Source organism: Tachyglossus aculeatus, chromosome 11 (assembly GCF_015852505.1).
Source record: "Tachyglossus aculeatus isolate mTacAcu1 chromosome 11, mTacAcu1.pri, whole genome shotgun sequence".
NCBI lineage: Eukaryota > Metazoa > Chordata > Mammalia > Monotremata > Tachyglossidae > Tachyglossus > Tachyglossus aculeatus.
In genome coordinates this window covers 19,174,222-19,383,188 of record NC_052076.1, presented here as the reverse complement: position 1 = coordinate 19,383,188, position 208,967 = coordinate 19,174,222, and the positions used below count along the sequence as shown (strand labels likewise).

Here is a 208,967-nt window from a genome sequence, read left to right as displayed (position 1 = left end):
TCAGAGAAGAGGCTGATTCAATAGTCTACTATTATCAAATACTGTTGACTCATTTCCAATTCCCGTGGTTTCTATCCATCTCGATGCTGGTCTGCCTCTTTCCACGTTTTCCCTGGACTTTTCCAAGCATAAGTGTCTTCTCCAGAGAAGTAGTCCTCCTGAGGTGTCCAAAATATGCTAACTGAAGTCGAGTCATTTGGCCTTCCAAAGACCACACTGATTTAATTCGTTCCAAAACCCATTTTTGTTTTTCAGGCAGTCCATGGTAGTCACAAAAACACTCTCCAACACTACATTTCGGAAGAACCTATGCTATTTCTATCCTGTTTTTTCACTGCCCAGCTTTCGAATCCATACACTGCCACTGGAAACACCATAGAATTGATAATAATAATGGTATTTCCTAAGCCCTTACTATGTGCCGAGCACTTTTCTAAGTGCTGTGGCAGATACAAGGTAATCAGGTCGCCCCAGGCCACACTTTTAATCCCCATTTTACAGGTGAGGTAACTGAGGCCCAGAGAAGTTAAGTGACTTGCCCAAAGTCACACAGCTGGTAAGTGGCGGAGCCGGGATTAGAATCCATGATCTCTGACTCCCAAACCCAGGCTCTTTCTACTAAGTCACGCTGCTTCTCCTAATTTGTATTTTTGTGACAATTGTTACATCAGTTCATTTCATGACTTTTTTCTAGGCTCTTCATAGCAAATCTCCCTAATATTAATCTTTGGCGTATTTCTTGACTACTAGTTCCTTTATTATTGATTATTGATCCCAGGAGAAAAAAATTGTTAACTATTTCAATCTTCTCTCCATCCCCTATAAATGTGTTAAAACTCCAGTTGTCATGATTTTTGTTGTCTTGACATTCAAACGCAGGGCCATGTTTTTGCCCTGTTCCTTAACTTTTAATAATAAGCCCTTCAAATCTACTTCACTTTCTGCCAGTAGAGTAGTATCATCAGCCTAACGAAGGTTTTTATATTTAATTGTATTTACTGAGCACTTACTGTAGGCAGAGCACTGTACTAAGGACTTGCGAGAGTACAGTATAACAGACACATTCCTGCCCACAATGAGACAAAAATTAATATAAATTAATAAATAAGTTACAGATATATTCAGAAAGCTCTCCATCACCTTGCCCCCACTTACCTCACCTTCCTTCTCTCCTTCTACAGCCCAGCCCACACACTCCACTCCTCTGCTGAGAACCTCCTCATTCTGCCTCGTTCTCACTCAACCCGCCATCGACCCCTACCTCAGGCCTGGAATGCCCTCCCTCCTTACATCTGCCAAACTAATCTCTTCCCCCCTTCAAAGCCCTACTGAGAGCTCACCTCCTCCAGGAGTCCTTCCCAGATTGAGTCCCCCTTTTCATCTGCTCCTCCTCCCCTCCCCATCACCCATATTCCCTCCCTCTGCTCTACCCCCTTCCCTGCCCCAGGCACTGGTGTATATTTGTACATACTTATTATTCTATTTATTTTATTAATGATGTATATGTAGCTACAATTCTATTTATCTTGGTGCTATTGATGTCTATCTACTTGCTTTGTTTTGTTGTCTGTCTCCTCCTTCTAGACTGTGAGCCCATTGTTGGGTAGGGATTGTCTCTATCTGTTGCTGAATTGTACTTTCCAAGTGCTTAGTACAGTGCTCTGCACACAGTAAATGCTCAATAAATACAATTGAATGAATGGATGCATGAGCAAGTAAGAGAAGTGCAGAAGGGAGTGGGAGAAGAGGAAAGGAGGGCTTAGTCATGGAAGACTTCTTGGAGGAGATGTCCCTTCCACAAGGTTTTGAAGTGGGGGAGAGCAATAAATACGATTGAATGAAAAATGAATGAATATGAGGGGGGAGGGCTTTCCAGGCCAGAGGTAGGATGTGGGCAAGAGGTCAGCAGCGAGATACACAATATCGAGGTACAGTGAGAAGGTTAGCATTAGAGGAACAAAGTGTGCAGTCTGGGTTGTAGTAGGAGAGTAGCGTGGTGAGGTAGGAGGTACAAGATGGTTAAATGCTTTAAAGGCAGTGGTGAGGAGTTTTTGTTTGATGCGGAGGTGGGTGGGCAACCACTGGATCTTCTTGAGAAGTGGAGAAACATGGTCTGAATGTTTTTGAAGGAAAATGATTCAGGCAGCAGAATGGAGTATGGACTGGAGTGGGGAGAGACAGGCAGGGAGGTCAGCAAGGAGGCTGATACAATAATCAAAGAGGAATAGGATTAGTGCTTGCATTAATGTGGTAGCAGTTTGGATGGAGAGGAAGGGGTGGATTTTGGCAGTGTTATGAAGGTAGAACTGACAGGTTTTAGTGTTGGCTTGAATATGTGGGTGGAATGAGAGAGAGGAGTCAAGGATACTGCCAAGGTTATGGGCTTGTGAGACAAGAAGGATGATGGTGCCGTCAACAGTGATGGAAAAGTGACCTGGAGGATGGGGCTTGGGTGGGAAGATCAGAAGTTCAGTTTTAGCCATATTCCTTATATTCCTTCCTCCAATCTTTACTCCCCATTCATCTTCATCCTGTCCAGCTTCTTTTATTGTATATTCAGCATGAAGGATGAACAGCTGAGGTGATAATATACATCCTTTTCTTACACCCTTACTAATGGGAAACCAATCAGTTTCTCCATATTCTATTCTTATTGTAACCTCCTGTCCAGCATACAGGTTCCATATTAATGCAGCAAATGGTCCAACATGCCCATTTTTCTTAATGTGCCCCTGAGCTTCTCATGATCCCCACAAAGGCTTTGCAATAATCAAGAAAGCACATGCTGACATCCTTTTGATATTCTCTTGTTCTTTCAAGTATCCAATGGACATCAGCAATATCTCACATCCCTCATCCTTTCCACAATCCTGTTTGAACATCAGGCAATTCATATAATTCTCCAATATTAGCAATAGCTTGCTGGTGTGTGAGAACAAGGAAATTGTATGATAATTGTCTCATTTAGTTCTGTCTCCTTTCTTCGATATTGGAACAAAAACCGATCTCTTCCAATCAGTGGTTAGCCATACCTGTTGACATAATTTGGTAAGAACTTTAACTGCTTGCTCTCCAGCTGCCTGAAAAGCCTTAATAGGAAGCCTATTAAAGCCAGGTGCTTTATTTTTGGCAAGACAGTACAAGCTGATCTAACTTCGCTTTCCATGATGAGTGGCTCTAATTCATAAGGAACTTCTTCAAATACTACTTGAATATTAGTATCCTTCTGGTATACTTTCTGCGTGTATTCCTTCCATCTCTGTTTCTGGCATCATTTATCGTCAGTCCATCTTTGCTTTTAACAAAGCCAATCCAAGGACTAAATGTTCTCTTAATTTCCTCAGTCTTCTGAAAGAGTGATCTTGTCCATCCACATTTGTTATTCACTTCCATTTCTGTACATATGCTGTTAAAATATTCCCATTTGTCCTTCCTGGCAGAGAGCTGGAATTCTCGGCCCAGTTCTTGAACCAGGTTTCCTTTGTCCTCTGATTTTCACTCCCTTCCTTTTCCTGGCTACTTTCAGAGTGATGTTCTGCATCCATTTTGGCTTCTTTTGCTTCCTGCCTTTTCCAATACTGTGTCAGTTTCTTCCTTGATGACATTTTTAATCTCCATCCACATTTTCTCTCGTCTCTTTTCTGTGAGATTAAATTCATTCACTTTATTGAGCACTTACTGTGTGCAGAGCACTGTTCTAAACACTTGGGAAGTACACGTCAGCAACATAAATGCCTCAATTGACTAATTGAATTAATTTAATTGAGGCAATTAAATGCCTCAATTGATTTTTTTTACATGCTCTTTAAATGGAGGGGGAATATTTGTCAGGTCATAATTGGGCGACTGTAAGACATGATTGATCTTTCTAAGTTTTAGCCTCAGTTTACACATTAATAGCTCATGATTTGTTCCACAGTCAGCTCCAGGCCATTTTTTGCTGCCAAAATATAACTTTTCCATCTCTTTCTACAAATAAAATAATTTATTTGATTTCCATATAGTCCGTCTGGTGAAGTCCATGTGTACAGTCATCATTTAGGTTGGTAAAAGAAGGTGTTGGCAATAAAAAAAAATCATTTGAGTTACTGAAATCAACAAGTCGATCTCTGGCTTGCTTCTGATTTCCAAGGCCATATTTTCCAACAGCTTCCATTCCCATCCATTACCAACTTTTGCATTCCAGTGATAACCCAATTTGCAGCTTTTATCAATCTCTCTCTGCACTTCATCATAAAACCTGCATCTGCATCTGTTGTTGGGGCATACACCTGAAGTATTGTCATATTGAATGGTTTTCCTCTGAATCTAATGGATATCAGTCGGTCATTGACAGCATTATCCTGGAACTCCCTCCCCCTTCATATCTGATGGATCACCACTCTCCCCACCTTCAAAGCCATCCTAAGGTCATATCTCTTCCAAGAGGGTTTCCCCAACTAATCTCCCCTATTCACTCTTCCTCCTGTCATTTTTTCACTTGGATCTGTACCCTTTAAGCACTTGATATTCACCCCCACCTCAGGCCCCCAGAGTTTTTGTACATATCCTTATTCTCTGTCATTTTCTCTTGCTGTAATTTATTTCAAAGCCTGTCTCCCCCTCCAGACTATAAGCCTTTTGTGTATGAGGGTCATGTCTACCAACTCCATTGTATTGTACTCTCCCAAGCACTTACCATGATGCTCTGAAGGAACTGGGTAAGTACATAGTGATTATCAAGAGAAATAGTGTTTCCAGTGGATAGAGCACAGGTCTGGGAATCAGAAAAACCTACATTCTAATCCTGGCTCCACCACTTGTCAGCTGTATGACCTTAGACAGGTCACTTAATTTCTCTGTGCCTCAGTTATCTCTTCTGTAAAGTCGGGAGTAATACTGTGAGGCCCATGTGGAACATGGACTATGTTCAACCTGTTTAGCTCGTATCTACCCCAGCACTTAGCACAGTGCATAGAACAGAGTAAGTACTTAACAAATACCATAAAAGAATGAGCTAGTTCTCTACTTTCTGTGTGTTCATTTCTTCTGCATAAGGCATTATTATTATAGTATTTGTTAAGAATTTAATATGCATCAAGCCCAATTATCACCACTAATAAGGTTGGACACAGTCCCTGTCCCATGATGGCTCATACTCTAAAAGGGAAATATTATAATTGTGTCAGGCAGGGAACTCTCTTAGCTGAGTATTCTGACTCTCATGATGGCAAAAGGATGCTTGAGAGAACAGTGTGATGATTGCCTACTTCAACATCCACCTGAATGGGTAAGGCCGGGTCATCTAATGTCCCTAACTTTCGTTCTAGGAATCCAGTTTAGACCTCTAGTTCATGAATTTAGCCAAAATCCCAGAACCTCCCTGGTGTTTTGGGCATGCAGTACCTCTTGTTACAACAAATATCCTATGATTACTTCCTAAGTGAATGAGTTTCCTTTTGTTTGTCTGAACCTAAAGAGAAATGTACCAAATTGAGCAGGGATACTCTGGCTTATGGTTGTGATTGGGTGCTTTTTACTCAGCTTCCTTCAGGCTAGCTGTGGTTGGAGAAGTATGTCGCATTTAGTCGGTAACCTCTTTCAGGAGCTGAATGAAGATGGTGGCTACTGCTCCACTGATGGCTGTGCATTGATCGAATGGAGCCGTGGACCTTTCTCCGAAGAGGAGACAAGGCATCATGAAAACCAAGATCCAGGCATTGAACAGTGCTCCCTTTGGCCAGGATTTAAAGCACCCTGAGCAATAGGAGGCTTTTATTGCTGTATCTTTGGTTCCTCTCTCCTTTAAAATAAATTTGCAGAGGAGAAAAAGGGGAAAAAGACCAACACACATCAACAGTCTAATGATCCCTAATGACAGATTTGCACATGAATTCATTATAGAAAGGGAGGAAGCGTCTTTCAGAAGGTGCAGCATTGTAAAAATAGAATTACTTTTCATCAAGATCAAAACCTTGTTATAAATATAGCAAATTACTATGACTTCAAGGAGGGAATGTAATAGGAGATTATGTTGTTGGCTTAAATTAGTGGATCCATTAGTGAACAGCCGTTCAAACCATCTTCCTCTATTGCTTAGTCACGGGTGTCTTGAGTATGAGTTCGCAGTGTGTTACACAGTACCCTTATTTCTCCCCATACTACTAGTTAATGTGGAGAACCAAGACTCAGATCTATGTTGTTTGAACATATAGGCAATGTCAGTTGAGGAGAAAACAAACATGATTTTTTGCACATTTACTTCAAAGACGGAGGTGAGATAATAACCATCTTCAAGTCTATGAAAGGCTATTTTAAAGAGGACAGACCAATTTCTCTGAGGAGGAACCAAGCAATAATGTGCAGAAGGAGTTATTATCATGTAATAATAATGATAATTGTAATTGTGGAATTTGTTTATCGCTTACCATGTGCCAAGTCCTGTACTGAGTGCTGGGATAAATTCAAATGATCAGGTCGTACACAGTCCGTATCCTGCGTGATGCTCAGGGTCTGAGAGGGAGGGAGAAAAGGTACTCAATCCCCATCTTTCAGATGAGGTAACTGAAGCACAGGGAAGTTAAATGGCTTGCCCAAAGTCACATAGTAAGCAAGTTGCATAGCCAGGATTAGAACTCAAGTCCTCTGGCTCCCAGGCCCCTGCCCTTTCCAATCAATCAATCATATTATTGAGTGCTTACTGTGTGCAGTGCATACTAAGCAGTTGGGAGAGTACGGTATAAGAGATAATAGACATGTTCCCTGCCCACAAGGAGCTTCGTATAGACAGGGAGAAAGACTTTAATATAAATAAATTATTAATATGTACATAAGTGCTGTGGGGCTAAGGGTGGGTTAAGAAGGGAATGGGAGTACAGCAGTGTGAACTAGTGGGAAGAGCATGAACCTGGATGTCAGAGGACCTGGGTTTTAATCCCAACTCTGCTGCTTGCTGTGTGACCTTGAGCAAGTCATTCAGCTTCTCTGTCCCTTAGATTGTAAGCCCCATGTGGGACAGGGACTCTGTCTAACTTGATTAACCAGAACTTAGAACACTGCTTGGCACATAGTAAGCACTTAAGTGCCATTATTATTATATTAATAATAATGAGAGGAAATGAGGGCTTAGTTAGGGAAGGCCTCTTGGATGCATGGAGTAATAGCAATAATGATAGCATTTATTAAGCGCTTACTTTGTGCAAAGCACCGTTCTAAGCTCTGGGGAGGTTACAAGGTGATCCATGGGGCTCACAGTCTTCATCCCCATTTTACAGATGAGGGAACTGAGGCCCAGAGAAGTGAAGTGACTTGCCCAAAGTCACACAGCTGGCAACTGGCAGAGCCAGGATTTGAACCTCTGACCTTGGACTCCAAAGCCCGTGCTCTTTCCACTCTATCCAGCATGGATAGAGCACAGGCCTAGGAGTCAGAAGGTCATAAATTCTAATGGATAACAGCTCTGCCACTTGTCTGCTGTGTGATCGTAGGCATGTCACTTCATTTCTGTGCCTCAGTTCCCTGATATGTAGACTGGGGAATAAGACAGGGAGTCCTATGCAGGACAGGGACTGTGTCGAACCCAATTTGCTTGTATCCACTCCAGCACCCAGTACAGTGCCTGGCACATAGTAAGCCCATAACAAATACCCCAATTATTATTATTATATGATTTTGATAAGGCTTTGAAGGTGAGAAGAATGGTGGTCTGTCAGCTTGTGATCAATCACACCCAGGCCAGGTTAATGAGCTTAGCTCACTAGCCCCAGAGGGGCTGGCAGGGAGCAATGGGAAGCATTAACATTTCCCATACCTCCTAATGCTACCAACCCTGGAGGAGCTGAGTGAGCAATAAGGTTGAACAGTTAGACCCGGAATAAGAAAATTGCAATGGGTCTTATCCTTTTTCACCCCAGATATTCACTCATTCATTCAATCATATTTATTGAGCACTTACTGTGTGCAGAGCACTGTACTAAGCGCTTGGGAAGTACAAGTCGGCAACATATAGAGAAGGTCCCTACCCTACAATGGGCTCATGGCCAATAGCATTAGAGGAGCAAAGTGTGAGGGCTGTCTTGTATTGGAGAGTAGCAAGATGATGTAGGAGGGGGCAAGGTGATTGAGTGCTTTGAAGTCAATGGTGAGGAGTTGTTGTGTGAAACAGAGGTGGATGGGCAACCACTGTCCCCTCTAATCACTTGATACTCACCCCACCACACACTCGCCCCACAGCCCTTATATACATATCTGTAATTTGCTTTTATGTGTGTCTTACTTTTGGACTGTAAGCTCCTTGTGGGCAGGGATCGTGTCTACCAACTCTGTTGAATTTTACTCTCCCAAGTGCTTAGTTTAGTGTTCCATGCTTACAGTAAATACACAATAAATACCATAGATTGATTGATTGATTAGTCTAAATAATACAGCACTCATATGTAAAGACGTGTGCATACCCAGAGATCTGGGGAGATTCATACTGATAAATTGTTGACCTTGGGTTTCTAACTATAAAGGAATCAGATGGGAAGCAGTGATGTATTCATGGCTGTAGTGGGTCTTACTACATAACATCAGGGCGTTCGCCAACCTCCAAGGCAGAAGCCAGCCCTGTTGCTGGCATTTGTGATCCTTTTCTGTTTCTCATTTCTGAGATTACCTGAAAAGACTGTGCCTTGAAATGGAGGCATATGAAACCTGCCCTTAGAAACCAGAACAGCTAGATTTTTACCTACTAAATGTAGACTTACATACTGACATAGTAACACTGTTCTTTCATCTTAGATTCAGTTTACTTAGAAACAAACATTCAAAGTTACCACACAAAAATAAAACATATAAATTACTCCAACTTGAGTTTTGGAACCACAGAGAAGAAAAGGTCCAGGGAAGAAACAAAAGGAAACAAAATAAAACTCAGAAAATGCACAGTCTAGTCATTCCAATCTCCTGAGCCCCTTCCAATGACTTACATTTCCCTCTGCACCAAGGAAAATCTCCCCTCGATTGACTTCAATCACCCCCACCAACTCTCCCATTTTACAGATTGGCCTTCTTCACCCACTAAACTCCAGCTGTCTCTGTTCATTCCTTTCTTGCTACTCTCCCACCTCCATCCCCTCACCTATACTATTCCACCAGCCAGAAACTCCCTCCCCAACCTAATCCTCCAGGCTACAGCTCTCCCCAACTTCATAGCCTCTCTTAAAATCCTACCTCCTCCTACAGTCCTCCCTCAATAAATGCCCAATATCCCAAGTAGCAGCAACCTATCATTGTTAATAATAATAATAATAATAGTAATAATAACAGTAATGGTGGTACTAAGCACTGGGTAGATGCAGTATCTCTAACATGTGCACATTTGCCTATATCCCCCCTTACCCATATCTATGTGTGTAATTAATTTTACAGTCATTTTTTTTATTCTGATCATCCTCTCTGTAAAGACTCTTATCTGTCTACCACATTAAAATGTAAACTCGTCTGAGGCAGATATGCGTCTCATTCTTCTTTCGTCCTTTCCCAACTACTTAGCACCATGTGTTGCACTGGAGGAATTCACCAAACAAGGGGATCTCTGTCAGTTTGGCTTCATGATACCATTGCAACCAAGGGCATTCAAAAATACTTGGACTACATTAAATAAGGAAGGACAACAGCAGTCAAGAACAGAATATGAAATAAAATGGAAGGACTTGGTTTGGATAAAACCCAGTTTTTACATGGGTGAAAACTGTTCTCAGTGCCAAATGGGACCTTCTTTCCCATGCCTTGGGATGGGGAGGTGGCATCCACAGAGACTGTTGATCAGAATTGGCAACACATTTCTGCCTGAGATTTCATCATATTAATACAAACCTAGTTTACCCCACTGATTATAGTCTTTGAATCAAAGTGACCATTCTTGAGTATCAGGGCCTTCATAGAATAGGCTAATGAGGGAAGTTGAGAAGCTTTCATCCCTGGAGATATTTTACAAAGATTAGATCTTTATCTCTTCAGATCGGTGCAGGCATCCATCTGCCTGGAGGTCCAAATAGACGTTCTCTTTCAGTTCCTTCCAGCTTTGTGATTCTAGGATTTTATGGCCTGAAAATTCCTCATGAGAGCAGAGTCTGCTCTTTTGAATCAGAGAATGGATGAGCTGAGGAGGAAGCCATCTTGAATTGTTGTGGATTTGGGCTGGCAGTGGGGTTCAGATGTTAGTGTATCAGTCGTTTTTCACAAACCACAGCGTGCCCATACTGAGGTTAGAAATGAGCCATTTGGTTCTTTGTCTGAAATACTATTGCTGATTTCTTTTTTGAAGCCACACTTGATTCCCTCAGCTGCCACAAACATGCTATAAACTTGCCATTAACACTTTGCCCCAAACGCTATACAGTTGTTTCTGGTAAGTGATCCAGTCCCTTTTCAGCTGATGAATCCTGGCAATGGTAATGATGAATAGCTTGGGTAGTTTCTGTTGGCTTCTTGCTTTCTGTTTCAGTATTGATGGCTGTAATATAGTTCGTGCCACCCTTCTGACTGGAAACTGAAAGAAAAGCTAGAATTAGTGAGAACTCACTTGAGCTACAATCCAAAATGTAACTCTTCTAACTTTCGTCCAGAGCATGGCTGTAAAATGCGACAAATGGAGTCATCATATAGCTAAAACAGTTCTGTCTGCAGTAGCACCTTCTTCACAGATTACACAGTGTAAGTTGGGCCACTGGTGATAACAAGTTTACTTGCAGATTTAAATAAATCTTTAAATATTTAAATAAGAACTCACACTCCCAGATTCCCTTCCTCACTTTCATTTGTGGGAACTTGACTGCTACAAGCTTGCAGTACCCCTTCTTTGAATATGAGCCTTTTGAAATGGTCCCCAGAATATCCAAAGTGGACTGAATGTGGGGTTCTCCCTCTTTGGCTTCAGTTTAAAAAGTAGCCTTCAAATGCCAGTTACCCTCAAAACAGACAACTCTGCTTACTTTGGCCATACTTCTCCTGGTGTGGGGTATCTTCATTATTTGACCTTGACTTGTAACTTTCCAGGGTCTGTTCGGAAATTTCATTTTCTGCAGAAAAAAAGAAGTGTCAGCCTGAACCCCTAGGGTCCCAGTCGGATCCCTTCCCAGAGTGATGTTTCATGCTTTAGGTTGGAATTGGCTTCTCTGTGTACTGCTCAGTGACCTGATTCCTCCCCGACGAGCTCCCAGGCTCAGGGCTGAGCTGTCATGCCAGCCACCAGCCCAGCTCCAGGACTGCCTTCTCCATGGTTAGAATAGTGGGAAGGTTGTGGAGTTCGGACTAATTAAGGGTGAAGCCCTGCTCCCCATCCCCCACCCCTAGAGAGACAGGAGCTCAAGGACTTATCCTTGCTGGTGATGTGCTCTGCTATTCTTATTCTAATTGACTTTTACCTTGTAAAAACATCTCAACTAATCAAACATATTTAATGAGAGCTTACTTTGTGCAGAGCACTGTAATAATAATGATAATAATGGTATTTGTTAAGCGCTTACTATGTGCAAAGCACTGTTCTAAGCGCTGGGGGGATACAAGGTAATCAGGTTGTCCCACTTGGGGTTCACCATCTTAATCCCCATTTTACAGATGAGGTAACTGAGGCACAGAGAAGTTAAGTGACTTGCCCAAAGTCACACAGCTGACAAGTGGCAGAGGCAGGATTAGAACCCATGACCTCTGACTCCCAAGCCCGTGCTCTTTCCACTGAGCCACGCTGCTTCTCACTGTACTAAACTTTTGGGAGAGTACAATATAACAGAGTTGATAAGATATGTTCTATCGCTTCTCTTCACTTCCCCTCTCTCCATCCTCCCCCACCACCCATTGTGAGCCCCCTGGATTCAGGGCCCGAGTCTGAGTCAGTTGTCCTTGAACTTCTTCCTAGTGATGAGTACCGTGCCCAACAACATTGTGAGCCCTTAAGAAATGTCATTGCTCTTCCAGCCCCCAGCTCTTGGTTTCAGGGAGGGATGGCTGGGGTTGAGGGGACCCTGCTGTGCAGATGCACAGTTGTCCCCAGGAGCTGCTGGGGCTGTGAGAAGGCAAAACTGGAGAAGCAGCATTGGCATAGTGGATGGAGCACAGACCTGGGAATCAGTTCTCTACCACTTTCCTGCTGTGGGACCTAGGGCAATTCACTTCACTAAGCCTCAATTTCCCTAGCTGTAAAATGGGGATGCAATGCCTGTTCTCCTGCCTACTTAGACTGTGAGCCTTGTATGTTGGACAGGGATTGTGTCTGACCTAATTATCTTGTATCTACCCCAAAGCTCAATATAGCACTTGACATGGAGTAAGCACTTAATGCACACCAGTGTAATAATAATAATAATTTGGGATACAAGTGCTAGTTAAAGATGGACGAATCCAATTAATCATTAACATGGCTATTATTTCTTTTAAGGCACGAAGAGCATCAGGTGACTGAACCCCTCTCTGCCTCCTGGATCAAATTTGAATAATCATTTAGGGGTGGGTGATTGGTCTCTCAGTCCTGTCTCTAGTTAGCAATCTATTGCAAGGTCCCTATGGTTGACTATATCTGAGACACCACTTTTCTCATTACCCATTCCCTAAGCTATTCTTGACTCTGCATTTGCAGTATTTTAACCCCAAAACACAGAGACTTGGACCATGTAATTACTTACCTTTCTTCCAAATCACATGTGCTTTCCTTAGCTTCATGATAAAGAGCTGGACAATGATTAAAAGGATCAGAATGAGGAAAGACACAAGGGTGAGAAGTAGAATGCCACTACTCTTTTTCATCATCTCTTCAGGCATGGGATTGGTTTCTGGAGGAGAGAGGATAAAGATTGTAATAATAATAATGATGGAATTTGTTAAGCGCTTAACTATGTGCAAAGCACTGTTCTAGGAGGGCAAGTTTCCCTACAGGGAGGGAGGTTAGGTACTGGAATCAGTGACTGAGAGGGCTTGCGGAAGCTCCTTTAGAGGAGAGATCCTCATTTGTCTGAGTTTCAGAGATAAAGCAGCATGAGAAGCAGTATGGCCTGGGAGACTGAGGTCCTGGGTTCTAATCTCAGCTTGCCTGCTGGGTGATCTTGGGCAACTCACTTAACATTTTTTTTTCAGTAGCATTTGTTAAGCACTTACTATGTGACCGTTAGTTGGAATCAGTCTATGTCCCACCTGGGACTCAGTCTTAATCCCCATTTTACATATGAGGTAGATGAGACACAGAGAAGTTAAGTGATTTGTCTAAGATCACACAGCAGTCAAGTGGTGGAGCTGTGATTAGAACCCAGGTGTTCTGATTCCCAGGCTCATGCTTTTTCCACTAGGCCATGCTCCTCTGTGCCTGTTTCTTTTTGTGTAAAATTGGGATCCAGTGCCTATTCTCCCTTCTACTTAGACTATGAGCCCCATGTGGGACAGGGATTGTGTCCAACCTGATTAACGTATAACTATGCCAGTGCTTACAAAAGTGTTTGGCATGTAGCAAGCACTTACATAAAATAATAATAATAATTAGAATAGTGTGCTATTGTGGAGTCTCTCTCCAGCAGACCTCTTCTGTAATGCTAGCCAATGAAAGACCAGGGGCAGATTTGTCAGCCCTGAGCATTCGGGACTTGTAGTCCCAGAAAAATAGTCCCAGGAATGCTGGGAAACTTTCAGTCCCAGAATGGTTCAAAGAGCCATTGGTGGCAGAGCTGTATAGTACCTCTGCTCCGTAGGTGCTCCCTCCCTTTCTCCTTCCTTGCACTCCACTGAGATGATACCAGGGTGGCCCCCCCTGCTTCTTGGGCTAGATCAATCAATCAATCAATCGTATTTATTGAGTGCTTACTGTGTGCAGAGCACTGTACTAAGCGCTTGGGAAGTACAAGCTGGCAACATATAGAGACAGTCCCTACTGTGGGCTCACAGTCTAGAAGGGGGAGACAGAGAACAAAACCAAACGTACTAACAAAATAAAATAAATAGAATAGATAGGTACAAGTAAAATAAATAGAGTAATAAATATGTACAAACATATATACAGGTGTGGGAAAGGGAAGGAGGTAAGATGCGGGGGATGGAGAGGGGGACGAGGGGCATAGGAAGGAAGGGGCTCAGTCTGGGAAGGCCTCCTGGAGGAGATGAGCCTCCTGGAGGAGATGGGCCTTGAAGGGAGGAAGAGAGCTAGCTTGGCGGATGGGCAGAGGGAGGGCATTCCAGGCCCGGGGGAGGATGTGGGCCGGCGGTCCTCTTGTACCTTCCAGTCTCAGGAATTTATGAGTCAACAAACTTCCCTGCAGTTCTTCCATGATTTCTAAAAAAGGTCCTTGACATTTTGCTTCAAGTGAATGAAACTTACCGTTGGTGAGGTTATATTTCTGAGTCGTTGATTCAATGTTTATTGTAACTATTGCTGGGTGATTGAATTCCTCTGTTACTGGTGAAATTAAAGGGAAAAAAAGCCAGGTTATGGTTCTTGTTTGTCAAAGCCACCCACCCTTGTTCCCTCCATCCAAATGGTCACCATGCTGCCCAGGCACTTGTCTTAGTCCAGCTTTACACAAACACTTATCATACCCAATCTTCACTACTACATCAGCTTCCTCACTGACTGCGGTCTCTCTCCTCTCCAGTCCTTGCTTCATTCTGCTTCCCAGGTTATTTTTCGAGAACAATGTTCAGTTCATGTTTCTCCACTGCTCAAGAACCTCCACCTCCCATCAAACAGGAACTTTTGGCTTTAAAGCACTCAATTGGCTCGCCCCCTCCTACCTTACCTTGCTGATCTCCTACTGCAACCTACCCTGCAAACTTCATAAATGACATACCTCTACCCACCCCACCTTCAAAGCCTTTTTGAAGGCACATCTCCTCCAAGAAGCCTTCCCTGACTAAACCCTCTTCTCCTCTTCTCCAACTCCCTTCTGAGGCACCCTGACTTGCTCCCTTCATTCATTCTCCCTCCCATCCCCACAGCACATATGTATGTATCTGTCATTTATTGATATTAATGTCTTTCTCCACCTCTAGACTGTGAGCTCATCATGGGCAGGGAATGTGTCTGTTGTTGTACTCTCCCAAGCACTTAGTAGGCAATGAATCAATACCGTCAAATGAATGAAAGAAGCCTTCCCCAATTATGTTCTCTTTTGCCCTACTTCCTCTCCCTTCTCAACACCTATGCACTTTGATCTCTACCCTTTAAACTCTTGCTATTCACTCCACCATCAGCCCCATAGCACTTAACTGTAATTTATGTCCATCTCCTTGTGGGACATGAAACCAACTCTGCCAACTACCAACAGTCTACCAATTATCTACCAACTCTGCTGTATTTTCTTTCAAGCCCTTAATATGGTGCTCTGCACACAATAAGTGCTCAATAAATATCATTGATTGATTGATTGATTCATCCATTCTGCATTACCTAAACACTTAAGTTCCCACAAACCCCAAAGCACTGGGTACATATCTTTATACTCTATTACTTCACCTATCTATAATTTGTTTGTCTCCCCAACTAGACATAAGATCCTTCATTCAAGGATAATGTCCTCTAACTCTTTTGTACTTTTCTAAATGCTTACTACAGTGCTCAGCATACAGTAGATCCCAGTAAAGGTTATTTATTAATTGATTAGAGTCAAATGGAATGATTTGGAATGATCTGGAATGAGTTGAACAGAATTATTGTCCTCCCTCTCTAGACCTTTCCACCTTTCGGAGGAGGTGAGCCTTCAATAGGGAATAATTATTACTATGGTATTTGTTAAGTGCTTTCTATGTGCCAGGCACTGTACTAAGCCCTGGGGTGGATACAAGCAAATCAGATTGGACGTAAGTTCATTGTGGGCAGGAAACGTACCTACCAATTCTGTTATACTGTGTTCTCCCAAGTGCTTAGTTCAGAAGAAGCACATGGCATAGTGAGAAGCAGCATGGTGTAGTAGATAGAGCATGGGCCTGAGAATCAGAAGGTCATGCGTTCTAATTCCGGCTCCTGCTGTATGACCTTGGGCAAGCCACTTTACTTCTCTGTGCCTCAGTTACCTCATCTGTAAAATGGGGATTGGGACTGTGAGCCCCACATGGGACAGTTACTGTGTCCAACCCGATTTGCTTGTATATACCCCAGCACTTAGTACAGTGTTTGGCACATAGTAAATGCTTAACAGATGCCATAATTATTATTTTTATTACAATGTCTGTACTCAGTAAGCCCCCAATAAATATGATTGGTTGATCTAGTATCTTACGTTAGTAGTGCAATTTTCATACATTTTGCACTTTGTCAGTTAATTTAGAATATGGAATATTTAGGGCAATGGATCCAATCCTTAATTTAGGGTTTGGGTGTGCTGGATTCTTCCCTTCTGACTTCAAGTTACTTGCTTGCTTCTCGTCCCTGTTTTGGGTCCTCTCTCCTTTCTCAAAGTACTCATTACAAATGGTGAGAAGACAAATCTCTCTTTTCAACTCAGAAAATATTTAGGTCTGTGTTAAATATAGAGAATTTTGGCTGATACCTTAGCACAGAAATAATAATAATAATAATGGCATTTATTAAGCGCTTACTATGTGCAAAGCACGGTTCTAAGCGCTGGGGAGGTTACAAGGTGATCAGGTTGTCCCACAGGGGGTTCACAGTCTTAATCCCCATTTTACAGATGAGGTAACTGAGGCACAGAGAAGTTAAGTGACTTATCCAAAGTCACAGAGCTGACAATTGGCTGAGTCGGGATTTGAACCCATGACCTCTGACTCCAAAGCCTGTGCTGTTTCCACTGAGCCACGCTTCTTCTTTTATTTTTAAATGGTATTCATTAAATGCTTTCTTAGTGCTAGGCTAAGTGCTGGGGTAGATTCATGGCATAGTGGATAGAGCACAGGCCTGGGATTCAGAAGGAGCTGGGTTCTAATCTGCCTCTGCTTCTTGTCTGCTGTGTGACCTTGGGCAAGTCACTTAACTTCTCTGTGCCTCAGTTGCCTCATCTGTAAAATGGGGATCAAAACTGTGAGCCCCACATGAGACAGGGACTGTGTCCAACCTGATTTGCTTGTATCCACCCCAGCGCTTAGTACAGTGCCTGGCACATAGAAAGCACTTAACAAATACCATAGTAATAATTATTCCTTACTGAAGGCTCACCTCCTCCAAAAGGCCTTCCCAGACTGAACCTCCCTTTTCCTCAGCTTCCCCTCCCCATCACCTGACTAGCTCCCTTTGCTCTACCCCCCCACCCAACAGCACTTATATATATATGTACATAGCTGTAATTCTATTTATTTATATTAATGCCTGTTTACTTGTTTTAATGTGTGTATATCTATAATTCTATTTATTTATATTGATGCTATTGATGCCTGTTTACTTGTTTTGATGTCTGTCTCCCCCATTCTAGACTGTAAGCCCGTTGTGGGCAGGGATTGTCTCTCTTTATCACACTTTCCAAGCACTTAGTACAGTGCTGTGCACACAGTAAGCACTCAATAAATACGAAGAGTGAATAAACGAATGAATGAATTCAAGCTAATCAGGTCGGACACAGTTCATGTCCCATGTAGGGCTCACAGCCTTAATCCCCATTTTATAGATGAGGTAACTGAGACACAAAGACATTAAGTGACGTACCCAATATCATACAGCACTCAATGCTTTTTCCATTAGGTCATGCTGCTTCTCTTTTGTTTTGTTTCCAAATCAAACAAAAACATCCAGAAACTTCAGAACAGATTGGGGAAATATGAGTGCTCAGACTTCCTGAATTGAGGGAACCAATGACAGGCGGAGGAATCTTCTGTTATGTGAACAGGGAATGTGGGATTTGAAATCTGCAAGGGCATTCTTAGAAATAAACTGCTATTAATATTTACACCTCAATTTGTTACATATTGTTAGTCTGTAAAATGGAGTTCAAATCCTTCTCCCTCCTACTTAGGCTGTGAGCCCCATATAGAACAAGGACTGTGTCCAAACTGATTATCTCATATCTAGCCCAGCACTTAGACACATAGTGCTTAACAAGTACCATCAAAAACATATTGTCCCATGGAGTTCAGGTTTTGCTGGCCCAACTGGATGGGCGAAATGGGCCCTTAATAAGGTTGGTATCTCCATTCTGAATTTACGCTTTCCCACTTGTGCTCATGTAGTGCAGAATCCAGGCTACTTTGTCCACTTCTGGATTTCTGCCTGCTGTAGAGTGTCACCTTGTGGCATCAAGGGAAAAGGCAAGAAAATATTGCCCCTTAATGTTCTACCAGAAATAATTATTGCTCCCTGCATGAAGGTGTGTGGCATGGACTTTACTCACCCATGGTGAAGAACACCTGGACTCAGAGTATTTAATTTGAGCATTTCAAGGACTTAACTCTGTGGACAAGGCTATGATGCCTATAAATGAGACTGTAACTTTCCAGAAAAGAAACAGGTTTTTGGAGAGCTATGTAGGACATCACAATAAATGCACTCCTGTTTTCCAGTTGGATAAACTGAAACCAAGGAGGGGAAGGGACATTCTGAAGGTCACAGGGAAGGAAGAACCAGGATTTGGGATTTAAAAAGAAGTCCTCAGACTTTTAGCTTAGTCAGTGGTTCTATTTTATAATCAAAAGTCTCTGAGTTGTTGATGACAAAATAGCAGGTGCCAATCTGATATCACTTTACTGATAATTTGCAAGTCATCCATTTAATAGTGAAATGACACAAAAATCCCCCAGCCCAATTGATTCCTTTCCTTCTGTGATACCCTGTCTGAGTCCCTGAGAAAGCTGTTGGTTGGGCTCTGAGTAGTTAATCAAAATGATAATTCTAACTGTGGTATTTGTTAAGCACTTTCTATGTTCCCAGCACTGTACTAAGCACTGGAGTAGACATGAGAGAATCAGGTCAGACACAGTACCCAGCCAAACAGAGCTCACAGTCTAAGCAGAAAGAAGAGGAATCAAATCCCCATTTTCAGTGAAGAAACTGAGGCACCAAGAAGTCAAGTGACTTGCCCAGGGTCACACAGCAGACAAGCGGCAGAGTCAGGATTAGAACCCAGATCTTCTTGCTCTCAGACCCGGGCTCTTTCGAGTAGGCCAGGACATTCAAACACACTTGGCACCCATTCCCTGTCTGCTTCAGTTCACAGTTATTCTGTGACAATAGAGAGTGTTCTGAACATACCTGGAGTTGTGTTATTCTGGAGGTCATTCTGCTGGGTTTTCATTTCGGGAGTTGAGCTTCTCCAGGGACCCTCGCTCTTGTAGTCTGGTGGGGTTGGCGGTGTGGAGTCTGTTGAAAAGGAAACGGAAAAAGCAAGACATGAAAACCAATCCATTGCAATCCCCCAGAACCAAGCTCTCCGGTTTCCATACCCCACTGGGAAGAAGGCATACCAGCATCGGTAGTGTTTTGCGGGTGCTGTGAGGCGTGGGTAGGAAGAGAGACAAAACAAAATTCTAAAGATACAAGGAGTGAGCTTTGCCCATATTATGACTAGAGGAAGGAAGGAATGAGAGAGGCAATCAACCTGCTGCCTGTTTCCTTATTTAGCAAAAACCTCAAAATGATATATTCTGGGAGTCCTTGGGCCAGCCAGTCTTTGACTCTTTTCAAGCTGATGGTCCATTTGTAGTGCTGCCAAGCTATAGAGATGTTGGAATGCCCTACAATGAAGCGATTGGCTGTAGACTGTAAGCTCCTTTGGGTAGGGATCCCATCTACCAACTCTGTTGTGTTGTACTTAGAGAACCAGTGTGGCTTAGTGGAAAGAGCATGGGCTTGGGAGTTAGAGGTTACGTGTTCTAATCCTGACTCCAGCACTTGTCAGCTATGTGACTTTGGGCAAGTCACTTAACTTCTCTGTGACTCAGTTACCTCATCTGTAAAATGGGGATGAAGACTGTGAGCCCCACGTGGGACAACCTGATAACCTTGTATCTATCCCAGTGCTTAGAACAGTGCTTGGCACATAGTAAGCATGTAACAAATACCATTGTCATTATTATTATTATTATTACTTTCCCATGCACTTAGTACAGTGTTCTGCAAATTGGAAGCATTCGATAAATACCATTGATTTTATCCTTTGGCTACTGCCACTGATTGACCCTTTGCCAGTAGCCAAATGTTAACACAGAATGCATGAAGAAAGGTGGAGTTGGAGAATATATTTTGGGCTTTTAGGGGAAGAAGACCTAATAAAAGCCCCATTTCCTTCATATTCCAATTTTATAAAGAGATCTTAAACAGGGGGTGTAGCTTCAGGATAAACTTTCTGCTTCCTGTACCTAAAGGAATTTTTTTCTATAATTCATCTGTAGGAAATCAAAAATTTTGGTATGTTTGCTCCAGATAATTTGTTCTTTTGTGGACCTTGATATTTCTCCTTTTAGCTTTTATATAGCTGTCCTCAAAAGTCATTGTCTTTTGCATAAGAAATAGGGACAGAGAGTAGGATTTAGTCATTTTTAACTTCATGGAGGCAGTGTGGCCTAGTGGAAAGAGCATGAGACTGGCTGCTACTCGCCTGCTGTGTGACCTTGGCCAAGTCACGTAACGTTTCTGAGTCTCAGTTTCCTCATCTACAAAATGAGGGTAAAATGCATATTCCCTCGCCCCTCTTCAATTGTGTGCCCTTTATGGGACAGGGACTGTGACCAACTTTATTACCTTTTGCCTACCCCTGTACTTAGCACAGTGTTTGAGCACTTAATAAATACCATTAACACCATCATTACTATTCATGGGACAAAGTGTGCCATTCCTTGGCTTTCAAACAATTGAAAGTTGCTGGAGGTGGGGGTGTTATTTGGTTAAATAAAAAGAATCCTGGACTAATAAAGTAAAAAACTAGTAGGGATGAGCCTAGATTAAAAAAGGGTTTTTAAAAAGTCACTGGTCAGTGTTGGGGCAGTGGATTGCTAAAAGGAAGGTAATTAAATAAAGGGACTCACTGAGGGTTGAATGTGTAGTGAAGTCTCTGTCTTGGGTATTTGCTGGTGAATTGGTTGTGGGCATTGTTGTGGTTGGAGGTGCTCCAGTGGTCCCTAGAGGAAGAACAAGGCATATTAGATGTTTAACCACTCATTCTCCGACACTCCTGTTTTGAGTCATTTCTCCTTCTGGGTGCCTCAAAGTAGATGCTCAGTTGCTCCTGTGAGATTTGAGGTGTTGGTTTGAACATCACTCCAGTGGCTGCAAAACGATGCTGCCTTTTTCTTAATCGCAAACTCTGGTCATTAACTCAAGGGTCTCCCACTGCTAAACAGCCTGACCCTCCAGACTCTCTCACAGAATGAGGTGGCAGGATTAATGAGTCCTGAATGGAGAGAGAATGTTTGTCAGGTCTCACTGAGAAATCCACTATCATCCTGGGCCCTGTAAGCCCCCTGACCTAACCATTGCTGATTAGAGGACTCCTCAAATGGAAGGCAGAATGACCAATGGAGAGTTCTTACTATCTTAAAGACTCTCCACCTCCGAGAATCTCATAAATTTCTCCTCTCTCACCTCACTGGCCCTTTGCTAATCTCTGGTTTTATTTGGAAAAAGACCCTTCAGAAATAAGAGAACTGACAGTTAGCTACTTCTGCCTTTCTTGGCCTGGTCTGCTGTCTTTGTGCTCCTACAAATTATGTAGTTGTCTTTCATATTGGAAGAAGACACTACGGATGATGAAGTTCACTTGTGTGGATGTGTGTGGCTGAAAAGGCAATGCGGGATCCATAATCCCGGTCACATTGGGCATACAAAAAGGTGGTCCCTTGTGGTGTTGTGCTTAATGTTTGTGGCACCTGATGCTATGGTCTTTATCTTGCTTTCCTTGTCTCTCTTTCCATACAAAGCTTTTGCTCAAAGAAAGCTACTTCCTTCTTGATGGCAATGCACCAAGCAGGTCTAGCCTCAGCAATTGATTCCCAGTTTTCAGCTGAATGTAACATTGTCCCCCAAAAACATTTCCGCTGCCCTCCCTTGCTAGCAATTGCAGATTGCCAGCATCCCCAGTGTAGATGACTTAAGCCCTGGGGTCTGAGGAGTTACATTGTTATCACAGTAGATTTTTCTCCACTTCATTTGGAAAAAAAATGCCAAATAGATTAAGGGCTCCACAAGGAAAAAAGTGCTCTTGAATTTTCCTTACATCATTTTGTCAAATGAGATAGTGCTCTGGGCTCTCAGGTTGAGAGGCACCAAGTTCAAAATGTTTTTAAAATGAAGAAAAAAATTATAAGCAACAACCACATCCTCAAATGAAGGGGTCAAGTTGGCTAGTTTATAATTGCCTCAGCTGATGAGATCTTCCACTTCGAGGTTTCAATCCCAAGAAGCAATGTGTTGGATCAGAGCTGTTCCCATTTGATTGAAATTCAACCGTTTAAAGTCCATTTTAACAACAGAAGATCTGAGCAGTTCTCTAGAAACCCCAGTTGGAGCCAAACTGGCCAAGTGAACAATTCACCATTCACTGGGGAATGAGGATCGACTCCCAGCAGATAACTTCTCCCTGAAGACTTTTTCCCACCCGAATCCCCTAGACTATAGATCATATCAATTCCATCCTCAACCTTGCTCATCAAAGTCATTTGGAACTAACTGTCCTTACCGAGATCTTCAAACCTGAAGGATGTGGTCAGATTTCCACCTTGCAGAGCTTTGTGTCGGACAATGCAGCTGATCACCGAACTTTTCCTGTATGTCAGGACTGTGAGCGTGCTCGTGGTATTGCATCTCTTACCATTATGTTCAAATATGTGTTTGGTTTCACCTGAAGAGTAAATCAGAAAGAAGAGTAAAGTCTCAATAGAGAAAAAAAATTAGGTCAGATAAGGTGTCTACATTTAAAATGATGGGATTCTGAGACCTGATCTATAGAAACTCTAATGGGACACACAAATCAGTCAATCAATGGTGTTTATGGAATGTCTACTGAGTGCAGAGCACTGTACTAAGTGTACTGAGAAGCACCAGGGTATAGTGAAAAGAACATGGGCCAGGGAGGGCCCAGAGGATCTGGATGTGTGACCTTGGGCAAATCACTTAACTTCTCCATGCCTCAGTTGCCTCATCTGTAAAATTGGAATTAAATTCTCTTCCCTTCAATTTATATTGTGATCTCCATGTAGGACAGGGACTGTGTCCAACCTGATTGTCTTGTATCTACCCCAGCACTTAGAACTGTACCGGACACATAGAGAGCACTTAACAAATACCATAAAATGTGCTCCCCAGCAGCAACGAGGCCTGGGAGTCAGAGGATCTGGGTTCTAAACCCATCACAGCATTTATGCTGTTTGACTTTGGGCAAGTCACCTCATTCCTCTTGGGCCTCACATTCCTTATCTGTGAAATGGAGATTTCAATACCTGTGCTTCTTCCCTCACTCTTAGACTGAGAGCCCCCTGTGTGACAGGGCCTGTGTCCTACCTGATGATCTTGTGTCTCCCTAATGGTGCTTAATATAGTGTTTGGCACATAGTTGGCACTTAACAAATGTCATTATGCTGCTGCTGATGATTACCATTATTAATACAAGCATTGTAGCTTTCTTTCTGATCACGGCAAATCAGTTGCACAATATTAATCTCTGGTTCAAAATAAAGGATAATTAAAGCAGTCACTACTGGTTGAATACCCACTAAGGGCAATGGTCTGCATCCCAGGATCATAATCGCTCTTACCACTTGCATTCAATCAGCTCTTTTTGTCTCTCAGTTTCTTCAAAATGTTAAAGCAAGATATAAAGTTTTACCTGTGAAAATCCTCTCTCAGGGGAATGGATTTCATTTTCCATCAGGGAAAGGGGGCATAAGACAACTTCAGGTTTCTAATTGGCTCTTATAAGAAACAAGTTGAACCGTTACTAGCTTTAAAAGTAAAGAGGTTGCTTTGGCAAGTGTGTTACTCTGTCCTATTCCTTCTACCACTAGAGGGCACCAGAACGTTTAAAAATTGCCCGAGGTAGAGGCTATTGAGAATTTTTGGAGGGGTAAAAAAGCTGAGCATCAGGGAACCTTGTCCAAACTTACCGAAGACTTCCAACCCGTTGTCCATCAGCCAGGTTATCTGAGGAGAGGGCTTGCTTCTCGTGGTGAAACATTTCAGTAGAACCTCTTCTCTATGGGGTGTTCTGATTGCTAACACTTCCAACGTTGGCTTGGAAGGTGGGGCTATAAGAGAATGGGTTTAAGAATCTTACTTCTGTGTTCTGGCAACACATCAAACTGTCTGAGCACTGGGCTAGGCACTTGGGAAAGAACAGTGGAGTTAGTAGACATGAGTTAGTAGATATAAGAAAAGCAGCGTGGCCCAGTGGAAAGACCATGGGCTTTGGAGTCAGAGGTCATGGGTTCAAATCCCGAGTCCGCCAATTGTCAGCTGTGTGACTTTGGGCAAGTCACTTCACTTCTCTGGGCCTCAGTCACATCATCTGTAAAATGGGGATAAAGACTATGAGCCCCCCGTGGGACAACCTGATCACGTTGTAACCTCCCCAGCGCTTAGAACACTGCTTTACACATAGTAAGCACTTAATAAATGCCATCATCATTATTATTATCCTGGCCACAAGGAGCTCACAATCTAGAGAAGGAAAGAGAAACCCTAAAATTACAGATCGGAGTAAGAAGAGTGGGTATGTTATTGGTGAGTTATTGCCTAGGTGATAGGGTAATATTATAGCATAAGTAAGATGCATGCAGAAGTGGATGAGAACACAGGTGTGTAATTGGCCCAGAAGTGGCAAAGTAATATTTGGAGATTGGGAGGGACACAATCTGGGGAGAGTAGAAATTAATCGGGGTAGACCTCCTGATTTCAGAAGTTCCTTGAAAATGGGGAGAGCTGTGTTCTGGTGGATTTGGAGGGGGAATAAAGTTCCAGGCAGCGGGAAAGATGGAAGTAAGAAGTCTGAGGAGGTGGGAGAGTTGAGAATGAGGTAAAGAATGTAGGTTATCTTGAGAGAAGTGAATAATGCAAACTAGGATGTAGTGGGGGAAAAGAGAGTGGATAAGTAGGAAGGAGAGAGCTGATGGAGTGCCTTAAAGTCAGTTGTCAGGAGTTTCTGTAGAGCAGCACTGTAAAAAGATGATCTAAGTAGCAAAGTGAAATATTGACTGGAGAGGGAAGAGACTGGAAGTGGGAGATCAGCAAGAAGGCTGATGAAGTAATCGAGCCAGGCAATGACAAGTGCCTGGACCAGGGTAGTGGCTGATTGGATGGAGGAGAGGAAGGGGCAGATCCTGGAGATGTCGTGGAAAGACTGACAGGATTTAGAGGCAGACCTTATATGAGAGAGGGTCAAATCAGGAAGCAGCTTTGATGTTGTTGAAATCCCTCCATCCTGCCATGTATGCTTTCACCCCTAAGCTTTGGCCTCTTTACTGAATGACTTGATCTGTCCCTTCTGTCCCTTGGTTCTCTGGTTTCTCACTTCACCCCAAAAGAATTGGAACCCAAGTAGGATTGTTGAAACCAGTGTAGGCCATCTCTTGGGGTTTCAGTTGCTTTGACTTGGGTATAATACAGAGAGATTGGTTAGAGAAGAGGAGATTAGCCTCTTTCCCCCACTATTTAGCCATTTGCAGAGATTTGAAATCCTGTTGCTGGGTAGAGCGTGTGTCTGCTTGTTCCCAGAGTGGTGGGTGCCATTTGGGAGAAAGGACAGGGCCGGGGGACAAACTTTTCAGAATCAAAAGAAACTTTTATTGAGCCCTGTAGGGGTCTTAGCACAAATCATTAGGAGCTGGCTCAACTTATGAAGTACTCCCAATTTGAGCGCTGATGCGCTCATCATGGAAACCTCTCTTACTTGGGAGTAAATTTTCTCTTTCCTTTTGGTGGCTGGTCAGACCTGCTATGCACATAGAGTATTCCCACGCTCTTCTTTGTTCTTGCCATTTCTTACCTGCTACCCCATTCCAGGCCATGTCAGCTCTCTCCTCACTCTCTTATTCCAGTAATAATTTTTGGTCTCAAACCTCACGATCTCAGAGGCCACATAGCAGCCTCCATTCAGGAGACTACCCATTTTTATACTCCTTTTTATTCCTCTGCTCATCATCTCTTCAGGAAGCTGTAGGTCTTCCTGAATCTGTCTTCTAGGTAATCATGAGAGGATCAGATTCCTAGAGGTTGTTTCCCCATCATAAAGAGATCCCAGGAGATTGGATGGGATCAATTCCCATCTCCCAGAAGAGATCTTACCAGTGTTAATGAGACTTACCAATCACAATGACAGTCACTTTCTTGGTCCTCACTGGTTTGGTGTAGTACAGACACCGGTATACACCTTCGTCTTGGACAGTTACGTTGGACACTGAGATGGAGAGATGGTCCTTGGAGTGGTGGGTGAGCTTGTATTTGTGATCTTTTAAAACTGTGGAAGGAAAAAGACAATTAGTTATTCAAGCAGGATTTGAGTCCCTCTGTTCAATGCAAACAGGCTCACTGGATTGTTAGGCCACGAGAATAACAATGGATCTTTCCCATTCAAAGGGATGAGTATTGTTTCTCATATTTTTTGTTGCTTTAAGATGAACTCTGATGTAATTGATTGGACTCATCTCAACAAAACAGGGTGGCTTGGACTGGCTCATTTCAAAGAGAACAAAACTTCATTGTTGAGCGTAGGCCCATGATAGGAACCCAACTGCTCAGCCAGAATGGGAGGAAGCCCACCCATGGAGCCCATGTTTATTTTTAGCCTGTGGGAGAAAGAAGGCCAAAATCTGGGTCTTTGCTATTCTTTAATTAGTTAATTTGACCCACATGATGGCAAATTGCTTTCCTAGTTTATTGGATTCAGTCTGGCTCTTCTTGGACATGTCTTTTGGACAAGGACAAACAAAGGTGGCTTTAAAATACATCGTCTAGTCCATGAACTCATTTGCAGCTGCAACCCTAAACAGTTTAAGAATTTGTGGTAATTTTCTTAATCCCTGCCAACTGCAGGGAAAGAAGCACCAAAGATGTGCAGTTTGGAGCATTTTGAGCTGAAACATGCATTCAGCTGAGCCACAACCGCAGCCAGTTTGTTGCAGAGAACTGAACTGAAATTAGGGAACTGGGCCATTGATTTGGGATACTGAAATGCTTCAGAAATGATTTAGTGGGGAGTAATAACAGTGGTTTCGGTTAAGTGATTACTATGTGCCAAGTACTGTACTAAGTGCTGGGGTAGATCCACAATAATCAGGTCTCACATGGGGCTCAAGGTCTAAGGGAGAGGGAGAACAGGAATTTAATCCCTGTTTTACAGAGGAGAAAACTGAGACCCAGAGAAGTAAAGTGACTTCCCCAAGATCACCCAGCAGACAAGTGGCAGAGCCAGATTTAGAGCTTAGGTCCTGTGCCTCCCAGTCCTGGGTGCTTTCCACTGTTCCGCTGTTTCTCGTGGTGGGAGATTTGTGTGCAAATCTCAAATCAATAGCACGAGACTAGGTGAGCGGGGAAGGTGGTGCAAATTTTAAAAGCAGCAGCGAGCCTCAACCCTCTGGGCTGGCTCGGAGGTCATTCTGCCTCTGAGCAGATGACCCCTCTCATCTATTCCCAGTCTTCTGTCCTGCCGGCAACATTTGGGCACTGCATCAGCTGTTCAGGCAACCTTTCACGGTGTAGTGGATAGAGCATGGACTTGAGAGTCAGAAGGTGATGGAGTCTAAACCCAGCTCCACCACTTGTCTTCTGTGTGACCTTGGGCAAGTCACTTAACATCTCTGTGCCTCAATTACCTCATCTATAAAATGGGGATTGAGACTGTGAACCCCATATGGGACAGGGACTGTGTCCAATCCAATTTACTTTTATCCACCCCAGCACTTAGTACAGTGCCTGACACATAGTAGGTGCTTAAAAAATACCATTATTATTATTATCATTATTATTATTATCTAACCTCATGACCATCACACTCACTCCCAGACTCTTCTTTTCCCAAGCCCGGGGTGGGGGCGGGGGGGAGGGGGGATGGTCCTGCTACTGCTGTTGTCATTACAAGGATACTGTTTCCACGAAAACTGATGGTCAAGGAGCTGGTGTGAATGTGATGAGATATTATCTTTAGCTGTTCATTCATCTTGACTTGGCAAGAAGACAAGCCAAAATCTATCTATGAGGCCTGGTTCTCTGGGTAGTGCCTCATTCCCTAAGCGAGTAGTATGGGGTGGTGGGGGGGGAAGGGGGGGAGAGTGAGAGAGAGAGAGAGAGAAAGAGAAAGAGAGACAATGTGTGTGTACAAACATGCCTTTAATAAATGGAAGCCCCAAATCCTACTGTCAGCCTGTTGAAGGCACCTGGGCCGAGGCTCTGGCAGCGTCTTCAATAGGGTGGCCAAGTACCTCCTCTGTTAGAGCACTGAATTAGGCCTGGAGTGAGTTCAACAGAGGTAAGAGATACAGTCTCTGCCCTCCAGAGCTGGTTTTTGCCAACCCCTTTTGAATGGGTGGTTCCCCCATTCCCTGCTATGCCTGTAGAGGGGCGGGGTGAGTGTTTAAGACGGGTGGAGGCAGGTGCCTCTTCTGCCCCTCAGCAGTCTTTGCCAGCATAGCTTCTCTGCTGTGAAATAAGCTGCAGTAGTTGGAAGAGATGGAAGAGGAGAGGGGTGCGTGTTCAGTTGGGAAGAAGGAGGGAGGGAGATGGAGAATTGAACATAAGCTACTTCTCCCTGAGTCCCCTCTCTCTCACTAATGCTTAGTAAGAAAGGGAAGCAGAAGAGCAGGGGGATGGGTTTGAAAAGCAGGGTTCCACCACAAGAACAGAAAAGTCCGGCCCAGCCTGGCCCAGGCCCCAGCCCCAGCCTGGGCCTGTCTTACCCTGCCTGAGCTGTTCAGGGAAACATTTCAAGCCAGTAAAGCATCAGCAGGTGAAAGTTAAGCAGTGGTAACAGAGACCTCTGTAACCCCAGGTCCTTCGATAAGCCACTCTGGTGGGATTTCCATTTCACTTACTTCCTGTAGCAGGCGGCTACTCACCAGATGCCTATGCTGGGGTGTGATTCAAATGCTTCAGGGGGTGGGCATGTCAAGCCCACCCGTTCAGTGACTCAGTGTTCCTTTCCTCCCCAACCTGGCTCAAAAGTGGAAAATACCACCTGCAATAGTGTTCCCCTTTCCTCTCACTTACCCTTTTGCTGGTTGAAGAAAATGGTGAACCCTGTTGGGGCCATCCACTGCAGGGATGATTTGTCAGCCCGAGGGATGGCACACTTCAGAGTGAGTGTCCGCCCCTCCACTATGGTGAACGTCTCAGTGCGGTAGGTGAGAAATGCCTCTGTTGAAGGCAAACAACAGTTAGTGACAGGTCAGTGGGCTTAGCTCACCTTTTCTTCAAAGGTGACTCAGGGATCTGATGGCTTTTCCTGGATAATTTTATTGGTTGAGGTCAAACCAATAAGGAGGGATTTTCTGGCATTAGAGAGTTGTTCATGCTGGGGATGGGTGGTCAAAAGAGAGGGGACCACTTTTTCCTTGGAAGGTTTTAAAAGAAGGAGGGATTCTTAATAGGCTGGGTGGGTCAGTTGGAGTTCTTCCGGGTGGTAGGATTATGGACCTGTATAACTGCTTTGAATTCTCATGCATGGAGTAAAGCCAAATTTAAGTCAGAACCCCGGAGACCAGAGTTTTAGTGTTGATTGGTAAACGCAGTTCCTGTCCTTAAATAATTCCTGAATAGGATGATAGGCACTTTGGGAGAAGCAAAGGGGTCCATCGAGTGCATTGGAGGAGTGTAGGTCAAGTACCCAAGTGATCTGGCTAGGGTGAATGTTCTTCCCAAAGCAATTAATTTACTACCAGGGAGCATCTTTAGGCCTGGGAAGGATTGGGATGAATAGCTTTTGTTCATCACTGGTGTGGGTTGGATTTGAGTGAGAACCTAGTTTTAAATAAGCTTTGTGTCCATTGAGTACTATGGGATCATGGATAAGTTACTTAACTTCTCTGGGTCTCTTTCTCCAGATGTAAAGTGGTAACAATAGTCAACCCTTCCCCTTCTTTTCTGTGGCCTAACAGAGGGATATCAATAATAATAATGGCGGTATTCACTAAATGCTTACTACATGCCATACACTGTACTAAGCACTGGAGTAGACACAAGATTATCTTGTTGGACTCAGGCCCTGTCCCTCATAAGGCCCAGTCTAAATACAAGGGCAAACAGGTATTGAATCCCATTTTACAGATGAGGAACTGAAGCACAGTGGAGTTAAGTGACTTGCCAGATACCACCCAGCAGACAAGTAGTGGAGCCAGGTGCTCTGACTCCCAAGCCCATTATCTTTCCACTAGGCTACATTGCTCCCTCGACCAGGTAAATAGATGTTAGTTCGTTGCTCCTCTGAAGAAGAATCGGTGCCATTGCTCTCATTTTTATGTTTGTCACTTTACAGATGAGAATACCTTTCTGAGATATGAATAAATCCTGGATTCATATCTCTTGCCACACTCCTCTATATCAATTGAGATGGATTTGAGCTTAAGCTGAGACCCAAATCTCTCATCCCACAGAGGTTAATAAACAACAGAAAGCATGTTGCCTGTCTCCCCATTCTAGACTGTCAGCCTGTTGTTGTGTAGGGACCATTTCTATATTTTGCCAACTTGTACTTCCCAAGCGCTTAGTACAGTGCTGTGCCACAGTAAGCACTCAATAAATACGATTGAATGAATGAATGAAATCCAATTTTAGAGGTATCAATCAATCAATGGTATTTGAGCATTTACTGCGTGCAGAGTAATGTACTAAGCAGATGGGAGAGTTGGTAAACACAATCCCTGTCCTAAAATTATTCTTGAATAGAAAAAGAGTCACTTTGGGAGGAGCCAAGGAGTCCATTGAGCGCATTGGAGCAGTGTAGGTCATGTACCTAAGTGGTCTGGCTAGGGTGAATTTTCCTCCCAAAGTGATTAATTTACTACTAGGGAGCATCTTTAGGCCCGGGAAGGATTGGGATGAATAACTTTTGTTCATCACTGGTGTGGGTTGGATTTGAGTGAGAACCTAGATGTAAATATCTTTGTTTCTTATTAGATCCTGAGAATCTCTTTTTTCGCTTGAAATAAATCATATGCTTCCCACCCCCATTTTATAAAAATTGATGGTGAAATTGTAACATTCAATACACTTCCTTGTCAAAATGTCTGAGTCTATGGTACATAGAATGTGGAATGAAGATGTTTTATGAATCTGTTAAGTGGCATTATCTGGTCCCCAACTAAACCTTCCCTTGAGGTCTTCTGGGAAGCAGTAAATGTGCCAGAACTAAGTAAATCAGAAGTTAAGGAAATGTATTTTTCAATGAGTTCTACTTTTGGAAAGTTCATAGCAGCCTCCAGGAGAAATTGTGTATCTCATTCCCTGAGCAGGGATTTTAGAGAATCACATTTTTAGAGGGAACACTGGGCTCATAGTCCTTTAAGGTAAAGCCCAGTCAACTCCATTCTGCTGATGTATAGGCTTCTTGAAGATCTGGCAAGGGATGAGTGACCCTCAAGAACTGGAAGTTTACTAATAAATGGAAGTTTATGGGGTATCATATCCATCTCCTGGAGAAGCAGCGTGGCTCAGTGAAAAGAGCCCAGGCTTGGGAGTCAGAGGTCATGGGTTCTAATCCTGGCTCCACCACTTGTCAGCTGTGTGACTTTGGGCAAGTCACATAAGTTCTCTGGGCCTCATTTACCTATCTGTAAAATGGGGATTAAGACTGTGAGCCCCATGTGGGACAACCCACCTTGTATCTACCCCAGCACTTAGAACAGTGCTTTGCACATAGTAAGCGCTTAGCAAATACCATTATTATTATTATTTTTTATCAACACAGAGCCTAGAGAAGCATCATCTTGGTAGAACAAAAGATCATGTGAAATTACTACTAGACCAGGCTCCCAACCAACATACTGATTGCCCACTTTACACCAGACCTCATGGTGAGGGTGAATGGTTTCAGAACCCTTAATTTTCCTTTTCCATTCTGAAAATATCCCTGTTTACGAGGGAGATGGCAGGGACTTCCATTTTCTAGATGAGCAACTAGGGGCCTGGAAAGGGAAAGTGGCTTGTCCAAGGTCAGCCAGGAAGTCAAAATCACAAAGGGGACTGCAACCATTGAGTCAAGAGCCCACAAGATCAGATCCCATCCTGTAGTTGTTGCCAAGGATTATGCAGAATTTGTTCATAATGGGAAATGCTTAGGGCAGGACACCTGCCCTTTGAGCTACATTTCTCATAGCCTGCCAGAGCTCAGATTTAGATGCTGCCCCATAACCAGGATTAGAGAAGGGGGGCAAAAGAAGTAACAACTCTATTCCAACTGAGGGAACTGAGGCAGCTATTGGGTCTTCCCCAGCCTCACAGAAGTACTTAGTTCCTAGCTTTAGCACACAGACACCCAATCAATCCATCAGTATCAATCAATCAATCATATTTATTGAGCACCTACTGTGTGCAGAGCACTGTACTAAGCACTTGGGAAGTACAAGTTGGCAACATATAGAGACAGTCTCTACCCAACAGTGGGCTCACAGTCTAGAAGGGGGAGACAGAGAACAAAACCAAACATATTAATAAAATAAAACAAATAGAATAGATATGTACAAGTAAAATAAATGAATAGAGTAATAAATATGTACAAACATATATACATATATACAGGTGCTGTGGGGAAGGGAAGGAGGTAAGACGGGGGGATGGAGGGGGGAGGGGGAGAGGAAGGAGGGGGCTTAGTCTGGGAAGGCCTCCTGGAGGAGGTGAGCTCTCAGTAGGGCCTTGAAGGGAGGAAGAGAGCTAGCTTGGCGGATGGGCAGAGGGAGGGCATTCCAGGCCAGGGGGATGACGTGGGCGGGGGGTCGACGGCGGGACAGGTGAGAACGAGGCACGGTGAGGAGATTAGTGGCAGAGGAGTAGTAGTAGTAGTATTTGTTCAATGTGTAAGATGTGCAGAGCACATAGTAACAGGTGGATTAAGTGTGCATGGCATTACAATGATCTGATTTCATGACATCAGAATGTCATAGCTCACGCCAGTGTCCAACTGGCTCTGACTTGCTTTATTTTCATTTATTAATGAGATCTAAACAGATGGGTTCATTTCCACAGGCAACATGGCCCAGAGGAAAGACCATGGGATTAGGAATCAGGAGACCTGGGTTCCAGTCTCAACACTGCTATGAGATCTCGGCAGGTCGTTTAAACTCTGTGCCTCAGTTTTCTCATGTGTAAAATGGGGTTAAGATACTTGCTCTCCCTACATTTCAGATAAGGAAGCAGCATGGCTCAGTGGAAAGAGCACGGGCTTGGGAGTCAGAGGTCATGGATTTGAATCCCGGCTCAGCCACTTACCAGCTGTGTGACCTTGGACAAGCCACTTAACTTCTCTGTGCCTCAGTTACCTCATCTGCAAAATGGGGATTAAGACTGTGAGCTCCACGTGGGACAAACTGATCACCTTGTATCCCTCCAGCGCTTAAAACAGTGCTTTGCACATAGTAAGTGCTTAACAAATGCCATCATCATCATCATCATCATTATTATTATTATTATTGTGAGTCCTTTACGGAACAGTGAGTCCTATATGAAAAATGGCATTGCCTAGTGGATAGGGCATGGGCCTGGAAATCAGAAGGACCTGGGTTCTAATCCCAGCTCCTCCACTTGTCTGCTGTATGAATTTGGGGAAGTCATTTCACTTCTCTGTGTCTCAGTTCCCTAATCTGTAAAATGGGGATTAAGACTATGAGGTCTATGTGGGACATGGACTGTGTCCAACCTGATTAGTTTGTGTCTACCCTGCTGCTTAGTACAGTGCTTGGCACATAGTAAGTGTTTAACATATACCATTAAAAAAAATCTGACCTAATTATCATCATAATAAGTATCCATCCAGTGCTTATCACTATGCTTAGAATAGAGAAGCAGTGTAGCCTAGTGGAAAGATCACAGTCCTGGAAGTCAAGAGAACTGGGTTCTACTTGCCTGCTGTATGACCTTGGACTAGTCATTTAACTTCTCTGGGCTTCAGTTATTTCCTCTGTTAAATAAGTATTCGAAAACCTTTTCCCCCTCCGGAGATTGTGAGCCCTCTGTGGGACAGGGACTATGTCCAACCTGATTATCTCACACATACTCCAGATCTTGGTTCAGTGCCTGGCACATAGTAAGCGCATAACATACCACAATTATTACTGAGGCTTAATAAATATCATAACTGCTATATTCATTAAGTCTTTATGAACCAGTAAAAATAAAGGACATTCTTTGTCCAACCCAGCACTCATTTTGAGGAGGTCTTTCCTCTGCTGATTCTGACAAAGACAGACTTAAACCCACCGCCCAGTCAGATCACAACATTTCATGAGGAAATGTTTATCTGGGGATGTGATGATCTTTTTCCTCTCACTGGGTTCCAAACCTTTGCTCTCACGTTCACACTCATATATTTTTGGCCTGTAGACCCCAGGCTTGGGTGCGCAACAGGAAATGACTGTGGAAAGGTAGAATGGCCCCCTGAAAAACCACAGACCTCCTGCAAGGGTCTGGGCTTCAGCTGCTGAGCTGTTTGAAATTTGCTAGTTGAGCCTGGGCTAGGGGTGGGGAATTAATTTGTCCAATGTTTGAAATTCTTCCTGATTCTGATACTTCCATTCTCAAAAAGCACCCCTCTGATCTGAGATTTATCCCTATCCCCAACTCCAGTGGAGCTTTCTCTCCCCCGAATCCCACCCCATTCCCTTCATGATCGTTATCAATGGCATTAATTGACTCCTTTCCATGTGCAGATCACTGTAATAAGTGCTTGGGAGGGTACAGTACACCACAGAGTTGGTAGATACTTTTCCTACCCACAATGGGCTTACAGTCTAAAGTCTAGCTACCACTGCAGCTCACCTTTCACCTCCTCAGTTCTCCCCACTTTCCTTTTAGGTACTGAAACTTTCATATTTTCCATGATCCTTTAGTCAATCCTTGCTGTTAATCACCCCCACCCTTCTTACTGTCTCCCCCAGGAGAGTGTAAGCTCCCTATGGGTAGGAAACACATCACTTCTTGCTATTGGGCTTTTCCAAGTACTTGGTGCCTCTCATTGCTCCCAGGGGGTGCTCTCTAAACACCAACTAAACAGACCTACCTACCCTAGCTTACTTTTGAGCCTTAAGCAAATCCCGTTCCTGGAACTGTGTCCCACAGACCTTTAGCAAGAGGCAAGTCTCCACTGTATTCATCAATCAGATGGCCCAGAGTGGCATAAAACAAATCTCTCTCTTTCTCCATTGATTCCTAAGGTCTCCATCAACTGTGTTCTTCATGTGTATGTGCTCTCTTCTTCCACTACATTCTGGCTGGGGCTTTCTGGCCCTCCCAAACAAGCCTTACTAGTGGTTTCTTGCTCTTGATTCTCTTGTTTCTGACCTGGTGCTCACATACGTTCCCTTGCCTGGAACCCTCTCCTAATCTTAACCAGCTAATCCACACTGCCCTACTGTTGGTCAGGTGGAAGAGTGAGGGCTTGGGTTATGGTCCTGGCTGGGCAAACAGGGGAAAGCCTGCTGGGGTTAAACTGTTAGTGGTCAAGGTTTTTTACCAAAAGAGCCACCTAGGAGTTTTCACCAGGTGGACAGGCCCAGTAGGAATCCTGGAAAATTGTTGTCTTATAGGAGCAATGAAGACCAAAGTGGCTGCTAAAGCAACCACTTGCTGGGTTGTGGTACTCCAGTTCAGCACAGACCCTAGCTGTGGGCACTTTTGCCATGACTGGACCCTGAATGTGCTCTTCTGGTTGTGCTATTCTACTGCTTGTCTCCTTGCCCTGTGCACGCCATATCCCGGCAGCAACACAACAAGTAGGGAAGAGAGAGTGTCAGTGTCGCCACACAAACCACCATTGTGATAATGTCCTCTGGATAATGTCCTCTGTCCTCGGTCCTCATTGTTCTCCATGGGAGACTCCACTCAAACTTGCCAAACCACATCCCTTCTTCAGAGACCAAGAGAGTTTCCATTATTGATTAATCCCTCAGCCTCTTCCACACTTGAACTTCCTCAGTTCATCTCTCTCATTCAGGCCAAATATTCAGTCTGTCACCAAATCCTTCACAATAGCTCTATAATCTGCCCTTTCCTCCCTGTCCAAACTGATATTATCCATGCACTTATCATAAACTGCCTTGACTACTGTAACAGCCTCCTTGCTGACTTCCCTGCCTCGTCTCTCCCCTCTCCAGTTCATATTTCACTCTGCTGCCCAAATTATTTTTCTAAAGAACTTTTCAGTCCACATCTCCCCACTCCTCAAAAACCTCCAATGGCTGCCCATCTAACTTCATATTAAATGGAAACACCTAACCATTGGCTTTAAGGCACTCAATCAGCTCTCCCCCTTCTTCTCTACCTTGCTGATCTCTCAACCCAACCAGCACTCTTCACTTGTGTAATGTCAAAATGTTCACTGAATTTCGAGCTCCCCTGTTTCACTGAAAACCTCTTGCCTATGTCCCTCTGTAGACAGCCCTGTAGTCCCACTGCAGACAGCACCACCATCCTTCCTGTCACCTTGGTGTTATCCTCAACTCATCTCTCTCATTCAACCCACACATTCAATCTATCACTAAATCCTGTTTGTTCAGCCTTCAATAAATCACTACAATCCTCCCTTTCCTCTCCATCCAAATTGGTACCATGTATATCCAAGCACTTATCCAATCTGCCTTGATTACTGTCAGCCTCCTTGTTCAACTTCCAGGCATGTCCTCTCTTCATATCCCAAAGTCCACTGCTTTCTCCACCTTCAAAGCCCTCCTAAAATCATATTTCCTCCAAAAGATCTTTCCTGACTAAGCCTTCAGTTCCTTTATTTGCCCTCCTTGTGCATCACCTATGTCCTTGGATCTGTATTCACCCAATGCGCTCATTACCAGTCCCACAGCATACTCTCCCATTTCCCTTGTTTGTAATTTAATTTATTTAAATGTCTGTCTCCCCTTCTAGTCTGTAAGCCCCTTGCGGGCAGGGGTCATGTCAACCAATTCTGTTTTATTGGTCTCCCTCAAGCACTTAGTAGAGTGCTCTGCACATAGTAAGAGTTCAATGAATATAATTGATTGATTCAGTTATTTGTTTATTTGTGTCCAGTTGACTGGTTCTTCCAATCATTCTAAAGCAACTCTCTCTTTTTGCCTACTGCAAATGAGTCCACTTATATCTGCCCCTCTCCTCCACTAGACTGTGCTCCCAAGGGCAAGAACAGCGGCCCTTACTTCCTCTGTATCTTCCCCAAGTGCCTAGCACATGGTTTCTGCACACCCCAGGGGTTCAGGTGCTGCAGCTGCTGGAATTGACTTGGGACACGGACAGAGGATGGATGAATATGGCTTCATTCTTTTTCAAAAACCATCCTAACCATCTTGTCCTTAGTTCAGGCATATTTCCCTCTGGGGGCAGCCCTGGCCTGGGAGAGGTTTTTCCTGAGTATTGTAAAAGGCCTGAGGCCTGCATTCTCTCCTCTGCCAGGGCTTGGTCCCCACTAAAGCCAAATGGTTTATTGAGGCCAGGCTTTTTCTCAAGTACATCTGCCCTGCACTGCTGGTAACTTAAAGCTTTAAAACCTCCTCCTCCGTTGTAAAGAAAGAACCATTTTTGGCTAAGCTAATACTTTTCTTGGCCAGGGTAGGAGTCAGCTCAAGACCTGTAGTCATCTTTTGGATCTAATTGGGCAGAACTTGATGCACTTGGTAAGCACTGACCCTTAATAATTTTAATAGTGGTATTTGTTAAGCACTCACTATGTGCCCATCACTAGAGTGGATACAGATAAAGATGTTGGACTCAGTTCCTGTCCCACAAGGGGCTCCCAGTCTATGGGAGAGAGAACAGATGAATTAACTCAGACATAAAGAAGTGAAGGAAGCAAGGATCAGATCCCAGGTTTCTTGATTCTGTCTTGTGCTCTTTCCTCAAGGGCATGCTGCTTCCCCCAATTTTCAATTTGGAGTTGTTGAATTACTGCCCAGGTTTTGGAAAGGGAGAAGTTATTTAAAGTAAAAAGGTAGTTCATGTTTCAGATTTCAGTTTTACTTCCCATCATTATTAACAAAATAAACTGATTTGGATTCCAGAGAGTAAATTTGAGATTTCATTTTTTTTTAACAGCAAAACAAAAACACTGTGTCTATCAGTTTTAAGGGGATAGAAATCCAAACCTGAGTTGCAAATCTCTTGAGGAATAACAAATGTCTGATTTGGGTGGCATGGCAAACCTCCCAACACAGATGGCCTTTCTGATCCGGAACTGCTAACTCCTACATAATGCACACTTAACAGAATGAGTCCCTAGTTAAATAGCCTCAGATACTGGTAGCCAAAATTGAACCATCATATAAATTTCTAAAGCAAGAAACAGAAACCGCAGTTAAAAGAGGATCTTAAAAATGAGGACAGCTAATGGAAAAGAAACAGGTGCCATTCATGAAGCTGAGTTCCAAATTCAGTGACAGACTGGGAAAAAAACATCACTTTTGTCACCTGACCCTGATGAGTTTTGAAATAATAAGATTGCAGGCTGGAAGGGAATGGAAGAGGTCACCAAGTTAATTGTAATATTTGTTAAATGCTATGTGCCAAGAACTGTACTAAGCATCAGGGTAGCTATAAGATAAACAGATCAGACACAGTTCCTTTCCAAAATGGGGCTCAGAGTCTAGAAGGGAGAGCAGGCATTGAATCCCCACTTTACAGATGACAAAACTGAGGCAGAGATGTTAAATGACTGTCTTAAAGCTACATAGCAGGCACGTGGCAGAGCTGGGATTAAAACCAACATCCTCTGACTCCCAGGACCAGACTCTTTCTACTAGGACCCTCTGATTCAAAAAGTTCATTCTCCTGCCTCTGTTTAGGCCTCCATCCAAACCATACCAGAAAGATAGCAGGTTCCCCTTTTCTTTAGGATCTCACTTCTCCACCTCCAGCTCACTATTTAGAAAACTGAATTCATTTTCCCTCCTAAAGTCTCTCTTCCATCTTACTTTTCCATCGCAGTTAGCAACACCTCATCCTCCCTATTTTCAAAGCCCGCAGCCTTGATTTCTCATTCTCTTTCAAATTTCCCATCCAGTCTTTTGCTCAAACCCAGACACAACATTTCCCAAATCCACCCCTTCCTTTCCATCCAAGTCACCACTACTCTGGTCCAAGAGCTTATCATATTCTGGTTTGACTGCTTTATCAGCCTCCTTGTTGACCCCTCTGCTTCCAGTCTCTTCCCTTTCCAGCCCATGCTTCACTTTGATGCTCAGTTGATTTTTTTGAAATATTGATCTGCACATCTCTCCATTCATTTTATTTTAAACAGAAACTTCTGGCTTTAATTCACTTCCTCAACTCTTGTCCCTCTTATCTCTCTACTCTCATCAGTCAATTGTATGTATTGAGCACTTACTCTGGGTTGAACGCTGTACTAAGAGCTTAGGAGAGGATAATGTAACAGACACATTCCCTGCCCACAACAAGCATACAGTCCGGAGGATAAGCTTACAGTTCCACTAATAATAATAATGATGATGATGGCATTTATTAAGCACTTACTATGTGCAAAGCACTGTTCTAAGTGCTGGGGAGGTTACAAGGCAATCAGGTTGTCCCACAGGGAGCTCACAGTCTTCATCCCCATTTTTCAGATGAGGTAACTGAGACCCAGAGAAGTTAAGTGACTTGCCCAAAGTCACACAGCTGACAATCGGTGGAGCCGGGATTTGAACCCATGACCTCTGACTCCAAAACCCATGCTCTTTCCACTGAGCCATGCTGCTACACCTCAGCTCACACTCTCACCTTCTCACTGTGCCTTGTTCTGAATTCTACTATCTCCAAACCCTGGCTCAAACTCTTCCTCCTTCCCAGCACTTCCTTCCCCTTCAAATTCTCCAGACCACAGCTCTTCTCAACCTTAAAACCCTTTTGAAATTCCACTTGCCTCTATGAGGTCTGTCCTGGTTATTTTTTCTTCTTCTTAAGTTCCATCCTTCCTATTATCATTTCAGCACTTTTGCACCAATTTAGCATCTTTGCTCTCAATATCTCTCCATTTGCATTTTTGTCTGTACCATTTTACATACTCTTCTCTTTGAGCATCTCTCCTTTCTATTTGCAAATTATTTTATATCTTTCATCCCTGCTAGATTGTAATTTCTCCGTGGGCAGGTATCATGTCTAGTAATTCTGTTGTACTCTCTCCAGTGTTTAGTGCAGGGCTGTATACACAGTAGGAGCTCAATAAATTCCATTGCTTGAGTGATTGACCTAAAACTGTAAATGCGCAAATGCAGGAATTTGGAATAAGTGAAACAGGAGAGTTTGCTTAGATTTCTAACTGTCATATATCAGTTTATCCATGGACTAAGTCTCGATAACAGAATCATCAGAGTCAATTATTCTTTATCAAGTCTTTAGAAAAGCAGCATGTCCTAGTGAAAAAAGCATGGGTCTGGGGGTCAGAGGACCTGGGGTCTAATCCTGGATCCACCGCTTGCCTGCCGCGTGACCTTGGGTGAGTCACTTAATTTCTCTGTGCCTCAGACCTCTCATCTATAAAATGGGGATTAAGACCATGATCCCTTTGAGGGACAGAGACTGTATCCAACATGAGTAACTTGTATCTACCCCGGTATAGTGCCTGGCACATAGTAACTGCTTAACAAACACCATTAAAAAAATGCCATTTGGACTTGATCGCTTTAATCCTAAAAATTCAAACAGGACAAAAATTAATCTCACTCTATACAGATGAATCAAACAAGACAGAGAGCTTGCAGATCCAATACTCTTTACTGGTGGTCTATATGCATTTTTTCTAACCCTTTCTGGCCTTTATTTTTTGTGTGTGTCTGGTCTATATGCATTTTTTCTAGCTCTTTCTGCCTTTTTTTTGTATTAAATCTCCCAACAATTCTCACTAAGACTTCATGAATGATGGATAGAGGGGTCAGCCGAGAAAGAGCTCGTCTAAAGGGGAAGCAATTCCAATCCACACCTGTTGAGACTTGGAATGACCCAACATAACCCTGTCATAATTCAGTCGCAGGTAGTAAACGTTCTCTCCATCACACTTCTTACCTTGCTGTAGCGGGAACCAGGCCAGCAAGCAGAAAACTGTCAACAGGGTCATACTGTGAAGTGCTGCTCGTGACTGACACCACTTTCTCAACTTCCTCTTAGTTCTGCAGACACTGAGCAGGGGGTGGTTTCTTTTTAAGGTCGGGAGGCAGAGTCACTGTGACTTCATCTTGTCAGTCCCCTACCCCTTCTCCCTTAACCTGCTGCCCTCCCTCCCTCGGAAAGTTCCTTGAACACTCTTGAGTTCTTACCCTTCCTTGGGGAGAAATAAGACTCATAAATACAGCCTTTTTTGTGTTAAAGCTGTTGCCCTGTGATGTCACAAATATTGATCTGAACCATTAGCTTTTGAAGCCACTATGGAAAATCCATAATGATTAATAATGTCTCACCCCTTAAAACACTTTGTTGGCCTCAGAAACACTTTGAAAGGTACTCTATCTAAACTCTTCCTCTTGTCCCTTCTTAAAATTAGCAGCTTGACTCCACAGCTCTCCCCTATTCAAATGTAAGCTCCCTATGAATGGGGACTAGGGTATTTGTTAAGTGCTTGCTTGGTGCCAAGCACTGTGCTAAGCTCCGGGGTAGATGCAGAATATTCAGCTCAGACACAGTCCCCACCCCACAAGGTGCTTACAAAGAGAGAGAGAGAGAGAGAGAGAGAGAGAGAGAGAGAGCAGGTAGTGAATCCCTGTTTACAGAGAAATGAAGTAACTTGCCCAAGATCACAAAGTAGTCAAGTGGTGGAGCCAGGATTAGAACCCAGGTCTCCTGACCCTGACCTAGGCCACGCTATTCCCCACTTGATTATAAGCTCCTCCAGATCTGGGCCTGTGTCTTTCCCTTCCCTTGTCCATTCCTGGCAACTAGTCCAGTCCTAATGATGAAGACCCCTGATCTGCAGCTCTCCTGGCCATTTGAAACTATGTTGCTTCCATTTTACAGATGAGGAAACAAATCCAGAGAAGTTGAAGAATTTGCTCAAGGTCACATGCTCTGAGGCAGGATTAGAACTCGATGCTCAACAACAACATAATAATAATAATAATGGTTTTTATGAAGTGCTTACTATGTGCCAAGCACTGTACTAAGTGTTGAGGAAGGTACAAGGTAATCATGTCCCACATGGGGCTCACAGTCTAAGGCACAGGTAGGAGAGGGTCGAATTTGAAAACAAGAGGGAGGTCTTCTCTTCAGAGGTGTCTAAGAAGAACAAGAGAGAGTGAATGAGAAGGTGACAGGGAGTTAGGGACGTAAGTGGCATACTTTGAAGAGCTCACACCTGATGGTTTCAGTTTTGTCAAAAAAGTAGTTGGCCAGGTCATCGGGGCAAGGGTCGGTGGGCTGATGGGGAAGTAGAGACATTTCCAGGAGGAGTTAAAGGTCTGGAGTGGCTGGACCTGGGAGTCAATGAAGAAGGAGAAGCGGTGTTGCTGGGCCGATGTTGTAGGAAGTGAAGGTGATTTTGAAGTGGCCAAAGTTGGCCTGCGGCCTGAATTCCCACCTACAGTGCTCTGTGGCATAAGCACATGAGCATAGGAAGTGGAATGTGAACATGACAGGGCTGAGGGTTGGTGGTGAGAGATCCTTCAAGGGGTTGAGTTCAAGAAGTTGGCCCAGATGAGAGTCTAGATTTGTTCACTGAGAGAGGGAAAGTCTGGAAGGGAATCCTGGTGAGGCATGATCGTCTGGGGTAAGTAGTTTAAAGGTTGGAGGCCACCAAGTGGGAAAAGCAATTTTGGGGGAGGGTGTTTAGGCCTGAGATGATAGGAAAGGAGGCTGTGGACAGAGAGTGGATTTTCAGGTGAGAAATGATACAACTAGTGGTATTGAGATAGCTGATTTTCTACTACAACTCAGCCTGCACACTTCACTACTCTAACGTCAACCTATTCACTTGACCTCGATCTCCTCTATCTCACTGCCAACCCCTTGACAACATCCTCTTTTTCCTGAACTCCCTCGTCATTCATATCCAACAGATATCACTCTCTCCACCTTCAAAGCCTTATGAAAACCACATCTTCCCTCTGATTAAGCCTTCATTTTTCTCCCTCCCTTCTGTGTCATCCTCATATGTGAATCGGTACCTTTTAAGCACTTGCTATCACCCCACCCTCAGCCCCACAGCACTTTTGTACATATATACATTGTATACATATATATATTTGTGTGTATATACATATGTGTATATTTTAATGATATTTGTCAATCACTTACTATGTGCCAGATGCTGTTCTAAGCACTGAGGAAGATACAAAGTAATCAGGTAGGCAGTAACCATGTCCCACATGGGGCTCTCAATATTAATCCCGAGTTTACAGATGAGGTAACTGAGGCACAGAGAAGTTAACTGACTTTCCCAAGGTCACACAGATTACAAGTGGCTTAGGATTAGAACCCAAGTCCTTCTGACTCCTAGATCCATGTTCTACCCAATAGGCCATGCTGCTTCTCTGCATCTCCATAATTTATTTTAATGTCTGTCTCCTTCTGCAAGAACATGTCTACCAATTCTGTTGTACTCTCCCAAGTGCTTAGTATAGTGCTCTGCACACAGTAGGACCTTAGTAAATGCCATTAATTGATGGATTGATTGAATCAGAGCATATCCAAGTTGGTGTGAGGATGGGGTGGAGTGTGGGAGACAGCATAGCCTTGTGAAAGGAGCATGGGACTGAGAGTCAAGAGACCTAGGTTCTAGCACTGCTATGTGATCTTGGGCACATCGCCTAACCTCTCTGGGTCTCAGTTTCCTCATCTGTACAATAGGATAAAGGTAGACTGTGAGCCCTATGTAGGTCAGGAAATAAGTTTTAACCTGCTAACTTTATAGCTACTCCAGCACTTGGTATATAGCAAGTCTTTCAGGAATGGCAGACTGTAAGCACACTGTGGTCATGGAAAAGCATGTTCATTCATTCATTCAATCGTATTTATTGAGCGCTTACTGTGTGCAGAGCACTGTACTGGGCAAGGAACGAATCTGCTTACTCTGTTATATTGTACCCTCCCAAGTGCTTAGTACAGTGCTCTTTAAAAAAAAGTAAGTGCTCAATAAGTACCATTGATTGATGGATAATTACAGCAATAGATAATATAATGAAGTCTGAAGAGAGGAAGTAAGCAGCTGGAGGACATCGGACCCCCCACCTGGATGTTCAGCCCCAATCCAGTAGGAGAGGAGGAGACAAGGAAAGAAGAATTAGAGAACAGAGGAGGGGCCGGGCAGGGGGAGGGAGGAGGTGAAAGCTGACTACCACAAGTAGTTGTATTGGGTGGTAAGGCAGATGGTGTGGGTTTTGATCCATCGATCAATCAGTTGTATTTATGGAGGCCCTCCTCTGAGCAGAGCACTATATTAAGTCCTTGGGAGAGTACAATTGATGTGGTAGACACAATTCTAGTTGAGGAGGCAGAAACTAAAATGAATTATACTTGTTTGCTGGGTGACTTTGTGCAAGACACTTAACTTCCCTGTGCCTCAGTTTCCTCATCTGTAAAATGGGGATTAAGTACCTTTTCTCTCTCCTATTTAGATCTTTGTGGGATCCATATGGGACAGGGACTATGTCCAACTTGATTATCTTGTATCTACTCTAATGCTTAGTATAGTGCTTGGCACAGAGTAAGCACTTAACAAGTACTGTTATTATGACTATGACTATGCTGATGAATGTGTAAGGGGAAACAATAGTTTTGAGATATATATATTGGTGCTGTAACTGTGGTAATGTCAAGCATTTTCTATGTACCAAGGACTGTGTTAAGCACTAGGGTAAATTTGAGATAATCAGATTGGACACAGTTCCTGTTCCATATGAGGGAGGCTCACATTTGAAGGAGGGAGAACAGGTATTGAATCCCCATTTTATAGATGAGGAAACTGAGGCACAGAGAAGTTAAGTGACTTGTCCAAGGTCACACAGCAGGCAACTATCAGAGCTAGGATTAGAACCCAGGTCCTCTGATTCCTAGGTGTGAGGTCTTGCCACTAAGCACTGCTTTTCATGCCAGGGAAAGAGGGACTAATATTAATTTTTCACACCGCTGAGAAAGAAATAGGTATTTCTTCTCACCCAAGAGGGAAAGGACTTGCCCCAGATCACAAAGCAAATCAGTAATGAAGGCTAAAAAGGGAATCTCAACAGTCCAGATTTTCATTCACTGGTCCAAGTTGACCAGGCCACTGGAGGAGCAGAAGGGCAGAGTGGGGAGGGTGTGAGAAGAAAATTACCCATGGCCACTCTTCCAGCCAAAGCCTTGGGGTTCCTGCCAGAAAGCAGCATGGCCTAGTGGAAGGAGCACAGGCCTAGGAGTCAAGAGGATTTAGGTTCTAATTCCGGCTTTACCGCTTACCTGCTGGATCACCTTGGGTAAATCACTTAACTTCTCTGTGCCTTGTTTCCTCATCTGTAAAATAGGGATTAAATCCTACTCCCTCCTACTTGGGCTGCTAGCCCCATTTGGAACAGAGACTGTGTACAACCTGATTAAATTGTATCTACCCTAGCACTTAGAAGAGTGCTCAACATATAGTCAATATAATGATAATAGTGATAATGATAAAATCAGTGTTGCCTGAAGGCTAGGAGAGGCAGGCTGAAGCAGTAGCAACCCACTGGGGGAACCTTCACACTCTGGTGGTGGGGAGGTGCACTAGTGGGTGGAGCAAATGGGCATGCTGCATGGAGAAGGATCAACACACTCCAGACCCTACCCAATATTCACTTATTCATTCAATTGTATTTGTTGAGCGCTTACTGTGTGCAGAGCACTGTACTAAGTGCTTGGGAAGTACAAGTTGGCAACATATAGAGACGGTCCCTACCCAACAGCGGGCTCACAGTCTAAAAGGGAGAGGCAGACAACAAAACAAAACCTATTAACAAAATAAAATAAATAGAATAAATATGTATAATATCACAATGCCCGGACTTCACTTCTCCCCAAGCTCTGCCTCCATATCTACTTGGCTCTGCTAGAAGCAGCACACAGGGAGTGGCTGAGATCCAGGTGAACTTGGCTCAGGGAGGGGTGAGGAGAACAGAAGGGAGCGACTGAGGCCCGGGTGAACCTGGTTTAGGGAGGGAGTGAGGGAAGCCAAGAGGAGTGACTGAGGCCCCGATGAACCCGGCTCAGGGAGGAGGTGAGAGGAGCAGAGGGGAGTGGCTGAAGTCTGGGTGAATCCAGCTCAGGGAAGAGAGAGGGGAACGAATGAGGCCCCGGGGAACCAGGCTTAGGGAGGGGGTGAGGGGAGCCGAGGGGAATGGCTGAGTTCAAGGTAAACCTGGCTCAGGGAGGGAGTGATGGGAGCGGAGAGGAGTGACTGAGATCCGGGTGAACCCGGCATCGGGAGGAGATGAGGAATTCTGTCTCCCAGTGCTAAATTATGAGCTCTTTGAGGGCAGTGATCATGTCTACCTAGTCTATTGTACTGAACTCTCCAAAGCCTTTAGTACAGTGTGTGCTCTGCTTAGAGTAAGTACTTAACAAATACAATTGTGTGATTGATTGATTGGAAATCACTGATTTGCTGTGAACTTGAGTTCAATTTAATGACATCACATAGTAACACATATGGTCACGTCCTGCTGTGTTCTGTGTAGGTCATAGCATGAATCATCATGTGTCCCATGAGGGGTAGCCATTTGAACTCTGACCAAGGGTACATGATCAGCCTAAACTGGTCCAGGGAGGGGCTAATGGTGGTTAGGTTCCTGCTTGCTGGGTGACTGCCATTTCTACATGATATGCAAGTTGTGCCTGCTGGCTGGGGTCCGTCCCTCTGAGGGGCTGCTGATGGGGGAGGGGGCCAGCCCCAGCCTCCTGACGCTCCGAATGTATGCACAGGTCGAACTGAGAGCAGCAAGGCCAAGGGGTCGTACCCAGCACAACAGCGGGCAGGTTGGAAACAGGGCTGAAGTCTTGGGATTCCCAGTCCAGTGCCCTTTCCAAAAGACAACCCTGCCTAAGGGGATCTGTTGTTCTCATTAGATCTTTGGCGTTCTTTCTGTTCCTCTCTGCGGAGCCCCTTGGGTGCATACCCTGCCACCCCCACCCTGAGCCACAGTCTTCTCTTACAGTCTCACCAAACACTTTCCTTCACTGCTGTGTATGAGAGTGTGTGTATCTGTGTGTGTATGTATACATGTGGGTGTGATTGTATGTGAGTGTGCATGTTTATGTGACCATGTTTGTGTGTGTGAGAAAATGGGTCAGTGTGAGAGTGTGTGTGTGTGAGTGTGTGTGTTCTCCGTCCCTGTCTGGCTCCCAGCAGGAGTGGCAATGTCCAGCAGTTGAGCTAGCCCCTGTTTTCCCTCTCCCTTTCCCTCACCAACTCCTCTCCAAGGCATCAGCCTCCTCTCTGATCTCCCATCCTCCTGTCTCTCCCCACTTCAATCCATACTTCACGCCGCTGCCCAGATTGTCTTTGTGCAGAAACGCTCTGGGCATGTTACTCCCCTCCTCAAAAAATCTCCAGTGGCTACCAATCAACCTACGCATCAGGCAAAAACTCCTCACCCTCGGCTTCAAGGCTCTCCATCACCTCGCTCCCTCCTACCTCACCTCCCTTCAATCCTTCTACAGCCCATCCCGTACCCTCCGCTCCTCTGCCACTAATCTCCTCACTGTGCCTCATTCTCGCCTGTCCCGCCGTCGACCTCCGGCCCACGTCATCCCCCTGGCCTGGAATGCCCTCCCTCCGCACATCGGCCAAGCTAGCTCTCTTCCTCCCTTCAAAACCTACTGAGAGCTCACCTCTTCCAGGAGGCCTTCCCAGACTGAGCCCCCTCCTTCCTCTCCCCCTCCTCCCCCTCCCCATCCCCCCGCCTTACCTCCTTCCCCTCCCCACAGCACCTGTATATATGTATATATGTTTGTACATATTTATTACTCTATTTATTTATTTATTTTATTTGTACATATTTATTTTATTTATTTTATCTTGTTAACATGTTTTGTTTTGTTGTCTCTCTCCCCCTTCTAGACTGTGAGCCCACTGTTGGGTAGGGACTGTCTCTATATGTTGCCAACTTGTACTTCCCAAACGCTTAGTACAGTGCTCTGCACACAGTAAGTGCTCAATAAATATGATTGAATGAATGAATTAATTAATTGGTTCCCAGCAGAGCTCTTTTGGGGGAGGTAGAGAGGGAGCGTCTCCCAGGCTATCCTGGGAGTGACATGGGGTGGCTCAGCCAGTCTCAGGAAGTTGGCCCCCCCCAGGCCGATGCTGTGGCCCCAGTGAGCCAGGGGAAGTGGCAGATAGCACTTCCAAAAAGTGAAAGCAAAAGCAGGCAGGCAGGCGGACAGCTTGCTTGTCTGGGCTCTGGGTCCCAGAATGTGTCCCTCGGTGGTGGCTGGCCCCGCAGGGAACACTTCTTCCTGCCACCAGCTCCTGGGGGATGAACACCCCAGTGCCCTCTGTCCCTACCCCAACTTTTCCCCAAGATGTGTGTCCCCATGCCATTCCACTCCACCAGACTAGGGGGACAGGGAAGGTCCTTAGGGAGGAAAGTTGAACGCCCCTGCACATCCAGGCTTCTGTTTCCTTGGTGGGAATGTTCCCGTACCAGGACAGAAAGCGGGAACTTTCCCCAGGCAACAAAGCAGCTGAGCCAGCCACACCCTGTGGACTGAGCCAGATTTGCCCTCTCAGGAGATTCAGAGGAGCCGAGCCACCCCTGGGCCAGGACCTTTCTTTTGGTTGCTTGGGTTTTTTTTCCTAGTGAGCAATAGGTTCCTGTCCCCTCTGTCCCACCTCGGCCTGCACGGGGGGCTGGGGGTTAGGTTGGGGGGTGAGCCAGTCTGTCGGGGCCATAGATGTGGCCTCGGATCCATGACGGTCACTGGGCCCTCCTGCTATCTGACCTTCCGTCTCAGTGGTGAAGGTGCCGACGACGGTGGAAACATCACCCTGGGCTCTTGCACGGTTCAAGCCCACAGGTTTGCGTAGAAATCCCTCCCCCTCTTCTCCCCACCAAATCGGTTCTCTCACCCACCCCCACTTGTGATTTCAGTGATGCATAGGTTAGGTGAGGGGGAGGGGGAAGGGGGCATTGGTTGCTAAGGAGAGATGGGGGAGGCTTTCTGGGCCTTTTTCCCCTGCTTTCCAAGCTACTTGGAGGACTTCCCAGGGTCAGTGGGGGTGAAGAAGGGCTTTATCACCTGCTTGCCATTAGGCTACTAGCCCACTGTGCTTCTAGCCCCAGAAGGAGGCAGTCTGGGAAGTGGCAGCCAGGGGTTCCAGGCCCAGCCCTGCCCAGCTTCATTCAAACCAGAGGTTCTGCTTTACAGTTGGTCTGTCCTTTACCCCGGGTGGATTCGGTACCGGACACCATAATAGCCTGGATTTTAATCTTAAACATGAGCTCCCTCTGTCTTGGCTCCTGCCTCTGAGTTCCGAGGAGCTGAAGTGGTGCCCCTCTTTACAGGTGTCTGGGATGGGCGGACAACAATTCTGGAGTGAGGGCAGGGACCACTGGAATCCACAGCGGCAGTCTGAGGCTCATCCTAGCCACAGTAGGAGGAAGAGGAGGGGGATGGTATTTATTAAGAGCCTAATATGTGTCAAGAACTGTGGTAAATACATGAAAATTAGATTGGACACAGTCCCTTGTTCCACATAGGGCTCAGAGTATAAGAGGGAGAGAGAACAGGAATTTCATCCCCATTTTATAGGGGCAGATACTGAGGCACAGAAACCATAAGTGACTTCCCCAAGGTCATAAAGCAGGCAAGCTCAGAGCTAGGCCTAGACCTCGGATGTTCTGACTTCCAGGCCCGTGTGCTTTCCATTAGGCCACGCTGCCTCCCCTCCACCACTGTTCCAGGTGACCTTCAGCTAAAAACTGATCCTGTGGTTGGGCCTCACTTTCCTTACAGAGACAGCATTGGCCTCTCCCTGCCACTGGGATGTGGTGAGGCTAAGATGGGATAACTGATGGTGATTGGCCAAAGGCGGAGCAGAGACTCAAGGAGACACGGTGGCTTACGGTGGTCCATCATCACCACACGCACCAGGGTTTGTTGAGAAGGGGGAAAAGCCTGCCCACCTATCTGGGAAATTAACTGACCTTTCAGGGTCAGAAAAGAGGGATTTCCCCATGCACAAGTCAGTGGGGTTTTCTCTGGGGCATTTGAAATAAAGACTAAACTTTCTCAGTGGTTTTGAGACCCATTTAAAGAGCAAGTGTCTTTCATGGGAATTGGACAAGAAGTGAATTGATTATTCCCCAGCTGGCAGACATAATAATTATAGTATTTGTTAAGCACTTACTATGTGCAGGCATTGTACTTAGCGCCAGGGTGGATACAAGATAATCGTGTTGCACTCAGTCCCTGCACCCTGAACTGCACCATCCAGCTATTGCCCCATCTCCCTTCTCCCTGCTGTTTGCCCTTGGGCAAGTCACTTAACTTCTCTGTGCCTCAGTTTCCACACCTTTAAAATGGGGATTTACTATGTTTTCCCTTCTACTTTGATTTGTGAGCCTCATGTGGGGCAGGGCCTGCTTCTGATCTGAGTATCCAGTATCTACTCCATTGAAAGCAATGGAGTACAGTGTTTGGCATTATTATTCCTACCCCCGAGGGATATTACCATGTCTAATTCCCAACTATGTATTCTCTTCTGGCGCTTAGTATAGTACTCTGCACACAGTAAGCACTTAATAGATACTCTTTACTACTACTCCAGCTATAATTCTCATTCCTATCTAAACTCCTCCAGTGGGTTATACCACCCACTGCCACCACTTCCTCTTCTGTAACTCCTTTCCTGACCTTCTGCAATTTGGTTTCTGCCCTCTTCAGTCCACTGGGCCCGCTGTCTCCAAGGCCACAAATGACCTCCTTTCTGAAAATTCAGCAGACTCTTCTCCATCCTGACCCTCTTCAGCCTCTCAGCTGCCTTTGACACAGTGGACCAGCCCCTGCTCCTGGAAATGATATCCAAACTTGGCTTCACTGACACTGTCCTCTCCTGGTTCTCCTCCTTTCTCTCTGGTCTTCTCATTCTCAGTCTCTTTCATAGGCTCCTCCTCTCCCTCCCACCCTCTAACTGTGGGGGTCCCCTCAAAGCTCTGATTGGAAGCCTCTTTTTTTATGGTATTTGTTAAGTACTTACTATGTGCCAGGCACTGTACTGAGGGCTGGGGTGCATAAGAGTTAATCAGGATGGACACAGTCTTTGTCGCACATAGGACTCACAGTCTTATTCTCCATTTTACAGATGAGGGAACTGAGGCACAGAGAAATAAAATGACTTGCCCAAGGTCACAAGGCAGACAAGTTGCGGAGCTGGGATTGGAATTCAGGTCCTTCTGACTCCCAGGCCCGAGCTCTATCCACTAGGCAAACTGCCTCACTTCTTTCTCCATCTACACCATTCCCTTGGGAAATTCATCAGCTCCCACAGCTTCACTCATCAGCGCTCAGAGCTTCAACTATAATCTCTACCCAGATGATTCCCAAATCTAAAACTGTCCTTCTTGGCGATCTTGATCTTTTATCTCCTCCTGCCTCTGGAGATCTCTATATGAATGTCCCACCAGTACCTAAGCTTATCACTTCCAAGCCTGAATTCGTTATTTTACCTCTCTTATCCTCTCCTCCACTTGACTTTCCCATCACAATTGACAATACCACCATCTTCCCTTTCTTTCAAGCTCATTATGTTGGCATTATCCCTGACTCCTCCCTGTCTTTCAGGCCATAGATACAGTCTGTTGTGAAATCCTGTATTTTTCTCATAACATTTCCAGAATCCCCTTCCCCTCTATCCAAATGGTCACCATGCTGATGCAGGAACTTGTCATATCCTGACTTGACTACCATACCAGTCTCCTCATTGACCTCTCTGCCTCATGTCTGTCTCTTCCCCTCCCCCAGTCCATACTTCACTCTGCTGTCCAGATTATTTTTCTAAAACTTTCTTCTGCATACATCCCCCCATTCCTCAAAAACTTGCATAGGCTGCCCATTCTTCTCTCCGCATTAAGCAGCAATTCCTGACCATTGACTCAGTTCTCTTCTTCCTGCTTATTCACTCTTTTGTCCCACCACAGTCCAGGTCACACCCTCATTCTCATCTCTCTCTTCTCACTGATCTGTTATTCATGCCCTTCTTCCTGCCTGGAACTCCCTCCCCCTTAGGTGGAGGAGAAGATTTTGGAGGGAAGATGAAGAGTTCATTTTTGGAAATATTGAGCTTGATTTGTTGCCACAACATCCATATAGAGATGCCCTGAAGAATGGAGGAAATGTGAGACTGCAGAAAGAGTGATACAGAGTTGATGAGGTGGGTTTGGATGTGATCCTCAGAGAGAAGGTAATTGAAGCCGTGGAAGCCGATGAGCTTCCCAAAGGAGTGAATGTAAAGTGAGAAGAAACTCTAAAGCGGAATCTTGAAGGACCCCTTCAGTTGGGTGGGAGGCAGAGAAAAACTTGTGAAAGAGACTGAGAAGGAGCAGCCAGAGAGGTAAGAAGAGAGCCAGAAGAAATCTGTGCTAGTGAAACCAAGGTTAGCTAGTGTTTCCAGTGAAGGGAATGGTCTATGGTGTTTAAGGCAGCACAAGGTTAAGGAGAATTAAAAGAGAGTAGACCCAACTAGATTTGGCAAGTGTGACCTTGGGCAAGGCACTTAACTTCTCGGAGCCTCAGTTACCTCATCTGTAAAATGGGGATTAAGACTGTGAGCCCCACGTGGGACAACCTGATCACCTCATAGTCCCTCCAGCACTTAGAACAGTGCTTTGCACATAGTAAGCGCTTAACAAATGCCATCGTTATTATTATTATTATATTGGTGATGATGGAGAGAGTGGTTTCAATCAATCAATTGCATTTATTGAGCACGTACTTTGTGCTGGGCACTGTACTAAGTGATTGGGAGAGTGCAGTATAACAGATTTGGTAAGCATGCTCCCTGCCCACAAGGAGCTAAACAATCTAGAGGAGAAGTGGAGCGAAGGTGGTAAAAGACAAGATGCAGAGGGCCAAAGAGGTAGTTGGCAGAGAGGAGGTGCATCAGCATTGTAAACAACCCGTTTAAGGAATTTGGACAGGAATGAGAGGAGATGGGGTGAGAGTTGGAGGGTAGAGCAGGATCCAGAGAAGGCTTCGGAGGCTCGAGGAGATGTGGGCATGTTTGAAGGCAGAGGGGAAGAAACTATTGAAGAGTGAGCGGCTGAAGCTGGTGAGGGAAGAGGAGTGGATGCAAAGTGTTTTTAGAAAGTGAAAAGGGATAGAGTTAGAGACTAAGGTGGTGGGGATAGATTACAAAAACAAGTGGGGAAGTCCCTTGATTGATGGCTGAGAAGGATGAGAGAGTGGTGATGGTTTGGGAAGGCGAGGGGGAAACTTTGAGACAATTGCACTTGACGGTCTCAATTTTGACAATGAAGTAGTTGGCATCAGAGGCAAAAGTACTTGGCAGTGGGGGTGCTGGGAGTTTCAGGATGGGGTTTAAAGTTGGGAATAGTAGGTGGGGGCAATGGGTACAGTAGTGAATGAGGGGGGAGAAGCTGTGTCACTGAGAAGGGGAGAGGACAGTGTGGAGGGCATGTGAGGAAGAGTTTGAAGTAGCCAAAGTTGGGCTGGTACTGGATTTCCACCAACATTGCTCTGTGGCACAAGCACAGTAGTGGAGGAAGTGTACAGAGGAGATGATCAGGGCTGGGGGTTGATGGGAGTTGAGTTTGGCAGAGAGCATGGGGTTGAGGAAAAGATTTGTGTATTTAGATGTGCGGTTGCGTAGGGCATCCAAATGCAGCATGATGGAGTAGGATGAGTGGAGATGGTTGCATGGTATAGTTCTTTGCACACAGTAAGCACTCGATAAATATGATTGAATGAATGAGAAGGCCAAGAGATCAGATAAGGTCTCTGTGGGAGAAGAGGACAGTTTCATTCATTCAATCGTATTTATCGAGCGCTTACTGTGTGCAGAGCACTGTACTAAGTGCTTGGGAAGTACAAGTTGGCAACATATAGAGGTGGTCCTTACCCAACAGTGGGCTCACAGTCTAGAAGGGGGAGATAGAGAACAAAACAAAACATATTAACAAAATAAAATAAATGGAATAAATACGTACAAATAAAATAAATAGAGTAATAAATATGTACAAACATATATACATATGTACAGGTGCTGTGGGGAGGCAAAGGAGGTATGGTGGGGGAGATGGGGAGCGGGAGGAGGGAGAGAGGAAGGAGGGAGCTCAATCTGGGAAGGCCTCCTGGAGGGGGTGAGCTCTCAGTAAGGCTTTGAAGGGAGTTTAGCGGGAAGGAGGTGTTCAGAAGAGAAGGCAGGTGAGGAGGCTGTGGTCAGAGTGGAATTTTAGAGTTGGTGAGACTGGAGATTGTACAGTGACTAGAGATGATGAGATTGAGCATGTGTCCAAGTTGTTGACAGGGTGAAATGGGATGGAGTGGAAGATAAGTGGAATTGAGGAGTGAGAGGAAGTGGGCAACTGATGGGTCATCAGGAAAGTCCACATGGATGTTTAAGTCTCCAGCATAGGTGAAAGTAGGAAGGTGAAAAAGCTCTCAAAATCACTCAGGAAAGTGGAGATGGGGCCAGAGTGGGAGTAGATGATGAAATTGTAGTTGGTGGTAGGGGTGGATGATGAGAACTTCAGATGAAGAGGAGGTTGAGGATGCGAGGGACAGGGGAAATGGAATGAAAGTAGCATTGTGGGTTGAGGGGAAGGCAATTCTTCCTCTTTTCCCAGTGAATGTTGTGGGAATAGGGAAAATATGAGATCACCTCAGGAGAGAGCGTTTTCTTGGGAGAACCAGGTTTCAATGATGGCAAGAAGTAGTGGCAGGGTCAGGAACAAGTTGAGGTTGGAGGGTAGTTTGCCCATGATAAAATGGGGCTTCCACTAGGCTATGTTTAGATGGGGCTTGGAAAGGTAGATAGTGATGTGGTGAATGGAGGGTGGGGTGCGGAAGGTTATGGTGAAGCTCCATTAAGGCACTCAATCAACTCTCCCCCTGCTATCTATGAACTGGGGCTCCTCTCCTACAAGGCAGCCTGCACACTTCTCTCCTCAACACCAACCTGCTCTCTATTGCTCGCTCTTGTCTCTCTTACCATCAACTTCTCATTCTCTTCCTCCTTCTTGCCTGGAAGTCCATCTCCATTCATATCTGATAGACCACCACTCTCCCAATCTTCAAAGCTGAGCAAAAATCATGTCTCTTCCAGGGAGCCTTCCCTGACTAACCCCTCATTTCCCCACCCTATTCTCCCTCACTTGTGTGTCAGCTCTGCACTTGAGTCCTTACCTCATAAGCACTGAAATATTTACCACCCCCGGGCACTTATGTCCATCTCCTTATAGTGGGTTGCCTCCCCTACCTGTCATTTATTTTAATGTCTGTCTCACCTGTTAGACTGTAAGCTTGTTGAGGGCATGGATCATGTCTCCTACCATTGTACTCTCTCAAGAATTAGTACAGTGCTCTGCACCCAGTAGCCACTCAATAAATACCATTGATTGATTGCTCGATTGATTAAAGCCCTGTAGTTTCCCGTGCCCAGTGCTGGGTGACCATACAAGACTCTGGGCCCATGCTCAGTTTCTGATATCCAACTCGGTCCTTCAGTCCCAGTGGGTCATTTTAAGCCTGAATGAACTGATGTGGCTAAGTGGAGCCAATGAACCAGGAAATGAAGCTGCGGAATCAGGACAAGTTTCACATTTCTGTGCCACCCCGGTTTAGGTGTCTGGTACATCTATCCCAGTGTCCAGCTTTGGACTGCCTCTGCTCAGGGGGTAATAATCAGCAGGCCCACTGTTGCCAGCCTCCTCAGGAAAGGGGAGTTTTCTCAGTCTGCATGAAAGGGAGGCCTTCTTAGCCATTGGGCAAATGAGACAGCCACCCCAGATCCACCACTTGTTGGTGGGGGCAGGGCAGGGGGGAGTTGCTATTTGATGCTATTATGCCTGTCTACTTGTTTTGTTTTGTTGTCTGTCTCCCCCTTCTAGACTGTGAGCCCGTTGTTGGGTAGGGATTGCCTGTATCTGTTGCTGACCTGTACTTTCCAAGCACTTAGTACAGTGCTCTGCACACAGTAAGCGCTCAATAAATTCATTCATTCATTCAATCATATTTATTGAGCGTTTACTGTGTGCAGAACACTGTACTAAGCGTTTGGTAAGTACAAAATGGGAACATATAGAGACGGTCCCTACCCAACGATGGGCTCACAGTCTAGAAGGGGTGAGCAGACAACAAAACAAAACAAGTAGACAGGTGTCAATTCCATCAGAATAAATAGAATTATAGCTATATACACATCATTAATAAAATAGAGTAATAAATATGTACAAATACGATTGAATGAATGAATGAATGAATGAATTAGTTGGGGACACAGTTCTCTGGACAGGCTCAGCTCTCCCTGACTGCAGCCCCAGCTAGACTACAAAATAGCCCTGCAGTATCGGGGGGAGGGGGTGAGAGAAATGGGGGCTCTAGGGGACGCAAGAAGGAATTGAGTTTTACCCAGGATAAAGTTCAACTCTTCCAACTCTAATGTAGTGTACTCTCCTAAGCACTTATTAGAGTGCTCTGCACAGAGTATGTGCTCCAAAAATACCATTGATTGATGGAGTGATTGAGGGCACCACCACTACTTCAAAAGCCTAGCACCCCCAGAGCCAGAGCCTGGCTTTAAGGCTGAAGCGGGGAGGAAGAGAGAGCAGGGCCTTTGCAATCCTTAAAATGGTCCCAGTGAAGCCTAGGACTCTATAGGTTGTAAGCTATTGCACTATGTTATAAGCCTCTGGAGGGTAGGGATTGTGTCTTGCTGTTGTTGAACTTTTCTGAGCACTCAGTATAGTGCTTAGCTAGTGCTTAGCAGGAACTCAACAGATGTCACTGCTTCAATGACCCGTGCTGCCCCATAGGTCTCTGGGAGTCAGAAGAAAGTCTTCTGGCTGCAGAATAATGGTACATTGTCCTGCTGGGAGGAGAGAATCAGGCCCTCTTCTGGGGGCTTCAGAAGAAAGGGTCATAACCCAAGCCCCAAGGGAGCCAGGCTAGAACCGCAGCTCAACCAGGGAAAGAATCCAATATGAAAATATGCTCTGGACCAATGAGACCCTATTTCTTCATCATCTACCAACTAGTAGAACTGAGTCATTCATTTCTGTTGTGAGCTAATGACAACAGTGCCATGGCTCCTTGCCACAGAGTTCAGCATACTCAAATGGAGCAACAGAAACATGAGTAAATCAGTCAGCCGATCAACTGTATTTATTGAGTGCTTACTGTGTGCAGAGCACTGTACTAAGCCCTTGGGAGAGTACAATATAACAGTTGGTAGGCATGCTCCCTCCACACAATGGAGTTTATAATCTAGAAGGGGAGACAGACATCACTGTAAATAAATTACGGATAAGTACATAAGTGCGTAGGGCTGTGGATGGGGTAAATAAAAGTTGCAGGTACAAGTGCAAGGGTGACACAGCAGAGAGTGGGAGAAAGGAAATGAGGGCTTAGTTGGGGGAGGCCTTCTGGAGGAGATGTTAGTTTAATCAGGTTTTGAAGGTGGGGAGAGTGATCCTCTGTGGGAAATGAAGGTGGGGGGAGTTTCAGGCCAGAGGCAGGACGTGGGTGAGGTGTCAGCAGTGACATAGACAAGCTCAAGGTACAGTGCGTAGCTTGGCATTAGAAGAGCGAAGTGTGTTGGCTGGGTTGTAGTAGGAAATCAGAGAGGAAAGGTAGGTGGGAGCAAGGTGATTGAGTGGTTTAAAGCCTGTGGTAAGGTTCTTGAGGAGTGGAGAAACATGGTCTGAACAGTTTCGTAGAAAAATGATCCAGTCAGTAGTGTGAAGTATGGACTGAAGTGGGGAGAGACAGGAGACAGGGAGGTTAGCAAGGGGGCTGTTGTAGTAGTCAAGGTGGGATATAATCAGTGGTTGCATTAATATAGTAGCAGGGTAACATGGGTAATATGGTAACATGAGAAGGAATTTGGTATCACGGTTGGGTGGGGCCTTAATAGCGAAGCAGTATTGTTGAATAAATATAACCGGGCCACATCAATTAAGGTAAATGACGACATAGCAGCTCTGAACATGAGCAAAAAAAAAAACAAAACCTGATAATCGGCATGCTTTTGAAAACAGCAAGTTTAGACTGGTTGAACCATTGGCAAAAGACTACCAAGATTGCATTTCTGTCGCCTGGCATGGCATGCAAGGGCAGGAGAACACATTTTTCCCAGTACGCATACACAGCCTGCAGAATTCATGAATATCTTGAGTAGCATACAAATTCAGGTGTTTAGGTGAACTATATTAACTGGGGGGAACTATGTAAATTGTTTATTAGGATTGTCTGTTTATGAAATTTGTCTTCTCATTCCTCTTATAAATCACCTCACTGCTACCATAATTCCATATGTATTTAAAAACAAGCTATTTCCACTGCATTTACAGTCTATCTTTTTTCACTTGAAATCCCATTACAGGTAGTAATTTTCCTGGGGAAATTCAATATGTTTAAGTATTAAAGAGCTTCAAATCCATTTCCAATCCCATGTTTAAACATGAAAATCATTTGCCATCCCTAGAACACAATAGCCTTCCTCCCTTCTAAAGTGAATGTTCACTTAAACAGATGTTCAACCTACTCCCTGCCCTACGCCTCCCACCCCACTCCCACCCCAGCCTCTTAGACGCATCTCATTATTTTTCAGACCCGAATCAGGCTGCAATTTAAATGCAAATGATCCCGCTACTTATTAACTGCGAAGTTCACGGCCACTGTCGCCTCCCATACAGTTGGTGACAGTGCTGATGCTTGGGAAATTAGGCTGCCGTTCATCTGGATGAGAACACATTCATTACTTGGAGACAATTCAAAAGGGCCATTCATAGCCAGCTTTAAATTATACCCTCACGTCTCACGCGTCTGGATTCCGGATAAACTATCTCCATTTTCTGCCCAGAGAAGAGTTACCTCAATAACAGAGAGATTTGAACCCCTCCTACGGTACGTTTTCAATTACTTCCCAGTGAGGCCTGGTAATTGAAATGGGAAATTCCATTTCCATGTAAGCCCGGTGTGGCTACGGCCAACAATTTCCACCGGGCAATGCCAGGAGCTCAGGGCGACACCCCTGCCCCCTCCTAATGCCATGAGGACATTGAGCGCCTCGGCCCTCGGCTGGCAAAGGCACTAATCACCACATCGCTAGAACAGGACACTGCTCTAAATTGGTTTTCTTTGGCAAAATCACAACTCTAAAAATTATACTTATTTTTTTAATAACTCATTGTTTGAAATAGATCACAAAAACCAGACAACCCACAAAGCAGTTTTCCCAACCTAGCGCAATGAGGAACAGCTAATCTCCTCTTCTCTGCCATCAGATGGCCTGCGAAAGCCAACTGGACTTGGAGGGCTAAATGGAATAGAAAACCCTGCACTCTGAACTCAATACTGGTGAAACAATTTGCTCTTACTGTCAGTACTTGGGGCATTAAGTGTTCCGGGGGAAACCTGGCACCTAGCAGTTGCATTAAAATGTACCAATTACTCCTACCCGCAGGGGAATCAATGTGGCCAGTGAAAACCAAGTCTTATGTGCAGAAAATACTGGACCATTCTAAGTGGTCCAGTGGCCCAAACACATCTACCTGTAGACAACTCTCTGAGACCTTTAGAGCTTGCAGGGTTTTTTGGTTTGTTTTATTAAATAATGGTATTTATTAAACACTTATTATGGGCCAATCAATGTACTAAGTGATGGGGTAGATACAAGATAATCAGGTTGGACACAGTCCCTATCCCACATGGAGTTCACAGTTTAAATGAGCCCCATGCAGTTTATTCCATTTCAGCCAGCTTCTGCCACTCTTCTTTTTTAAATCATCAACATCAATCGTATTTATTGAGCGCTTACTATGTGCAGAGCACTGTACTAAGCGCTTGGGAAGTACAAATTGGCAACATATAGAGACAGTCCCTACGCAGCAGTGGGCTCACAGTCTAAAAAGTCTTAAATCTGCTAAATGCCTTTATTTGATTGCATTCTTACCCATTGGTAAATACCATCAATGGTATTTATTGAGTACTGTGTGCAGAGCACTGTACTAAGCACTTGAGAGACTATAGTACAACACAGTTGGTAGATATATACCCTACCCACAAGTAGATACAGTCTTGAGGAGACACATGATAATAATAATATTGGAATTTGTTAAGCACTAATTATGTATCAAGCACTGTTCTAAGTGCTGGGGTAGATACAAGGTAATCAGGTTGGACACAGTCCCTGTCCCACATGGGGCTCACAGTCTTAATCCCCATTTTATTCATTCATTCATTCAATCGTATTTATTGAGTGCTGTGTGCAGAGCACTGTACTAAGTGGTTGGAAAGTACAATTCAGCAATTAATAAAGACAATCCCTGCCCACAACGGGCTCACAGTCTAGAAGTGGGCAGACAGGCATCAAAACAAGTGAACAGATATAAATAGCATTAATTTACAGATGAGGTAACTGAAGCACAGAGAAGTCAAGTGACTTCCCCAAGGTCACACAGCAGACAAGTGGTGGATCTGGGATTAGAACCCAGGTTCTTCTGACTCCTAGGCCTGTGCTCTATCCACTAGCCCAAGCTGTTATATTAATACAGATTATTATTGCATTTGTGCTTACTATTTATTCTAAGCACTGGGGTATATACAAATAATGGATATTTTCATAAGTGCTGTGGGGCTGAGGGTAGGGTGAATATGAAGTGCTTAAAGAGTACAGATGCAAGTACATAGGGGATATAGAAGGGAGAGGAAGTTGGAGGAAGGAGGACTTAATCAGGAAGTCCTCTTGGAGGAGGTGTGATTTTAATAGGACTTTCAAAGTGGGGAGAGTGATAATCTGCAGAGAGAGAATAGGGAGAAGGGATCAGCAGCAAGGTAGATGAGGTTGAGTAAGTTGGCATTAGAGGAGTGAAGCTTGCGGGCTGGTTTGTAGTAGGAAATAAGCAAGGTAAGGTGGGAGGGGGCAAGCTGATTGAGGGCTTTAAAACCAATGGTAAGGAGTATCTGTTTGATGCATAGTCAACCACTGGAGGTTCTTGAGGAGTGGGGAAATGTGGATTTAATTTTTTTAGAGAAATGATCTGGGCAGCAGAGTGAAGTATGGACTGAAGTGGGGAGAGACAGGAGGTAGGGAGGTCAGCAAGGTGGGATAGGATATGGATCAAGCCTTGAGCTGGAGCATGGCCTAGTGGATAAAGCACAGGCCCGGGAGTCAAAAGGACCTGGCTACTAAATCCCTGCTCCACCATGTGTCTGCTGTGTGACTTCAGGCAAGTCACTAACGTCTCTGTGTCTGTTACCTCATCCGTAAAATGGGGATTAAGACTGAGCCTCTTGTGGGACCTGGACTGTGTCCAACACAGCGTGGCTCAGTGGAAAGAGCACGGGCTTTGGAGTCAGAGGTCGTGGGTTCAAATCCCAGCTCTGCCAATTGTCAGCAGTGTGACTTTGGGCAAGTCACTTAACTTCTCTGTGCCTCAGTTACCTCATCTGTAAAATGGGGATTAAGGCTGTGAGCCCCCTGTGGGACAACCTGATCACCCAGTAACCTCCCCAGCGCTTAGAATAGTGCTTTGCACATAGTGCTTAATAAATGCCATTATTATTATTATTATCTACCCCAGCACTAAGCACAGTGCCTGGATCATAGTAAGCACTTAACAAATACCATTAAAAAAATTAAAGCAGCTTTACCCTTGGTTCAGAATGTTAACGTGGTCTTTCCCACTCATAAATGGCCACAATTCGCTTGGCTGACAGTGCCTTCTCTACTCACAGGCTCACCATTCCCCAAAAACACTTCTCGATCCAACCTAAACGGAGGCAGCATCTACACAGGCAAAGTCGTGTGGACAATGGGCAATTATCTCAATTTCAGTTGAGTGGACAAAACCTAGACAATTCTGCCTAAATTATCCGGATAATTGCTGCACCACACACACAGTTTAGCTTGCCTCTGAGCAAACACCAGATATTTTGCAATCAAACTTGTAAACTTGTAAGAATTGTGAACTTCTTGAGGCCAGGAATCATGTCCACCTATTCTATGATACTCTAACAAGCTCTTAGCTGAGAGCTCTGCACACAGTAAGGACTCAATAAAAACCACTGACTCATCAGTTGATTGATTGATTGCATCTCTCCTTGTTTTGCACACTTGCAGTCCCAGGTATGTATTTAACTTACCAGTGTGAATGCATCTTATCACAAATGGGCAAAACAAACAAAGAAATATTAATTAGCTGTGATGGACTCTTCTCTTGAAGCTTCAAAGCAGACATTGTTTTCCACCAGGTGTGTGCTCCTGATTTTAATTTATTTGAATCAGAAAACAGCACTGATCCCTTCTCCGATATTGAGAGACTAAAATCAAATGTTCACGAAAAAATGAAAGCTCTCAGAAATGTCTTTCTGACATTTAGACCTTGAAGTTTATGTTTAAATATGTTTAAAGAGCCAATTTGGCTAGCAGACCCTTTCTCACCTTGACCGATGGAAACATCACAATTTCAACTCCTGCTCAGACACAGACCAATCATTGCACCTTTACATCCTGTACCTACCCAGATCTCACGTCCCTCTACATGAAACTACTTAATTCTAAACATTTATCAAATAAGGAATCCCATCATGCAGGTGTGTTGTCGAGTAGGGTACTAAAATACATGCTCGCAAGCTCCCAAGCTCCCAGCAGCCTCCAGAAAACTCTTCGCACAATTAAACAGTCAGAACCCAAGTTTTTGGTTGGATTGTCATTTATTTTCCTTTAAATAAACTCCCTTTGAAAGTTTGCAGTAAGCAGGCCTGAAGGTGAAATGCAGCAAAGTTATTCTCCCAAATATTTTAAATTATAAATTACAAAAAAACAAAGTGGCCTCCCATTCCTGCAGGAACACTGGTACAGTCCAACTGTCTTCGTTCACTCCCTGATGTTTCCGAATGTATCCCTGGTCAAATAATGTGTGAATGACTCTTCTATTATGTATTACATATACTGGCAAGGTGCCCCTAACCGAGCATGGTAGGGATAATCAAGATGTGGCCCGCTGCCCAAGATGAGCTCCTTGACAAACTCAGATCAAGTACCTGATGCCCATCCTTCTTTCGCAAGCTTGACATCCCAAACTGGTCAACTGATTCTCAGTTCAGCCAAAGCATCTGTTGTCCCTTTGAGGATTCTCACTGGGGCTCATCATGCTCCCACCCCGGGGAGATCTTTCCGCTGGACTGGACCTGTTCTCGGCCTTCTCCCTCCCCTTCTTGCTTGAAGGTTTGAAAGTGCTTGGAAAACAATCCTGCACCTTCCCCCGTCCCCGATGGGCGGGAGGGGAAGACCAGGCCAGGACGTGGCCTGATTGCAGGCTGATGTCTCCAGCCCTCGTATGGGACTGGGGAGTGGGGACAGCTTGGCGGACGGACCCTCTGGGGCCCGAGAGGCGAATGGCCTTTCGGAACTCAATCCTTCTCCGGGCTTGGAGGGATCGAATGAAAATGCTGATTTCGGAAGAGGTTGCCCGGCTCCATCCATCCAATGGGAGCTTTGTGCATCTTTACCCTCTCTGGATCTCCCCCAATGGAGCCCCCACCAATCTCCAACTCTCCCAGTGCAAAAGGTAGACAAAACCCTAGGCGTCCTTGGGTTTTCTTTTGGAAGAAGCAATCTCGGCATCCCAGACTGCTTGAAGAGTCAGGCAGAAAGCTGGGCAGGGGCAGGAGGAGGGGGCCGGGGGCTGTTCTCCAAAACTGAAGGGTCTCTAGTGTCCACACAGTCTCATCAGAACTTTGGGCAGGTGAAGTTGCATGAAAGGAGAGAAGCTGGACGATCGGGGCTCCCCGCTGGGAATGGGGTGTGAACGAGGGACCCCCCCCACCAGCTGGTGCTAAGAACGATGAAGACCAACTCCTCTCTTGGCTTGGACGGGTCTCTCCAGTCCCTCCTCAGCCCTTATGGGTTATTCTTGTAACAGTGTCTCCCGCCAGTTAAACCCTCCGGTCGGTCCATGAGTGAGGGGCAGGATGGGTGGGTCGGTCAGCTGCCATATGCCTGTGTCTCCCAATTCTTCACAGGAACAGAACCCCAAATAAGGAATCTGGAAGGAAGAGGCATGGGGAGAGAGGAAAAATCTGTGAAAATGCCACCACACTCCACTGGGGGGTGGGAGTGATATGAGAATGTTGCCCTAGTATGATGCCTGGAGGAATAAGTAAGGGGAATGTGGTGATCGGGAAGGGGGAAGCAGCAATATGGTGATCCTTGGAATGTCAGCCTAAAGGCAGGGAGACAGGCCAGCTGGAGAGGTGCAGGCAATCCCCTGGCTTGGGCCCAGTTTGGGGATCTCTATCCCAGGCTAAGTTAGGCCTGTCTTGGCCAGTTCCTGACCAGCTCACATCACCATGTCCATCATGAGCTCCCCAACTGCACGGCCTCCAGGGTGGGGTCTGGCTGGCCCCTGCTCCGCCTCTGCTCTGTCAGGATCAGCTCTCCTGAGGGAGCAGAGTGTGTGGACCCCAGCTGTGCCACAGGCTCCAAACCCACCACCCCCAACCCCCAGACTTCAGCTTCTGACACCATACCCTGGACCTGCCCCCTGCTGGCCCCAAACCATCCCTATTTGGCCTCTTGAGATCCCTTCTGGCACAGATGTACCCAGGCCAGAAAGCCAATCATCCTCAGACATGGTTCCTCTGTGGCCAAGGGTCTGCTTTCAGCCCCTGGAAAACTCTGAACTGGACTAGAATAGACCATACTAACAGAACTGGCTCTGGACTTGCATCTAAGAGTGCTCCTGCCCCCTGACGCCAAGCACTCAGGGATTCTGGGAAGATGGTTTTGGATGATAGAGGTAGAAATAATAATAATAATAATAATAATAATAATAATAATAATAATAATAACATTTGTGAAGGACTTGCTCTGTACTAAGCGCTGGAGTGAATATGAGAAAATCAGGTCAGACACAGTTCCGGTCCCCATGGGACTCACAGTCTAAGGGGGAGGGAGAACAGGAAGATGTTTTTTGTTGTGGTATTCGTTAAGTACTTATTAAGTGTCAAGCACTGTTCAAAGCATTGGGGTAGGTACAAGTTTACCAGGCTGGACACAGTCCTAGTCCCACTTGGAGCTCACAGTCTAAAATGGAGGGAGGAGGATTTAACCCCCATTACACAGATGAGGTCATTGAGACCCGACTTGCCCAAGGTCACACAGCAGGCAAGTGGCCAAGCCACGATTAGAACCCAGGTCTCTTGACTCCCAATCCTGACCTCTTCTCACTAGACCACACTGCCTCCCAGCCACCACTGCAGAGATCGCTAGAGGTGAGACAACCTAACAGAGCTTCTGAGGGATCCTGGAAGAAGTATTGGACAGAAGAAGCAGACAACTGGGTGGCCATGGAGGCTACTGTACTTATCAAAGTAGACATACCAGACCAGGAGAGATTCAAAAGGGAAACCATGGGGAGAGGGTTTCCCTATTTCCAGATCGGGAAAGACCCTTGAAAGGGTCTGGAGACATCTTTCCTGGAGCCTGAATGTCACAGCAACTTCTTATCGTTAACATGCCGAGTAACTCTACGCCCCCAGACTGCTGTCTAAAAGGCTCGGCTAATCACCTTGGAGATGAAGGGATATTTCTTGAGCAAAAACCATGTGTGGCTGAATAAATGGACTGGTCACTTTCCTAACCAGGAGAGCAAATTCGATCTGAGAAGACCTGCCTTGAGCCTTAGAGCTGGAAAGGACCTAAGAGGTCACTTAGTCCATCACTCTCCCCTCTGCCACCCTCAAAAACATGCAGGCACTCCTGCCCTGCCAACCAGACCCCCAACCTTTGGGACACTATCAGGACCCACGAGCTGTTGCAACTCAAGCTTTAGGATGAAGTGTTACCTTTCGGACCATCTGGACGAAGTCTTTGGAGTTCTGAGGAGAAAGCCCTTGGAGCTGACACGTACATGCTTCCAGAGAAGATGCGTGAGCCACAATCAAGATGTTGTTCCCTGGGGGAGGAAGAGCATCAGGCACGAAGATGGATTATTCCCTTAGGAAGGCACCCAGGAGGGCTTCAGTACAGCCAGAGAGGAGATGCGGGGAAGGACGAACATTTTCCAGAAACTGGCAAAGCTATGCCTATTTTAGCCAGAAATCATTTGAAGAATGCCTGTCTAATTTAACTGTCCAGAGAGATTCTCAAATGCAGGCAACTGCTGAAATCTAGAGGCTTCTTGGTCAAAAGGAAAACTCATCAGTAGGAAAAAATGGGCCCAGGAGTGTCTGTGGGTCATTAGCCATTTTAACTGACCTGCATGCAAATATTTATTTGAAGACATCTATAAATGAAACATTGCTTTTGAAAGAGAGAAGCATGGTTTCACCTAGTTCTGGGCATACCATAGAAACATTACCAAGAAGAAAGGAAAATATAAAATGCACTTCAACAAACATTAAAGGCCTTTGTTACTCATGTAATATTTTCACTATCCATCATTGAAGCAGTGATTGTAATGTGGTTTCAGTTTGTAAAAATAAACATCCAGAATTACAATGCATACATCAACAAAATAGAGTTTCTTAGTACAACTTCAGTCGCCAGGAGATGCATCAAAAAGAACACTTGGCCATCTTCAATAGATGTGAGTAACAGAGAAATCTTCATAGGTGAAAGATTTCAGGCATAAGAAAGCCTCACTTACCCTTACTTTTGCATTCACTTAATATTTCTTTTGTTACTTGGTAGCTTCTACTGATGTACGTGTCATAAGACTCAGAAACCACTAATTTGCTGACTGGGATATGAGGTCTGTAGACAGAAACGAAAGACAAAAAAGGGAGAATATTTTGGTGTCGTGAGGTGAAGGCAAATTGAATCATTAAAACTTAAATCTCTAAGACCTCAAAGCTCATCTCATCTTCTCTCCCAAATCAACTTTTCCACATAACTTTCCCACCACAGTGAGCAACACCATCACCCTTCCTTGTCCCAAAAAGTCCCCAATCTTGGAATTGTCCCTGCCTCTCTGCTCTCCTTCAACTGTCACTTTCAGACTGTTGCTATATCCTGTTTTTTCAGCACATTTCCAAGAGCCTTCCTCCCCATCCACACTGCCACTAACCTTGTCCAGGTCTTGGTCTTATCACGACTGGGCTACTGGGCTACTCCTCACTGGCCTCTCTGCCTCCAGCCTCTACCCTCACCTGAACATTCTTTTGCTGCCTGGGTCATTTTTCTAAATTGTCGTTCTGCACATCTCCCCACTGCTCAAAAACCTCCAGTAACTACCCATTTCCCTCCTTCATGAGCAGGCCTTTAGCCTTAACGCACTTCATTAGCTCTCTCCCTCTTACTACTTTTTATGGTATTTGTTAAATGCTTAATATGTACTAGGCACTGTACTAAGTGCTGGGGGCAGACAGAAGTCAATCAAGTTGGACACAGTCCATGTTCCACATAGGACTCACAGTCTTAATCCCATTTTACAGATGAAGTAACAAGAACAGAGAAGTGAAGTGAATTGCCTAATGTCACACAGCAAACAGGTGGCAGAGCTGGGATTACTTATCGACTATGTTCTCCCGCTCCACTCCAGCTCACACTCTTTGTTCCTTCCAATCTTATTTCCTCACTGTGCCTTGTCCTCTACCCTCTCATCTTGTTCCAATCCTTCCTCTGGCCTGGAACTCCTTCCGCCTTCAAATCTGCCAGACCCCAAATTCAAAGCCTTCCTGAAATTCCATTCCTTCAGAAGTCATTCCCTGATTAATTTTCTCCTTCCCAGGTCACTGCCTCTAACTGCAACCTCCACACTTACACTTTTATACATATGTATGCTACTATTTAAGGGCTTCTTTGTGCACCTTCCACCTTCCATTTTCTCTTGCCTACATTCCCTTTCCCTTCTTTTTATTGTACTTTATCAAGCATTTAGTAAAGTGTTCTGCACACATTAAGTACTCAATAAATATCATAACTGAATGCTTGATCCTGGTGATAATTAAATATGTGTCTATCTCCCCCTTTAGAAAATAGGCTCCTTGAGGTCAGGGTCCATGTTTTTTGACTTTACTCTCCCAGTGCTTATTACAGAGCTCTGCCCACAGAAAGCCAGGCATTCAATAAATACCACTGATTTGCTTCTGTTCACAGCTTCCTTCCCATACTTTTGCACAGCCCCCATGGGGTGAGGCTGCAGAGTGGCATATGCACCATCGGACACCCACTGATGCTCAAATGCCCCTGCTGAGCCCTGGGTGTCAGCAGCCCAATCCACTTGGCTACTGAAGGCCTGTGAGAAAGCCATGAGGCTGGCTGCCATGCAGGCCACCTGCTCTGGAGCCTGATTAGCACCACAAGCCCGCCCAAGCTGAGAATACTTGAGGGGGCAGGGGAAGAAGGGCAGAGTAGTGTAGGCTAGTGGGAAGAGCCCAAGTCTGGGAGTCAGAGGACTTGGGTTCTAATCCCAGCTCTGCCACCTGCCTGCTATATAACCATGGGAAAGTCACTTGACTTCTCTGGCCTCAGGTTCCTTCATCTGTAAAATGGAAATTCAATACCTGTGTGGTTCAGGGACAGTGTCCAATCTGCTTATCTTTAATCCCCCAAGCACTTAGTACAGTGCTTGGCATATAGTATATTATAAACAAACACCATTAATATTATTATATGAAAGCTTTACTCTTGAGACTACAAGGCCCAGGAATGCCTCCCCTCACTTTGACCAATGGTAGGGGGAAGGGAGAGGGCACAAACAAAAGAGGCAGATCAATAAAGTCTCACAATACCTCCCAAACCTGGTTCTCCTCCTGCTCAATCTGAACTTGTAGATAGCAATATGAAGGGTGGAGGATAGAGGAGGAGTGGAGGGGTGCGGGGATGAATTCAGTCTCTTTCTAATTCTGGCTGAGAATACTAACCCAGTGAATCCTTGAATCTCCAGTCTATACTTCACTCTGCTGCCCGAATCATTTTTCTGAAAAAACCTTCAGCCCATATCTCTCCACTCCTCAAAACCCCCAAGTCGTTGCCCATCCACTTCTATATCAAACAGGAACTTCTTACCATCGGCTTTAAGGCATGCAATCAGTTCTCTCCCTTCTATGTTGCCTTGCTGATCTTCTGCTACTCACCCAGCTTGCACACTCCAGTCCTCTAACACCAACCTACTCTGTACCACAATCTCATCTATCCTGCCACTGACCTCTTGCCCATGTCATCCCTCAGGTCTGGAATTCCCTCCCCCTTCACATCTGACAATCCACCTCTATCCCACCTTCAAAGCCCAACTAAAATCCCATCTTCCAAGAAGCTTTCCCTAAATCCTCACTTCCCACATCCGCCCACCCCTCTGCATCGGCTATGCACTTGGCTGTAAACCTTTTAAGCAATTTGATACTCACCCCAGCCCCACAGAACTTATGTACCTATCCTTATACTCTGCTATTTCCCCTACTTATTTCCCCTATTTATCTGTCTGTCTCTACCTGCAGACTGTAAGATCCTTGTGGTCAGGGATTATGTCTACCGACTCTGTTGTAGTGTACTTCCCCAATCACTTAATACATTGCTCTGCACACAATAAGTGCTCAATAAATACTTTCATTCACAGCGTGAGGAAGCTTTTCAGCCTTTTTATAAGAGGAAGAGCTAGTTCAGGTCCAAATCTACTTAAGGCGGATATCATACCACACCACAGAAGCACAAAACCCGAAGCCAACAGCTTCATGGCTCCAACCAGTGATGATGATGATGATGGCATTTGTTAAGTGCTTAATATGTGCCAAGTACTGTTCTACACTCTGGAGTCATCAGGTTGTCCCACGTGGGGCTCACAGTCTTAATCTCCATTTTACAGATGAGGTAACTGAGGCACAGAGAAGTTAAGTGACTTGCCCAAGATCACACAGCTAATAAGTGGCAGAGCTGGGATTAGAACCCATGATCTCTGACTCCCACTAGGCTCTTTCCACTAAGCCATGCTGCTTCTCAGTGGACATCCAAGCCCAAGATTCTGACAAAAATGCTGGCAGAAAATGAATGCCAGTTGCCCTTTTGGAAGCCCATCACCTTGAGTAGGAGTGGACCACCAAAAGCCCTGACTTTCCTTCTTTGCCCCAAATTACCTCTAAACCCACCATCTAATCCCAACCCAGGAATTTACCCCAGTTCTTCTTGGCCTTCCTGACATTCTCTGCATGCCCAGCTGGCTGGAAGAACAAAAGCAACTGACTTGAAGTTGTTTCAAAACTACCCCCACCAAGCCCAGTGGGTCCATCCTTGTGGGACTGAGGATGGGTAACAACAGGTTTTTTGTATGGTATTTGTTAAACACTTTCTATGTGTTAAGCACTATGCTAAGGGCTGGCAATCAGGTAATCAGACCAGATATAGTCCCTCTCCCACATGGGGCTCACAATCAACTTGGAGGGAGAATAGGTATTGAATCCTCATTTTGCAGCTGAGGAAACTGGGGCACAGAGAAGTTAAGTGACTTGCCAAAGGTCACACAGCAGGCAAGTAGCAGAGCTGGGATTAGAACCCAGGTCCTCTGGACCCCAGGCCAATGCTTTATCCACTTTATTAACATGTTTATGTCCCCCATCCTAAAAACACTTTCCCATGACACTACAGCTTCCCACAGTTATCACCCCATCTCTCTCCTAAAATTCCTCTCCAAACTCCTTGAGCGTGTTGTTACACCCTCTGTCTCCAGTTTTTCTCCTCCAATTCTCCCTTTCACCCCCTCTAATTTGGCTTTGGTCCCCTTCACTCCCACGAAACTGCCCTCTGAACAGTCATCAGTGATCTCCTCCTTGACAAATCCAACAGCCTGTACTCCATCCCAAGCCTCCTAGATCTCTCAGCTGCCTTCAACACTATCGACCACTCCCTTCTCCTGGAAACATTATTCAACCTTGGCTTCACTGACACTGTCCTCTTCTGTTTCTCCTCCAAGCTCACTGGCCGCTCATTCTCAATCTCTTCCATGGGCTCCTCCTCTGCCTTGCTCCCCCTAACTGTGGGAGTCGCTTGAGGCTCAGTTCTGGGTCCCCTGCTATTCTCCATCCATACTCACTCCCTTGGAGAACTGATTCTCACATGGCTTCAACTACCTCCTCTAGACAGATGATTCCCAAATCTACATCTCCAGCCCTGATCTCTCTCTTTCTCTGCTGTCACGTATTTCCTCCTGCTTTCAAGACATCTCTAACTTGGATGTCCCACTGACCCCTCAAATTTATCCATAACAGAACTCCTCATATTCCCACCCAAACCCTGCCTTCCACTTGACCTTCCCATTACAGTATACAACACCACCATCTTCTCTGTCTCAAAAGCCCATAATGTTGGCATTATCCTCAACTCATCTCTCTCATTCAACCCACATATTCAATCTGTCACCAAATCCTGTTGGTTCAACCTTTACAACATTGCTAAAATCCACTGTTTCTTCTCCATCCAAAGTGCTACTCTGTTAATCCAAGCACTTATTCTTTCCCACCTTGATTACTAAATCAGACTCCTTGCTGATGTTCCTGCCTCCTGTCTCTCCCCACTCCAGTCCATACTCCACTCTGCTGCCCAGATCTTTTCTACAAAATAGCCAGTCCATGTTTCCCCTCTCCTCAAGAACCTCCATCCACATCCACACCAAACTAAAACTCCATAACATGGGCTCTGAAGCACCCAATAAAATTGCCCCCTCACCCCCACCTAACCTCCCTGATTTCCTACTACATCCCAGCCCGCATGCTTCGCTCCTCTAATGCCAAACTACTTAGTGTACCTCAATCTTGCCTATCTTGTTGCCTATCCCTTGTCCGCATTCTTCCTCTCCCTGAAACTCCCTCCCTCTTCATATCTGACAGACGATCAATTTCCCCACCGTCAAAGTCTTATTAAAGGCACATCTCCTTCAAGAGGCCTTCCATGACTAACCCCTCATTTCCTCTTCTCCCACTCCCTTCTGTGTCACCCTTACACTTGGATTTTCACCTTTTATTCACCCCACCCTCTGCCCCATAGCACTTATGTACAAATTTGTAATTTTATTTATTTATATTAATGTCTGTCTCCCGCTCTAATAATAATAATGATGGTATTTGTTAAGCGCTTATTATGTGCAAAGCACTGTTCTAAGCACTGGGGGGATACAAGGTGATCAGGTTGTCCCACGTGGGGCTCACAGTCTTAATCCCCATTTTACAGATGAGGTAACTGAGGCACAGAGAAGTTAAGTGACTTGCCCAAAGTCACACAGCTGACAATTGGCGGAGCCAGGATTTGAACCCCTGACCTCTGACTCCAAAGCCCGTGCTCCTTCCACTGAGCCACAAATGCTTCTCACTTTAAGCTCACTGTGGGCAGGGAATGTATCTACCAATTCTGTTAAATTGTACTCTCCCAAGTGCTTAGTACAGTGCTCTGCATACAGTAAGTGCTCAACAAATATGATTAGTTGATTGATTAAACCTAAGCCCAGCTCCACCATTTGTCAGCTGTGTGACCTTGGGCAAATCACTTAACTTCTCTGTGCCTCAGGTTCCTAATCAGTAAAATGGGGATTCAATACCTGTCCTCCTTCCTACTTAAGACTGTGAATCCCATGTGGGACACAGGCTGGGTCCGACCTGATTAACTTGTATCTATCCCAGTGTTTAGAACAGTGCTTGACACATAGTAAGTGCTTAACAAATACCATAAGAAAAAAGCGCTTGGGAGAGTACAACAGAGTTGTTTGGCACGATCCCTGCCTTCAAGGAACTCACATTCTAGCGAGGGAAACAGATGCAAAAATCACAGATAGGAGGAAGTCATACAGTATCAAGATAAGTACATAAGTGCTTTGGGGTGTAGGAGTAACATAAGTGCTTAGGTGACAGAAATTTTGAAGTGACAGTTGGAGGGCAATATAAGGTGGAGAGATGACAGATGAATCAGAGAAGGCCTTCTGGAGGAGAGATCACTGAAGGAGGGCTCTGAAGATAAAGAGAGCAGTGGTCTGTGGGTGTCTCGGGGAGAGAGTTCTGGGGGGAGGGAGGAAGGGAGCAAGAGGTGGGTTGTGAGAGAGATAAGAACGAGGCACTGTGAGTAGGTTGACTTGAGAGGAACATTCGAGCCGGGAAAAAGAAAATGGATAGGTAGGCTGGGAGAGAGCTGATCAAATGCCTTAAGGTCAATGGCCCGGAGTTTTTGTCTGAGGCAGAGAGGAATGGGCAGACATGGAAGTGAGGAAGAGGAACAGAACAATGCTTCAGAAAAAACATCTGGGCAATATGGCCTGGATACGGGAGACACTAGAGACAGGGAGGTCAGTGAGGAAGCTTTATAAGGAAATGGAAGAGGAATCTCACTGGGCTTTGCTCCATAAGCATCATGGGTAAATTGGCCAGTGGGTTGCTTGGTATAATTGCAAAACCTGGTGATGATGAGATTTTTCTTTCGCACTTTATTAAACAGTGGAGCTGCTGGGATAGCTGGCTAAGACACTTTTGGTGTCCCCTCCAAGTGGGCTGGCAAGGGGTTGGCTACCTGTAGGTTGTGTCGACGCAAAGGTTGGCTGCTGCTAAGTCTGACGGAGGAATCCATGCTGGCAGTGTGCTGCCCGCGACCCATTTGGTCCACTCAAATAACCCTGGCTCCACCCGAACCTTCACCATGTTGTCCTGCTGTAAACCTTAGAGAAGAGAGAAGAAAAATGAAGATTAAAGAGGTCTATAGTATACTCTCCCAACTGCTTAGTACAGCGCTCTGCATACTCCAGAACAATGGGTAAAGCAAAATGTGCTACTTAATTGGAAAGATCTTGGGAAAAATATAAACATTCTATGAATTAAAGATATTATCATCATAAGCATATGGCTTTTGGACTGTCTGATACTGAGTTATGAAGGAATTCATTGTTGAAACTTCACAAAAACCCAGAATCAAAACATTCTTTGTCCTTGGTTGTGATTCTGGCAGGGACTAGAAGGCTTAAGCCTCTGATCTTGGATCCTTACCCTTCAAGATGTTGTGTGCTGTCTGGACGCAGCGCAGAGACGGGGAAGAGTAGACATGGTCAACTATGGTGTTACTTTCTAACAAGGCCTCACCTAGCCAGAAAACCAAAAGAAGAATTAATCCTCTGAGTTCAGTGATTTTGTGATCCACAGATAAAACTCCCAACACTCCATTCATTCATTCATTCATTCAGTCGAATTTATAGAGTGCTTACTGTGTGCAGAGCACTGTATGCCAGCCCTCTTCTGAACCAGCCTCTTCCCAGAACTGCAACAGTTCACAAAACTGAAACTCAAATTACCCCCTTCTTCTTCTCCTCTTTTCTCTGATGCTGGTGAGCAGCAAACTGAGCCATGGGCTACGTCTCCACCAAAAGATGCCTCGCCCCCATCTTCAAGGCCTTTCTAAAATTGTCCTTCTCCCCAGGAAGAAACGCACATGATATGACAACCCAACAGCCACTCATAGTTACCTAGGTATTTTATTCCTATCCTCAGCACTTTATATGTACACATATAAATTCAGTTGGATATTCAAATATTTATTCAACTATTTCATCTTGACAGATTTGTATTATTTCCTGTTCTATCAATCCACAAGCAGTACTTACTGTACTCTGTGCAGAGCACGGTCCTTAAGCACTTGGGAGAGGACAACAGAGTTAGCAGACACAATCCCTGTCCTCAAGGAGCTTACAGTCTAGCAGGGGAAATGGACAGTACAATAAATTACAGGTAGGGGGAAGCAACAGAGTTTACATACAAGTTCACAAGTGCTGTTGAGGGTCAGTAATACTTATGTGCTCAGGGGGTGAGGCCAGAAGTGACGTGGAAGTGCCAGAGTGGCAGGAGTGGGGAAAGTGAGCAAGGAGATGAGAAATAAAGCAGGGAAGGCCTCACAGAGGAGATGTGATTTCAAAAGGGCTCTGAAGTTGGAGAGAGTAGTAATTTGCAAGATGTGGAATTTGGAGAGAGTTTTAGACAGAAAGGGTGGCGTGAGCAAGAGGTCGATGGCAAGAGATGAGATTGAGGCACAGTGAGAACGTTGGTGTTGGAGGAGCCAAGTGTGAGGGCTGAGTTGTAGAGAGAGAAGAGTGAGATTACGTAGGATAGAGAGAGCTGATTGAGTGCCCTACAGTCAATGGCAAAGGAGTTTCTGTTTGATGGGGAGATGGATGAGCAAACATGGGAGGTTTTAGAGGAGCAGGGGAACATGCACAAAAATGTTATTTTAGAAAAATGATCCAGGCAGCAGATTGAAGTAAGGACTGGACAGTGGAGAGGCTGGAGTCAGGGAGGTCGGCAAGGAGGCTGATTTAGAAGTCGAGGAGGGATTTCTTTATTTCTCTTCCTGTGCCCCCTTTTGGTTCAGAATTGTGTACACCCATCTCCCCAAGCTGACCTTGCCACTGTGGTCAGGGACTGCGTGACTTGCTTCTGCTCTTCTCTCCCAACTGCTTTGCTCTCAGTATTCATTCATTCATTCAATTGCATTTATTGAGCACTTACTGTGTGCAGAGCACTGTACTAAGCGCTTGGGAAGTACAAATCGGCAACATACAGAGACGGTCCCTACCCAACAACGGGCTCACAGTCTCGAAGTGGGAGACAGACAACAAAACAAGTAGACAGGTGTCAATACCAACAGAATAAATAGAATTATAGCTATATACACATCATTAATAAAATAATAGGTTCTCAGTCCCTACCACGAATGGACTGACTGATCAGGAGGAAGTGGCAGGAGAACCAAAGGGCCTGGATAGTCTACAAACTGGAGAACTAAGGGCTTATTGTTACTGAGAGTTGGCTGTGTCATAAATCAAACCCAACACATGTCCAACTGGGCAAAGTTGGCCATCCTACAAAAGGCATATGGTCTCAAACCACTGGAGATTTAGACACCAGAGATGCTCCCACTCTGGATAAAATGGTGGAAGCTTCCTTTTATGGGATTCCTGATGCAGGACAGGAGAGCTACAGTTTCTCTAGGTGACAAGTGCCCAGTGGGATGATGCCCAGTGGGATGACTAACCCGCTGACCAATTTGACGTGCCAATTGGATTGCGTGGACCGACCAAGTTTCGCCCTGCTCACATTGTTTGGTGCCTTCTCTGTGCCTCCTCCTGGTTCCACTCTGTTCTCCTGCCTTAGAGATGTACATTTCCTGTTCACACCACCATCCCAATAGTCTGAGACTAGGATAAGCAGCAAACGCAGGCAGGGGATTCTGGAAAACCACCCAAAATATCCCAAGTTGCAATGACCAGTCGGAGAGTGAGGGCAACAGTGGAGAACTTTTAGACTGTGAGCCCACTGTTGGGTAGGGATTGTCTCTATATGTTGCCAATTTGTACTTCCCAAGCGCTTAGTACAGTGCTCTGCACATAGTAAGCGCTCAATAAATACGATTGATGATGATGATGAGAACAAGTTTACTGAGGAAAAGGAAAAAGATTTAGTATTTTCTAACTCAGAGAAGAGAAAGCGGAAACTTTCTCAACCATCATCCTGAATGGAAAGTTTTTGTCCAAGCAGGACCCTGACTGGTTGTTCTCCATATCACCAGGAGACCAAACAGGAGGAACAGGCTGAAGTGCAGCAAGAGAGAATTTAGTTGGACAGAAGGATTAACCTCCTGACTCAAAAAAAGGCCACTGGAGGCCATTAAAGGGGAACCATTGCCAACCCAAGGCAGCCCCTTAGCTCCCACTGGCCAAAGGAGCCCCAGGGAAACTCGAGCCACTTACCAATGAGTCGGGCCTGGGTACACCCAAACACGGTGATGGGGGCATCCTTTTCATAGTCCCGGAAGCCGCCACTCCTCTGAGGTAAACTGTGAGGCATGTTCAGATTGGTGCGCGTGTATCGCCCTGGGACAGAGAAGCTCAAGTGTGAGCCAGCCTCAATTCTCAGCTTTTACAAACTCCTGCTTATGAGCCAAGAGAGCTATTTGGGTTTAAGATGCTCAAACAGAGATAGTAACGATGCTCAAACAGAGACAGTGACGATAATAATTGTTACACACTTACTTCATGGCCAGCACTGTATTGAACGCTGGGGTAGAAACAAAATCATCCAGTCAGGCAAAGTCCTGGTCCCACATGGGGCTCAGAGTCCAGGAGGGAGAACAGGCATTTCATTTCCATTTTATAGGTAAGGAAACGGAACCCCAAAGAAGTGAAGTGACTTGCCCTAGATCACCCAGCTGGCAAGTGGCAGAAAGGGATTAGAATCCAGGTCCTCTGACCCCCCGAGCTCTTTCCACTAGACCACACTCATCTCTAACAGGAAGCATCCAGGAAACTCAGAATGGACAAACTTTACACTCGGTAGGAGTGTTGGGTTTATTTTTGACTGCTGACATATAAGATGTAAATGACGAGGAGCAGCGTGGCCTAGTGGAAAGAGCATAGACCTGGGGGTCAGGTCAACTGTGTTCTAATTCCGGCTCAGCCACTCTGCTTGAACAGGCCCCTACTTAACTTTTCTGTGCCTCAGTTTCCTCATCTGTAAAATGAGAGTAAAATATCTCCCTCCTCCTTAGACTGTGAACCTGTATTGGGCAGGGACTGCATTAGACCTGATTATCTTGTATCTGCCCCAGTACTCTGTACAATGCTGGGTACATAATAGGCACTTAAGAAATACCGCAGTTCTTACCGTGTTCCCATTCTGGGCCTGGTAACATTCAGTCAGTGGAACAGATGGGATTTCCTTATCCTCCCTTCCCCAAGCCTTACTGGCTCTGGCTAGACACTGAAATCAGAGTTGATCTCCAAGTGAGACTTGGTATGCGTTAACACTGCCAGGAACCGGTGCCCGCTCACAAGGAGGAAGGGAGAGTCTCTCCCACCCAGGCCTTGCCAACCCTGCCTGCAGGATACAGAGTAGCTACAGTTTGGGGCTGGAGGACGTAGGCCCCAGGTGCTAGCCCCACTCCATCCCCGCCTCACCTTTCTGTGCCTCCATTTCCTCATCTGTAAAATGGGGAGAGGAATGGCTGTCTTTTCCTCCTCCCTCATGGGCATCCCTAAAAGCTGGGAAGACCCTTTGAGAGGAAGGTGTTCTTTCTTCAGACACCTCAGTTAAAGGTGATTTGGTAGCACCCCCTTGAGGCCAGACCCATCGATAAATCAACTGTTTCTGTTTTACCACAGGCTTCCAAGACCCATCCCCCAGCACTGGGCTGCTCAGGGCATAGTCCCATCCCCATGTTTGGCCCAGGTGGAGGAAGATCCAGTGTGGGGAGGGCACATGGGCATGTCCCTGAACAAGGAACAATGTTGTCTGGGTTTCCCAGTATGTCCTCGGCTATTCTGACCCTCCACTATCTTTGAACCTTCTCACCTCTAACCCATTAATTCCCACTGGCCCAAAGATGACCGGCACCCTGTTTTCCCGAGATGTGAGGTTTTTCCAGAACCCATCGAGCCCTCCCCATGGCCAGGAGACATCAAACAGGGGCACTTGCCTTTGGCATCAAAGCACTGGGAGAGCCAATACTTTCCAAACACGACGTCCATCCTCTCCCCATGACGGCAGACAAAAAGACATCGCTTCTGAGAGCCGGAATGGCCGTCGATCCTCAGGGGCTGCCCACAAAGAGAGAGTAAATCAGCCATGGTTCTGGCCGCTCCTGGAGCCCCACAGGGGTCAGCTCTTCTGGAAGCGGCAAATTGAAGCCACTGACATTTTCCTCAGGAAGGGCCTCCACACTCTGCCCCAAGAAGCTGGTCACTTCCCAACAGTGATCATCATGTCTGCTATGGTATTTATCAAACTCTTACTGGGGGTTCAGACACGATAACCGGAGAAGCAGTGAAGCCTAGCGGAAAGAGCTCAGGCCTGGGAGTCAGAGGTGAGGAGGGAGGAAGAGGAAGAGGGAATAAGGAGGGGGAGGGGAGAGTAAAAGGGAAAGGGAGAGGCAAGAGAGGGGTAGAGGAGGAAGAGTAGGTGAGCGGAGATAGGTGAGAAGAAAGACTCTGGGTTCTCTCTTCCTGACTCCACCATTTGTCTGCTGTGTGACGGTGGGCAAGCCACTTCATATCTCTTTGCCTCAGTTACCTCATCTGTAAAATGGGGATTCAATTCTACTCCTTCCTAGACTGTGAGACCCAGGTGGGTCAGAAACTGAATTGAACTGGATTATCTTGAATCTACTTCAGTGCTTAATTTAAAGCTTGGTACCACAGAGGGAAAAAAAACACCAGAGACAGGTTCCTATCCTACGCAAGACTCACACTGTCACACTCTGAAGTAAGGAGAGGAAGGTATTATCTTTCCCTTTTTGCAGATGAGGAAACGGAGGCCCACGGGGGTTAAATGCCAATGGCAGAGGTGGCTAGAACCCAGACTTCCTCACTCACAGAACACCCCTAACCAGCTTGAGGAACCCTCTTGCACCCACCAAAATATGGTGGGGTACCAGTCTGTGACAGGGTTTGAAGTTCCAGGATGATCTGACTCTGCCAGGTGAGCTGGTGTCCCTCTAACCTGGGTGGGAAATGGGTCCCCAGCCCTCCAGGCTGCAGGCTTACATCTTGAACTAGTAATAATAATAGTAATTGTGGTATTTTTTAAGCACTTACTATGACCCAAACACTGTGCTAAGCACTGGGGTAGAGTCAAGATAATTAAATCTGGCACAGTCTATATGGGGCTCACAGTTTAAGGAGGAAGGAGAACAGTACTCGATCCCAATTTTACACAATGGAACTGAGGCCCAATGATTTACCCAAGGTCACCCAAGAGGCAAAGAGTGGACCTGGAATTAGAACTCAAGTTTTCTGATTCCCAGGCCTAGTTAACTGCACCTACTGATATTTTCGCCAGTCAGCCCAGTGGCAGGGAGAGGGGGAGCCTGGGCCACATGAGCCATTGTTGGCATGTGGCACCGACTCCTTCCCTCTTGAGGGGCGAAGCTGCCTGACCCCGGCCTTACCTGCATGGGCTGACAGATGATGGTGAGGGGACTGGCCTCCATAGGCCCTTGGTCTTCCTGAAGCCTCCTATCGGGCATTCCGTCCCCGAACAAGAGGGAGCCAGGTGAGGTCATGCTCAGGATCGAGTAAGATCTGCAGAGAAAACCAGAATGGACTTAGCCCCTTGTGGCTGGCAAGGGGCAGACAGACAGGCAGGCAAGGCAGGTGGAAGGGCGGGTGGGCAGGCAGGCAGATGGGTGGGCAGATCAATATTTGTTGGGTGCTTGCTATGTGTCAAGGTCCGTACTGGGCTCTGGGGTTGGTACGAGTTAATATCCAAAGCCCTACTAAAATCATCATAATAATAATTATGATATTTGTTAAGTGCTTACTATGTGCCAAGCACTATTCTAAGCACTGGGATAGATACAAGGTAATCAAGTTAGACACAGTCCCTGTCCCACATGGGGCCTCAATCCCCATTTTACAGATGAAGGAACTGAGACACAGAGAAGATCAGTGACTTGCCAAAGGTCACACAGCAGAAAAGTGGTGGATCCAGGATTGGAACCCATTACCTCTTACTCCCAAGCCTGTGCTCTTGCCACTAGGTTATGCTGCTTCTCAGGTGCATCTCAGCTGCATCTCTTCCAAAGAGTCTGCCCTGACTAACCTCTGATTTTCCCACCCTATTTTCCCTCTCTTCTGTGTCATCTATACACTTGGGTCCGCTCTGCCCAAGCACTTGGATATTCACCTCTGCTTCAGCTCCACAGTGCATATTTAGAGGTCATTATACTCTGCTGCTTCTCCTAACTATAATTTATTTTAAGGTCTGCTTCCATCCACTAGACTGAGGGCTCTGTGTGACAGGGATCATGTCTACCAACTCTTTTACACTGTATTTTCCCAAGGACTCAGTACAGTAATCGGAAGCAGCATGGCCCAGTGGATAGAGCACAGGCCTGGGGGTCAGAAGGACCTGGGCTCAAGTCCCGGTTCCACCACTAGTCTGCTGCGTGATCTTGGGCAAATCACTTCACTTCTCTGTGCCTCAGCTACCTCATCTGTAAAGTGGGATTAAGACTGTGAGCCCCATGTGGGACAACTTGATTACCCTGTATCTACCCCAGCAATTACACCAACGCTTGACACATAGTAGGCACTTAACATATACCACTATTATATTATTATTATTACTACTCGGCACAAGATAAGTGCTTAATAATTTTGATTGATTGATTTGATTCCTTTCCCAGAAGCTCAAGAGACCAAACTTCTCTCCCTGCCATCTAATTTTGCCTCTCTCCTACTACAACCCAGACAGCAAACTGCTGCTCTGGGAGAAGCACTGTGGTCTAGTGGGCCTGGGAGTTAGAAGGACCTGGGTTCTAATTCTGGCTCCACTACTTGTCTGCTGTGTGATCTTCGGCAAGTCATTTAATTTATCTGTGCCTCACTGTAAAACAGGGATTAAGACTGTGGATCCCATGTGGGACAAGGACCGTGTCCAACCTGATTAGCTTCTATAGACCCTAGCACCTAGTTCAGTGCCTAGCACATAGTAAGTGCTTAACAGATACCATAAAAAACCCGTGCCTAGGTCTCATTTTTCTCACTACTGACTCCTTGCATCCTCCCTCTTTCTTCATTCCCAACAGACCTCCGATCTCCCCATCTTCAAAGTCTGACTAAAATCACAACTCCTCCCAGAAGCCTTCCCTGACAAATCTCTCATCCCCGCAACCCTATCCTCCATCCCTAAATCTATGCACTTGGACCTGTAATAATAATAATAATAATAATAATAATAATAATAATAATAATAATAATAATGGCATTTATTAAGCACTTACTATTTGCAAAGCACTGTTCTAAGTGCTGGGGAGTTTACAAGGTGATCAGGTTGTCCCATGGGGGGCTCACAGTCTTCATCCCCATTTTACAGATGAGGTAACTGAGGCCCAGAGAAGTTAAGTGACTTGCCCAAAGTCACACAGCTGACAATTTGAGAAGCCGGGATTTGAACCCATGACCTCTGACTCCAAAGCCCATGCTCTTTCCATTGCGCCATGCTGCTTCTCCTACTCCTAAGAACTTTGATATTCATCACACCTTCAGCCCTCCAACACTTATGAACATCTCCTTATCCTCTGCCACTTCCCCTACCTCTAATTTATTTTAATGTCTGTCCTCCATCTAAAATGTAAGCTTCTTGTAGGCAAGGATTGTGTCTACCAGCTCTATTGTAGTCTATTTTCCAAAGCACCTTGAACTGTGTTCTACACCCAGGAAGTGCTCAATAAATACCATTCATTGATTGACTTTGGTCTGATTGAAGGCTTTTGGAGGGGGGCAGGGAAGGAGAAGGGAGCCACAGATGGTGGAAGGTTGGTCATCTCTCAAGGTGAAGCCCAGTTAAAAGGCCAGACTTCGTGGCCTGAGGGGTGCCAGCCCAGGGTCCTCCAGCCAACACTCCAGCACCATCTCTGTGTCATCACGGCCCCAGGCCTCATATTGGCAGCAGAGGCACAGGGAGAAATCTAGGGAGGTGGACTTGGAAACTGCCCAGAATGTGGCAGCAGCACTGGAAACTGTACAGAATGTGGTGGGTGGTAGAGGTATTGGAAACTGCCCAGAATGTGGCAGCAGCACTAGAAACTGTACAGAATGTGGCAGCGGCAGTGGACTGCCCAGAATGTGGCACTGGAAACTGTACAGAATGAGGCAGAGGTCCTGGAAACTCCCTAGAATGTGGTGGGGACATTAGAAACTCTCCAGAAGGCGGTAGCAAAAGTGGCAGCTTGTTTAATGCTGCCCCCCAGCCCCATTTTGAGGATCACAATGCAAAAAAAACCCATTTTGCAGATCATGACACAAAAATCCAGCCAGTGTCTGGCCATGGCCACTGATTCACCTGTGCCAATCCATGTACTAACTCTTATAAACAATGAGAAGCCCCTATGGGTGGGCAGGTGGCCAAGGCGGAGGAGGGCCCAGGATGGCTGGCCTGGCCAGTCCAAAGGAAGTATTGCAGATAACAAGACAGCACTTGGGCTCCTTGCCCCTTGGCTGGACTCTCACTGGAGTCACCTCCATGGCCTCCCCAAGCCAGTGCCATTAAAGGTGGCAGGGGGAGGGCCTCTCTGCTCTTGCTTGTTGTCCATGGCCCTTTTCAGCTGGGGGACGCTGTTCCATTCTGCTGCCAATGGGAGGAAGCTGATTCCACTGACCTCACTGGGTGCATGGACATGCTCTTACTCTTGGATCTGTCCCCTTTAAACACTTGATATTCACCCCACCCTCAATCCCGCAGCACTTAGGTACCTAACAGTAATTTATTTTCATCTCAGTCTCTCCCTCTTGACTGAAAGCTTCTGGTGGGGAGGGAATGAGTCTACCCACCATGTTGTACTGTACTGTCCAAATGCTTAGTACAGTGCTTGGCACACAATATGCACTCAATAAAAACCACTGATGGATTGATTTTTTTATGGTACTTGTTAAGCACTTACTATGTGGCAAACACTGTTCTAAGCGCTGGGGTTAATTAGGTCAGACATGGTCCTTGTCCTGCATCAGGCTCACAGTCTAAGTAGGAGGGAGAACAGGTATTTAATCCATAATTTACAGTTGAGGAAACTGAGGCAAAGAGAAGTTAAGTGATTTTGCTTAAGGTCACACAGAAGGCAATTGGCAAAGCCAGGATTAGAACCAAGTCCTCTGATTCCCAGGCCCATGCTCTTTCCACTAGGCAATATTGTTTCTCTTGATTGACTCATTGACTAATCAAACGATGAGGCTCCTGGTATTGAGACAATCTTTTGGTTGAAATCACAACTAGTCTGAATCCTGAATTGGCCACGACCCCTTAGGTAACCAATACACTGCTGCCAGTTCCAGCGGCCCACCAGGAGCCAAGATTTCCTTTCTAGCTTACCTTCCTAGTTTGAAACAGAAGCTCCATCTGGCCTCAGTCCCTGCTGAAACATTAACCCTGAACCTGTCATGGCTGCTGGAGAAAGCCCCGGCTGGGCATCAGGAGGCCTGGTTCCATCAATGAACAGCTGGACCACCTTAGCCATGTCACTTAATGGTTCTGGGCCTCAGCTTGGCACAGTGGATACAACATGGGCCTGGAAGCCAGAAGGACCTAGGTTCTAATCCTGGCTCTGCCACTTGTCTCCTGTGTGGCCTTGGGCAAGGCATTTAACTTCTCTGTGACTCAGTTACCCAATCTGTAAAGTGGGGACTGACTGGGAGCCCCATGTGGGACAGACTTTTCCAAGCTGATTCACTTGTGTCTACCTCAGCATTTAGTACAATGCCTGGCATAGTAAGCACTTAGCAAATACCATAAAAATCTGTAAAGTGGGGAAAATCATCTTTGCCTCTCCTACTTCACAGGGGAGATGAGAGAAAAACTGGGAGAGCAGATGGGACAGGGTTTTAGGGAGTAAGCCATTCTAAACTCAAAAACTCATTCCAGCTATCATTATCATCCATAAATCTCTTCCTGCTTTATCAAACTTCTTGTTCTTCATAAAGATCCTTTCCAAAGACCATGCTGGGAAGTGGCATGGAAAGAGCAAGAGCGTGGGAGTCAGAGGACCTGGGTTCTAATCCAAGCTCTGCCACTTGTCTGTGGTGTAACTTTGGGCAAGTCAGCAATCTCATCAACAAAATGGACATTCAATGCATGTTCTCCCTCCTACTTAGACTGAGCCCCATGAAAAACCTTATTGCCTTGTATCTATTTTAGCGTTTATTTTTATTATTGTTATATAATAATGATGGTATTTGTTAAGCGCTTACTATGTGCCAAGCACTGTTCTAAGACCTGAATCAGATCTTCAAGTTGGGGCTCTCTTTCTCTCTCTCTCAGACATTAGGTTATTGGTCAATTTTCTACATTCCAGTTTCAAGCCCTTCCACCTTAGCTGTCTGGCTGTCCAACTATGTCTCTGCCACAGAGCCCGCGGGGTGGCTGGGCTCTGCTCCTTCCTTTTTTTTTTAATGGCATTTATTAAGCGCTTACCATGTGCAAAGCACTGCTCTAAGCGCTGGAGAGGTTACAAGGTGATCAGGTTGTCCCACGGGGGGCTCACGGTCTTAATCCCCATTTTACAGATGAGGGAACTGAGGCACAGAGAAGTGCAGTGACTTGCCCAAAGTCACACAGCTGGGTGCAGGAGGGCCAGAGATGGGTGCCTGTCTCCTCAGTAAGGCCAGCTGGCCGGCACAGGAGGACTGGAGGTGAGTGCACATCTCCTCAGGAAGGCCAGTGGGCACAGGAGGGCCCAAGGTGGGTGGCAAGTCTCCTTGGAAAGGCCAGCTGGAACAAAAAGGCCTAAGGTGAGTGTGCATCTCCTCAGGAAGACCAACTGGCACAGGAGGGCCAAAGATGGGCACGCATCTCCTTGGGCAGGCTGGCACAGGGGCTGGAGGTAGCCAAGGTGGGCATGTGTCTCCTTAGAAAGGCTGAGTGGCACAGGAGGGCCAGAAGTGAGTGCACTTCTTCTCAGGAAGGCTGGTTGGCACAGGAAAGCCAGAGGTGGGCATGCGTCATGAGAAGCAGCATGGTGTAGTAGAAAGAGCACGGGCTTGAGAGTCAGAGGTCGTGGGTTCTAATCCAGGTTCCACCGCTTGTCAGCTGTGTGACTTTGGGCAAGTCACTTAACTTCTCTGTGCCTCAGTTACCTCATCTGTAGAATGCGGATTAAAACTGTGAGCCCCACATGGGACAACCTGATCACCTTGTATCCCCCCCAGAGCTTAGAACAGTGCTTTGCACATAGTAAGCACTTAACAAATACCATCATTATTATTATGATTATTGTTACCATATGGCAAAGAAGGGCTTGAGGTGGTTGGAGGTAGACACGCATCTCCTTGGACAGGCCGGCTGGCACAGGAGGGCCAGAAATGGCTCCAGCCATCTCCAGGTGGGTGCAAATTCTCCTCTGGAAGGCCAGTCCGATGCCACCCTGGTTTGGTGCATTGCCTCAGTGTGGATTATCATGAGGCTGTGGTTGTGGGCATCTCCCTCTCCAGGTAAGTAGGAGACTCCGGTGAAGGGGAAGAGGCCACGAAGCCACGAGGCAGGGTACGCCGGAGGAGAGGTGCCAGAAGAGGAGGAGGGCAGGAAGGGGTGGGGTGGTGGCTAGGGAAGAAGGGTGGGGAGGAGCAGAACAGGGAGCAGCTGGGGGAGGAGAGGGAGCAGAGAGAGGCCCCAGGTGGGATGGAGAAGCCTGAGAGTGGGAAGCAGGCCCTCCGCCATCCCCGCCACTCTTCTGTCGCCTCCGGGAGCTTGGGAACGGACAATGTCTGGGCTGGCCAAATGCATGTTTCCCTTTCTCTGAAAGAGCCTCCTGCCTCCACCTCCCTGGGAAAGTCCCAGCCCCAGCCCAAGCCCCTTCCCCCCTCGTTGAAAGGGGCATGAAGCCATCTGAGCCCTGGCCCAGATGAGAAGCAGGGTGGCTTAGTGGAAAGAGCATAGGCTTGGGAGTCAGGGGTCATGGGTTCTAATCCTGGCTTCGCCACTTGTCAGCTGTGTGACTTTGGGTAAGTAACTTAACTTCTCTGTGCCTCAGTTACCTCATCTGTAAAATGGAGACTAAGACTGTGAGCCCCACATGGGAGAACCCGATAACCTTGTACCTACACCAGCGCTTAGAACAATGCTTGGCACATAGTAAGTGCTTAACAAATACCATTATTTTTATTATCTGCCGGTCACCCCCAGACACCTGCCAGGTCCTGGACTTTGGAAGCAGATTTTCTGACTCCAGACTTGAGCCGGGTCCCCTTCAGTGATTCCAGGGGGGGCAAAGGGGTCTCCATGCGGGGCAGAGTCGGTCATGATGGACCGGCATCCTCACTCGCCCCCATTCCCCAGAGAAGCTTCAGAAACTATATCACAGAGTCCTCCAGCTGGAGAAGAACTGGAAGAGGTCATCTGGTCTCTCCCCTGCCCCCAGCCTCTCCCTCTTGGCCACCAGCATCCAGGGCAGGTGGGGGTTCATCCCCTCCAGAGGGGAGGGCTCCACAACGGATCTTGCAAGCCCACTCCCAAGCCTGATTCTCCTGACCATCAGGAAGCTCCTCCTTATGCCTAACTGAGCTCTCTCATACATCAGTTGAAGCCTCTTTCCACTTGTCCAAGTCCCTGTTAGTCTGTGCTTGGGTCAGAGCCTGGCTGGTCTTCTGGGTCTAGCCTGGCATGACCCTATTGGAGAGTGGGGTGGTAGAGGAAAACTCCAAGGGGAGTTCTGCCCTACCTCCTTCCCCTCCCCATGGCACTTGTATATACTTGTACAGATTCATTACTCTATTTATTTTACTTGTACATATTTACTACTCATTAATGATATGCATACAGCTATAATTCTATTTATTATGATGGTTTTGACACCTGTCTACATGTTTTGTTTTATTGTCTGTCTCCCTCTTCTAGACTGTGAGCCCGTTGTTGTGTAGGGACCCTCTCTATATGTTGCTGACTTGTACTTCCCAAGTGCTTACTACAGTGCTCTGCACACAGTAAGCACTCAATAAATATGATTGAATGAATGAATGAATGAAAAAGAGAAGGTTAGGAAATTGGGAAATGATTGGGAGGAAAGTAAGAATAATCATCACTGTGGGATTTGCTAAGTGTGTACTATGTGCCAAGCACTGTGCTATGTGTTGGTATAGAGACAAGGTCATCAGGTCAGAGACAGTCCCCATCCCACCTGAGGAATGAAAGCAGCATATGGTTTAGGAAGGAAACAAGGTAAAGCCTTGGGAGAGCAGACGTCCAAAGGCTTGGGTTATAAGGTGCAAAGCAGCTGTCCAGTGGCTCAACATGAGTACAGAATTGGCCCGGTCTCAACATGGGTCAGCTCCCGTCCTTTGCCTCAATTCTTTTTTTTAGGGTATTTGTTAAGTGCTTACTATGTGCCAAACATTGTTCTAAGCACTGGGGTAGGTACAAATTAATGAGGTCAGACACAGTCCCTGTGCCACGTGGAACTCTCAGTCTAAAGTGGAGGGAGAACAGGCATTTAATCTCCATTTTACAGTTGAGGAAACGGAGGCACAGTGCAGTGAAGTGACTTGCTCAAGGTCACACAGTAAGCAATCGGCAGAGCAATTGACAGAGAGGGGATTGGAACCCAGGTCCTCTGACTCTCAGGCCCGTACTCTTTCCACTAGGCCATGCTGCTTCTGCTTCCAAAAGGAAGCTGGAAGCTGTGCAGGCTGGGGTACTTGCTGGTGATTCATTCATTCATTCCATCATATTTATTGAGCGCTTACTGTGTACAGAACACTGTACTAAGCGCTTGGGAAGTACAAGTAGGCAACATATAGAGATGGTCCCTACCCAAAAACGGGCTCACGGTCTAGAAAGGGGAGACAGACAACAAAACAAAACATGTAGACAGGTGTCAAAATCGTCAGAACAAATAGAATTATAGCTATGTGCATATCACTGACAAAATAAATAGAATAGTAAATATGTACAAGTAAAATAAATAGAGTAATGCATCTGTACAAATGTATACAAGTCCTGTGGGGAGAGGAAGGAGGTAGAGTTGGAGGGATGGGGAGGAGGAGAGGAAAAAGGGGGCTCAGTCTGGGAAGGCCTCGTGAGGGAGGTGAGCTCTCAGTAGGGCTTTGAAGGGAGGAAGAAAGCTAGCTTGGAGGATGTGTGGAGGGAGGGAATTCCAGGCCGGGGAAGGACATGGGCCGGGGGGCGACAGCAGGACAGGCGAGAACGAGGCACAGTGAGGAGGTTAGCGGCAGAGGAGAGGAGGGTGCGGGCTGGGCTGTAGAAGGAGAGAAGGGAGGTGAGGTAGGAGGGGGCGAGGTTATGGAGAGCCTTGAAGCTGAGAGTGAGGAGTTTTTGCTTGATTCGTAGGTTGACAGGCAACCACTGGAGATTATTGAGGAGGGGAGTGACATGCCCAGAGCGTTTCTGTACAGAGATAATCTGGGCAGCAGAGTGAAGTATAGACTGAAGCGGGGAGAGACAGGAGGATGGGAGATCAGAAAGGAGGCTGATGCAGTAATCCAGTCAGGATAGGATGAAAGATTGAACCAGCAAGGTAGTAGTTTGGAAGGAGAGGAAAGGATGGATCTTGGCAATGTTGTGGAGGTGAGACCGGCAGGTTCTGGTGATGGATTGGATATGTGAGGTGAATGAGAGAGCGGAGTCGAGGATGACACCAAGGTTGCGGGCTTGTGAGACGGGAAGGATGATAGTGCCGTCTACAGTGATCAGAAAGTCATGGAGAGGACAGGGTTTGGGAGGGAAAATAAGGAGTTCAGTCTTGGACATATTGAGTTATAGATGGCGGGCAGACATCCAGATGGTGATGTCCTGAATGCAGGAGGAGATACGAGCCTGGAGGGAGGGAGAGAGAGCAGGGGCAGAGATGTAGATTTGGGTGTCATCAGCGTAGAGATGATAGTTGAGGCCATGGGAGTGAATAAGTTCACCAAGGGAGTGAGTGTAGATAAAGAACAGAAGGGGACCAAGAACTGACCCTTGAGGAACCCCTACAGTAAGGGGATGGGGAGGAGGAGCCCGCAAAGGAGACAGAATGAACGGCCTGAGGTGATGCTCTCCTTGTGCCGGTCTCCTGAACAGAGTAGGGCCCAACTAACTACCAGCCACTACCCTGGCTTCTCCATGGCAGGGAATGTGTATACCAATTCTGTTATACTCTCCGAACAGCATAACAATAATGATAATAATAATAATAATAATAATAATAATAATAATAATGGTATTTGTTAAGTGCTTACTATTTGCCAGGCATTGTTAATAATAATAATAATAATAATAATAATAATAATAATAATAATAATGATATTTTTAAAGTGCTTACTATATGCCAGGTGCTGTTCTAAGCATTGGGGTAGATACCAGATAATTAGGTTGGACACAGTTCCTTTCCAATGTGGGGCTCACAGTCTTAATCCTCATTTTATTGATGAAGTAGGTGAGGCACAGAGAAGTGAAGTGACTTGCCCAAGATCACACAGCAGACATATGGCAGAGCCAGGATTAGAACTCACATCCTCTGACTCCCAGGCCCTGATATTTCCAGTAAACCATGCTGCTTCCTGCTTCTTTAATGCAGTGCTCTGCACACAGTAATCCCTCAATTAATATGATTGATTGATTCTCACTGAGGGGCCCGCTAGTGGCCTGTGGCCTGGGCTCCAGGGCCAGCCAGGTGGTCACCCAGAGAGACCCGAGAGTGAGTGGGCAGAGACAGGGATCAGAAAAGCCTGAATGCTGCCTGTCACAAAAGTCACTTTAAGCACTGTGTCAACTTTGCCAAAAAGTCCCCCAAATGCTCATTATGGGGCCCTGGCACTCATTCTGCCTGCAGCACTTAGCAGAGGCCTGGCTAATGTCAGCCAACCATGTGGGCCCTCCCTCTGTCAGGCGTGTGTGCATGTGCGCACTCACACATACACACACAAACACACATATGCTCCATTAAATCCATTTCCAACTTGGATGCCAAAAATGCAAAAATGCCACCTGGGAGCTAGGCTTCATGGGACCAAAAATATTTGCATGTGCTGGTCCTAACACCTTGCGCTGGACCTCAGCCTGAGCTCTGCCCCACCCCTACCTCCCCCATCCCGCCCGCAACATGTTCTTCCTGCTCTGGCAGCTTAGCAGTGTGGAGGGGAAGGGAGAGGGGAGAAGGCGCAATTTATAGCCACTGTCGCCTGTGGGAGGCCCCCTGCCCACCCAGCTTCCCCTCCCTCCCTCTCACCCAACGATGGCCAGTGGCAGGAAGGGGAGAGGCTCAGGATGGTAGTAAAGGTCTGGATCTCCACTGCCATGGACAACCTTCCCCATCCCGCCTCTGCCCTTGGACCCCTCCCATAGATGACCAGCAGACAGAGGGGAGACCAGGCCTTTTACCCATGCAGCCAGCGCGGGCCAGGAGCCCAGGCATTGTGGGTGGGCACCCTCCCCACACCAGGCTCTGCACTCTCTGCACCAACTCCAAGTGGCCCCATTAACAGGTCACCAGCCCTGCCCCTTAGCCCCCCATGTCCGAGTTGAGACCCTCCCCCCTGCTGGCAGTGTTGGGGGGGGGGGGGGGCGACGGCGACCGGGAGATCGCTCACCCATGAAATATCCAGGTGCTGCACTCGTCGGCCTTGGTGATGTAATTCTCGGGCAGGAGGCCGGCACAGCCAGTGGCCAAGGAGGTGCCGAAGACCCAGCCCTCGCTGGTGCTGGCCTGCTCCACCGGAGACATGAAGATGAAGTCCCCGGGCACCAGCTCCAGCTCGTCGTCATTCTGCGGGGTGTAGGGGTAGGTCACCTGCAGCGTCTGCCAGAGGGGCGGGAGCGCACAGGAGAGACCTCGGTCAGCCTGAGTGGGCATCAAGCCCCCGCCAGGTGCCGGGCGCTGGACTAATAATCATTATTCTTGTTGTGGTATTTGATAAGAGCTTACAATGTGCCAAGTAGCTGGGGTAGAGACAGTAAGACCGACCAGGCATAGTTCCCATCCCACCTGGGGCTTACAGTCACAAAGAGGGTTGGAGATCGGGTATTTAATTCCTAGTGTGCGGATGACTAAACAGAGGCACAGAGCAGTTAAATGACCTGCCCAAGGTCAGTCAGTCAGTCAATCGTATTTATTGAGCGCTTACTGTGTGCAGAGCACTGTACTAAGTGCTTGGGAAGTACAAGTTGGCAACATACAGAGATGGTCCCTACCCAACAGTGGGCTCACAGTCTAGAAGGGGGAGACAGACAACAAAACAAAACATATTAAAAAGATAAAATAAATAGAATAAATATGTACAAATAACATAAATAGAGTAATAAATATATACAAACATATATACATATATATAGGTGCTATGGGGAGGGGAAGGAGGTAGGGCAGGGGGGATGGGGAGGTGGAAAGGAAAAAGGGGAGTCAGCCAAGGAACAGTGAGGAGGTTAGCGGCAGAGGAGCGGAGGATGAGGGCTGGGCTGGAGAAGGAGAGAAGGGAGGTGAGGTAGGAGGGGACGAGGTGATGGACAGCCTTGAAGCCGAGAGTGAGGAGTTTTTGCTTGATGCATAGGGTTGACAGGAAGCTACTGGATGGTTAGGAGGTTAGCTTGGGACAAATGATGTACCCTGAACAGTTTTTCACTGGAAGATCAGACTGGGGGTGGGGGAAGATGGGGGAAGGAGAGGAAGGTCACACAGAAGGCAAGAAGCAGAGCCCAGGCTAGAACTCAGCTCTTCCGACTCCTTGTCCTGGGCTCTTTCTACCAGACCTCACGAGACAATCATATCTGACATAGTCCCTGTCCCACATAGGGCTCAGAGGTAGGGAGAGTAGTATCTTATCCCCATTTTGCATATCAAGGAACTGAGGCTGGGAGAAGTAAACAAGGTTATAGGTAGGCCAGTGGAAGAACTGAGATCAGAACGCAGGTCTCCTGACTCTAAGCCCTGTGCTCCTTTGGCTAAGCCACACTGCCCCAGCCCTCCTGCCCCCATCTCCCAGGGACCCCCAACCCCTGAGGGTTTGTCAGGCAGGACCCAGTATGTTTACACTGCATCAACTAGAAAGAGTTGGGTACCCAGCAGACAGCTGGATATTTAATTTTTAAATAGGACCCAGAAGAACAGGGGCTTCAAGCGGGTTGGCCACTGGATCTGGGAAAAACCTGGATCCCCCAGGATAGTGTGGACAGGCCCGGGGGTGACCTGGAGAATCAAGTGTCTGTTCTCATAGGTCCCCATCCTCCCCTCATCAGGGGCATTTTGGGGACTGTGGCTCCAGACCCTCTGGTCTTTGCCTAAAGCCCACTCCTCCAGGTCCTCTGTCTGCCCAGCAAGGGGAGTTTAATTAAACATGGACATATTAGCTTAGTTACCTTCAATTTAGCTGACACTGACCTCACCCGTGCCTGCCCCCACCTAATCTCCCAGCCCCACCCTGACCTGTTCCTGCCTTCTCTCTCCCTGCCCTGCCCCATCCCTATCCCTTGCCTTCTTTTTCCCTGCTCCACCTACCTTCTACCTGCTCCTTCCTTGCCCAACCCCACCCCCGTCTCTGACCCCATGGCTCTTTTCCTCCTTGCCCTACTGGCCTCTCCCCACGGGCACACAGACAGGCCTCCTGTCCCCCTGGATTTTCCCAATATCCCCAGGAAACTGAGTTAATCCATCTTCAGGAACATTCCTTTCCCGGGAACAGGGCAGAGGGAGGGACCAGGCCACAGGAAACATGCCCAGATGGCTGCTGCCCTGTCACACAGCTTAGCTCAGGCCCTCTGTTCCTGCAGTGCCATCCTCCCCCACCAATGATCAGTCACTGGATTTGAGCGCTGGAAGAAACTCAAGAGATCATGTGGTCCAGCCCCTTGCCTCCAGGTAGAAAACCTGACCAGGAAACATCATGGTGCAGTGGATACAGCATGGGCCTGAGAGCCAGAAGAGCATAGTTCTAATCCCGGCTCTGCTACTTGTCTGCTGTGTGACCGTGGGCAAGTCACTTCACTTCTCTAGGCCTCAGTTACCTCCTCTTCAAAATGGGGATTGAGATTATGAGCCCCACATTGCACAGGGACTGTGTCCAACTCGATTTGCTTGTACCCATCCCGACGCTTAATACAGTGCCTGGCACATAGTAAGAACTTAACCAATAACCATCATTATTATTATCAGACCTTTTTCCACCCAGAGAGCTCTTTCTTGGATCGCACTTAACTCCCTCTTGCTGCATTTTAAGCCTTTCTCCCTTGTAGTTGGTCACTGGAGAACCCAAAAAACAAAGTATGATCTTATTCACTCACTTCTATGACAGAGATAGGGATTAGTATTTCTACTCTGCAGAAGGGGAAACTGAGGCCAAGCCAAGACAAGAACCCCCTTGGATAGTGTCTTAAGGATGCCCTGCCATCCCCCAGACTGTAAGCTCATTGTGGACAGGGAATGTCTACCAACTCTGTTACAAAGTTGTAGGGTACTCTCCCAAATGCTTATTATAGTGTTCTGCACACACACTAAGCATTTAGTAAATACGTTTGATTGATTAATGATTAGGAGATGCTGGGCCCCATTCAGAGGGAGCCTGGGGCCCCTCCTCCCCTAGAACTCTCCAGAGGTCCGGGGGAGCCTCAACTGGATGATGTGGTGGGGCTAGCTGCAATGCTTCCCCAAGATGGGGCGATGGACCAGATGACCAAAGTGTCCAAGGAGTCTAGTAAGTGACCTCCAGATTTAGAGTACCCGATAAGGAGAGGCCTCAGTTTTGACTCCCTTGACACCAACCTCTAGCTAACGCCCTCTCTTCTGTTTGGATCTTCCTCCATCTTCAGATCTGGCAGACCGCCACCCTCCCCATCTTCAAGGCAGGGTTCTTCTGAAATCGCATCTCTTCCTGGAGACCTTTCCAGATTCATCTCTTATTTCACTTGATCCCCCCTCCCACCACCATTTCAGCCCTTCCATTCCATCTAAATCCTTTGGTTCTCACATCAACCCCAACTGCACTCATGTACACCTATTTGCTCCCCCCACCTGTAATTAAAGTCCTTGAGGGCGGAGATCATGCCAATTAATTCTAGTGCACTCTCCCAATCACTTAGTTCAGTGCTCAGTAAGTGTTCAATAAATACCGCTGATGATCCATTCCCTGTGGAGTCCAGATTCATTCATTCATTCATTCATTCAATCGTACTTACTGAGCGCTTATTTAGTGCAGAGCACTGTACTAACTGCTTGGGAAAGTAAATACAACAATAAACAGTGACATTCCCTGCTCACAGTGAGCTGGAATAGGTCACCCAAACCAGGTGATCAGTAGTAGTAATAAGAATTGTGGTATTCATTAAGTACTTACTACGTGCCAAGCAAAGTGCTACTCACAGGGGGTAGATCCAAGATAATCAAGGTGGACAAAATCTCTGTGCCACATGGGCTCTCAAGGGTGGGAGCCTAAGGGGGAGGGAGACAGGAATTTAATTCCCATTTTACAGAAGAGGAAACTGGGGCACAGAGAAGTGAAGTGATTTGCCCAAGATTACACAGCAGGCAAGTGGTGGTGGTGGGATTACCACCCAGATCTTCTGACTCCCAAGCAGCTGAGAGACTGACCTGAGTCTTCCTCCCTCCAGCATGCTGAGTGACTATGGACAAGACTTGTTTTCAGGACTTCTGCCTCCCTGCCTGCCCCATGGGGAATAGAATGCAAGCCTGCCACGCATTTTCAGGGCTCTTTAAAGGCAAAGACACTTTAAATGGGATCAGGCTAGATAAAATGTTACAGAGAGGAGGAGAAGGGGTGGGGAAGGAGGGGGAGTCCAAGGGAGAAGGGGAAGTAAATGAGCTTTTACAAACAAGAGCTAAAAAGGGCCAAGTTATTTTTAAAAGATCGTTCATGTAGGTGTTTGCTGTCTCTCTCTCCTTCCCTCCCTTCCCGCCCTTCTCACTCTCTCTCTCCGCCCCCCCCCCCCCGCCAGCCAAGCAGAAATGTGGGTCAGGCCAAGAAGTGGCAGTCCAAGGCAAGATCGGAGACCTTCCTGGAAAATTCCATCAGTTGCTTCTCCTCCCACCTCTTCCAAAGACAACTGTCTATACTGCTCTGACTTTGTACTAGACAGCTGTAGCCCAGGCGGTAGCCAGGCTGACCCGCTGGAGGTGGCGGTGGACTGGGCTGGCCCAGTGAGGCCCAACCTGTCTCATGCCCTGGCCTGCCCAAATCACAGCCCCTCCTCATTCTGAGCTGGGCCTAACCAAAGCCTGGTCCAAACTGCTCCTCACTGTGGGTAGCACAGCTAATCATGAGTGGCTGTCCTGAGGGCTGATGGGAGTGGGGCCATAAGAGTACATGACAGTGGACTAGATGACCTCTGGACAGGACTGTCTTCTGGTCCTTTCCCCAAGACCAAATGACCCTGGGCTGGAGGAAAAGGTACTAATGATGGCATTTATTAAGCGCTTACTATGTGCAAAGCACTGTTCTAAGCACTGGAGAGGTTACAGGGTGATCAGGTTGTCCCACGGGGGGCTCACAGTCTTCATCCTCATTTTACAGATGGGGTAACTGAGGCCCAGAGAAGTTAAGTGACTTGCCCAAAGTCACACAGCTGACAAGTGGCTAGGTACTAGGAAGGAGAAGGGGGAGGGAAGAGGGGTGCAAAGAGAAGAGGGGGAGGAAGGGTGGGAAAAGGGAGTGGGGTGCAGATAAAGAAGAGAGGGAACAGACTTAAGACTGTGAGCCCCACGTGGGACAGGGATTACGACCAATCTGATCATCCTGTATCTCCCCGAGCGCTTAGGATATTGCTTGGCACATAGTATGTGTTTAATCAATACCACAATTATTACTGTTGCTATTATTAGGATCCACTTGAGAGCTCTGTGGCAGGAGAAAGCAAGGCAAAGAGGGAGGAAGGGAGGATGGAGCAGTGGTTACTAGACAATTTCTAGTTGTCAGTCACTCAATCGTATTAATTGAACGCTTATTGTGTGCACAGCACTGTGCTAAGTGCTTGGGAGAGTACAATACAACAATAAAACAGACACATTACCTGCCCACAACAAGCTTACAGTCGAGTTACTTCCAATATCCCTCCATGCTCTGCGCCAGGATTTACCCCCCCTGAAAAGTGCGGCCCCTCGGCATCACCTGGTTCTGACCGAGGCCACCGCTGAAGCCTGATGATGCCCAATGATCTTACATCACTGAAAAGTGTGAAAGTCAGTCCTTTTTTATGGTATTTGTTAGCACTGGGGTAGATACAAGCTAATCAGGTTGGACAAAGTCCTTTTGCTTCAGAATGTTTGTAAAACTCATTCTCAACAACTGACACATCTATGCCTCCAAGAAATTCTGGAGCACCAAGCAAGGTGGCATCGGGCTGGGGTATGGGGTGTCTCTGCCCAGCCTCATGGCCATGGGCCAGGGTTTGCTAATCCTTTCTTACCCACAGCCTCTTGGCTGCCTTTTGGACTGTGCCTGGTCAGCAGCCAGATTCAATCTACTTTCATCTGGCTCTTAGCGGGGATTCTCAATAGAACTGGTCTCTTCTTTCCCAATGCTTAGTACAGTGTTTTGCCCACAGTAAGTGCTTAGTAAGTACTATCTCTATTACTACCTCCCCACCCTCCACCCCGCCATATATGCCAGTGAAGAAAGAATGGCTCCCTTCAGCCCAACCAGGTCTCCTTGTTCCATACCCTTGTCCCACAGAGACACACTCTAGGGCTTGCATTGCTAGAATTTCAGAGCAGAAGGGACCCAGAGAGGTCTTCTAATCCAGACCCCTGATTCCAGGCAGGCAAACAGCTAAAAATTCAAAATCAGGCCTAATGGAAAGACCACAGACCTGGAAATCAGAGGACCTGGATTCTAATACCGGCTCTGTCACTTACCTGCTGAATGACCTTGGGAAAGTCATTAAACTTCTCTACCTCAATTCCCTCATCTGCAGAATGGGGATTCAATACTTGTGCTCCCTTCTACTTAGAATGAGATCCCCAAATGGGATCTGATTATCTTGTATCTACTTCAGTGCGTAGTACAGTGCTTGGCACGTAGTAAGCACTTAACAAATACCACAATTATTAGGTCAGGTGCTCGCCCACTTAACTCTTGGGAAGATTGAGGAGGCCGAGTCTGTTGGACAAGTTGCCTGTAAGCTCACTGTGGGCAGGGAATGTGTCTGCTTATTGTTATACTGTACTCTCCCAAGCACTTAGTACAGTGCTCTGCACACAGTAAGTGCTCAATAAATACAAATGAATGAATTGAATGAGTCCCATTCTCAGTTCTGGCTGTGACTCAGTGTTAGGCCTTGAATCAATCTCTTATCTTTTGGGGGCCTCAGTTTGCTTCCCCCATGAAATGGGGTGGGCAGCCCTCCTCCCACCCATTCCCTCACAACCCCAGAGGGAGAAAGACTTGGTGGCAGCCCAAGTTGTGTCTGAGCAGTTTTAGTCCCTTTGAACCCACAACTCAGGGTGGGGACAGTGGACTGTGGGGCCCCAAGGAAAAGTCACCTCATGGTTAGCAAACCGGATGTCCCGGGAGAAGATGGCAGCCACCCAGTCACAACCCAGTTTGACATCGATGTTCTGGGCTAGTTTCTCCAGGGTGGGCAGGTGGCTGGCTTGGAAGTGGTAGGCAAGGGTCACATGCAGCTGCTTCTTGTGGGGCTCCACGTGCACCTCTGTAAGGAGTAAGAGAAGGTCAGGAGTGAGCCAACCAGCAGCCAACCCATCCCAGTGGGCTCCCATGGAAGCTGGGTACAGGGGCCAGAACCAGATGGAAGTTCTGTCCTCCCAAATAACTAACCATCTTCCTAAACTTGAACCACAGAGGACACGAGAGATGGAGACCGGGGATACTGCTGGTGGGTCCTGCCTGGGAGTCAAGCTAAGACCCCAGGCAGAAAGAGGGAAAAGGAGGCTGAGAGAGGGGAAGAAACTTGCCCAAGTTCACACAGCAAGTGGTGTGGTCTGGTGTGGTAAGTGAGGAGCACGAAGAGGGGAATTAAAGCATCAGGGCTTGCATCGAATTACCAAGCCCTTGGGCCTTTCAGCCTCCCCAAGACTGATATTGCCTGAAAGTTTTAAAAACCTAACAGTCACACCATCCTCCCCCTCCCTTCTCCAACGCAGATGTTATCTCCACAGGCCACTTTTTCCATTTCTTTCTCAACCCTAAGGAAGTTGAAGGACTGACTCTGAATGCTTCCAGCTGTGCTTCCTCTAAGTCAGCTATGACAGGACTGACACGTTCTGGGAAGAGCTGGGCTGACCAAAAGCCACTGTTGTTTGCTTTTGGCATTAAGGTCGCTCTGGAGCCAGAAACCACCCGTCTGGAAACCGCTGGGGATCTTGTGTTTCCGTGTGGGAGGGCTGGACCATTTCACTGCGGTGCGGGGGTAGGGGGAAGGCGACTAGCTGTTTGAACCACCACTAAGGAGTGCTACAGGAGCAAGGAAAGCCCCAGGTTCTTGGGGGACAGTGGCCAATCCCACCCTTCACTAGGTTCTGGGGTCCACATAAGAAACTCACCCAACACAGGTCTCTAACTGGAGTGCATGCTTTGAAATGCAGTCAATCAACCCAACTCTCGTAAACGCTCTTGTGATGGGAAGGGAATTAAAGTCGGGGAAATACTGAAGGATTTTTCAGGCGTTTTTTATGGTATTTGTTAAGCATTTACTATGTGTCAAGCACTGTTCTAAACACTGGTGTAGATACAAGTTCATCAGGTTGGACATAGTCCCTGTCCCACATGGGGCACCTAGTCTAAGTAGGAGAGAGAACAGGCATTGGATCCAACTTGGTTTTATTACACTCTCCCAAGCACTTAGTACAGTGCTCTGCACAGAGTGCACAATAAATATCACTGATGGATTGAACGAATCCCCATCTAACAGAAGAGGAAACTGAAACCCTGAGAAGTTACATTCATTCATTCACTCAATTGCATCTATTGAGCGCTTACTGTGTGCAGAGCACTGTACTAAGTGCTTGGGAAGTACAAGTTGGCAACATATAGAGACGGTCCCTACCCAACAACGGGCTCACAGTCTAGAAGGGGGAGACAGACAACAAAACAAAACATGTAGACAGGTGTTGAAACTGTCAGAACAAATAGAATTATAGCTATATGCACATCATTAACAAAATAAATAGAATAGTAAATATGTTCAAGTAAAATAAATAGAGTAATAAATCTGTACAAATATATACAAATGCTGTGGGGAGGGGAAGGAGGTAGGGCGGGGGGATGGGGAGGAGGAGAGGAAAAAGGGGGCTCAGTCTGGGAAGGCCTTCTGGAGGAGGTGAGCTCTCAGTAGGGCTTTGAAGGGAGGGAGAGAGCTAGCTTGGCAGATGTGTGGAGGGAGGGCATTCCAGGGCAGGGGAAGGATGTGGGCCAGGGGTTGACGACTTGCCCAAAGACACACAGAAGGCAAGTAGTGGAGCCAGGATTAGAACCCGACTCCCTGGCCCGTGCTCTTCCCACAAAGCCCCGCTTCCTTCTGAGACCTTGGTTTAACCTCAGCAGGGAATGTGAGGCAACTCTGATAACTGACCCCATATGATGGAGAAGAGGGCCTTTTCTCAGTCTCCACCAAAGCTGGAGAGAAAGAAAAATAAAACGCTTCTCCTTCCAGCCAGGAGATTTCTCTGAGAGATTAGTGCCCCCTCCCTTCCCATCTCCACCCCCGCCAAACATCAGCCTCCGAAGTCGGCAACAATTCAGAACAGACTTTGGCCTTTGTGAAGCCAGAAGGAGCTTAACTAGGACTGTTGTTCTCCTGTGCAAGGCTGGAGGCCTCCGCTGGGGCTTGGGTTGGTTTTCTAGCTCACTTCCCAAATGGCCCAGGCCCTGACTAATAAACGGCTCCCTTCTCGAAACCTCAACAGCAGTGGGTTCAGAGAGATTTTAGTGCGGAGCTTCCGTGCAGTTAAAAGAATAGGAAAACAAGTTCTATGAGGCAAGGAGAAGGAAACTGGAAGATACAAAGCAGGGAACTGGAGAATGCTAAGGGGAATCTAAACACCCGTTTGAGTCTCTGAAGGTTGCTATACCAAGCCTGGTCCACCCAGGGTTATCCATCTCTGCTAAAGACAGAAATCAGCAGGCTCAACTGCAGCCAGTGACATTAAGTTAGATAACAGAAAAAACTTCCTAACAGGAAAATTTGTTAGCTTGGAAATGGGTGTCTGAGGGTGACCTCTCTGATGGTCTTTAAAAACAGGTGAGGTTCTTCGATTCCACTCACACCTCATTAAAGAATGCTAGGCAGAGATAACTTCAAAACTCCCTTCTGCGGTGAGTTTTATATAGTTCCCGATGGCCAAAGGGGTCAAAGTACTGGTACAGTTTTTGTTTGCTGATTGTTATCTTTTTTTATTTTTGGTGGTTTTATGGTATTCATTAAGCGCTTATTATGTGTTAAACACTGTTCTAAGCGCTGGGAGAGATTCAAATTAATTAGGTCGGACACAGTCCGTCCCATATGGGGCTCACTACTTTTTCGCAGGCAAGATAGTTTGGCCAACTCTGATTCTGAGGTGTATTTTTGCTGCCAATCAGCTACTCATTCATCCAAAGAGGCCTGGCTGTGCCTGGTGCACAAGTGCTCAGGGGAGACAGTGTACGGCACCCCTCCACCCCCACAGCAAACACCCACACCCATTAACCTTAATCCCCACCCCACCTCATGAACCTCTGGGGCCTGCCTGCCTGCCTAATAGACATTAGCAACTGAATCTGGATTTAGCAACTGACTGTAGCCTGATCCAGTAACCACTGCCGTTACTCAATACTACGTGGACTCCCTATCCTCCCTGCAGAATGCTCAGACAGTGTCCCACCTCTAGGAGGAGTGCACATGTGGATGTAGTCATGCGGAGGCGGGAGGGGAGGAGGAGCTTGAATCTGGGACTGGGCCCAAATCCACCCTGACTCCGGAACTCGGGAACTAGTGGCTCAACAGATGGGAGGAACAGCCCAGATGTGGAACATCTGCCAGGAGCGTGGTTTCGACTTAGGCCTTAAAGGGTTATAACAGTAGACCTACAATTGCTCTTCCTTCCTCTGCTTTGTCCGTGCCCCCGCCCCCTCCATGGGTGGCACCAACAACGGGATGCTAGAGCCAAAGCGGTCTTTTTAGGAGGGGGTGACAGGGTCTACCAACTCTCTCCTATTGTACTCTCCCAAGTGCTTAGCACAGTGCTCTGTACATAGCAAGCACTCAATAAATATAAATGATTTCAGAAATGATTGAGATGCTGCCCTCTGGCAGGGCAGAACAGAATGTTTGGGGCTCCTGTGAACTGCCCAGAGGGGAGGGACGCATCTGGTCCCTCCGGCCTCAGCCTGGCCCTTCCAACCTGGAGGCCTACGGTGCTGGAGAAGGGAGAGGCTTGGGCCCCACTCACCTGTTTTGGAAGCTGCCTCAGCAGCAAAGTCAGCAGCAAACTTCTTGAGGACGTCAGCACTCTCCTCCTTGACAAAGAGGCCGATGAAGTTTGAGGAGGTGTACAGCTCTAGAGGCAGTGGAGCGGAGAACTTGCATTTCCAGCGCATGACAGTGGTTTGCAGGGCCTCCCCCAGGGCATCCACTTTGCTGTCCTCACACTGTCAGGGCCAAGCAGATGGGAACCAGTCGGGGAAGGTCAGGGGAGGGAAAGGGACAGCATAGGCCGCTCAAGATAGGAGACTCCCAGAGAAGCTGGAAGGACCCTACTTCCCCCAAGAGCTGGGAACCAAGGAGAGTGTCCTTGTTGGCGTGCAAGGAGGGTTAAGGAATTGCTCCCCGTCATTCTGCAGATGGGAAGGATGAGGCTCTGGCAGGGTGGGGCAGGGTGAAGATGCCTCCAGGGCAGGTCTCAGAGTCTAATGTCCAAAGAAACCAGAGCCCCAAAAAGTTATAGGACTGGACACCCCTCCCCCAGGCTCATCCAAGGACAGCAGAAGCTAAGCCTCCTGGGACTAGGAGTCAGGAGACCAGGGTTCTAGCCCCAACTCTGTCCCTGATCTGTTGTGTGTCTCTGTGCAAGTCACATAACCTCTTTGCATCTCAATTTCCTCATCTGTAAAATAGGTTAAGATTCTTGGTCTCCCTACTTCTTAGGTTGTAGACAGGGACTGTATCTGATCTAATATTCTTGTATCTGCCTCAGCACTTAATAAATGCCACAATAATAATTATGACTATTATTATTATTACCGTTTACTATCTCTCAGCAGCCACCTCACAAAAGGGATAAAAGCAATAATAACACTGAATGTTTTTAGTACTTATATTTCCCAAAGTGTTTTCACACTCATTATCTCCCTTCCAGGTGGGGAGATGATGCTATTATTCTCCCTGTTTTTCAGAGGAGGAAACTGAGGCCCAGGGCACTTAGGTGACTTGTTCAAGGTCACGGAGCCAATCACGTGCAGAGCAGAGACCTGCGCTCTTTCCACTAGGCCAGGATGCAATAGACAGCCCCTCCCTGCTCACAGGATATCTGGGCTAAACTCTTTTTCAGGAATGATAGCCACAGGGATCTGTCATTCCCCCCACTTCCCCTCTCTTCTTACTGCTTCTTTCCCCAACCGCACCACAGACAGAATTAGAGGAGAGAGGTTTAAATTGCAGCCAGATGGATTGAAGATGATCTAAAACAGAACTTGCAAGTGATGGCTGTTATGAATCAGAAACGTTCACGGACAGCAGAAGGGGAAATCCCTCTTCCTAGAGAGACCTGGCTGTATGGGAGGGCTTGGGTGTAGTCCTGCTGGGAGGCAGGGGGATGGATGAGTTGACCACCTCTTGAGGATCAGCCCCAGGCACCTGTGCGGGACATTTGTGGGGATAGATCACAGGGGAGGGGACAGGGAGAGGGTCAGGGCTGGCTAGGGTTACCCAGAGGAAGGGCCCAACTTACCATGAAGAACTGGCATAGCGTGATGTGGGGAAAGATGTTGTGGGCTTTGTTCTTCCCGCAGATCTGCTTTGACTGCTGCCAGAAGTCAGAGAGCTTCTGTGCTAAGGGGCCGGTGGGCCGGAGGTACAGGACGTATTCGCGGGGCAGGGGGTCATCTAGGAATGGGTCGCCAATATGGGAGAACAGCCTGTGGGGGCATTGAGGGTGAGAGAAAAGGGGAGGGTGGCAGGGGGGGAGATGAGGAGTGAGAGACCACTTTCAAAACACTGAGGGAGACATAAGGAGACACACACACTCCCACCTGCTACGGCTTTCAGATCCCAGACCTGGCTCAGCAAGAGTGATCCAGAAAGATGGAGACAGGAACAGAGAGAGGGAGAAACGGGAAGAAGGGGAAGAGAAAAGAGGGAGAGGGAGGAGAAATGGTGGAGAAGCGGGGGAAATGAGATGGAGGAAAGGAGGGAAGTCACTGTTTCCTGAACTGTGGCAGTGGGGAGGACTCCACTGGCCAGACTGCGGCCTAAGCCCTAGACCTCTGGAGCCCTAAAGTCATGCAGCAGTGGAGCCCTGGAGCCTGAAGCAGTAGCGTCCCGGAGCTCTTGAGCCCTGGAGTAGAGAAGCCGTGGAGCCTGGAGCCTGCTGTCTGAGGCTTGGGCTGTCACCCATTCAACCTGACTTTCCCCTGAAACCCCCTTCCCCACTGCCCAAAGCTGAGGGCCAACATCTCCCTCCTGGAGGGACTCCTCACTATAGCTGAGGCACGCCTCACCTTTCAGCCAACCATTCTCATCATCATCACCATTAATGACATTTACTGAGCATTTACTATGTGCAAATCATTGAACTAAGCACCTGGGAGAGTACAATACAACAGAGTTGGCAGACACATTGCCTGCTCACAACAAACTTACACTCAGCAGAGAAGGGTCATAAGGCCAGGGGAGCCTTTTGACTTTCTAGGAAAGGGGACATAAGATCATGTTCACTGAGTGTCAGTCAGTACTAGGCCAACGCCTGGACTCTGGTTCTGTTCAAGTTGTCCTGGGGACTCCACTTTCCCTCACATTCAAGCAGTAAGGTGTAGTGGGAAGAGGACAGGCCTGGAAGTCAGAGGTCCTGGGTTCCAATCCTGACACCAGCACATCTCAGCTATGTGACCTCAGGCAAGTTACTTAACTTCTCTGTGCCTCAGTTCCCTCATCTGCAAAACAGGGATTTAACACCTGTTCATCCTCCCTACTAAGACTATATGACCCAGGTGGGACCTGATTATGTTGTACCTGCCCCAGCACTTAGTACAGTGCTTGGAATAGATTAAGCACTTAACAAATACCACAATTACTATTAATCTACTGCCAAAGTATGCCAGTTCTTCCTACACAACATCTCCTTGATCTGCCCCTTTCTCTCCATCTGAACAGTTACCACTCTGGTCTTTAGATTGTAAGCTCCTGTAAGCTTGTTGTGAGCAGGGTATATGTCTGCCAACTCTGTTGTACTGTACTCTCCCATGGGCAGGGATTGTGTCTACCAACTCAGTTGCATTGTACTCTCCCAAGTACAGTACAGTAATCTGCACACAGTAAGTGCTCAATAAATACCACCGGTCCAAGCTCTGATCATATTGGGCTAGACTGCTGTATCAGTCTCCTGGCTGGTCTCCCAGCCTCCAGCCTCTTCTTACTCCCAACTATCTGTACTCCACACTGCTGCTTGGATTATCTTCCTGAAATACTGTTCAGCGCACATCTCTCAATCAATCAATAAAATTTATTGAGCACTTACTGTGTGCAGGGCTCTAGACTGTGGGCAGGGATTACCTCTATCACTATACTGCACTTTCCAAGCACTTAGTACAGTGCTCTATGCACAGTAAGCGCTCAATAAGTATGATTGAATGAATGAATGCAGGGCACTGTACTAAATGCTTGGAAGAGTACAACACAACAATTTAATGTACACATTTCCTGCCTACAACAAGCTTATCATATGGAGGACACAGACATTAATATAAATTAATAAATTACAGAAATGTGCATAAGTGCTGTGAGGCTGGGGATGCCTCCTCTCCATCCAATCCACTATCTTGTTGGTTCAATCTCTCATCCTATCCCGACTGGATTACTGCATCAGCCTCCTTTCTGATCTCCCATCCTCCTGTCTCTCCCCACTTCAGTCTATACTTCACTCTGCTGCCTGATTATCTCTCTACAGAAATGCTCTGGGCATGTCACTCCCCTCCTCAAAAATCTCCAGTGGTTGCCTATCAACCTTCACATACAGCAAAAACTCCTCACTATTGGCTTCAAAGCTCTCCATCACCTCGCCCCCTCCTACCTCACCTCCCTTCTCTCCTTCTACAGCCCTCCCTTTTCTCCTTCTACATCCCAGCCAACACACTCTGCTCCTCTGCCGCTAACCTCCTCACTGTGCCTCGTTCTCACCTGTCCAGCTGTCGACCCCTGGCCCATGTCCTACCCCTGGCCTGGAATACCCTCCCTCCACATATCCACCAAACTAGCTCTCTTCCTCTCTTCAAAGCCCTACTGAGAGCTCACCTCCTCCAGGAGTCTTTACCAGACTGAGCCCCCCACTTTTTCCTCTCCTCCTCCTCCCCTCCCCATCACCCCCACTCCCTCCCTCTGCCCTACGCCCTTCCCCTCCCCACAGCACTTGTGTATATTTGTACATATTTATTACTCTATTTATTTTATTATGATGTGTATACATCTATGATTCTATTAATCTATGCTAATGGTATTGACACCTGTCTACTTGTTTTGTTTTGTTGTCTGTCTCCCCCTTCTAGACTGTGAGCCTGTTGTTGGGTAGGGACAGTCTCTATCTGTTGCCAAATTGTACTTTCCATGTGCTTGGTACAGTGCTCTGCACACAGTAAGCGCTCAGTAAGTATGAATGAATGAATGAATAAAGGGAGTAAGTCAGGGTGATACAGAAGGGAGTGGGAAAAGAGGAAATGAGGACTTGGTCAGGAAAGGCTTCTTGGAGGAGATGTGCCTTCAGTAAGGTTTTGAAAGTGGGGAGAGTAATTGCTCGTGAAATACCAAAAGGGAGGGCGTTCCAACCTAGATGCAGCATGTGGGCAAGAAGTCAGCGGTGAGATAGATGAGATCAAGATACAGTGAATAGGTTTTTGGGGTTTTTTTGGCATTTATGAAGCGCTTACTATGTGCAAAGCACTGTTCTAAGCGCTGGGGAGTTTACAAGGTGATCAGGTTGTCCCACAGGGGGCTCACAGTCTTAATCCCCATTTTACAGATGAGGGAACTGAGGTCCAGAGAAGTGAAGTGACTTGCCCAAAGTCACACAGCTGACAAGAGGCAGAGCTGGGATTTGAACCGATGACCTCTGGCTCCAAAGCCCGGGCTCTTTCCACTGAGCCACACTGCTTCCAGGTTGGCATTAGTAGTATAGTATAGTAGTGAAGTGAGGTAGGAGGGGGCAAGATGATTGAGTGCTTTAAAGCTGATGGTAAGGACCTTCTTTTTGAGGTGGATATGGATGGACAACCACTGGAGATTCTTGAGGAGTGCAGAAACATGGACTGAATGTCTTTGTAGAAAAATGATCCAGGCAGCAGAGTGAAGTTTGGACTAGAGTGGGAAGAGACAGGAGGCAGGAGGTTAGCTAGGAGGCTGATATGGTAATCAAGGCAGAATAAGATAAGTGCTTGGATTAACGTGGTAGCAGTTTGGATGGAGAGAAAAGGACAGATTTCAGCAATGTTGTGAACATTGAACAGACAGGATTTAGTGATAGACTGAATATGTCATGGTTACAGGATTGTGAGGTAGGAAGGATGGTGATGCTGTCTACAGTGATAGGAAAGTCAGGAGAAGGACAGGGATTGGGTGGGAAGATAAGGAGTTTGGTTTTGGACATGTTAAGTTTGAGGTGACGGCAAGACATCCAAATAGAGATATCTTGAAGGCAGGAGGCAATGTGAGACTGCAGAGAGGGAGTGAGATCAGGGCTGGAAATGTAGATTTGGGTACCATCTGCTTAGAGGTGGTACTTGAAGCCAATGGGGACAATGAGTTCTCCAAAGGAGTAGTTGTAGATGGAGAGTAGAAGGGGACCCAGAACTGAGTCTAGAGGGATGTCCACAATTAGGGGGTGGAAGGTAGAGGAGGAGCTCATCAGAGAGACTCTTCTATCCTCAAGCCCCTCCACTGACTCCCTGCATCTCTTCACATAACACAAATACCCCTCAAAGTCAGCTTTGAGGCTCTCCACCATGTGGCCCCACCTGTCCTACCTGTCTCACGCTAACCCCCATCCTTCTGTCTTTGCTCCTCCAAAGCCAACCTTATAGTTCAATCTCACTCGTGACTCTCCTGCCTCCGTTCCCTCACTCACGCTACCCCTCCCCCAACTTGTAAATCTCTGACTCCCCAGATCAGACAGACCACATTCAAATTCCTCCAAATATCCCATCTTCTCCAACAGGCCTTCACCGATTCACTTCCAGCATATCCAACATCATATAATCCATCAGTCATCTCTTGCACTTATGGATTCATTTCTACCTATCCTCAATCCTTCTGTATTTGTGCCTTTTCAACTGTACAGACCATTATTGATTTTGATCACTCTGTAAAATATACTTATATCTGCTCCCCAGAAGAGCAAAAGCTCCTTGCAGGCAGAGAATGTGGTACTTGCTTGTCTGCCAAGTCTCCAGCTCTCAACCCCATGCATGGTGCCTAGAGGGCCCACAACAAATACCAATGCTACCAGAGAGAGCAGGAAAGAAAACACTCAGCACAGTCCCCTGAAAGTCTCGCTCCTCAGAGGCTCGGCGACTCAGGGGCTCAGGGACTCAGAGGCTCAGCTTGTGGGAAGAACGGCTTCCCCTCCCACCCAGGGACAGGAAGAGCACCCCTCACTGGAAGCCAAAAGCCATCCATACCCCACCGATTCAGTCAGTCCATCTGCAGAAACAACAAGCAGTGTCTGGGGATCAGCAGTCAACAATCATCACCATTTGCGTTTACTGAGCATCTGTTCATTCATTCATTCAATCGTATTTATTGAGCGTTTACAGTGTGCAGAGCACTGTACTAAGCGCTTAGGAAGTACAAGTCGGCAACATATAGAGACGGTCCCTACCCAACAACGGGCTTACAGTCTAGAAGGAGGAGACAGACAACAAAACAAAACATGTAGACAGATGTCAAAATCATCAGAACAAATAGAATTATAGCTATATGCACATCATTAACAAAATAAATAGAATAGTAAATATGTACAAGTAAAATAAATAGAGTAATAAATCTGGACAAATATATACAAGTGCTGTGGGGAGGAGAAGGAGGTAGGGCGAGGGGGGGATGGAGAGGAGGAGAGGAAAAAGGGGGCTCAAAGCTGGGAAGGCCTCCTAGAGGAGGAGAGCTCTCAGTAGGGCTTTGAAGGGAGGAAGAGAGCTAGCTTGGCGGATGTGTGGAGGGAGGGCATTCCAGGCCAGGGGAAGGACGTGGGCCGGGCAAAGCACTGTACTGGGCACTTGAGAGCATCAAGAGCAGTAGAAGATCTGTTCCCTCCCTTGAGAAACTCAGGGGGAGGATTTCCGACCCAGACAAAATCAACCCATCAACAAGCCTCATTGGGGAAGGGCCAAGGATGGGGTTAGGGAGGGCTGGAGTTGGGTCAGTGTCCCTACCATGGCACTGTGCACAATCACCTTGCCGGCGTTTGACCCGTGAGTAGTGGGTCAATGCCCAGTTTCTGAGGCTGCTTTATCCACGGAGGAGCCAAACTCTGTCCTCACAGGGAGCAGCTAGAGCTGAACTCAAGTCCCTCTGTTTCCCTCCCCTGCTCGCCCTCAGTCTTAGACTAATAATCTCCCAGAGAATGGGCCTGAGGCTAGGCCTCCAGGGGGTGGGAGAACAGAGATGCAGCCCAGAACCCATCGTTCCTCAGGCCGGAGGAACCGAGTGCTGACTCACGCCCTAGGGAGGGTGGCATGCTTCCTTTCCTTTACAGGGCAGCTTGGTCTGACTGCTTCCCATGAGCTAAAACATACTGACTTGACAAAGGAGGATGTTTCTGAAAACACCCAAGTGAACATTGCCAGCCTGATACACAGTAGGTATGTTGCCCTGATTGAACCGATGGACTGAAGGACTGAAAACCCATTGAAAACCCATTGCCCACCACCTCCCAAAGACTGGAAGTCCTCTGAGGACAAGCAACACATCTACTAACTCTACTGCACTCTCTTAAGTGCTCGGTACAGTGCATTGTGCACAGCTTCCTATGTGGGTCAGAGACTGTGTCCGGCTACCACAGCCCTTGGTACAGTGCTTGGCACAAAGGGTGTTTATCAAGTGCCACAATTATTATTCAGAATAATAAATACTGTAAGCTCACTGTAGGCAGGGAATATGTCTGTTAACTCCATCATATTATACTCACCCAAGCATTTAGTACAGTGCTGTGCGCAGAGTAAGGGCTCAATAAACACCATTGATTGACTGATTGAGCAGTTCTGCAGGATTAAGTGTCCAGCCCTGTCCACTGTGGGGGTAGAACCCCCTCCACCCTCACCATCATAATGCAGTGGGGAAAGGGTTGAGAAGAGTGTATCCCTCACCCACCCGCTGAGTAATGACATGCAATTTTCTCTATTTATTTCTTCATTTTGTACCCACCAGTCACAGGCAGCTTGAACACTTCTTCCTCCCGTGGATGCCAGGGCTTTTTGTCTAGAAAGAGAAATTACATTTCCATTGTTAGTGTTTTTAGCCTGGCACAGAGTCTCCCCTGCATCAGACCCAGCCAAGTGCAACCCTCTAGGCTGTGAGCCCATCTTCTTTTCTGGACAAGGACAGGTGGTGGGAGGGGGACGGAGGGCTGGGGGACGCACGGATGATGACTCCCCGGATCTCCCCGCCGAGAGCCAGGTCCCAGTGACAAGGGCAGCCAGCAGGACCAGGGCAGCATGGACTTCACCTCTGCCCTATGATAGGCCAGGCCATTTTCTGGCACAGTTCAAATGACAGGTATATCCTCACACACTTCCAGGATATTTTTTTTTGCTTCTCCTGTCCTTCACTTTTCTATCCATCATCTGCTCTCTTTGTCCCGGAACCCTTCTCCCAGAGGTTGGTGGCAGCAAGCAAGAAGATCACAGCGCTGGGGATGGGAGCTGAGCCTTGGGAATCTTCAATGGGGCTCCAGCGGTCTGAGGGATACTGACTCAGGGAAAGCCAGAGGCCCTGCATTTCAGTGCGTCGCTACTAAATCCACCTGCTCTTTCCCCTTCTCTGCACGAGTTCCTGGGGAGGAGCAGACAGGGCAGCAATCTGCCTGGAGCGAGGGGCAATGGGTAAAGAACAGAAAAAGAGGAGAGAAGCAATGTGGCCTAGGGGAAAGAGCATAGGACTGGGTGCCAGAAGACCTGCATTCAAATCCCGGCTCTCCCGTTGCAGGCTGTTCGTACCTGGGCAAATCGCTTAACTTCTCTGTGCCTCAGTTTCCCCACCTGTATACTGGAGATTAACTACAAGTTCTACCTCACATTTAAATAGTGAACCCCACGTGGGACATGGACTGTTGTCTGATCTGATTGTCCTGTATCTATCCCTTGTTTCACAGTAAGAGTTTAGTGAATACCATTATTCATAGAGAAGCAACATGGTTCCATGGAAAGAGTACGGGCTTGGGAGTCAGTGGTCGTGGGTTCTAATCCTGGCTCCACCACTTGTCAGCTGTGCAACTTTGGGCAAGTCACTTAACTTCTCTGAGCCTCAGTTACCTCATCTGTAAAATGGGGATTAAGACTGTGAGCCCCACGTGGAAAACCTGATCAGATTGTACCACCCCCCCAGCACTTAAAACAGTGCATTGCACATAGTAAGCGCTTAACAAATGCCATTATTATTATTATTACTGTTATTATTAGGAAAGGGGTACCCAGGATTCCTGAGCCCGGGACGGAACTTTCTCAGTTCTTTTCTGATCCCACATCCTAACTCCCCTCCCCTTCAACAATCACTTTTGCTCAGATCCTTGACCCAGAGGACATTCAGTTTCCTCTGTTTCCTGCACTACACAGCCCAGCCCTAGGGGTGGGTGGGGCCACACTTTGTTTGACAGGACCTGGGATGAGGCTGAGAAAGGTACCCTTGCCCCCAGCATGGGGAACCGAGGCAGGAAGAGGAGGCCACCCAAATAGGAAAACCTCAGGCAATCCACTTGCTTTGACCAGTAATTTCCAATTCCACCATCACCAAATATTCAATCCGTACAAGTTGCCAAAGAGTATTTGGGTGGATTTAAGTTTCATCTCCCTTTTCTCTTTCCCTATTCATTCTGGTGCTACTTAAAGCAGAGAGCAGAATGGACCAGAAAGAGAAACAAAGGGCCACAAACTGGATCACTAGGCCTGGGGAACTGAGTGTTAGCCATTCCTCATCTTTCTACAACCCAGTCCGTACACTTCGCTCCTCTAATGCCAATTTACTCACTGTACCTCAATCTCATCTATCTCTCCACTGACCCCTCGCCTACAACCTCCATCTGGCCTGGAGCTCCCTCCCCTTTCATATCCTACAGATCACCACTCTCACCACTATCAAAGCCTTATTAAATACACATCTCCTCCAAGAGACCTTCCCCAGCTAAGCCCTCATTTCCTCTTTTTTCACTCTCTTCTGCATCTTCCTTGCACATAGATTTGCACCCTTTATTCACTTCTTCCTTAGTCAGGCAACACTTGCGCATATATCCGTAATTTATTTATTTATAATACTGTCTCCCCCTCTAAGCTCCTTGTGGACAGGGAACATGTCGCCAACTATGTTACACTGTGCTCACCCAAGCACTTAGTACAGTGCTCTGAACACACTAAGCAATCAATAAATACATTTGATTGATTCACCGTGAGATTCTAGTAAACATTCAACCGCCAAATGGGGTCAACAACCCTGCCATGTCAGTTGAGAACTGACATGATAAAAGAAGATGCTCATGGGAGGTGATTTTTTGAGCCTCACCCTCTGAAACATTCCAAACCAAAGGCTGTTCAAATCTCTTGGGAATTCTCCCAACTTGCCTGGTATCACTCCAAAGGACCCATCTCCTCTGAGAGGCAAGTAAGCTCCTTATGGGAAATGATCCCATATTCTACCTGTATTCTACTCCTCCAAGCACTCAGTACAGTGCTCTGCATGCAGTAGATTGTCAACAAATTCATTCATTCAATCGTATTTATTGAGCACTTACTGTGTGTAGAGCACTGTAGTAAGTGCTTAATCCTGATTGATTGCCACCTAGGTGAACCTCGTCTGACAATGGACCCAATCAAACCAGCGACAAATGGCCCCTGGGCCACCAGCTTGAGTTTTTGGCTTATTCCAGCCAAGGACAGGTTGTCTTTCCTCAGGTACCTTTCAAAAAAGTGACTGAACAATGGAATAACAGAGAAGGGTAAAATTCAGAGGTGCAAAAATGCATTTGCTTCAAGGAGAAGAAAAAACAAACTCTTTATGGATTGGGTTCATTTCCTTTATTCAGAATGTGCCCCACTGCAATTGTATTCCCCTCTCCCCTGCCCCATGAATTGGGATCTGGGCTCCACAACTACAGAGGATGGGGAGACTTGGCTCAGGGGAGAGCCTTGCCGATGATGACCCAGCTGAGAAGTTTCTGTCTTATACTGTACCCTCTCAAATGCTTAGTACAGTGCTCTGCACATAGTTAGTGCTCAATAAATACCACTGATAGATAGCCTACGAGGCCAGGACTCAAACTAAATGTTCTGGGCATATCACCACCCCACCCTCAAAAATCTCCAGTGGTTGCCTCTCAACCTCAGTATCAAACAAAAACTCCTCTCTATCAGCTTCAAAGCTCTCCACCCCTTGCCCCTTCTTACCTCACCTCCCTTCTCTCCTACACCCCAGCCCGCACATTCTGCTCCTCTGGTGCCTCATTCTTGCCGGTCCCGCCGTCGACCCCTGGCCCATGTCCTACCTCTGGCCTAGAATGCGCTCCCTCCTCAAATCCGCCAAACAATCACACTTCCCCCCTTCAAAGCCCTATTGAAGACTCACCTCCAAGAGGCCTTCCCAGACTGAGCCCCCATTTTCCTCAGCTCCCCCTTCCCTCCACGTCACCCCAACTTGCTCCCTTTGCTCTACCCCCCCGCCCCACAGCACCTGTGTATATATGTACATATCTATAATTCTATTTATTTATATTGATGCCTGCTTACTTGTTTTGATGTCATTCTCCTCCCTTCTAGACTGTAAGCCCAATGTGGGCAGGGATTTTCTCTTTATTGCTGAGTTGTGCTTTCCATGCGCTTGATACAGTGCTCTGCACACAGTAAGCACTCAATAAATACGATTGAATGAATGAATGAATGAATGAATGAGTGGGAAAAGAGACTGAGCGGGGACCTTGTAATGCTCTTCCTCCTGTACCTCCAGCTCTTCCTCCCCCTGAGCCTCCGGCTCCTGCTCCTCTTCCTGAGCCTCCAGTTCTTCTTCCTAAGCCTACAGCTCCTTCCCCTCCTCCTGCACCTCCAGAGCTTCTTCATTCTTGCACCTCCTCCTCCTCCAGTACCACCATCTCATTTTGCTCCTATGCCTCCTGTGTCTCTTCCTCTTCCTAAGCCTCCAGCTCCTCCTCCTCCTCCAGCTCTTCTTCCTCCTGCTCCTCCTCCTGTGCCTCCAGCTCTTCCTCCTCCTGCTCCTCCTGAGTCTCCAGCTCTTCCTCTTCTTCCTTCTCCTGAACCTCCTGCTCTTCTTCCTGGGCCTCCAGCTCCTCCTCCTGTGCCTCCAGATCTTTCTCCTCCTGCACCTCCTGCTCCTCCTCCTCTTTCTAAGCCTCCAGTTCCTCCTCCTTCTCCTGAACCTCCTGCTCTACTTTCTGAGCCTCCAGATCCTTCTCCTCTTCCTTCTCCTGAACCTCCTGCTCTACTTCCTAAGCCTCCAGCTCCTTCTTGTCCTCTTCTTCCACATCATCCTACTTCTCCAGATCTTCCTCTTCCTGTGCCTCCAGCTCTTTTTCCTCCTGCTCCTCTTCTTCCTGAGCCTCCATCTCCTCCTCCTCCTCCTGGACCTCAGGTCCTCCTCCTGAGCCTCCATCTCCTCCTCCTCCTCCTGTTTCTTCTGTTCCTCCTTCTCCTCCTGCTTTTCTTGCACCTCCTGCTCCTCCTGTCCTGCTGGATTGTGTCCAGCACCTTTTTGTCTGTTCCACTCTTCTGCAGCATCAGGACCCTTGATGGTCCCCGACATTAAATCCATGCCAGATCTATATTAGGGTTGGTCTCCTTCCACCACGTGACCTTCCCAGGCCCCCTTCCAGCAAGGTGCACTTAGTGGATGGACCAGCAATTGGTGGGGGTAGACTGAATGTGAAAGGCTCCGGTGATGGTTTGTGACAAAAAATCCAGAGTCCTAGAAGTCACCTCAACTAGCCACCATGCCTGATCTGGGCCAGAAGGATCAGTGGTCCAGATGGTTTGGTACTAGCCTGCCCCTCAAACCCTTTCTGCCTTGCTGTCAGGAAGTTCTTCCTACTGACTAATCTGAATCCTCCCTCCTGCCTCCCCCCACCACCCCGGCTGCAGCTTCGGAGTTTTGTCTTGGGCAGCAGAATGAGCACCCAGAGACCCCAGGGTCCAAGTGATGTCCAGACCAAGCCTTCCTGTCACTGTGGGTGAGAGGTGAGAGGACCTGGAGAGGCTACCAATCAGTGGAGAGCCCATCAGTAAAATGAAACATAACCACCTCGCTCCATTTCCTCTGAGGAATTGACTGTGATGGGGAAAGATATATAAAGGCACTTCAGTATGAGTAAGCAGCATAATAAAATAATAATAATAATAATAATAATAATAATTACAGTATTTGTTAAGTGCTTACTGTGTGCCAACCACTGTTCTAAGTGCTGGGGTAGAGACAAGGTAATCAGGTTGTCCCACGTGGGGCTCCTAGTCTTCATTCCCATTTTACAGATGAGGTAACTGAGGACCAGAGAAGTTGCTTGCCCAAGGTCACACAGCTGACAAGTGGTAGAGCCGGGATTAGAACCTATGACCTCTGACTCCTAGGCCCGGGCTTTTTCCACTAAGCCATGCTGCTTCATGAGAGGAGATGCAGTGCTTGCTGGATGACCCACAGGCCAGGAGATTGGCATCAAGGCTAGCAGTGGCACCAGAGCCTTTTGGGTCTGCTCCCAGCCACACTCAACGTTGGGATGGCTCTTAATATCTGTTTGCTGCCAAAGAGATTGTGTGGAGGACCCTAGGAAGGCCTCATAGGACCCACAGCTGCCCCACTGCTCTGAACCACCTCCCTCGATGGAAGCGGTTGAGTTTTCTGAGTCACAAAGAATCTTATTAAGCAGCTGTCCTGCAGGTGAAGAATAAGAATGATGGTTCTAGTTAAGCACTTATTATGTGCCAAGCACTTCACTAAGTGCTGGGAGAGGTACAAGATTATCAGGGAGTGTGAAGTGGCTTGGAATAGCTCCCCTGTGCCCAGGTTTTCTGTGTGCTGAGCCCAGGCCCGGCAGTTCCAATGGCAGAGGATTGTTTGGACATTGGCGTGGAGGGCCTGTGGTGCTGGAAAAGCAGCAGTTTAGCTGCCTGCACCAAAGCAGCATTTTAGAATTGAGGAAGTCTTTGCAGTTCTTGCTGTGGAAAAGGAATGACCTTGTTCGCATTCCAATCAATTCTAATGGAATCACAACTCCTTTCCCCTAAGAGTTCAAAGCACTTTCATGTCTGTTTAGTTCAGCAATCACTCTCTGACCCCTGAGAGGCAGGCAGGGCCTGGTCTTTTCACACCCACTTTACAGATACAGAAATTAGGGCTTAGAGAGATTAAGTGACCACTCCACAGTCACCCAGCATGGAGCAGGTGGGGAACTGAGACTAGGGCTTCAGTCTCCCACTGTCCAGTTTAGGGCACAATATAGTAGGAACTGAAAGCACCAAACTGGGAGTTCAGAAACTCTTGCCAGCCTTCTTCTTCTTCTTCAAATGCCATCAAGTCATTTCCGACCCATAGCGACACCACGGACATACCTCTTCAGAACATTCCATCATCTGTCATAAGGTTATTCTGGTATGTGTAACCATAGAGTGTCAGCCAAGCTGGGTTTTAACATCTGTCTCCCCACTAAACTGACTGTAAGCACCTTAAGGGCAGGGAATGTGTCTACCAACTCTGTTGTATTGTCCTCTTCCAAGTATTTAGTACAGTGCCCTGCACCCTGGAAGTGCTCAATAAATGACTGATTGATTGATTGACTGACTGATCCTGTGGCCTCACACCAAGTCCAGGAACCAAGAGAGCAGGGACACAAGGTCAGATTCTATCCAGAGAGAGGCCAGTCCAGGAGCAGAATACTACAGAAAGATCAGCTGTGGCTTGACCTGGTGCCCACCCACCCTGCTTGTTTGAAGAGCTAGTCACCAGCAATTGCTCTGGATCCTGGAGGCAAACAGGACCTCAAAAGGTCACCTAGTCTAAGCCCCAGCCTCCAGGCAGAGCAGCTCCCCGTCAGCATTCTAGAAAGATTCAATCTATAAGCAAGTGTAGTGATTTCATGATCCTCCAGGGTTTTGTCTAATAAAAGATTCACAACCTTCTCCATTAGATGCTAATCCTTGGCTCCAACCTAAAATATTGAAATCTTCAGAGAACACTTAGGCAAAAAGTACCGTGTGTGTGTGAGCATGTATGCGCATGTGCACGCGTGCGCGCGCGCACACCCACACCCACACCCCCCCCCCCCCCCCCCCCCCACACACACACACACACCTTCATGATGACCTGGAAAGTCTTAAGTCTGTTGTTGTCTCTAGCCCCTAGGTCATTGACTGCTTCCAGACATCTGCAATCTCTGGCTAGTCTGACACCCAGAGGCCTCTGAGAACACATCCCATTTGACAGAAAAGAGGCCAGAAGGCACAAAGGGAATGATCTCCCAGGCAATGGAACTCAACAGCCTTCAAATGAAAGAAGTCAAAGTCTAAGAAATGGTTTCCAGAAAGCTCCCGGGTGGGTGGGATTGAAGGAGTTGGGGAGACTGAATTAAGGAATGGGGAGGAAAGAAGGGAGGTGTGGGGAGAAGGAAGTGAGGAATGTAGCTGAGCTGAGGGAAGAAGGTGAGACTGGACACGGGGGAGAAGGGGCCTGAGGAATCTGCAGAGACAGTTGGGTTGGAAGCTCCAAGTGGAGAGGGAGAAGTCTGGCTAGGTTGTGGGCGGGAAAGGATGTGCTGATAGTGGTGGAAATGGGACCTCTTATGGGGAGAGGGCTGGGAACAGAGAGGGGTCCAGGAGGACTGCTGTAGGGAGTGGGACACCCAGCACAGTGCTGGATGGTAGGATGAGGCAGCGATGATGACTGTGGTCTAACCAGAGTTCAGGGGTCAGGAAGAAGAGCGAAATCTGGGTGATGGAAGCCAGACTGCTTACCCCAGCTTGGGTAGCTTTGGCCAGCAACTAACTCCCTCAGCTCCCTCCTGATGCCGCTGCCTCTCCCGGGCCTGGGCCTCTTCCACTCAGGAGGCCGGGGCTTTTCCTTGTGGACATGGGCAGTGGGATGGTAACCAGTCCAGCACACATCCCCTAAGAAAGCCACAGATAACAGCATGCATAGCAACCACCACCTTCTCTGCAGGAAGGCCGCAGAAGGCACCTTCTCTAAATCAATTGGTGGTATTTATTCAATGAGCATCTACTGAAGGTAGAGCACTGTATAAGCGCTTGGGGAAGTACACTGGAAACAGAAGATATGGTCCCTACCCTCTACTACTTACAATCTAATGGGGGAGACAGTCATAAATTATTTACAAGTAATGGAACTGTTCCTCCTTTCTCCCCTAATCCACCAAACCACAGGTCTCCCCATCTTCAAATCCCTATCAATCAATCAATCCTATCCCCTTCAAACCATCTCCAGGAAGTCTTCCCTGATTAAATCTCAGCATATATGTCCCATCAATACATAGCCACCCTTAGCACTTGACTATTGCACTTTCATCCTCATCAGGTATGGTTTTTGTGTATATTTTAATTAGTACATCCATTTCCCTATTCTGCTATTTCATTCTGGTAAACTTGAATGACTTCCTAATATATATTCCTACCTGCACAGTTTGTAAATAATTTTCTTCCATCTAACTCCTCCTTTAGATTGTGAGCTCAGTGAAGGCAGAGAACAGCATGACTTAGGGGAGAGAACATGGGCCAGTGGAGTCAGTGGACCAGGATTCCCATCCCAGCTCACCTCTTGACTGCTGTATGACCCTGGGCAAGTCCCTTCACTTCTCTGTGTCTGTTTCCTCATCTGTAAAATGGGGACTCAATACCTGTTCTCCCTTCCCCTTAGACTGTGAGCCCTGTGTGGGATAGGGACTGTGTATCACCTAATTATCTTTTATTTACCCCAGTGCTCAGCAGAGTGTTTGACCCATACTAAGCACTTAACAAATACCACAATTATTATTATTGTTCTAAATGCATTTTGTCAAAACCTAACTCACTTGCCCTGAAGTATAGTTAAGGTCAGTGAAATACTGTAAGTCATAAATGTATAAATTGCTTTATAGAACTGTGGCACTGGGAGTAATCTCAAGAGGTCATCAGGTCCAGCCCTCTGCCTCCAGGAAGGTGACTGTTAGAACTATTTGGAAGAGATGATAACTTCTCCAGGGAAGAAACTCATATTTAATCACCTTGACAGTCTGGAAGTCTACCTCACCTCCTTCTCACCCGAACATGGAGAACTGGTCAGTGTCCTTCTCCCACAGTCCCTTCAGAGACGTGAAAGTGTTGCCTCCCAGGAGGTTTGTAAATCCAGAAGCATTCCAACTCTGCCTCCAAAAGAGAATCCTTAGGGAATTAGCAGGGCCTAGTGGAAAGAGCCCAGGATTGGGACTCAGGGTTCTACTCCCAGCTCCACCACTTGCCTGTTGTAAGATCAATAAATCAATCAATAATACTTATTGAGTGCTTACAGTCATTTCTAGACTGTAAGTTCATTTTTACTTGTACATATTTACTATTCTATTTATTTTATTTTGTTAATATGTTTTGTTTTCTTGTCTGTCTCCCCCTTCTAGACTGTGAGCCCATTGTTGGGTAGGGACTGTCTCTATATGTTGCCAACTTGTACTTCCCAAGCGCTTAGTACAGTGATCTGCACACAGTAAGCGCTCAATAAATATGATTGAATGAATGAATGAATGAATGAATGAATTGTGGGCAGGGAACATATCTACTAATGCTGTTATATTGCTAGAGAAGCAGCATGGCTCAGCGGAAAAAGCATGGGCTTTGGAGTCAGAGGTCATGGGTTCGAATCCCGGCTCTGCCACATGTCTGCTGTGTGACCTTGGGCAAGTCACTTAATTTCTCTGAGCCTCAGTTACCTCATCTGTAAAATGGGGATTAAGACTGTGAGCTCCCCGTGGGACAACTTGATTACCTTGTACCCCCCCAGCGCTTAGAACAGTGCTTTGCACATAGTAAGCACTTGACAAATGCCATCATTGTTATTATTACTCTCCCAAGTGCTTAGGACAGTGTTCCGTACAGAGTAAGCACTCTCAATAAATACCACAAATGATGATACAAAGCATAGCAGCAAGCACTTGTGAGGGTACAATATAACAGAACTGGTCGACATGTCCCCTGCTCACAAGGAGCAGTCTAGAGAGGGAGATAGACAGTAAAACAAATTACAAATATGTACATAAGTTCCGTGGAGCTGAGGATGGGTTGAATAAGAGGTACAAATCCAAATCAAGTGCAAGGGTGATGCAGAAGGGAGAGGGAGTAAGGGACATGAGGGTTTACTCGGGGAAGGCCTCTTGTAGGGGTTTTGATTTTCATACGGCTTTGAAAGTGGGGAGAGTGAACATTTCAGATATCAAGCAGGACGGAGTTCCAGGCCAGTAGAACCTCAGCAAGTCGCTTAACTTCCCTGTAACTCAGTTTCCTCATTTATAAGGTGGGCAAGAGACCGATTCTCCCTCCCCATTAGACTGTGAGCTCCACGTGGGACAGGAACTGTCACCGATCTGAGTGCTCTGCATCCAACACAGCATCTGACACACATTAAGTGCTTCGTAAATGCCGCAATTGTTATCATTACTATTCCTAACACACTATTCTGAGTTTGCTAATGGAAAGAGACCTCAAGATCTCGAAACACATTCTTTTGCAGGCCAGTTTTATTCTGGGGAGAGAATTTTCACCTAGAAAATTCTGTGATGAGCCTGACTTTGCAAAAGGCCGGGCGTCGTCTTAACAGTGACTGCACTCTGCAGAAAGGGAGAGCTTTTTCAGAACAAGGAACCACTCACCCTGCCACCCCGCTACCATCCTATCCTAAGAGCTAATGTCAGACCCTCTGCCTGACAGAGAGCATCTTGTGCTGTTCTTCTCCCCCTGACCTCCCAACTCTGTCCCCTCGATCTCCCATCCCCCTGGGGGTCTCAGGGTCAGACTTGACAGACAGACTTGACAGACTGGGTATGGGTGCTGGATTTGAGGTCCAGGGGTCCACTGAGACCTAATTCATTCACAACACTAGGGAAGTGGGGAGGCTATTCTGAACCTCCAAGGGGCTCAAAAGAACTTCTGCATCACCTGAACCTGAAAGGGGGAAAGGCTGTACAGCCAGGGCCCAGCAGACACAAGGACTTGGGACCAGTTTCAGGGGGACGATCCCAGCGGCCAACTGGATCCTTCCCCACCCCACCCCACCCTGCCAACCTCCACTACAAGTCAGGACAAGCAAGCCCTTCTCTGGCAGCTGCCACATGTAAAGAATGCACACCCCCATCTCTCGTGGTTCAAAGAGATTTGGTAAGCAGAGTTGTTATGGGATTCAGTTAGGGCTTTTTGTGCACCAAGCCCAGTAACATGCGCTGGACAGAGAAACTATAAGATCAGTCCCAGCCCCATGAGGGTCCCACAGTCTAAGAGGCAGGGAGAGCAGCTATCTTATCCCCATTTAACAGACAAAGACACTGAGGCATGGGGGGGCCAAGCAACTGGCTCAAGTCCTTGGCAAGCCTGAGGCATTGTTCTTGGCTGCTGGTTTCCTGCTACAGTTTGCTTTCCTATAATCATTCCCAATAATCAGGTGAGGGTGGTGGTGTGGGGAGAGGGGGCAGGGGCTGAGCTACAGAATGGTGAGATGATTGGAGACAGCCTTGCTAGGGGAATTCTGGGAAGGAGAAGATATGCTACTTCCCTGTCTCGATTGAACCTACATTAATTCCAGTGTCGGGGATGGGGAAGGTCAGGGAGAGGGAAGGAATGGGGGGAAGGGAAGGAGAAACCCAGGCAGAGAGCATGAGAGAGACATAGAAACTCCCAGACCCGTGCACATTCTAGAATCAATCCACTCGGGACTGCTCCCAGATTGATTTCCTCTTGGTTAAAACATTTCTTGGCAGCTGTTTCTCCCCAACCTCCCAGTAAACCAGCTCAGGCAGCCGGATCCAAGTTTCACAATGTTTCCAAGCACAGGTGAATTTCAATTTCCTGAACTGGTGTTTGGTTTCCCCACATACACCCATCGCCCCTTCCCAAAGGCTGGGAATTCCTTGAGCTCTTTGGTCTCCACCCTGACCAGGAAGCTGGAAGCAGGACTCTGCATTACAAAGAGGAGGCCTGGAGAAGTAAAATGATAGTGAGTCAGAGGCCTGAGGAAGGACCAAAGTCAGCTGCTCAGATACCTTAAATTTGGGTCTGGTCTGATGGGGCACCAACTAGTCCACGACAATGAGGAGTGACGAAGTTGTGGGGCAGTGGGGACGGTGAGGTGGATTTCTACAGCACCCTGTCTCCCTGGTTTTGAGCCCAAACGTCAGGAAAGGGCACCCTGGTTTGAAAATTTCTACAGCACTGAGAAGTCATGTGGTCTAGTGAAAATCAACAATCGGTGGTATTTATTGAGCACTTACTGGGTGCACAGTACCGAATTACGGGTTTGGGAGAATACAATACAACAGAGTTGGTAGACCCATTCCCTACCTACCAGAAGCATATAGTCTAAAGGGGAAGCCTCGGCGGGGACAGACTTTAAAATAAATTGTGTGCACGACAGGGGCTTTGCTTAATTCCCACCTGTGCATTTTCCCCCAGTGCTTAGTCCAGCTCTGCATACAGTAAGTGCTTAATAAATACTATTACTACTGCTACCACTATATAATTGCTGTTGGACAGAGGGCAAGTTGAATATCCAGTGCTTAAAGGGAAAAGATCCAAGTGCATAGGTGATGCAGAAAGAAAGAGCACAGGATGGCACAGGACTGTGAGTCAGAAGACCTGGGTACTAATTCCAGCTCTGCCCCTTGTTTGCTGTATGAACTTGGGCAAATCACTTGATTTTTGTTCCTCAATTTCCTTCTCTATAAAACAGGGATTAAATCCCTGTTCTCTCTCCCCTTTAGCCTGTGAGCACTATATGGGACAGAGATTGCCTGACCTGATTACCTTGTATCTAGCCATAGCACTTGGCACATAGCAAATGCTTAACAAATTTAGCAATTATTTTTATGAGGGGCCAGAGCTGAAACCTGAGAACTACCAGTGTCATCCCAGTCTGCTGTAGTCTCAGATGGCCTAAGGCAGAGAGGGTGGGGGGGTGGGGGGAAAGAGAGAGAGAGAGAGAGAGAGAGAGAGAGAGAGAGAGAGAGTGTGTGTGTGTGTTTGCAAGGGGGAAGTGTCTATGGATTTCATTAGCACCCTGTCTCCCCTGCTGTGAGCCCAAATGGCACATAAGGACACTCTGGAATGAAAGTTCCAGTAGTATCTGAGATTTTTTTCCTTTCCCACCTGCATTCTGATTTCTTCTAGCTCCAACCAAACTTGGCTTCTGCCCAGACCTGGCCCAGTTTGGGATGGGGCAGGAACCAGGGCAGATGCGGCTGGGCCGGGCTGGGCTACCAGCCCAGACCGGCACTTCCTGCTGCTGTTCTAATGGAAAGGGATCTGGGACTCATGAGAACAGGGTCCCTGATCCAGCTCAGGGGGAAACCTGTTGCGGCTCAGCCAGGAGTGGGGCCAGTTTCTGACCCAAGGACCACCTAGCAGGGGTCTTGATAAGGAGCCAACTAACACAGGCAGTGGAGATTGCGGCAGTTACATGGCAACCAGCTGCCTGATGGGTCATGGCCCTAGGAACCAGTGGTGACCCAAGGCCACGATCACTTTGGCCCAGAGAGCCATGATCATAAACTTGGGCAGGGAATGAATCTATTCGTTGTCGTACTGTACTCCCCCAAGTGCTTAGTACAGTGCTTTGCACAGAGGAAGGGCTCAATTGAATGAATGAATACACTGGGCCCTGCCCTTGGTGGTGTTCTCTACTCTTGCCTGGCCACTAGTTCACAGTACCCCGAGCCCCAAACCTAATTGGTGGGGAGGAGACTGTGAGTGAGTGCACAAAATGCTATCACTAGAATCGAGTCTGTCACTCAGGTTCTTGGTCCAAAAAGCTCAAGACTGAGGCTTCTCCAGGAAAGAGCCCAGGGCTGGGAGTCAGAGGAACATGGGCTTGTTTTTTTAAAATGGTATTTGTTAAGCACTGAACTAAGCACTGGAATACGGCTAGATAAAGCTAAGCAGTTTGCACAGCCCATGTCCCACATGGGGCTCACAATCCTCATTTACAATTTACAGATGAGGTAACTGAGGCCCAGAGAAGTGAAGTGACTTGCCAAAGGCCACACAACAGACAAGTAGAGGAGCTAGAATTAGAACCCAGGTCCTTCTGACTCCCAGGCCTGAGCTCTATCCACTAGGCCAGGTTCTGATCCCGCCTCTGTTACTTGCCTGCTATGTGACCTTGGGAAAATTGCTTAGCTTCTCTGTACCTTGGTTCCCTCATCTACAAAACGGGGATTCAATACCTATTCTCCCTCCTACTTAGACAGTGAGCCCCATGGGGGACCTGATGATCTTAGACAGTTCTTGGCCTGTAGTGACCGCTTAACAAAAGCCACAATAATTCTTGTTCTTATCATTATTATACCCTTCACATCTGGTGGAACACCGCTCTATCCATCTTCAAAGTTCTAACTAGAATCACATCCCCCAGGAAACCTTCCCTGACTAACCTCTCATCTCCTTACCCTCTTTCCCCCTCACCTCTCATCTGTCACCCATGGACTTGAGTCCTCACCCCTTAAGCACTTAGGTACTCCGCTTCCTCCCCCAGGCATTAATGTCCATATCCTTCTACTCAGTTGCTTCTCCTCTTGAAATTGATTTTAATGACTGTCTCCGCTGCTAAATGGTAAGCTCCTGGATGGCAGGGATTGTTCTCTCCCAAGCACTTAGTCCAGTGCGGCCCTCAAAAGATACCACTGATTGAATGATTGACTGACTGATTGGTCAACCTTGACAGAAAATTCTACCTCCAACATTTTCAGGCCTAGAATTCATCCTGTGCCCAGGCCCAGGTCTTGATCGGACCTCAGCAGTTCTGTGCTGCTTTCTTCCTTCTGAGCTAAAGGACCCCTGTCACCAAAACAGCCCCAGCTAGAGCTCCCAGTCAGACTTAGCAACCCAGAAGCTGGTAACAGCGGTGGGAAGGCTTATTTGGGAAACAAAAGAATTTCTGTAATTTGACACAAACCTCAGGAAGCAGATGATCAAATAAACCAGTGATTAAATCAAACACAGCAACTCCAATTAATTATCTACATTTGCTGCCTGGGTGTCTGTAGCAGCAGCTAGAACGGGTTCCCCCAGATAGCCCTGAGGGTGGGAGGGGTCCAGGACATTGAAAGGCACATCCCATCTCCCTGGGTGGGCCTGCTGGGTCACTTCCCAGTCAATCAATCAATGGCATTTGCATTGTGGGACAGGGACTGTGTCCAACCCAATTTGCTTATATACACTCCAGAGCTTAGTACAGTGCCTGGCACATAGTAAGCACTTAACAAATATCGTTATTATTATTATTATTATCATTATGCTCTCCCAAGCACTAAGCACTATGCTCTACACATAGTAAGTGCTCAATAAATACCATTTATAACAATGATGGTGTTTACTGAGAGCATACTGTGTGCCGAGCACTATACCAAACATTTGGGAAAGTACAATACACAAGAGTTAGTATACATGATCCCAACCCACAAGGGTAGCAGAATGTAAGGGTAAAGATATGGAGGAAGTAGCATGGCCTAGAGGACAGAGCACAGGCCTAGGATTAGGGGACTCGGATTCTAATCCCAACTCCGCCACAGGCCTGCCATGTGACCTCGGGCAAGACTCTTAGCTTCTCAGTTTCCTCATGAATAAGATGGAGATGAAATGCCCATTGTCCCTTCCCATGAGACTGAGAGTCCCATCAGGGACAGGGACTGTCTGAGCTGATTGTACTGTATCAAGCTCCAAGCTTGGCACATAATAAGCACTTAACAAATGAAAAAATTGTTATGATTGTTACTAGGAAAGGTAAAGGAGACCGGCTGGCATTTTCTCTTCCTCTGCCTTCTCCTGTGTCTCCGGCTCTACTGCCCACCTCCCTCAAGGGGCTGTTTCTCTCTCCCACAGCACAGAGAAGAACAGACAGGAGGCGAAGCTCTGGGGTGCAGAGAGGGAACACTGTCACTGATGTCTGAGAGAAAGTCTTGGTTTGGACTACTCCAACTCAGTCGAGCAGACATCCGTCCGATTGAGCCTCTTCCGACTCTCACCTGCTCTCCAATGAACAGGCCCTGAGAGGTCCCTGGCCCCTTGGGGGCGAAGAGTGAGCCTGTCAGTGGAACCCAGAACCCCTAGCCGAGGATCTCACCCCAGTCCAAGCCCATTGTGGGCAGGGATTGTCCCTACTGCTGTACTGTATTTTCCAAATGCTTAGTACAGTGCTCTGCACACAGTGAGTGCTCAAAAAATACAATTGAGTGAATTCCTGGCCCTGGAAACTCAAGAGAGACTGCACAGGCAGTGGTCTATTCCAGCAAGTGAGAAGCTACAGCGAGCTGCTGCAGAGAGACTCTCCCAGGATGGGTATGACAGGCAGTGAAGGGGCAGGCCAGGCGCATCTGGAAGGACACTGATAACTGAGGAAGGAAGTAGCTTGGGTCATGCTGGCAGAAATAAGCCCTCTTCAGGGGAGACTGTTTTGGTGAGCAGGTGGTAGCCACATCTCTTAACACTAAGCGCTTAACACTCTGTACTAAGTGCTCAGTACAGTGCTTTGCACACAGTAAGTGCTCAATAAATATGATTATTAATAAGAATAATAATGATAATACAATTAATAATATCTCGGGCCTCTGTCAATCAGTATCCCACATGCTTAACCCCCACATGTTTCCCCTTGCCCTGACCGCTTTAACTTGTGCCCCAGGAGCTGCCAGTCCCAGGGACCAAATCATCTTGGGGACAACAGGGGGATGATGAGCCCCAGATGGGAGCCACGTGGCCTGGGCTATCAACAGGGGAGAGTCCTTTGTTGGTACTGCATGAACCTATCTCCACCTGTGCAACGGGAAAAACAGTCCCTGGCCTGGAGCCATCATGGTCCATCTGGGTGGGGCACTGTGCCAGGAGGACGAAAAGAGCCTTAGCCATCTGAAGCGCTTAAGCTCCCTGGAGGAAGGGTGTTGGATGCCTGCAAATGCTCATACAGTCAGGTCTGACATCCACCCAGAGGGGCTCATGGGGGTCTAAGATCGACCTGCTTATTTTAAGACCATAATGGAAAATCCGGGTGGGTTGGAGCAGCTTCAATCACCTGCCCCGGGAACACTACTGGCCTTTATTTCTTCTTCTCACCCTCTAACACTGTTAGCCCCATGTGGGATGAGGACTCTGTCTAACGTGTTTAACTTGTGTCTACCCCAGCCTTAAAACAATCATTGCACATACAGTGTTTTATAAAAAACATTATAATAATGAATAATAAAAAAATAATAACCCCTTCAATACATACACCAAGGGGAAGCCCAAAGAAGAATATTGTACATCTGCAGAGACAAAGAGCTCCAGACCTTTCAAACACTTGTATTTGTTCACAACCCATCTCTGTGAGGGAGGGAGAGGGATGCCGTCCTGCCCTTAATACAGATAGGCAGAGTGAGGCACAGAGGGTTTAAGCACTTGCTCAGAGTCAAAGAGCCTGTCTCAGGATGGGCTGAGAAATGAACACATTGGCCTCCTTCCACTGGATGGTCTCATGGACAACACAAGGCCACACAAAGCAAACATAGACTAGTGGAAAGAGCACGGAAGTCACATGGGTTCTACTCCCGGCTCTGCCAATTGCTTGCTGCGTGACCTTGGGCAAATCACTTAACTTCTTGGTGCCTCCATTTCCACAACTGTAAAATGGGGGTTAAGTAACTGTCCTCCCTCCTACTTAGACTGTGAGGCTCCTACAGGGCAGGGACTGTGTCCAGCCTAATTAATTTGTATCTACCCCAGCCCTTAGAACAGTGTTTGACCCATAGTAAGCATTTAACAATACCATTGAAAAAAAGAAGAAAAAAAAAGGTTAGGAGTGTTGGCTTGGGGCCCAATCCCTGGCCCCTGCTGCCAGATTTCTGCCCAACTTTCTCTGGGTGGTCCAGGGCCCAGAGGTCAGAGACTAGCCAGGGTGCCACACCACTCAAGTCTGGACTCAGTTTACCTTCACAGCAGTCCTGGGATGGACCAGGAGGAGGGCCCACATGGGCACAGGGAGAGCTAGTGAGGTGGGCAAAGGACAACACTGACAATAACTGGATGGCTCTTCTCTGCAACAGTCTATAAGCACCATGGCCTGGAAGAAAGAGCACAGGACTAAGCATCAGGAGATGTGGGTTCAAATCCCAACTCAACCTCTTGCCTGCTGGGTGTCCTTGGGCAAGTCCTGTCACTTCTTTGGGCCTCAGTTTCTTCATCTATAAAATGGTGTGTTATCTCTCACACCAATGGACTGGAAGCTTATGTGAGACAGGGACTGTGTTTCATCTGTTTGGACTTACCCCATTGTTTAGCACCCAGTAAGCACTAAACAAATATTGTTGCTGTTATTATTATTGCGCTCAGCCTACCAGTCACCAGCATACAAACATACAGTGGATTCCACTGAGAAAGTGAGAATACTGTTGGGTCAGCCATTACATCATACTGGACACAACAATGAAGTTCTGCTGCAAGTGTGAAGATAAAATCCTTAACAGCTTCAAGATTGCTAAACTTTTGTCCTCAGACACCTTGAAGGAATATATATGTCTATCTCTTCTAGGAATCTCCAACTAATGTTGGAAGTTTACAGAGTAACTTTCAGGTCTGTAGTCTCCTTCAGAAAGTATGTTCAGCTCTTTGCACAGGTTTGGATAATGCAGCCCATGGTATTTATTTGTTAAGCACTTATTATGTGCCAACCACTGTAACAGAATCCTGACTCCACCACTTGACTGCTGTGTGACCTGGGGCAGGTCACTTCACTTATCTGTGCCTCAGTTGCCTCATCTGTAAAATGGGGAATAAGACTGTGAGCCCTATGCGGGCAGGGACTGTAACTGGCCTGATTTGCTTGTATCTACCCTAGTGCGTGGTACCATGCCTGGCACATAGTAAGTGCTTTAACAAATATTATCATTATTATTATTATATTATAGTCATTCCATGCCCATAATGAGCTGGTAAGGAATTTCAGTTTGTTGTGTAGGTGGGTGGGCAACCACTGGAGATTCTTGAGGAGTGAGGAAACATGGACACAATGTTTTTTTAGAGAAATGATCTGGGCAGCAGAGTGAAAAAGCACAGTGTATTGGATAGACCACAGGCCTGGGAGTCAGAAGGTCACGGGTTCTAATTTCAGCTCTACCACTTGTCAGCTGTGTGATCTTGGCCAAGTCCTTTCACTTCTCTGTGCTTCAGTTACTTCGTCTTTAAAATGGGGATTAAGACTGGGAGGGACAGGGACTGTGTCCAGCCTGATTACATCATACCTATCCCAGTGCTTAGAACAGTCCTTGGCACATAGTAAGTGCTTAACAAATACCATTATTATCATTATTATTACATAAAAGAGACAAGAGGCAGGGAGGTCAGGGAAGAGGCTCATGTAGTGGTCAAGGCGGAATCAAGAACAAGTGCTTGGATCAGTACAGTTGCAGTTTAGATGGAAAGGAAAGGGATGATTTTAGCAATTTTGTGAAGGTAGAATTGACAGGATTACAGGGTAGTATAACTAATTAGCCTACCGAAGTCTCGTTTGTCATCCGAGTTTACCACACAAATCACTCCACCTACTAACCTGTCTACTTGTTTTGCCTTTCTATTTGTTTTGTGGCCTGTCTCATTCATTCGTTCATTCAATCGTATTTATTGAGTGCTTACTGTGTGCAGACCACTGTACTAAGCGCTTAGAAAGTAAAAGTCAGCAACATATAGATACGGTCTCTACCCAACAACGGGCTCACAGTCTAGAAGGGGGACAGACAGCAAAACAAAACATGTAGACAGGTGTCAAAACTGTCAGAATAAATAGAATTATAGCTATATGCACATCACTAATAAAATAGAGTAGTAAATATGTACAAGTAAAATAAATAGAATAATAAATATGTACAAATATAAACAAGTGCTGTAGGGAGGGGAAGGAGGTAGGGCAGGGGAGGCGATGGGGAGGGGAGGGGGGAGGAAAAAGGGGGCTTAGTCTGGGAAGGTATCCTGGAATAGGTGGGCTCTCAGTAGGGCTTTGAAGGGAGGAAGAGAGCTAGTTTGGCGGATGTGTGGAGGGAGGGCATTCCAGGCCAGGGGAGGATGTGGGCCAGGCATCTATGTTGGGACAGGCGAGGATGAGGCACAGTGAGGAGGTTAGCGGCAGAGGAGTGGAGGGTGCAGGCTGGGCTGTAGAAGGAGAGAAGGGAGGTGAGGTAGGAGGGGGCGAGGTGATGGAGAGCCTTGAAGCCAAGAGTGAGGAGTTTTTGCTTGATCTGTGGGTTGACAGGCAACCACTGGAGATTTTTGAGGAGGGGAGTGACATGCCCAGAGCATTTCTGTACAAAGAAACGAGTCTCCCCCTTCTTGACTGTGAGCTCATTGTTGGGTAGGGATTGTCTCTATCTGTTGCCGAATTATACTTTCCAAGTGCTTAGTACAGTGCTCTGCACACAGTAAGTGCTCAATAAATACGATTGAATGAATACAAGACAACAAGGTCAGACACTGTTCCCGTCCCCATGGAGCTCACAGTCTTAAGATGAGGAAGAACAGGAACTTTATCCCCACTTTACAGATGAGGAAAGAGAGGGCCCAGAGAAGTGACATAACTTGCCCAAGATCAACCAGCCGGCAAGTGACACAGTCAGGATGAGAACCCAGGTCCCCTGACTATTAGACCTGCACTGCTTCTCTGTTCCCAACACAAGCCAAGTATGGTATTTCTTGTGGGACATAAATTCGACCCCACCTACTTAAAGCAGAATATATTTTGTGTGATTATTTCTAGGGAGGTTTTCTGGGGGAGGTGAAAGCCACAAGCTTAATGAGGTTTTGATACGTCAGCAGAAGTCTCCTCTTCCTCCTGCTCTGGAGATCAAAATGCTGTCAGGCAGGTATCTTCTGTCTGGGTGGAGCTACAGAAAAGTCAGCTCCTGGGAGAGCTCAAATCTTTGGACTTTGATGCCAAGTCTTGTTGGTTTTCTGCTGACCCTGAGCCTCGTGTCTGACTCTTCAACACTTCTGAATTTGGGAGACTGACCCCTCTGTTCTGGCCATGGAATGTTTGGCTGAAAAAGATAAAGGGATCAGAGAGGAGAGCAGAATGAGCGCATGGAACGTTGGCTACCCACACTTGGCCAGGATTGAGGTTCACTAAAAAGGTTGAAGCTTTATAGGGGCAATGTCAAACTCTACCCGGAGCCGCGGACCTAGGTCTTGGCACCCCTAACTCTAGGAGGCCAGGGAGAACCTAGGTCAGGGTCAGAGGACAGCCACATGAAGGAAACAAATGTGCAAAATATCTTTGGCCGCATTTCCTTGGCCTGTCCCCTCTTCAGTCAGGAGAAGAGAAGGCCGAGAGAAGAGTTTATAACAAGTTTTTAGAGGGTTTATTATGCAATGGTTGTGGACTAGCTGTTTTCCCATGTTCCCGATGACAGAAAAAGAAGGAGTTAAAGCTGAAGTTGCAGATTTAGGTTAGATATGAGGAAGGGTTTCTGAAGGCAGGATGGGTATGAGGGGCTTGGTGGAATCTCCTTTGCTAGGGGCCTTTTAAGAACTAGAAATTCTCATCTGTGTAGGAGAGCTTAGTTGAGCTGCCTGAGGGCTGGGGGATGCAGCAAATGATCTCTAAAAGTTCCATCCACTCCAGAGATTCTACAGTTGCACCGAAGCCTAGTGGAAAGAGCACAGGTCTGGGAGTTAGAGGACCTATGTTTTAATACTGGCACCACCATTTGCCTGCTATGTGACTTTGGACAAGTCGCTGAACTTCTCTGTGCCTCAGTTTTCTCATCTGTAAAATGCTCTCCTTCCAGCTTAAACTGTGTGTTCCATGAAGGACATGGACTGTGTCCAATCTGATTATCTATCTAACCCCATGCTTTCTCACTCCAGCCCCACAGGACTTATGTAAATATTCTTATGTTCTACTATTTCCCCTATCCCTAATCTTTTGTAACATCTGTCTCCCCCCAGACTGTTAGCTCCTTGTGGGCAGGGATCACATCAATCAGCTTTTTTTAAAAAAAGGTATTTGTTAAGTGCTTACTATGAGCCGAGCACTGTATTAAGTATTGGGTAGATACAAGGAAATCAGGTTGGACACAGTTCATGGCTCACATGGGGCTCATAGTCTTAATTCCCATTTAACAGATGAGGTAACTGATGCCCAGAGAAGTTAAGTGACTTGACCAAGGTCACACAGCAGACAGATGGCAGAGCCAGTATTAGAACCCAGGTCCTCCGACGCCCAGGACTGTGCTCTTTCCATTAGGCCACGCTGCTTCAAACAACAGTATTTCCCAGGTGCTTAGTAGAGGGCTCTGCACACAATTAGTGATCAAAAAATACCACTGATTATCACATAATAAGTGCTTAACAAATACGACGATTATGATTATTCAGTGTGTTTGTCCTTTCACATTCACAGGACAGGGAAGTCCTGAATTGCAGCCACCTCTAGGGTAGAACCCTGTAGCAAAGGAGCAGTTCCTCCCAAGGCAGTGCACAGGAAGGCTGAAGAGCAGGGGAAGGCTTCCAGTGCAGATGGCTAAAGGAGGCAGCCTGCACTATTAGATCCCTATACTGTGGCAGATTCTAATCTCCCGATGCTCTCCCTGCCCCCCAAACCTGCGCCCGGCCCGTTAATCTCCAAGAGCTGGCAACCCCAAGCACAGGGCCCAGCTGCAGGCTGCTCTCACCGAGAAAGCCACATGAAACAGCTGGGCTGTGTCCCCCTGGGTGGGGGCCAACGGGGCAGGGGCCATGGGGTGGGGCAGGAGGTGATTACAAGGATACATTTCCTTCTCACCTCCGAGGCTACCCTAGTCTGTTATGTTTCAAGAAAGCAAAAGGGTGCACACATGTGCGCACGGTGTACAAACCTGGTCTTTCAAAGTGTTGGGTTTCACACATTTTCCGGCTTCTCGGGGTTTCAAAACAGGAAGCTGGGGTGTCGGGGGGGAGGCTCAGGAGGAAGGGAAGGGAGCAGAGCTTCTTTTCCACGAACCCACATACCTTCAATTCTCCCCCTTGTTCTCCCCTCCAGCCAGGACAATGCTAGGAGAATTCCAACGGCCAGATCAAAGGCTACCATAGGACCAGGAAACTGCTAGGAGCAGGTAGAAGTTCTGACCATCCAAGCCAGGAGCAACCTGGCCATGTGGAAAGAGCCTGGGCCTGCAAGTCCAGAGAACCGGGTTCTAATCATGACTCCGGCACTTGCATGTTGGATGACCTTGGGCAAGTCACCTCACTTCTCTGTGCCCCAATTTCCTCACCTGCAAGATGGGGATTCGGTATCTGTTCTCATTCATTCATTCATTCAATGGTATTTATTGAGTGCTTACTGTGTGCAGAGCACTGTACTAAGCGCTTGGGAAGTACAAGTTGGCAACATATAGAGATGGTCCCTACCCAACAGTGGGCTCACAGTCTAGAAGGGGGAGACAGAGAACAAAACAAAACATATTAACAAGCTAAAATAAATAGAATAAATATGTACAAATAAAATAGAGTAATAAATATGTACAAACATACATACATATATACAGGTGCTGTGGGGAGGGGAAGGAGGTAAGGCGGGGGGGATGGGGAGGGGAAGGAGGGGGAGAGGAAGGAAGGGGTTCAGTCTGGGAAGGCCTTCTGGAGAAGGTGAGCTCTCAATAGGGCTTTGAAGGGAGGAAGAGAGCTAGCTTGGCGGATGTGAGGAGGGAGGGCATTCCAGGCCAGGGGGATGACGTGGGCTGGGGGTTGACGGCGGGACAGGCGAGAACAAGGCCTTTATACTCCTCTCCCCTTTATACTGTGAGCTCCATGTGTGATAGGTACTGTGTCCCGTTTGACTGTATTGTAACTGCCCCAGGGTGCAGCACAATGCTTGGCATAAAATGAGCACTTATCAACTACCACAACTATTATGACTGAGTTCTCGAGGCCCAGTGAGTTTCAGCCTCTCTCCAAACTTCAACATGCGAGCGCATGTACACACACACACACAAACACAAACTTTCCAAGGGACCCAGTTCTAGGGGAGGTGATGACAAAGGAGAATATTTTGGTTGATCAACCAAGCATCCTGGCCTAAGGGGCAGAGGAAGCCCAATCAACACCCCAGGTCATCATCCCTGCAACTGAGGATTTTTGTCCAAGGGCACAGACAGGAACCTCACCATCCACCCCCTGCAGCACCCCAGGCCCGGGGCAGAAATAATAATAATAATTATTATTACGGTATTTGTTAAGTGCTTACTATGTGCCAAGCACTGTTCTAAGCTCAAGGGTAGATACAAGGTAGTCAGATTCTCCCAGGTGGGGCTCACAGTCTTAATCTCCATTTTACAGATGAGGGGATAGAGGCCTAGAGAAGTGAAGTGATTTACCCAAGGTCACAGCAGACCAGTGGCAGAGCCAGGACTAGAACCCATGACCTTCTGACTCCCAAGCCCATGCTCTGTCCACTACTCCATGGTGCTTCCCATGGCACTGGGGAATCAAACCTAAGCTGGAACAGCTCACCTCCAAGCTGAATCCTTTTCCAAGTACTCTGCCTACAGTAAGTACTCAATAAATAACATTGATTGATTGACTGATAACCTGCAGGGACAGGGAGAGTAGAGGGGAAACCCAGCAACACATCCTCAGGCCCAAATCAGAATCACTGATTAAGTCATCTTTGTGGCCTTCAAAAGGAGCAGAAACCAGACTCCACTTGATGTTGGGGGTGTCTCCTGGCAAAACTATGGCAAAGCAGACAGACCTGTTTTTCACATTAAAGGCTCTGGAAAAGATGAATTTCAAGGGGAGTATGTGCTCCCAAGAGAGGCATGCGGACAGTGAGCACAGACCTAGATTGGGACAGGGCAGTCTTCTGGAGGGAGCACCGAGTCTCCCTGGACAGAGACCACCCCTTTCCTGGAGATTCTAGTGACTAGCACAGACCAGGTCTGACTGGGATGAATTGGGTGCAGTACTACGTGAGACAGTGGGATGGATGAGAAGACTTCTGGGTTTCCTTAGAGCCCAAGGCCCAGCCTGCTTCCCCCGCAACTTGAGTCTCAGGGAAGAAGATGAGGATTCTACGCAGCCAACCTGACCCCAACTTTTGGTCCCGAAGAACGAACCCAGGAGAGGAAAAAGGAGGCAGAGAAGCCAAGGTGGAGAAAGGACAGGGCCCACTCGAGTAGGTTATAAACCCCACAGAATTGCTAAAGTATGGTTTTGTGGGTCAGCTAACTGATACAGGAAATGACACTGACAGTTCAGTGTACGGTTAGCGGAAAACGGCGTTCCCACCTCTGAGCTAAAACTCAAACCAGTCTGATCGCTCATGGTTTAGTAGGTAACCCTGGGACCAGCCAGGAGATCTATTGAGCTTCTGGGAAAGAATGCTAGTTGGGGCCTTTCTGGGCCAACCACATCTTCGCCACTCCCTCGCATGATAAGGAACCTTGAACTGGGAGGGATCTGGACCCAGCAAAGGACGAAGTTGTCTTGGACAGATGGATACCCTTTCTTTATTTAAAGATCCCCAGGGTCGGATAAGCCTGGTCCAGGATTTTGATCATCCTGATAGTCTAGAAATTCTTGCCAAATCTAACCAGACTCCCCCTGTTGCAATTTCAGACCACAACCTCTTGTAATCACTCTTGTACTGATATTTTTGAGGACTTGAGGTAACTGCTATAAAAGTCCCTCTGAAAAATTAGAGCACCGCAGGCATTCAAAATGACACTTTAATGTTTTCCTGCTGGTGAACATCTTGGGAACAAATTGAAGGCTGGTATCTCAAGCTTATTTGCAAGGGTGCATTATAAGGGATTTTACACCCAGCAACATAATGACCTCCCCAGTAAAAGCACAATCTGAAAACTAATCCCGAGGTTGGGAGAGAAGCAGGTAACACAAAGATGTTCAACCTATCAGTGTTTTTTGTTGCACACTTACTGTGCGCAGATCGTTGTATTTAGCACTTGGGAAAGGGTAGTAGAGTTCATAGACACCGTCCCTGCCCTCAAGGAGCTTGCTATGTACTGGGGAAGAGAAGCAGCAGTGTATAAGGATCTTGGACTGCTGGGGGTGGGTTGAGTATCAAAGTGCTCAAGGAGTTCAGCAAGTGTATATATATATATATATATATATATATATATATGATGCAGAAGGAAGGGGGAATTAGGTTGGGGAGAGAGGAGAGATTAGTCAGGAGGAAATGCGCACTTCGAAAGCATTCTTTGGAGAATGGTTCTGAAATGGGAAGGAGTTCCAGGAAGGAGCAAAGGAGGGAACAAAACTAGTGACCCCCAGGAGAGTTCTTCCAAGGCCCATTAGGCAATCAAGTGTTCTGGAAGAGAGGCTGAAAGAGAGCTAGCTATGAGGTATTAGGGAAATGACTTTAGATGGTTGCCAGCTATGCCTTATCAGTAGTGTAGGTAAGTGGCTTAAAAGCTTTGTAGTAAGGGGATACCCTCCAGGCGCTCCTGAAATGGCATGAAAGCCCACTGGATGACCCTTCAGAGCTAGGGAAGGAAATGACATTTAAGACAAGGGAGCAGATGCGATCCTCGAGCCTGGTGGAAAAGCTTTCTAAGGTTCTGTCCCATTATTTCTCTTTTATTTTAAGGGCCGTTTTCAGGTGAAGGGGCTTTATTTCCTGGCCCTGTCACAGGCCTGGGGGATGCCACAGAAGGGAAGTCAGCTCTGGGGTTACTGGAAACAGGAAGTAGATGAAGGCTTGGATGGTGTCTAGTCAAAATCCGCAGTGCTAAGAGCTGTTGGCAGTGGAGCTGGAAGGCCCTTGGGGCCAGGAAGGGAGGTGGGGGGACAGATTTCCCAAACCATACATGTCTGGAAGGATTTGGGGGTGGGAGGAGGGAGTGAGCAGGTAGGGGCAACAGTAGACGGAAAAGGAAAATACACTGCACTTTGGAGCCACTCTGCATCTAGAGAGGAAGATGGGATATGAGGATAATCCCTGATAGGTGGGGGGATCGGAGACCAGATCAAATCCCTGCAGGTAGCCCAGGCATCCAGTCTCTGAGCCTCCTTTCTTAACCACAGTCAGATGGAGGGCAAGCCCTTTCCCTCCGAACCCAACCACAAGAGAAAGTTTCTCAGCAACTGCCGACCGTCTTTCTGTTCACCCTCTTGGCATAATCTGAATGCATCCAGAGAAGCTTCAAAACAGGAACACTTTCCAGGGGTGAAAAGTTCACTCTCGAAGGGGTTAAGAGAAAGATAAGTGACACGATTACATAAAGCTAGTGGGAAACAAGAAGTGAAAAACCGTGATAAGAAAAAGTCTAAATGTAGAACTGCTGACCCAGAAAGAAGAAGGATCTGAAAACACAGATGCATGATCTTCTCTCCAAGGATTTCTGCGTTTTTCCTCTAGGGTGGAGGAAAGCGAAAAAAGGATCCATCAAAATCCTGCAAGGCAAGCATATCCAATGATCATTTTTTTTTAATCACTTGCACTTCGGGAATTGCTTTCAAGGCACCTTCTGAATGGAATCCGCTTCTGAAAATACTCCTCTGGTGCTGAGTTCTTTCAAAATGATATGCAAGGGCAGGAATTGAGGAATATTTGATATTTGTGGCTTGCTCCTTATCCCACTGGATTCAACCCTTTTGGTCATAAACCCACACGCCTGAAGGGGCCAGCTATGTCCCTTCCAACAGGAAGACTAATGATAGTAGGAAGAATTGGTCTGAGAATTTGTGCGGAGGGGAGGAGGGAGAGTAAGGGCTGAGTCCAGGCTGCCATGAGGATCTGCTGTGGGGGTCTCCACTGCTGGGAACTAGCAAGCCAGGGAAATGAGGAAGGGTCTGTGTATGGACACCAAAGACTGGGGCAGGCAGGAAGTTGGGGGTGGGGGAGCTCTCTGCAAAGCAGCTTCCTTCCCTGAGCTGTAAGTTCCTCAGCTGGACTCTATGGTTCTTGAAGACAGGGACTCTACTGTTGAACTCTTCTGACAGCTTAGTACAGTGCTCTGAACACCAGAGGTGCTCAATAAAAACCACTGAGTGACTGATTGAGTAAACACCCACAGGCAGTCTCCTGGAGTTGACTGGCTACCAATCAATCTGGCAATCAGGCAGAAACTCCTCACCCTGGGCTTCAAGGCTCTCCATCACCTCGCCCCCTCCTACCTCACCTCCCTTCTCTCCATCTACAGCCCACCCCGCACCCTCCGCTCCTCTGCTGCTAATCTCCTCACCGTACCTCGTTCTCACCTGTCCCGCCATCGACCCCCGACCCACGTCATCCCCCTGGCCTGGAATGCCCTCCCTCTGCCCATCCGCCAAGCTAGCTCTCTTCCTCCCTTCAAGGCCCTACTGAGAGCTCACCTCCTCCAGGAGGCCTTCCCAGACTGAGCCCCTTCCTTCCTCTCCCCCTCGTCCCCCTCTCCATCCCCCATCTTACCTCCTTCCCTTCCCCACAGCACCTGTATATATGTATATATGTTTGTACATATTTATTACTCTATTTATTTATTTGTTTATTTTACTTGTACATATCTATTCTATTTATTTTATTTTGTTAGTATGTTTGGTTTTGTTCTCTGTCTCCCCCTTTTAGACTGTGAGCCCACTGTTGGGTAGGGACTGTCTCTATATGTTTCCAACTTGTACTTCCCAAGCGCTTAGTACAGTGCTCTGCACACAGTAAGCGCTCAATAAATACGATTGATGATGATGATGATGGAGTCTGTCTAGGTCAATTGCTGAGGGTTCCCTCCCCCATGAAGGAAAAGCCCTCAAGGGAAAACCCCTGAGGGGAGATGGGTCCTGACAGAGATGACAGATAAAGACATCAAAGCTTGGAGAGGTAAAGTGGCTCCTCAAAGGTAACACAATACTGGGTGCAGGATGGGAAAGGCCCCAGCTTTATGTATCAACTCTACAGGGGCAACAGCCTGAATGCAGCTGAGGGTGAAGCCTCTGAGAGCGTTTTACATGAAGCTTCTGAGAGGTTTAATGGGCAGGGCCAGAACAGAGCTGGAGGAACCAGCTCTGTTTCCTCTCCCCTGCACTAACCCAGGGGGCAACGAAGTCTGGGTGCTACTCAGTTCGGAGGAAGCTGTGCCCTGGCTCCTCCCCTACATCTCACTAACTTCTCCAGTGACTTTTTTGCCTCCTCTCGCTTCACCCCACAAGGCTTCCCACTTAATAATAACAATGACATTTAAGTGCTTGCTATGTGCTAAGCACTGTTCTAAGCACTGGGGTCGGTACATATAAGGTCATCAGGTCAGGCACAGTCCCTGTCCCACACAGTCTAAGGCGAAAGGAGAACAGGGATTGAATCCTCAATTTACAGTTGATGAAACTGAGGCACTGAAAAATTAGTGACTCACCCAAGGTCACTCAACAGGCAAGTGACTAAGCCAGGACTAGAATTCAGGTCGCCTGATGGCTTCTCTTTCCCTTAGGCCAAGCTGTTTCATTTCTTACGTTGAAGTGTGGGCTCCTGCAGGCCTCGGCCCAGCAAGAGCTTGCTGAGACACTGCTCTTCTCTGACTCCCGAGGAAAAGGGGGGCGAGACAGTGCTCTGGAGACCACCTTGAAGCAGAGAGGCCTAGTGGATAGAGCCCAGGCCTGGGAGTCGGAAGGATCTGCGTTCTAATCCCAGCTCTGCCATTTGTCTGCTGTGTGACCTTGGGCAAGTCACTTAACTTCGTTATGCCTCAGTTCCCTCATCTGTAAAATGGGGATTAAGACTGTGAGCCCCATGTGGGACAGGGATTTTGTCTAACCTGATTAGCTTGTTTCTACCCCAGAGCTTAGTACAGTACCTGGCACAAAGTAAGCATTTAAAAAACACCAGTAAGTACAATGATATTTACTGAACACTTTTTGTGTATGAAGCATTGTACTAAGATACAGGATACGTGGGGAAGGGAGTGGAGGGAGCTTACAGCCAATGGTCATGAGTTGTGGGGAGGAATGGGCAATGGTTGGAAGGTTTTGGGGAGTGGGGAAATGTGGCCAGAATGAGGTTTTAGAAAACTGATCTGGGCAGCTGAGTGAAGTGTGGACTAAAGAGGAGAGAGGCCAGAGGCAGGGAGGTCAGCAAGGAGGAGGCTGATGCAGTAGTCAAGTCAGACTATAACAAGTATCTGAACCAAAATAGTGGCTGTTTGGAAGGACAGGATTCTGGAAATGATGTCACTCAACCGATCAATCAATATTTATTGAGTACTTACTATGTGCAGAACACTACACTAAACACTTGGAGAGTACAATACAACTTTCATTCATCCATTCAATCATATTTATTGAGCACTTACTCTGTGCAAAGCACTATACTAAGCACTTGGGAGCATACAAAAATAGGCTTATTCCCTGCCAACAACAAGCTTACAGTCTAGAGGGGTAGACAGACATTAATTTAAATTTAAAAATGACAACAGTTAGCGGGCATATTCCCTGCTCACAATGAGCTCAAAGTCTAGAGGAGGGGAACAGACATTAATATAAGTAATTTATAATATACTATTTAAAGATGTGGAGAAAGAACCAACAAGGATTTGGTGGAAGATTTTTTTCTCAGGGTTGAAACACAGAGGAGTCAAGGAGATTGCCATAGTTATGGGCTTAGGTGACAGGGAGGATAGGATCATGTGCTCCAGAAATATGTCCTGGGGGTGATAGAGTCCAATGTGCTCCAGGACAATCACTTTGCTTTGTGACCTTGGGGAAGTCACTTCCCTCTCTGAATCAAGAGCCAGAGTCATTCTTTATCAAAAAATGACTCTGGACTGCTGTAAGGACCTTCCATCTCAAAGTTATTTATGCTCTAATGTGAGCTTGTGATCTGTAATGCATGACTCTGGCTGGATGGCAGCTTTTTTATGGAGTAGAATCATACCCTCGGTATACTTAGGGGACCTTGTGAGACCATCAGAATTAATTGTGGCTCAATGGAAAGAGCACAGGCTTGGGAGTCAGAGGTCATGTGTTCAAATCCCCACTCCACCAATTGTCAGCTGTGTGACTTTGGGCAAGTCACTTCACTTCTCTGTGCCTCAGTTACCTCATCTGTAAAATGGGGATGAAGACTGTGAGCCCCACATGGGACAATCTGATCACCTTGTATCCTCCCCAGCGCTTATAACAGTGCTTTGCACATTGTAAGCACTTAACAAATGCCATCATTATTATTATTAATAGCACCTCCACTACAGAGGGTGGGTAGAGAAAGCAAAACGAAACTCCAAATCAACAGCTTCAGGAGCTGCTCTGATGAAAGATTTGGTGGCCGGCGTGGGAGGAGGGAGCAGAGCTTTGGCTAAAATGAGGTTATGGCATTTTTGGTGGATTTCCATTAGTTTCATTGCTTCTGAGTCTTATTAATGAGTATTAAGTCATTAAAAACCATCCATGGACTTGCTGTTCTCTCCCTCTCCCCAAACTTTGTATGAATGGTTGAGGGGGAAGAAGAAGAATTGGAGCATTGGAGCAGATATGAGATAATCAGGACAGACACAGTCCCTGCTCCATGCAAGGCTCACAATCTAAGGGAGAGAGAGAATGGATTTTGAATTCTCCATTCTCCAGATGAGGAGACTGAAACCCAGAGAAATTAAGTGACTTGCCCAAGATCATAGAGCAGGCATATGGCACAGCTAGGTTAAGGACCTAGGCCTCATGACTCCCAGATCAGTGCTATTTCCACTCAGCCCCACTGCTTCTCAAGGAAGTGAAGAACAGCTTCAACAATAAAGAGGCAATGTGATTGAACGGTTAAAATGCAGTGCAAGGAATTCCCATTTTCATGCAGAAATCCTTTCTCTCTTCATATTGTCATCTCCTCTTCAGAGTTCCCAGAGGGAAGGTAGACCACTTTCCTGAATGCTTTGGCAGAAGTGGTGGTACAATCTTTCCTAACAATTCACATACTTAAAACCTTGAAGTCAGGCTCTTTCCTGGCATGAAAGGCTCCCACTTGCTACAACACATTTAGGTTCTCAGCTTGGACTTCACATTCCTCCTCACCTTAACCTGTCCTATCGTACCCCCGGCTGGCCACCTCCATGCTAGTTCTGGTCCTTCACTCCCACTCCTTTGATAGCAGCACAGTGCTTGGCACATAGTCAGTGCTTTTCAAATACCACAGTTATTAACAGCCGTCCTGCTCAGAGAGCAGGGAAGTTGCCCAGGTGATCTGTGAAGTAAGGCTAGGCTCAATTCCCAGCCTCTCTGGGTTGACAAGGCGCCATGCTCTACTTTCTTCAAAGGGGTCACGGCAATGGATTAAATCACAACGGGGTCACATCTGGGTCTACCCGGCTTCTTCAATGCAGAGACTGAAGGCGTGACTTTCAGCCTCATTAAGACAAGGGCTTTTCAACTTTCCACCCTGATGGGAGGCAGCAATGATGTGCAGAATGCGAAACTGGGGGGCAGGGGTGTAAGGAGCTTCAGGACCCATGGGAGGGACAGCCCCTGAGCCATTGGGACTGGGGCAGGCAGAGTTACTGCCAAAAGTCCTGGGGCCCCAGTGGGGCACTCACATCAGCCCCTGCTCCAGCTTCGTAAGGACTCAAACTCCAGCAGCGTGGGGGCTTCTCAACATTTAGACTAGGGAGAAGGTCACCACTGTAGCTGCAGCTGTGATTCCTGGGACTGCTGGTCAGAGACGTGAGGACCCTGTAATCCTGAAGCTCCTTTCCTGCTGGTCATCACCAAGGTCTTCTACATTGTGGTTCGTCTTTCTTTCTGTGTCTGGCCCCAACTCTCCCCTCCTTGCTCTTAGATTGTGAGCCCCCTTGGGGGCCAGGGACCAAGTCTCTGCCTCAGACATGAACTTCTTTCCCAGTGCATACCTTAGTGCTTTGCACACAGTAAGTGCTTAATAAATACTATTACTGCTTCTACTGCTGGGAGCTGCTGAGAACAGAGCAAAGACAAGCTGGAGGGATGACAAGCTGGCAGTAAGTGGAAAATGGAAGAAAATTAAATCTGCACTGGAAAATCCACAGAGTAGATAATAATAATCATACTCATGAACTATTTATATTGCGTCAAACCCTGCACTAAGGGCTGGCTTAGAGAAGTGATAACCCATTCACCCACATCCCCTCACAGACAAGACTGAATTAAAATAGTTATCCTCTCTTCACCCTGAGAAGAGGGACAGGAGCAACCCAGCTAAAGGCCAACTCTGAAGCAGGCAGTCCCTGCCTCTCCCTGCCCACAGCTTGTCTCCCTCCTCTCAACTATGAGGATATGCTGCAGTGCATGCTCTCTCTTTCTCTTTTTTTTCCTCTCTCCCTCTCTCTCTGTCGAAGGTCAGAGCAAGGACTGAGTACACTCCGCCAGCCAGCACCACTGACACTTCAGGAGTCAAACCCCAGCCATTCCAGCAGAGAAATATCCTGACTTCAGGATTTTAGAGTGGTTTTGAAGGACGGGAGAGTGGTGGTCTGTTGAATTATCATCATCAGTGGTATTTATTGAGTATTTACTGTGGGCAGAGGACAGTATGAAGAGCTTAGGAGAGTACAATACAACAAAATTGGTAGACATGTTCCCTGCCCATAATGAGCTTATAGTCGAGGGGATATGAGAGGGTAGAGAGTTCCAGACCAGAGGACAAGGGTTTGGTGGTGAGAGAGATGAGATGGGGGCACAGTGAGTAGGTTGGTGCTAAAGGAGTTTAGTATGTGGGCTGAATTTTAGTGTATGGGCTGGGTTGTAGTGTGTGAACTGGACTATAGAATGTGAGTTGGGGTGCAGTGTGCAGGCTGGGTTGTAATGTGTAGCTGGGGTGCATTACGTGGGCTGGGTTGAAGTACATGAACTAGGTTATAATATGTGGGCTGGGATGTAGAATACAGGCTGAATAGTGTACAGATTGGTTGTAGTGTGAGAGTTGGGTTGCAGTGAGCAAGCTGGGTTTCAGTGTGAGAACTGGATTATTATTATAATATTATTATTATTAGTGTGAAAGCAGGGTTTATTGTGCAAGCTAGGTTGTAATATGTGGGATGCGTTGTAGTGTATGGACTGAGTAGAAGTGTGCAGGCTAGGTCGTAGTATACAGGCTGGGCTGTAGTGTGTGGACTGGGTAGTACTGTGCAGGGTGGGTTTTAGTGTGTAGCTGGGGTGCAATGTGTGGGCTGGGATGCAGTGTGCAGGTTGGATTATAGTGTGTGAGTTGGGATGTAATGTGCAGGCTGGGTTGCAGTGTATGGACTGAGTGATAGCAGGTAGCTGGGATGCAGTGTGCCGATTGGGTTGTTTAGTGTGCAACCGGAATTGTAATGTGTGCCCTGGGCTGTAGTGTACGGGCTATGAGGTAGTGTGTAGACTGGGTTGTAGTACACAGGCTGGACTGTAGTGTTGAGCTAGGGTACGGTGTGTGGGCTGGGGTGCAGCATGCATGCTGGGTTGTAGTATGTGGCTAGAATGTAGTGTGTGGGCCAGGTTGTTGTGGATAGCTTGGGTTGTAGTGTGTGGGCTGCTCCCCTCTTTCTCCTAATAATAATAATAAATAATTGTAGCATTTGTTAAGTATTTACTATGTGCAAGGCACTATACTAAGCACTGGAGTAGATACACGGTGATTGGGTTGGACACAGTCCCTGTCCCATATAGGGCTCACAGTCTTAATGCTCATTTTACAGGTGAGGTAACTGAGGCACAGAGAAGTGAAGCGAATTGCCCAAGGTTGCACAGCAGACAAGTGGCAGAATCGGGATTAGAACCCAGGTCCTTCTGACTCCCAGGCCCCTGGCTCTATCCATTAGGCTATGCTGCTTCTCGTACACAGCCTCCCTCCCCTCCAGAATGTGAGCTTCTGCCCACCCGGCCCACTCCTTCCTGCCAGCCAGCCGCCCGCCTGCCCTCCCCGAACAGCTCCGCAATGCGACTTTGCTGGAAATGCTCATCAAATGACCCAGACGAAAGGCTCCTCTTGTGCTTGGCCTGGTCCCGAGGTGACACCTTCTTGGAGGAGCCACTTTGCTTTCTGTAGAATCACAAAACAGTGGTGATGACACCATCTTGACCTCTTCAGACTTTTCATTTTTCCAGTGCACTTTCACACCAATGGTCTCATTTCGATCTCACAACAATCATCACCCCCCCTGGCCTGGAATGCCCTCCCTCCGCACATCCACCAAGGACTGAGCCCCCTCCTTCCTCTCCCCTTCCCCATCCCCCCCCCCGCCTTACCTCCTTCCCCTCCCCACAGCACCTGTATATATGTTTGTACGTATTTATTACTCTATTTTATTTGTAAATATTTATTCTATTTATTTTATTTTGTTAATATGTTTTGTTTTGTTGTCTGTCTCCCCCTTCTAGACTGTGAGACCGCTGTTGGGTAGGGACCGTCTCTATGTTGCCAACTTGTACTTCCCAAGCGCTTAGTACAGTGCTCTGCACACAGTAAGCGCTCAATACAATTGAATGAATGAATGAATAACTAGAGTATAAACTCCTCAAGGGCGGGGAATTGTATCTCCTCACTATTTACTTAGCACAAGAGGTTTGCCTAAAGTAATCTGCACCCATTAAGTGCTTAATAAATATTATTGATTGATTTTGTCCTGACAATATTCCTGTGAGGCAGGGAGAGGTCTTATTATCCTCCCTGTAATAATGAGGAAACAGGCTCAGAGAAGTTAACATGTTAAATGACAAGTACTTAAATCTCTCTGTATGGCCAGACCCAGGCCCCTACACCTGATTACTTCTAGTCCAATTGCTAGAGCAAGAAGTGATAAGAGCACGGGCCTAAGAGTCAGGAGACCTGGGTTCTTGTCCCAGCTCTGCCACTGACTTGTGTGGCCTCATCAGGAAGCTTGTCCTTGAGAAGCCATGTGACCTATTGGAAAGAGTACAGGATTGGGAGCCAGGAGATCTTAATTCTAAGATCAGCTCTGCTACTTGTCTGCTGGGTGACTTGGACAAGTCCCCGAAAGTGAAATTCCTCCTCTTTATAATGGGTATTAAATACCTGTTTTCCCTCCTTCTTGGACTGTTAGCCCCTTGATGGACAGGGAACTTGTCCAATCTGACTGTAGTGTATCTACCCCAGCACTTAGTACAGTGCTTGGCACATGGTAAGCGCTTAACAAATATTACCATTTTTATTGGGTCCACTCTTTACCATATTTGCTGCAACTTTATAACATTTCAAGCCTCCCTGAAGCCCAAAGCAGGGGCTGCTGGGTAGTTGGGAGTGAAGGGTGTGTGCCATGATTTCAGCCCATTTGCCCCCTGCTCCATCTCATGTGGGGATCCTGTCGGGTTAATGGACCCAGAGGCAGCAGGTTCCCAACTGCATGGGAAAGTGAGACTAGTGTGTCCTAGAGTGAGCAGAGTCTGGAGAAAAGATGTCTGGAGACCTGGAGTCTAGGTCCAAATCCATGCCTATACTTATTCCTATCATTATTATTAATAATAATAGTGATGACAGTAAGATTTGTTATGTGCCAAGTACTGTACAGGGTAGATATAAGATTCAGTTCATTCAATCGTATTTATTGAGTACTTACTGTGTGCAGAGCACTGTACTAAGCGCTCTGTCTCATACAAGGCTCACAGCCTTAGCAGGAGGGAATATAGTTATCGAATCTCCATTTTACAGCTGTGGAAATGGAGGCACAGAGACTTGCCCAAGGTCATACAGACGGCAAGTAGTGGCATCATAATTAAAACAAGCCCTCTGACTCCCAGGCCTGTGCTGTTCCCACTGGGCCATGCTACTTTTGTCTTCTGTACTTCACTATCTCCCAGAGGGTTAGAGAAACAAATGTGATTTGAGATATAAATTACTGCCCCATAACTAGACCATAAATTCCAGAAAAAACACCCTAGAGTCTGGGGAGGGTTTTGCCTGGGACATGGAAGGAGTTTGCTTGCCCCAGTTCCATTCTCTAGATCCTTACATCCTGCAACCTTTCTTCTCCAGAACATTCCCAGTTACGTTTCTCTGGGCCCCTCCCCGCGGCAATCCCCGCCTCAGCCAGCCAACTGACCCAGCCATCCTGGGCACCGATAGAAAGATAATCCTATCACAGGCTCTCCAGTGAAGACGGGAATCATTTCGGCAGACACCCAGACGCTGCTGACCAGAATCTATATTGATGGGGGAAAATGAAAATTTATATATCTCTTGGGTACAGGAGCTGAGTCAGAGCAAGTTCTGGTTTTTTAAGCACTCAAGTGAATACACATACGCACATGCACGCACTCAGGGGGCTGGCTCAGGGGGAGCAATTGAGAGGTGCTGGCTCAGGGGTGCCAGATCAGGGGGAATGGTTTGAGGGGTTGACTCAGGGACGCTGTTTCGGAGTGCTAACTCAGATGACTGGCTCAAAAGGCTGGCTCACAATCTGGTTTGGGGGGTTAGCTGACGGAGTGAGTCAGGGGTGCTGACCCAGGGGGCTAGTGAGAAGGGGGAAGGAGAGAGGGCGTAGAAATGTGGAGACCCAATTCCCCCTAGGCACACCTAGCCAGGGGCCCCTAGGGTGAAGAGACATATTCACCCACTGAGGCCTGGGGCTGTGGGCCGCAGACCGGGGAGACCCAAACTGTACAAGGCACCCCTGGAAACTGGTGGCTGTGTGGCAGCAAAACTAGCCCAAACCAGAGCATCTTCCACAAAGCACAGGGTCCCTGGGCTGCCAGCCTCCCGGCCCCTGTGTCTTGGTGGAGAAATACGCTGACACCAGAGCACCCTGAGAAACCACTGGGCCTTGCATCCTGCTGGCACTGCCACAAATTCAGCTTCTTTTCAGCAACAGTTAATCAGCACCAGCATTTATTGAGCACCTCCTGGGTGCAGAGCACTGGACTGGGCAAATACTGTGTGTTGATCCATGGACTGTGGGTCTACTCTGTGCCAAGCCCTGGTCTAGGAGTTGACCCATGTGCTGAGCAGTAACCTGGAAGTCTCCCTTTTTGCTAAGCACTGGACTGGAAATGTACTGTGTGCCAAGCATTGTACTGGAAATCTACTGTAAGCCAAGCACTGGCCTGGAAGACTGTTGCGAACTTAGCACTGGTCTGGGAGTCTTCTGTGAGCTGCTTCTGTCTCCATACCCATACTATTCCCCCGGCCTGGAATTCCCCCTTCTCCTAGTGCCAAATCCACCAGACAGTGGCTCTTCCCAACTTCCAAACCCTTCTAAAATCTCCCTTCCTTCCCGAAACCTCCCTGCAGTGATCACACCCCTTTAGTCATGACACCTCAACTTCAAGACCCAGGACTTCAGTATTATATTCCTATCCTCCATCATTAAATTATTTTTTTATTGGTATTTTGTAAGAGCTTACTTTGTGCCAGGCACTGTCATAAGTGCTGAGGTAGGTACAAGCTTATCAGGTTGGACACAGTCCCCGTCCCACATGGGGCTCACAGTCTTAAATAATAATAATAATGATGGCATTTATTAAGTGCTTACTATGTGCAAAGCACTTTTCTAAGTGCTAAGATTTTACAGATGAAGTAACTGAGGTATTGAGTAAAGTGCCTTGCCCAAGGTCACACAACAGTGGTGGAGTCAGGATTAAAACCCAGGTCCTTCCAAGGCCCCAGACCATGCTGCTTCTCATATGTAATCTTTAATAAGGATTTTTGTTTCTACATCCAGTTGCTTACTCTATTTCACCCCATTGAACTAATTCCAGTTATATCAAATCAAAGGTACTTCTTGAACGACTTCTGGGTGCAAAGCATGCACTAAGCACTTGAGAGAGTACAACAGAATGAAAAACTATGGCCTCTGCCTTCAAGGAGCTCACAACTTAGCCAGCAATCTCTCCTCTTAAATTTTTGGTAAATAATTTTTGCCTGCTTTTATCCTCTATTAGCATGTGAGTCCCTTGAGGGCAGGGATCAAGCCCTTGGCTTCTTTTGCACCCTCCAAAGCACATAGTACTCTAGTTCATACTCAGTAGGGGCTCAAAAAATTCTACTGACTGGATGAATCTGCATGTGCAGAGGGGTTGTGTAACATATGCAGGAAGTAAAAGGTGTGAATTCTGCTCTCAAGGAGCTATTCAGTGAATATGAAAGTCAGAAAGCAAAAATCAACAAATGCCATAGTTAGGAGGGAGAGAGTGAACTGAATATATCCCTCCATGAGTTGAGGAAGTGTGGGGAGGAGGGGAAATCAATCTGTTGATCTGGGAGTGCTTCCTGGAGAAGGTGTCTTTCTGGGAGGGGGAAATAATATGGTTCACTGGAGATGATGACCTCAGCTAATAGTTTGCCAAATGAGAGCTGGAAAATGGGAACTTCATTCCAGAATAATCACAAACGTAAATCCCTTTCAACGGTTTGGCGCCAGGTTGGGAGATTTTCCCACAATAACCCCGCTGTCTTTGGATGGGCCTTCCAGCAGGGCACCTCAACAGCTCCTGCCTCCATCTGACTTCCTCTAAAGCTTGGCAAAGCTACTATGGAAAGTAGCAGCCAGTGTCTCAATGTCTCAGGGCTAAGCAGCGTGGCTCAGTGGAAAGAGCACAGGCTTTGGAGTCGAAGGTCATGGGTTCAAATCCTGGCTCTGCCAACTGTCAGCTGTGTGACTCTGGGCAAGTCGCTTAACTTCTCTGTGCCTCAGTTACCTCATCTGTAAAATGGGGATTAAGACTGTGAGCCCCCTGTGGGACAACCTGATCACATAGTAAGCGCTTAATAAATGTCATCATTATTATTATTATTATTATCATTATTATTATCATTGTTATTAAATGTGCAGGAGAAAAGATCTATGTCTCAGAATTGAACACTGAAGGTATTTACTTACCCCAAATGCCGCCACCAGAGGGTAACATAGACTGTATGCTCCATCAAGGCAGTGATCAGGCCTACCAAGTCTATTGTATTATACTCTCCCATCATCATCACCATTAACATTGGTATTTATTGACTGTTTATTATGTGCAGATCACTGTACTAAGTGCTTAGGAGAGTATAATGCAACAGAGTTGGTAGACACAGTCCCTGCCCAGAAACAAGTTCCCAAGTGCGTGGTACAGTGCTCTGCACACAGTAAGCACTCAATAAACACCACTGACTTAAATAACCAGATGATCTGTATCAGGAGGGGCATCAGTGACCACATCTGGGGACTGAGACCCAATGACCCTGGGGAAAGAACAGATATGAAGGTCAGATGAATGGGAAAAAATTGGAATGGAGGAGCGGGGGAGAGACGTTGAAGAGAAGAAAGTGCTAACTGGTTTAGCGATTAGCAACAGTCCAAAAGTGTTTCTAATTTTCTGAGAACTGAAATACGGTATTTATCAGCGTGTCTCCTGCAGCCTTAACTGACCCATGGTGTGACTCTTCCTCTGAAGATCTCAAAGCACCAACAAGCCCAGATTCCTGGAGCATTACTGCAGGGAGCAAAATTGAGGCAGGAGAAATCAAATCTTTCCCCAGTTTGGCTCAGGAGCTAGTCATGAAACGCAGGGCCCTGGATCCCCAATCCTGAATTCCACCATGAAAGCCAAACCCTGAACTTTTGCAGCACAGCTCTTTGAAGGTATCTTTCATTCATTCATTCATTCGTATTTACTGAGCACTTACTGTGTGCAGAGCACTGTACTAAGCGCTTGGGAAGTACAAGTTGGCAACATATAGAGACGGTCCCTACCCAACAACAGGCTCACAGTATAGACGGGGGAGACAGACAACAAAACAAAACATGTAGACAGGTGTCACAATCATCAGAACAAATAGAATTAAAGCTATATGCACATCATTAACAAAATTAATAGAATAGTAAATATGTACAAGTAAAATAAATAGAGTAATAAATCTGTACAAATATATAAAAGTGCTGTGGCGGGGGGAGGAACTAGGGCACAGGGGATGGAGAGGAGGAGAGGAAAAAGGGGGCTCAGTCTGGGAAGGCCTCCTGGAAGAGGTGAGCTCTCAGTAGGGCTCTGAAGGGAGGAAGAGAGCTAGCTTGGCGGATGTGTGGAGGGAGGGCATTCCAGACCAGGGGAAGGACGTGGGCCAGGGGCCAACGGCGGGATAGGCAAGAACAAGGCACAGTGAGGAGGTCAGTGGCAGAGGAGCGGAGGGTGTGGGCTGGGCTGTAGAAGGAGAGAAGGGAGGTGAGGTAGGAGGGGGGTGAGGTGATGGAGTCCATTTTCCCAAAATGTGTGTTTTGTTTAGGAAGCTATCAAGGAATTAGGAACAATTCTTCCAACAGAAAGTGTCTGCCTGGATACAACATGATGCAATTTCAGAATAATAGTGACAATAATAACTGTGGTACTGCGCCAAGCCCTGAACTAAGCACTGGAGTACTTACAAGATAATCAAGTCAGAACCTGTCCCTATCCCACAGAAGGCTCATAGCCTAGCGGGGAGGGAGAACAGGCACTTAATTCCCCTTTTACAGATGAGGATACCGAGGCCCAGGTAAGTGACTTGCCCATGGTCACACAGTGGCTTAGAATCCACACCCTCTGACTCACAGTCCTATGTTCTTTCCACTAGGCCACGATGAGGTTGTACACCTGTGTGTGCTGCCTATCAAGGAGTGAAGACTTAAACACAAGGCTCTCCTTAACACGGAAAGTATTTAAGAAGGTCATACCTCTGTGTCATAGTAGAACCAGCTGCATTCTTCCAGGAAGTAGCCAAAATGCTGGGAGTAAGCACAGTAGCGCTTAAAAAATGCCACTGGGAAAAAAAAAAGTGTCTGGCTCACCAGGCTGGAATAGGGGCAGCACTAACCCCTATATTTGCCCCAGAATCACTCAGCAAATTTGGGGCAGAGCTGGGACTCAGTCCACAGCCCTTCCTGTCATGCTGAAAGACTGGGGAGTTGTGGGTATACCTCCCCCTCTAGACTGTAAGGTCACTGTGGGCAGGGAATGTATCTGTTATATTGTTATACTGTACCCTCCCAAGTGCTTAGTACAGTGCTCTGCACATAGTAAGCACTCAATAAATACAACTGACTGACTGACCAAGGACTAGTGGGACCGAAAGCCCTTCGAGGGCAGGGACCATGCCTACTTACTTTATTATACTCTCCCAACCGCTTGTACTGTGCTCAGTACATAGTAAGCACTCACTGATACCACTGAGTGATTCACCTGAGGTTCAAGAAGTTAGAGGACAGGCGTGTCCTATGAAGTGGGCTGGTGATGTCCATCAGTGGCCTGCCCCTGCCGAAAACAGTGCTGCTGAAGAAAGCAGGGAAACCTCTCCAGAAGTGAAAGAGGAAGGGCCATTGCCGAGAAGTGTCTATGCCAAAGGCCCCCAACCACTGCATGCTGCTTGACCTCAGGAGCTAAGACACCAGGGTCAGGCATCCCATCACCATGAAGCCCTGGTGCCCAAACCTGGCACGAAGGTGCCAAGCAGAGCCGAGCAGGTGTCGACAAGCAGCGGGGCCTATTGAATACAGCATGGGCCTGGGAGTCAGAAAGTCCTGGGTTCTAATCCCAGCTCTGCCACTCATCTGCCGTGTGGCCTTGGGCAAATCACTTAACTTCTCTTTACCTCAGTCTCCTCAAGCATAAAATGGGGACTGTGAGCCCCACGTGAGACATGGATTGTGTCCAACCTGATTATCTTGTATCTACTCCAGTGCTTAGTAGAGTGCCCGGCACATAGTAAGCACTTTAATACCATTTAAAAAAAAAGGCAGAGGAAGAGAAAACAGGATCCACAACCCCCAGGCTAGGGGCCTTCTGCCGCTGCTTCTCCTCTGGATGGCGTCTCAGCCGACTCTGATGGCTGATTGGGTCTGTCGATGTGGCAGACAGCTGAACCAACAATAGCCACTGTGCTAAGCGCCAGAGTGGAAACAAGACAAGCAGATCAGATAGAGTCCTTGTCGCATGTGGTGCTCACAATCTAGCAGGAAGGGAGAATAGGTATTTAATTCCCCATTTTACAGATGAGGAAACGGAGGCCCAGAGTAGTTAAGTGACTCGCCCAAGGTCACACAGACAGTGAGTCGTGGAGCCAGTAACAGAACCCAAGTCTCCTGACTCCCAGCCCCGGACCCTTTCCACGAGGCCCAGTTGCTCCTCTCTCAGCTCTCACTGAACTGTGACCATGGGGCCAGTGAGCACTGATCCTAGAAACCCACATTCTTTATTTCAGTAACAGTTTCAACCTCCTCTCCCACCACATCCTTTCCCAAAGCTGCTAACAAGGAGTACATAGATCGGTGACAGCCCTCGGGCATAATGCAGGAGGAGGACAGGATGACTGATGCATGCTCAGTAATCCACGTTGCCCTCTGGGCCCTGCTATGTCCATCTGATCACTTTTCTTCATTTAGCACTACCTGCACCAACCTGTGAGGGGGCGAAGAGATCATCCAGTCTCTGCACGTGACCTCCAAAGACTGGGTCTGGGACTTGCAAACCTGTGAGTGTAACAAACCGGAAGAAATGCCCAGAAGATCTCAGGTCTACAGGCAGAACAACTGGGAAGACAATTTGGTCCCTTAAGGACACAAAGATCACTTTCTAAAGGAATTGAGAGTCCCTCCCCCTTAGTCTGGGGACTAAGAAATTAGTGGACAAACAGTGGTTCTAATCCCAGCTCCAGTCATCTTGGGCAAGTCACTTTCCTTCTCTGGGCCTCAGTTTCCCCATCTGTAAAATGGGGATTCAATACCTGTTCTCCCTCCCCCTTAGACTGTGAGTCTCATGTGGGACAGGGCCTGTGCCCAACCTGATTATCTTGCATCTACCCCAGTGCATAGAACAGTGCTTGGCTCAGAGTAAGCACTTGACAAACACCACAATTATTATCATCATTATTATTATTACTATGGTTTGGGTGCTGGCAGCCCAGACAGACGCCCACAAAATAGAAATAGTTCTTTGAATTGGCTCCAGAAGAAACTCAAATAGATCTCATTGAAGTTCCATGCAAACAAGAGCACTGCATTTCACTGGAGGATGGACATAGCATTTTTGGTTGGAGTGGCGGGGGAGATTTATGAGGACTCAGTTGATTCTGACTATTCCAGGAGCCCAAAGCCAAGTCAACAGGTTCATTTCACAAAGGGTGAAGGGTTAAAAGTTAGCAACGCGTAGTTAGGTGAAAGAAGAAAAAAGCAGAGAGGGAGATAAAGGCTTTTCTAACCACTAAGTAACACTCATCTCCCACTTCCCACCCACGCACCACTGGAAATAACTTTAAAATAATGCATCTGAGACTGCCTATGTAGGCCTGCAGTCTGGCTTAGAGGACTTAGAGGGCCAGCCCTGATCTCGTTCAAACAGAAATCTGATCTGTGAAACCATTTTCAAAGAGATTGAATACTCGGAGCAACCAAAATGTCAGGGTTTCCAGGGAACCATGGAACGAGTGAAAAAGATCCTTTTTTTGACGGCTTTGGGTCCGGCAGAAGAAGAAGAAGAGGAAGAGGAGGGACAGAAAGGCCAAAAGAATTCCGCAAACTTCTAAGCTGCTTTTCTTTCCCTTTGATCATCTGTGGAATCAGAGACTTGCTGATTTTGGAGACACTGGAACCTCTCCTTATCAGTGGTTGGGGCTCTCCTATTCAGACTTCGCAGTGTGATTTCAGAGGTCTAAGCTGGCTCTCCTTCCCTGTTCCCCAGTGTGACTGATCAGGTTTCTGGAGTTTTAAACCAAGCCCGGAATGCTTCCCCTCCCCACAGCCTTTCTCCCTCCCTCCCTCCCTCTTCCGATAATCCCAGCAGCCTCCACCTTCTCCCAAAGTCTGTCATGAACTCCCCCTGTGCTCTCCTCCCAGCAAAACCCATCGACCATACCTTGTTCAAAAAGCAAACCGCTCAGCCCGCATCTCTGTTCCAGGCTGGTCACATGCTTGGACATGTGTGACCCGGTTGTCCAGGTTTAAGCCACCCATTTTGGCTCAGAGCTCCTCAAGGGCAGGGACTTTGTGAGCTCAATATGCCTTGTCTGCTGCTTGGCCCCACAAGCCTAGAGTGGCTGGGGACTGGGGCAGGAGAAGCCCCCCAGTTCTTTCTGAGGCCCCCATGGTGCCTCTAGGTCACCATGAGAGGCTGGGCAGGAAATCCACGTGAACAGACGCTTCGGTGCAGATAGGACTGATGGCAGAAGCGACTCTTTGAGGCTTCTCTGACCACCGTAGCCTCGATGCCCAGTCTGAGTCTCTGGCGAGCAAACTGACTGGGGGGCGGTGGTCTGGAGGGTTCCCTTGGGGACAGACGCAGACCCCAACCTCACTTCTGGCACGCTAGATTTCCTCTCCCTGGACAGTCAATCAATCAATCCATCAATCGTATTTATTGAGCGTTTACTGTGTGCAGAGCACTGTACTAAGCGCTTGGGAAGTACAAGTTACAAGTACAAGTACAGTCCCCAAGGGGCTGACTCTAGTTCCCTCCACTTCCACTCCAGGTCCGACAGCGCTTAGAACAGTGCTTTGCATATAGTAAGTGCTTAATAAATGCCATCATTATTATTAAGTGGTGTGGTCTGGTGGAGAAAGCATGGACCTGGGAGTCAGGGAGCTGGGTTCTAATCCCCGCTCCCCCACTTGCCTGCTGTGTGACCTTGGGCACGTCACTTCACTTCTCTGTGTCTGTTTCCTCATCTGTAAAATGGGGATTCAATACCTGTTCTCCCTCCTACTTAGAATGTGAGCCTGTGTGGGACAGGTTCTATGTCTGACAGGATAATCTTGTACCTATTGTACCTAACCCAGCACTTAGTACAGTACTTCATAATGTACATGTTAATCAGATATCAAAATTATCACTATTAGGTCCTGGGGGCCCAAATCATTAGCCAATTCTTGTCATTGGCCACCTCCAGCTCCCTGGTTGGTCTAAGAGGTAGAACAGGTAATTAATCCTCCTTTTATAGCTAAGGAAACTGGCCAAGAAAAGTTGAGTGACTTGCCCAAGATCACACAAAGCAGGCAAGCAGTGGAGGCAGGATTAGAACCCACGTCCTCTGACTCCCTATGCTCTTTCTGCTTGGCCAGGCCATTTTCTATGTCTGTCGTGGATTCTGAACCACTGTTGGGGTAGAAAGTCTATACAAATGCCCCAACTATAAGTGGAAATATTTTTTTTTGAAGTCAATCGATGCTCAAAAACACAATTTTGCAGGTTTCATATATTCATGCATATCCCATCATCCTCCTCATCTTCCCCCCAAACCCTGTCCTTTCCCCAGCTGCCCCAACATTGTAAACAACCCCATCATATTCCCTGTTATAAGCCTGTAACCTTGGCATTTTTTTCCTTGACATCTCTCTCATTCAATCTGTCACCAAACCCTGTCAGTTCTACCTTCATAACATCTCTAGAATTCCTCTCCATCCAAACTGCTACTATGTTGATCCAAACACTTACCATACCCTGCCTTGACTATTTTTTTAATGGTACTTGTTAAGTGCTTACTATGTGCTATGCACAGTACTGAGTGCAGGAGTAGGTACAAGACAATCTGGTTGGACACAGTCCCCATTCCACATAAGGCTCATAGTCCTCAATCCCCATTTTACAGATAAGGTAACTGAGGCACAGAGAAGTTATGTGATTTGCACAAGGTCACACAACCTTGTGTGACGAGTGGCAGAAGCAGGATCAGAACTCAGGTCATTCATTCATTCAACTGCATTAAGTGCTTAATGTGTGCAAAGCACTGTACTAAGTGCTTGGGAGAATACAGTACAACAACAAACAGACACATTCCCTGCCCACAACAAGCTCACAGTCTAGAGGGGGAGACAGACTTTAAAATATATAAACAAATCCATAAATAAATTATAAACATGTACATGTGTTGTGGGGATGGGAGGAGGATGAATGAAGAGGGCAAGTCAGGGCGATGCAGAAGGGAGTGGGAGAAGGAAAGGACGGCTTAGTCAGGGAAGGTTTCTTGGAGGAGATATGCCTTCAATAAGGCCTTGAAGTGGGGGAGAGCAATTAGCTGTCTGATATGAAGAGGAAGGGCATTCTAGGCCAGAGGTAGGATGTGGGGTGAAAGGTTGGTGGTGAGATCAACGAGATCGAAGTACAGTGAGAAGGTTAGTATTAGATGAATGAAATGTGCAGTCGGGGTAGTAGGAGGAGAGTAGCGAGGTGAGGTAGGAGAGGGCAAGGTGATTGAGTGCTTTACAGCCAATGGTAAGGAGTTTTTGTTTGATGTGGAGATGGATGAGCAACGACTAGAGTTTCTTGAGAAGTGGGGAAACATGGTCTGAAAGTTTCTGAAGGAAAATGATCCGGGTGGCAGAGTGGAGTATGGACTGGAGTGGGGAGAGACAGGAGGCTGATATAATAATCAAAGAGGTATAGGATAAGTTCTTGTGTTAATGTGGTAGGTCCTCTGACTCCCGGAGGAGTATGCTCTTTCCACTAGGCCATGCTGCTTCTCTACTGGACAGCCTCCTGACTCTCCCGTCTCCAGACCACATTTCACTCTGCTATTGGATCAGAGTTTCCTAAAAAAATCATCAGTACATATCTCCCAGTTCCCAAGAATCTCCAGTGGTTGGCCATCCACCTCTGCATCAAACAGGAACATCTTACTACTGGCTTTAAAGCATTTGATTCCCTTAACCCCTCCTACCTTAACTCCCTGATTTCCTACTACAATCCAGCCCGCACACTTCACTACTTTAACGCCAACCTACTCAGTGTATGTCGATCTTGTCTATCTCGATGCCAGCCACTTGCCCACGTCCTCCCTTTGGTCTGGCACTCCCTCCCCCTTCATATATGACAAACCACCACTAACCCCATCTTCAAAGCTTACTAAGATCACACCTCCTCCAGGAGGCCTTCCCCAGTTAGGCACTCATTTCCCCTACTCCCTCTCCCTTCTGTGTCACCTATGCATTTGGACCTGTACCTTTAAGCACTTGATATTCACTCCATCCTCAGCCCCACATCACTTATGTACAGACACTTACACTCTGCCATTTCTCCTACCCGAAATTTATTTCAATGTCTGCATCCGCTCTAGACTGGAAGCTCCCTGTGGGCAGAGAGTGTGTCTATTGACTTGATTGTATCATACTCACAAAAGTGCTTAATAAAGCGCTCTGCAAACAGTAAGTGCTAAATAAATACCACTGCTTGACTGATTGATTGGTTAATCTCCTGGCGAGGGATGGAGGGAAGTTTCATTTCCTCTAGTTGCATTGCAAAGGAGAAGTTCAGAGCTCTGGTGGCCAACTGTCCAATCCGCACAAATGTTTAGCTGTCCATAATTATGGGCAGTGGCCAGGGCTGGAGTGAGGGAGATATCATTGCCACTGCTGTCACCACCTCTCCATTTAACCCCACAGGTGCCTGGATCAGGATGGCCAGCAGCCGAGAGTGACTTTTACAAACAGAGCTTGTCATGAGTGAACTGCCACCACTCCCGCCTCCTTCCACCACTCCAGTGGATGCCTGCTTTCTGCTGCCTCTGTATAAAAAAAAAAGCTTGCAAGTTGGTTCTTTATATTCCTACCATCTGTAAAAATCATCCTCAGCAGTGGCAACTGCATCAGAGAGGTTAAGCAATTTGCCTGAGGTCACCCAGCCCATAGATTCAACTCACATATCCAAGCTCTTAGTACAGAGCTCTACACACAATAAGAGCTCAATAAATACGACTGAATACTCAATCTGTCACCAAATCCCGTCGGTTCAACCTTCAAACATTGCTAAAATCTGCCCTTTCCTCTCCATCCAAACTGCTACCATATTAATCCAAGCATTTATCCCATCCTGTCTTAATTACTGCATCAACCTCCTGGCTGACCTTCTGCCTCCTGTCTCTTCTCACTCCAGTCCACACTCCACTCTGTTGCTGGGATCATTTTTCTACGAAACCACTCTGTCCACAGACCCTCCAGTAGTTGCTTTTCCACCTCCACATCAATCAGGATCTTCTTATCCCCTCATATCTTACCTCTCTGATTTCTTATTACAACCCGGCCTGCTTAGTTTGCTCCTCTAATGCCAACTTATGGACTGTACCTCAATCTCGTCTATCGCACTGCCAACCCCTCACCCACATCCTGGCTCTGGCCTGGAATACCATCTCCCTTCATATCTGACAGATGACCACTCTCCTCTCCTTGAAAGCCTTATTAAAATCACATCTCCTCTAACACGCCTTCCCTAAGTCCTCATTTCCTCTTCCCCCACTCACTTTTGTGTCACCGTTGTACTTAGATTTGAAACCCTTTATTCACCTCATCCTCAGCCCCATAGCATTATGTACTTATCCATAATTTGTTTATATTAACATCTGTCTCTCCTTTTACACTGGGAATCTCCTTGTGGGCAAGAAACGTGCCTACCAACTCTGTTATACTTTTCCCTGCCAAATGCTTAGTATAGTACTCTGCATATAGTAAGTGCTCAATGAATTTGATTGCTTGATTGATTGATAGATGGCAGCATTCAGGGCTTATCCTGTGGTCCCTCCACCGCCTCCCCCTGGGTTGCCTCACTTGCCCCTCGGGTCACATGTGGGAGTGGTCTCTCTCTCTGGACCCCAGTCCCTGCGTCTGAGGCAGGGGTGCCACTTCTGGGCTATCTCCCTCAGGGGTTCTGGAAGGGTATAGAAACAGCAGCCAGACCAGCGTTCAGAATCTCCAGTCTTGGTTGGGGTCACTGATGTTCTTAGGTTCACACAAGAGTCCATAGGCCTTCCAGGCCTCACTGAGCCTTAAAATGAAAACCCAGCCAGTAACCAAATGCAGCATGGACTGGAACAGGACTGAAGCATGGGGGGGAAAGTGGACTGGAATGACAGAGATTATGGCTGTCAGGTCTCATTCTAGTCCAGCACCCCCATCCCCCCTGCCCCCACCAATCCCCACCAAACCCCAATCCAGAAAGTACCTAGAAGCTCCCCTGGTCCAAGGCATGCCTGCAGCGGCAGCACCTCGAAAGAGTTAACAAGCCTCCCACGGTCGTCTCGTCTCTTCTCCTCTCCTGTCGAGGACTTTGAGGACAACCTGGCCATCTGGTTTCTGTATAATGTGCCTCCGTAGAGTGAACATAAAATTTATCTTCCTACTCCTTCATCATGTGCACAGCTGAGCTGTGCTGCTGACTTTGGCAAAGGCTTCCGAGAGAAGGGAAAACAGACTCGATTGCAAAGGAAGTCGCAGATGCAGCAAATCACTCCTTCATTTGAAAATCAGATTCCCTCCTCCCCCGGGGCTTGGGTCCAGGATGGTTTGATGGTGAGCAGACTTGCAACAAAGAGGGGGCAAAGCCACTTCAAACTGGCTGGAGGCCAAAGAGGTCACGGGGCCTCCTCCTCTGGGGGTCTGAAGGGTTGGGAGCTGTCCTTTCCAGAGGCAGGGGCATAGATTAGATAACCCTTGAGGCTACAACACAGACCCATCTGATTAAGCTACTCCCAGGGCTTAAGGATGACACACTGTAGCCTGGTTCCATGTCAACTGGAAGGTTGGAAGGGGCCAAGCAGTAAGAGCACAGGACTGGGAGTCAGAAGACCTGGGTTCTACTGCCAGCTCCACCACTTGCCTGCTGTGAGACCTAGGACACATCACTTAACTGTTCTAAGACTCAGTTTCCCCATTTTTTTAAAAATGGTATTTATTAAGGTCTTAATATATGCCAGGCACTATACTAAGCACTGGGGTAGATATACGCTAATCATGTTGGACACAGTCCATGTTCCACATGGGGCTCACAGTCTTAATCCCCATTTTACAAGTTAAGCTAAGTGAGGAACAGAGAAGTGAAATGACTTGCCCAAGATCACACAGCAGACAAGTGGCAGCTCCAGGGTGAGAACTCAGGTCCTTCTACCCACAAGGCCATGCTGCTTCTTCATCCGTAAAATGAGAACCAAATGCCTGCTCTACCTTCCCCTTAGAATATGGGACAGGGACACTCTCTGACCTTGTTTCTTCTATCTACCTTGGCACTTAGTTCAGTGCTTGGCAGAGTAAGTGCTTCACAAATACCACTATTATTGTCAAATGGCCGCAGGCCCTTGCGAAGACTCAAGCCGGGGCTCCAGCATGGCTCTTCTGAGGCCAATGAGTCCCATCAATCAATTCCATCCCACAGGCATCCATCAGCCCATTACCATCTCATGCACATGGCTGGGGGCAGGACAGAAAAGGAGGACAAGTCAAGCAAAGGAAAAGGGAAAGGAGATGCATTTTTCCAACACTTTTTCAGGGGTGAAACTCACCCAAGATGCAGGGCATGGAGTTGGAAAAGAAGAAAAGCCAGTTTTTTAAAGACAAGGTTTCACACAAAGCCAGGCTCCCAGGGGACGTGGGAAGGCATTCTAGGAAATAGTATGCAGTCCTGGGTTTGGGAAGACTTAAGGATGGGGCAGTACTCCTGTCCAAAGGGGAGAAATGGCTGCATGACCTCTCCAGGAGAGCCATGGCTGACGGTCAACAGATATTCTGAAGGGCCTCGGTGGGTCAAGACCCAGCTCCAGGAATATATGCTGGGTGACTTTGGGCAAGTCCCTTAACCTCTCTGTGCCTCAGTTTCCTCATAGATAAAATGAAGATTCAATACCTGTTCTCTCTTCCCCTTAACACTGTGAACCCTGTGTGGGATAGGGACTGTGTACAATCTGCATAGATTGTATCTACCAGGGTACATACAAGGAAATCTTTCCTAACTGGAAGGGAGACACTGGCACAGATTAAAGGGAGAGATTGTTCACTGAGGAACAGCCTCAACACATTTTGTAAAAGATGACTTCACCATCGTTCTGCCTGATGGGACCAAATGACCTGGTCTCAAAACGCATCATCAGTTTCCCCCATCCCAATTTCCCCATTTAGACTGTGAGCTGATATCTCTGAGCTTTCCCCTGTGCTCTGAATAAAGTAATCAGTAAACAGATGTACTAAACAATAGTTCTGGCAGAAACTCAGAGGGGCCTGAACCTTCTGCTTCAGCTGCATAAATCAGCCCATATCTAACTCTAATCCCCTGCTGCACAAATTTGAACCAAGCTGTAGGTCTGGGGGCACCTGTGCCAGGAGGCAGGGGTTAGACCTTCAGGCATTCATTCAAGCCACTCAAATTTGAGGGGTCCCACCCACTCCTCTAGGAAGGCCCACACCTTCCATCCTGGTCTTGAAAATCAGGGCTTTTGCAACACAGGAGAATTACAGCCAGGTACTGATAAAACCTGTTACTACTCCCGGGCAGGAACTCAGACAAAACTGCTTACTTCATATGTGAGAACGAGCACCTCCTATGGGGAAACTGAGTCCACGTTACACAGAGCATAATAAAAATGTACCTCAGCAACAGCCAGTTGCCTGAAACAGAGGCCTTCTCCCGTCTGCAACGGTGGCTTCCTGAAACTTTGAGAGGCTAAGCACAGAGCTGCCAATCAATCGGATTACAGAGAAGCGACCAGCGCGAGGGCTGAACATCCCTAGCCCCAGCGGAAATCCTCAGTCACAACGGCACGCTATCTTTAGAGCAACACTGGCTTCTGGCCGCCCAGTCGGCTCCGGCCACCAGATGCTGGCTCGAGGCACAGTTGAGAGGGTCGGAGCCTGAGGCTGGTTCTCTGTCTTTCATCATGGAGGCTTGGACTCGGACTCCTTGGGCAAGCCACCTGCTGCCCTGATGGACAGCTGGTTCCGGGACATGACTGGCAGAGTGGATTTGTCACCTGCAACCCCCTGGGGAGCAGAGGCTTGAGGAGAAACCATACCTGCCCTCAGACTGTGAGGAAGAAAATGAGGGAAATCATAGGTCACAGCCACCTCCTCCAGGGAGTTTTCCCTGATTAACCCATTACCCAATAATAAGAGCAACTGTATTTATTTAAATGCTTATTTATGTGCCAATCACTGTACTAAGTACTACGGTAGATAGAAGACAACCAGGTCAGTCACAGCCCTTGTCCCACAGTCTAAGAGGGAGGAGAAAAAGGCATATATTCCCCCTTTCGCAGATAAGGAAACTAAGGCCCAGAGAAGTGAAATGACTTACCCAAGGTCATTGAGAAGACAAGTGAAGGAGCTGTGATTAGAACCCAGCACTCCACCACCTTGCCTCCTCATACCTCACCTCAGCTCTCTCCTTCTGCAACCCAGCCCACACAGTTCACTTCCTCTAGTGCTAACCTTCTCACTGTGCCTCAATCTCACCTGTCTCATTGCTGACCCCTAGCCCATGTCCCGCCTCTGGTCTGAAATGCCCTCCCTCCACTAATTCAATGGATAATTACTCTCCCCCTCTTCGAAGCCTTACTGAAGGCACATCTCATCCAAAAGGCCTTCCCAGACTAAGCCCCACTTTTCCTTATCTCCCACTCCCTTCTGCGTCACCTTGACTTGCTCCCTTTGCTCTCCTCCCTTCCTAGCCCCACAGCACTTCTGTACATTTCTGTAATTTTATTTATTTGTATTGATGTCTGTCTCCCCCACTGTAGACTGTAAGCCCATTGTGGGCAGGGAATGTGACTATTTATTGTTGTATTCTCCCAAGCACTTAGTACAGTGCTCTGCACACAGTAAGCGTTCAATAAATATGACTGAAAGAATGAATGAATGAACCCAGGGCCATTGACTCCCAGGTCTGGGCTCTTTGACCAGACCACGATGCCTCCCCCACTGGCCAGAACAATCTCGGAGCCACTGCTGCTCACTCTGTTCTTGAACTGAGAATACTTTCAGGGTCAAAACTGTGAAGTCTGTCTGTCCTGCCTCCCCTAATAGGCTAGTTGGGAGAGTTGAGTCCATCTTCTACCCTGATTAACAACCCTCACTGACTTCGCATCGTCTCTGCGGCTGGGGGGAGCACTGACCCAGGAGGGGTGGGGTCATCATCATCACCGTCACCCTGAAACACTGATGAGTGCTTGCTATGGGCAGCTCTGTGCCAGGACCTGAAAGAAGAATCAGTCCCTACCCTCGAGGAGCTTGCAATCTAATGGGAGACACAAGAGGACACACACAGTAGTTGGGATGCGTGGTGGAGGCGGGTGATCTGGGCTTCGAAGGAAGGGAAGGAGAGGGATGGAGTGGAGGTGGTGGAATGATGAGAAAGCAGCATTGGGGAGCAAGAAGCAGGCCAATCCCTCCCCTTTTCCCAGTGAGTCTTGGAGAGTGGAGGAAGATGAGACTCCCCTCCCAACCCACCCTGTGAGAGAGTAGAGAGAGAGAGTTGTCTGGAGGAGAGCCAGGTTTCAGTGATGGGGAAGAGCACTGACCAGGTCAGGATCGGGTCAAGAGGCCCAAATCATCAAAAGCCAAATGAGCAAAAAAATACACCTGCACACAGGCAAGTGTGCATGCATGCGCACGTGTACACAAACACACACACACACACCCCTCACTCCCCATCCCACTGACGAGATGGCATGATGTAGACTGTTTATGGGCAGGGATCACATCTACTAACTTCATTAAATTGTACTTCCCCAAGCACTTGGTATATTCTAGACTGTGAGCCTATTATTGGGTAGGGACTGACCGTCTCTATAATGTTGCTGACTTGTACTCCCCAAGCGCTTAGTACAGTGCTATGCACACAGTAAGTACTCAATAAATAGGATTGAATGAATGAATAGTCCTCTGCACACAGTAAGTGCTCAATAAATACCATCAATTGATTGAAGATGAGGCAGTTGGAGGATTAATTAAGGAAGGCCACTTGGAGGAAGTGACTTTTTGGGAGGTTTCTGAAGGAGGGTGTGGAATGAGAACTTGGAACTCTAAGCTGTTAAATATTTTAAACTCACTGTTAAATATGCAGAAGGCTTCATTCAAATGACATGACCTTGGGTCCCATTTCAGTTGGCCACCCTAGTAAATCCTTTTTAACCTTGGCCTGATACCCAAACTGCCCTGAGTGGGGACCAGGGCAACCTCCTCCCTCCACTCCAATCATTCAGTCTATGACCATCCACCTTTTTTCTTACATATCTCCAGGGGAGACTCCTTGGGCTCCCTTGTTAAAAAAATCAGTCATATTTATTAAGTGCTTACTGTGCGCACAGCACAGCACTAAGCACTTGTGAGAGTATGGTATAACAGAATTGGCAGTCACATCCCCTGCCCATAATGAATTTACAGTCCTAAGCAGTCAGGAAGTTCTTCTTCAGGCCTAACTTAGGCTAGACCCAACATTTAGATCCTTCCTGCTGCAACTAAGGGTAAAGCAGAGAGGGGGGGCAAAGTAGAATCAGTTGCCCTAGGGACCACCAAACTGAGCCGGGGCACTTCCCTTAGCCAGCAAGGGCCACCACGAGATTATTCATTCAATCGTATTTACTGAGCGCTTACCGTGTGAAGAGCACTGTATTAAGCGCTTGGGAAGTACAAATCAGCAACATATATAGACGGTCCCTACCCAACAACCAGATCACAGTCTAGAAGGGGGAGACAGACAACAAAACAAAACAAGTACACAGGTGTCGAAATAGTCAGAACAAATAGAATCAAAGCTATATGCACATCACTAACAAAGTATATAGATTTAGTAAATATGTACAAGTAAAATAGAGCGATAAATCTGTACAAATATATATACAAGTGCTGTGGGGAGGGGAAGAAGTTAGGGCGTGGGGGGATGGGGAGGAGGAGAGGAAAAAGGGGGCTCAGTCTGGTAAGGCCTCTTGGAGGAGGTGAGCTCTCAGTAGTGCTTTGAAGGGAGGAAGAGAGCTAGCTTGGCAGTTGTGTGGAGGGAGGGCATTCCAGGCCAGGGGAATGATGTGGGCCGGGGGGTAACGGCAGGACAGGCGAGAACAAGGTACAGTGAGGAGGTTAGTGGCAGAGGAGCAGAGGGTGCGGGCTGGGCTGTAAAAGGAGAAAAGGAAGGTGAGATAGGAGGGGGTGAGGTGATGGAAAGCCTTGAAGCCGAGAGTGAGGAGCTTTTGCCTGATGTGTAGGTTGACAGGCAGCCACTGGAGATTTTTGAGGAGGGGAGTAATATGCCCAGAGCATTTCTGCACAAAGATAATCCGGGCAGCAGAGTGAAATATAGACTGAAGTGGGGAGAGACAGGAGGATGGGAGGTCAGAGAGGAGGCTGATGCAGTAATCCAGTCGGGATAGGATGAGAGATTGAACCAACAAGGTAGTGGTTTGGATGAAGAGGAAAGGGTGAATCTTGGCGATGTTGTGGAGGTGAGACCGGCAGGCTTTGGTAATGGACTGGATGTGTGGGGTGAATGAGACAGCGGAGTCGAGGGTGACACCAAGGTTGCAGGCTTGTGAGACAGGAAGGATCATAGTGCCATCTACAGTGATGGGAAAGTCAGGGAGAAGGCAGGGTTTGGGAGGGAAGATAAGGAGTTCAGTCTTGGACATACTGAGTTTTAGATGGCGGGCAGACATCCAGATGGAGATGTCCTGAAGGCAGGAGGAGATACAAGCCTGGAGGAAGGGAGAGAGAGCAGGAGCAGAGATGTAGAGATGTAGATTTGGGCGTCATCAGCGTAGAGATAATAGTTGAAACTGTGGGAGCGAATGAGTTCACCAAGGGAGTGAGTGTAGATAGAGAACAGAAGAGGACCAAGAACTGACCCCTGAGGAACCCTTGTAGTAAGAGGATGGGAGGGGGATGAGGAGCCCACAAAGGAGCCTGAGAATGAATGGCCAGAGAGATAAGAGGAGAACCAGGAGAGGACGGAGTTTGTGAAGCCAAGGTTGGATAGCATGTAGAGGAGAAGGGGGTGGTTCACAGTGCCGAAAGCAGCTGAGAGGTCGAGGAGGATTAGGATAGAGTAGGAGCCGTTGGATTTGGCAAGCAGGAGGTCATTGGTGACCTTTGAGGGGGCAGTTTCTGTGGAATGTAGGGGACGGAAGCCAGATTGGAGGGGGTCAAGGAGAGAGTTGGCATTGAGGAATTTGAGGCAGCAGGTGTAGACCACTCGTTCGAGGAGTTTGGAAAGGAAGGGTAGGAGGGAGATAGCGCTCTAACTAGAAGGGGAGGTGGGGTCAAGAAAAATCAGGATCAAGATCAGGTTCATGATCAGGATGCCGAGAGTTGGTGCTCAGAGCCGGGAGGGAGGATGGGTCAGGACCTCCATTGCAACACTGCTATTGACTCCTCTTCCCAGCCCCCGTACCTCCCTACTGGACTGCCTGGATGGGTCAGGAGGAAATGGCCCTTTACTCAGGACAGTTGGATGCTGCCCCCTGGGAGCCAGGAGAAGGGGAAGAGTTGGGGAGGGAATGGGGAAGGGAATGGCAGGAAGGAGGGCTGCAGTGGGGAGACAGGTGCGTAAAGACCAACACCAGACACAAAGGCTGCTGGTGCCACATCCATACCTGGGAGAGGGCAGACCAGCTGAAAGCCTGACATAATGAGAAGAGCACAGGCCTGGGAGTCAGAGGACCTGAGTCAATCAATCAATCAATCGTATTTATTGAGCGCTTACTGTGTGCAGAGCACTGTACTAAGCGCTTGGGAAATACAAGTTGGCAACATATAGAGACAGTCCCTACCCAACAGTGGGCTCACAGTCTAAAAGGGGGAGACAGAGAACAAAACCCCACCTCTGCCACTTACCCTCTGTGTGACATTGGGCAAGTTATTTAACATCCTTGTGCCTCAGTTACCTCATCTGTAAAAATGGTGTTAGGACTGTGAGCCCCATGTGAGACAGGGATCTAGCCCTGCGCTTTGTACAGTGCCTGGTGCATAGTAAGTGCATGACAAATACCATTTAAAAAAAGAGATTACCTGCAGCACCTGCTTAGGGGTTTGGGGAGACCATCTGCAGCAGACTATCTGGTGGAGGGCAACTGAGAAATGGATCGCTCTTCTTCAGCAAAGCCTCACAAGTATCAAGGTACTAAGACGTCTCACACACAGACACATCCTATATGGGGCAAACCAATTAACGAAGCATCAGAGAAGCAGTACGGCCCAGTGGAAAGAGCATGGAGTCAGAGGACCCGAGTTCTAATCCCAACTCTACCATTTCCTCTAGACTATGAATGTGTCGTGGGCAGAGAATAATAAAAATAATAATAATGATGGCATTTGTTAAGCACTTACTGTGTGCAAAGCACTGTTCTAAGTGCTGGGGGATACAAGGTCACCAGGTTGTCCCACGTGGGGCTCACAGTCTTCATTCCCATTTTACAGATGAGGTAACTGACGCACAGAGAAATTAAGTGACTTGCCCAAGGTCACACAGCTGACAATTGGTGGGTCTAGGATTTGAACCCATGACCTCTGACTCCTAAGCCCATGCTCTTTCCATTGAGCCACGCTGCTTCTCTATTTTGGCTCTCAGTGAATGTGTCTATTCACTGTTCTACTTTCCCAAATGCTTTGTACAGTGCTCTGCATACAGTAAGTGTAGAATAAATTTGACTGACCTGCTCTCTGACTTTGGGCCTCAGTTCCCTCATCTGACAAACGGGGATTCAATTCCTGTTCTCCCTCCTATGTCTACTGTGAGCCCTATGGGGGACTCCTTTAGCTTGTAACCACCCCAGGGCTTAGTACAGTGCTTGGCACATAGGAAGCACTTAACAGATACCACAATTATTATTATGGGCCTGCTGGCAGTCCCCTCTTCCCCACCCCACCACTTCACCCAGGAGCTTAGTGACTTTACCAACAACAGCAGGGCAGAATGGATTCACCTTCCTTTAGCAACCCAGAAACCTAAGACAAGCCCATTCACCCTACCCGGCTCACACATACACCAGCCCCCACCCCCAGCTTCCTCCTAGAGTTAATCACATTAAAGCAGCCTAAAGGATCCTTAGCAGACCATATCATAGCCCTTAGTTAGCTCCTGGTTCATCCTCCTCAGGATTCCTCCTTTAGATTTCAACAAACCCTTCAACTAGCCTGCCCCGCCCACAGTGCCCGTTTCCCCAATCTGAAGAGCATTCAGCATCCCTCCCAAATGAGGAATAATATTCTCCTCCGCTGAGTCCCCAGCCTCTCAATGGCTCCAGGTTCACACTTCAATTTTCTGACCTGCCCCATTTGCCCTTCACCAAATTAGATCCTTCCTGGGCTTAGAGCACTCCCTTTTGCCGAGGGGTTGAAGGGAAATTCCATTTTGTAATGATTAAATTTGGCTACAAAAGACAAAGAAACCATGGAATTTGCTGAGAGGCAAAATACCATTTTTTGAAGATGGGCAGGGCTGGGGAGCGGCTGTGCTCCATCAAGCTAGCGTCTGGCTGGAGTGAGTGAGTGAGTGAGAGTGTGTGTGTGTGTGTGTGTGTGTGCGCGCGCGCGTATCTGTCTGTCTCTAGAGGACTAAAGGGCAGGGGGGTGGGGAGAATACCACTCTGGCCCTACCCATCCTATCCCTTTGGGATTCCTCCTAGAACTACATCTGGGCAGGGGAGGTGGGTGGTGGTATTTAATGTCAGTCAACAATACCAATCACCTCCTGCTGCTGACCCTCCATTCCACACAGTACCGGAGAGGGGACAGACCAGCCAAAAGCCACATGGTCTGGCATGAAAGCCTTCTTACTGACAACCCCCATCCCCACACTGACAGGAAAGGACCAAGGACCAGTTTCTGATGTCCAAGGCTGCCCTGGAAACCCAGAGGTAAAGAGAAACAACCCAGCAACCAAATGAAACACCACCTTATGTGAATATATCCTTATATTCTCTTGCTCCCTCTATCTGTAATTTATTTTACTGTCTTCTCCCTAACTAGATTATAGACTCCCTGAAGGCAGGGTTCAGTTCTACTTGCTTTACCAAGTCCTCATTACAGTGTCTGGCACACAAAAAGCACTCAGTAACTACTACTGATTGGCCCCTTTCCCTCCCCTTGGAAGATCCTGCTCTATCTACCCACTCCCCAAAATCCATCTTCTCCAAAAGCCTTCCTTGAATAATCTCTCCATCTGCCCGTTCACGCCACCCTGCCATTCATTCATTCATTCATTCAATTGTATTTATTGAGCACTTACTGTGTGCACAGCACTGTACTAAGCGCTTGGGAAGTACAAGTTGGCTGCCAACTACCTGAGCACTCATGGTCAGATCTGTTTATGGATCTATTCACTAATTTGCATTAATTATGTCACCTATTCTTTTACCACATAGTATCTTAATAAAACTAATGCTGACTTCTCTTCCCCATTCAACTGGAAGCTCTTTGAGAGCAAAGTTTGCATCTTCTTCACCTTCTAAAAATACCCTTAAGTGCTTTATAAAATAATAAAGCACTCAGTGCACCCAGCGGTTGCTCAGTACAATGCTGATACTGAACCTGACCAGATCATTCCCTAAATCCCCAAATGTCCTAAATAGGGCACAGCAATTCCAGGGAGAAGCAGTGTGGCCTAGTGGAAGGTGCAGAGGGTTGGAGGTGAAGAGGCCTGGATTTTAGCCTAGAGTCTGCCACTTTCCTGCTGTGTGACTTTGAGCAAATCACTTAACTTCTCAGTGCCTCAGTTCCCCCATCTGCAAAATGGGGACTCAACACCTGTTTTCCTTCCTATTTAGGCTGTGAGCCCCATGTGGAACAGGGACTGTGCCTGACTAAATTATTCTGTATCGACCCCAGCATTTAGCACAGTCTTTTTTTTGTGTGGTATTTGTTAAGTGCTTGCTATGTACCAGACACTGTGCTGGGGTTGATACAAACTAATCACGTTGGACACAGTCCATGTCCCATACGGGGCTCACAGTCTTAATCCCCATTTTACAGATGAGGTAACTGAGGCATAGAGAAGTTAAGTGACTTGCCGAAGGTCAGACAGCAGACCAGTGGAGAAGCCGGGATTAGAAATCAGGTCCTTCCGACTCTTCAGGCCCATGTTCTACCCACTAGACACCGCTACTTATGTGGTAACTGTTAGGAATGCAAGTGCCTGACAAACACTACAATTATTATTGTTTCAGATGCTTCATTCAAACCAAAGGCAATTACATCTAAAGTCACATCATTTTCCATTTTCCAGAGCAAACCAGTGTCTTCCTTTAAACAATGAAAGCAACAGCCCAATGCTTGACAGTTTTAGTAGTTAGAATGGTATCTACGGACAGCCTATACAATACACTGCACTGAAGATTTGGGAAAGTAGAATAGTGCTCTGCACACAGTAAGTGCTGAATAACTTCTATTGCTGCATTGATAACACAAGCTCAGGGCATGCCCACAAGATGCTAAAGGATGTGCATTTAATCGATTAATCACTTATATTTATTGAACAGTTACTATAGGCAGGGCACTGTATTAAGTGCTTGGGAGAGTACAATATAACAGGGCAGTAGACACTTTCTCTGCCCACAAGGAGCTTACAGTCTAGCTATGCTGCACACATTTAAGTGTACTGAATTTGAAAAACACTAGGATTAGCCAATTTGGAGAAGAGAAGGGTGGGGTTACATCTTCCACAGATACAAAGGACTTACTTATGGAATGGGGTCAACTCACTGATGGCTGAAGAGAAAGTTTACCCATCCTCCAGGCTCACTGGTTTGGGTCTCCCTGCCTCAATAATAATGATGATAGTAATAATAAATAGCTGTTCTGCCAAATGCTTACTATGAGCCAACCACTATGCCAGGTACTGGGGGAGATAGAAGATAATCAGGTGGAGCAGAGCCCCTACACCTGTACCACATGAGCCTACAGTCTGATGGGAAGGGGGAACAGTTATTTAATCACCATTTTACAGATTAGGAAACTGAGGCCCAGAGAAGTGAAATTACTTCTGCCTTTTTCCCTCTTAACACTGTATCACCCTGACTTGCTTCCTTTGCTCTTCCCCTCTCCAGCCCCACAGCACTTATGTACATATCTGTAATTTTATTTATTTGTACTGATATCTGTCTCCCCACCTCTAGACTGTAAACTCGTTGTGGACAGGGAATGTCACTGTTTATTGTTGTATGGTACTTTCCCAAGGTCTTACTACAGTGCTCTGCACACAGTAAGTGCTCAATAAATATGATTGAATAATAATAATAATAATGGTATTTGTGAAGCATTTACTATGTGCCAAGCACTGTTCTAAGCACTGGGGTAGATACAAGGTAATCAGGTTGTCCCACGTGGGGCTCACAGTCTTAATCCCCATTCTACAGATGAGGTAACTGAGGCACAGAGAAGGTAAGTGACTGCCCAAAGTCACACAGCTGATAAGTGGCAGAGCCAGGATTGGAACCCATGTCCTCTGACTCTGAATCCCAAACTCGTGCTCTTTCCACTAAGCCACGCTGCTTCTCTTGAATGAATGAATGATAATCCCCATCTCTCCCCATGGGACACCATCAAAGATGGAAAAGCCCAGATGGAAGAAAAATACTTAGCGAAATCCAAGACCTTGGATCATGTTGCTAAGACCTTAATTATCGGGCCAACGGCCAGAGAATCCAGGTGGCACCTAACAGCCGGTATCTCTGCTACACAGATGACCCTCAGGACCAGATGAGTCAAAAAAACTCCAATGTTTTCCAGATCGGGGTCATCATATTCAAGATGGCTGGCACACGCTTGTGCAGACAGATGGGGGCAGGAGGAGACTTGCTTCCATCTATGATGTGGCATAATAATAATTGTGATATTTGTTAAACACTTAAGCATAATTGTGGTATTGGTCATATACTAAGTGCCAAGCACTGTATACAGTGCTGGGGGAGATCAAAATAATCAGAGCGGACATAGTGTCTGTCCCACACAGGGCTCACAGTCTAAGTGAGAGGATGAATAGGTATTAAATCTCAGTTTTATAGGTGAGGAAATTTAGGCCCAGAGAAGTGAAGTGACTTGCCCAAGGTCACACAGCCAGCAAGTAGCATGGCTTAGTGGCAAGAGCACAGGCTTGGCAGTCACAGGTCATGGGTTCTAATCCCAGCTCCACCACCTGTCAGCTGTGTGACTCTAGGCGAGCCACTTCACTTCTCTGTGCCTCAGTTACCTCATCTGCAAAATAGGGATTAAGATTGTGAGCCCCATGTGGGATAACCTGATTAGCTTGTATCTACTCCAGCGTTTAGAACAGTGCTTGGCACATAGTAAGTGCTTAACAAATACCATCATCATCATCATCAAGTGGCAGAGGCTGGATTAGAACGCAAGTCCTCTGACTCCCAAGACCAGGCTCTTTCCACTAAGTAAAGGTTTGGCACGCAGCTCTGCCTAGAGAGGGAGGAGATGGGGCACCATATGCCTTTTTTAGCCATTGGTCACTCTATGCACACTCAATCTGGGGGAGGGGGGCAGTTTCTGTCTGCCAAAACCCCAGGCTCTATGGACCCATGGCCTTAGATGGCCTTGCGGGGACAGAGCCATCAACAAATTTTGCAATCCCCCGAAGTTGGGAAACACAAGTATGTCCTAAAAGGAAGTTTGAAAGACTTCATCCCCATTCTGGGGGCTGTCAGCAGAGTGTCCCTCTTGGACTCCATTCAATTTGGGTTCGGTTGGTTATTTCTGTGCCCTGAATTTCCCCTCTCTCCTCCCCTGGCTGAAAGATTTCATATTACCTGAGGGGACTTCAGGCAGCACACAAGGAGAAACCCCAGTTAGATTATTTCCATCAGCCCTGTTGAGCTGAAATGACTGACAAAAGGATTTTTTCCAAACCCTGGAAGAAGCAGAGCCTGAAAGGACGGGCCCATGGACAATGAAGTTGGTCCATCTGATCCAAGGCTGCACTTGTGAGAGTTTGACACCTCCTTCTCATAATAAGTGGGTTTTTGTCATGCACATACTATCTGCCAAGCACTATGGAACATACAAGATAATCAGGTCAGACACAGTCGCCATTCCACAGGGGTTTACAGTCTATGAAGGAGGGAGAACAGGCACTGAATCCCCATTTTACATATGAAGAAACTGAAGCATAGAGTCAAGGTCACACTGCAGGCAAGGGATGAAGCTGGGATTAGAACCCAGGCCCTCTGACTCCCAGTCCCGGGCTACTGACCCACTCTTGCTTCCCCTGGCAGTCAGAGTCCTCTGGCTGGGCCAGGGTGTCCTTTACACTGGCCAGAGGGATGGTCAGAAAAGGAAAGAGTAGCAAATGAACTAGGGAATGTAGCTTTGCAAACTGGCACAAGTCCTCAGGCCTGAGAGAAATTAGGCTTTCAACAAGAATTTTAATCAATCAGTCAGTGGTATTTATTGAGCACCTATGTGCTCAATATAAGCACTTCAGTGAGTACAAAACAGAATTGACAGATATGTTCCCTGTCCATAATGAGTTTACAGTCTAGAGTTGCAATTAAATGTCACTGTCAGCCACGCTACTATCAGGCAGGAAGTGTAGGTCCCTCCTCTCTAGGGGACATGCCAGAGTGCTTGCAGCTGTTTTCAACTCGCAGTTCGAGCTTTGCTGCACTGATCACTGAGAACCCTGATCCACACTCCACCCCCGCCCAGCAAGGATCTTCTTGGACCACGAGGGCTCCATTCAGGGTGGAACATGTAAAGACTCTACACTGGATTTGACCTGAGCCTTTTTCATCCCCAACTAGTCTGGAAATGAGAACAGCTGGGGGCAGGCAGAGCCAGATCCCTAAATATGTCCCTTGGGGCCAGGGTCTCCCTCACTTCCAATAAGATGCCAAGGAGCCTAAAGCAACATGGAACCCTCCCCTAGAAAATCAGTTTAGCCTAATGAAAAGAGCATGGTTCTAGGAGTCAGAGGACCTGGGTTCTAATTCGGCCACTAACCTGCTGTGTGACCTTGGGAAAGTTACTTCACTTCTCTTTAAAGGGGGATCAAATACCTTAGAATATGAACCTTGCGGGAATGAGACTGTGTCTGATCTATGGTGGTGTAAGTCCCACAGTGCCTGGCCCACAGTAAGTCCTTAACAGAAACCATAATGATTATTATTAATATTATTAGAGCACACAGCTGGTCTTACCCAGCTGGGTGTCCTTTAGCAATTTATTCAACCTGACTGGGCAGATCTCAACCTACGCCTCAAGCAAAAACTCCTCACTCTTAGCTTCAAGGCTCTCCATCACCTCGGCCCCTCCCACCTCATCTCCCTTCTCTCATTCTCCAGCCCAGCCCACACCCTCCACTTCTCTGCTGCTTACCTCCTCACTGTACCTTGTTCTCACCTGTCCCGCCGTCGACCCCCGGTCCACGTCCTCCCCCTGGCCTGGAATGCCCTCCCTCCACACATCTGCCAAGCTAGCTCTCTTCCTCCCTTCAAAGCCCAACTGAGAGCTCGCCTCCTCCAAGAGGCCTTCCCAGACTGAGCCCCCTTTTTCCTCTCCTCCTCCCCACCCCCCGGCCCTAACTCCTTCCCCTCCCCACAGCACTTGTAAATATATATTTGTACAGATTTATTACTTTATTTTACTTGTACATATTTACTGTTCTACTTATTTTGTCAATGATGTGCATATAGCTTTAATTCTATTTGTTCTGACGATTTTGACACCTGTGTACTTGTTTTGTTTTGTTGTCCGTCTCCCCCTTCTAGACTGTGATCTGGTAGGGACCGTCTATATATGTTGTTGACTTGTACTTCCCAAGTGCTTAGTACAGTGCTCTTCACACAGTAAGCACTCAATAAGTACGATTGAATGAATGAATCTCAGTTTCCCCACAGATGCAATAGGAATAAAGTAATAATTTATAATTATGGTACCTGCTAAGTGCTTACTGCATGCCTAGCACTGTAATAAGCACTGGGGTAGATACAAGATAATCGGATTGGACCCAGACCCTGTACCACATGGGGATAACAGTCTAAGTAGGGGGGAGTAGGATTTAATTCCTTTTTTACAGATGAGGAAACTGAGGCATAGAGATGTTAAGTGACTTGCCCAAGGTCTCACGGTCAACAAGTGGCAGACTTGGGATTAGAATCCTGGTCCTGTGACTCCCAGATCTGCACTGTTTCTACTAAGCCACCCTGGGCCTGATCTGATTATCTTGCATCTCTTTTGGAATTTAGCATAATGCTTACCACCATAGTCAGGGCTTAACATTATTGTTATTATTATTATCCAAACGCTTGGATGTCGGCAGGGAGGGGGTACACAGCCAGTCCCTAGAGTCCCTGAGAGGAAGAGATTGGTAAATCTGCCCAGACTCTCCATGAGGAAGACTAAGCATTCCCATACCCTAGACCCAGAGACCAGGGTTCCAGGAAAAGGCGGGCGGATGGGTGGGAACAGCAGTAGTGTGGATGGGGTTAAGAGGGAGCCGGTAGCCTCCCCAACACCACGGGGTGAGCAGGACAGACGGGCCCCAGTTAATCAAAACTAAATGAAAAGGAACATTTTCAGAAAAGGCCAGTTGCCTTCTTAGCCTTTCTCTTACGAGAGCGTGGGAAATGATTGAGCGCTGAAAAATACCCATCTGTGAAGCTTCCAGCGGCAGCCTCTACAAGAGATGCAGTGATCTACTGCTCAGCTTTGGTGCACCCATTCCCTCCCAGAGACCCCCTCAGAAACACTTCCCCTCACCCTCTCCCTCAGGGTGGCTGCAACCCTCTCCCGAGTTGGATTTCATTCTTAGCCGGCTCTCACTTCCCCAGGAACTGGTGATCCAGTCTGGGGACTCCCAGTCCCTTTGCTGTTGGCTGCCACAGCCCTCTCCCCTGCTCAGAAGCTCACTTGTCCTGCGAAACACGAGAAGCAGTGGGGCCTAGTGGAGAGAGAACAGGCCTGGAAATCAGAAGGACTCAGATTCTGATCCCAGCTCTGCAAACTGCTTGCTGGGCAACCTTGGGCAAGTCATTTCACTTCTCTGTACATCAGTTTCCTCAGCTGTAAAATGGGGATACCTGTTCTCCTTCCTACTTAAGACTGTGAGCCCCACGCTGGACAGGGACTGTGTTCAAATGAATTAACTTGTACCTATTCCAGTGTGTAGGTGCTTAGAACGGTGTTTGACACCTAATAAGCGCTTAACAAATACCCCCCCAAAAAAGTGGACATAGAAAAAGGTGAGAGGGGTGAAATACAGTCAGCCAAGCAGGCTTCTCTTCTCCCACACGCTGGCATCAGAAATATAACAATAATAATAATAATAATAACTGTGGCACTTGTTAAGTGCTTACTATGTGTTGAGCACTGGACTACGAGCTGGGGTAAATACACTCAGATCAGATACCACACCTGTCCCACATAAGGCTCACAGTTTAAGGGGAAGGGTGAAAAGGTATTGAATCCCCAATTTATAGACAGGGAAACTGAGGACCAGACAAGGTAAGATCACACAGCAGGCAAGTGGCAAAGCCGGGATTAGAAGTCAGGTCCCCCGGCTCCCGGTCCTGGACCTCAAACATTTCAGGACATAAAGGACAAAGTGACAGAACTGCCTCTCTAGGAAGCTTTCCCAGAGTCTCCTGTTGGTGCTGGGAAAACTCCAGTATCCACACACAACCAATCTTCTAGAAAAGTTTGGCCAACTGGACATGAATCACCAACTTCATTTTCCTGGGAGAAACCCAGGTCTCTATCGGGCAGTTTTCGCCTGCCCTGATCTCAGATTCCTTGGCCTGGCCAGCTCCACTATGGTCTGATTTCCACCTGACCCTCCAATCAGTTAACGAATGTCCTGCTCATTTCGGCAAAAAGAGTGTGCCCTGCAGGGCCACTGGAAAGGAGGAACCCCTTGCCTATGGATGTCTTTAGAACAGAAAGTCTGCTGCCACTGAATCAACCAGGATGCAGGGCGTGTGACGTTCTGTGCCGATGCCCTGCCCCAACTGAGCCCTGGATGATCCAGGGGCAGCAGGGATTAATGGAAGCTTTCGGTGGCCCGCAGGTCCTGGCAGAGAAGGTGCACCTGCTAATCTGCTCCATTCCCAGGAGCCACAGAGCTCAAAGAAATCAGGCCGGCCTGAAGGAAGTCAGCCAGTGGACTTAAAAGACAAGGAGTATCTCCTGCCTCTTTCCCATTTCCCTTTTCATTTGCTTTCCTTGGGAATTTGTGTTGGGCAGGGAGGATCTTCAGGACATGTTTCTTGATGGCATTATTAATCAAAGGTATTTATTGAGCACTTACTCTGTGCAAAGCACCGTACTAAATGCTTGGAAGAGTACAATTCAGTTGGAGGACTCAAGCCTTGCCCTCAAAGAGCTCAAAGCCTGCCTCTCTTTGTCTAATGAGGGGTCTCTTTTTGAGCCAGAGCTTCATAAGGAATGAGAGAAAGAAGGTAAAAGAGAAAACAACACCAGGTTCCGCAAACATTAAACACGCAACACAAGAAGAGGGTGGGGCTTGCATTAGCCGTTCCAGCCACACTCCTGCTCAGAGGTGGATTTCACTGTTCGTGGGGGCTTCTTTGAAATCAAATGGCCTTCCTGAATAAGGAGATGGGGAGTAATGGCAGAAGGTGAGGATGGACAGAGGCCCTGGGTGAGAGGGTGTGGCCAGGACCAATTTAGTCAAAGATAATTTTCAGCACTAAACTGGCAGACAGAGCAGAGGAAGGGAAGTTCATACAATTCTCAGTTTGAAAGGAACTTTAAGAGGTCATCTTTCCCATCCGCCTGCCTCTAAGTAGGGTTGGGCTCAAGCCATTTTCTCCCCCACATCTATCTGCTCAGTACAGAAGACGGATCTTACAAGCAAGTCCTGCAAAAATGTTTTTTTTTCCTTGAGCATCTTCACATTTCCTGGTTGAGAGACAGGAGGTAAATGGGAGCATTACCTAGCCTGAAGGTCACTCTGAATTGATCATCATACTGAAATCAAACACACACACACAGAGTATGAATCAAATAGTGCTCCCTTGATTAAAAAAAAAGAGAGGGGAAAAAAACCCACACAGATCTGTGATGGTACTATTGAAACGATGACAGCATTCAGGCATCCACTAGCAACTATCTCCAGTGAGAGTCATCACTTTGAGAATAATGGAGCGACTGTAGTGGGTCCCAGAAAGACATTCCAGGGGAGGCACTTATGGGCAATCCCCCACCAAAGAGCTCCCCAACTCGCTGGCTGAGCGATACACACACACACACACACACACATACTTTCTCTCTTTTTCTTTCACACTCTCTATTTCTCTTTCCAATATGAAACACAAAACCTCTCCCTCTTCAGGAGTGCTGGTGATTGAACCCCACCCAGCTCCTTTCGAAGAAACCCCAGCTATACATGTCCCTCGTTCCCCCACTCCCCTGACACACACAAACACACACACATCTGGAGTCCAAATGACAAGGGTGAATGGAACAATTGAAGTTTCCAACCCATGAACGTAGGGCGAATCTTCCTGACAGAGTTGGGTAGTACAGCTCGAGCCCTCAGTTCCCCAGGAGGATTAAGAAACACCTCGGATGAACAGATCATTGAGATGTCCAGATAAACCTAGATAGAGTGGTGGCTTCCCTCCCCGTGATGGTAGAGGGCAGGTCTATCTACCAGCTCCCTCCATTTCCCTTTTTAACTTGTTAAGCACTTATTATGTGCCAAGCCTATACTGAGAAATGAGGTAGGTTACAGAATAATTGGGTTAAACGCAGTCTCTGTCTCACAGTCTACAAATGAGGTAACTGAAGCACAGAGAGGTTAAGTGACTTGCCCAAGGTCACACAGCACATCCATGGTGCAGTCGGGACTGATTCCCAGACCGGGGCTTTTTCCACTAGGCCATGCTGCTTCTCAAAATAAAAGTTTCTGAAATAAAACTCTCTCTCTGGGATTAATGAGATTTGGTCAGTGAATGTGGCCAGGTTACTGAGAAAAGGTGTCTTTGGGGGGAAGGGTTTGGGGCTGGAGCAATTTCCTGTGATGTCACCAAAAGGTGGCCACTTCCTTGGTGATATCCTCTGAGGGTGGTGACTTCCTGTGTTGTCACCAAAGGGTGGGACAGAGTTTGAGTCTTCTCTCCCCCACCTCCAGAAAATGGCAGGCTACCTCGCCACACATTAAGCAAATGACTGAGTTTCCTCTGGGTTAGTCCCTGAAATTCCTTAAGTTACTACATTGGTTCTGGGAAATGGACTTAGTTTACAGTCCACTAAACTGGAAGCTACTTGGGGGTAGGGATAGCCCTCTTACTGCATTGCACTCTCCCCAGTCAATCAATCAATCAATCAGTCAATGCTATATACTGAGCACTTACTACGTGGTGTAGCACTTGAGACACTACAACAGAGTTGGTAGACACATTCCCTGCCCACAACAAGCTTACAGTCCAGAGGCTTAGTACAGTGCCTTGCACATAGGAAGCACTCAAATTTCACTCTTTGATTGATTGGTTGATTGAGAGGGTAGACAAAAATACTGAACTCTTTCTCATACAGTTGCTGTTGTCAGGGATCACCTGCCCCCTTAAAGCCTTCCATCCTGAGTTCCATCATCCAGGAACTTCTGAACACTTTGCCAATGTTGCCTCATTTCCTTTGGACACCTCAGGAAGGCTGTTTTGCAAATAGGGACAGGGATCTAGCAGCTCATTACTATCCAGGCCCAGTCCTCTACCCCGGAACCTGCACTAAATCCCTATTCTCTGCTAAGCACTTGAGTCTATAACTTGCTTGGGGCCAAAAGTCTGTGAAGCACCCGAGACTCCAGAATCTGTGCTTAGGGTCTCACACTTCCCATTATTTCTGCAAAACAATTGTCCAGCAGAGACGTTTCAAGCTCTGAGAGATTACCCAACCCCTGACCGACCCAGGCAGAAGAGGCAGGATCCAGTCAGCAGGCACCACTGGGTATGATACGGACCCTTAAAGAGTCCCAGGCACCATTTTCCTGGGCAGCTGGTCACGGGACGACCCATTTCCTCCCCACTACAGTCCTCCCCACCCATCCCCCACAGACTGTAAGCTCGTTGTGGACAGGGAATATGTCTGTTTATTGTTTTATTGTACTGTCCCAAGTGCTTAGTTCAGTGCTCTGCACACAGTAAACACTGAAATATGATTGAATGAATTTTCTTTGTTCCTTAGAAACAGCCGCTATTCATTTACAGACACAGTAGAAGACCAAGGTAGGATGAGTTCCACTGATTTCCAGGAATTTCCCTCTCTTTCAAGATCTACAATTTGACATATTTGGACTCTGCCTGCAGTGGGGGTGGGTGGATACAGTACTACTGATACAACCGCGCAAGATTAGATATGTACCTAGCTATCGATCAGTCATTCTGTATCACAATATCCCCTGTAATCCTCACACTGCTAAGAGAGCTCATGGGGCCACAGAGTCAGCAGCAAGGGAGTCTCTCCTCAAAACAAGTATTTCTCAGACCCTCTGGCCTTTGGATACAGTCTATTTTTCTATTTATCTGTGCTCATGGGGGACAGGAAAAAATCATATTTTAGGCATAGTTTTGACTTCTCTCTCACAAAACCTTTTCATCTGAATTGGCGACAGTCAATTTGAGAGATGGACTTCTTTCCTCCTTATATTCCCCTCACCCATCTCCTGCTGGAGGTGCTCACAAGCAGGGGACAGGGTTGGATGGCAGCTTGAGGGTGAAGGAAGGGACCTGGATAGTCCACAACCTGTATATTCAGTTCCTGGATAATCAAGAGCAGGCTGAATTTCCAGAATTTCAGTTTCACCATGTAAAGTTTAAGGTTAAGAGCATATCTTGTACATCGTGGCCTCTCTGTCCCAGAACAAGTTTGTCCTGGGTTGCTTTAGAGGATTTTCCTGTGCTGGAAGCAGGGGGTCGACACTTAACCTGGAGGTTCTTCCCAGTTGTATGAAGGATGTATGGTCCCGCCCATTTATGTTAGGAAATGGAATTTGAGGAGAAGACAATGCTGGGCCTCAAGGTTCTGGATGACTGGACAACCAGAAAAGCTGAAGCCGCCCTTACTCCTCTAATCTCAGGCTCTTGGGAAATTCTCATCACCCAAGTGAGAAATTTCCAGAGTGAGGCATTCAAAATGGTACCCAGCTGGCTGTCATACTTAAGGGGAGGGGAGAGGAGAGAAGGGAGAGACTCTGTGGCCATCTTAGCTGGCTTTCATCTTGCAATCGCTGGCTTGGATAATATATCGGTCCAACTTCCTGTTTGATCCGGCTCTCCACCAACCTCGCAACAGTTCAAGAAGATTAACAATACCCCAAGTCGATGGCACACCAGCTGTGACTCTGCTCCTTTTCTGCCACAGGGTCCCGGACCCTGCAGAAGGCCCCTGGACCCTGCAGGAGGCCCCTGGACCCTGCAGGAGGTCCCTGGACCCAGAGGTTACATTTTCTAGACAGTTAAATCTAAATTGGTTGGAGGATTCTCCAACGATCTGTCATTCGCACCCTTAGAGGACGCCCTCCCCATTCATCTCCAGCAGACCACCGCTCTCTCTGTCTGCAAAACCCTTCTAAAATCACATTTCCAGGATGTCTTCCCTGACTAATGTCTCATCTCCCCACCTCTACTTCACCCCTGCTGCATCACCTGTGTGTCAGCACTTAGGTCATCCTCCCCCACACATTACACTTATGCTCATATCTTCAAACTCTGTCGCTTCTCCCTACCTGTAATTTGTTTTGTGTCTGTTTCCCCCATTAAGCTCCTTTTGGGTAATAATAATAATTATTATTAATATTATTATTATTATTATGGTATTTGTTGAGTACTTACTATGTGCGAAACACTGTACTAAGCGCTGGAGTGGATACAAGCAAATTGGGTTGGACACAGTCCCTGTCCCACATGGGGCTCACAGTCTCAATCCCCATTATTCAGATAAAGTAACTGAGCCACAGAGAAGTGACTTGCCCAAGGTTACACTGCAGTCAAGTGGTGGAGCGGGATTAGAATCCATGACCTTCTGACTCCCAGGCTCCTGCTCTATCCACTACACCATGCTGCTTAGCCTAGGGTAGGGAACTGTTCTCTTCCAAGTGCTTAGTACAGCACTCTGCATATAGTTCACACTCCTTAAATACCATTGGTTGACTGACTCATGTTCAAGACAACTTTTCTCACTTCCCCTCCAGTGAACTCTGCCAATCCTTTGAAGCTTCCTCCCTTGTTGTCTCTCTTCACCCACCCTTCCTTCCTATTTCCCTGGGAATGCTGTAAGAGTGATTTCCAGGGCAGGCGAGGTAGGTTTCAGAGCTCTGCTGGGCACACAGAGGATGGCAGGTGGGGAACATAAACATCCTCAGAAACAGTCACGTCACCTGGCACAGGTCTAGAACAGTGCTTGACACAAAGTAAGTGCTTAACAAATACCATCATTATTATTATTAATTATTATTATTAAAAGAAGTCAGGCCACGAGACTAAAAGGAACAAGTGGTACACCCAAACACTCAATAGGCTCTTTCTCTGCACTCCATTCACATTTGGCTTCTATGATTACTTGTGTTTGGGGGGTCGGGAATGATCCACTTGGCTGGGCCAAGGGCAAGTGGGGAAACATAGCGAGCCTGGACAATTCTTTTAATAATAATAATGATGGCATTTATTAAGCACTTACTATGTGCAAAGCACTGTTCTAAGCGCTGGGGGGATACAAGGTCATGAGGTTGTCCCACGTGGGGCTCACAGTCTTCATCCCCATTTTTACAGATGAGGGAACTGAGGCCCAGAGAAGTGAAGTGACTTGCCCAAAGTCACACAGCTGACAAGTGGCGGAGCCGGGATTTGAACCCATGACCTCTGACTCCAAAGCCCATGCTCTTTTCCACTGAGCCACGCTGCTTCTCCTTTTCTAGACGCTCTCCCTGAAGTCAACTGTGAGACCACAAGAAACCCCGGGTCTTGAGAATCTTCGGCACCCACATTACTCATGGGGTGTGCATGGAGTGCAAAGCACTAAGCCACTTGTGAGAAGACCAAAAAAATAAAAGATTCACTATTACTGCCCTCCAGGAGTTGAGAGTCTAGTGGGAGAGGCAGACAGAACCCAAATAAATAATAATTATGGCATTTGTTAAGTACTTACTATATGCCAAGCACTGTCCTAGGCTCCGGGGTAGATAGAAGGTAATCAGATTGTCCCACATGGAGCTCACAGTCTTAATCCCCATTTTACAGATGAGGTCACTAAGGCACAGAGAAGTTAAGTGGCTTGCCCAAGGTCACACAGCAGACAAGTGGTGGATACAGAATTAGAACCCTTGTCATCTGACTCCCAAGCCCGTGCTCTTTCCACTAAGCCACTAAGCTTCTCTAAATAGTGGAAGAAACAGCAATACAGCATGAAACAGTACAATGAATAATTGAATTTGCAAACAAAAATATATCCCCCACTGTTCCATTTAATCCTCTGGGGCTTGCTGGGGATGAATTCTTGCCCTTTGGCAGGATGGATGATTATCCTCTAGAATTAGTTAGCCTATTGGAAAGAGTTCAGGCCTGGAAATTGGAGGACCTGGGTTCTAATCACAGCTCTGCCACTTGCCTGGTGTGTCATCTTGGGAAAGTCACTTCGCTTCTCTATGCCTCAGTTTCCTCATCTGTAAAGTGAGGATCAAATGCCTGTTCTACCTCCCATTTAGGCTGTGGGTCACATGCAGGACAGAGACTGTGTCCAACCTGATGATCTGCCTCTATGTCAGTGCTAAGCACAGAGCAAGCGCTTAATCACCACCACTATTATTAGAAGTGGAAACAGACACTCATGATAATAATGATGTCGCTGGCACCATTCTTCTGGAGAGCCGAGGCTTTTTGAATATCTAGGATCTTATGTATCCTAGGGAGAGTTATTCATTCCCCTTTTACAGAACAGGACACTTGAGGCCTAGGAAGGCTGCAGGACTTGCCCAGATGGCACAGCAAACCAGGGACAGGCTAAGATCAGTGCTCTGCCCTTTGGCTCCCACTGGTTCTCCAAAGACTGGCTGTGGATCTTCAACAACAGCCCCTGGCAGGACTCAGATCTCCATCCAAAGGAACTAATTTTCCACTGTGGCTTCCTTGGCATTTGATTTTGTCTCTTAATCTAGGCCCAGCGAGTGTTCAACCATAGCCATAGCTGGATCCTCCACCAGCTGGACCAGCTTCCTCCTGCCTTTCTAGAATGGGGTGCGGATCACTGGTAACCATTCTCCAGGGCAAGAGCATCCAGCCTCTTCCCCCACCACACTGACATAATTCAGGCTCATGTCCTCAAGCGATTTCCACACTAGGTTAATTGAAGCATGGCTCATTTTTATGATTCACTCCTTCGGCCAGCCTAGAAGTTTGCTTCTCTTGAGCCCAATTAGGGGTTTTGTCCGGCAGAAGAATCCCTTCAGTGTCTCCAGCACTCTGTCCAAAGCTAGACCAATGCATGTACTTAGAGCCAGGCCAGCGGGAATATCAAGAGACCTCGTTGGATTTATCAGGTGCTTATCCCACAACCTAAGAAGCTCCCTATGGAAGATATCAGCCCCCACCACCACATCCCCCACCCCCTTGTCCTTGTCACATTCTTCTGAGGTCTGTCTGTAGGAGGGAGAGAATGTCTTTAGTTTTCAGTCAGGGGAAATAAGGCCCAGAGAGGTTCAAGTACCTTGCATAAGGTCATACAGCAAGCAAGGAAAATCTCAATCCCTCTGCCCTATTCACTAAACCACACCCTGCCTACGCAGCAACAGGCAGGTTCACCACTCGATTTCTTCTCTGGCCAGGCAATTGGGTGGGGGTGCTGAGGACCCAGAGCACATGGAGATGAGTAACAGCATGACCAAGATGCCGGTGGGGCGGAAGGGACTTCCATCGTGTTTGCTGACCACACTACTCAGTGGCTCATTATTGGTAGACACTGGACAACCTGCTTCTTCTGAGCTCAAAGGATGAACCACCGATCCTCTCCTTCACGTCACTGGTGACCTAAATCCGCCTCTCCGGCCCCTCCAGGCTCCACCCAGATCAGAGTCAGCAGGGAGAGCGGGAAGGAGCCTTCATGATCAGCTATACTCAGGTCTGGGGCTTGTCGACAGTATGTCTGGCTCCACACCCACCAATTATCCCGAGAACATCTCCTTGGCCCAGAGCCGTCCAGAATGTCTCAGGCCAAAACACGAAATATACAGTGAGCGTCGGCCCGAAATTCCTGGCCCAAATGACCTGGAAGATGAGCCCAGGAAGTCCTGCCCACAATTACTACTCCACTGCAGTTCTTTGAGCCCTAGAACTCAGTACCGCCAGGACAACAGCACTCTGAAGAAAGGTGGCACACCGGGCGTAGCAAGATCATGGGCTGAGGGGAGTCCGGAACAGGCAACTCGGATTCTCAAGTCAATTCACTAAATCTCCCCAGGGTCCAGGCCATGCGGTATATGGTGGGCCAGTACTGACCTCATGTGGGACCATGGGGTAAAGTGCTGCTGAGAAGCAGCATAGCCTTGGGGAGAGAACACAGGCCTAGGAGTCAGAAGGACCTGGCTTCTAATCCCTGTTCTGCCAATTGCTTCTTATGTGACCTGGGCAAGTCACTTAACTTCTCTGTGCCTCAGACTCCTCAACTGTAAAACAGGGATACCTGCTCTCCTTCCTATTTAGATTGGGAGCCCAGTGTGGGACAGGGACTGTATACAAACTAATTGACTTGTACTTACCCCAGCACTTAGAACAGTGTTTGACAGATAGTAAGTGCTTAACAAATACCATTAAAAAAAGGGCATTCTGCTCTGGAGAGGAGCCAGAAAACACAAAACCCCTTTTTCTCTCCTAATGACACTGACTCTTTCCCTCCCTGGAGTTCAGATGTTCTTGCAGGGGTTGACTAAAATCCCTCTGAAGCAGGAAAGAGGCAGCTTTCTTATTCCAGTCACAAATGGAAATTGGAGAGGTGAACAGATTTTTCCTTTTGCATGAGTCTCAGTTATCATCATTAGTAGTAGTAATATGTTATATTATATTTTGTTAATTACATTATAATTATAACAATCGATATAATTATAATAATTGGTGCAATTATGTATTTTACTTTATTATTGATAATAATAGGAATATTGGTTAAAAAGGATAATTGTGCTATTAGGCCCTTACTGTGTGTCAAGCACTATTTTAAACATGGGGCAGATGAGGAATAATCAGGTTGGACACAGTCCCTGCCCCACATGGGGATCACAGTTTTGCGGGTAAGAGAAATTGGCTTTGAAATCCCCCTTTTACAGATGAGGAAACTGAGGCCCAGAGAAGTTAAATGACTTGCCCCAGGCCACACAGCAGGCAAGCGGCAAAGCCAGGTTTGGAACTCAGGTCCCTTGACACCCCAGCCCTTGCTCTCTCCACCAGGCCATGCTGCTTCATCAAAACTGAAAACTCCAGCACAAAATATTGAGCAGTGTGCGCTGCCCATGCACTTGCCAGCAGCTTCACCAACACTCCAGCACCACCCACAATATTGGAACAAACTCCCCAAGCGCATCCAAGCAACGTGGTCCCCCAACACGCAAGGGAACTGCTGGCAGACTAGACAGCAAGCCCTTTCTCTCTGCTCAGGGTTTTTTTCTAAAGCTGCAATTGATCTGGGGACCAAAATACAGCACAGGGAAGTGTCTTCCAGAGGCCCCAACTGGAGTGGGGCTCCAGCTTCCATCACCCATCTGGAGAATGTGATTCTCATTCTCTGTGACTCGATTTCCCCAACTTTATATTAGGAATTTGAATTATGATAATTGCAGTATTTGTTAAACACTGGGGTAGATTCAGATTCATCACGTTGGCCACAGTCCCCATTCCAAATGGGGCTCACAGTCTAAGGAGGAAGGACGACAGGTCTAGAATCCCCTTTTTAAAGATGAGAAATAGAGGCATCGAGAAATTACGTGGCAGAGCTGGGATTTGAATGCAAGCCCTCTGACTCCCAGACCTGTGTTCTTTCCACACTGCCTTGTCGGGATGGAAGAAGAGCCCTGATCAGCCCCCCGAGCACCCGGCACAGGCGAGGCTGAGTGACGTTGGGGCCTGCAGCCCTGCAAACAGAGGGGTGACTCAGAGAGAGGTCAGCCCGCATTTGGGTCTTGGCTCACCATTTCCACACCTCACCACCCCCAGTTCAGGCAGAGCACTGAGGCTCAAGCTAAGAGCAGCAGAAAGAGATACCGAACTTCCTCTTGGCTCCTTTTAAAGAAGTAGCAATTGCAGTTAGAAAAACGACAGAGAGAGAGAGACAGAGACAGAGACAGAGAGAAAAGAAGACAAGGACGAGAAGAAACTTCAGTACAAGGCTGGAAAGGGGTAAAGAGCCCAGGAAAAGGCCTACAATCCAGACTCCTGGGCAGACTCCCGACAGAGCATGGGTTCCTTCAGAACAGTAAGCACTCAATAAATACAACTGAATAAACTCCCTGATGAGGGGTGAACTGGCAGCTATTTCTGCCCCTTGGAGGAAGGATTTAAACTTCTTAGTTACCCACAACTGCCAATAGGTGAAGCCAGGCATCTTGGCAGCAGGGCCTAATGGAAAAAACATGGATCTCGGAGTTGGGGGGGCCTGGGGGTCTAATTCTGGTTCTGCCACTTGTGCTGTGTGACCTTGGGCAAGTCACTCAACTTACCTGGGCCTCAGTTTCCTCATTTGTAAAATGGGAATCAAAAACCTGCTCTCCCTCCCTCTTAGGCTGTGATCCCCATGTGGGACAAGGACTGTGTCTGATCTAATCATCTTGTAACTACCCCAATGTCTGTCACAAAGTGCTTAACAAATACCACAATTATTATGATTAGGTCTTTAAAAATCAAAGGACTTTGGTTCGAGAACTAACAGCCTTAGGGATTCCTTTTTTTCAAAACCTTAGTGATGCCCCATATCCTCCGGAGCTTGTCAGTGCTTCCCTCACTCACTTCAAATGGCAACTCGTAAAACACTAATCCAGCCAAAGTTTGGGGATTTCAGCCTGATTTCTTCAAGGCTTGGCTTAGTGTCTTACAGGACTTAACTTTTAAGTTTTTGCTCATCACTTCTGGAGGTGTTAAAGTCTCTCTCCTTGTGGCCAAGGGGGCATGGACCCAGACAGAAACAGTAGTCCCCGTGGCTCCTTAAGGAAGAAGATGCCATAGCTAACTCAACCCCAATCTAGAAGACTCTAATTGCCACCTCTAGGAGGGAGGATCTTGCAGTGAAGAGATAATACCATTTTATTAAGACCAATCAAAATAAAAACAACTGTGGTGCCTGTAAGGCACTTACTCTATGCTAAGCACTGGAGGAGGTACAGGACAGTCAGGTCGGGCACAGTCTCCTGTCCCACCTGGGGCTCACTGTCTTTAGAAGGGGGACCCAGGCCGCCAGTCAGGTCGTTAGCTCCCGGACCCAATCCCTGGGGCAGCTTTTAGGGGTTGGACTTCTGCCGCAGCTCCCTACCAAAGCCAGCGCCCTGCTGGCAGTCGGGCAAGGCATTCTCCGGACAACACTGGGGAGCAGGGGGAAGCTCCGTCCGAGCTGCCTTCCGGCTCTCATGGTATCGGAGGTTTCTGGGTTTTATCACGTTCCAATCTGCTGTGAGGCCTTGACATTTCTTGTAATACTCAGATGTTTATCACAGTACTGAGAGGGGAACATGTGTGCAGGGCCAGCTAGCACTCTGTGTGTCAGGGTTTCCATCACCTGGCCTCTTGGGGGGAGGGCAGAGGGGACAGGGGGAAGACAGGAGAAGAAAATGAACATGCCGTAGGGGAAACAGAAAGGGAGGACAAGGCAGAACTCTGCCAGAACTCCACAATCAGTGCAATCAACCTAACGTGCAGAGCACTGACTACTAAGTACAATATAATAATTATTATTATTAAGTGTTTACTATATGCCAACCATTGTACTAAGTGTTGAGGCACATAGAAGATAATCAGAGTGAACACAGTCCCTGTCCCACATGAGGCTCACAGTCTGAGTAGAGTACAATTTTGAATCTCATTTTACATATGAAGAAACAGGACCAGAAAAGTTAAACGACTTGCCCCAAGGTCACTGAGAGGGTAAATGGCAGAGCTGGGATAAGAACCCTGGTTCTCTGACTCCCAGATCCGAGCTCTTTCCATTAGTCCACATGGCTTCCCATAATAAGCTTGGTAGACACGTTCCCTGTCCACAATGGATGTGCTCCTCCCATATTTCTTGTGGTCTCCACTCAGGCCAACCCAATTAACTGCCTCCTAAAACTCTATAGATACACTATCAGAACAATTGTAGATGGAGGTGGGGTGTTCTGGGAGAGATGTGTCCACGGTGTCGCTATGGGTTGGAGATGACTCAACAACACAAAACACACACACACACACACACACACACACACACACAGTCCCCCTTTTAGACTGTGAGCCCACTGTTGGGTAGGGACTGTCTCTATGTGTTGCCAACTTGTATTCCCAAGTGCTTAGTACAGTGCTCTGCACACAGTAAGCACTCAATAAATACGATTGATGATGATGAATAAATACGATTGATTGACTGATTGATTGATTCCAACTCTTTCTCCTCTAGCTTGTGGCACACACTCTCTATGCTTTGCCAAACCACGGCCCCCCTACTTTTTGAAACACTAGAAGATGTCCACCTCCTCTGGGAAGACTTCCCGGATTAAGCTCCACCTGGATCCGGTCACACTGATGACTCCAGCTCCCCACCTGGCCCTCACACCTGCCTCTGGAAATCACCTTTTGCTGACCCCCTTCCTGAAGCTTACATTTTGTGCCTCTACAACTCAAAGATGATAATTTACAATCTCATTTCTGATCTTTTTATTTTATACCTGAGTTTAGCACTGTGCCTGGCACATCATAAATATTTTAAAAAATAACAAATGTACAGAAGTAGACATGTTCTACTTGCATACTTGTCTATTTCCTCATCGCCTGTAAAGGCCAGGAGCCATTTTATGTCAACCCACACCTCACTCAGTGCTCTGCAGCCAATAGCCGCTTGAGGAATTAAGGTGACACACTTGAGCCTGGGCCATAATTTCCCTTCCAGGGACCGCTGAGGTTGGTATTAAGAGTGGTATTAGAAACTTCCTCCTTGGGGTGATGAAAAATATGGTGGGAGCAAGCAGCATGGTGCAGTGGATAGAGCACAGGCTTGGAAGGCAGAAGATCATGGGCTCTAAATCCAGCTCTGCCACTTGTCTGCTGTGGGACCTTGGGGGAAGCCCTTTACTTCTCTGGGCCTCAGTTCCCTCATCTGTAAAATGGGGATTGAGACTGTGAGCCCCACATGGGACAGGGACTGTGTACAATCCAATTTGCTGGTATCCACCCCAAGACTTAGTTCAGTGCCTGGCACATAGTAAGCACTTAACAAATACCACAATTATTATTATTATTACTCTGGCACACAGGCACCCCAACAAACCATCCCATCTAGGTCCCTTCTCCCTAGAGTCAGAGAATATTACAAACTACACCAAGAAGCAGAATGGCTAGTGGAAAGACCCTGGGCCTGGGAATCAGAGGACCTGTGTTCTAATTGTGGCTGTGTACCTTGTCTGCTGTGTGACCTTGTGCAGATCTCTTCACTTCCCTGGGCCTCTGTTTCCTCATTTGTAAAATAAGGACAAAATAATACCTGTTCTCTCTTAGACTGTGGGTCCCCTTTGGGACAGGGTTGATTCTGACTTGATTGTTTTGTATCGCTCCAGCACTCAGGACAGTGCTTGGCTCATAGTAAGTGCTTAAACACCATTGCTATTATTATTTGATCTGACCTCTCACCCCTATGAAATCGGGAGGCTGTTTTCGTGAGTTTTCATGTTCACTTTAGGATAGGGAACAAGAACTGAAGTCTAATTCTCAAGGTCACATGGCAGATTCAACAGCTGAGCCAGGACTAAAACGTGGGTCTTTCACGACCCTCACAGCAATTCTCCTTTAGAAATCCACAGCCTGTCTCTGCTAGGATTGTGTCTCTGCAGACACAAAATTACCCTTTTCTTCTTGGCCCTACCTCTAGGGGAATCAATCATCCTCTCCGTTAAGGGATGGGCTTGGCTATTTAATCCTTGGGTATCTCACTGTACCGACGCCTCTGGTTTATAGAATACCATTTTTTTCTCCCTCTTCTCTGCTTGTCAGCACAAGACACTTTTGAAACCACAGCAGGAGAGATGTTTATGATATAAAGAAGGATTTCTTAAAGGTGATCTCTGGCTACCAGCCTTCCTACCCTCTACACTACTCAGCCCATCTTTCAAAACAAAGTAAATCATGAAGGGAACATTTCTTTCACCGTGGTCTCCAAGCGAGACTCGCCACAGGCTGGCATCTCTGTGTGTGGATGATTTAATGCACTGAGTCAATGACATACATGGGGCTGTAAAGAAACAGAGTGACTGACACAATCCTAGTCCAGTGAGCAGGAGTACCTTCTCTTAAAGCTGGAGAGACCTGAAGAGATCACCAAATCCAGGTCCTTGACTCTAGCAGGGTGACAGAATACATGTTTGGAGAGCATTGTTGAGTGAACAATTTTACCCCCATGGAGGAAAAAATGAAGTCCAGGAGTTTAAAGAAAAGTCTTAACTTGGGGGCATCAGTGCTAGAAAGCATGTGATTATGAATATTTCACATGTCAATAGTAAGAGGGATTTCTGCATTGCAGCAGGGGCCTGTCTGGGCTGGGAGCAGCTTTGCCTTCCACCTGAGACCTTCCTGGGACCTGGCCAGGGCCCAGCAGCACAGACCTGAACAAGACAAGCTGGTGACTAGCTCACCAGTTGATCTGGAGAACCCAGAGACCTCTGGAAACAGAACAGAGCTCCTTGCTTCACTTAGCTCCTCCCAGATCACGAGCAAAACCACCACCCAGTCAATTCCCAAGTCCCCCAGCCGATCCAGAATCCCATCTCCAAGAGGCAGCTCTCTCGGATGTCCGTCCTCGACTCTACGTCTCTCCGCAACTCACATTGCCATCCACTGTCCCACTCTGTCCAGGAACCTTCCAGGGGTCGGCCCCAGGGACCACATTCAGTGGGAGGCAGGCTCCCTCTGACCCTGCCAATGGCCCTGCGCAGGCCTCCCATCCCGTCCCACCCCTGGCTGCCCAGCCCGAGCAGCGGCCCACCATTCCCTCCTGGATGAGTACTGGGAGGAGGCTTTGGCCTCCCACTGCCCAGGTCTTCCTGCTGAAACACCAAGCTGGTGTCAGGGCCTCCCCTCCCCACCCCAACACCAGGCTCGTGCCTGCTGCCACAGTCTTGGCTCTGAGAGGTTCAGCTCTGCTGCCCAGGATCAGCCAAGTCTGGTAGCCCAGGGCCAGTGTCAGCGGGCAGTGTCATGATGAGGTAAGGGGGGGAGGGGGGTCTACCCCTTTAAGATGTCACCTACCAAATTCTCCCTCACCTACCAAATTCTCCCTCTCTTCATTTCAACGATATGATTTTGTGTTTACGGATGAAAGAACAAACACACACAAACACACACACTCTCTCCCTCTCTCTCTGATCTAATGGAAGTCCAGAGTCCATCCTTGGTGACAGAAAAGTGACAAAAGTCTTATCCTGTTTGAGCCTTCCTGAATTGCAATTCATGGAAATGTAAACTCGGATGCCTCAGACACTGAAACTCCATTTGACCGATGAAAACAAGCCCAAGCAGGATAGAAACAAAAATCCCCACCAGAGTTAGGAGAACCTGAGCTGGAAGGAGCCTCAAGATGTCACAGAGTCAGTCATTAATAGCGTTTACTGATCGCTTACCACATGTAGGTTCAGCAGTGCCACCCCTGTCTCTAGGACTTTTGCTACTAATAACAACTGTGATACTTGTTAAGCACTTACTACTTGCCAACCACTTGGAGTAAAAAGTAATCAGGCTGAACACAGTTCCTGTCCCTCATCCATTTATTCATTCACTCAATCGTATTTATTGAGCGCTTACTGTGTGCAGAGCACTGAACTAAGCGCTTGGGAAGTACAAGTCGGCAACTCACAGCCTAAGTATGAGGGAGGACAGATACTGAATCCTCACTTTACAATTGAGAAAAGTGAGTGACTTGCCCAGCAGGGAAGTGGTAAAGCCCGAGTCAGAACTTAGGACCTCTGGCTCCCACCTCTGCTTTTTCCATTAGGCCACACTGCTCCCTCTGCTCTGAAGCCTCTTCTAGCGGGGAGAATCAAATTCCTCCTTATGTCTCACCCAAATCTCTTTTGCTGCAGTGTAAGCCAGTTTCATCTGGTTTGTAGGGAACTACAATCAGCCACTTACATTTCCCATTTTTGTCAGAACTGGCAGAACCCAATCTGGGGAAAAGATGGGGCCCAGCAGAAATCTCACCAGAGAGCTTCAATCCCTCCCCAGTTAACACTCAGAATGCAGAAGGGACATTCTGGCCCTCAGAGAAAATCCTCACATGGTGAGTCAACAGCTCAGGCACTTCTCTGAAAAGCTCTGCCAAAACTCTCCTCATCTCTAAAAATGGGGGTTCAAGAACTGTTCTCCCTCCTTCTTAGGACGAGGACTGTGTCCAACCTAATTAACTTGCATCTTCTCCAACACTTAGTACACTGCTTGGCACGTAACTACTTAAATGTCTGTATTATTATGAGGATGATAACAATGATTTTTGTTGATGATGGGACAGACGGATATGGCAATTGGGATTCTAAGCTTTCCCCTCTCAACCTCTGCAGGCCTCCAACTTAACTGGAAGCAGGCAAGTTTCACCCTTTTGCCCCTCCTCCCCTCTTCCCCATATCCTTTCTTCCCCAACCACCAGCCCTTGGGGAAACAGAAAGAAGCAGGGAAACAGAGCAGGGTCCATAGGAGCAGAATGACAAAACCAGGGCAGTTTGGGCTGGAATAATCAAGAATGACCCAGCTGGACCCCTGAACCCCTGAAGAGTTAAAAGCCGGAGGTGACAGGCTGAGGCAAGACAACCCCCTTCCTCAAAAATCTCCAGTGGTTACCTATCAACCTTCGTATCAAACAAAAACTCTTCACCATTGGCATTCCATCACCTCGACCCCCTCCTACCTCACCTCCCTTCTCTCTTTCTACAACGCAGCCCACAAACTTCACTCATCTGGTGCTAACCTCACTGTGCCTCGATCTCGCCTGTCTTGCCGCTGACCCCTGGCCCTCATCCTACCCCTGGCCTTGAACACCCTCCCTCCTCAAATCCGCCAATTAGTCTCTCCTCCACTTCAAAGCCTTACTAAAGGCACATCTCCTTCAAGAGGACTTTTCAGACTAAGCCCTACTTTTCTTCATCTCCCACTCCCTTCTGTGTCACCCCGACTTGATCCCTTTGCTCTTCTTCCTTCTCTTCAACCCACAGTACGTATGGATATAACTGTAATTTTATCTATTGATGTCTGTTTATTTGTATTGATGTCTGTCTTCCCACCTCTAGACTGTGAGCTGGTTGTGGGCATGGATTGTTTCTCTTTATTACTGTATTGTACTTTCCCAAGCGCTTAATAGAGTGCTCTGCACACAGTAAGCGCTCAAATACGATTGAATCAATAAATGAATGAATTCCCTGGGACGCAGTAGTGGGAAGCAGCCAGGAGCCTGGTTGGACAATCACTGACACAGGCCTGGTGATGATTTCGCCCCAGGGTCCCAGCCGGAGTCCACAGGCCCCGGGAGAACTGTCCAGCTTGTTTTCAAGATGAATGTCTTGGCCCACTTTCCTCCAACATTCTCGCCACAAGCTGGCTCCAAAGAGGGCCATCCCTCTGCCCACCCCTCCGTTCCTCTCCCTCTCCCAGGCACCCTGGACCTGGGATGACCCAGAAGGACCCCTCAGGGTCTGTAGGCAGCTCCGCAGCCACGCCGGAGCCCAGATGAAACCATCTCTCATTGGACACAAAAGAGAGGTCACTCCAGGGCCAGACAATGGGCCAGACCCATGGAGAAGTGCTCCAAACAGCAGCACCTCTGAGTCCTGAGAAACAAAGCAACTGAGAGAAAGAAAAAACTATCTATCCACCCGCAGCCCCAAAACCTGCCCTGGACCCACCACAGTATAAAATTGTGTGGGGACAAGCAACAAACACATTTTGCACTTAATCAGCATTTGTTTCCAAGTTGCTGAGAAGACCAGGGGACCTTGCCTGGGTCACTTCACTTCTCTGGGTCTCAGTTTCCTCATCTAGGAAACTGCGACTAAATACCTGTTCTCCCTCCTTCTTAGCCTGTAGAGCCCCCTGTGGGCCAGGGACTGCTTCTGATTTGAGTATTTTGTATCCACCCCAGCGCTTAGTACAGTGCTTGGTGCCCAGTACCATCATTATTAACATTAACAGACTTTCACCATGGGTCAGCACAGAGGCCAAGACCTCTGCACACAGTGGCCACTCAAATAATGACTACTCAGTGGCCTGATTCCAGTGAAACATGGAGAGGAATTGTCCCACACTTCTAGTAGCTGGGAAAACTGAAGCCCAGAGAGGTTAAGTGACCAGTCTAGGGTCTCCCAGCAAGATTGTGGCCAACCGAGAAATACAACTCAGGGCAGAACTCCTGCCTCTACTAAACTGTGCTAACTTCAAGCTGGGAGGCAGCATGGTGTAGCGGATAAAGCCCGGGCCTGGAAGTCAGAAGGTCATGGGTTCTAATCCAGTCTCTACCACTTGTCTGCTGTGTGACCTTGGGCATGTCACTTAACTTCTCTGTGCCTCAGTTATCTCATCTGCAAAATGGGGATTGAGACTGTGAGCTCCACATGGGACACGTCCAACCCAATTTGCTTGTATCCTCCTCAGGGCTTAGTATAGTGCCTGGCACATAGTAAGCACTTAACAAATATCATAATTGTTATTATTAGAGCATGCCTGGACTGGGCTGAACACGTTTTACTAACCTGCTGAGGGCCACACACAATAAATATTTGGTGCTGAATTTGTAAGAGGAAAGGCACTAAGGGACTAGAATCTGGCACCTTTCCCAGGATTGGACAGAACTTTCCTGCTTCTAGCTTGTTACGAAGGTCGAACTAGATTGGGTCCTCAGCCGGCTGCTCTGCTGCGCCCGAGATGGACCAGTGGTCACCCTGTGGGAGCTAGAAGACTCTGGAAGGTGCAATAGGGGCTTAGTACAATGTTTAGCACACAATAAATGCTCAGCTTAGTACAATGTTTAGTACACAGTAAATACTCAATAAATACGATTGAATGAATAGGAGCTGAATACCCAAGTCAGTCTCCACCAGAATGATGATCTCTAGTGCTCGGTGGTTTTTCGTGACTTTGTGCACAACCTAGCAGCTAAACTGTGGGTCTGGGAGTTAAAAAACACAGGTTCAACTCTGGCCTCTCCCATTAACTTGCTGTGTGATCATAGGCGAGCTAATCATTCTCTCTAAGCCAAAGATAGCCTATCCTTTATTAGTGACTCCTGTCTCTCAGAGCAGTCTCAAGGAGGAATAAGTACTGTGAAGCCTCGGGGGCACTTCGCTGCTGGGGAGCACTTTTAAGTGTCTGAGCATTTTTAGCTTCTTAAATCACAGTGTTTTCAAAACCCTGGATATTTCTGCTACCTGTAGTTAAGTATTGTATTGTTTTTATTTTTAACTGGAAAGTGGCCAGTGAAGGCAGAATCTCTCCAACCCCTCCCCACCCTCTCCCCTCAGAAGGTCTTCCTTCCCAAGATAAAAGAAGAATAAACATTTAGAGAGCGGATGCAGCCAGTAAATATTTATCAGGATACCGACAACCCAGAAGTCAGATGCTAAACAAGTCATGCTACCTATTTTATGAATGGGACCTGAAAGAATGTGCAAAATCCTGCCGCCTTCCTCCTACGGGGCTAGGTCCACTGTTTCTCGGATCTTCCACCCTTTCCTTGTTTGAGAGCTTCAAACACCACAGGGCAATACCTGCGGACCACGGTTTATTTTCCTGCAACAAATTTTTGTCCAAAGCGATAACATTTCTGTTTTTGTTTGTACCCTGCCATTCAAAAACATCATGCAGGCTCTGACATTTAATCCCATCATACTCCCTTTAAAGAGATGTGTCATCTCCATTCTTCATAGTTATTTTTCCCCACAAGACCTCTTTTCAATAAAGAAGTGAGGATTACTGCATTCTGCAGAAAAACACAATTATGCGTCTATCTGAAAAGTACAGGTATGCAGAATGGTTAACTGATTCCCCAGGGTCCTGAAAGACCCTAATTACCAGGTCTCTCTTTTTATTTACTTTTGGGAAAATCAACAGTGGAAGAGGTCTCTGGGAGTGGGAAGAGCTGATTGTGATAAGGGGCTGAGGACACTCCCAGAAGCCAGAGACAGTGTAAATGGAAAGTCTTTCATAAAGAGGCAAGGATGTTTTCAGTGTGGTGGGGTTGCTATGGAGCTTAACTCCGTGATGGTTTAGTCGAATCAAAGAATCCTCTCATTGGCTTTTCACTGTTGAAAGGCTCCCATCCATCAATCAATCAACCAACCAAGGATATTTATTGGGAGTTTTCTATGTGCAGAATATTGTACTAAGCACTTGGGAGAGTACAGTACAATAGAGTTAGTAGACATCTCTGCCCTCAAGGAGCTTACAGCCTAGAGTGAGAGCCAGGCATTAAAATAAATTACAGTTAGGGGAAGCAGCAGAGTATAAGGATATGTACATAAGTGCCGGGGGCACTGGGAGGATGGGGTGAATATCCAAGACTAGCCTGGAAAGCAACCCCGGTTACCTGCTTTCTGAAAAAATTGTTTTTTTAGCTTGTAGTAAAGATGCAATTGAGACCAAACTGTGGTCTTTGGCCTCAAGGATGCATATAGTTTGTGTGAGGAGACCTGGTCTTCCAAACTCTAGTTCCAATTTGCACAGCCCTTGCTAATTTTTCCAAAGCACTTGAGTAAGAATTGCCTTATCCTGCCCTCCCAACAGCCCTGCAGGGTTGGGAGAAGCAGGTAGTCATACCCATTCTATGGATGAGGAAACTGAGGCACCGAGAGGTTACTCCACTAGATTGTAAACTGGAGAGCAGGGATGTGGTGTACCAATTATCTTGTCCTCTCCCAAGTGCTTAGGACAGTGCTCTGCACACAGTAAGCCCTCTCAACTGATTAAGTGCTTTGCCTGAGGTCACTCAGAAGGCAGAGGGCAGAGTACAACCACAGCTTCCTAAACCCAGCCTTTTCCACTGGTCCAGGCTGCATCATTCAGGAGGGAAAAAAGCTTCCAGTGGATAGTCAGCCGGACTGTAAATCTAATTATAATAATAATTACCATTATTATTATTATATTTATTAAGCACTTACTATGTGCCAAGCATTGTTCTAGGCACTAGGGAGGATTCAAGTAAATTAGTTTGAACACAATCCCTATTTTATATGGGACTCAGATTCTGGGTATAATACAACTGTGGTGTGTTGTTGCTTACTGGGTGCTGGGGTAGACACAACCTAAGCAGGTCAGACACAGTCCCTGCACCCACATGGGGCTCAAAGTCTAAAGGGGATGACTTATTTCCATTTTTACAATAAGGAAACCAAGGCCCAGAGAAGTGAAGTGACTTCACTAGGGTTACACAGCAGGCAACAGCAGAGCTGGGATTAGAACTCAGGTCTCGACTCCCCAGCCCACGCTCTTGCCACATGGCCAAACCGCTTTGTGTATTCATGGTGGATTCTGTACAGCTGCTGAGGAAGACGTCAAACAACCAGTGGATTTTACTGAGCGCCTACTGTGTGCACAGCACTGTACTAAGCACTTGGGAAGTGTAATTCAATCAAGTCGGTCCTTGCCCACAAGGAGGTACGGAGTAGGGGCGAAAATTTATGATAATGAGCAGCAAGGACTCTCATCATCATCCATCCAAAATCCCGTTTTGATTTACAGGGGAATGTGTGCTCCAGGCCCCACCCAAAGCAGCCTGCCTGCGGTGGGCCCAGCCCAGAATCGGCTGCATTCCAGCCGGGAGCTGGTCCAGAGCCTTGAGGGGCAGAGCCAGGAGTCCCATAGGTGAGCAGGATCAACCCCAGCTTAAGTCCCCGCGCCCGGTCGGCCCCACTACGCACCTGATTTTTTTTGTGCGTGGGGTTGGGGAAAGGCAGCTTGGCCACCACAGTCTGCAGGAAAGGCGCATGAGTCTTGTGCATGTCTTTTCCTTCTCTCCCCAGATCACCCCACTTTAAGCTGCTGCTGCTACACAGTCATTCTTTCCACCTCAAGAGAAAGGCTGTGGCCACTCTGCTCCGTTCCCAACTGGCCCCGACAACAACCCCTCCCAATCAATACCTGGCATCAGTTTCCTTCCCCAGGAAGCGTGGCTAAACCTCTTGGTGTTTTTTGTGGGGTTTTGGGGAGTTTCTTTATGGTACTTGTTAAGTGCTTACTATGAGCCAAACACTGTTCTAAGTTCTGGGGTGGATACAAGGTAATCAGGTTAGACACAGTCCCTGCCCCAAATGGGGCTCACAATCTCCATTTTTACAGATGTGTAACCTGAGGCACAAAGAATTTAAGTGACTTGCCCAAGGTCACACAGCAGTCGAGTGGCAGAGCCAGGACTTGAACCCAGGTCCTCTGACACCGGCCCATGCTCTATCTATTAAGCCATGCTGCTTCTCTAAAAAAGTATTTGTTAAGGACTTACTATGTACCAAGCACTTTACTAAGCAAATCAAGTTGGACACAGTCCCTGTCCCACGTGAAGCTCACATCTCAATCCCCATTTTACAGATGAGGGAACTAAGACACGGAAAAGTGAAGCAACTTGCCCATGGTCACACAGCAGACAAGTGGTTAAGCCGGGAATAAAACCCATGTCCTTCTGAGTCCCAGGCCTGTGCTCTATCCATTACGCCATGCTGCTTCTCTGTTGTTGGCCAAAGAGCCTTGTCAGGGCTCTTCTGGGTGAAGTTATCACCAGCAGCAGCACATAGGGTGTGCCTAGAGAGAAGCAAGCAGGGTGTGGGAACTAGAGTGCAGCATACAAAGTGTGAGCCCTAGGGAGCAGGGTATAAGATGGGGGAACTAGAGAGCAGCATATAAGGTGCTGGCCCGAGGACTGATGAGGCCCTCATGACTAGGAAGGGGAAAGGTCAGCACACAGATAAATAATAATTGTTAAATTCATTACCATTTACTCTGTGCCAAGCAATGCACTAAGCACTGGGGTAAATCCAATATATGCAGATCATACAGAGTCTCTGTCCCATATGGGGTTCACAGTTGGGTGTGAGCCCATTGTTAGGTAGGGACCACCTGTATATGTTGCCGACTTGTACTTCCCAAGTGCTTAGTACAGTGCTCTGCACACAGAAAGCGCTCAATAAATATGACTGACTGACTGAACGAATGAATGAATGAATGGAGAGAGAACAGGAAACTGAGGACCAGGGAAGATAAGTGACTTGCTAAAGGTCACACAACATGCAAGCAGTGGAGATGGGATTAGAACCCTTGTCTCCTTCACCTCCCAGCCGCATACTCTTCCCATTAGGCCACACTACTTCTTAACCATGGAACATCCAGGGCAGTGTGGCAAAAAAAAAAAACCCTGCAGGCTCTGGGTTTAATTCCCCTTAGCTCTGGTGCGGAGCACACTTTTGAGCAAACCAAAACATTCCCACTCATCCCAGCGCCCACCCCAGCCAGCCCAGGGGTGGAGGCAAAATGGAAAAACCTCCAGCCAGCACAGGAATCCCACCCAAAGCAGAGGGCCCTGGAACACCATCAGGTGACTCACTTATTTCATAAGCCCCTTTTGGTTTTTCCCCTGGACGTTCCCCTCAGCCTCTGATCCAGTGCCGAGTTCTTCCTTCCAACACCAGGCCCCTGCTTCACACCTGCCCCCACCCTGGATATCCCCATTCCCTCCTTCTTCCCAATCTTACCCGCCTACCCGATACGAGGCACCTCTGTCCTTGCCGGGCCCAGAGGACTCTGAAAGCAGAGCAGACACAGCTCAGTGCTCCTAAATGTGGCTGCTGGGGCCAGTTTAGGAGAATTAATGAGCCAGAAAGAGTGTGCCCTGAGGTCTCGGACCTCTTTACTGCTGAACTCTCCTCTCCTTCCCTAGGTCAGGGCACTTGAGAGCAGTCACTTAATTAATCTATTTAATGGTAATATCTCCCTAGATTGGGGGGGGGGGGGGGGAGAGTCAGTGACTTGCCCAAGGCCACCCAAAGCTGAACTGGAACAGGGAAGTGGGCACCCATACTCCCCTGATGGGTTGCCAGCCTGCCTTGTCCATGCCTCCTTGTCTTCCTCTCCTCCTCCTGAAAAATCTGTTCATTCACCCCGGTTCACCCTTGTTCAACCCTCTAATCAACCAGAAGGGAGAGAGAAAGGCCCACAGCAGGCCTCTCCCCATGGATGTGCTGAACAAGAGGCCTTCTGAGCGGCAACTATAACTAGGAGCCCTCCTGTGCTGGGCCTTTCATCTACAGCCCAAGTCCCCAGCATGGGACCCACTGGCCCGCCCCACACAATCTAGCCCCTTCACATGAGCTCGGACATGCAGATGTCTACAGGGCCCGCTTCTCCAGTCCTGGCCCTGCGGATGTGACAAGAAGCCTTCCCCACCCGAAGATATCAAAGCTCAGCCCCTTCCCTGACAAGGCTCCACCCAGGACCAAAACGCAGATCTTTAAACAACGTTCCTGAGCTCTAGAGGCAGTCCAGGTCCGGACAGATGTCCAGCCTCGCGGCTCGGTGGTTGGGATGGAGGAGCTGATTAAGTTACATTCACAACTTCCGTTAAGATTCAGAGAACAAACTCATCTGTTCAGAAACTGGTCGCCCAGACCCCAAGTCCACAACATCCGGCAGGGCCAGAGGCTTGACCCCCAAGGGGCCGAAGGACCCCCCTCCTGCTGGGGGTGGGTAACAGCCCCGCCCAGCCTCCGGAGAATAAGTTGTCCGACTTCCAGGGCACAACGACTCGGTTCTCAGCGACTACCCTTCCCTACCAACTCTCCTACCCTCACAACTCGAGGGGACAAGGGGCTGCTGGCCGGCTGGGTCATCTTTAGCCTGGGTTTCCTCGCCTATAAAATGGGCCCATGGCCCACCACCTCCCCGCCTCTCTCGTAATGTAGGCCTGCGGAGCCGGGGCTGGGCCCAGCTGGCCGGGGTCACACCTTGGCTCCCCGGGGCTCGGCTCGGCCCGGGGCTGTGGCAGAACCGGACCGCTCCGAGGGCAGCTCCCCGCCCGGCCTCTCCCGGCTCTGCCCGGGATGACCCCGGGATGGGCTGGGCTGGGGGCGAGGGGCTGTCTGGACCGGGGGCAGGGGGCTGGCTGGGCTGGGCCTCCCCGTTACGATGGGGAAATCCTGGGATTCAGGCGGGGGTGGGGGAGAACAGCGATCGAGGGAGACTGGAGAGGATGGAGAACCGGGGCGGGGGCGGCGGAGGTGTTCGTGCCCGTGCCGGCCCCCCACCCCCGCGGTGGCGCTCCCCGTCACTCACGCTCGGGCTTTGGGGAAGCCCATGGACAGGAGCACGTCCAGCGACGAGCCGTGCTTGATGGTGCCGGCGCGGGGCTGGCGGGCGCGCCGCGGGGTGACTCGGCTGTACAGCTCGTCCCTCGCTGCCATGCCGCCGAACGGGGTGGGACTCGCCGCGGGGCGGGCCATGGTTCAGCGAGCGCCCATCGGGGGTCCCCGGGCCACACACAAACGCCCGGCTCCCTCCGCTTCCTGGTGCTTCAGCCCGCCGTCACAGCCCAGCTGCTGCTGCTGGACGCTGCAGCCGGGGCTCCGAGAGCATGTGCAACAGAGAGCTCGCTCTCTCTCTCGCTCTCTCTCTCTCCCTTCCTCCTTCCTCCCCCTCCTCTTCCTCTTCCTCCAGCTCCCGCTCGTCCTCCTCCTCCCGCTGCTCGTGCCGGGGATTGGGCTTCGGCCCCGGCTCCGCCGCCCGTCCGTCCGCCCGCCCTCCCCCGCAGCCGGGAGTCCGCACTGAGCGATTTCTGAATGGATCAAACGGGCGACCGGGAGCCTGGGGAGCTCGCCCCGCCCACTCGCCCCGCCCTTAAAGAGACAGCCCGTCCCACCGGGCCTCGGGGAACGAGCGGAGGCGCCGTCCCGCCTGCCTCCTCCGGATGCCCCAACCGGGCGGCCAGCGGGGCCCGTCCTGAAAGCCGCCCCTCCTTCTTCAATAGCCCTCATCACCCTCCTTGCCTGCTGCGGCAGCCCCTGGGGCAATCATCATCATCAATCGTATTTATTGAGCGCTTACTATGTGCAGAGCACTGTACTAAGCGCTTGGGAAGTACAAATTGGGCAATGACTGCAAACTGCTCGAGGTAGAGGATCTTGTCTTCCAACCCCATTGCACTGCACTCCTCCTAAAGTAATAATAATTAAAGTGAGAAGCGGTGGGCCTACGAGTCGGGGCGACCTGAGTTCTAATCCCGCTCCGCCACTTGTCTGCTGTTGTGACCTTGGTTAAGGCACTTCACAGCTATGCGCCTGTCACCTCAACTGTAAAGTGGGGATTAAAGCTCCACGTGAGACATGGACTGGGTCCAACATGATTAGTGTGCCCTTATTAGTTTCTGGCACATGGTAAGCGCTTAACATATACCATAAAAAAACCCTGAAAAGCAGGTGAGGTTAACAAATACCATAAAACCCCCCTGAAAAGCAGGTGAGGATTTGGACCTGGGTGAGGTAAGCTTGGGAATCTTCTGCAGAGGAAGTAGAAGCATGGTCTAATGGCTAGAGCACGGGCCTGGGAGTAAGAAAGACCTGGGTTCTAATCCTCGCTCCACCATTTGTCTGCTGTGTGACTTTGGGCAAGTCACTTCAACCAATCAATCGTATTTATTGAGCGCTTACTGTGTGCAGAGCACTGTACTAAGCGCTTGGGAAGTACAGGTTCACTTCACTTCTCTGTGCCTCAGTTCCCTCATCTGGAAAATGGGGATTAAGACTGTGAGCACCACGTGGGACAACCTGATCACCTTGCATCCCCCCCCCCCATGCTTAGAACAGTGCTTTGCTACCATTATTATTATTCTCAGTGCCTCAGTTACCTAATCTGTAAAATGGGGATTAAGATTAAGATTTAGTTCCTATATGGAACAGGAACTGTGTTGACCTGATTATCCTGTATCTACCCCAGTGCTTAATACAGTGCTTGGCACACAGTAAGCACTTAACAAATGCTACAATTATTATTATTGTTATGATTATTATTAATAATAATAAAGTCATGTGAACAGGCAAGATTTATTCAAGGGCAAAAAGAGAACTTGTTAAGCAAGTTGGGATGGGTTGGGTTGGGTCTGAATCTTTTCCAGTGGTTTCTAAGCTTCGAACCTAGGGCTATTTAGGATATCTTTTCCCATAATAATTGTGATATTTGTTAAATGCTTACTATGGACCAATCATTGGGGTAAATAAGATAATTGGGTCAGACACAGTCCCTGTCCCACAGTCTAAAGGGGAGGGAGAACAATAATTTAATTCCCATTACACAGATGAGGAGACTGAGGTCCAGAGAAGCTAAGTAACTTCCCCAGAGTCATACAAAGGGCAAGTGGTGGAACAGGGATTAGAACCCTGTCCCTCTGGCTCTCAGGCCTGTGCTCTTTCCCCTAGGCCAATGCATGACACATAGTAAGTGCTTAATAAATACCATCATTATTATAATTATTAATATAGTCTTTCTTATCAGAAGAGTATCACAATCCACTTGCACCAGGAAAAAAAAAATGAAGGCTATTCATTTTCCCTCTCTTGTCAATTCCCGAAAGAAACTCTTACTTCTATTTTTGGGTTTTTCTCCAGGGACTTCCCTATTGTCTAAGTGTTCCACACCCTTGCTGGCCCTCCCAACAGCCCAAAATCCCAATGCTTTAGCTACGCTGTGGGCTCAGATCTGACAATAGACATGTTGGGAAACACACACAAGCAAAGGAAGAGAGAGAGAGAGAGAGTGTGTGTGTGTTTTCATTCGTTTTCTCTCCTGCTTCTTCCTTTTCATAGACTAAAAGGGAATGTTCAATCAGCAGCAGGCTATCTGAATAATGAAATAAAATCCAGGGGTAACCTTAGAAATCTCTGTAAAAAAGAGTGTTTCATCTTTTTACTGGGCACTATAACCAAGAACCTTCACTAAGGATACTGGAAGAATCATTTTCTAATATCAACATTTGAAAATGCAACATTTTTATGGTATTTGTTGAGCACCTACCATGTGCCAAGCGCTGGGGTATATACACAAGATAATCAAGTTGAACAAAGTCCCTGTCCCACATGGAGCTCAAAGACTGAGCTCCATAAGTAAGTAAGCAGTAAGTAAGGCTGGTTATTGCAAGATTCCTGGCTGCTTTTGCAGCTTCTTATGAGTATGCAAGTTTATCCAATTTTCTAATTAATCCTATATCCTATATTTGAGCAATAAGTAAACCTCAGATATAGATGTCTCTAATAATTCAAATAACCAACCCCATGAAGTGGTGACCAGTTCCACATCTGAAAGAGGCACAGAAGCAGAACCCAGGAGCCCTGATGCCCAGCCTCCCCCACAGACCACCAGCTCAACATTGGGTTTGGTGCCTGCATCACCCTGACTATCCCTAGAGTTGTGGCCTTGTGGAAAGAGCATGGGTCTCAGAATCAGATGACCACTTGCCTGCTGTGTGACCTTAGGCAAGTCACTTAACTTCTCTGGGTCAGATTTGTAAAATGAGGATAAAACACCTGCTCTCCCTTCTACCTAAACTGTGAGCCCTATGTGGGACAGGAACAGGGACAGGAACAGCATGGATCAGTGGAAAGAGCATGGGCTTTGGAGTCAGAGGTCATGGGTTCAAATCCCAGCTCCACCAATTGTCAGCTGTGTGACTTTGGGCAAGTCACTTCACTTCCTCTGCCTCAGTTCCCTCATCTGTAAAATGGGGATTAAGACTGTGAGCCCCCTGTGGGACAACCTGATCACCTTGTGACCTCCCCAGTGCTTAGAACAGTGCTTTGCTCACAGTAAGCGCTTAATAAATGCCATCATTATTATTATCATTATTAACAGGGACACATAGCACATAACATATACTACAACTACTATTAGTATTAAGCATTAAGGTTGGGTAGAATTGGGGGACCTGAATCTTAAAGCAGCCTGGCAGACAGTTGCTCACCCACTGGCTCAAGGTAAAGAAAAAAAAAAGTTACATTAGGTGTGGGGTGAAAAGTGTTTCTTCAGTTCGTTTTACTACCCAGGCATCTTCTCAGGGAAGGTAGAGCTGATAGGCTACATGTTTGAGCTGGGAAATTTTTCTGTTTATTTACAAGACTCCCTCACTGTTTGAACGACTTATTTAAAAATCCATTTCCCAAACTCTGAAGACTGAAATAAACCAGGCAGATAATAAACGATCGGGCTTGTGCTTGGCCACTGCCTGGACGGCAGGAGCCCCACAGCTTGTCTAGCAACACTTATTTGTTTCAAAAATTGTGAAATATGTTGCTGGGGAAGGTGGCGTTTTGAGGAAGCCAGCAGAAGAAACCATGCTGGAAGTAGCATTGTCTCCAAATGCCAAGGGTGAGTGTTTATAGGGGCATGTTTGGAATGGCTCCCACAGGAAGTTAGGAGGCAGGGCTCCGGGATTTATAATAATCGTAACTGTGAAATTGGTAAAACACCTACAAGGTGCCAAGGACTGTACTATGCGCTGGGGTAGGTGTAATATAAGCAGATCAGGCACAGTCCCTGTCCCACCAGGCATTTTATCCCCATTTTACAGAACAGATGACTGAGGCACGGAGATGCTAAGTGATTCGCCCAACATTCAGAGAAGCCTTGGGTAGATCGGGACTCTGGGAGATGGATGGGCCGAGTCCCAAAGTTGCAGCTGTTTCTGGACACAGAGAGCCCTTTCCCCTTTATGTACCCATTCCAGCCTCCTGCACTAAGAGCAATGGACAGGACATTTGCTCCAGAGGTACTGGCAAATCTGCTATCTCAGTGCTGCTCATTCTCAGTCTCTTTCCCTGGCTCCTCTCTGTCTCCCTCACTGTTGGAGCCCTTCAGGGTTCAGTTCTGGGTCCCCTTCTAGTCTCAATATACGCCCACTACCTTGGAGAACTCATTTGTTCCCATTGGCTTCAACTACCACCTCTAGGCAGATGACTCCCAACTCCTGATCTCTCTCCTTCTCTGCAATGCCACATTCCTTCCTGCCTTCAGGACATCTAGACTGTGAGCCCATTGTTGGGTAGGGACCGTCTCTATATGTTGCTGTACAGTGCTCTGCACACAGTAAGCGCTCGATATACGATTGAATGAATCTCTACTTAGATGTCTGGTGAACGGCAAACGTAACATGTCCAAAAGAGAACTCCTTATCTTCCCACCCAAACACTGTCCCCCACTTGACTTTCCCATCCCTGTAGACAGCACCACCATCCTTCCTGTCTCACAAACCCATATTCTTGGTGTTATACTTGACTCATCTCTCTCATTCAACCCACATATTCACTCTGTCACCAAATCCTGTCAGTTCTACCTTCAAAATATTGTGAAAATCCACCCTTTCCTCTCCATCCAAACTATTACCACATTAATCCAAGCACTTATCCTATCCCACCTTGATTATTGCATCAGCAATAATAGAGAAGCAGTGTGGCACAGTGGAATGAGCTCGGGCTTTGGAGTCAGAGGTCATGGGTTCAAATCCCGGCTCCACCGATTGTCAGCTGTGTGACTTTGGGCAAGTCCCTTCACTTCTCTGGGCCTCAGTTACCACATCTGTGAAATGGGGATTAAGACTGTGAGCCCCACCATGGGACAACCTGATCACTTTGTAACCTCCCCAGCACTTAGTACAGTGCTTTGCACATCGTAAGTGCTTAATAAATGCCATCATTATTATCAGCCTCCTTGCTGACCTCCCTGCCTCCTGTCTCTCCCATATCTCAGTCCATATCTCATTCAGATGTCCAGATCATTTTTCTACAAAGTTCAGTCCATGTTTTCCCACTCCTCAAGAACCTCTAACGGTTGACCATCCACCTCCACATCAAACAGAAACTTCTTACCACTGCCTTAAAAGCACTCAATTACCTTGCTCCTCCTACCTTACCTTGCTGCTCTCCTACTACAACCCAGCATTCACATTTCGCTCCTCTAATGGTAACCTATTCATTGTACCTCGATCTTGCCTACCTTCCCGCAACCTCTCTCCTGGAATGTCTTCTTGACTTCTTAATTA

General features: G+C 47.2%; 2 protein-coding genes across 2 annotated transcripts; both read right to left on the bottom strand.

Annotated features, from left to right (window-relative positions):
* Positions 1-10,355: 10,355 nt before the first annotated feature.
* Positions 10,356-41,093, bottom strand: CRTAM (cytotoxic and regulatory T cell molecule). Its single transcript, XM_038754722.1, has 11 exons — positions 41,042-41,093; positions 29,066-29,212; positions 26,169-26,321; positions 23,974-24,114; positions 22,551-22,712; positions 20,902-20,994; positions 19,130-19,237; positions 14,318-14,395; positions 12,642-12,788; positions 10,956-11,042; positions 10,356-10,513 (listed from the first exon to the last, which is right to left on the bottom strand). Exons 1-11 carry the CDS (start codon positions 41,091-41,093, stop codon positions 10,356-10,358), a joined length of 1,326 nt encoding a protein of 441 aa, XP_038610650.1.
* A 21,770-nt stretch (positions 41,094-62,863) lies between these two features.
* UBASH3B (ubiquitin associated and SH3 domain containing B) lies at positions 62,864-203,542 on the bottom strand. Its single transcript, XM_038754650.1, has 14 exons — positions 203,222-203,542; positions 110,144-110,197; positions 103,470-103,656; positions 101,973-102,171; positions 98,070-98,239; positions 91,180-91,388; positions 80,055-80,187; positions 78,585-78,705; positions 76,861-76,983; positions 74,111-74,203; positions 73,641-73,785; positions 66,808-66,914; positions 66,005-66,114; positions 62,864-64,203 (listed from the first exon to the last, which is right to left on the bottom strand). The coding sequence occupies exons 1-14, from the start codon at positions 203,386-203,388 to the stop codon at positions 64,066-64,068; spliced, it is 1,956 nt and encodes a 651-aa protein (XP_038610578.1). The 5' UTR covers positions 203,389-203,542; the 3' UTR covers positions 62,864-64,065.
* Between the last annotated feature and the right edge of the window lie 5,425 nt (positions 203,543-208,967).

Coding starts and splice junctions, on each gene's coding strand:
- CRTAM (XM_038754722.1), bottom strand. CDS start 41,093: ATGACCCTGTTGACAGTTTTCTGCTTGCTGGCCTGGTTCCCGCTACAG. Junction 26,322..29,065: donor TTTCTTCAACCAGCAAAAGG/GTAAGTGAGAGG, acceptor TTCCTTCCACAG/TTTTAAAAGATCACAAATAC. Junction 12,789..14,317: donor GAAATATAACCTCACCAACG/GTAAGTTTCATT, acceptor TCTCTCCTCCAG/AAACCAATCCCATGCCTGAA.
- UBASH3B (XM_038754650.1), bottom strand. CDS start 203,388: ATGGCCCGCCCCGCGGCGAGTCCCACCCCGTTCGGCGGCATGGCAGCG. Junction 73,786..74,110: donor AGCACACAACATCTTGAAGG/GTAAGGATCCAA, acceptor CTCTTCTCTAAG/GTTTACAGCAGGACAACATG. Junction 66,915..73,640: donor TGCGTCGACACAACCTACAG/GTAGCCAACCCC, acceptor TTCTGTCTACAG/ACCTCATATCCCAGTCAGCA.